General features: G+C 41.5%; 6 protein-coding genes and 3 non-coding genes across 26 annotated transcripts; all 9 read right to left on the reverse strand.

The window, feature by feature from the left end:
* Nucleotides 1-71300: 71300 nt before the first annotated feature.
* Nucleotides 71301-74421, reverse strand: LOC148676733 (heat shock protein beta-7-like). The gene is made up of 3 exons (XM_088612091.1): nt 74049-74421; nt 73202-73356; nt 71301-72262 (listed from the first exon to the last, which is right to left on the reverse strand). Exons 1-3 carry the CDS (start codon nt 74263-74265, stop codon nt 72077-72079), a joined length of 558 nt encoding a protein of 185 aa, XP_088468217.1. The 5' UTR covers nt 74266-74421; the 3' UTR covers nt 71301-72076.
* Nucleotides 74422-78163: 3742 nt separating this feature from the next.
* fam131ab (family with sequence similarity 131 member Ab) lies at nt 78164-112243 on the reverse strand. Of its 6 annotated transcripts, none has more exons than XM_088612107.1 (6): nt 111489-111607; nt 104133-104272; nt 96686-96779; nt 92407-92589; nt 89816-89953; nt 78164-86331 (listed from the first exon to the last, which is right to left on the reverse strand). In XM_088612107.1, exons 1-6 carry the CDS (start codon nt 111517-111519, stop codon nt 85814-85816), a joined length of 1104 nt encoding a protein of 367 aa, XP_088468233.1. In that variant the 5' UTR covers nt 111520-111607; the 3' UTR covers nt 78164-85813. The 6 variants fall into 6 exon arrangements, with proteins under 6 accessions (XP_088468233.1, XP_088468251.1, XP_088468255.1 ...); XM_088612125.1 differs by lacking the exons at nt 104133-104272; nt 111489-111607 and adding exons at nt 99012-99209; nt 99951-100148; XM_088612129.1 differs by lacking the exon at nt 104133-104272 and having other exon boundaries at nt 111603-112243.
* A 7806-nt stretch (nt 112244-120049) lies between these two features.
* On the reverse strand, nt 120050-142602 carry LOC148676735 (alkaline phosphatase-like). Its single transcript, XM_088612160.1, has 11 exons — nt 142442-142602; nt 141560-141676; nt 140865-140980; nt 136316-136490; nt 134609-134781; nt 132131-132271; nt 131415-131484; nt 129923-130057; nt 128143-128334; nt 123092-123208; nt 120050-120712 (listed from the first exon to the last, which is right to left on the reverse strand). Exons 1-11 carry the CDS (start codon nt 142515-142517, stop codon nt 120417-120419), a joined length of 1608 nt encoding a protein of 535 aa, XP_088468286.1. The 5' UTR covers nt 142518-142602; the 3' UTR covers nt 120050-120416.
* Nucleotides 142603-147254: 4652 nt separating this feature from the next.
* Nucleotides 147255-160052, reverse strand: LOC148676736 (alkaline phosphatase-like). The gene is made up of 11 exons (XM_088612174.1): nt 159930-160052; nt 158060-158176; nt 156798-156913; nt 155629-155803; nt 154129-154304; nt 153359-153499; nt 153183-153252; nt 152038-152172; nt 150905-151096; nt 149718-149837; nt 147255-147889 (listed from the first exon to the last, which is right to left on the reverse strand). Exons 1-11 carry the CDS (start codon nt 160006-160008, stop codon nt 147570-147572), a joined length of 1641 nt encoding a protein of 546 aa, XP_088468300.1. The 5' UTR covers nt 160009-160052; the 3' UTR covers nt 147255-147569.
* Nucleotides 160053-163736: 3684 nt separating this feature from the next.
* eif4g1a (eukaryotic translation initiation factor 4 gamma, 1a) lies at nt 163737-219517 on the reverse strand. Of its 13 annotated transcripts, XM_088612182.1 has the most exons (36): nt 219363-219517; nt 218939-219156; nt 203469-203550; nt 202474-202591; nt 201666-201752; nt 200610-200642; nt 198135-198155; nt 194123-194302; nt 192216-192315; nt 186237-186355; nt 181199-181300; nt 180938-181022; nt 179489-180286; nt 178091-178182; nt 177779-177974; nt 177279-177412; nt 176875-176994; nt 175828-176010; nt 175340-175537; nt 174588-174734; nt 172447-172680; nt 171981-172085; nt 171131-171293; nt 170510-170604; nt 169881-169983; nt 169475-169592; nt 169086-169384; nt 168705-168826; nt 168282-168454; nt 167818-167943; nt 167373-167454; nt 167121-167219; nt 166765-166899; nt 166222-166303; nt 165689-165829; nt 163737-165136 (listed from the first exon to the last, which is right to left on the reverse strand). In XM_088612182.1, exons 4-36 carry the CDS (start codon nt 202546-202548, stop codon nt 164955-164957), a joined length of 4929 nt encoding a protein of 1642 aa, XP_088468308.1. In that variant the 5' UTR covers nt 202549-202591; nt 203469-203550; nt 218939-219156; nt 219363-219517; the 3' UTR covers nt 163737-164954. The 13 variants fall into 13 exon arrangements, with proteins under 13 accessions (XP_088468308.1, XP_088468345.1, XP_088468318.1 ...); XM_088612219.1 differs by lacking the exon at nt 218939-219156 and having other exon boundaries at nt 203472-203550; nt 219363-219492; XM_088612192.1 differs by lacking the exon at nt 218939-219156 and having other exon boundaries at nt 219363-219491.
* Nucleotides 170374-170450, reverse strand: LOC148676738 (small nucleolar RNA SNORD66). The gene has a single exon (XR_015931093.1). It is a non-coding gene; the product is annotated as a small nucleolar RNA SNORD66 (small nucleolar RNA).
* On the reverse strand, nt 175224-175277 carry LOC148676739 (small nucleolar RNA SNORD66). The gene has a single exon (XR_015931094.1). It is a non-coding gene; the product is annotated as a small nucleolar RNA SNORD66 (small nucleolar RNA).
* LOC148676740 (small nucleolar RNA SNORD66) lies at nt 177613-177689 on the reverse strand. Its single transcript, XR_015931086.1, has one exon. It is a non-coding gene; the product is annotated as a small nucleolar RNA SNORD66 (small nucleolar RNA).
* Nucleotides 219518-223204: 3687 nt separating the features above from the next.
* psmd2 (proteasome 26S subunit ubiquitin receptor, non-ATPase 2) lies at nt 223205-243118 on the reverse strand. Its single transcript, XM_088612301.1, has 21 exons — nt 242959-243118; nt 242068-242124; nt 241332-241496; nt 240185-240306; nt 238974-239198; nt 238099-238257; nt 236892-237036; nt 236421-236481; nt 234577-234723; nt 233528-233634; nt 233162-233289; nt 231880-231967; nt 230904-231066; nt 230565-230666; nt 229540-229685; nt 228569-228652; nt 228191-228359; nt 226446-226540; nt 226144-226270; nt 224182-224300; nt 223205-223684 (listed from the first exon to the last, which is right to left on the reverse strand). The coding sequence occupies exons 1-21, from the start codon at nt 243061-243063 to the stop codon at nt 223502-223504; spliced, it is 2697 nt and encodes an 898-aa protein (XP_088468427.1). The 5' UTR covers nt 243064-243118; the 3' UTR covers nt 223205-223501.
* Between the last annotated feature and the right edge of the window lie 675 nt (nt 243119-243793).

The raw sequence follows: 243793 nt of genomic DNA on the forward strand, positions 1-243793 counted from the left end.
CCTCCAAATGACTCAGAAACATTGCAAGTCACAGTTTTAAGCATTTTAAAATGCTCTGCAGTGAATCTTTTTTCAAATTTCCAGTTTGTCTTTCTTTTGGAATCTGCTGCTGAAATGGCTTATAAAATACTCACGTTTGTGCCATTTACAGGTGCCATTTTGACAATTACCACTGAAGTTGAGCTAAATTTGCCATTTCATTCTTGGTTCCAATGCCAAAAACTAGAGATTAGAGCATACAGAATGAAAGTTTCAAACTTTTGATTTTTGACCATTTTTGACAGGCGCGCGGCTTATCAAAAACGGCAAAATTGGGCCAAAATTCGTTTTCAAGGAAACAACAAGACAACACTTTTCCTGCATTTCACATACATCCTAAAGCACAGCAAATGCATCAGAACATGTCTAGCTCTTGAGGAAAGCCTAACCCTAACCCTAGCTTGGGCACTTCCAGACTACCGTACGTTGCGTAAACTTGCCCAAAAAGTTCCATGCTCAGGAAATTCCCCCAGTGCCTCCAAATGACTCAGAAACATTGCAAGTCACAGTTTTAAGCATTTTAAAATGCTCTGCAGTGAATCTTTTTTCAAATTTCCAGTTTGTCTTTCTTTTGGAATCTGCTGCTGAAATGGCTTATAAAATACTCACGTTTGTGCCATTTACAGGTGCCATTTTGACAATTACCACTGAAGTTGAGCTAAATTTGCCATTTCATTCTTGGTTCCAATGCCAAAAACTAGAGATTAGAGCATACAGAATGAAAGTTTCAAACTTTTGATTTTTGACCATTTTTGACAGGCGCGCGGCTTATCAAAAACGGCAAAATTGGGCCAAAATTCGTTTTCAAGGAAACAACAAGACAACACTTTTCCTGCATTTCACATACATCCTAAAGCACAGCAAATGCATCAGAACATGTCTAGCTCTTGAGGAAAGCCTAACCCTAACCCTAGCTTGGGCACTTCCAGACTACCGTACGTTGCGTAAACTTGCCCAAAAAGTTCCATGCTCAGGAAATTCCCCCAGTGCCTCCAAATGACTCAGAAACATTGCAAGTCACAGTTTTAAGCATTTTAAAATGCTCTGCAGTGAATCTTTTTTCAAATTTCCAGTTTGTCTTTCTTTTGGAATCTGCTGCTGAAATGGCTTATAAAATACTCACGTTTGTGCCATTTACAGGTGCCATTTTGACAATTACCACTGAAGTTGAGCTAAATTTGCCATTTCATTCTTGGTTCCAATGCCAAAAACTAGAGATTAGAGCATACAGAATGAAAGTTTCAAACTTTTGATTTTTGACCATTTTTGACAGGCGCGCGGCTTATCAAAAACGGCAAAATTGGGCCAAAATTCGTTTTCAAGGAAACAACAAGACAACACTTTTCCTGCATTTCACATACATCCTAAAGCACAGCAAATGCATCAGAACATGTCTAGCTCTTGAGGAAAGCCTAACCCTAACCCTAGCTTGGGCACTTCCAGACTACCGTACGTTGCGTAAACTTGCCCAAAAAGTTCCATGCTCAGGAAATTCCCCCAGTGCCTCCAAATGACTCAGAAACATTGCAAGTCACAGTTTTAAGCATTTTAAAATGCTCCGCAGTGAATCTTTTTTCAAATTTCCAGTTTGTCTTTCTTTTGGAATCTGCTGCTGAAATGGCTTATAAAATACTCACGTTTGTGCCATTTACAGGTGCCATTTTGACAATTACCACTGAAGTTGAGCTAAATTTGCCATTTCATTCTTGGTTCCAATGCCAAAAACTAGAGATTAGAGCATACAGAATGAAAGTTTCAAACTTTTGATTTTTGACCATTTTTGACAGGCGCGCGGCTTATCAAAAACGGCAAAATTGGGCCAAAATTCGTTTTCAAGAAAACAACAAGACAACACTTTTCCTGCATTTCACATACATCCTAAAGCACAGCAAATGCATCAGAACATGTCTAGCTCTTGAGGAAAGCCTAACCCTAACCCTAGCTTGGGCACTTCCAGACTACCGTACGTTGCGTAAACTTGCCCAAAAAGTTCCATGCTCAGGAAATTCCCCCAGTGCCTCCAAATGACTCAGAAACATTGCAAGTCACAGTTTTAAGCATTTTAAAATGCTCTGCAGTGAATCTTTTTTCAAATTTCCAGTTTGTCTTTCTTTTGGAATCTGCTGCTGAAATGGCTTATAAAATACTCACGTTTGTGCCATTTACAGGTGCCATTTTGACAATTACCACTGAAGTTGAGCTAAATTTGCCATTTCATTCTTGGTTCCAATGCCAAAAACTAGAGATTAGAGCATACAGAATGAAAGTTTCAAACTTTTGATTTTTGACCATTTTTGACAGGTGCGCTATCAAAAACGGCAAAATTGGGCCAAAATTCGTTTTCAAGGAAACAACAAGACAACACTTTTCCTGCATTTCACATACATCCTAAAGCACAGCAAATGCATCAGAACATGTCTAGCTCTTGAGGAAAGCCTAACCCTAACCCTAGCTTGGGCACTTCCAGACTACCGTACGTTGCGTAAACTTGCCCAAAAAGTTCCATGCTCAGGAAATTCCCCCAGTGCCTCCAAATGACTCAGAAACATTGCAAGTCACAGTTTTAAGCATTTTAAAATGCTCTGCAGTGAATCTTTTTTCAAATTTCCAGTTTGTCTTTCTTTTGGAATCTGCTGCTGAAATGGCTTATAAAATACTCACGTTTGTGCCATTTACAGGTGCCATTTTGACAATTACCACTGAAGTTGAGCTAAATTTGCCATTTCATTCTTGGTTCCAATGCCAAAAACTAGAGATTAGAGCATACAGAATGAAAGTTTCAAACTTTTGATTTTTGACCATTTTTGACAGGAGCGCGGCTTATCAAAAACGGCAAAATTGGGCCAAAATTCGTTTTCAAGGAAACAACAAGACAACACTTTTTCTGCATTTCACATACATCCTAAAGCACAGCAAATGCATCAGAACATGTCTAGCTCTTGAGGAAAGCCTAACCCTAACCCTAGCTTGGGCACTTCCAGACTACCGTACGTTGCGTAAACTTGCCCAAAAAGTTCCATGCTCAGGAAATTCCCCCAGTGCCTCCAAATGACTCAGAAACATTGCAAGTCACAGTTTTAAGCATTTTAAAATGCTCTGCAGTGAATCTTTTTTCAAATTTCCAGTTTGTCTTTCTTTTGGAATCTGCTGCTGAAATGGCTTATAAAATACTCACGTTTGTGCCATTTACAGGTGCCATTTTGACAATTACCACTGAAGTTGAGCTAAATTTGCCATTTCATTCTTGGTTCCAATGCCAAAAACTAGAGATTAGAGCATACAGAATGAAAGTTTCAAACTTTTGATTTTTGACCATTTTTGACAGGTGCGCTATCAAAAACGGCAAAATTGGGCCAAAATTCGTTTTCAAGGAAACAACAAGACAACACTTTTCCTGCATTTCACATACATCCTAAAGCACAGCAAATGCATCAGAACATGTCTAGCTCTTGAGGAAAGCCTAACCCTAACCCTAGCTTGGGCACTTCCAGACTACCGTACGTTGCGTAAACTTGCCCAAAAAGTTCCATGCTCAGGAAATTCCCCCAGTGCCTCCAAATGACTCAGAAACATTGCAAGTCACAGTTTTAAGCATTTTAAAATGCTCTGCAGTGAATCTTTTTTCAAATTTCCAGTTTGTCTTTCTTTTGGAATCTGCTGCTGAAATGGCTTATAAAATACTCACGTTTGTGCCATTTACAGGTGCCATTTTGACAATTACCACTGAAGTTGAGCTAAATTTGCCATTTCATTCTTGGTTCCAATGCCAAAAACTAGAGATTAGAGCATACAGAATGAAAGTTTCAAACTTTTGATTTTTGACCATTTTTGACAGGTGCGCTATCAAAAACGGCAAAATTGGGCCAAAATTCGTTTTCAAGGAAACAACAAGACAACACTTTTCCTGCATTTCACATACATCCTAAAGCACAGCAAATGCATCAGAACATGTCTAGCTCTTGAGGAAAGCCTAACCCTAACCCTAGCTTGGGCACTTCCAGACTACCGTACGTTGCGTAAACTTGCCCAAAAAGTTCCATGCTCAGGAAATTCCCCCAGTGCCTCCAAATGACTCAGAAACATTGCAAGTCACAGTTTTAAGCATTTTAAAATGCTCTGCAGTGAATCTTTTTTCAAATTTCCAGTTTGTCTTTCTTTTGGAATCTGCTGCTGAAATGGCTTATAAAATACTCACGTTTGTGCCATTTACAGGTGCCATTTTGACAATTACCACTGAAGTTGAGCTAAATTTGCCATTTCATTCTTGGTTCCAATGCCAAAAACTAGAGATTAGAGCATACAGAATGAAAGTTTCAAACTTTTGATTTTTGACCATTTTTGACAGGTGCGCTATCAAAAACGGCAAAATTGGGCCAAAATTCGTTTTCAAGGAAACAACAAGACAACACTTTTCCTGCATTTCACATACATCCTAAAGCACAGCAAATGCATCAGAACATGTCTAGCTCTTGAGGAAAGCCTAACCCTAACCCTAGCTTGGGCACTTCCAGACTACCGTACGTTGCGTAAACTTGCCCAAAAAGTTCCATGCTCAGGAAATTCCCCCAGTGCCTCCAAATGACTCAGAAACATTGCAAGTCACAGTTTTAAGCATTTTAAAATGCTCTGCAGTGAATCTTTTTTCAAATTTCCAGTTTGTCTTTCTTTTGGAATCTGCTGCTGAAATGGCTTATAAAATACTCACGTTTGTGCCATTTACAGGTGCCATTTTGACAATTACCACTGAAGTTGAGCTAAATTTGCCATTTCATTCTTGGTTCCAATGCCAAAAACTAGAGATTAGAGCATACAGAATGAAAGTTTCAAACTTTTGATTTTTGACCATTTTTGACAGGCGCGCGGCTTATCAAAAACGGCAAAATTGGGCCAAAATTCGTTTTCAAGGAAACAACAAGACAACACTTTTCCTGCATTTCACATACATCCTAAAGCACAGAAAATGGATCAGAACATGTCTAGCTCTTGAGCAAAGCCTAACCCTAACCCTAGCTTGGGCACTTCCAGACTACCGTACGTTGCGTAAACTTGCCCAAAAAGTTCCATGCTCAGGAAATTCCCCCAGTGCCTCCAAATGACTCAGAAACATTGCAAGTCACAGTTTTAAGCATTTTAAAATGCTCTGCAGTGAATCTTTTTTCAAATTTCCAGTTTGTCTTTCTTTTGGAATCTGCTGCTGAAATGGCTTATAAAATACTCACGTTTGTGCCATTTACAGGTGCCATTTTGACAATTACCACTGAAGTTGAGCTAAATTTGCCATTTCATTCTTGGTTCCAATGCCAAAAACTAGAGATTAGAGCATACAGAATGAAAGTTTCAAACTTTTGATTTTTGACCATTTTTGACAGGCGCGCGGCTTATCAAAAACGGCAAAATTGGGCCAAAATTCGTTTTCAAGGAAACAACAAGACAACACTTTTCCTGCATTTCACATACATCCTAAAGCACAGCAAATGCATCAGAACATGTCTAGCTCTTGAGGAAAGCCTAACCCTAACCCTAGCTTGGGCACTTCCAGACTACCGTACGTTGCGTAAACTTGCCCAAAAAGTTCCATGCTCAGGAAATTCCCCCAGTGCCTCCAAATGACTCAGAAACATTGCAAGTCACAGTTTTAAGCATTTTAAAATGCTCTGCAGTGAATCTTTTTTCAAATTTCCAGTTTGTCTTTCTTTTGGAATCTGCTGCTGAAATGGCTTATAAAATACTCACGTTTGTGCCATTTACAGGTGCCATTTTGACAATTACCACTGAAGTTGAGCTAAATTTGCCATTTCATTCTTGGTTCCAATGCCAAAAACTAGAGATTAGAGCATACAGAATGAAAGTTTCAAACTTTTGATTTTTGACCATTTTTGACAGGCGCGCGGCTTATCAAAAACGGCAAAATTGGGCCAAAATTCGTTTTCAAGGAAACAACAAGACAACACTTTTCCTGCATTTCACATACATCCTAAAGCACAGCAAATGCATCAGAACATGTCTAGCTCTTGAGGAAAGCCTAACCCTAACCCTAGCTTGGGCACTTCCAGACTACCGTACGTTGCGTAAACTTGCCCAAAAAGTTCCATGCTCAGGAAATTCCCCCAGTGCCTCCAAATGACTCAGAAACATTGCAAGTCACAGTTTTAAGCATTTTAAAATGCTCTGCAGTGAATCTTTTTTCAAATTTCCAGTTTGTCTTTCTTTTGGAATCTGCTGCTGAAATGGCTTATAAAATACTCACGTTTGTGCCATTTACAGGTGCCATTTTGACAATTACCACTGAAGTTGAGCTAAATTTGCCATTTCATTCTTGGTTCCAATGCCAAAAACTAGAGATTAGAGCATACAGAATGAAAGTTTCAAACTTTTGATTTTTGACCATTTTTGACAGGCGCGCGGCTTATCAAAAACGGCAAAATTGGGCCAAAATTCGTTTTCAAGGAAACAACAAGACAACACTTTTCCTGCATTTCACATACATCCTAAAGCACAGCAAATGCATCAGAACATGTCTAGCTCTTGAGGAAAGCCTAACCCTAACCCTAGCTTGGGCACTTCCAGACTACCGTACGTTGCGTAAACTTGCCCAAAAAGTTCCATGCTCAGGAAATTCCCCCAGTGCCTCCAAATGACTCAGAAACATTGCAAGTCACAGTTTTAAGCATTTTAAAATGCTCTGCAGTGAATCTTTTTTCAAATTTCCAGTTTGTCTTTCTTTTGGAATCTGCTGCTGAAATGGCTTATAAAATACTCACGTTTGTGCCATTTACAGGTGCCATTTTGACAATTACCACTGAAGTTGAGCTAAATTTGCCATTTCACTCTTGGTTCCAATGCCAAAAACTAGAGATTAGAGCATACAGAATGAAAGTTTCAAACTTTTGATTTTTGACCATTTTTGACAGGCGCGCGGCGCGGCTTATCAAAAACGGCAAAATTGGGCCAAAATTCGTTTTCAAGGAAACAACAAGACAACACTTTTCCTGCATTTCACATACATCCTAAAGCACAGCAAATGCATCAGAACATGTCTAGCTCTTGAGGAAAGCCTAACCCTAACCCTAGCTTGGGCACTTCCAGACTACCGTACGTTGCGTAAACTTGCCCAAAAAGTTCCATGCTCAGGAAATTCCCCCAGTGCCTCCAAATGACTCAGAAACATTGCAAGTCACAGTTTTAAGCATTTTAAAATGCTCTGCAGTGAATCTTTTTTCAAATTTCCAGTTTGTCTTTCTTTTGGAATCTGCTGCTGAAATGGCTTATAAAATACTCACGTTTGTGCCATTTACAGGTGCCATTTTGACAATTACCACTGAAGTTGAGCTAAATTTGCCATTTCATTCTTGGTTCCAATGCCAAAAACTAGAGATTAGAGCATACAGAATGAAAGTTTCAAACTTTTGATTTTTGACCATTTTTGACAGGCGCGCGGCTTATCAAAAACGGCAAAATTGGGCCAAAATTCGTTTTCAAGAAAACAACAAGACAACACTTTTCCTGCATTTCACATACATCCTAAAGCACAGCAAATGCATCAGAACATGTCTAGCTCTTGAGGAAAGCCTAACCCTAACCCTAGCTTGGGCACTTCCAGACTACCGTACGTTGCGTAAACTTGCCCAAAAAGTTCCATGCTCAGGAAATTCCCCCAGTGCCTCCAAATGACTCAGAAACATTGCAAGTCACAGTTTTAAGCATTTTAAAATGCTCTGCAGTGAATCTTTTTTCAAATTTCCAGTTTGTCTTTCTTTTGGAATCTGCTGCTGAAATGGCTTATAAAATACTCACGTTTGTGCCATTTACAGGTGCCATTTTGACAATTACCACTGAAGTTGAGCTAAATTTGCCATTTCATTCTTGGTTCCAATGCCAAAAACTAGAGATTAGAGCATACAGAATGAAAGTTTCAAACTTTTGATTTTTGACCATTTTTGACAGGTGCGCTATCAAAAACGGCAAAATTGGGCCAAAATTCGTTTTCAAGGAAACAACAAGACAACACTTTTCCTGCATTTCACATACATCCTAAAGCACAGCAAATGCATCAGAACATGTCTAGCTCTTGAGGAAAGCCTAACCCTAACCCTAGCTTGGGCACTTCCAGACTACCGTACGTTGCGTAAACTTGCCCAAAAAGTTCCATGCTCAGGAAATTCCCCCAGTGCCTCCAAATGACTCAGAAACATTGCAAGTCACAGTTTTAAGCATTTTAAAATGCTCTGCAGTGAATCTTTTTTCAAATTTCCAGTTTGTCTTTCTTTTGGAATCTGCTGCTGAAATGGCTTATAAAATACTCACGTTTGTGCCATTTACAGGTGCCATTTTGACAATTACCACTGAAGTTGAGCTAAATTTGCCATTTCATTCTTGGTTCCAATGCCAAAAACTAGAGATTAGAGCATACAGAATGAAAGTTTCAAACTTTTGATTTTTGACCATTTTTGACAGGAGCGCGGCTTATCAAAAACGGCAAAATTGGGCCAAAATTCGTTTTCAAGGAAACAACAAGACAACACTTTTTCTGCATTTCACATACATCCTAAAGCACAGCAAATGCATCAGAACATGTCTAGCTCTTGAGGAAAGCCTAACCCTAACCCTAGCTTGGGCACTTCCAGACTACCGTACGTTGCGTAAACTTGCCCAAAAAGTTCCATGCTCAGGAAATTCCCCCAGTGCCTCCAAATGACTCAGAAACATTGCAAGTCACAGTTTTAAGCATTTTAAAATGCTCTGCAGTGAATCTTTTTTCAAATTTCCAGTTTGTCTTTCTTTTGGAATCTGCTGCTGAAATGGCTTATAAAATACTCACGTTTGTGCCATTTACAGGTGCCATTTTGACAATTACCACTGAAGTTGAGCTAAATTTGCCATTTCATTCTTGGTTCCAATGCCAAAAACTAGAGATTAGAGCATACAGAATGAAAGTTTCAAACTTTTGATTTTTGACCATTTTTGACAGGTGCGCTATCAAAAACGGCAAAATTGGGCCAAAATTCGTTTTCAAGGAAACAACAAGACAACACTTTTCCTGCATTTCACATACATCCTAAAGCACAGCAAATGCATCAGAACATGTCTAGCTCTTGAGGAAAGCCTAACCCTAACCCTAGCTTGGGCACTTCCAGACTACCGTACGTTGCGTAAACTTGCCCAAAAAGTTCCATGCTCAGGAAATTCCCCCAGTGCCTCCAAATGACTCAGAAACATTGCAAGTCACAGTTTTAAGCATTTTAAAATGCTCTGCAGTGAATCTTTTTTCAAATTTCCAGTTTGTCTTTCTTTTGGAATCTGCTGCTGAAATGGCTTATAAAATACTCACGTTTGTGCCATTTACAGGTGCCATTTTGACAATTACCACTGAAGTTGAGCTAAATTTGCCATTTCATTCTTGGTTCCAATGCCAAAAACTAGAGATTAGAGCATACAGAATGAAAGTTTCAAACTTTTGATTTTTGACCATTTTTGACAGGTGCGCTATCAAAAACGGCAAAATTGGGCCAAAATTCGTTTTCAAGGAAACAACAAGACAACACTTTTCCTGCATTTCACATACATCCTAAAGCACAGCAAATGCATCAGAACATGTCTAGCTCTTGAGGAAAGCCTAACCCTAACCCTAGCTTGGGCACTTCCAGACTACCGTACGTTGCGTAAACTTGCCCAAAAAGTTCCATGCTCAGGAAATTCCCCCAGTGCCTCCAAATGACTCAGAAACATTGCAAGTCACAGTTTTAAGCATTTTAAAATGCTCTGCAGTGAATCTTTTTTCAAATTTCCAGTTTGTCTTTCTTTTGGAATCTGCTGCTGAAATGGCTTATAAAATACTCACGTTTGTGCCATTTACAGGTGCCATTTTGACAATTACCACTGAAGTTGAGCTAAATTTGCCATTTCATTCTTGGTTCCAATGCCAAAAACTAGAGATTAGAGCATACAGAATGAAAGTTTCAAACTTTTGATTTTTGACCATTTTTGACAGGTGCGCTATCAAAAACGGCAAAATTGGGCCAAAATTCGTTTTCAAGGAAACAACAAGACAACACTTTTCCTGCATTTCACATACATCCTAAAGCACAGCAAATGCATCAGAACATGTCTAGCTCTTGAGGAAAGCCTAACCCTAACCCTAGCTTGGGCACTTCCAGACTACCGTACGTTGCGTAAACTTGCCCAAAAAGTTCCATGCTCAGGAAATTCCCCCAGTGCCTCCAAATGACTCAGAAACATTGCAAGTCACAGTTTTAAGCATTTTAAAATGCTCTGCAGTGAATCTTTTTTCAAATTTCCAGTTTGTCTTTCTTTTGGAATCTGCTGCTGAAATGGCTTATAAAATACTCACGTTTGTGCCATTTACAGGTGCCATTTTGACAATTACCACTGAAGTTGAGCTAAATTTGCCATTTCATTCTTGGTTCCAATGCCAAAAACTAGAGATTAGAGCATACAGAATGAAAGTTTCAAACTTTTGATTTTTGACCATTTTTGACAGGCGCGCGGCTTATCAAAAACGGCAAAATTGGGCCAAAATTCGTTTTCAAGGAAACAACAAGACAACACTTTTCCTGCATTTCACATACATCCTAAAGCACAGAAAATGGATCAGAACATGTCTAGCTCTTGAGCAAAGCCTAACCCTAACCCTAGCTTGGGCACTTCCAGACTACCGTACGTTGCGTAAACTTGCCCAAAAAGTTCCATGCTCAGGAAATTCCCCCAGTGCCTCCAAATGACTCAGAAACATTGCAAGTCACAGTTTTAAGCATTTTAAAATGCTCTGCAGTGAATCTTTTTTCAAATTTCCAGTTTGTCTTTCTTTTGGAATCTGCTGCTGAAATGGCTTATAAAATACTCACGTTTGTGCCATTTACAGGTGCCATTTTGACAATTACCACTGAAGTTGAGCTAAATTTGCCATTTCATTCTTGGTTCCAATGCCAAAAACTAGAGATTAGAGCATACAGAATGAAAGTTTCAAACTTTTGATTTTTGACCATTTTTGACAGGAGCGCGGCTTATCAAAAACGGCAAAATTGGGCCAAAATTCGTTTTCAAGGAAACAACAAGACAACACTTTTTCTGCATTTCACATACATCCTAAAGCACAGCAAATGCATCAGAACATGTCTAGCTCTTGAGGAAAGCCTAACCCTAACCCTAGCTTGGTCACTTCCAGACTACCGTACGTTGCGTAAACTTGCCCAAAAAGTTCCATGCTCAGGAAATTCCCCCAGTGCCTCCAAATGACTCAGAAACATTGCAAGTCACAGTTTTAAGCATTTTAAAATGCTCTGCAGTGAATCTTTTTTCAAATTTCCAGTTTGTCTTTCTTTTGGAATCTGCTGCTGAAATGGCTTATAAAATACTCACGTTTGTGCCATTTACAGGTGCCATTTTGACAATTACCACTGAAGTTGAGCTAAATTTGCCATTTCATTCTTGGTTCCAATGCCAAAAACTAGAGATTAGAGCATACAGAATGAAAGTTTCAAACTTTTGATTTTTGACCATTTTTGACAGGTGCGCTATCAAAAACGGCAAAATTGGGCCAAAATTCGTTTTCAAGGAAACAACAAGACAACACTTTTCCTGCATTTCACATACATCCTAAAGCACAGCAAATGCATCAGAACATGTCTAGCTCTTGAGGAAAGCCTAACCCTAACCCTAGCTTGGGCACTTCCAGACTACCGTACGTTGCGTAAACTTGCCCAAAAAGTTCCATGCTCAGGAAATTCCCCCAGTGCCTCCAAATGACTCAGAAACATTGCAAGTCACAGTTTTAAGCATTTTAAAATGCTCTGCAGTGAATCTTTTTTCAAATTTCCAGTTTGTCTTTCTTTTGGAATCTGCTGCTGAAATGGCTTATAAAATACTCACGTTTGTGCCATTTACAGGTGCCATTTTGACAATTACCACTGAAGTTGAGCTAAATTTGCCATTTCATTCTTGGTTCCAATGCCAAAAACTAGAGATTAGAGCATACAGAATGAAAGTTTCAAACTTTTGAATTTTGACCATTTTTGACAGGAGCGCGGCTTATCAAAAACGGCAAAATTGGGCCAAAATTCGTTTTCAAGGAAACAACAAGACAACACTTTTTCTGCATTTCACATACATCCTAAAGCACAGCAAATGCATCAGAACATGTCTAGCTCTTGAGGAAAGCCTAACCCTAACCCTAGCTTGGGCACTTCCAGACTACCGTACGTTGCGTAAACTTGCCCAAAAAGTTCCATGCTCAGGAAATTCCCCCAGTGCCTCCAAATGACTCAGAAACATTGCAAGTCACAGTTTTAAGCATTTTAAAATGCTCTGCAGTGAATCTTTTTTCAAATTTCCAGTTTGTCTTTCTTTTGGAATCTGCTGCTGAAATGGCTTATAAAATACTCACGTTTGTGCCATTTACAGGTGCCATTTTGACAATTACCACTGAAGTTGAGCTAAATTTGCCATTTCATTCTTGGTTCCAATGCCAAAAACTAGAGATTAGAGCATACAGAATGAAAGTTTCAAACTTTTGATTTTTGACCATTTTTGACAGGCGCGCGGCTTATCAAAAACGGCAAAATTGGGCCAAAATTCGTTTTCAAGGAAACAACAAGACAACACTTTTCCTGCATTTCACATACATCCTAAAGCACAGCAAATGCATCAGAACATGTCTAGCTCTTGAGGAAAGCCTAACCCTAACCCTAGCTTGGGCACTTCCAGACTACCGTACGTTGCGTAAACTTGCCCAAAAAGTTCCATGCTCAGGAAATTCCCCCAGTGCCTCCAAATGACTCAGAAACATTGCAAGTCACAGTTTTAAGCATTTTAAAATGCTCTGCAGTGAATCTTTTTTCAAATTTCCAGTTTGTCTTTCTTTTGGAATCTGCTGCTGAAATGGCTTATAAAATACTCACGTTTGTGCCATTTACAGGTGCCATTTTGACAATTACCACTGAAGTTGAGCTAAATTTGCCATTTCATTCTTGGTTCCAATGCCAAAAACTAGAGATTAGAGCATACAGAATGAAAGTTTCAAACTTTTGATTTTTGACCATTTTTGACAGGCGCGCGGCTTATCAAAAACGGCAAAATTGGGCCAAAATTCGTTTTCAAGGAAACAACAAGACAACACTTTTCCTGCATTTCACATACATCCTAAAGCACAGCAAATGCATCAGAACATGTCTAGCTCTTGAGGAAAGCCTAACCCTAACCTTAGCTTGGGCACTTCCAGACTACCGTACGTTGCGTAAACTTGCCCAAAAAGTTCCATGCTCAGGAAATTCCCCCAGTGCCTCCAAATGACTCAGAAACATTGCAAGTCACAGTTTTAAGCATTTTAAAATGCTCTGCAGTGAATCTTTTTTCAAATTTCCAGTTTGTTTTTCTTTTGGAATCTGCTGCTGAAATGGCTTATAAAATACTCACGTTTGTGCCATTTACAGGTGCCATTTTGACAATTACCACTGAAGTTGAGCTAAATTTGCCATTTCATTCTTGGTTCCAATGCCAAAAACTAGAGATTAGAGCATACAGAATGAAAGTTTCAAACTTTTGATTTTTGTCCATTTTTGACAGGTGCGCTATCAAAAACGGCAAAATTGGGCCAAAATTCGTTTTCAAGGAAACAACAAGACAACACTTTTCCTGCATTTCACATACATCCTAAAGCACAGCAAATGCATCAGAACATGTCTAGCTCTTGAGGAAAGCCTAACCCTAACCCTAGCTTGGGCACTTCCAGACTACCGTACGTTGCGTAAACTTGCCCAAAAAGTTCCATGCTCAGGAAATTCCCCCAGTGCCTCCAAATGACTCAGAAACATTGCAAGTCACAGTTTTAAGCATTTTAAAATGCTCTGCAGTGAATCTTTTTTCAAATTTCCAGTTTGTCTTTCTTTTGGAATCTGCTGCTGAAATGGCTTATAAAATACTCACGTTTGTGCCATTTACAGGTGCCATTTTGACAATTACCACTGAAGTTGAGCTAAATTTGCCATTTCATTCTTGGTTCCAATGCCAAAAACTAGAGATTAGAGCATACAGAATGAAAGTTTCAAACTTTTGATTTTTGACCATTTTTGACAGGCGCGCGGCTTATCAAAAACGGCAAAATTGGGCCAAAATTCGTTTTCAAGGAAACAACAAGACAACACTTTTCCTGCATTTCACATACATCCTAAAGCACAGCAAATGCATCAGAACATGTCTAGCTCTTGAGGAAAGCCTAACCCTAACCTTAGCTTGGGCACTTCCAGACTACCGTACGTTGCGTAAACTTGCCCAAAAAGTTCCATGCTCAGGAAATTCCCCCAGTGCCTCCAAATGACTCAGAAACATTGCAAGTCACAGTTTTAAGCATTTTAAAATGCTCTGCAGTGAATCTTTTTTCAAATTTCCAGTTTGTTTTTCTTTTGGAATCTGCTGCTGAAATGGCTTATAAAATACTCACGTTTGTGCCATTTACAGGTGCCATTTTGACAATTACCACTGAAGTTGAGCTAAATTTGCCATTTCATTCTTGGTTCCAATGCCAAAAACTAGAGATTAGAGCATACAGAATGAAAGTTTCAAACTTTTGATTTTTGACCATTTTTGACAGGTGCGCTATCAAAAACGGCAAAATTGGGCCAAAATTCGTTTTCAAGGAAACAACAAGACAACACTTTTCCTGCATTTCACATACATCCTAAAGCACAGCAAATGCATCAGAACATGTCTAGCTCTTGAGGAAAGCCTAACCCTAACCCTAGCTTGGGCACTTCCAGACTACCGTACGTTGCGTAAACTTGCCCAAAAAGTTCCATGCTCAGGAAATTCCCCCAGTGCCTCCAAATGACTCAGAAACATTGCAAGTCACAGTTTTAAGCATTTTAAAATGCTCTGCAGTGAATCTTTTTTCAAATTTCCAGTTTGTCTTTCTTTTGGAATCTGCTGCTGAAATGGCTTATAAAATACTCACGTTTGTGCCATTTACAGGTGCCATTTTGACAATTACCACTGAAGTTGAGCTAAATTTGCCATTTCATTCTTGGTTCCAATGCCAAAAACTAGAGATTAGAGCATACAGAATGAAAGTTTCAAACTTTTGATTTTTGACCATTTTTGACAGGCGCGCGGCTTATCAAAAACAGCAAAATTGGGCCAAAATTCGTTTTCAAGGAAACAACAAGACAACACTTTTCCTGCATTTCACATACATCCTAAAGCACAGCAAATGCATCAGAACATGTCTAGCTCTTGAGGAAAGCCTAACCCTAACCCTAGCTTGGGCACTTCCAGACTACCTTACGTTGCGTAAACTTGCCCAAAAAGTTCCATGCTCAGGAAATTCCCCCAGTGCCTCCAAATGACTCAGAAACATTGCAAGTCACAGTTTTAAGCATTTTAAAATGCTCTGCAGTGAATCTTTTTTCAAATTTCCAGTTTGTCTTTCTTTTGGAATCTGCTGCTGAAATGGCTTATAAAATACTCACGTTTGTGTCATTTACACGTGCCATTTTGACAATTACCACTGAAGGTAAGCTAAATTTGCCATTTCATTCTTGGTTCCAATGCCAAAAACTAGAGATTAGAGCATACAGAATGAAAGTTTCAAACTTTTGATTTTTGACCATTTTTGACAGGCGCGCGGCTTATCAAAAACGGCAAAATTGGGCCAAAATTCGTTTTCAAGGAAACAACAAGACAACACTTTTCCTGCATTTCACATACATCCTAAAGCACAGCAAATGCATCAGAACATGTCTAGCTCTTGAGGAAAGCCTAACCCTAACCCTAGCTTGGGCACTTCCAGACTACCGTACGTTGCGTAAACTTGCCCAAAAAGTTCCATGCTCAGGAAATTCCCCCAGTGCCTCCAAATGACTCAGAAACATTGCAAGTCACAGTTTTAAGCATTTTAAAATGCTCTGCAGTGAATCTTTTTTCAAATTTCCAGTTTGTCTTTCTTTTGGAATCTGCTGCTGAAATGGCTTATAAAATACTCACGTTTGTGCCATTTACAGGTGCCATTTTGACAATTACCACTGAAGTTGAGCTAAATTTGCCATTTCATTCTTGGTTCCAATGCCAAAAACTAGAGATTAGAGCATACAGAATGAAAGTTTCAAACTTTTGATTTTTGACCATTTTTGACAGGCGCGCGGCTTATCAAAAACGGCAAAATTGGGCCAAAATTCGTTTTCAAGGAAACAACAAGACAACACTTTTCCTGCATTTCACATACATCCTAAAGCACAGCAAATGCATCAGAACATGTCTAGCTCTTGAGGAAAGCCTAACCCTAACCCTAGCTTGGGCACTTCCAGACTACCTTACGTTGCGTAAACTTGCCCAAAAAGTTCCATGCTCAGGAAATTCCCCCAGTGCCTCCAAATGACTCAGAAACATTGCAAGTCACAGTTTTAAGCATTTTAAAATGCTCTGCAGTGAATCTTTTTTCAAATTTCCAGTTTGTCTTTCTTTTGGAATCTGCTGCTGAAATGGCTTATAAAATACTCACGTTTGTGTCATTTACACGTGCCATTTTGACAATTACCACTGAAGGTAAGCTAAATTTGCCATTTCATTCTTGGTTCCAATGCCAAAAACTAGAGATTAGAGCATACAGAATGAAAGTTTCAAACTTTTGATTTTTGACCATTTTTGACAGGCGCGCGGCTTATCAAAAACGGCAAAATTGGGCCAAAATTCGTTTTCAAGGAAACAACAAGACAACACTTTTCCTGCATTTCACATACATCCTAAAGCACAGCAAATGCATCAGAACATGTCTAGCTCTTGAGGAAAGCCTAACCCTAACCCTAGCTTGGGCACTTCCAGACTACCGTACGTTGCGTAAACTTGCCCAAAAAGTTCCATGCTCAGGAAATTCCCCCAGTGCCTCCAAATGACTCAGAAACATTGCAAGTCACAGTTTTAAGCATTTTAAAATGCTCTGCAGTGAATCTTTTTTCAAATTTCCAGTTTGTTTTTCTTTTGGAATCTGCTGCTGAAATGGCTTATAAAATACTCACGTTTGTGCCATTTACAGGTGCCATTTTGACAATTACCACTGAAGTTGAGCTAAATTTGCCATTTCATTCTTGGTTCCAATGCCAAAAACTAGAGATTAGAGCATACAGAATGAAAGTTTCAAACTTTTGATTTTTGACCATTTTTGACAGGTGCGCTATCAAAAACGGCAAAATTGGGCCAAAATTCGTTTTCAAGGAAACAACAAGACAACACTTTTCCTGCATTTCACATACATCCTAAAGCACAGCAAATGCATCAGAACATGTCTAGCTCTTGAGGAAAGCCTAACCCTAACCCTAGCTTGGGCACTTCCAGACTACCGTACGTTGCGTAAACTTGCCCAAAAAGTTCCATGCTCAGGAAATTCCCCCAGTGCCTCCAAATGACTCAGAAACATTGCAAGTCACAGTTTTAAGCATTTTAAAATGCTCTGCAGTGAATCTTTTTTCAAATTTCCAGTTTGTCTTTCTTTTGGAATCTGCTGCTGAAATGGCTTATAAAATACTCACGTTTGTGCCATTTACAGGTGCCATTTTGACAATTACCACTGAAGTTGAGCTAAATTTGCCATTTCATTCTTGGTTCCAATGCCAAAAACTAGAGATTAGAGCATACAGAATGAAAGTTTCAAACTTTTGATTTTTGACCATTTTTGACAGGTGCGCTATCAAAAACGGCAAAATTGGGCCAAAATTCGTTTTCAAGGAAACAACAAGACAACACTTTTCCTGCATTTCACATACATCCTAAAGCACAGCAAATGCATCAGAACATGTCTAGCTCTTGAGGAAAGCCTAACCCTAACCCTAGCTTGGGCACTTCCAGACTACCGTACGTTGCGTAAACTTGCCCAAAAAGTTCCATGCTCAGGAAATTCCCCCAGTGCCTCCAAATGACTCAGAAACATTGCAAGTCACAGTTTTAAGCATTTTAAAATGCTCTGCAGTGAATCTTTTTTCAAATTTCCAGTTTGTCTTTCTTTTGGAATCTGCTGCTGAAATGGCTTATAAAATACTCACGTTTGTGCCATTTACAGGTGCCATTTTGACAATTACCACTGAAGTTGAGCTAAATTTGCCATTTCATTCTTGGTTCCAATGCCAAAAACTAGAGATTAGAGCATACAGAATGAAAGTTTCAAACTTTTGATTTTTGACCATTTTTGACAGGCGCGCGGCTTATCAAAAACAGCAAAATTGGGCCAAAATTCGTTTTCAAGGAAACAACAAGACAACACTTTTCCTGCATTTCACATACATCCTAAAGCACAGCAAATGCATCAGAACATGTCTAGCTCTTGAGGAAAGCCTAACCCTAACCCTAGCTTGGGCACTTCCAGACTACCGTACGTTGTGTAAACTTGCCCAAAAAGTTCCATGCTCAGGAAATTCCCCCAGTGCCTCCAAATGACTCAGAAACATTGCAAGTCACAGTTTTAAGCATTTTAAAATGCTCTGCAGTGAATCTTTTTTCAAATTTCCAGTTTGTCTTTCTTTTGGAATCTGCTGCTGAAATGGCTTATAAAATACTCACGTTTGTGCCATTTACAGGTTCCATTTTGACAATTACCACTGAAGTTGAGCTAAATTTGCCATTTCATTCTTGGTTCCAATGCCAAAAACTAGAGATTAGAGCATACAGAATGAAAGTTTCAAACTTTTGATTTTTGACCATTTTTGACAGGCGCGCTTATCAAAAACGGCAAAATTGGGCCAAAATTCGTTTTCAAGGAAACAACAAGACAACACTTTTCCTGCATTTCACATACATCCTAAAGCACAGCAAATGCATCAGAACATGTCTAGCTCTTGAGGAAAGCCTAACCCTAACCCTAGCTTGGGCACTTCCAGACTACCTTACGTTGCGTAAACTTGCCCAAAAAGTTCCATGCTCAGGAAATTCCCCCAGTGCCTCCAAATGACTCAGAAACATTGCAAGTCACAGTTTTAAGCATTTTAAAATGCTCTGCAGTGAATCTTTTTTCAAATTTCCAGTTTGTCTTTCTTTTGGAATCTGCTGCTGAAATGGCTTATAAAATACTCACGTTTGTGTCATTTACACGTGCCATTTTGACAATTACCACTGAAGGTAAGCTAAATTTGCCATTTCATTCTTGGTTCCAATGCCAAAAACTAGAGATTAGAGCATACAGAATGAAAGTTTCAAACTTTTGATTTTTGACCATTTTTGACAGGCGCGCGGCTTATCAAAAACGGCAAAATTGGGCCAAAATTCGTTTTCAAGGAAACAACAAGACAACACTTTTCCTGCATTTCACATACATCCTAAAGCACAGCAAATGCATCAGAACATGTCTAGCTCTTGAGGAAAGCCTAACCCTAACCCTAGCTTGGGCACTTCCAGACTACCGTACGTTGCGTAAACTTGCCCAAAAAGTTCCATGCTCAGGAAATTCCCCCAGTGCCTCCAAATGACTCAGAAACATTGCAAGTCACAGTTTTAAGCATTTTAAAATGCTCTGCAGTGAATCTTTTTTCAAATTTCCAGTTTGTCTTTCTTTTGGAATCTGCTGCTGAAATGGCTTATAAAATATTCACGTTTGTGCCATTTACAGGTGCCATTTTGACAATTACCACTGAAGTTGAGCTAAATTTGCCATTTCATTCTTGGTTCCAATGCCAAAAACTAGAGATTAGAGCATACAGAATGAAAGTTTCAAACTTTTGATTTTTGACCATTTTTGACAGGCGCGCGCGGCTTATCAAAAACGGCAAAATTGGGCCAAAATTCGTTTTCAAGGAAACAACAAGACAACACTTTTCCTGCATTTCACATACATCCTAAAGCACAGCAAATGCATCAGAACATGTCTAGCTCTTGAGGAAAGCCTAACCCTAACCCTAGCTTGGGCACTTCCAGACTACCGTACGTTGCGTAAACTTGCCCAAAAAGTTCCATGCTCAGGAAATTCCCCCAGTGCCTCCAAATGACTCAGAAACATTGCAAGTCACAGTTTTAAGCATTTTAAAATGCTCTGCAGTGAATCTTTTTTCAAATTTCCAGTTTGTCTTTCTTTTGGAATCTGCTGCTGAAATGGCTTATAAAATATTCACGTTTGTGCCATTTACAGGTGCCATTTTGACAATTACCACTGAAGTTGAGCTAAATTTGCCATTTCATTCTTGGTTCCAATGCCAAAAACTAGAGATTAGAGCATACAGAATGAAAGTTTCAAACTTTTGATTTTTGACCATTTTTGACAGCCGCGCGGCTTATCAAAAACGGCAAAATTGGGCCAAAATTCGTTTTCAAGGAAACAACAAGACAACACTTTTCCTGCATTTCACATACATCCTAAAGCACAGAAAATGGATCAGAACATGTCTAGCTCTTGAGGAAAGCCTAACCCTAACCCTAGCTTGGGCACTTCCAGACTACCGTACGTTGCGTAAACTTGCCCAAAAAGTTCCATGCTCAGGAAATTCCCCCAGTGCCTCCAAATGACTCAGAAACATTGCAAGTCACAGTTTTAAGCATTTTAAAATGGTCTGCAGTGAATCTTTTTTCAAATTTCCAGTTTGTCTTTCTTTTGGAATCTGCTGCTGAAATGCCTTATAAAATACTCACGTTTGTGCCATTTACAGGTGCCATTTTGACAATTACCACTGAAGTTGAGCTAAATTTGCCATTTCATTCTTGGTTCCAATGCCAAAAACTAGAGATTAGAGCATACAGAATGAAAGTTTCAAACTTTTGATTTTTGACCATTTTTGACAGGTGCGCTATCAAAAACGGCAAAATTGGGCCAAAATTCGTTTTCAAGGAAACAACAAGACAACACTTTTCCTGCATTTCACATACATCCTAAAGCACAGCAAATGCATCAGAACATGTCTAGCTCTTGAGGAAAGCCTAACCCTAACCCTAGCTTGGGCACTTCCAGACTACCGTACGTTGCGTAAACTTGCCCAAAAAGTTCCATGCTCAGGAAATTCCCCCAGTGCCTCCAAATGACTCAGAAACATTGCAAGTCACAGTTTTAAGCATTTTAAAATGCTCTGCAGTGAATCTTTTTTCAAATTTCCAGTTTGTCTTTCTTTTGGAATCTGCTGCTGAAATGGCTTATAAAATACTCACGTTTGTGCCATTTACAGGTGCCATTTTGACAATTACCACTGAAGTTGAGCTAAATTTGCCATTTCATTCTAGGTTCCAATGCCAAAAACTAGAGATTAGAGCATACAGAATGAAAGTTTCAAACTTTTGATTTTTGACCATTTTTGACAGGCGCGCGGCTTATCAAAAACGGCAAAATTGGGCCAAAATTCGTTTTCAAGAAAACAACAAGACAACACTTTTCCTGCATTTCACATACATCCTAAAGCACAGCAAATGCATCAGAACATGTCTAGCTCTTGAGGAAAGCCTAACCCTAACCCTAGCTTGGGCACTTCCAGACTACCGTACGTTGCGTAAACTTGCCCAAAAAATTCCATGCTCAGGAAATTCCCCCAGTGCCTCCAAATGACTCAGAAACATTGCAAGTCACAGTTTTAAGCATTTTAAAATGCTCTGCAGTGAATCTTTTTTCAAATTTCCAGTTTGTTTTTCTTTTGGAATCTGCTGCTGAAATGGCTTATAAAATACTCACGTTTGTGCCATTTACAGGTGCCATTTTGACAATTACCACTGAAGTTGAGTTAAATTTGCCATTCATTCTTGGTTCCAATGCCAAAAACTAGAGATTAGAGCATACAGAATGAAAGTTTCAAACTTTTGATTTTTGACCATTTTTGACAGGCTTATCAAAAACGGCAAAATTGGGCCAAAATTCATTTCAAGGAAACAACAAGACAACACTTTTCCTGCATTTAACATACATCCTAAAGCACAGCAAATGGATCAGAACATGTCTAGCTCTTGAGGAAAGCCTAACCCTAACCCTAGCTTGGGCACTTCCAGACTACCGTACGTTGCGTAAACTTGCCCAAAAAGTTCCATGCTCAGGAAATTCCCCCAGTGCCTCCAAATGACTCAGAAACATTGCAAGTCACAGTTTTAAGCATTTTAAAATGCTCTGCAGTGAATCTTTTTTCAAATTTCCAGTTTGTCTTTCTTTTGGAATCTGCTGCTGAAATGGCTTATAAAATACTCACGTTTGTGCCATTTACAGGTGCCATTTTGACAATTACCACTGAAGTTGAGCTAAATTTGCCATTTCATTCTAGGTTCCAATGCCAAAAACTAGAGATTAGAGCATACAGAATGAAAGTTTCAAACTTTTGATTTTTGACCATTTTTGACAGGCGCGCGGCTTATCAAAAACGGCAAAATTGGGCCAAAATTCGTTTTCAAGAAAACAACAAGACAACACTTTTCCTGCATTTCACATACATCCTAAAGCACAGCAAATGCATCAGAACATGTCTAGCTCTTGAGGAAAGCCTAACCCTAACCCTAGCTTGGGCACTTCCAGACTACCGTACGTTGCGTAAACTTGCCCAAAAAGTTCCATGCTCAGGAAATTCCCCCAGTGCCTCCAAATGACTCAGAAACATTGCAAGTCACAGTTTTAAGCATTTTAAAATGCTCTGCAGTGAATCTTTTTTCAAATTTCCAGTTTGTCTTTCTTTTGGAATCTGCTGCTGAAATGGCTTATAAAATACTCACGTTTGTGCCATTTACAGGTTCCATTTTGACAATTACCACTGAAGTTGAGCTAAATTTGCCATTTCATTCTTGGTTCCAATGCCAAAAACTAGAGATTAGAGCATACAGAATGAAAGTTTCAAACTTTTGATTTTTGACCATTTTTGACAGGCGCGCTTATCAAAAACGGCAAAATTGGGCCAAAATTCGTTTTCAAGGAAACAACAAGACAACACTTTTCCTGCATTTCACATACATCCTAAAGCACAGCAAATGCATCAGAACATGTCTAGCTCTTGAGGAAAGCCTAACCCTAACCCTAGCTTGGGCACTTCCAGACTACCTTACGTTGCGTAAACTTGCCCAAAAAGTTCCATGCTCAGGAAATTCCCCCAGTGCCTCCAAATGACTCAGAAACATTGCAAGTCACAGTTTTAAGCATTTTAAAATGCTCTGCAGTGAATCTTTTTTCAAATTTCCAGTTTGTCTTTCTTTTGGAATCTGCTGCTGAAATGGCTTATAAAATACTCACGTTTGTGTCATTTACACGTGCCATTTTGACAATTACCACTGAAGGTAAGCTAAATTTGCCATTTCATTCTTGGTTCCAATGCCAAAAACTAGAGATTAGAGCATACAGAATGAAAGTTTCAAACTTTTGATTTTTGACCATTTTTGACAGGCGCGCGGCTTATCAAAAACGGCAAAATTGGGCCAAAATTCGTTTTCAAGGAAACAACAAGACAACACTTTTCCTGCATTTCACATACATCCTAAAGCACAGCAAATGCATCAGAACATGTCTAGCTCTTGAGGAAAGCCTAACCCTAACCCTAGCTTGGGCACTTCCAGACTACCGTACGTTGCGTAAACTTGCCCAAAAAGTTCCATGCTCAGGAAATTCCCCCAGTGCCTCCAAATGACTCAGAAACATTGCAAGTCACAGTTTTAAGCATTTTAAAATGCTCTGCAGTGAATCTTTTTTCAAATTTCCAGTTTGTCTTTCTTTTGGAATCTGCTGCTGAAATGGCTTATAAAATATTCACGTTTGTGCCATTTACAGGTGCCATTTTGACAATTACCACTGAAGTTGAGCTAAATTTGCCATTTCATTCTTGGTTCCAATGCCAAAAACTAGAGATTAGAGCATACAGAATGAAAGTTTCAAACTTTTGATTTTTGACCATTTTTGACAGCCGCGCGGCTTATCAAAAACGGCAAAATTGGGCCAAAATTCGTTTTCAAGGAAACAACAAGACAACACTTTTCCTGCATTTCACATACATCCTAAAGCACAGAAAATGGATCAGAACATGTCTAGCTCTTGAGGAAAGCCTAACCCTAACCCTAGCTTGGGCACTTCCAGACTACCGTACGTTGCGTAAACTTGCCCAAAAAGTTCCATGCTCAGGAAATTCCCCCAGTGCCTCCAAATGACTCAGAAACATTGCAAGTCACAGTTTTAAGCATTTTAAAATGGTCTGCAGTGAATCTTTTTTCAAATTTCCAGTTTGTCTTTCTTTTGGAATCTGCTGCTGAAATGCCTTATAAAATACTCACGTTTGTGCCATTTACAGGTGCCATTTTGACAATTACCACTGAAGTTGAGCTAAATTTGCCATTTCATTCTTGGTTCCAATGCCAAAAACTAGAGATTAGAGCATACAGAATGACAGTTTCAAACTTTTGATTTTTGACCATTTTTGACAGGCGCGCGCGGCTTATCAAAAACGGCAAAATTGGGCCAAAATTCGTTTTCAAGGAAACAACAAGACAACACTTTTCCTGCATTTCACATACATCCTAAAGCACAGCAAATGCATCAGAACATGTCTAGCTCTTGAGGAAAGCCTAACCCTAACCCTAGCTTGGGCACTTCCAGACTACCGTACGTTGCGTAAACTTGCCCAAAAAGTTCCATGCTCAGGAAATTCCCCCAGTGCCTCCAAATGACTCAGAAACATTGCAAGTCACAGTTTTAAGCATTTTAAAATGCTCTGCAGTGAATCTTTTTTCAAATTTCCAGTTTGTCTTTCTTTTGGAATCTGCTGCTGAAATGGCTTATAAAATATTCACGTTTGTGCCATTTACAGGTGCCATTTTGACAATTACCACTGAAGTTGAGCTAAATTTGCCATTTCATTCTTGGTTCCAATGCCAAAAACTAGAGATTAGAGCATACAGAATGAAAGTTTCAAACTTTTGATTTTTGACCATTTTTGACAGCCGCGCGGCTTATCAAAAACGGCAAAATTGGGCCAAAATTCGTTTTCAAGGAAACAACAAGACAACACTTTTCCTGCATTTCACATACATCCTAAAGCACAGAAAATGGATCAGAACATGTCTAGCTCTTGAGGAAAGCCTAACCCTAACCCTAGCTTGGGCACTTCCAGACTACCGTACGTTGCGTAAACTTGCCCAAAAAGTTCCATGCTCAGGAAATTCCCCCAGTGCCTCCAAATGACTCAGAAACATTGCAAGTCACAGTTTTAAGCATTTTAAAATGGTCTGCAGTGAATCTTTTTTCAAATTTCCAGTTTGTCTTTCTTTTGGAATCTGCTGCTGAAATGCCTTATAAAATACTCACGTTTGTGCCATTTACAGGTGCCATTTTGACAATTACCACTGAAGTTGAGCTAAATTTGCCATTTCATTCTTGGTTCCAATGCCAAAAACTAGAGATTAGAGCATACAGAATGAAAGTTTCAAACTTTTGATTTTTGACCATTTTTGACAGGTGCGCTATCAAAAACGGCAAAATTGGGCCAAAATTCGTTTTCAAGGAAACAACAAGACAACACTTTTCCTGCATTTCACATACATCCTAAAGCACAGCAAATGCATCAGAACATGTCTAGCTCTTGAGGAAAGCCTAACCCTAACCCTAGCTTGGGCACTTCCAGACTACCGTACGTTGCGTAAACTTGCCCAAAAAGTTCCATGCTCAGGAAATTCCCCCAGTGCCTCCAAATGACTCAGAAACATTGCAAGTCACAGTTTTAAGCATTTTAAAATGCTCTGCAGTGAATCTTTTTTCAAATTTCCAGTTTGTCTTTCTTTTGGAATCTGCTGCTGAAATGGCTTATAAAATACTCACGTTTGTGCCATTTACAGGTGCCATTTTGACAATTACCACTGAAGTTGAGCTAAATTTGCCATTTCATTCTAGGTTCCAATGCCAAAAACTAGAGATTAGAGCATACAGAATGAAAGTTTCAAACTTTTGATTTTTGACCATTTTTGACAGGCGCGCGGCTTATCAAAAACGGCAAAATTGGGCCAAAATTCGTTTTCAAGAAAACAACAAGACAACACTTTTCCTGCATTTCACATACATCCTAAAGCACAGCAAATGCATCAGAACATGTCTAGCTCTTGAGGAAAGCCTAACCCTAACCCTAGCTTGGGCACTTCCAGACTACCGTACGTTGCGTAAACTTGCCCAAAAAATTCCATGCTCAGGAAATTCCCCCAGTGCCTCCAAATGACTCAGAAACATTGCAAGTCACAGTTTTAAGCATTTTAAAATGCTCTGCAGTGAATCTTTTTTCAAATTTCCAGTTTGTTTTTCTTTTGGAATCTGCTGCTGAAATGGCTTATAAAATACTCACGTTTGTGCCATTTACAGGTGCCATTTTGACAATTACCACTGAAGTTGAGTTAAATTTGCCATTCATTCTTGGTTCCAATGCCAAAAACTAGAGATTAGAGCATACAGAATGAAAGTTTCAAACTTTTGATTTTTGACCATTTTTGACAGGCTTATCAAAAACGGCAAAATTGGGCCAAAATTCATTTCAAGGAAACAACAAGACAACACTTTTCCTGCATTTAACATACATCCTAAAGCACAGCAAATGGATCAGAACATGTCTAGCTCTTGAGGAAAGCCTAACCCTAACCCTAGCTTGGGCACTTCCAGACTACCGTACGTTGCGTAAACTTGCCCAAAAAGTTCCATGCTCAGGAAATTCCCCCAGTGCCTCCAAATGACTCAGAAACATTGCAAGTCACAGTTTTAAGCATTTTAAAATGCTCTGCAGTGAATCTTTTTTCAAATTTCCAGTTTGTCTTTCTTTTGGAATCTGCTGCTGAAATGGCTTATAAAATACTCACGTTTGTGCCATTTACAGGTGCCATTTTGACAATTACCACTGAAGTTGAGCTAAATTTGCCATTTCATTCTTGGTTCCAATGCCAAAAACTAGAGATTAGAGCATACAGAATGAAAGTTTCAAACTTTTGATTTTTGACCATTTTTGACAGGCGCGCGGCTAATCAAAAACGGCAAAATTGGGCCAAAATTCGTTTTCAAGGAAACAACAAGACAACACTTTTCCTGCATTTCACATACATCCTAAAGCACAGCAAATGCATCAGAACATGTCTAGCTCTTGAGGAAAGCCTAACCCTAACCCTAGCTTGGGCACTTCCAGACTACCGTACGTTGCGTAAACTTGCCCAAAAAGTTCCATGCTCAGGAAATTCCCCCAGTGCCTCCAAATGACTCAGAAACATTGCAAGTCACAGTTTTAAGCATTTTAAAATGCTCTGCAGTGAATCTTTTTTCAAATTTCCAGTTTGTCTTTCTTTTGGGATCTGCTGCTGAAATGGCTTATAAAATACTCACGTTTGTGCCATTTACAGGTGCCATTTTGACAATTACCACTGAAGTTGAGCTAAATTTGCCATTTCATTCTTGGTTCCAATGCCAAAAACTAGAGATTAGAGCATACAGAATGAAAGTTTCAAACTTTTGATTTTTGTCCATTTTTGACAGGCGCGCGGCTAATCAAAAACGGCAAAATTGGGCCAAAATTTGTTTTCAAGGAAACAACAAGACAACACTTTTCCTGCATTTCACATACATCCTAAAGCACAGCAAATGCATCAGAACATGTCTAGCTCTTGAGGAAAGCCTAACCCTAACCCTAGCTTGGGCACTTCCAGACTACCGTACGTTGCGTAAACTTGCCCAAAAAGTTCCATGCTCAGGAAATTCCCCCAGTGCCTCCAAATGACTCAGAAACATTGCAAGTCACAGTTTTAAGCATTTTAAAATGCTCTGCAGTGAATCTTTTTTCAAATTTCCAGTTTGTCTTTCTTTTGGAATCTGCTGCTGAAATGGCTTATAAAATACTCACGTTTGTGCCATTTACAGGTGCCATTTTGACAATTACCACTGAAGTTGAGCTAAATTTGCCATTTCATTCTTGGTTCCAATGCCAAAAACTAGAGATTAGAGCATACAGAATGAAAGTTTCAAACTTTTGATTTTTGACCATTTTTGACAGGCGCGCGGCTTATCAAAAACGGCAAAATTGGGCCAAAATTCGTTTTCAAGGAAACAACAAGACAACACTTTTCCTGCATTTCACATACATCCTAAAGCACAGCAAATGCATCAGAACATGTCTAGCTCTTGAGGAAAGCCTAACCCTAACCCTAGCTTGGGCACTTCCAGACTACCGTACGTTGCGTAAACTTGCCCAAAAAGTTCCATGCTCAGGAAATTCCCCCAGTGCCTCCAAATGACTCAGAAACATTGCAAGTCACAGTTTTAAGCATTTTAAAATGCTCTGCAGTGAATCTTTTTTCAAATTTCCAGTTTGTCTTTCTTTTGGGATCTGCTGCTGAAATGGCTTATAAAATACTCACGTTTGTGCCATTTACAGGTGCCATTTTGACAATTACCACTGAAGTTGAGCTAAATTTGCCATTTCATTCTTGGTTCCAATGCCAAAAACTAGAGATTAGAGCATACAGAATGAAAGTTTCAAACTTTTGATTTTTGTCCATTTTTGACAGGCGCGCGGCTAATCAAAAACGGCAAAATTGGGCCAAAATTTGTTTTCAAGGAAACAACAAGACAACACTTTTCCTGCATTTCACATACATCCTAAAGCACAGCAAATGCATCAGAACATGTCTAGCTCTTGAGGAAAGCCTAACCCTAACCCTAGCTTGGGCACTTCCAGACTACCGTACGTTGCGTAAACTTGCCCAAAAAGTTCCATGCTCAGGAAATTCCCCCAGTGCCTCCAAATGACTCAGAAACATTGCAAGTCACAGTTTTAAGCATTTTAAAATGCTCTGCAGTGAATCTTTTTTCAAATTTCCAGTTTGTCTTTCTTTTGGAATCTGCTGCTGAAATGGCTTATAAAATACTCACATTTGTGCCATTTACAGGTGCCATTTTGACAATTACCACTGAAGTTGAGCTAAATTTGCCATTTCATTCTTGGTTCCAATGCCAAAAACTAGAGATTAGAGCATACAGAATGAAAGTTTCAAACTTTTGATTTTTGACCATTTTTGACAGGCGCGCGGCTTATCAAAAACGGCAAAATTGGGCCAAAATTCGTTTTCAAGGAAACAACAAGACAACACTTTTCCTGCATTTCACATACATCCTAAAGCACAGAAAATGGATCAGAACATGTCTAGCTCTTGAGGAAAGCCTAACCCTAACCCTAGCTTGGGCACTTCCAGACTACCGTACGTTGCGTAAACTTGCCCAAAAAGTTCCATGCTCAGGAAATTCCCCCAGTGCCTCCAAATGACTCAGAAACATTGCAAGTCACAGTTTTAAGCATTTTAAAATGCTCTGCAGTGAATCTTTTTTCAAATTTCCAGTTTGTCTTTCTTTTGGAATCTGCTGCTGAAATGGCTTATAAAATACTCACGTTTGTGCCATTTACAGGTGCCATTTTGACAATTACCACTGAAGTTGAGCTAAATTTGCCATTTCATTCTTGGTTCCAATGCCAAAAACTAGAGATTAGAGCATACAGAATGAAAGTTTCAAACTTTTGATTTTTGTCCATTTTTGACAGGCGCGCGGCTAATCAAAAACGGCAAAATTGGGCCAAAATTCGTTTTCAAGGAAACAACAAGACAACACTTTTCCTGCATTTCACATACATCCTAAAGCACAGCAAATGCATCAGAACATGTCTAGCTCTTGAGGAAAGCCTAACCCTAACCCTAGCTTGGGCACTTCCAGACTACCGTACGTTGCGTAAACTTGCCCAAAAAGTTCCATGCTCAGGAAATTCCCCCAGTGCCTCCAAATGACTCAGAAACATTGCAAGTCACAGTTTTAAGCATTTTAAAATGCTCTGCAGTGAATCTTTTTCAAATTTCCAGTTTGTCTTTCTTTTGGAATCTGCTGCTGAAATGGCTTATAAAATACTCACGTTTGTGCCATTTACAGGTGCCATTTTGACAATTACCACTGAAGTTGAGCTAAATTTGCCATTTCATTCTTGGTTCCAATGCCAAAAACTAGAGATTAGAGCATACAGAATGAAAGTTTCAAACTTTTGATTTTTGACCATTTTTGACAGGCGCGCGGCTTATCAAAAACGGCAAAATTGGGCCAAAATTCGTTTTCAAGGAAACAACAAGACAACACTTTTCCTGCATTTCACATACATCCTAAAGCACAGCAAATGCATCAGAACATGTCTAGCTCTTGAGGAAAGCCTAACCCTAACCCTAGCTTGGGCACTTCCAGACTACCGTACGTTGCGTAAACTTGCCCAAAAAGTTCCATGCTCAGGAAATTCCCCCAGTGCCTCCAAATGACTCAGAAACATTGCAAGTCACAGTTTTAAGCATTTTAAAATGCTCTGCAGTGAATCTTTTTTCAAATTTCCAGTTTGTCTTTCTTTTGGAATCTGCTGCTGAAATGGCTTATAAAATACTCACGTTTGTGCCATTTACAGGTGCCATTTTGACAATTACCACTGAAGTTGAGCTAAATTTGCCATTTCATTCTTGGTTCCAATGCCAAAAACTAGAGATTAGAGCATACAGAATGAAAGTTTCAAACTTTTGATTTTTGACCATTTTTGACAGGCGCGCGGCTTATCAAAAACGGCAAAATTGGGCCAAAATTCGTTTTCAAGGAAACAACAAGACAACACTTTTCCTGCATTTCACATACATCCTAAAGCACAGAAAATGGATCAGAACATGTCTAGCTCTTGAGGAAAGCCTAACCCTAACCCTAGCTTGTGCACTTCCAGACTACCGTACGTTGCGTAAACTTGCCCAAAAAGTTCCATGCTCAGGAAATTCCCCCAGTGCCTCCAAATGACTCAGAAACATTGCAAGTCACAGTTTTAAGCATTTTAAAATGCTCTGCAGTGAATCTTTTTTCAAATTTCCAGTTTGTCTTTCTTTTGGAATCTGCTGCTGAAATGGCTTATAAAATACTCACGTTTGTGCCATTTACAGGTGCCATTTTGACAATTACCACTGAAGTTGAGCTAAATTTGCCATTTCATTCTTGGTTCCAATGCCAAAAACTAGAGATTAGAGCATACAGAATGAAAGTTTCAAACTTTTGATTTTTGACCATTTTTGACAGGCGCGCGGCTTATCAAAAACGGCAAAATTGGGCCAAAATTCGTTTTCAAGGAAACAACAAGACAACACTTTTCCTGCATTTCACATACATCCTAAAGCACAGCAAATGCATCAGAACATGTCTAGCTCTTGAGGAAAGCCTAACCCTAACCCTAGCTTGGGCACTTCCAGACTACCGTACGTTGCGTAAACTTGCCCAAAAAGTTCCATGCTCAGGAAATTCCCCCAGTGCCTCCAAATGACTCAGAAACATTGCAAGTCACAGTTTTAAGCATTTTAAAATGCTCTGCAGTGAATCTTTTTTCAAATTTCCAGTTTGTCTTTCTTTTGGAATCTGCTGCTGAAATGGCTTATAAAATACTCACGTTTGTGCCATTTACAGGTGCCATTTTGACAATTACCACTGAAGTTGAGCTAAATTTGCCATTTCATTCTTGGTTCCAATGCCAAAAACTAGAGATTAGAGCATACAGAATGAAAGTTTCAAACTTTTGATTTCTGACCATTTTTGACAGGCGCGCGGCTTATCAAAAACGGCAAAATTGGGCCAAAATTTGGTTTCAAGGAAACAACAAGACAACACTTTTCCTGCATTTCACATACATCCTAAAGCACAGCAAATGCATCAGAACATGTCTAGCTCTTGAGGAAAGCCTAACCCTAACCCTAGCTTGGGCACTTCCAGACTACCGTACGTTGCGTAAACTTGCCCAAAAAGTTCCATGCTCAGGAAATTCCCCCAGTGCCTCCAAATGACTCAGAAACATTGCAAGTCACAGTTTTAAGCATTTTAAAATGCTCTGCAGTGAATCTTTTTTCAAATTTCCAGTTTGTCTTTCTTTTGGAATCTGCTGCTGAAATGGCTTATAAAATACTCACATTTGTGCCATTTACAGGTGCCATTTTGACAATTACCACTGAAGTTGAGCTAAATTTGCCATTTCATTCTTGGTTCCAATGCCAAAAACTAGAGATTAGAGCATACAGAATGAAAGTTTCAAACTTTTGATTTTTGACCATTTTTGACAGGCGCGCGGCTTATCAAAAACGGCAAAATTGGGCCAAAATTCGTTTTCAAGGAAACAACAAGACAACACTTTTCCTGCATTTCACATACATCCTAAAGCACAGAAAATGGATCAGAACATGTCTAGCTCTTGAGCAAAGCCTAACCCTAACCCTAGCTTGGGCACTTCCAGACTACCGTACGTTGCGTAAACTTGCCCAAAAAGTTCCATGCTCAGGAAATTCCCCCAGTGCCTCCAAATGACTCAGAAACATTGCAAGTCACAGTTTTAAGCATTTTAAAATGCTCTGCAGTGAATCTTTTTTCAAATTTCCAGTTTGTTTTTCTTTTGGAATCTGCTGCTGAAATGGCTTATAAAATACTCACGTTTGTGCCATTTACAGGTGCCATTTTGACAATTACCACTGAAGTTGAGCTAAATTTGCCATTTCATTCTTGGTTCCAATGCCAAAAACTAGAGATTAGAGCATACAGAATGAAAGTTTCAAACTTTTGATTTTTGTCCATTTTTGACAGGCGCGCGCGCGGCTTATCAAAAACGGCAAAATTGGGCCAAAATTCGTTTTCAAGGAAACAACAAGACAACACTTTTCCTGCATTTCACATACATCCTAAAGCACAGCAAATGCATCAGAACATGTCTAGCTCTTGAGGAAAGCCTAACCCTAACCCTAGCTTGGGCACTTCCAGACTACCGTACGTTGCGTAAACTTGCCCAAAAAGTTCCATGCTCAGGAAATTCCCCCAGTGCCTCCAAATGACTCAGAAACATTGCAAGTCACAGTTTTAAGCATTTTAAAATGCTCTGCAGTGAATCTTTTTTCAAATTTCCAGTTTGTTTTTCTTTTGGAATCTGCTGCTGAAATGGCTTATAAAATACTCACGTTTGTGCCATTTACAGGTGCCATTTTGACAATTACCACTGAAGTTGAGCTAAATTTGCCATTTCATTCTTGGTTCCAATGCCAAAAACTAGAGATTAGAGCATACAGAATGAAAGTTTCAAACTTTTGATTTTTGTCCATTTTTGACAGGCGCGCGGCTAATCAAAAACGGCAAAATTGGGCCAAAATTCGTTTTCAAGGAAACAACAAGACAACACTTTTCCTGCATTTCACATACATCCTAAAGCACAGCAAATGCATCAGAACATGTCTAGCTCTTGAGGAAAGCCTAACCCTAACCCTAGCTTGGGCACTTCCAGACTACCGTACGTTGCGTAAACTTGCCCAAAAAGTTCCATGCTCAGGAAATTCCCCCAGTGCCTCCAAATGACTCAGAAACATTGCAAGTCACAGTTTTAAGCATTTTAAAATGCTCTGCAGTGAATCTTTTTTCAAATTTCCAGTTTGTCTTTCTTTTGGAATCTGCTGCTGAAATGGCTTATAAAATACTCACGTTTGTGCCATTTACAGGTGCCATTTTGACAATTACCACTGAAGTTGAGCTAAATTTGCCATTTCATTCTTGGTTCCAATGCCAAAAACTAGAGATTAGAGCATACAGAATGAAAGTTTCAAACTTTTGATTTTTGACCATTTTTGACAGGCGCGCGGCTTATCAAAAACGGCAAAATTGGGCCAAAATTCGTTTTCAAGGAAACAACAAGACAACACTTTTCCTGCATTTCACATACATCCTAAAGCACAGCAAATGCATCAGAACATGTCTAGCTCTTGAGGAAAGCCTAACCCTAACCCTAGCTTGGGCACTTCCAGACTACCGTACGTTGCGTAAACTTGCCCAAAAAGTTCCATGCTCAGGAAATTCCCCCAGTGCCTCCAAATGACTCAGAAACATTGCAAGTCACAGTTTTAAGCATTTTAAAATGCTCTGCAGTGAATCTTTTTTCAAATTTCCAGTTTGTCTTTCTTTTGGAATCTGCTGCTGAAATGGCTTATAAAATACTCACGTTTGTGCCATTTACAGGTGCCATTTTGACAATTACCACTGAAGTTGAGCTAAATTTGCCATTTCATTCTTGGTTCCAATGCCAAAAACTAGAGATTAGAGCATACAGAATGAAAGTTTCAAACTTTTGATTTTTGACCATTTTTGACAGGCGCGCGGCTTATCAAAAACGGCAAAATTGGGCCAAAATTCGTTTTCAAGGAAACAACAAGACAACACTTTTCCTGCATTTCACATACATCCTAAAGCACAGCAAATGCATCAGAACATGTCTAGCTCTTGAGGAAAGCCTAACCCTAACCCTAGCTTGGGCACTTCCAGACTACCGTACGTTGCGTAAACTTGCCCAAAAAGTTCCATGCTCAGGAAATTCCCCCAGTGCCTCCAAATGACTCAGAAACATTGAAAGTCACAGTTTTAAGCATTTTAAAATGCTCTGCAGTGAATCTTTTTTCAAATTTCCAGTTTGTCTTTCTTTTGGAATCTGCTGCTGAAATGGCTTATAAAATACTCACGTTTGTGCCATTTACAGGTGCCATTTTGACAATTACCACTGAAGTTGAGCTAAATTTGCCATTTCATTCTTGGTTCCAATGCCAAAAACTAGAGATTAGAGCATACAGAATGAAAGTTTCAAACTTTTGATTTTTGACCATTTTTGACAGGCGCGCGGCTTATCAAAAACTGCAAAATTGGGCCAAAATTCGTTTTCAAGGAAACAACAAGACAACACTTTTCCTGCATTTCACATACATCCTAAAGCACAGCAAATGCATCAGAACATGTCTAGCTCTTGAGGAAAGCCTAACCCTAACCCTAGCTTGGGCACTTCCAGACTACCGTACGTTGCGTAAACTTGCCCAAAAAGTTCCATGCTCAGGAAATTCCCCCAGTGCCTCCAAATGACTCAGAAACATTGCAAGTCACAGTTTTAAGCATTTTAAAATGCTCTGCAGTGAATCTTTTTTCAAATTTCCAGTTTGTCTTTCTTTTGGAATCTGCTGCTGAAATGGCTTATAAAATACTCACGTTTGTGCCATTTACAGGTGCCATTTTGACAATTACCACTGAAGTTGAGCTAAATTTGCCATTTCATTCTTGGTTCCAATGCCAAAAACTAGAGATTAGAGCATACAGAATGAAAGTTTCAAACTTTTGATTTTTGACCATTTTTGACAGGCGCGCGGCTTATCAAAAACGGCAAAATTGGGCCAAAATTCGTTTTCAAGGAAACAACAAGACAACACTTTTCCTGCATTTCACATACATCCTAAAGCACAGCAAATGCATCAGAACATGTCTAGCTCTTGAGGAAAGCCTAACCCTAACCCTAGCTTGGGCACTTCCAGACTACCGTACGTTGCGTAAACTTGCCCAAAAAGTTCCATGCTCAGGAAATTCCCCCAGTGCCTCCAAATGACTCAGAAACATTGCAAGTCACAGTTTTAAGCATTTTAAAATGCTCTGCAGTGAATCTTTTTTCAAATTTCCAGTTTGTTTTTCTTTTGGAATCTGCTGCTGAAATGGCTTATAAAATACTCACGTTTGTGCCATTTACAGGTGCCATTTTGACAATTACCACTGAAGTTGAGCTAAATTTGCCATTTCATTCTTGGTTCCAATGCCAAAAACTAGAGATTAGAGCATACAGAATGAAAGTTTCAAACTTTTGATTTTTGACCATTTTTGACAGGCGCGCGCGCGGCTTATCAAAAACGGCAAAATTGGGCCAAAATTCGTTTTCAAGGAAACAACAAGACAACACTTTTCCTGCATTTCACATACATCCTAAAGCACAGCAAATGCATCAGAACATGTCTAGCTCTTGAGGAAAGCCTAACCCTAACCCTAGCTTGGGCACTTCCAGAATACCGTACGTTGCGTAAACTTGCCCAAAAAGTTCCATGCTCAGGAAATTCCCCCAGTGCCTCCAAATGACTCAGAAACATTGCAAGTCACAGTTTTAAGCATTTTAAAATGCTCTGCAGTGAATCTTTTTTCAAATTTCCAGTTTGTCTTTCTTTTGGAATCTGCTGCTGAAATGGCTTATAAAATACTCACGTTTGTGCCATTTACAGGTGCCATTTTGACAATTACCACTGAAGTTGAGCTAAATTTGCCATTTCATTCTTGGTTCCAATGCCAAAAACTAGAGATTAGAGCATACAGAATGAAAGTTTCAAACTTTTGATTTTTGACCATTTTTGACAGGCGCGCGGCTTATCAAAAACTGCAAAATTGGGCCAAAATTCGTTTTCAAGGAAACAACAAGACAACACTTTTCCTGCATTTCACATACATCCTAAAGCACAGCAAATGCATCAGAACATGTCTAGCTCTTGAGGAAAGCCTAACCCTAACCCTAGCTTGGGCACTTCCAGACTACCGTACGTTGCGTAAACTTGCCCAAAAAGTTCCATGCTCAGGAAATTCCCCCAGTGCCTCCAAATGACTCAGAAACATTGCAAGTCACAGTTTTAAGCATTTTAAAATGCTCTGCAGTGAATCTTTTTTCAAATTTCCAGTTTGTCTTTCTTTTGGAATCTGCTGCTGAAATGGCTTATAAAATACTCACGTTTGTGCCATTTACAGGTGCCATTTTGACAATTACCACTGAAGTTGAGCTAAATTTGCCATTTCATTCTTGGTTCCAATGCCAAAAACTAGAGATTAGAGCATACAGAATGAAAGTTTCAAACTTTTGATTTTTGACCATTTTTGACAGGCGCGCGGCTTATCAAAAACGGCAAAATTGGGCCAAAATTCGTTTTCAAGGAAACAACAAGACAACACTTTTCCTGCATTTCACATACATCCTAAAGCACAGCAAATGCATCAGAACATGTCTAGCTCTTGAGGAAAGCCTAACCCTAACCCTAGCTTGGGCACTTCCAGACTACCGTACGTTGCGTAAACTTGCCCAAAAAGTTCCATGCTCAGGAAATTCCCCCAGTGCCTCCAAATGACTCAGAAACATTGAAAGTCACAGTTTTAAGCATTTTAAAATGCTCTGCAGTGAATCTTTTTTCAAATTTCCAGTTTGTCTTTCTTTTGGAATCTGCTGCTGAAATGGCTTATAAAATACTCACGTTTGTGCCATTTACAGGTGCCATTTTGACAATTACCACTGAAGTTGAGCTAAATTTGCCATTTCATTCTTGGTTCCAATGCCAAAAACTAGAGATTAGAGCATACAGAATGAAAGTTTCAAACTTTTGATTTTTGACCATTTTTGACAGGCGCGCGGCTTATCAAAAACTGCAAAATTGGGCCAAAATTCGTTTTCAAGGAAACAACAAGACAACACTTTTCCTGCATTTCACATACATCCTAAAGCACAGCAAATGCATCAGAACATGTCTAGCTCTTGAGGAAAGCCTAACCCTAACCCTAGCTTGGGCACTTCCAGACTACCGTACGTTGCGTAAACTTGCCCAAAAAGTTCCATGCTCAGGAAATTCCCCCAGTGCCTCCAAATGACTCAGAAACATTGCAAGTCACAGTTTTAAGCATTTTAAAATGCTCTGCAGTGAATCTTTTTTCAAATTTCCAGTTTGTCTTTCTTTTGGAATCTGCTGCTGAAATGGCTTATAAAATACTCACGTTTGTGCCATTTACAGGTGCCATTTTGACAATTACCACTGAAGTTGAGCTAAATTTGCCATTTCATTCTTGGTTCCAATGCCAAAAACTAGAGATTAGAGCATACAGAATGAAAGTTTCAAACTTTTGATTTTTGACCATTTTTGACAGGCGCGCGGCTTATCAAAAACGGCAAAATTGGGCCAAAATTCGTTTTCAAGGAAACAACAAGACAACACTTTTCCTGCATTTCACATACATCCTAAAGCACAGCAAATGCATCAGAACATGTCTAGCTCTTGAGGAAAGCCTAACCCTAACCCTAGCTTGGGCACTTCCAGACTACCGTACGTTGCGTAAACTTGCCCAAAAAGTTCCATGCTCAGGAAATTCCCCCAGTGCCTCCAAATGACTCAGAAACATTGCAAGTCACAGTTTTAAGCATTTTAAAATGCTCTGCAGTGAATCTTTTTTCAAATTTCCAGTTTGTTTTTCTTTTGGAATCTGCTGCTGAAATGGCTTATAAAATACTCACGTTTGTGCCATTTACAGGTGCCATTTTGACAATTACCACTGAAGTTGAGCTAAATTTGCCATTTCATTCTTGGTTCCAATGCCAAAAACTAGAGATTAGAGCATACAGAATGAAAGTTTCAAACTTTTGATTTTTGACCATTTTTGACAGGCGCGCGCGCGGCTTATCAAAAACGGCAAAATTGGGCCAAAATTCGTTTTCAAGGAAACAACAAGACAACACTTTTCCTGCATTTCACATACATCCTAAAGCACAGCAAATGCATCAGAACATGTCTAGCTCTTGAGGAAAGCCTAACCCTAACCCTAGCTTGGGCACTTCCAGAATACCGTACGTTGCGTAAACTTGCCCAAAAAGTTCCATGCTCAGGAAATTCCCCCAGTGCCTCCAAATGACTCAGAAACATTGCAAGTCACAGTTTTAAGCATTTTAAAATGCTCTGCAGTGAATCTTTTTTCAAATTTCCAGTTTGTCTTTCTTTTGGAATCTGCTGCTGAAATGGCTTATAAAATACTCACGTTTGTGCCATTTACAGGTGCCATTTTGACAATTACCACTGAAGTTGAGCTAAATTTGCCATTTCATTCTTGGTTCCAATGCCAAAAACTAGAGATTAGAGCATACAGAATGAAAGTTTCAAACTTTTGATTTTTGACCATTTTTGACAGGCGCGCGGCTTATCAAAAACTGCAAAATTGGGCCAAAATTCGTTTTCAAGGAAACAACAAGACAACACTTTTCCTGCATTTCACATACATCCTAAAGCACAGCAAATGCATCAGAACATGTCTAGCTCTTGAGGAAAGCCTAACCCTAACCCTAGCTTGGGCACTTCCAGACTACCGTACGTTGCGTAAACTTGCCCAAAAAGTTCCATGCTCAGGAAATTCCCCCAGTGCCTCCAAATGACTCAGAAACATTGCAAGTCACAGTTTTAAGCATTTTAAAATGCTCTGCAGTGAATCTTTTTTCAAATTTCCAGTTTGTCTTTCTTTTGGAATCTGCTGCTGAAATGGCTTATAAAATACTCACGTTTGTGCCATTTACAGGTGCCATTTTGACAATTACCACTGAAGTTGAGCTAAATTTGCCATTTCATTCTTGGTTCCAATGCCAAAAACTAGAGATTAGAGCATACAGAATGAAAGTTTCAAACTTTTGATTTTTGACCATTTTTGACAGGCGCGCGGCTTATCAAAAACGGCAAAATTGGGCCAAAATTCGTTTTCAAGGAAACAACAAGACAACACTTTTCCTGCATTTCACATACATCCTAAAGCACAGCAAATGCATCAGAACATGTCTAGCTCTTGAGGAAAGCCTAACCCTAACCCTAGCTTGGGCACTTCCAGACTACCGTACGTTGCGTAAACTTGCCCAAAAAGTTCCATGCTCAGGAAATTCCCCCAGTGCCTCCAAATGACTCAGAAACATTGCAAGTCACAGTTTTAAGCATTTTAAAATGCTCTGCAGTGAATCTTTTTTCAAATTTCCAGTTTGTCTTTCTTTTGGGATCTGCTGCTGAAATGGCTTATAAAATACTCACGTTTGTGCCATTTACAGGTGCCATTTTGACAATTACCACTGAAGTTGAGCTAAATTTGCCATTTCATTCTTGGTTCCAATGCCAAAAACTAGAGATTAGAGCATACAGAATGAAAGTTTCAAACCTTTGATTTTTGACCATTTTTGACAGGCGCGCGGCTTATCAAAAACGGCAAAATTGGGCCAAAATTCGTTTTCAAGGAAACAACAAGACAACACTTTTCCTGCATTTCACATACATCCTAAAGCACAGCAAATGCATCAGAACATGTCTAGCTCTTGAGGAAAGCCTAACCCTAACCCTAGCTTGGGCACTTCCAGACTACCGTACGTTGCGTAAACTTGCCCAAAAAGTTCCATGCTCAGGAAATTCCCCCAGTGCCTCCAAATGACTCAAACATTGCAAGTCACAGTTTTAAGCATTTTAAAATGCTCTGCAGTGAATCTTTTTTCAAATTTCCAGTTTGTCTTTCTTTTGGAATCTGCTGCTGAAATGGCTTATAAAATACTTACGTTTGTGCCATTTACAGGTGCCATTTTGACAATTACCACTGAAGTTGAGCTAAATTTGCCATTTCATTCTTGGTTCTAATGCCAAAAACTAGAGATTAGAGCATACAGAATGAAAGATTCAAACTTTTGATTTTTGACCATTTTTGACAGGCGCGCGGCTTATCAAAAACGGCAAAATTGGGCCAAAATTCGTTTTCAAGGAAACAACAAGACAACACTTTTCCTGCATTTCACATACATCCTAAAGCACAGCAAATGCATCAGAACATGTCTAGCTCTTGAGGAAAGCCTAACCCTAACCCTAGCTTGGGCACTTCCAGACTACCGTACGTTGCGTAAACTTGCCCAAAAAGTTCCATGCTCAGGAAATTCCCCCAGTGCCTCCAAAGACTCAGAAACATTGCAAGTCACAGTTTTAAGCATTTTAAAATGCTCTGCAGTGAATCTTTTTTCAAATTTCCAGTTTGTCTTTCTTTTGGAATCTGCTGCTGAAATGGCTTATAAAATACTCACGTTTGTGCCATTTACAGGTGCCATTTTGACAATTACCACTGAAGTTGAGCTAAATTTGCCATTTCATTCTTGGTTCCAATGCCAAAAACTAGAGATTAGAGCATACAGAATGAAAGTTTCAAACCTTTGATTTTTGACCATTTTTGACAGGCGCGCGGCTTATCAAAAACGGCAAAATTGGGCCAAAATTCGTTTTCAAGGAAACAACAAGACAACACTTTTCCTGCATTTCACATACATCCTAAAGCACAGCAAATGCATCAGAACATGTCTAGCTCTTGAGGAAAGCCTAACCCTAACCCTAGCTTGGGCACTTCCAGACTACCGTACGTTGCGTAAACTTGCCCAAAAAGTTCCATGCTCAGGAAATTCCCCCAGTGCCTCCAAATGACTCAGAAACATTGCAAGTCACAGTTTTAAGCATTTTAAAATGCTCTGCAGTGAATCTTTTTTCAAATTTCCAGTTTGTCTTTCTTTTGGAATCTGCTGCTGAAATGGCTTATAAAATACTCACGTTTGTGCCATTTACAGGTGCCATTTTGACAATTACCACTGAAGTTGAGCTAAATTTGCCATTTCATTCTTGGTTCCAATGCCAAAAACTAGAGATTAGAGCATACAGAATGAAAGTTTCAAACTTTTGATTTTTGTCCATTTTTGACAGGCGCGCGGCTTATCAAAAACGGCAAAATTGGGCCAAAATTCGTTTTCAAGGAAACAACAAGACAACACTTTTCCTGCATTTCACATACATCCTAAAGCACAGCAAATGCATCAGAACATGTCTAGCTCTTGAGGAAAGCCTAACCCTAACCCTAGCTTGGGCACTTCCAGACTACCGTACGTTGCGTAAACTTGCCCAAAAAGTTCCATGCTCAGGAAATTCCCCCAGTGCCTCCAAATGACTCAAACATTGCAAGTCACAGTTTTAAGCATTTTAAAATGCTCTGCAGTGAATCTTTTTTCAAATTTCCAGTTTGTCTTTCTTTTGGAATCTGCTGCTGAAATGGCTTATAAAATACTTACGTTTGTGCCATTTACAGGTGCCATTTTGACAATTACCACTGAAGTTGAGCTAAATTTGCCATTTCATTCTTGGTTCTAATGCCAAAAACTAGAGATTAGAGCATACAGAATGAAAGATTCAAACTTTTGATTTTTGACCATTTTTGACAGGCGCGCGGCTTATCAAAAACGGCAAAATTGGGCCAAAATTCGTTTTCAAGGAAACAACAAGACAACACTTTTCCTGCATTTCACATACATCCTAAAGCACAGCAAATGCATCAGAACATGTCTAGCTCTTGAGGAAAGCCTAACCCTAACCCTAGCTTGGGCACTTCCAGACTACCGTACGTTGCGTAAACTTGCCCAAAAAGTTCCATGCTCAGGAAATTCCCCCAGTGCCTCCAAATGACTCAGAAACATTGCAAGTCACAGTTTTAAGCATTTTAAAATGCTCTGCAGTGAATCTTTTTTCAAATTTCCAGTTTGTCTTTCTTTTGGAATCTGCTGCTGAAATGGCTTATAAAATACTCACGTTTGTGCCATTTACAGGTGCCATTTTGACAATTACCACTGAAGTTGAGCTAAATTTGCCATTTCATTCTTGGTTCCAATGCCAAAAACTAGAGATTAGAGCATACAGAATGAAAGTTTCAAACCTTTGATTTTTGACCATTTTTGACAGGCGCGCGGCTTATCAAAAACGGCAAAATTGGGCCAAAATTCGTTTTCAAGGAAACAACAAGACAACACTTTTCCTGCATTTCACATACATCCTAAAGCACAGCAAATGCATCAGAACATGTCTAGCTCTTGAGGAAAGCCTAACCCTAACCCTAGCTTGGGCACTTCCAGACTACCGTACGTTGCGTAAACTTGCCCAAAAAGTTCCATGCTCAGGAAATTCCCCCAGTGCCTCCAAATGACTCAGAAACATTGCAAGTCACAGTTTTAAGCATTTTAAAATGCTCTGCAGTGAATCTTTTTTCAAATTTCCAGTTTGTCTTTCTTTTGGAATCTGCTGCTGAAATGGCTTATAAAATACTCACGTTTGTGCCATTTACAGGTGCCATTTTGACAATTACCACTGAAGTTGAGCTAAATTTGCCATTTCATTCTTGGTTCCAATGCCAAAAACTAGAGATTAGAGCATACAGAATGAAAGTTTCAAACTTTTGATTTTTGTCCATTTTTGACAGGCGCGCGGCTTATCAAAAACGGCAAAATTGGGCCAAAATTCGTTTTCAAGGAAACAACAAGACAACACTTTTCCTGCATTTCACATACATCCTAAAGCACAGCAAATGCATCAGAACATGTCTAGCTCTTGAGGAAAGCCTAACCCTAACCCTAGCTTGGGCACTTCCAGACTACCGTACGTTGCGTAAACTTGCCCAAAAAGTTCCATGCTCAGGAAATTCCCCCAGTGCCTCCAAATGACTCAGAAACATTGCAAGTCACAGTTTTAAGCATTTTAAAATGCTCTGCAGTGAATCTTTTTTCAAATTTCCAGTTTGTCTTTCTTTTGGGATCTGCTGCTGAAATGGCTTATAAAATACTCACGTTTGTGCCATTTACAGGTGCCATTTTGACAATTACCACTGAAGTTGAGCTAAATTTGCCATTTCATTCTTGGTTCCAATGCCAAAAACTAGAGATTAGAGCATACAGAATGAAAGTTTCAAACTTTTGATTTTTGTCCATTTTTGACAGGCGCGCGGCTAATCAAAAACGGCAAAATTGGGCCAAAATTCGTTTTCAAGGAAACAACAAGACAACACTTTTCCTGCATTTCACATACATCCTAAAGCACAGCAAATGCATCAGAACATGTCTAGCTCTTGAGGAAAGCCTAACCCTAACCCTAGCTTGGGCACTTCCAGACTACCGTACGTTGCGTAAACTTGCCCAAAAAGTTCCATGCTCAGGAAATTCCCCCAGTGCCTCCAAATGACTCAGAAACATTGCAAGTCACAGTTTTAAGCATGTTAAAATGCTCTGCAGTGAATATTTTTTCAAATTTCCAGTTTGTCTTTCTTTTGGAATCTGCTGCTGAAATGGCTTATAAAATACTCACGTTTGTGCCATTTACAGGTGCCATTTTGACAATTACCACAGAAGTTGAGCTAAATTTGCCATTTCATTCTTGGTTCCAATGCCAAAAACTAGAGATTAGAGCATACAGAATGAAAGTTTCAAACTTTTGATTTTTGACCATTTTTGACAGGCGCGCGGCTTATCAAAAACGGCAAAATTGGGCCAAAATTAGTTTTCAAGGAAACAACAAGATAACACTTTTCCTGCATTTCACATACAGTGCCTTGCGAAAGTATTCGGCCCCCCTGAACTTTTCAACCTTTTGCCACATTTCAGGCTTCAAACATAAAGATATAAATTTTTTATTTTATGTGAAGAATCACCAACAAGTGGGACACAATTGTGAAGTGGAACGAAATCTATTGGATTTTTGAAACTTTTTTAACTAATAAAAAAATGAAAAGTGGGGCGTGCAAAATTATTCGGCCCCTTTACTTTCAGTGCAGCAAACTCACTCCAGAAGTTCAGCGAGGATCTCTGAATGATCCAATGTTGTCCTAAATGACTGATGGTGATAAATAGAATCCACCTGTGTGTAATCAAGTCTCTGTATAAATGCACCTGCTCTGTGATAGTCTCAAGGTTCTGTTGAAAGCGCAGAGAGCATCATGAAGACCAAGGAACACACCAGGCAGGTCCGTAATACTGTTGTGGAGAAGTTTAAAGCCGGATTTGGATACAAAAAGATTTCCCAAGCTTCAAACATCCCAAGGAGCACTGTGCAAGCGATCATCTTGAAATGGAAGGAGTATCAGACCACTGCAAATCTACCAAGACCTGGCCATCCCTCTAAACTTTCAGCTCAGACAACGAGAAGACTGATCAGAGATGCAGCCAAGAGGCCCATGATCACTCTGGATGAACTGCAGAGAACTACAGCTGAGGTGGGAGAGTCTGTCCATAGGACAACAATCAGTCTTACACTGCACAAATCTGGCCTTTATGGAAGAGTGGCAAGAAGAAAGCCATTTCTCAAAGATATCCATAAAAAGTCTCGTCTAAAGTTTGCCACAAGCCACCTGGGAGACACCCCAAACATGTGGAAGAAGGTGCTCTGGTCAGATGAAACCAAAATCGAACTTTTTGGCCACAATGCAAAACGATATGTTTGGCGTAAAAGCAACACAGCTCATCACCCTCAACACACCATCCCCACTGTCAAACATGGTGGTGGCAGCATCATGGTTTGGGCCTGCTTTTCTTCAGCAGGGACAGGGAAGATGGTTAAAATTGAGGGGAAGATGGATGCAGCCAAATACAGGACCATTCTGGATGAAAACCTGTTGGAGTCTGCAAAAGACCTGAAACTGGGACGGAGATTTATCTTCCAACAAGACAATGATCCCAAACATACAGCAAAATCTACAAAGGAATGGTTCACAAATAAACGTATCCAGGTGTTTGAATGGCCAAGTCAAAGTCCAGACCTGAATCCAATCGAGAATCTGTGGAAAGAGCTGAAAACTGCTGTTCACAAACGCTCTCCATCCAACCTCACTGAGCTCGAGCTGTTTTGCAAGGAAGAATGGGCAAGAATTTCAGTCTCTCGATGTGCAAAACTGATAGAGACATACCCCAAGCGACTTGCAGCTGTAATCGCAGCAAAAGGTGGCTCTACAAAGTATTAACGCAAGGGGGCCGAATAATTTTGCACGCCCCACTTTTCATTTTTTTATTAGTTAAAAAAGTTTCAAAAATCCAATAGATTTCGTTCCACTTCACAATTGTGTCCCACTTGTTGGTGATTCTTCACATAAAATAAAAAATTTATATCTTTATGTTTGAAGCCTGAAATGTGGCAAAAGGTTGAAAAGTTCAAGGGGGCCGAATACTTTCGCAAGGCACTGTACATCCTAAAGCACAGCAAATGCATCAGAACATGTCTAGCTCTTGAGGAAAGCCTAACCCTAACCCTAGCTTGGGCACTTCCAGACTCCCGTACGTTGCGTAAACTTGCCCAAAAAGTTCCATGCTCAGGAAATTCCCCCAGTGCCTCCAAATGACTCAGAAACATTGCAAGTCACAGTTTTAAGCATGTTAAAATGCTCTGCAGTGAATCTTTTTTCAAATTTCCAGTTTGTCTTTCTTTTGGAATCTGCTGCTGAAATGGCTTATAAAATACTCACGTTTGTGCCATTTACAGGTGCCATTTTGACAATTACCACTGAAGTTGAGCTAAATTTGCCATTTCATTCTTGGTTCCAATACCAAAAACTAGAGATTAGAGCATACAGAATGAAAGTTTCAAACCTTTGATTTTTGACCATTTTTGACCATTATCAAAAACTAGAGATTAGAGCATACAGAATGAAAGTTTCAAACCTTTGATTTTTGACCATTTTTGACCATTATCAAAAACGGCAAAATTGGGCCAAAATTCGTTTTCAAGGAAACAACAAGACAACACTTTTCCTGCATTTCACATACATCCTAAAGCACAGCAAATGCATCAGAACATGTCTAGCTCTTGAGGAAAGCCTAACCCTAACCCTAGCTTGGGCACTTCCAGACTACCGTACGTTGCGTAAACTTGCCCAAAAAGTTCCATGCTCAGGAAATTCCCCCAGTGCCTCCAAATGACTCAGAAACATTGCAAGTCACAGTTTTAAGCATTTTAAAATGCTCTGCAGTGAATCTTTTTTCAAATTTCCAGTTTGTCTTTCTTTTGGGATCTGCTGCTGAAATGGCTTATAAAATACTCACGTTTGTGCCATTTACAGGTGCCATTTTGACAATTACCACTGAAGTTGAGCTAAATTTGCCATTTCATTCTTGGTTCCAATGCCAAAAACTAGAGATTAGAGCATACAGAATGAAAGTTTCAAACCTTTGATTTTTGACCATTTTTGACAGGCGCGCGGCTTATCAAAAACGGCAAAATTGGGCCAAAATTCGTTTTCAAGGAAACAACAAGACAACACTTTTCCTGCATTTCACATACATCCTAAAGCACAGCAAATGCATCAGAACATGTCTAGCTCTTGAGGAAAGCCTAACCCTAACCCTAGCTTGGGCACTTCCAGACTACCGTACGTTGCGTAAACTTGCCCAAAAAGTTCCATGCTCAGGAAATTCCCCCAGTGCCTCCAAATGACTCAAACATTGCAAGTCACAGTTTTAAGCATTTTAAAATGCTCTGCAGTGAATCTTTTTTCAAATTTCCAGTTTGTCTTTCTTTTGGAATCTGCTGCTGAAATGGCTTATAAAATACTCACGTTTGTGCCATTTACAGGTGCCATTTTGACAATTACCACTGAAGTTGAGCTAAATTTGCCATTTCATTCTTGGTTCTAATGCCAAAAACTAGAGATTAGAGCATACAGAATGAAAGATTCAAACTTTTGATTTTTGACCATTTTTGACAGGCGCGCGGCTTATCAAAAACGGCAAAATTGGGCCAAAATTCGTTTTCAAGGAAACAACAAGACAACACTTTTCCTGCATTTCACATACATCCTAAAGCACAGCAAATGCATCAGAACATGTCTAGCTCTTGAGGAAAGCCTAACCCTAACCCTAGCTTGGGCACTTCCAGACTACCGTACGTTGCGTAAACTTGCCCAAAAAGTTCCATGCTCAGGAAATTCCCCCAGTGCCTCCAAATGACTCAGAAACATTGCAAGTCACAGTTTTAAGCATGTTAAAATGCTCTGCAGTGAATCTTTTTTCAAATTTCCAGTTTGTCTTTCTTTTGGAATCTGCTGCTGAAATGGCTTATAAAATATTCACATTTGTGCCATTTACAGGTGCCATTTTGACAATTACCACTGAAGTTGAGCTAAATTTGCCATTTCATTCTTGGTTCCAATGCCAAAAACTAGAGATTAGAGCATACAGAATGAAAGTTTCAAACCTTTGATTTTTGACCATTTTTGACAGGCGCGCGGCTTATCAAAAACGGCAAAATTGGGCCAAAATTCGTTTTCAAGGAAACAACAAGACAACACTTTTCCTGCATTTCACATACATCCTAAAGCACAGCAAATGCATCAGAACATGTCTAGCTCTTGAGGAAAGCCTAACCCTAACCCTAGCTTGGGCACTTCCAGACTACCGTACGTTGCGTAAACTTGCCCAAAAAGTTCCATGCTCAGGAAATTCCCCCAGTGCCTCCAAATGACTCAGAAACATTGCAAGTCACAGTTTTAAGCATGTTAAAATGCTCTGCAGTGAATCTTTTTTCAAATTTCCAGTTTGTCTTTCTTTTGGAATCTGCTGCTGAAATGGCTTATAAAATACTCACGTTTGTGCCATTTACAGGTGCCATTTTGACAATTACCACTGAAGTTGAGCTAAATTTGCCATTTCATTCTTGGTTCCAATGCCAAAAACTAGAGATTAGAGCATACAGAATGAAAGTTTCAAACTTTTGATTTTTGACCATTTTTGACAGGCGCGGCTTATCAAAAACGGCAAAATTGGGCCAAAATTCGTTTTCAAGGAAACAACAAGACAACACTTTTCCTGCATTTCACATACATCCTAAAGCACAGCAAATGCATCAGAACATGTCTAGCTCTTGAGGAAAGCCTAACCCTAACCCTAGCTTGGGCACTTCCAGACTACCGTACGTTGCGTAAACTTGCCCAAAAAGTTCCATGCTCAGGAAATTCCCCCAGTGCCTCCAAATGACTCAGAAACATTGCAAGTCACAGTTTTAAGCATGTTAAAATGCTCTGCAGTGAATCTTTTTTCAAATTTCCAGTTTGTCTTTCTTTTGGAATCTGCTGCTGAAATGGCTTATAAAATATTCACATTTGTGCCATTTACAGGTGCCATTTTGACAATTACCACTGAAGTTGAGCTAAATTTGCCATTTCATTCTTGGTTCTAATGCCAAAAACTAGAGATTAGAGCATACAGAATGAAAGTTTCAAACTTTTGATTTTTGACCATTTTTGACAGGCGCGGCTTATCAAAAACGGCAAAATTGGGCCAAAATTCGTTTTCAAGGAAACAACAAGACAACACTTTTCCTGCATTTCACATACATCCTAAAGCACAGCAAATGCATCAGAACATGTCTAGCTCTTGAGGAAAGCCTAACCCTAACCCTAGCTTGGGCACTTCCAGACTACCGTACGTTGCGTAAACTTGCCCAAAAAGTTCCATGCTCAGGAAATTCCCCCAGTGCCTCCAAATGACTCAGAAACATTGCAAGTCACAGTTTTAAGCATGTTAAAATGCTCTGCAGTGAATCTTTTTTCAAATTTCCAGTTTGTCTTTCTTTTGGAATCTGCTGCTGAAATGGCTTATAAAATACTCACGTTTGTGCCATTTACAGGTGCCATTTTGACAATTACCACTGAAGTTGAGCTAAATTTGCCATTTCATTCTTGGTTCCAATGCCAAAAACTAGAGATTAGAGCATACAGAATGAAAGTTTCAAACCTTTGATTTTTGACCATTTTTGACAGGCGCGCGGCTTATCAAAAACGGCAAAATTGGGCCAAAATTCGTTTTCAAGGAAACAACAAGACAACACTTTTCCTGCATTTCACATACATCCTAAAGCACAGCAAATGCATCAGAACATGTCTAGCTCTTGAGGAAAGCCTAACCCTAACCCTAGCTTGGGCACTTCCAGACTACCGTACGTTGCGTAAACTTGCCCAAAAAGTTCCATGCTCAGGAAATTCCCCCAGTGCCTCCAAATGACTCAGAAACATTGCAAGTCACAGTTTTAAGCATGTTAAAATGCTCTGCAGTGAATCTTTTTTCAAATTTCCAGTTTGTCTTTCTTTTGGAATCTGCTGCTGAAATGGCTTATAAAATATTCACATTTGTGCCATTTACAGGTGCCATTTTGACAATTACCACTGAAGTTGAGCTAAATTTGCCATTTCATTCTTGGTTCTAATGCCAAAAACTAGAGATTAGAGCATACAGAATGAAAGTTTCAAACTTTTGATTTTTGACCATTTTTGACAGGCGCGGCTTATCAAAAACGGCAAAATTGGGCCAAAATTCGTTTTCAAGGAAACAACAAGACAACACTTTTCCTGCATTTCACATACATCCTAAAGCACAGCAAATGCATCAGAACATGTCTAGCTCTTGAGGAAAGCCTAACCCTAACCCTAGCTTGGGCACTTCCAGACTACCGTACGTTGCGTAAACTTGCCCAAAAAGTTCCATGCTCAGGAAATTCCCCCAGTGCCTCCAAATGACTCAGAAACATTGCAAGTCACAGTTTTAAGCATGTTAAAATGCTGTAGCGGCGAGGCTTAATAATAAGGCAGAATTAAGTGTTTCTGAGCTTCCCAAATGAGGCCTCATTTCTCTGTTCATCTCTGTGGTGCAGCCACAGAGAAACCATTCATGCAAGGTGATTTAAGGTCCAAGGACAGCTCCCAAAGGGGGATGCACTTAGCTAAGCCTGGCTATCATGATCAATGGTCATCCATTGGTGCCTATCTGTCTAGGGAGTGCGAGTTGGACATCTGGATTGCATTCCTAAGTGTCAGGACTAAGTGACTCATATCTCACCTTGATCAACCAATCAGGGACTGGTAGGGCCGAGTAACCCACGTGGGACTCTGATGCCCATGGAACTTTCAGCCAATCAATGAGCTGAAGTTCCTCCAGGTAAAAACAGGCAACACAGAGAGCCTGAGAGATTAAGATTCAGACAAGATTCAGAAGGAGAATCCCAAGGGCAGGACATTCTCGCAGCGCGCCTCCTGACCATCCTGAGACTCAGCCCGGACAACCACGGAACGGCCAGTGTGTCCGAGTGCCAGAACTTTCCTTTGTTCTAAGAGTCTAGAGTGGAGGTTGCCAGAGAGTAACCAGCAGCAGGCCTCGTGAACAGGTCAGAACTGTGGACAGCTGAATCGCTATTCAGAACTAGCTCTTCATTAGGAACGAACCGGTCCTCTTCCTGACTTGCTGGGACCCACAGTCATCTTTTCTCCTGTGCACAAACTTTGCTAGTTAAAGCCAACAGTGAGCATCAGCAGCGCACCGTCGCAAGCCGCACAGCACAGCCTGGCACCAAGCCAGAGAGCGCGGATTGGACAGCAACAGCCTGCAACTGTTTCTTTGTGCCCGCAGGAGATCTGAATCCCCAAAGATTGGATGAGTATTCAACTTCAATGCATTACAGCTCGAGAATTCAATTGTTATCCCAACCAGTTGATATCAATTTAATTCCTAAGAGTTATGTACTTGTTTGAGTATCTAATGTAGAAGTTGTAACCAAGTTCACTTTACGAAACGGTCTTAATGAATGATATACTGAACGTATGTCCTCTTGATATGTGTAACACTTTGTAACTGATTGAATATATATCTTTTGTATTCTGATAACCCTCTCGATAAGATCTGTTAGGTTTATAGGCATATTCTATGTATTAATAAATGTATCCTCGTGTATTAGTACCTGTGTGTGTGCGTTGTTTGAGTTATGTCGCATGGTTGGACTCTAAAGCCATCAAAAGAATCAACTTTGTGATTTACTGCTACAATTAATAATTGTCTCAGTAAATGCCCAAACCCTACAGAACTGGTGCCTTCAGAGAGCCAGTTTTCTTACATATTTGGCGTCCCTGAAAGGCTATGAATCACTACAATGCTCTGCAGTGAATCTTTTTTCAAATTTCCAGTTTGTCTTTCTTTTGGAATCTGCTGCTGAATTGGCTTATAAAATACTCACGTTTGTGCCATTTACAGGTGCCATTTTGACAATTACCACTGAATTTGAGCTAAATTTGCCATTTCATTCTTGGTTCCAATGCCAAAAACTAGAGATTAGAGCATACAGAATGAAAGTTTCAAACCTTTGATTTTTGACCATTTTTGACAGGCGCGCGGCTTATCAAAAACGGCAAAATTGGGCCAAAATTCGTTTTCAAGGAAACAACAAGACAACACTTTTCCTGCATTTCACATACATCCTAAAGCACAGCAAATGCATCAGAACATGTCTAGCTCTTGAGGAAAGCCTAACCCTAACCCTAGCTTGGGCACTTCCAGACTACCGTACGTTGCGTAAACTTGCCCAAAAAGTTCCATGCTCAGGAAATTCCCCCAGTGCCTCCAAATGACTCAGAAACATTGCAAGTCACAGTTTTAAGCATTTTAAAATGCTCTGCAGTGAATCTTTTTTCAAATTTCCAGTTTGTTTTTCTTTTGGAATCTGCTGCTGAAATGGCTTATAAAATACTCACGTTTGTGCCATTTACAGGTGCCATTTTGACAATTACCACTGAATTTGAGCTAAATTTGCCATTTCATTCTTGGTTCCAATGCCAAAAACTAGAGATTAGAGCATACAGAATGAAAGTTTCAAACCTTTGATTTTTGACCATTTTTGACAGGCGCGCGGCTTATCAAAAACGGCAAAATTGGGCCAAAATTCGTTTTCAAGGAAACAACAAGACAACACTTTTCCTGCATTTCACATACATCCTAAAGCACAGCAAATGCATCAGAACATGTCTAGCTCTTGAGGAAAGCCTAACCCTAACCCTAGCTTGGGCACTTCCAGACTACCGTACGTTGCGTAAACTTGCCCAAAAAGTTCCATGCTCAGGAAATTCCCCCAGTGCCTCCAAATGACTCAGAAACATTGCAAGTCACAGTTTTAAGCATTTTAAAATGCTCTGCAGTGAATCTTTTTTCAAATTTCCAGTTTGTTTTTCTTTTGGAATCTGCTGCTGAAATGGCTTATAAAATACTCACGTTTGTGCCATTTACAGGTGCCATTTTGACAATTACCACTGAAGTTGAGCTAAATTTGCCATTTCATTCTTGGTTCCAATGCCAAAAACTAGAGATTAGAGCATACAGAATGAAAGTTTCAAACTTTTGATTTTTGACCATTTTTGACTGGTGCGCTATCAAAAACGGCAAAATTGGGCCAAAATTTGTTTTCAAGGAAACAACAAGACAACACTTTTCCTGCATTTCACATACATCCTAAAGCACAGCAAATGCATCAGAACATGTCTAGCTCTTGAGGAAAGCCTAACCCTAACCCTAGCTTGGGCACTTCCAGACTACCGTACGTTGCGTAAACTTGCCCAAAAAGTTCCATGCTCAGGAAATTCCCCCAGTGCCTCCAAATGACTCAGAAACATTGCAAGTCACAGTTTTAAGCATGTTAAAATGCTCTGCAGTGAATCTTTTTTCAAATTTCCAGTTTGTCTTTCTTTTGGAATCTGCTGCTGAAATGGCTTATAAAATATTCACATTTGTGCCATTTACAGGTGCCATTTTGACAATTACCACTGAAGTTGAGCTAAATTTGCCATTTCATTCTTGGTTCTAATGCCAAAAACTAGAGATTAGAGCATACAGAATGAAAGTTTCAAACTTTTGATTTTTGACCATTTTTGACAGGCGCGGCTTATCAAAAACGGCAAAATTGGGCCAAAATTCGTTTTCAAGGAAACAACAAGACAACACTTTTCCTGCATTTCACATACATCCTAAAGCACAGCAAATGCATCAGAACATGTCTAGCTCTTGAGGAAAGCCTAACCCTAACCCTAGCTTGGGCACTTCCAGACTACCGTACGTTGCGTAAACTTGCCCAAAAAGTTCCATGCTCAGGAAATTCCCCCAGTGCCTCCAAATGACTCAGAAACATTGCAAGTCACAGTTTTAAGCATGTTAAAATGCTCTGCAGTGAATCTTTTTTCAAATTTCCAGTTTGTCTTTCTTTTGGAATCTGCTGCTGAAATGGCTTATAAAATACTCACGTTTGTGCCATTTACAGGTGCCATTTTGACAATTACCACTGAAGTTGAGCTAAATTTGCCATTTCATTCTTGGTTCCAATGCCAAAAACTAGAGATTAGAGCATACAGAATGAAAGTTTCAAACTTTTGATTTTTGACCATTTTTGACAGGCGCGCGGCTTATCAAAAACGGCAAAATTGGGCCAAAATTCGTTTTCAAGGAAACAACAAGACAACACTTTTCCTGCATTTCACATACATCCTAAAGCACAGCAAATGCATCAGAACATGTCTAGCTCTTGAGGAAAGCCTAACCCTAACCCTAGCTTGGGCACTTGCAGACTACCGTACGTTGCGTAAACTTGCCCAAAAAGTTCCATGCTCAGGAAAATCCCCCAGTGCCTCCAAATGACTCAGAAACATTGCAAGTCACAGTTTTAAGCATTTTAAAATGATCTGCAATGAATCTTTTTTCAAATTTCCAGTTTCTCTTTCTTTTGGAATCTGCTGCTGAAATGGCTTATAAAATACTCACGTTTTGTGCCATTTACAGGTGCCATTTTGACAATTACCACTGAAGTTGAGCTAAGTTTGCCATTTCATTCTTAGTTCCAATGCAAAAAATTAGAGATTAGAGCGTATAAAATGAAAGTTTGAAACATTTGATTTTTGACCATTTTTGACAGGCGTGCTGCTTATCAAAAACGGCAAAATTGGGCCAAATTTCATTTTCAAGGAAACAACAAGACAACACTTTTCCTGGATTTCACATACATCCTAAAGCACACCAAATTCATCAGAACATGTCTAGCTCTTGAGGAAAGCCTAACCCTAACCCTAGCTTGGGATCTTCCAGACTATCGTACGTTGCGTAAACTTGCCGAAAAAGTTCCATGCTCAGGAAATCCACCCAGTGCCTCCAAATGACTCAGTAACATTACAAGTCACAGTTTTAACCATTTTAAACTGATCTGCAGTGAATCTTTTTTCAAAATTCCAGTTTGTCTTTCTTTTGGAATCTGATGCTGATATGGCTTATGAAATACTCACGTTTTGTGCCATTTACAGGTGCCATTTTGACAATTACAACTGAAGTTGAGCTAAATTTGCCATTTCATTCTTGGTTCCAATGCCAAAAACTTGAGATTAGAGCATACAGAATGAAAGTTTCAAACTTTTGATTTTTGACCATTTTTGAATGGCGCGCGGCTTATCAAAAACAGCAAAATTGGCCAAATTTCGTTTTCAAGGAAACAACAAGACAACACTTTTCCTGCATTTCGCATACATCCTAAAGCACAGCAAATGCATCAGAACATGTCTAGCTCTTGAGGAATGCCTAACCCTAACCCTAGCTTGGGCACTTCCAGACTACCGTACGTTGCGTAAACTTGCCCAAAAAGTTCCATGCTCAGGAAATTCCCCCAGTGCCTCCAAATGACTCAGAAACATTGCAAGTCACAGTTTTAAGCATGTTAAAATGCTCTGCAGTGAATCTTTTTTCAAATTTCCAGTTTGTCTTTCTTTTGGAATCTGCTGCTGAAATGGCTTATAAAATATTCACATTTGTGCCATTTACAGGTGCCATTTTGACAATTACCACTGAAGTTGAGCTAAATTTGCCATTTCATTCTTGGTTCTAATGCCAAAAACTAGAGATTAGAGCATACAGAATGAAAGTTTCAAACTTTTGATTTTTGACCATTTTTGACAGGCGCGGCTTATCAAAAACGGCAAAATTGGGCCAAAATTCGTTTTCAAGGAAACAACAAGACAACACTTTTCCTGCATTTCACATACATCCTAAAGCACAGCAAATGCATCAGAACATGTCTAGCTCTTGAGGAAAGCCTAACCCTAACCCTAGCTTGGGCACTTCCAGACTACCGTACGTTGCGTAAACTTGCCCAAAAAGTTCCATGCTCAGGAAATTCCCCCAGTGCCTCCAAATGACTCAGAAACATTGCAAGTCACAGTTTTAAGCATGTTAAAATGCTCTGCAGTGAATCTTTTTTCAAATTTCCAGTTTGTCTTTCTTTTGGAATCTGCTGCTGAAATGGCTTATAAAATACTCACGTTTGTGCCATTTACAGGTGCCATTTTGACAATTACCACTGAAGTTGAGCTAAATTTGCCATTTCATTCTTGGTTCCAATGCCAAAAACTAGAGATTAGAGCATACAGAATGAAAGTTTCAAACTTTTGATTTTTGACCATTTTTGACAGGCGCGCGGCTTATCAAAAACGGCAAAATTGGGCCAAAATTCGTTTTCAAGGAAACAACAAGACAACACTTTTCCTGCATTTCACATACATCCTAAAGCACAGCAAATGCATCAGAACATGTCTAGCTCTTGAGGAAAGCCTAACCCTAACCCTAGCTTGGGCACTTGCAGACTACCGTACGTTGCGTAAACTTGCCCAAAAAGTTCCATGCTCAGGAAAATCCCCCAGTGCCTCCAAATGACTCAGAAACATTGCAAGTCACAGTTTTAAGCATTTTAAAATGATCTGCAATGAATCTTTTTTCAAATTTCCAGTTTCTCTTTCTTTTGGAATCTGCTGCTGAAATGGCTTATAAAATACTCACGTTTTGTGCCATTTACAGGTGCCATTTTGACAATTACCACTGAAGTTGAGCTAAGTTTGCCATTTCATTCTTAGTTCCAATGCAAAAAATTAGAGATTAGAGCGTATAAAATGAAAGTTTGAAACATTTGATTTTTGACCATTTTTGACAGGCGTGCTGCTTATCAAAAACGGCAAAATTGGGCCAAATTTCATTTTCAAGGAAACAACAAGACAACACTTTTCCTGGATTTCACATACATCCTAAAGCACACCAAATTCATCAGAACATGTCTAGCTCTTGAGGAAAGCCTAACCCTAACCCTAGCTTGGGATCTTCCAGACTATCGTACGTTGCTTAAACTTGCCGAAAAAGTTCCATGCTCAGGAAATCCACCCAGTGCCTCCAAATGACTCAGTAACATTACAAGTCACAGTTTTAACCATTTTAAACTGATCTGCAGTGAATCTTTTTTCAAAATTCCAGTTTGTCTTTCTTTTGGAATCTGATGCTGATATGGCTTATGAAATACTCACGTTTTGTGCCATTTACAGGTGCCATTTTGACAATTACAACTGAAGTTGAGCTAAATTTGCCATTTCATTCTTGGTTCCAATGCCAAAAACTTGAGATTAGAGCATACAGAATGAAAGTTTCAAACTTTTGATTTTTGACCATTTTTGACAGGCGCGCGGCTTATCAAAAACGGCAAAATTGGGCCAAAATTCGTTTTCAAGGAAACAACAAGACAACACTTTTCCTGCATTTCACATACATCCTAAAGCACAGCAAATGCATCAGAACATGTCTAGCTCTTGAGGAAAGCCTAACCCTAACCCTAGCTTGGGCACTTGCAGACTACCGTACGTTGCGTAAACTTGCCCAAAAAGTTCCATGCTCAGGAAAATCCCCCAGTGCCTCCAAATGACTCAGAAACATTGCAAGTCACAGTTTTAAGCATTTTAAAATGATCTGCAATGAATCTTTTTTCAAATTTCCAGTTTCTCTTTCTTTTGGAATCTGCTGCTGAAATGGCTTATAAAATACTCACGTTTTGTGCCATTTACAGGTGCCATTTTGACAATTACCACTGAAGTTGAGCTAAGTTTGCCATTTCATTCTTAGTTCCAATGCAAAAAATTAGAGATTAGAGCGTATAAAATGAAAGTTTGAAACATTTGATTTTTGACCATTTTTGACAGGCGTGCTGCTTATCAAAAACGGCAAAATTGGGCCAAATTTCATTTTCAAGGAAACAACAAGACAACACTTTTCCTGGATTTCACATACATCCTAAAGCACACCAAATTCATCAGAACATGTCTAGCTCTTGAGGAAAGCCTAACCCTAACCCTAGCTTGGGATCTTCCAGACTATCGTACGTTGCGTAAACTTGCCGAAAAAGTTCCATGCTCAGGAAATCCACCCAGTGCCTCCAAATGACTCAGTAACATTACAAGTCACAGTTTTAACCATTTTAAACTGATCTGCAGTGAATCTTTTTTCAAAATTCCAGTTTGTCTTTCTTTTGGAATCTGATGCTGATATGGCTTATGAAATACTCACGTTTTGTGCCATTTACAGGTGCCATTTTGACAATTACAACTGAAGTTGAGCTAAATTTGCCATTTCATTCTTGGTTCCAATGCCAAAAACTTGAGATTAGAGCATACAGAATGAAAGTTTCAAACTTTTGATTTTTGACCATTTTTGAATGGCGCGCGGCTTATCAAAAACAGCAAAATTGGCCAAATTTCGTTTTCAAGGAAACAACAAGACAACACTTTTCCTGCATTTCGCATACATCCTAAAGCACAGCAAATGCATCAGAACATGTCTAGCTCTTGAGGAATGCCTAACCCTAACCCTAGCTTGGGCACTTCCAGACTACCGTACGTTGCGTAAACTTGCCCAAAAAGTTCCATGCTCAGGAAATTCCCCCAGTGCCCCCAAATGACTCAGAAACATTGCAAGTCACAGTTTTAAGCATTTTAAAATGATCTGCAGTGAATCTTTTTTCAAATTTCCAGTTTGTCTTTCTTTTGGAATCTGCTGCTGATATGGCTTATAAAATACTCACGTTTTGTGCCATTTACAGGTGCCATTTTGACAATTACCACTGAAGTTGAGCTAAATTTGCCATTTCATTCTTGGTTCCAATGCCAAAAACTAGAGATTAGAGCATACAGAATGAAAGTTTCAAACTTTTGATTTTTGACCATTTTTGACAGGCGCGCGGCTAATCAAAAACGGCAAAATTGGGCCAAATTTCGTTTTCAAGGAAACAACAAGACAACACTTTTCCTGCATTTCACATACATCCTAAAGCACAGCAAATGCATCAGAACATGTCTAGCTCTTGAGGAAAGCCTAACCCTAACCCTAGCTTAGGCACTTCCAGACTACCGTACGTTGCGTAAACTTGCCCAAAAAGTTCCATGCTCAGGAAATTCCCCCAGTGCCTCCAAATGACTCAGAAACATTGCAAGTCACAGTTTTAAGCACTTTAAAATGATATGCAGTGAATCTTTTTTCAAATTTCCAGTTTGTCTTTCTTTTGGAATCTGCTGCTGAAATGGCTTGTAAAATACTCACGTTTAGTCCAATTTACCGGTGGCATTTTGACAATTACCACTGAAGTTGAGCTAAATTTGCCATTTCATTCTTAGTTCCAATGCCAAAAACTAGAGATTAGAGCATACAGAATGAAAGTTTCAAACTTTGGATTTTTGACCATTTTTGACAGGCGCACTTATCAAAAACGGCAAAATTGGGCCAAATTTCATTTTCAAGGAAACAACAAGACAACACTTTTCCTGCATTTCACATACATCCTAAAGCACACCAAATGCATCAGAACATGTCTAGCTCTTGAGGAAAGCCTAACCCTAACCCTAGCTTGGGATCTTCCAGACTATCGTACGTTGCGTAAACTTGCCCAAAAAGTTCCATGCTCAGGAAATTCCCCCAGTGCCTCCAAATGACTCAGAAACATTGCAAGTCACAGTTTTAAGCATTTTAAAATAATCTGCAGTGAATCTTTTTTCAAATTTCCAGTTTGTCTTTCTTTTGGAATCTGATGCTGAAATGGCTTATAAAATACTCACGTTTTGTGCCATTTACAGGTGCCATTTTGACAATTACAACTGAAGTTGAGCTAAATTTGCCATTTCATTCTTGGTTCCAATGCCAAAAACTAGAGATTAGAGCATACAGAATGAAAGTTTCAAACTTTTGATTTATGACCATTTTTGACAGGCGCGCGGCTAATCAAAAACGGCAAAATTGGGCCAAATTTCGTTTTCAAGGAAACAACAAGACAACACTTTTCCTGCATTTCACATACATCCTAAAGCACACCAAATGCATCAGAACATGTCTAGCTCTTGAGGAAAGCCTAACCCTAACCCTAGCTCGGGCAGTTCCAGACTACCGTACGTTGCGTAACTTGCCCAAAAAGTTCCATTCTCAGGAAATTCCCCCAGTGCCTCCAAATGACTCAGAAACATTGCAAGTCACAGTTTTAAGCATTTTAAAATAATCTGCAATGAATCTTTTTTCAAATTTCCAGTTTGTCTTTCTTTTGGAATCTGATGCTGAAATGGCTTATAAAATACTCACGTTTTGTGCCATTTACAGGTGCCATTTTGACAATTACAACTGAAGTTGAGCTAAATTTGCCATTTCATTCTTGGTTCCAATGCCAAAAACTAGAGATTAGAGCATACAGAATGAAAGTTTCAAACTTTTGATTTTTGACCATTTTTGACAGGCGCACTTATCAAAAACTGCAAAATTGGGCCAAATTTCGTTTTCAAGAAAACAACAAGACAACACTTTTCCTGCATTTCGCATACATCCTAAAGCACAGCAAATGCATCAGAACATGTCTAGCTCTTGAGGAAAGCCTAACCCTAACCCTAGCTTGGGCACTTCCAGACTACCGTACGTTGCGTAAACTTGCCCAAAAAGTTCCATGCTCAGGAAATCCACCCAGTGCCTCCAAATGACTCAGTAACATTACAAGTCACAGTTTTAACCATTTTAAACTGATCTGCAGTGAATCTTTTTTCAAAATTCCAGTTTGTCTTTCTTTTGGAATCTGCTGCTGAAATGGTTTATAAAATACTCACGTTTTGTGCCATTTACAGGTGCCATTTTGACAATTACCACTGAAGTTGAGCTAAATTTGCCATTTCATTCTTAGTTCCAATGCAAAAAATTAGAGATTAGAGCGTATAAAATGAAAGTTTGAAACCTTTGATTTTTGACCATTTTTGACAGGCGTGCTGCTTATCAAAAACGGCAAAATTGGGCCAAATTTCATTTTCAAGGAAACAACAAGACAACACTTTTCCTGCATTTCACATACATCCTAAAGCACAGCAAATGCATCAGAACATGTCTAGCTCTTGAGGAAAGCCTAACCCTAACCCTAGCTTGGGCACTTCCAGAGTATCGTACGTTGCGTAAACTTGCAGAAAAAGTTCCATGCTCAGGAAATCCACCTTGTGCCTCCAAATGACTCAGTAACATTACAAGTCACAGTTTTAACCATTTTAAACTGATCTGCAGTGAATCTTTTTTCAAAATTCCAGTTTGTCTTTCTTTTGGAATCTGCTGCTGAAATGGTTTATAAAATACTCACGTTTTGTGCCATTTATAGGTGCCATTTTGACAATTACCACTGAAGTTGAGCTAAATTTGCCATTTCATTCTTGGTTCCAATGCCAAAAACTAGAGATTAGAGCATACAGAATGAAAGTTTCAAACTTTTGATTTTTGACCATTTTTGACAGGCGCGGCTAATCAAAAACGGCAAAATTGGGCCAAATTTCGTTTTCAAGGAAACAACAAGACAACACTTTTCCTGCATTTCACATACATCCTAAAGCACAGCAAATGCATCAGAACATGTCTAGCTCTTGAGGAAAGCCTAACCCTAACCCTAGCTCGGGCAGTTCCAGTCTATCGTACGTTGCGTAAACTTGCCCAAAAAGTTCCATGCTCAGGAAATTCCCCCAGTGCCTCCAAATGACTCAGAACCATTGCAAGTCACAGTTTTAAACATTTTAAAATGATATGCAGTGAATCTTTTTTCAAATTTCCAGTTTGTCTTTCTTTTGGAATCTGCTGCTGAAATGGCTTATAAAATACTCACGTTTTGTCCAATTTACCGGTGCCATTTTGACAATTACCACTGAAATTGAGCTAAATTTGCCATTTCATTCTTAGTTCCAATGCCAAAAACTAGAGATTAGAGCATACAGAATGAAAGTTTCAAACTTTGGATTTTTGACCATTTTTGACAGGTATGTATGTATGCATGTCTATATTTGTGTATGAAAATTGTGTGCTGGTGATGATCATCATTCACTGTTATGCTAAAGTCTTAGATATCTCAGAGGTTGTGACACATATGAGCATCACCAATTCACTTTAAGCCACCACCACCACACTTAAAGTGTTTTCTTCTTTTGTCATAACTTTGGCTGTTACTAATACTGATTGGATCTGTTGAGAAGAAAACAAGCTTGTCATGCAATAATCTTTAATTCACACTGCACTGATAAGCATCTTCAAAACCCTGCCAGTATGAAGTGCTCCAGCAGCCAGTCCACAACATTTACAAATCACATCTAATTGATTCGTTGTTCACCGTCAAGTGCTCCTCATCATTAACATTGTTTGTTCCTCTTTACTCATCCATAAGCTAAATTGCCACTTTTATACACAGAATGCAGACCTATCAAGATGAACTGTGATCTTAAAGCAAAACGGCTTCTTCAGGATACTGCCAGAGGTTTGTGTTTCATCATAAAGAAGAACTTTGGTATAGAAAGAACAGAATATCAGAGAATGTCCAAGACTTTTGCAACTCTGTTAGTAGGCCATATGACAAAATATAAAAATGCTGCGTACTACAGCCAAATTCTGTTCTATCAGAGTGAACCTGAAAATACTTACAGTAGTGTCATTATTTTCATGTCTGTGAGCAGCAGATATGCCCAATGTTCACTGAATCCCACAGTCTTTACTAATGTTAAATTCATAAGTCTGTACTTTGCCACTAAAAGAATGCCCTAATCCATCAAAGAGTCTCTGTCAGTCACTGTCCCTGACCCCCAGACCTCGGTACTGCTCAGGATTTGAAAAACTCAATTTTCCGGATGATTTACAGGAGTAAACAGGACAGGAATCCTGGGACAATGTACTGCCCCCTCTTCCCCTCCCCGTGACAGAATGTATTTGGTCTGTAAACTTATATTTAACAGCAAAGTCCTGCTTGCTGACCATAGAAGATAGAATGTGACAAGCATGGAATTTAATTTAGCATTTCCTACATCTTCATGTCAGTACAATTATTATTCAGACGATTATTTTGTAAATGAATTTTAAGAAGTATTTATTTATTTTTTTATTTTCTCTCTCAATGAGATACAGACACACACAGTCAGACAGTCTGTCACGGTTCTAGATCATGTTAAACTCTTTCCTCTGAAGTGACTTTGCACAAGGAAAGAAAATGGGGAAGAGGTCATTCTATCACCCAGCTGTAGGGGGCAGAATGGAGCCCTGATTTAACTCTTCTCCCTCCCATCCCTCTAGCTGCATATGTTGCTATTATTCCTTGCTTTTGTGAGATTCAGCTAAAAATTCAATCTTACATTCTGTAGCTAAATTTTGCCAGCAGTAGCTCTCTTTCTGGCCCAGCTGCAACAGCTGTCCTTGTCAAGGGCACCGTCCACTGGAGCTACCGGGTTCCAGGCTCATTTCAGGTAGGGCCTCTACCTGCTAACAGTTAGCCCTCCTGCTACTTCCCATCAAGCTACTTACTCCCCCAGGTCACCTCTCGCACTCCTCTGCTTACTTCTTCCGGCTGAGCTACTTCTGCGCAGTTAGTTCAACATCACCATTGTAATGGGTGGAAACAGAATAACATCCTGTTTGACCGCACATGTCAGCGAGGGGTACCGAATCCATGTGTTCAGCGACTTGTACGTGATACTCAATCGGAACCCATTCACTGAAACTGGCGCAAGCCTGCGTCACACGTTTCGTCACGTGTTATATGCAGGTATTCTAGCTAAAACGCAGTTCCCCGCAGTTCTTGCTCTTAGCTCAGCATCTTGGGGAATCCATCGGGAGGATCGGAGCAGCCTCATTCGTTATGCAGCTGCCAAAATTCTGTCAGCCAGAACATCTACGGCAGTATACTCCACATGTTTAGCCACTCTCGCACTTATTATGACATATTACACATTACAACCGAACTACTGAAATTGAATTATTCAGTAACAAAGCTATAATAGAAATACCTGAGAAAAGTTAGATCCTAATCTTGCACTTCCGCTCAACTGTGTATGTAAATTACGCACCTGGGATTTATTGTAGCATGTTGCATTCATACCCCTCCCAACAGCCCATCACCACCTCTGCAGTAACTCCCTGGCTCAATTCTCACAATACAGGAGGGAGGGTCTGGGCAGCCTCGTTCCTCCGTGAGGCTGCCATTATTCTCTCAGCCAGGCGAGCTCTGCCAAACACACACACTGCATGTTTAGTCGCTTTGGCATTTATTAGGAGATAACCAAACTACAGAATGGAATATAATCACAAGCTATTTACTAAAAGCTTTAAAAGGTAATTTACGGGATTGCAATGCTTAACACGGATTATTATTGTTAACAAGATGACACCCACATCACTAGTGGCCTTTGATATCATGTGGCCCTGCACTACATTGTGTTTCTTCTCCTTTAAGTTTCTAAAAGAGCTCCGTATCAGGACAGGTTTCAGGAGGGGTTTAAATGAAGAATTTAAATAGGATTCTCCAGTTTTCGACCTTTATATCCCAGTTTATTGATATGAGCATCAGATCATGTCTTTCCAAATGGAAACGGGGATAAACTCAAAAACAAAAAGAACCTTATTCACCCTCTGAAGTATTTCACTGTGTAAATTTGCTCTCCTCTGCAAATGACTGACTAGGATGTCTCTTGTAAACAGACATTGCCTGTGAGCCCCAGTGGATGCCTCTGTATCTGAAATCTCAGTTTGTGATTGCTGAAAGATGGTTATTGAAAATGTGACTCATGTTACATTACTGCCTGTCACTGGAGTAAATATTCCTCCAGGCCATTGAGGCTGGAAAGATGTGAGGCGAGCTGCTATCTCTGAAAGGTTAGGAGATCAGATCTGCAACAACACCTTTCACAGAGATTCTCCCTGTCAACAGCTGTGATGTGACCTCACTCTGTTAACTACAAAGCACACAAGAGAGCCCTGAATGACATTCCCAGAAGGTTCCTAGTTTCAGCCCTGACTCTGCCACAGAATCGGTGTCATCCTGTTACTTACTGAAACTCTTTCTTTTCTGTCCTTTAGAGCCCAAGTGCTGCTATAAGAAATTATATCACCTACTGTGGATGAAAGTATCTTCTTGTGAATGACTAATTTTGACATGCCCTTATTCAAAGTGATTAATGTAACCATTATGGAGCTTATCGTCTTCAGCGAGATGTGCTTTCTTGACTATGCGGAGCTACTGTAAGTCAATTGTGTGAAGTAACAATATAGTACAGTATATGGGTGGTCAACACTGGTCCTGCACAGCCAGAATCCAGCAGATCTAATGTTGTCCTTAATTAAATCATCTGTTTTTAAGAAGATCATCCACAATTGAGTTTTGAATCATGGAGCAAATGAATTGGGTCAAGCCAGGCTTGGTGGTGGCACAGTGGCATGGAAACAAGTGTTCTCTTTGGTCCTGGGTTTCATTTCGGATTGTGATCAAACAGTAATCCTCCAGGGCCTGAAGTAGTATATCAGGTAAAATTTCAGGGTACAATTTCAAAGAACAATAAAGTTTTAGATAAATAAATAATAAATTAAAAATGCAGTTTGCAGTACTAGTAATGCCTGTAGATAAAGCACCCTGCAAAGATGCTGTAAATATCCTGGGTTGTCAAAAGATATAAAACACATTTTAAAATGAACAGAGCACAGCAAATCAGGGCTGGTTGAGCTATTGTGTAACACAGGGGAATCCAACCAAATCAGTGACACAATCTAAAAAAGTTAAAGATACCATGCAATGCAATAGAGATTTAAAACTGCTCTTATTTACTGCTTTATTGCCAACTATTTCAGTGTTTTCTTCTCTGTTGTTATGCATCTATACATGACAGATTTTTTAAGTGATGAGTGCATTTGGGTTTATCCAATGGTGGATAAATGAAGCTTGTATTGATGAATATATACAATTACAGGTTAATCAGCAAATAGTATGGAGCCCTGGTTCATAGGACTCTATGAAGTGTTTTGCCATGCCTGTCTGAGTGTGTTGCTGTTTAAATAGGTGTAGGTCTTCTTTGCATGGTAGATTGGTATTATGACCAAATTAAATTACATGGAGCGTTATTTTTGTCAGAATGACTCATATGTCTTTGAATTGATTTTGCAGTTGTAGCTCAGTTGCTATCAGTCAGCATCCCTCTGTGTCTGAATGTCCCAGCACTCAGGACGGGGATGTGTTGACAAAGGGCTAATGAGGAAAAAAAATCTGTATTACTGGAGTAATAACTTAAAGAATTGGATCACAACACTTGTCAGTGTGTTTTGGATAATCAGTTAAATTGCACATCCTTCCTCTTCACTTAAGCATAGGAGAGTTTAGCCCTGGGATTTCCTAAGTCACCACAAAATAAGTCTCCTTTTCAGGTTTTACTGATGTATTGCTTACACAAAAAGTGTTCAATATCAATTCGGGCAGCAGCAGAATGTCTCATCACCTTCCAGTGCAATGACTGGTCTCTACCAGCTGAATGAGTGTGTGCCAATCCCATCCTGGAGATCATTGTCTAAAAGTGTTCCACCATTTATACAACAGTGTTTCAATCTATAATTGTAATAGTCATTAGTTTAGGTCCCAATAATTTCTTTGCTGGTCATAATACTTATGTGAATGAAGGCTTCCAGCTTTTTTACATTTTTTCTTTGCTGAGCTGCAGTCTGCAGATATTATGCTTGCTTTGACAAAGGTAGTCCATCCATCCATTTTCTAACTGCTTTATTCAATATAAGGAAGTGAGACTTTTTTTATTGTCTAATTACCTGGCACAGTGGCAGAAAGTGGCCTGCTTGAGCTGCTTGAGGACCAGGTGATTATCTTGTTCTGCGCCATGTTTTCAGCACAAAACATTCCAAGCCAGTTCTGGCATTGCAGAGCATTTAACATTCAACAGACAGACAAAAGAAGCAGCTTGATACACAAGCCATTCTCATGCCTTGAGATGAGGCTTACAGTATATGCATCCAAACAGAATACCAAATTAGCACTTCTGAAGATAGACTGCATATATGGAAACAGCTTATGAGCTCATTCCCATTTGCTCCGGTGTAAATTTGCAGTCTCCTCTGACATTTGAATACAGTATGCTCTTTGATACAGCCAACTGCATGGGCTGTACAGTACGCATTAGTCCCTTGGCTCTTTCTTGTATCTCCTGTTCTATGGCGTTGATGTGAAATAGATTTTGTTAATCTTTCAAACTGAACCATCCAATTATAACTTCTAAAAAGGCATTTTCATAACTCTGTTCTAAACTCTTTGAATCTCTTGCAAGAGAAATTCCATTTCAATGCAGTTTTTCTAAAAGATGTTTAAAAGATTTAAAAGATGTCCATATTAATCATCTATGATCACTTCAAGTCATTTGCCGTATTTTTTTTTCAGGCTCTACTGTGATGTGACTGTGCAATTTATAAGCTGACGAAAGACATAAATATTCCAAATCAATGCAGCAGTTATACATGAATCCTCTTTAAAGATTATCTCATGACAGCACAAAAAATATATTTTCCTTACTGGTGGCAACTTAGAAGAAAGGTTACGCAGCCATTGTCAAAAGAAATGAAGGTGTTGAAGTTTTCCTGTAAAAACAGAAATACTGGTCTATATATCACTTTCAGTTTGCTTCGATCCGTTGCTGGAGAAAGCAAAAAATGTCTGAATTCCATCTCATGAAAGCATCCTGATGGCATCTTGTCATCTTGCAGGAGGGCACTTTGGCATTTGTGGTCTAGTTTGGGATGATGTTCAACATTTACAGTATGCTCATGATTTTTTTCTTCTCATGTGTTCTATTGACAATTCAAACTATTGATATTCAAACTTTTGAAATGCACGCATTGACAGGCACATTGTTATGATACATCATGCTTCAAAGTCACTCTATAGCGTGAATGGCTGTTCTGGTAATCACACCAGTGCTGGCGCTACAGGGGGCATTGTGGAACAAATGGCAATACTCCAATTCAGGGGCGTAGGTACAGGTGAGCCTGACCCACCCAGTCAAAGAGAGATTGATTGTCATAGTGTTTCTAACCAATAAGAAAATGAAAAAAAAATGGGGAGGTCAATGTGATATAATTAGCTAAATCGCTGTAATCTCTTGACATTGGAGTCAAATTACAAAATCCTGCCAGTTGTGGTGCAACATCGAGTAAGCTACTCGTGTACGAGCTTGCCAAAGTTAATCAGTTTAGCATGGAAAACAAATGTCATTTTAAAAAAAGCACGCCTGGAAAGTTATCGTATTCAATGCCAAGCCTCGCCGTATTCGCTTTGTGATGCACAGGAAACATCGCACGCCAACTCAAAATACATCAAAGGTAGGGCTAAGTTGAATATTAGACTAAATTAGGCCTCCTTACATTATGTTATTATTTCCGTGCCAGCCGTGGCATCTGTTTGGCCTCTGTTAAGTTTTCTAACTTAATTGTGCTTGCAATAATTTCGTTGGGATGGTTAGCATCGGCATCCCTTTGTTCATTAGTCTGTAGTTAGCTGTTTTTCAATAGAAGGTTTTCACTGTAGTTTTTTTTCTTCATGTTGCTATTTGCTTTCGTTCTGTGTGCTGTGTGCTTTATACCGCATATGGGTGCGTTCGTTAATTCACCCGGAATGCAGTGCACTGGTTCGTCTTTGATTGGATTCGATTTATGCATGTAAATGCATAATGTAAGAGGAACAGGCCTCAGAAATGGACTGTTCAGAGACTGCTGTCAGAACACCACAAAAAACATTTAAGCAATGCCTGCAGTAGCCTCTTAATTGTGACTACACAAACATATGATGTGCTGCTATGCCCATTTGAGAGTGCAGGCTTCCCAATTGGGCCAAATGCTTGTGTACCTGCGTATGCAGGGCCAAGGTGGCTTTTCGCAATAAGAATAAATTACTCTTTAATTTTTATTTTAACTTGTCTTAAGTTCTGTTTTTGTACAACGGTTTGAACAAGATTGAAATTTAAATGTCATGTCATGTAGGACAGAGTTGAGTTTGTTGGTTGGGAGTGATGTGTGTGTTGTTGGGGAGGTGGGGCTGAAAATCTATAGCCCTGGGGCCTGTGATAGTCTTAATGCGACCCTGGTCATGAGTCCAGTGGTTTACCCACTATTGGCCCTTACCAATCATGGCCTCCTAATAATCCTCATCTATAAACTGGCTTCATTACTCTGCTCTCCTCCCTATTGATAGCTGGTGTGTGGTGAGCGTTCTGGCGCACTATGGCTGCCGTCGCATCATCCAGGTGGATGCTGCACATTGGTGGTGGTGGAGGGGAGTCCCCATTACCTGTAAAGCGCTTTGAGTGGAGTGTCCAGAAAAGCGCTATATAAGTGTAAGCAATTATTATTATTATTATTATTATTATTATTATTATTATTATTATTATTATTATGCTCGTGAAGAGGATAGAGACAGACACAAACAGTCACAGATACAAAGGAAAGAAACTGGAAACATTGAGGGTGGCTGATGAGACAGCACAGAGACGCATTGGTAATATGAACTATCTGCTTGGGGTTTGTATCCTCACCCCATGTTTGAATGGCTGTCCAGGTGGTGCTCCCCTTTTCTCTCACTGTCCAAAGACATGCTGGTAGCTTAACTGGATTCTGGGAAAATTGACCCTGGTGTGTGTGTGTGTTTGTCTCTGCCTTGCACCTGTTGCTTGCCAGCATAGATACTGTACCCTGTACTATATAAAAAGGTTGAGTAAATTGATGGATGGATGGATGCATGGACACTGACCTACATTAGACAATAGTTTATTTAATGTTTGTTATCTCACTCAGCAGTGATCTACTGCCATGTCATTGTTGTGAAAAAGCCATTTAACAATAGATCTGTTTATTAAAAATAAAATGTCTAATGCTTACTATTTGTGAACAACAGGGAAGAACTTAAAATGAACATGGTGCCTTTAATGTATCTCCAAATATGTAGACAAAGCAGATCTGTAGCGTGGCATTTGGGCATACTAAACAGATTATGCAAACAGATCAATGAAGGCAATGCAGTGCTGAACAAACGAGTCAGTGGTATCACACTGTACCTGGGAGAGGGAGTCTGTACTGACAGTGATGCATTCCATATTCAGGGGACCTTAGGATAACACAGACTCTGAGCTCTTTATTTGAAATTTAATGGGAGCAACAAACACAGCATTTGTTGGAAAATAATAATGAACAAATCTCTCCTATGAGATGTTCCAATGAAACTGATCAGAATACTGATGCTTTTCTCCCATGTAATGTTGTTGTACAGTACAGAACAAACTATCCCTCAAGGTGCAATAGATTCTGAGTTGTTTTGCTTCGGATTCCCTTTAACCACTGAAGTCGTTAAAGTCAGTCAGGATTTCCCTAGGAGAAGTTGTTTTCTTCTCAGAAAAAATGCTAAAAATCTTATCCTATAGGGTTCCTATTAAGAGTCTCAGCTTTCTTAATTTAGTGTTTACATTAACACCTTGCCCTACTAAATGTTCACTCTGGTAAACAAATCCTTCTTATTCAATTACATTACTACTTGCCATTAAATTCGATTTTCTTTCCTTGACAGTAACGGTGGCCTAGTAATGATGACAATATCTCTCCGGTGAAACATTCTCCTGTCACTTCTTGATCTGTCTAGAAGCTGTTGTGACTTGCGGGATTGGCTAAATGTTTGTAGTTCCCAGCAAATTCCTTAAGTCAGTTAACATGGCTTAAAGGCCAAATGATCAAAATCATGGTAATTAACTCTGGATATTCTTCTTCTGTTAAATCATTGAGGTAGCCCATTTAGAATATAAATACACAACAGTGAATGGGCATTATATAATTATAATTCATTATAATTAATTTTGAAGTTAAAGGGAATGGTGAATTTTATTTAAAAAAAATAAAATAAAAGTTTTACATATGCTGTCTCTATAACTTTTTACCTTCTTATCACATTAATTAGAATTCAACCAAACTATTGCATTATTTTGTTTCTCAAACACATTTATCATGCAATAAACACTGAGATTTAAAATGGGTTCAGTAGTTCAGTAGCTGAGAAATGTAAATTGCAGCTGGGATACAGATGGGGGGCTTTTCAGTACAACTGCAACTAAGGGCAACAATGCAAATGGGTATTCGAAACATGGTCAATATTACAGCTTAGAGTCAGAGGAGAACGGTGTTTGCGACTCTGAACCCATAGCTGTCGATTTGCCTAGACACCTTTGACAATGTTATTCTGCATTCTTCTGTCACCCCCACTGTACACTGTAAAGGCAACTGCAATGGTTATTAAGCAGCAGCAGTTTCCCTTTAGGAATCTTATCCAGACAGTAACTTTGTACTCTCATTTCCCACATAACAACAGAAACTGAGACAAATTCTGGGCTGTAACCCACTAATCGTTATAAGACCCAACACAACTTTGTCTCAGAGAGCTAGAAGTTGGGATGAAACAGGGCCTCGATAATTGTGAAGGTGTTAAGAAAGGGCAGACAGAGCAGGGTATTTATTAGGGTATTTTTAGAACCTCGAGTGGTAGCTGGGATCATATACTGTGACTTATTCAGGTTCTTTTTTGTCAAAAATGAGCTTGTGTCTGATGGAAACCCAGGTGCATCTTATCTGAAGCTAAATGTCCAAAGACCTCAGCATTTATAGTCATTCAGAAAAGTATTTAACTTGCCCTCAATGAAAGTACCCTACACTCAAGGGGTGGGTTTTGGATTCTGGGCCAAATTACCCAGCAGTTTTGCTAAAGCTGATACCCTGGATTTTTTCAGTAATCATCTGGATGAAATCTTTAGATCAATTAGTTACTAGTTAGAAAGCATGGCCTCCTCCAAGGTTGTAAACCTTGTGCATATATTCAATATTAAATGCATCAAGAAGAAATCTTACTAACATGCATAGGCTCATGATCATTGTCTGAGCCAGAAACAGTTTATTGTAGTTTGACACACGACAGTTATAAAGAGATGAAAAGAACAAATGTAATGTCTTTATATTTGGTCATGATAAAAGTACTGGCAACTTTTCATAAAAATTTAGTAAAAAATAACTAATTAAAATCTATTATTTGATTGATAACCATCGCACTATGATTAAATTGCATTTCAAATCACATGGCACATACTTAAATGAGCATGGAGAGGTGTGACCACAAGCTCACATGAACCTTCTCACAAGGAAAGGCTTTTGCTTGGAGAATTGTTATTGACTGGCAACTAATTGATAAGCTTTAACTACTTGAATTTACAATGTCTTCTTTCATATCTGTTTGTGTTCACATACTTTATAAGAACTGCCTAGTGACAGTAGGAATGCTCCCTCAGGAAGTGGGAAAGTGCATGTCTTCTTGAAAGTAAGAGGTCCCGTGCAGGTTACAGCCTGTACATTGCAGGAGGTGTGTGTATGGGGAAGGGGGCAAGCAGAATATAAGGCAAAAATACCTCTTAGACCTTGGAGTCAGAGTGGAAAGAGTACAAAGTGTAAGTGCTCGTTGAGAATGTGCAGTTTTATCCTTAGGAATATCTATAAAATATTTCATAATCATAGCCTTGTCTAGCTGAGCACAGTGAACACATAGGAAATTATCAAGAAAATTCCAAGAAAGTCAGGAGCGCTTCAGGAGCAGTCATGATAGAACTGCAAAATGCTGTGGGGAAAAAATGGCCTGGAAAAGTATCATTGGGAAGAAGGCAGAGTGGGAGCTAGAAACACATCTCAGAGCGGAAACAGGCTGGGGGAACCTCGGAGACCGGTGGCTGTTTCCTTTTCACACTGACCACCAGCATGCCCGCCTCGGTCAGGGCACAACTGACCGACAGGGGATCCATATCTTCAGGAAACTGGCACTTGTGGGTGAAGGTGTTGCTAATGGTCCCGTCATCAGCCAGCTGGGGAGACAGAGAGAGATGGGCAGGGCAGAGAGGGAGATTATATCCCTGTACAGTTCTGGAAATTATTGTGGAACAAAGGAAAAGTGGGTATATAACTAAAGTACCTAATACAGCTACCTGCAGTTTTCCGCCAACATGTTCTAATATTGGTAATTGACAATCACTCAAGTGCAACACCATGTCAAAACCTGTATAGATACAGTATAGGCTGCTGAGGGGCCAAATCAAGATGATCAAAAGTATCTGGGTAACTACGAGCCCCCAAAATTAGTTGGTGCTAATGTGTATCTTATAGCTCTTGAAGAAATAGCTTAAAAGGAGCCCCAAATGTTTAAAACTTTCACAGGCTTTGAGATGGTCCAGAACTTCCTGAATGATTTTTTTGCAGCCAATGACATTGTAGCATGTCAGCACAATACTGTATTAGGTAACATCAAATTTCTACACAGTGATTATCACTCTATAATGCATCGTTTGCAATACATACCCTTTCACTTATTTAAAGATTCCTTTATTAAATATTTTCTTTATTTCTGGGACTATTTCCCATGCAATGTGTCACAGGCACAGATTATGCTCAGATGACAAAATATGTTTTTGCTGGAATTTGCTGTGTGTTGGTGTTGTGTGACACAGTACATACAGTAAAATCATACTAAATGACAAGAAATAAAATATCAACCAGCAACTCAAAAACCTCAACATTTTTGTCACAAAACTACATTTTGCTCCTAAAAAGATATTGAACTTAATAATCAGTGATTAACCTTGTTAAAGAAAGAGAGTCCCCAAACAGGCATTTTTTTATAGTTAAAATACATACATATAATTTTATGAAATAATGATGACAAAAAGAGATCACTTAGTCATAAAATTCAGGAGAATAATCCCCCCACCCCACCCCTACACACACACTGACAATCAGCCTGGCAGTACCTTCTCTGCATGGACGACGACGTTTTGGTTGTAAGTCATCACCACCACGTCCTGGGGCTCGAACTGACTGACGTCGGCTGACATTTGGTAGGTCTCCCCAACGGAGCGGAGCGTGCCCATGCTGGCGGGACGCCCAGTCCCAGGGCTGGCCGGACCTGCGGGCAACAAAGAGAGCACTCAGCGCCCCTCCGCATTCTGTAAAAGCCTTGGGGCACCACAGCAGCCTGGGCCTGGGGACCAGCGGTGGCTGCATTATTTCAAAATGTTTTCAAAGACAGAAACAATCATTTTCAGTGACCCTTTCTCTTCTAGAAACAAAGTGCCTGCATATGTTACACATGCCTCTTTCCTGCCACTTAAAGAGTGGGCCTCTTAATATAGCGGTGAATTGCAATGTCAAAATGCTTGCACTCCTACTGCAAAAATATTAGCCTTCTGCAGGAGCTTTTGAAGCAGAGATCCTACAGTAACTGTCAGATTCTGATGTGCGAGCTCCCATACAGTATGTGCTTGGTTTTGTGTTGCGCTTGTTAGCCTCTTAAGTCCTCTCATTTCCACACAGCAGAGCTCCATAGTTACAGGGGACGATACAAAAACAGATCATTCAGTCTGCCATGAGCTCCAAGCTTTTGTTGCTCAGAACAATTTCCCCCTTGCTTAGCTTGAATTTCTGAAGCAGAAACGACCATTTACTGTGTAAGGTGAATGCAACATTCCCATGTTTTCTATTGCTAATCCAGAAAGACCCCTGCCTTTTGAAACCCACAACAGCATAAGTGAGTAATGCACAAGTGGAATGTAAGAATTACAGCTATTGGTCACTCAGGTCCTCGGCTCCTCCACTGACCTGGGTATCCGAATGATTCTCGGGGATGCCGTGTGAACTGCGGATGGCGGAGCAGAGTTTCCGCTCCCTCCTCCCCAAACAGGCTGTGGGAGCCTGGGTCCATGTAGGGCTTGAAGATGGGGTCCCCCTGGGTGCTGTTCCCTGCTGGCCGGAAGGTGCTGCTATACCGCGCCGAGCGAAACGAGGAGTTGGAGGAAGGATTGCTGTGGGAAGACATCCTGTGGCAGGGGGAGAAATCCCAACCAGAGTCAAAGCCGAAGGGTGGAGAGAGTGGATGGCTTAGCACTCTACGCCTGCCTGTGCAGGGGCTCCAGCTAGATCCTTTTCCAAATTAAGAAATCCTCTCCACGCTGTCCAACCATAAGCAGACCCAGATAACGAAACATTTTTTGTCATGTGAGTTTGAAGAGCAGCGCAGATCCACAGGGCACCATGGAAAGCGTGATAAACTGGAATTCTCTGATACGCTCGATGAGGTCAGCTGAGAGAGATAGGAAGAGCCAGGCAATGGATTCTTCCCTGCTTGGCACAAAAATAGCAGTATGTGATACTATCACGTGGGATTAGCGATAGACTTTTCTTTAATGACATGTGAAAAAGCAGAGAATCTGCAGCTTTTTAGGTTACTGTAAGCAATAGTTGTTTCTACTGTATCAGCAGTTGATTAAAGATGAGGCAGATGTTTTTAAAGCTTTGTTTTCCTTTGGCTCCAGTAAAAGTCTGGTGACAGGCCAGGCATACACAAGAACATCAATGATTTTTTTCCAAGCTTCTCAGCATCCACAATAAGCTTCTTGATATCACAAAAAGAAAAAGAAAGCATCTTTAAAAACCAAAAGGAGTAAAGGTAAAAAATCAATAGGCAGTGTGTACCCAGTCGTGGCATATCAGTGATGTGTCGCACAAGGCTCTAATGATCTCTGGCTGCTGACTGGCAGGCCCTGGTTTCTCTCATTGATCTGCCTTTCCTCTCTGGTTTGGGCATGATACAGAGATCTGTTGCCGATCTCACTTCGGTGTGACCCACAGTCAGCAGTCAATACTGGTCTGTTTGGGGGTGGTGGAATGGAAATTAGATTCCAGGGCACTGGATAAGAATTCAGCTCCTTCAGTCTTGTGCTCATTCACTTTCGTTAAGTCCTCTTCTTGTGAGCCCTGTTGAAGTGGGTGTCCTGTGATAGTAACACAAGCTGTTTCGCCTTGGCTTTACCTCTCATTGCTGGGTCTCTTGTTCTTTTTTTTCCACTTTCATTTCAACCTTTCTAAAATGAGAGGAAAAACCCGTAACTTTATCTACAAAAAGAAACTGAAGTTTTTTGTGTTATTCACAAGTTTTAAATGCAACAGCTGCCTTTTCTTTTTCACACTGCAGGTTTCTAAAAAAAGGTTTACTACCATATATGAAGAGCAGAGCTTTGCTTTCTAGCACAGTGACTGTTTTCTCTTAAAAGACACAATGGCTCTGAAAGATGTTCCCTATTATGTACTACATTTGCTGTATATGCCTGTTTCATTGATTAAATCCACTATCGCTATACTGAGCTGATGAACCTTAAGAAGGGCATAGCAGCTGGATGTGGCTGCTAACTTTAGATTAATTCACATGAGAAGTGCAGTTTACAGTAAATCTCTTCAAATGGTTCTGCTTTCTAGCTTTTCTAAATGGCAAAAGCAAATTCATTTTCCATTTTATCCATTTGGCAGAAACCATTATCCAAGGTGAAAGCATGGAACACAATAATAACTACAACATATTTTAAATATGAGAACGATTTAGATGCAAGTGTTGGGGAGGGGGAGCTCATGGTCTTAATATGATTGTTAGCAAGCTGTACTGTAAGTAAGGAGTTGGAAGGTGGAGGGTAATATTTATGTAATCTTGCCGTTTCACAATTGCCCATACATGTATTTCTGTTGTTGTTAATGAGTTTTTAGTGTGATTTTTGTTCCAGTTTGCCATTTTCTTTCTGATGCTTTTGTAGAATTTAATTGTGATGGTTTGACATTATAACTGTATGGATATACAGTTTTGTAATGTTTTTTTGTAGGAAAATATCCTGTTTGAATTGCATTGATTAATGTGCAATGGAAAAAAAAACAATTACATGTTCCACTCATTGTTAATAACCCCTTCACTAGAAATAAAAGTTATCTGAAGGAAAATTTCAGAGCCTGTTGCCAGGCATATGTAACTGTATGTTACAGTACATATGTTGCGTATGTTAAGTGTATTGAGAATGTTTATTTAGGGCTTAGGACCTCAATTGGTCAGTAAGGTGTGACCAAGGGGCAACTCCTGAGGTGGAGATGGGGTGGAGGAGGGATGTACTGTAAAAGACGTGTGCAAGGAAGAGAAGAGGCTGACGTACAGTATTTATAGTGTTCTAACATAATTTAGGAAAACTGAGGCTAATTGAACGTGGCTGTTATGTCTCTCTTGAACCTTTTTTGTAAACACCATTTACTCCAAGACAGCAGACACTGGGCACAGGAGCAGATCCACTCTGTATGGGATGGCAGTCCAGTGCATGTACAGTACATACTCTTACCCTAGAAAAGCATTCGTTTTGCCTGTGGCAGGAAGCTCATGCACACGGTGAAAAATCCCCATGGCCTAGCAAAAACACACAATTTTTACGCAAAGAAAAACACCCCAGGCCAGAATCGAACCCAGGACCCAAGAGCTGTGAATGCACCCAGCGCTAAAGACCACAAAACAATGCCACCCATTGCATGTGCTGCTTTCTTGAAAAAAAAAATTCTGTTCTTGAAAAAAAACAATTTATCTCTTACTATAAATATTAATAGGTTCTCAGAGGAAAAAAATAAAGGTGTAACCATGTTGCTTTGTATTTTTGCCCATTTTACTGTGCGTCAAACAATCTGTACAGATTAAAAGCAGAGCGTCTTGCATTGTACCTGTACCTTAGATAAAAATAGAGATAAGAAAGGGTTGACAGCTGTTCGATTTGGAAAAGCTTTGTCCCACAGTGACGCTAAACTGTCCAGCCAATTATTCGCTTTGAACTGATGCCCTGCTGTGTGTTCAGTGGGCTGATTGTAGTGCTACTTTCTCCATTGAAAGGGAAGGCTGCTCAATGCCTGTGATGGTCCCGTCAATAGAGACTGTGGACACGGAGCTCATCTGCCTTTGTTTTCCCTGAGCTCTATTGTGTGCTGACAGGCCCTATGGCTGTGGATGAGTTTGTCGTTAGAGGCAGTAAATCGTCAGGCCGGCCAGCACTCTAAAAATAGATCAGCTCTCTGCTACAGGACCCCTGCCGGGATAATCAGCCACTGATGAGGTCACTGGGAAGGCATGGGAAAGGGGTCAGTAAAGGTCAATTATGAGAGAGGAAAATATGTTATCTCTGCATAGTGAGGGTGTTAAGGGATAAGAACAGAGGGGCTAAATCCAGAGCCCCCTTCAGCCCTGCAAGGAAACACAATTCAGTGTTTGTCACTACAGTAAGTTTTCCTTTCCATTTCAAATGTATTGCTCCTCAATTATTAAACATGCAGAATTATGTAAGTCGCTTTCTGCCTTTTACCCAGCGTTAAAAATTAAGAGCCTGGATGCAGAAAGCACTGCTGCCTGACTAAATGCCTTTTAAGCATCACAAGTTTCTAAACCTGTCCTCTTCAGTGACTGGCATAATTAATTACACAAGCTGCTTCCAGAGACCTCAGAAAGCTTATCTGTCTGCGGATGTTTCTTTCTTTCTTTAATCAGTGGGGGCCAGGGCTCCAGGAGCTGTGATCTCTGGCTGTGGAGTTCATTTCCTGTTAAAAAGCCGAAAGCTGTCAAGCAGAATCCAAGAACTGTTATCTGAAGAGAAATTTCAGAGCCTGTTGGCAGGGATATGTAACTGGCAGCTCACTTCATGCTGCAGTTTAGATGGAAAGGCAGCCCAGGTGTGTTTTCTGTCATGTTAAAAAAAAATCTAATTATATTACTCTGGGCTGTCTGCTGGACCAGTAGTTTTTTTTTCTGAATCCGATCAGAATTTTCTTATGATCAGATCAGTTTGACTTTTTATTCTTCAGGTACTATTCACAACCAAGCACTCACCCCTGTAGAAGGAGAACAAAAAGGGAAACACATCACAGAGAAGTTGCAAATAACATGAACGTCTTTTATTCATAACAGTAAACCATGGCAGATGCTGCAACAGAGGAAACTTCATAGAAATAAAGTACAAGGAATAAAAAGAAAGGGGGAACGAGAGAGGAACGTTAACTGTAGAAAACAGTGAGCATGTAAGAAAAGCAGTTCACAGTGGCCTCCTCAGCAAAAGTCAGGATCTCAAATCTGCAAAGATTCATAAAAAAGACTGTTTTCCACTTGAAAAATATTCAAAATATGATAGTAATCAATATTACTGAATCTTTCTAACCACCAGTTTGGAATGCATTTTGATGCAAAACATCTTGGGCATCAACTGACAGCGTCCGGTAAGGTGTTTTGAATCACAAACTTGAGGACTTCTTTACCTTCATGCTGTCGATGAAAGAATCTTTCATCTGGTATCAGCCTTTCTAGGATCTTGGATTTAGTCCGCTGCACAGGTTTTTATGCGAGTTGTAGCATTCTTCAGCATTGTTCTCCTGTGCAGCTGCATGTCATATGAGAATAGAAACCATTTCCACGTGAATATAATGAGAGTCCCAGCACAGCTGTTGCTTGTGAGGCAGACGTAAGGCAGTGCAAGGACCATGAGCTGCTCATGCATGCACAGCCTGAAACCTAGCTGAGGACTAAAATGACAGATAAATGGTTTGAGATCCATCTTCATTGTATCACTGACGAATAGCAGTGGTAAAGCACAAAAATGTTTCCATGATGTTTATCAGTCTGGTTCATCTTTGTGTCTTATCATTGCCTGAAGATGGAGTTTCTTCACAGTTTACCCACCTTCTTCTAGTAACAGACGCAGTGGGTTGAGGGAGGAAAGCATACTGTTCTTGGGGGGGGAAAAACACCTGTGACAGATCTGCCACCATTACACTCATCATTTAGAAGATGTCAAACAAAAAACAGACAGGAACAGATTTCCCAAAGAAGCCATGAGACCAGCATTACAGTCCCCCAGATCAATGTAAAGAAAGCCTAAACCAAGCAGAGACGGTTGGGGAAAAACATCACATACAAAACATCTTCAGAAGATAAAAATGTTTTTATGTTGATGCGGTTTCAACGCAAGAAAATGTTAAGCCTTACAGTCATTAAAAATAACAAAGATCGTGTTCATAACAAGGAAAGTAAACTGGATTCTCTCAGTCAGCGAAAGTCAAACCCACAAGAAGTTATATCAGATATAAACCGCAAAATGAATGAAATGATATCAGAGGAAGTGTGTAGTTTTAGCCCTAATTCAGCCCTAGTGGAAGTCAGTGGTGAACTTTCCTTGGTAAGAGATCTGCCCGACTTTGGGAGATAAACCTCAGAGAGTTCACATGGGGTTTGAGGTTTCTAGGATTTTTAATGAGTTAATTCAAATGAATCAAAATGGGAAGAGAAAGAACCAAATTACATGTGCAGAATCCTGCCTGAGCCACTGTCAAGTTCATCTCTCCATGGTGAGCACAACCACAAATTTTGCCTTTCATTTTTTAAAAACCTTTTGAAGTTTTTTGCAGGTAGTTTTGATGATACGCAAGTTTGCAACAAAAGTTCAGGAGGGATGACAGCAGCCAAATTCAAGTTCTCTCATTGACCCTAACTCGTAATCCTTTCCTAAATATATTTAAAAATCTATAGAAACTAGACATGAACATTCTCTCCTCACATTTCTTCATCTTTTGCATCCCTCTTTGGCCCCATCTCAACCTCTGCTGCACCCCCTGAGTCACTCCTCACTCTGCATGGGGGAGGTGGTTGATTCTCAGCTAAGGAGGTTAAGACAACGACTAAACACTCAACACTTTTCGAATACATTTAGTTCTTGGGTTTTGTCCCTCCTCATGCATTTTTCATGAGGGCCATTATAAGAGGGGTGACCTGCACAACTTTTGAAGCATTTAAGGTATTCACAGTCACAGTATGACTTAATTTAGATCATGGCTGTTTTGGCTGAATTATCCAACACTGGCTGAAAGTCATAATCCATTTTTACTCATGTTCATGTACTGTAATGTGGTTAATGGTACAGCTACAGTATATCTGAGAAATGCCCTGTGGCCCTTGCAGTCAAATATTTGTCACCCCTGCTTCAAAGAAACCTTGCCCTACTCCCCAGTAGGGAGACATCCTAGAAAGTCCTTATCGTCTCTTCATTCCTTTTGTGAAATCTCTTGTGAAGACTTGCTGAGCAGTGCTTTACTGAACTGCAACCACTACATTTCAGAGGCAAGAAGTATTAATTAAAGAACGCAACCACAGGAAAGGTTAACAGGGGTTAAACGTGACTTGACTGTCTTTTTTGTAATATGCCTATGCATTTACAGTAAATTAAAATCTTCAGCCCTTTTGGATTACATGTCTAGGGGTTTGCTAGCACATGTATAATGAAGAATACACTGTGTAGGGAATATTGGCAGCACCAGAAAAAAAAGCACATGCAGAGCTGTTCAGAATACAAAGAATTTAGCTGGAATCTGTTAGGATTTGGGGGGGGGGCTAAAGCAAATAGCGGGGGTGACATAAGGTGAATCCAGGTGAGTTCAAGCAAATGAATTATTGCATTCGTCCAGAAACTGAACACCATGTTACCAAACCTTAATTACAGAGCCCTGACATAAAAAATGAGAAACCGTCAACAGCACTGGGACTGCTCAGATTTCCCAGAATACTTCCACACCCATAGTATCAATTTCAGACTCCTGCATGATAGCAGGCACTGCGTGGTGCACAATGCAAAGCTATCAGAAGAGGATGTGCAGGCTTCCCTGCAGTTGTGTTCTGTGCCAAAACTGCTCATTTGTACATTAAAATTTGTACAAGGGCATTCTGAGACTAATGGTAAAATGCTATCTACTGTCATATCAGAGCCCACATAGTCAGACTTGCTATCGTAGTTTGATCTTCCTACCCATTTTGGAGACATTTTGAGATAAAAAGGTGGGGGGGTGAGGTGGTAACACCATGTTGAAAATAGATTCTTCCCCTTAGAAAAGTCACTTCTTTTTATAGCAACTCACACACACACACAATGGGCTGCGCCTACTAAGGAACTAAGGCACTCCATCATAAAGATACGAACAGAATGTCATTTCATGGCATGAGTGCTTAGTGAGAGTGGAGTTGCAGTGCTTGACAAGCCAATTGAAAGACACTGCTGTCTGCCATGAACAGTTAATATGCTGAAGTGCAAGTGACTACATAATCTGAGAGTCTGGGGCCACTGTGGAATGCTTCAGACAGCGAGAAGTAAATTAATCTTTGCGTTTTACCATCTCTGCAGGCAGGGCAGGAAAATCTCTGCTCACAGAGAATGGGGAAAAAAAGCAAAAACTAATAATAAGAAATAAAGAGCCTAGGATGGCTGATCTGAACAGACTCAGATAATGAGGATGGAAGCATGCAGGATTGCCTCTCTGACCTTTGCAGCAGGGGTCACATATTCACCTCAACTGACTAGAGTGTTAGAATTATTTACTCCACCAAGAGCTCATAATGCATTTCCAGTTAAAAAACACTAAGCAGATCTTTTCTGTGTGATTGAGGAAAATGTAATTTAGAAGATGTGACACTGCATTTGTTTGGAGAATAGAAATCGTGATCATACATAATAAATTGTATATAGCACATACAATATATGTTATATAGAGAGAGGATGGAGTTGGGAGCTGTATCACTGTGCAGGCTGTGAAGGAACAAGCATAGGTTATTCCTCACTTTAAAATATAATGAAACACAGTGTTGCCACTGTGGTGCCTATTTCCTCTGTTTCTTTACTCTATAACTGCAGATGGATGTATTGGCAGTCAAGATCATTCCCTAATTTACTAACCGTAATGAGCGTTCTTTGCTAAAGTGTTCGATTGAGTTTTTTGCCATTGGCACTTCTTATAAATTTATTAGCTCACCAAGAGGTACAATTAAGACAATATGCAAAGCTACAGCTTTCTTCAGAATGTAATATACAATTATACATACACATTTCTAGAAAATAACAAGCTGTAGTTGTTACAAAACATTATAGCACATTTAAGTATACTAGCAAATCGATAAAGGCTTTTTCTGCTAAAAATAATTGTTAGTGTGTTTCTGTGTAGAACTCTCTGTCTATACTCAGACATACACCACAAATGGAAATCTTGGCCTTTGTTAAAGAAAGCTCAATATTTTAAAATATCACAAATGAGCAGGTTTGAAGCTCAGGCACCTAAGGTGTCTTAAGTTTCACATTCAAGTCCTCTTTTCTTGGACAACATTCAATTACTATGGCAGTTACACTGAGAAAGACTTCATTCTAATTGTCTAATGCATAATTTACTGTTCCTTGATGATTATTATAATTGCAATTAAATTGCTTGTCACCACAGGTAATTCTAAATGGTCTTTCTTTACAAATAAACAGGCTAGCTTTGCCCTGTCATGTGACAGGGTGCAAGTGGCAGTTTTAATGACAGGCCATACATGAATTAATCCATAGGGTTCAGACCTGCAGCAAACGTTTACTCAGCTCACAGATAAGAAGAGTAAGTTAGAGATACCATAACAGCTGTTGTGAATCTTTGGAAATTGTTCAAAACTCACAAACAAATGTCAGCCCAAACTCAGATCATTGCAGGAAAATCAATCTCTTTGGTTCAAACAGAGTGACACTGGACCCCTTGGCAACCCAGGCATTATGATCAAGATGGAGAGAGAAGAATTCTTTACAATGGACTCAGCAAAATAAATCAGAGATTGGAAAGTTAAAGAAGCTTTAGTGATCAGTAATAGGAAAGGAGATGAAGGCACAACATTCTACTTGTACCTGAGTTATTGACCCTCACTTTAACTTTCTCATCTGACCTCTCTGAAGTCTAGAAAAATATCATTTTTATCTGTTACAAAAAATAGAAGAAGCAAAGACTGTCTCGCCTCTCTACCCCATATTCATTTTGTCCAGTATGAGAATCAAAGAACATGATTCTTTGATAGTAATGCCCATTCAATTGTGGAATGTGTCATGTTCATGCTGTAGGTCTTGTGATGTGCCCTGACGTTAGGGTTCGAATTCTACATACTAACATTAACAAGTCTTGCATATCAGAGTTACAGCGTTATGAGCCACATGCTCATCAAGACAGCCATGCTTACAGCTCACTGCAGCTCAGTTTTGCACCTGTCAATCTGTCAGGCTGGTATGAGAAGGAGACCCCTGCCCTCTTCTCTGATGGACAACCAAAGACCAGAGAATCCACATTTACTTTCCCAATCCTGATAACCAACTTTATCAAAAGCCCCCCTTGCAGTTTTTTGGGTGTGGTACAGCCCTTACAGGCACCCTGAGGTCTCTCTCCCCTCTGTCACAGAAAGTAGTACTACACAAGTATGGGCAGAGCACTCTTTGTCATTATAGGTTACTACAAAATTATGTTATGTTAAATTATGTTATGCAATATTTCGGTATGATGTTTTTTAAAGGGAATATAAATCTGCCTCAGACTTTTTCAATCATTGCCTGTCCACCTTGATTGAAATTTACCGTAACCTTCAACCATAGTGCTCCATTTCTTTTCACAGCAGTCTGATCTACCCAGAAACATGCTTTTGATAGTGAAAATCAGACTGTTTCCAAGTTTAAAAGTCCTCCTTCCTTCGGTTTCCAGGTACAGGGACTGCTGTCGGAGTTTTAGTGTTATTTCAGAGGTTTGAAGGGCCTCAGACCTTGAGTAGGTTAAGGGCAACAGAGACAGATCTTTCTCTTGGCATTAAGCTTGCTGAGTATCAGAGTTATTGTGGGACAGAACTCTCAGTATCGGTCATTGTTTGCTTTGGAGTTCCTTGACCGATCACAGTCCAAGGTTCTTCAGGTCATTCCTCACACACACAGGAACAATCGTGGCCCCTTTGATCTTGCTCATGGGTTTAGTGGAATGCAGTATCTGTGCTTGCTTGATACAGAGAGCTTGGAAACTGTTCCCAGTTGCCATTTATATGTACAGCTGTGAAACCTGTGGCTCAGATTGTGTCCAGCTTGGCTGTAATCAAGTTGCAATGTTTCGTAAAAAGCAACACAAACTATTACAAATTAACAAGACGTATCCAATGTGAACCCACTGACAGGAGCTCTTAGTTGCACTCCCTGAGTTAAGACAGTTTCTGCAACAAAATCCTCTTGCTTCCTTTTTATATAGTCTCTGAAACAAAACTGTTTTAAATTTTTACTTTTTGTAAAGACTGTTCAGTCTAAAAACGGCGGTGTTTGCAGTCGTTTATACCCACAATCTGGTTTCTATTGTTCAAAAAGTTACTTCTGTTCAGCCAAGGTTGACAAACAGTGCAGTTAGAGAGGAGGAACCCGGAGACAGAGCCAAGAGAGGAGAGAGACATGTCTTGGTTGAAGTACTTTGACATACTGACTGCAAAGAAGTTAGGAAGGAGAACGACTTTTTATACAATAAAATAAATCAATTCATTCAATAGGGACTTGACAGTGACAAGAACAAACAATATCACAGTATCCTCTTAACTGTTTTATGTTTTTTTTAAGTTTGCTTTTCCTGTAGACCATATCGCACAGGAATAACAACAAAAGGAGATATCTACGGCAACATTAGCTTCGTGCAAACCACTAGGACAGCAACGCCGCACAAGAGAAAGCATGACAGAGCTTACAAAAATATAGAAAATCTGAGACGTAATGCACTTTTGCTTTTACTGCATCACTGAAAACTAGTGTTTATGCTTTCTTGGTTTTTCAGCCAAACCTTTCCCTGGTGTTCTCGAAGCAAAACTTCTTTTAAGACCATTGCAAGCGTTTCCTTTTCAGTTTTTTTGTCCCGGTGAGAACTTGAAAAATCAAAAAAAAAGAACAGCTTTCAACCCCTCAGGCTATAATGATCATAATCATCAGTATCACCATTAGTCTTCATAATAACAAGAACAACAACATGTTGAATGATATAAAACTAAGTACAATAAAAGCATAACCTTTTCTTCATTTGTTTTTGAGAAATATTTTAAAAAGACATCATTTTGTCAGTTTAAGAACATTCCAGCATTTGCTTATAATCTTTAGTCAAAGGTTAATGTTTTGGCATACCCAGCAAAAAAAGCCATGCCGATCTGATGCTATAGATTTTTTTAGGCAAGGAGAGGTTGGGTTGCAGTGTCATGACGTTCAGACAATAGATGCTCTTGAAAAAGGTAAGGAATGGGAGGAGGTTGGATCAAAAAGAGGACAAGAACAGCTGGAGCTACAAACCGTGCTTTAGAACAAATCAGCCCACAAGTTCAGTTCAGCACTTAACACGTCATGCAGAAGATTTTTTTCTTTTTTTTTAATCTGTGAAGTGCTCAAACCTTTGCATCAAACCCCCAGGCAATTAGTTTGTGCTAAAGGCATTGCAAAGTGAATCGGAACCCAAAGAAGAGAGATTGTTTGGACGCGTCAAGACAAATAAAAATGTATAGATATATCGAACCAGGCAAACGATAGATGGGGAAGGGGAGGGAGGAAATGGGGAACAGGCAGGTTGACGGAGGAATGGGTAAGGTGAGGAAGGTGCACAAGCAGGGAGGGAAAGGGCATTTCATTAAAGCATGCCAAAAACGTTTTCCGAAAGGTGAGGGAAAGGAGAGGAAACCAAATGAAAAATGAAGAGGGCAGTCACTGGTTCCCCTCCTCCCCCTCCTCCTGCTCCTCCTCCTCCTCTTCATCCAGGGATACCACTCCTGAGGAGGCCACATCTGACACCTTCCTCCGACCAGGATAGTCGCACTCGTCCTTGCACACTGAGTCATAGTCCTTGCAGGCTAGGTCTTCCTCATCCTCTGGAGAGAAGCAGGACTCGGTGTAGGAGACAGAGTAGGAGGAGTCCTCGCAGACCAGGTGTCCCAGGCTCCGGAAGGCACTTTCTCTGCCCCGCTGCAACCGGGAGAGCAGCTCCTCGCCGCCCTGCAGTGCCCCCAAGATCTTGGCAGCCAGGTCCACAGGAGAGGAGCCCAGGTCCTTCAGGAGGGGGTGATCCTCCAGGCTACACAGGCTGGAGCAGAGGGTGTCGGGTGAGACAGTGGGTGAGGTGTCGCTGTTCTCCTGCTCACTGGAGCCCTGCCGTGAGCTCCGCTGCTGGCACACGTGGCTGTGCAGGAAGTCCCGAAGGTAGCTGGGGTAGGAGGAGACGGTGTCTGGAAGAGATCAGGCAAAGCCATTGATGAAACAGGTAGTACAAAACAGAACCAGGTCCCTGCAGAATTCAAGGCTAACAACAATCCAAGGCAAAGTAACGGCAACAACAAAAGTAGAAAACTGCTGCGTCCCAATCCAACAAACATGCATCAAACATTCTGGGAATGTCCCCTAACCCAGTCGCTTCTAATGGCCTATTTAGTCCCAGAAATCCTTGACCAAATACATACAAATGTTGCTGTTGCATCAGCAAAAACCTTTATTTAGAACATTTTCATAAAGATTCTTCATTTATCACTGTTTTGGTGACACTACATCGCAGTCTGCAGCCTATCCTGCAATTCAGCTTCTGTCAGTCAGCATGGCCTGAGGCCAAAAGCATCACAAGCTTTCACTAGATCAACTAATTTAACCACGGCTTAAAGGGAAAAAAATCAAAAAGTCACTCAAAATGAACATATGGAAGGAGCAGGACAGTTACTTCATAATTCCAAGGAGTGTAAGAAGGGTTAATTGTTTCCAGGACAGTATTCAACTCCTTATACTATACATCAGAAAGCATTAAGCACCATATACATGGAATATTTTAGATGCCTTAAAGATCAAAGGAGTCAATAGGTCCCGCATTAATTTGTCACCTTTTAGAAGAATGCAGCATTGCCAAAAGAGTCAGTAATTTAATGAGAACAGAGAAAAAATACAAAAGATGTTCAACAAGGGCAGTAAACAATTCATTGCTAGCACTTTGAAGAGTGTGTTCAAAACTCTCCGGAATGGGATGAAGGGATATGTGGACACAGAACCTATGACATCTGCATGTATTTACCACTATGGTTCTCCTCAGTCCAGGAGAACTGGATTGGCAATGGTCAGGAAGAGGGAATGGAGATGATGGCCAACAAGCATGTTGTTTCCATGAAAAGCCAAATAAATGGTTGTAAGCTCAGAGAGTTGAATGATTCAGAAATCACTATATTTTATCAGAAATAGAATTATGACATAGTTACAATAGAAATTTAAGAAGACGTTTACGTTCTAAACTCCCACAATTCCATTTGCCTGAGCATATAAATCTCAGACCTGAGTCATAGTACATAGTACACTTCTTTTGTAGCCCTCCCACCACACCTAAACCCCTGCAGCATATCCCTGGTTCAGTACCCCAGTATCGAGATGGGTTTACTAGAAAGAATGATGAGGCTGCCAATTCCCTCAGGCAGGTGAGCTAAGCCAAGCACACTCTTCATATCCATCTCACTCTCTTGCATTTATTAAGATCTAACCAGACCACTGAATTATATGTGTTGTGCATTCAGTAAAGCCCCAGTTAATGCAGTACTAGGGAATTACTATAAACAGAATTGTCTTTATCCTGTATTAATTTAGGGAGCATAATTAAGACTTCATGCTCTGTAGGTGAAAAGAGTGATGAGGAAAGGGAGTAAACTGCCCTGAGACATCCTGATTTAAAGTCTGATTCTAACTGGTGTCTAAATGAAAACTGATACATCAACTGCACTTCAGAAACATTCAGTTGCAATGAACAGAGAAAAGAAAATTGGTCGATATTAATGCTGCAGCTTCATATCCCACAGTGCTAAAAAAAAATAGGCGAATGTTGTGAAAATCCTTTCGACTTTGTCAGCACAAACTCTACGGGACTGATGAGCTCTCCTCCTGTGCTCATCTGGTTAAGGGTAATTGAATTAAATTTCCAGAATAAAAGATGGGAACATCAAATTGAGCCACTCCAGGAAATCGTTTGCAGAAGCTAGGAAAGTAGGGCAGTGGGACATGGGAACCCAGCGAAATCCCAGCGATGATTTCCTAACACTACAAATTCTCTGAGCATCAGCGCTCCCTTGAGAGCTCCCATCCCCAGCACTGACAGGTCTCTCCAAGAGCGATGCGGAGAGAGACCGAGAATAAGGCCACCAGGATAAACATCCAAAGATTAAAATCCAGGAATTAGGCAAAATTGAGAGAGACCTGGAGAGAGAGGGTTAGTGAACAAAAACTGCTCTTGTTCCAAGTCCAAAGGCTATTGCAATCTGCAGTGGGTATATACTGCATGCCAGTGACTGTAGGCTCTGTCTTTCAAAGGACAGGGAGGATGAGAGGCCGGGGGTGTTTTCCACCTACAAAATCACTTCTGTGAGGAGGTGTAAGCAAAAAGGGCTCGGGGTAGGGTCAGTATTGAGTGGACTGGAGCTGGGCACGTCTAATATGCATCATCCTTCACACTGAACAAAAAAGAAAGGAGGTCAATAGGGTCACTGCTGCTGGATAAGTCATTGGTATTGTTGAACAAACAGAGACCAACAGAACACAAGTAGCTTTGTAGTCCAGCGCTCTGCTCCTCTAGTCAGCCAGAGCCACTTGCTCTTTTATTAGTTAAATAGTTTAGTTATAGCTTGTATAGTTTCCTGTAAGCCAGCCTTTGGCAACACATTTCAGATCCAGATGCTTTCTTTCAGAATTGCTTAAATTTTTTAAAACTTTTCTAGCGATAACCAGGAAAGTCTCTCCCTTGTTCTGGTTTCACTCAAAGGTTTGTGATACTCAGGAAAAAAAGGCATCAATCTGAAACGGTGTCTCATTCTCCTATTAAAACCTTGTGCAATAAAAACTGTATTATTCAGTTATGAATATTTTTCTTACAAGAAAGTGTATATTGCACTCATTTTCGAGGAAATGTGTCAGTCGAGAAAACAATAAGATGAAGAATATTCCAAATATGTCAGCCCTGTTAAAACCCTTTCCTAGGTCTAAAGCTATCAATAATATAAAAAGCAGCATAAAGCCTGCTAGGCTGTAGCACTTGAGGACTAGTTTTGAGAAACTCTCCAAGCCAACCACAGGAATAAAGGGGCTCTTAGCCTATTCTACTCAAGATATAAGCTTTTTGGTGATAAAACTGCATCCTTGTTAAGGACGTTTCAACCACATCAAGATAGTGAGACAGTGTTGATCTGACCCCAGAGACCCCTAGTGGCAGGACCTCCTTTGAACTTTGAACAGGAGACTGTGTGAGTCACTCATAGCTGTCCTGTCTCCTGAATAAATGAATCGATCAGTAGGTTGCTTCCTCTCAACTGAGTGACATGTGAGTAGGACTCATCAAATTGAAGAAGGCAGTTTCTACACCAGGCAGTGTTGAACAGACTACTGTACTACTTTTCTTTTGGTGCTAAAGAGATTCCCCTCCAAGAATTTAACAATGTGTAATGATATTTAGTCCTGTTATGCTTCATATAGCCAAAAGTGATCCTGACAAATTCACTGATTGGCAAAATAAAACCTTCACAAAAGTGACAGTCAGAAAATTTGTTTAATATTACTAGAATTGCTGGCAGGGTTCTTGCATTGTATTGTTAAGACCACATTTCTCTACCATGAGCACAGGAAATCCATGTGATTCTCCTCTGGCAATCCACCACTCAGCAAGCAAGGATATAGGACTAGCACTGCACCGTGACGTACCTGAATTTTGAAGTGTTTGAGAAGGTTCACTGGCAGGGCCAAAGTCTTCATCGTAGGAGTCGTCATTGGAGTCCTCACCATCTATAGATGACCAGGCGCGCAGTTTTGCTTCAGCAATAGCAAACTGCTCTGCCACACCTGAGACGCGAAGAAGCACAGAGCTGTCAGATGGCACAGGGACAGCCTCATTCCCTGCTAGCAGCCTGGGGCAGGCAGAGGCTCTGAGAAAGAACTAGAAGGAACATTGTAGGGGAAGATCTTGCCCTTCCCATGGCTTGTTCCCATGATGCCAGCATCAACATGTCATAGCTCAGTTTTCAATTGCTTAGGCAAACGCTTGGTAACTCATAAAAATGCACACTGCAGGCAAACTAAAAAATATAGATGTCTTGAATATTGAGGTTCCAAATGGAAAACAAAAAGATCTCTTTAAGCAAAACTGTATTTCAAATAAAGCATCCACTAAATAACTGAGATCTCAGCTACAATAAAAGCAAAGAATTGTCAAATGGCAGACCTCCAGCCATGAGAAGCACTCTCTCTTAATTCAAGATGTTATTTTTATGATATGGGTATAGTAATGCATTTAGGACTGATAACAGAAAGCATGCCTTAAGAGAAGAGATTGCGGGAGCCTGAAATAACCTGTGTGTTCATGTTGTTGGAACAGAATTCTGGGAATCCTTCAAAAAATGGTGGGATCAGATCTTCCAACATTCCTTCTGTACAAAGTATGCATTTAGATATGAATCATGAGACGTGAACCTATTTCCATTTATGGGTTAACTTCTGGAGGCAGTGTTTTCTTCATGTTTAAAGTCAAAGGCCAATATTCATGTGTGCTCCTTCCTTGTGTTTTGGGCCAATCAGTGGCAGTATTGGCACTACTACAAGTATTCAAAATCATTTACACAGATTGCAGATATGATTTGGAAATGATAGCTGCATAGTTTTGGCATTAACTGAATATATCTAATGACAAAATACTGCCAAACATTCCAGCGTCATTCCAGAATTATGGTCATCACACATGACTTGGAGTCTATGCGTCTTTGATCCTATGTAAGCTTTACGGCCTCAGTGTCTTCTCCAGTGTTGACTCTTATCCCGTTTTGTGAGCTTTTAAACAGAGAAACAAAGAGTATATTAAACTACAAAAAGTAACCACAGAATAAAGGTGTGTCAATAAATGGCTTAAACAGACCATTATCATTAATTTGATGATTTAGAACAGAATTACTTTGTAATAAATAGTTAAGTGCCAGGGTCAAGAACCAAAAATTACTTTGCTGTTTCATGGTCATGTGGTAAAGATGCCTTAGTGCTCCACAGGCAGTGTGTGCAAATCCCATAAACTTTACATGTCCCAGGTGTGCTGCATTGTAAAGTAAATGTGTTCTTCTGCCTTGTCAGGACAGAAACTGCAGGTGTGATGAATGGAAGGAAAGTAGTACAGCCATGTACTGGTAAAGCTGCTATGCCTGTTGGCTTGGGGGACCTGCGTTGCATTTGCTTTCCATGTACAGGGTGAGCTGAGACCAGAGCAGAGGTGAAAAAGGAGACATTGTAACAGCACAGAACTATTAGAAGGTAATACCTCTGGATACACAACAAGAAGACTTTCATGTGTTTTATTTTACTGTTCGTCTGCAGCAAAAGGCCTGATGTGGACTCTGTTTTAGAGGTTGCCATTAATTCAAACAAAAGCTTAAAGCATGTCAGCTTATTTCACCACTCATGTGTTCATTAGCACTACAATCAGCATTCATTGTGAATCCCAACTCTGAAACTAAGCAATCACAGAGCACAGCTAAAAAAGAACAATTATCCTACACATAGAGTTTCACCGTTAGAAATATGGCACGTTAATTTTTTCAGTACATGGCTTTTAGGGAAAATTATCTTCAATTTTATGAATTTATTTGAATGTTATTATTTGTTATTTTTATGTTATTAAATTTAATATCATAGTTACTAAATGTCAACTCGTTGTCAGTTTAAAATCCTCTGACCAAATGAGTGTGAATGTTAGAGAACAGAAGGCTCATCTTCCTACATAAGGACTTCCCAGTCTTCCCTGTGACCCCAGTGTCTTCTACCTTTCATTCCAAACTGAGTTTTTAATTTCTTAATTGAGACCCTAACTGAATTATTAACGTTTCTCCATTAGACAGTTGAAATTGTTTGTGTGTTCTTGAAAGGTTGGTGCCTGCTATATACCTAGATTATTTTCCAAAGAAATGTGAAACCCGTTCCATATTTTTTTAAGAGCTCAAGGGCACTTAGTTATTATCTAATTCATTAGTCAATTAATTGCCTGAGGGTTCACTGGGGATAAAAATAAAGAAGATGCAGGGGTAGCATATCCAAGGATCAGGAATTGGAAGTCCTGCTTGTCTACCACAACTCTAAAAATAATATATGACAACAATTGTAATGGGAAATAAAAGAGGTGTAAGTCTCTCAGACCGGCCCACAGAGGTACAAGCAGTGTAGCAGGCCCTCTAGCCCAGTTCCTGAGTGGGAGTGGAGTAACAGAGGGGATTATGGTTAGCGGCTAGGTTTGGAGACGAGAGGATCAAGTACAGTACCTGCGGCGAATCGTGCCTCCTGCTCTCCCTCTGTGAGGTCAGAGTAGGAGTTGAAGTCGGACTCCAATGCGGCTGGGGAGTCAGTGGGCTTGCACCAGCCCTTCCACTCAATCAGGTGGGCGACCCTGCCCTGTGCCATCGCCGTAGGCTTCGTCACATGGTCCTTCACCACCTGGGAGATCCCTGCATGCAGAGGAGCCAAAGCCATACTTCAGGAAAAAATGGGCAAGCTCAATTTAAATTTTAAAATGCGACACTTCTTTTAATTTTATTTTGCTCACCCATTGGTTCCTGTAGTTTGCATCACACTTTACTACAGTATCATGTGCTTTTACCATCACGTCATGTTTTACTACAACTTTGCTGTGGCTTTGTATGTATGATCCACTGAATAACGTCAGGGAGGCAGTGCAGTGTCAGCCCTAGTCAGCTTCAAACAGGGCTGAATGCTAGAGTTTTGCCTTATTACCTGCGTTCCCTTCAGGGAAACCACTTTAGATCAACAGCAGACAACTGCAGCGCCCAAGGTGTGTTGCAGAGTCTTCGGGGGTTTGCTCTATCAGCACTTTTAATTACATGAAGGGCTAATCACCTATTTTATCCTTTCTCCAAGTCTGTTTGTTAATTTAAAAAGACCAATAAAACCTGTGGAAATGTCACCACAAGGACCAGGCTACATTAGTCTTAGGTGTATCAAAAATCACAAATCAATCCAGCACTACTGCATTACCTTCTCCTTTTTACTGATCTTTTTAAGGATAGTTTAACAATTATGTGTACTCGTGCTGGACAGTTTCTCATTGTAATGTGACAAATATATCCATTTAAAAAACAAATAACTGCTGCAAATCACACCTTAGTACTGACTTATTAGCCTGGCATGGCATCTAAATGATATTCTAAGGTAAAGTTAAAATAAAAGTTCTCCTAGCCCCTTTTGAGTGAGAACCCAAGACCTTGAGTAACAGATTCCAAAACTGTCATATAGTTTATATATCAGTACAGAAAAGTATTGCTTTTCTGCAAACATTCATGGTAGTTTCGATATCCAAGAACAAAAGATTCCCTTCATTGCAAATTTTGCACATATGCAATGAGAAACTGTGATTCCCTTGAGCAAAGAGCATTGAGCTTGAAGATTAGTAGTTATTGATGTGAAACAGCTGCAGGGGGGGAGGGTTACTGTTAGTCTGGGTCACGCAGCAGCAATGTCCCGTATTAGCCAGGGTCCACAAGAGAAAGCTGTCCTAAGACACGAGGTATCTGAACATTGTTATTTTGTACTGTATTAAAGAAATTAAGTATTAAAACAGTTCTTATCCGTCCATTTTCTAAATACTTTTTTCTATGTAGGGTCACTGCGGAGTCAAAGCCTGATCCAGCAAACAAGAAGTGCAAGGCAGGGTATACTCTAGGTGACAGTCCATGGCAGGGCAAACACAACCACAAACACAGAAGACATGCGCACACTCACACCAGGGCCAATTTTCCCATAAGCCAATTAACCTACAAGTATGTCTTTGGACTCTGGGAGGACACCACAGCACCCAGAGGAAACCCACATGAACATGGGGAGAACATACAAACTCCACACAGATAGGTTTGGAATAGCCCCAGCTATTAAACTGCACCATCATGCCATCCTAATATAATTCATATAAAATCAGTAAATTTTCATTTGATGTAAAGTATTTATTTTGCACTGGAAATACAAATGACACTTTGCACATGCCTGATATGATTAATTAAATAATTTTTAAGTCTTTGCAGGCAAGGCAATCTACATTTGCTTTAAATTAAACCTAAATCTGTATTTTCTGCAAATCTGTATTCCACCACTTCTTACTCTCACTGTCACATTAGATTCTAGGTACTGAAAAGACAAAACAGGTGCCAGTTGAGATATGACAAAAACATCAATCAACAAATTAGTATGATACATTTCCTGTTAAAAATCAATTAGAAAAACAGGTACATGTCAAAATAGTTCATCAAGATCAATATTTATGTTTATTTTACACCTTCTGCGGTAACCATAATTTCCAGACCTGACTTCACTGGGGACTGGGGGAAAGTGGGTTATCTTATCCACTCATATCATGTCATTCGAAGGGTCTCTCTGATTACATAAGACATGCCATCTCACCATATACATTGCCACACCCACTCAGATATGCTCTAGAATTCCTGAGAACAAAGACTCCAAAATGTGTTTTCTTGTACAAATATGTATATACATAAATAAACATTTAGCATTCATCATAGTTGCATACATGATTAATAAGTAATTGTTTGTAGAGATTTTTTCTAAGGAGCAACCTGGCTATAACACTACTAGCAGCCCAAGATGGTGTTTGACTGTTGTGTGTGATTTCCACACATCTGATCTAGTGTGTGAAAACAAATCAGGATATTTGATACAGGTGGAGAGCGGACAACTGTCCATGTTATGAGGAGTTTTGTCAGAAAAGTCACAGAGCCTGAAGTGTTTGATCACTTCCAACATATTTTGCAAAAGATAATAATAATCTCAGTATCCCTTGTCACGACACCGGGGCATTGAACTTGAAATCCTAGTCCAGAGGGAAGAGAGCCATCTTCTGGTCCACTGACATCACTTACAGCAGCAACCTGGTTTTCCATAAAGGTCTCCCAACACAGTACTGACCCTGTCCGGTCTTTCTCAGATTCTGAGAGTCAGGGAAATCAGTCTTGATGTAAGAGCGGTTTTGCTCATACTGTACATCATAGAGCTCGAGGAATGAATTAACTGCAGTGTCGGTAGGCAAAACAGCAAAGATTTCAGACCAGACAAAGGGCATCACTGGCACAGTCAGGAGAGCCTGTCAGAGGCAGTGAATCAGAATCAGGAGCAATATTCAATAATTTATTCAGGGAACTTACTAACCAGACAGTGAGTCCACAGGTCACGCCTCTCACATTTATTTCAGAGCTCTCAGGCTGGCTGGCAGGTTGGTTTGAGTTTTGCATAACATTGAAGACTAAATGTGTTGTGTTTGAAATGGATTCACGTCCTTCTGTATTGCTGATACAAACGTCCCTGTGATCTACCTTCACAATTTCTAATCAAATAACTTCTGCAGATGGAATACAGCCCACTGTTAACTGACTGCACTCAAGCAGCTGCTAGTCCCTTTGCCACATCAGAAAGACTTACCGTGCGTGTATTTTAATTTAATTTTAATTCAGCTTTTGGAATCGTTCTTTACAAAACAAATTGGCCCCTTTGCTATATTCTTCTCTTTTTTTGAATGAAATTTATTTTCATGGTTAAGTACAACCATGTGCTCATTGTTCAGAAAGAAAACATAAACACTTTGAGTGCTGGGTTTTTTTTAATGTATGACAAGCATTAAGAGAGAGCTTTACAGCACATGTGTAGCATTTTCATATTTCCTTATTTGAAAAGATATTGCTGTAGCCAATAAAACCAAGATATTAAAACCAGATTATTGTGCAAGCATGCAAAATTGATGGGTAAATTAAGATATAAGCATTCCCCTCTTTAATTGTTTCATGTATTTATTCTACCGCAGTCCAGGTAGAAGCTCTACTGCACATATTTGGTCATTTGCCAGACCTTAAATTAAATTTCCTCTTATTTTTCACCTTAACATTAAGAGGGATGCATAGACCAGCTGGGCACACTGAAGTCAGTACCCTAATTATAAGGGGGAAATATCCATAATAAACGCTTAAACTATTTATGGAACTGTTCATTGACTAAATGTTTTAAAAACCTAGAATGGTGTAAAGTGAACATAAAATGTACAGTCTCTAACACTGTAGTAAGTAAAATAAGTAAAGAGATGCTGGGTACTACAAAAAATGTAATATTTAACCAATGGATGGATCAAAAGCCTGCCACATTGACACAGAAGGTGATGTGCGTGTAGCTGAATACAATTTGAAAATACGTTCTAGTATGGTGACTGTATGCCAATAGCCACCCTGCAAGGAATACTTTGGTGTTACCCAAGCCACTGGCTAGTTACAACCCCAAGACTAACACAACTGGTCCATGTCACTGGTGTCTTTATTGTTTATAGTGAGCTGACAGTTACTTAATATGCAAGGTACATGTTAAACATTTAAAGCTCAAAATCATCTACCTTTTAGGTACTGAAAAGTATTTTAAATTCACAACAAACAGGTGAGAGCTCTGTTAGAATGAAAGTAAAAGAAAAACAGGAGTCACAGAGACTATAGTTGAGATGTATCTTCTCAAACACATGTTTAAAGAAGGGAAGGAATTTACCATGTAGTGATGACCGGGCCAGTGCTGCAATTTCCTGAATTGTAAGAGCTCTTCTTGATTTTGGTAGCATTTCGACAGTGTCTTCAACATTTACCTGCAAAAGACATTGAGGCATATTTAGAATTGGGTCTTTGTGAAACTGTGTGCTCCACACACCATGCACCATTCTAATACAATCAAAGAGGAGAAGGGGAATCAATAGACATAGATTAGATGGACAGATTTAGTTCAATACTACTTACATAGACAGAATTATAAGCAAAAGAAGACATTTCATATTACAGAATAGCAAATTCTGTATTTTATTGAATCCCTTGAGTGAATATTTTCCATTAGATGTAATCAAACATAAAAAGTATGTTTTCCGCACCTTTCTTTTCCTTTAGATGTCCCAATTATTTTTCTTGTTATACGCGCCTCAGTTTGGGATCTATAATTCTAAATGTCACTGCTGCATTCTTTGGACACACAGTACACTACATTGGATAAGCAGCAAGGTTGAGGTTTTGGAAGGAGGACTGAAGCAGCGTACACTCATTATGTTACAGGCTAATGGGTGATAGGCAAGCTACAATGGATCAATGTTGTTCATGAAACTGAGAAAACACTGACCAATTTCAAATGAGCTGTACCCCTGAGCAATGCTCAGTCAAAATGTTTATCTTCTGCTGACAAATCCTGGCTGTAGTGGTGAAACAACATTGACCAAATTCATGTTGGTAGTCTCTTTACTATACAGCCCTTCCTGCACTCAGAGTAGAGCTCTTTACCATTTAAGACACTCAGGGGCACCTACCATTAAAACCTCAAGAAAAACTGCAGGAGAATGCAGCTCCAAAGAATCAAAAACTTTAATCCTAGGAAATGTGCAGATGAAAGGTCATGTTTATCTCTAATGATGTTTTAAAGTAGAAATGGGATAAAATTGAGTAGGTATTTCTATCAGATCTCCATACAGTCACTCCAAATCTTTCCAGAAACCAGGAACGTACAAACCCAGGGTTTTCAGAGAGTGTTGTCGCGGCAGACTTTGTTTAATTGGATTTAAGCAAAGCCAAAGCACAAAAAGTAAACAGAATTAAATACTAATTGTGATGAACATCACCATCACATTTACTGTATGTCTGTATATGAGGCTGTGACGAACCAGACAGAAAGAGTTAATAAATCACAAAAACTTTAGAATGAGCCAAGAGCACTCAGTTCATGGTGGTCATCAGGAATATTTGAAATGCATGTTTATACTGTACACTTATAAGATTAAGGTCCTATCTCCAGAACAACATCAGTGATGATAACTGTTGGCATTGTCATTGCTATTTTATTGTTTTATGCACATAACTGCAGAACTGTATTGACAGAAAGTTCGGAAAGTCTTGCCATGAGTGGACTGTATCAATGCACCAGCAGGGAACAAGAAATTCATTGAGTGATGCCATTAATTTGATTTTTTTAAAAGCTTCCGCGCCTATCTTAACAGTAATGGATGCATATATGTATATATTTGCATCGCAGCAGGAAGACTGTACGCCTTTGTAGAAGGGAACACAGTGCGTGAGCTGCATTAAAATAAACAAGGAAAAGACGCGCTAGAAAGAAAAAGGAAACAACAAGACATGTCAGTAAGGGGACGAGCTTCTGAGCTGTCGTTCTCTTCAGCAGTGAAAATAACACATCGCAGATCACACCAGAGTTGCATCTTTCAAGAGACCCGAGACACGAGACACTTGGCGGGTTGTCAGATCTAACGGGGCAACAACAGAAGGGGAAACTGTGGAAAGTGAGCGTATTAGCGCAGCTGACGTCACGCCTTCACGCATTTTCATACCAGCTGCATCCCAGAAATCAGACTGGAATACGATTCTTTCACCAGGGAACCCCACACGTGTGGCTCAGAAGCGGACAAGCTGCTAAACACTTTAATTGTTGTTTCCCTCTTAACATCTTAAACGAAAACGTGGTTAATGAAAAGTTTATAATTCCCAATTAAGCAAATGGTCATTATTATTATTATTATTATTATTATTATTATTATTATTATTATTATTATTATTCCCTTAAACTATAGTTTTGGAGAAACATTTTTTTTTATTTGAATTTATTAACCTTGCTGTAAGAGACGTTTAAAGGAGAACACTATGTTCACTCTTTTTACAGCTATGGGCACAAAAAAAATCAGGACACGTCCCCCCCACACGTCTGCTAAAATCACATCATGCTTCAATACAATCCGAGAACCTGATTTTCGACCAAATAAAGTCAAAGTTTTGCTTTAAGACTTGAGACGATGCTTTGTAGCCTCAAGGGTGGAGCATATCTGGCGCACCTTGGAAAGCCGAACTGTGGATTACCAGCGTGTGCATTCTGGTAGGACGATCTCCGTTTTGTTCCGGAAAATTAACACAGATCTGCACGTAGTTGTGCCGAGTGCAGGCGCGTACTTCGGACAGACAGGCTGCCAGGCAACACTAGCCCCGCTGATGTGACTTAAGTGGACCTCTTCCGCTGCCGCAGGTGCTCAAGGCTGCCGGAAAGAGCAGATGACAGAAGCAGAGAAACATGTTTTATGACGTCTTCAAAGCGCTCCGTGTAAAGACGGAGTCTGACCAGCGGGAGATAAAACACGCCGTACGGTCTAATGAACAGAGCAAAAAGGGCTCAAGCTGCCATTATTCGGTTCATATGACAGGGTCGCCTGTGGCTCGGTGTTTAGTGTAGACTACTCACATGATTGAGATGGCAGTGATTTAACGATAAAAACAATTTACATCGAACTGGGATCCATCGATCACAGAGAGGAATATATTTATGGGACCTGAAGAACAACAGAGACCACGTGGTACCCGAAGGTACCGTTTAAGGACAGTGAATCACAGCATAACATGTAATTGTTATGAAATAGTGTGGAATAATTCTCCGACCACTGTTTATTTCATGAAGTGGACCCCCTCCACCCTGCCTGCAGGCTCACACGGCCCGTTGCGAGGTATAAGGAGGTGAAGAGCCGCCTGTGCACAGCGAGAGCACACCGCACAACACAAACAACACCAGCTGCAACAGACAGGCAGGCAGGGCAAGATGCGCCTCACGGTTCAGCACTTGGACAGCTCTGGGGGCTCCGATTACTCTTCTTCAGACAACTCGTACTGTTGACACGTTTTTTCTAAGCAGCATGCAAGCATTGTCAAGCACAAACATTCACCACAAACCAGTCTAACTCGGTATATACAGCACATTAGGTAATGATGTAGTAATTTTGAGATACCCCAGAGACTTCTTCCGCAACCACACCACTGATTCGATCCGAAAACAGCAGCCTTTCCATAGACGAAACGCCGTAAGCACAGTCCCTCCTAGCGAACATGCCACGTAGCCGTATCGCCTGCTTTGCTGTCTCCCTCTCTCCCGGCTTCGCCGTGGAGCGGATGTCTGTGACTCCCAACTTTATGCGAAAGGTGTATTTCTATAGCAACCCGTCACCATGGAATGATTTCTCCCAGGATACGCGGAGTGATTTGCAGATGACGTAACATGCGGCACATTGGGTGGTTACTGCTGCCTGCTGCAACTCCCTTCGCATCTCCTCGGTAGTCTCTTTTTCCCCGAGCCGCTTGGACGTGAAGACCTGTGTGCTGTAACTAGGAGGTCTGCACGGTTCAGATACCGAACTACTGGTAATTTGTGTATCGTGCCTGTTCAACATGTGAAGGGCGGTTTGCAGCAAGTACTGTACCAGTGCTTCGCTTGTACTGCAGACGCCAGTCAGCCCCTCTAAGTCTTAGCTCCTAATCGTACAGGCTATGTTAAACTAAGTGGTAAGCAAGCATATGGCTAGTTCGATTTAAGCGGCTCCGGACTGCCGGACTGATGCACTTTTGTAGAAGATCCTCATTAGATTTAACGTGCGAACCGCCTGGTTGCCGTATGGTCCCCTCCAAGGCGATCTTATTTTCCCAGAAGGCTTTGTCGTACAACAAATGGACACCCCCACACACCTACAGTATTGTCCTTTCATCATATTATCTCACTTTGACCGCTTTGATTTATCTTGCTTTTTTATTGACAGAATGGATTTCATTCTTCCCTTAGCGCAAATTGTCTCTCTTCTTCTTTGATTCAAAATAAACTCCAGCCTAATTTCCCTGAAGGAAATACGAAAAAACGAAGACGATTTTTTTTGTTCTCTGGAAAAGCTACACGGTGTAATGCAACATTAGAAGACATTAGTTTAAATAAAATAACAGGAAGCAATAAGGGTTCAGAGGGGAGAAGAGAAATAGGAGGGGATGACGAACCTTTTCAATATGTGGTAACTCTTCAAGGAAAACAATGTTATCTGCAGGCTAACTTCTCCCAAAGTCAAGAGAGCAAAGCAATGCAATAACCAACAGCACAAACCATCTTCTCTTCAAGTCTATTTAAAATGTAAATCAAAAATGTTGTTCAACGTGTTATGCCGAGTTTGACCCTTCTTCACTAGCATGCCAGACTGCGGGATGGGCGAGTAACGGTTTTCATCCTCTGTTACAAGCGTTTCAGAATACAGGAATCTGAAACATGTTGTTTTTTAAGGTGCAAACTTATATTATTTGCTTAAATAATGTTTCCAATATTTCCATTTTTGTTGTTGTTATTACTATTAGTGGTGGAAATAGCACCTGTTGTAGTAGCAGCAGTAGCTGCAGCAGTAGTTCTTATTCATTTCAGTGCGTCTCTGTAAATATAAATTTGGCTTTAAAATCTATTCCGATGTTGTGGTTAGCTTCCCGGTCGAACCTGAAGTGCTACAGATATATTGCTTGCGAATTGTCTGTGCAGAAGCCGATACAGGCTGAGACTTGGTGACGAAAAAGCACCGTGATGAGGGCTGACAGTCTTTCAGCGCTAGTTTTCAGCGCCGGGCAGGGTTTTGAGCAGATATCCGCTTAAGAATATAAACGGCTTTATCAGGCACACGAAGTTGAGAAGCAGGTTTCACTGATGAGGCATAACGTGTTGCTGTGGTAGATGCTCCCATAATTGCTGTTAGCAACATTCGCGTGGCGGGTGATTTTTTTAATGCGCCTGTGCGATAAAAAGAAAATGCCATAAAATATGATTTCATCACGAGAAGCATCTGTTGTGAGCTCGGCAAGCCTGGCTGCATATCCACTTCGTTTTTCTTTTCTTTCTTTGTACTAATTTGTTCTAGCAAAATATACTGCAAATTGGATTCAACAGAAAATGGATTGGATTTCATAAAGGCTGTGAATGGAATGAGATAATCCATTAGGACAAGGGTGAACAACTGTATCTCCCATTCCACTGCAGTTCCAATCTTCTTAGTTATTGGCCGTCTACATAAGCGAAGTCTAGTGACTAAAAGCAGTACAGCAGAGGTTTTTGGTCAGGTTAAAGTCATATAGTGATCTGCCAATGTTCCTTACCTAGACATCAGAAGATGGCCACTTCTCTACAGCAAAAATCCTATTTGCAAACCACCACAATCTGGAGGATTACAATAGATCCATCCTTCTACAAGGAATCTCATACAGTAGGGTTTATTCTTCTTTAGAGGAGAGGGAGTGAGGTTGCAGATCTCATGTGTGCCTCCAGCTGTGGCTCTTCACAGTGCGATGTCTGGATTAACCCTCACAGTTATAGTCGGACACTATATCCTCTCACCTTTCACGTGCCACCTCTTTCTCTCCTTTATCCTTTCTTGGAAAATGAAAACAAATAGACACTGGTCTAGTTACAAATCCAGGACATTTCAGTTGGCACTACCGAATTAGCATATCAAAAATATTTCCACCTTGTCTTATGTTAATGTGATGCTTCTAAATTAGAATAAAATAGAGTGTTAGGTTAATGTGGTGTCAGGAGTTTCATGAATATGGTCTTCAGAGTTGGAGCTCGGGGATAGTGAGGGATTGATTAAATCTGACTAATGCATTCCGGAAATGGACTGGGGCTGATAAATCATTATAATGTCCATTTAAGAGACTTCGAACATTGAAATTAACTTCCAGTTCAGCCAAATTCAAAAACCATATGCTGCATGTGCTCTCATCAACCAAGTGAAAACCAAAGCTCACCAACTACAATTCCCAAATCTTTATATTAATGGTAGGAAATACTGTCCTCTGGGAAAACTTGTCCTCCTAGACCAGTTTTCATTGAATATCATGTATATCACAATGACATTAAAATATGCCAACCTAGTCCTGTCATTACTGCAGAAAGCTAATTTTAATAAATTATGTCGAGGTAGTATTTAAATACACAAGCATATTTAAAGTAAAAAGAAAAATACTGTACTATCAGTTAGCTATTTCTACTGTATGTTCTATTGATAAAATATATGTTGTGAGGTGACTAAGTTAAAAGGGTGTACTCTTATGAGTATTTCCCTAAACATAATGAGGTGGTAATTAGTTTCTAATGATAGTGTGGAACCCTCTGATCATAGTCATGTAATTACATCACTCTTATCTGGGACAAAACAAAATTGAGGTGTACCCCCAAAAAGGGAATGCCTGGGTCTCAGCAGCAGAACTATGTAGCTGTTTTGAATTGGACACAAGAACAATTAAATGCAAAAACATTAAGAAGCTCTATTTAAAACTTGAATATTTATCAGTTGGAGAAGAGGTATGATTTAAAGAATCGTGAACTGTTGACTGCTGAAGAAAACTGGAATTAGGAACCCATGCGGAATAACTCTTCAATAGCAATACTCTGTGGCTAAATTGGTCATTAGTAAAACATGAAAAACAAAAACATGGACTTATTCCTAACTTCTCTCTGTTTCGCTGCATACAGCCCTGCAAACTGTTTAGTTTTCTGTCTTTTAGTGTCACGTCTCTGAAGCAGGTACAGTATACAAAAGATATGCCAAGAGCAGCATTTAGTTATTTTCCTGCATGTTTACCTTTTCACAAGACAAAATTCCCTTTCTGGTACTAGAACACACTGAAGCAAGGGCCCGGAAAACTGCCGTTCAGCAGCCCAGATTGTGTTTCATTTCTGGGATTAAAAAAAGTGTTAACAGATAACAAACGGTAGGTTGTGGGCTCATAAAAATCACAGCTGTTGGAAGTAAAGTGAGGAAGCCTCTTCCTTTGTCTGTGCAGGACAGAAAAGATTTTATCACACTCATACTTACTCTCCACCACCATCACTATGATTTTAGTTATTAGATGTCTCTTAATCATTTATTTGATATAGTCATTTTACTTGTAAGACTCTGAGATCTAGTTGGCTAACTGTTGTATCTGCAAGCCCTGTCCTTTGAACCCAGTGTGTCCTTTCCCTGCTCAGCAACTGCACACACCTTTTTTGCAAAAACCACAGTCAACACAAACAGAACACTTTCTCTGAGCAGGTCTGAGCAGCAATACACAGTCTCACTGGTCTCTTAGAAATTGTACAACAGGGAGAATCGACTCAAAAGTAAAATCAGCACCTCAGCATGGTCCTGGCTGCCTAGTGATGTCTGGTGCAAAAGTCTCTGCATGACACAGGTCCGAGTGTTCCCCAAGAGAGAGAGGTCAGAGAAAGAGCTCGCTGGGCTCCAGTCCACACGCAAAGTACTGTCAACTGACACTGTAGGGGAAAGACAATGCAGTTCAGCTGCCACATGTAAACTCCATCTCCCTCCACACCCCCTCCAATACATAGTATATGTAACTGCTAATATATTATACATGTATGTACGTCATTTAAATCAGCCCTTCCATAGAAGCCACACAATCTGTAATTCCCTGTTTCATGCAGGAAAAATTACTTTGATTTCCCATCCACCAAAATGAGTGAGGAGGAGAATTCCAGGTTTGTCTGAAAGAATTACAGTAAGAGGTGCTACGACAATGCTTCAGAAACGGTTTCCTCGGTCTGGGCTTTGGGACTATAGTAAACCCTTGGTTAATGGACTGACAGGAGGAAGGCTGGAGGTCTGTTATTGAAGGATGTCTAATAAGTCACGAATTATAGTTTTTCTTTCCCAATGTAAACCCTTATATGAGAAAAATATTTCTGGATCTATTGGTTTATTTTTTAACAATTGTTTTTTTATTAACAAGTGATTTTTTAACACATCCAATGAAAATTGTTCCTGTGCCTTTTTATAATAAAATTACAAGGTGTTTATTTCATATTTCGTACATGTATTGTTTAAAATTCAGAAAACAATATGAAATGCAAACAACACCGGCCAATGGACCCAGCCTTATGGGGCACCATTGATATTCATCTGTTTAAAATTCATTTAGTATTTATTTTTACCTTGTTTTATTATTTGTGCATTTTAAATAACTTTTTTTATATGGTTAGTATTTTAGTGTATGTTTTTCAAAAAACTTGTTGTTGTTTTTTAAAAATCACTAAAGCATAGGAAACACAAACAACACAGTAAGCAATTCTATCCTGACACTAATTTCATTGGACAGCATTGATTCATGCTTTGTAGACCTATTTAAAGGTATGTTGTACAAAAGACATTATTTATTGTTTTAGTTTTTATACTTTACTGAACTTTCTTACAGATTTGTCTCATTTTAGTGTACAATATTGCAATTCAATTATTTTTTGTAAATGTATAGAGTATTGTGTCATGTTATGTACACGCTTTTACTCAAATAATTTCAAACCAGGTATTTCACTTAACAAGTACTTTAACAATATTGTACATTAAATGTATTTTACATCTAATTTATACTTTTATTTCTTCTGTTTTGCCCTAGTTTAAAAAAAATAAACCAAGCCTGTTCTCTGAACTAGTTACTGCTTGTATAATTTAGTATAATTTCTGATTCCCTTCCCTTTAAAATTTCCTTTAGCAGATTTTGTCTTTTAAATTTGATGTCCGTTAAAGCAAAGTCTGTTAAACCGAGGGTTTACTGTACAGTGTCTCCTAGCTTTTATTCCAAGCGAGCTCTCAGTTATTACCATTAACTAAATATACTGTGAATTGCTTAATTAGATACTATTAACATGAACTGTATGGATACTGGAAGTCACTTGGGATAAAGGCATCTGCTAAGCAAACAAGTAAATAAATAATGATCTTTTTAGCCACATAACAACTGGTACAGTTAAACAGTAAATGCAAAACAATTGAAATGTTTTCATGAGCAAATCATAGGTTCAAATTAAAACCTTTTGAGATCATTTTAGGCATCACCAGTAAAAATGGTACATATTTTTATGTTGCACAGGAAATTCCTGTACGCAAAAGCCTTGGGAGTGTGGGTTATTATTGATTAGATGAGGTTTTCCAAGATGACGTAAAAGGGGTGTGCAAACTGAAAAACTTTGCAAAGCACACTCCTGTGGAAGGGGTCAGTGAAGAGGCTGACTCCGCGTGGGCAGAGCCAGAGGAAAGGTCAGTAGGACGGCGTGCTCTCTTGTGCTCAGTCATGCTTTGCCATGCAGGTGACTTGCAGTGGTGTGTGCCACAGGCTAGTCTAAGAATTACACCTTTACTGTTTGAATCTATTGTACTCAGACACCATGCCGCGCAGAGACATTACTGCTGCCGAACAGCCCCATGCTTTCCAAGATAGACCTAGAGATTAGTGGATTCACTCAGCAAATAATCTAACATTCTCATTTTGTTGCAACGTGCAAATGTTTGATAGTTTGTCTGTCTACCATCACAAACAACCTATGTCTGGATATAACAAATATCCATGTCTGTAAGTCAGAGACAAATAGTCCTCAGTTAATTTATCTACCTCCTCTCACTTACCTTTCTATTTAACTACAATCAATTAAAAAACAAAAATAAGGAATAGATTACACTATTTCAAAAGGAGCTCCTGTTTGTTTTTTTGAACACTTTCCTCCAACTGCCTGTCAAGTGTATTTTAAAACTGTAACAGCCTCTAAAATTCCAAGATGCTTTTTTACCACACCACATACTGGTTCAGAAATGCTAGGGCACAATCCAATAAAATAATAGAATTATCCAGCTGTTTCATGCCGGTGGCCTGATCAGGCACTCTGTGCTGTGACAGATGTTCCTAATAAAGATATGGCACAGTATATGATCTGTCTGGTTAGACATTCGGCTCTCCTTCTAATATGCAATCAATATGCACAGTAAAGCAATTATCCACCCCCAATGCTCGATTTGATAGGGTTTCTGTTGCTGAGAAAGAGGAACTATTGTATTTTCTAGTCCCACTAAAGGCATTTTTGGTATGATAACAAAACCAAATGCACACAGTAAACAGTTTGTAAACTTTGTGTTGCAATGAGTCATTCTTTTACCCCCATTACTTTGCGAGTAGACAATAATCTCCCTTGCTATATCACCCTGCAACTCACAACTGGCAACCCACTGAAGCTACACAGGTGTGAGCCTGGCCAGTAACTGGTCTGGAGACCCAATGTAAAAGCTAAAGCTGCTACTATAAGTGGTGTTAGTAGGGCCAGTAGGGGGTGCTTGCCCCCGCAGCCTGTGTGGGCCCTAATGCCCCAATATAGTGATGGGGACACTATTCCATTAAAAATGGACCCATCCTTCAGATGAGATGTAAAACCATGATCACAAATCTCTGTGGTCATTAAAATCCCAGGGCGTTACTTGAAAAGAGTAGTGGTGGCAAATTTCTCATTGGCTTTTACATATCATGGGCTCCCAATAGTCCCCTTCTATAAAGTTGCTTCATTTCTCTGATCCCCTCCCCGCTGAAAGCTGATGTACAGTGGGCATACTGGCGCACTATGGCTGCCGTCCCATCATTCAGGTGGCACTACACATTGATGGTGGTGGAGTCGAGTTCCCGTCATGTGTAAAGTGCTTTGAGTGGAGTGTCCAGAAAAAAGCTGTACAAGTGTAAGAATTACCATTGTTGCTGTATTTCAAGATTGTACAATTGATTTTGCTAAGTAATTGTGAGCAATTTACAATGAATTATGGACTAATTGGGAGAAAAAAGCTGTAGTTGTTATTGCAATGGACGAAAAGTATGTAAACAGCACATAGAGTGATGCAGAGCACCCTGTAAAAGTCTGTTTTAGCACACAGCTTTATTTGTCGCTAAACGCTCAGCTGGAGGTTTTGCTGTTTTGCCCGCGCGACGCCGGCAGGATTCGGAGTCATCCCGGCTCGCACGCTGAGACCCAGCGCATCGCTCCCACGTCCCCTTGCCTCCAATTCATGTCGCTATGGCAACACATCGATCTGCTGCTACGACTGTGTGGCTCAAAATTAGCAAGTCAGTAACACAAATATTAGCCCTTAACTACTGCCGAGCGCTACCAATAAATATGCACACATCCTTTTCTCTCTGAATTCCATTTAGTAAATGCGTTTTAGAGCACATAGTTGTATTATTAGTTGTATTATTATATAACCCTATATAAAATAAGCTTTTTAAAATAATCTGCTGGTGTTATTAAAACAAATCCCCTATGAAATTAATTACCCGTGTCCATTGCCTGTATCCTGTATTTTTATTTGCATACATACAGTAGGTCTATGTGTTTGAATATATGATTATTTATATATTATATGTGTATATCTGTAATGTGTTTGAATACTATTTGGCGCAGACCGTTTCACAGTGCTGAAAAGCAAAACCGTCTTGTGCTTTGCGGCAACATATAAAAGTATAATATATTATACTCAATATATAAAATACCATGTATCGCGTATATTATGTACAATATATCTTGACTCAGATGTTTGAGAAAAAAGAGATTCATTGTTCGTTTTCAATACATTTTTTTCTGTGTCCTGTTATATCAACAGGCGTGTAGTGTCAGAGACTTTCAGCAAAATACATTGTTTTCCTGTGGCGTGCTAAGTAAATAAGATAACATCACAAATATAATCCATTAGCTCCGCTCCTTTGTAGAATTTCAGCTTCCTGCTCGCTGTTCAGACACATCTGCCGGGAGGCTGGGGCAGGTGCCATTGTGCGGGATCACACCGCAGCGGCGAAAGGAGCGAGCAGCCGACGGGGAAGACAGGGACAAGGTAAACCAGGCATGACGTCACGTAAAGGCAAGGAACGAGAAAGCGTTGCTAAACCGTTTAGTCAAGAAGGTTTGACATAATCCGAGCTGGTTCTTTTGTCAACCCTGCACGGTTTAATCCCCCCCTGTTACCGGAGGCTTGGGTTCAACGCTAACGAGTTTGGCGGACTCGCTCTGTGGCCGTAGCGCCCGGTGTGTCTGAGACTGCGGGGCGGCCGGGCATTAGATTCCAGTAATTGGAGCGAGGTGTTCCCCTCTGTACTGGTCCAGATCGCTACAGTGACATACGGAAGCCTAGTGTTTCACGCTTGTAATTAGCCCGTTTTCCTTTGAATCTATTGTACAGTATATGATACCTAGCCATATTTTACGAACAGCATTTCTCTCATTTGCAGGGGTTCCTGATCGTGCTCCTGCTGTTGCCATAGAAATGGCAAAAGTCCTCTCTGAAAACTCCAATTTAACATCAGGTTAAAAAAAAAATAGAAAAACTGGGTCACTCTGAACTGCCCCACACCTTTTAATGATAACTAGAAGACGGTAACAGGATTTGAAACAGTGTTAAATCCGTGTAGCGCTTCAACAGCATCAGCCTCATTTGAAACAAGAAAGGAAAGTCACTGTGCCACTGATAAGACCAGCACAGCTCACCAGTAGCTGCTCTTTTATGAAAGTGCGAAACTTGCCGAGCGCGCCAACATGGCATTTTCTCAATAACGGAGTATCGGGAGTCTGTAACGAAATAGTCATTGCACATTTAATCCAAGTAGTTTAACTACTTTGTTACTGTTGTTAACAACAACACGGATTATTTTTAGATGTATATACTGTATTCAACATAACATATTGTTTTGAAAAGAACCCTAAAAGTTCACCTGTAACATTATGGACATATCTTGCTATTCTGTAACATACACTTGCAGCTGTAGTCTCCGGGCTCCTACGCAATTCAAAAGTGAGTACACGAGTTAGACATGGAGACCACGCAGTATTTCTGCACTTTACACTTTAATCGGTATTTTCGTTAGATTTCGGCACACATTTAATCTTCAGCCACTAAACTAAACAATAAAAATCAGTGTACAACGCATTGTGTATAATTCTTAATTACTATGGAAGTCTTAGGAATTGATTGGACGCCGTTTAGCATATTTTTACGTAACAAAGCTTTGTTCAACAGAAGCTGTTACAAATACAAGCTGTCATGATATGAACATTCCACTAAAAAATGATACTGCCCAGTCATAACTGTACTATTGTCCTGAAAATCAAGTCTGATTGTATTTTGTATTTCATCGTGTGTTATTAATCAATGTTTCATGTCAGTACTGAGGCGCCTGGCCACTAAAGACCGCCGTACACTCCAGAAGCTAAACTAATTGTACAATCTACTGTGTTATGATATTTAACACCATTGTCTCTTCTAAAGACTAGGAGAAAAAGGACTGTGTGGCGGGTGGTGGAGTGGGGGAAGGCTTTAATGGTCTCGGGAGCTCACATGCTCGTGCAATGCAAAACCCAGACACATGCACACGAATATTTGGACATTTTCTATTAACGTGGACATGCACAAGCTGATTGTTCACCCACAGGTGTTTAGGCATTGACACTTTCTCGGTGATCTGGCCACAAGCTTTGCTTGATTGGAAATGACAGACAGTCGAGAAGCATGCTTTCTGCAGAGAACCAGGTCCATTGTTGGTAATTCTAAGTCTTCATGTAAGGGTCTTAAAACGACGCAGTTTCAGGTCAAATAGAGCATGCTGGCTTTCTGATCTCCTGCAATTCGACCGAAAGCACTATATACAACCCTGATACGTCATTCGTATTGAAATGAGTATATAAAGGTTAATGATTAAAGCAATAAAGGGAAGACATATATGTGTGTTGACTTTGCAATATGTATTGATGGCGGGTTTTATGTCTTGTTTAAATACTGTACGAAACCTGTGCGATACGTTGTGTTTCTCTTTTTTCGTTTACATGCTCCTGCTGCCAAATAAATTACCCGTGATGGAGAAAAGACATATGTTGTCCTGATAGAATTCGGAACGGTGATATCATCTCACGATGAATGGAATGATAACTGACTCGAACGTAAAATAAGTCAAATCGACTTGGGCAGGCAATCATAGAACCTTGTATCTTGGCAACCGAAAACCACAGCTGCATAATAATGGACTGTGATTCACCCAGAACAAGCGATTCTATATCTGTCTTTGCCCTCTTTCCATTCATCAACCAATGGCATTTAAGATGCACAGTAAAAATATCAGTGTTGGGATAATCGCACTAAAACATAATAACGTTGATAAGACCCATACTTGCATTGAGCTATAGCCATGCTTGGCTTTCTTCTAATTTGGGATGGAGCAATTTAAAACATCATATTTGGAAAGCGCTGGACATACATACGGCAGACGGTATTACTATGGCTCATGTCTTTGCCTTGATTAACTGTTGAAAATACGTTTCACAAGCGCGGTTGTCCGCTATCGGCAGAAGAGTCGAAACCGTCTCGTTTTGCTTAACCCCCCCCCCAAACCTGTAGATGCTCCCGATAACCGACTCTAGCTGTTAGGATTAACAAAGCCGAACCTTCTAACCTCACGTCTGCCACAGCCGGTTCTCACACATGCTGCGTCTGGGTTTGTCTGAATTCCGCCCCAGGAGAGAGATTGTGAACAAACAGCCGCAGAGATGACATCCCTAAGCATAACACGTCGAGCTCCAAAAAGACACCTCTCCGATATAAATGTACAACTCTCTGAGACGAGTATTGTATACAGAGGACAAAATTATTTGCTAAGTTAAAAAAGAACAAATTCATTCTTACCAATAGGTGTTTTCGAGCCAATACAGCCCATTATTGGATGGGATTTTATTTTTTACTTTTTTCTACTTGGAAACATTAACCCTTTTTCCAGACTGGTAACAATTCCCAGCGTACCTCATGGACACGTAGTCTCTCTCTGTGTGTCTCTTTCTCTCCCCACAAGATCTTGCTGTGAGTTGTGAAGAGGAGGCGGCGTGTTCGCACGCTAGGAACCAGCTGAAGACGGGCTAAAAACTGTCCAGTCAGTCTCTCAGCTTTGTTGTTTATCTGAGGCGTAAGATTTTTATTTCACCTTTTGGGGGGAGTTTTTAACTGCCCTTTTCCTTCGCTTGTTTCTTCCTCAACCTCTTGTGTGTCTTGCCGGAGTGTTAAAAAGCCGCTGCTCAGTCTTTGTAGCTACGTCACCCTGGGAAAGGTCGACGCGGTGGTTTCAGCACCACGGCCGATAGACAGCGCTGGCAAAGACGGGTTCAGCAGCAGCATTGGCGGCGGCGCGCTGTGATCCCTGAGCTCGCTCCCTTGAAGGACTCCGGTGAACTCCACACACCAGCCTGGGGTCTCGCCTCTGACCGCCCCGCGTTCTGCGTGTGCGCTACAACAGCCGCTCTTGGAGAAGGAGACGGCACAGCGTTCGTCAGTCTAAAGCCATGGGAAACGGGTTTATAAATCACTATGAGGATTTTTCCTGAGAAAGGACTCGCTTCTGATTGGTCTGAGTCATTGCCTTGCTCTGCCCTTCATTGAAACAGAAGTAGAGGGGGAGAGAGGGAGAGAGACAGAGAAGCAAAAGAGGCAGGGAAAGAAAAATAACTGGTAAAGGAGGGGGAAAATGGTATGAAGTTATTTTCTCCTTGATTTTGTCCCTTCGTGTGTCGAATGTTTTGGTGTTTATGACGGGGTGGATTAACATTGTGGATTACTAATGAATACATTACGAAGTCACACTTTAAATATTTTTTTTAAATCCCACAACTAATATCTAAAACTGCTGTTAAGAACAATAAATCACAGTCTTAAGAACAACTGGACTGGCTTCATATGTAGTTTTGTGCTCTTAGATGAAACTCCAGTATTTGATATCGCAAGTGCGAGTTTTATTTAATGGTTTGCGTGGTAATATGTACTGTAGGGCTGCATACTACGCGATAGAATTTCAACCGCTTTCTTGCAATAAATTAGAAAGTGTTGACATTTTTAAGTAGTGCTTACATTTAAAAACTTGAAATTCGGGAACTCCTGTAAATAGTTACCCTGTATCCTGTATTCGTTTTAAAAATAGACGGTTGCTGATGTTGCTTAATGGTTTCCCCTTTTCGGCTTGGAGTGGGTGGGCCGTTTCCATATGCCGTGTTTCCACCTGTGGAGGTGGAGTACTGTATGCAACAGAGGGAGTGCAAGAGACAGTCTGATACAGATCGCAGGCTTGATTTGAAAACAGAAATCTTTGGGAGGCTTGTCACAATATGTTAAAAGTCAAGTGTTTCCTTTGAGAATAGAAAGATTGAGAATAATAGCATTTTTTATCGCTGGGGCTTTGTTCCTGTCATCCCGTTGACTGAGAAAAGCACTATGCGCTGCATTGTATCACCTTGTATAGAAGAAAGGTCTAATTTAATTACACGTTGTCAAAGCTGACACATCTTGTACCCATCTCCCTCCGTGATGATAACCCCGTAAAAAGAGCTCTTTAAACCAATCTATTTCACTTCATAAAACCACAGCCAAATACTTTACGTACTTTGCCATCTTCTTTTGTACCACATACTGTAGAAACACCATTATTAACATTTAGTGCCTCATTTAAATATTCCTGTTAGCTTGACGTCCAACTAGATAGAAGCAAAAAAAAATCTTAACTGGAACAATGATCATGAATCATGAACAATTAATCACCAAGAAGCTGCGTTTTTAAATGCAAGATACTGTACAGAGAAGAATTGCTGGAAATAATGACGGTTTTATGCCTCAGTCCAAAACGTTTCCGAATGAGGATAAGTGTTTCACTCAGATGGCCATACAGTGAGACTGTGGTTGAGCCTGGAGACTCCTGAGGATGTTTGGAAGTTAAAAAAAAAGACAAACACAGTTAAAAAATACAGGAGACAGTGGCTGCTATAGTAGCTCCTACAGGTACAATATGCATTCTTCACATAGATAGGCTAAGGCTGGAATTGAACCCAAGACCCCAGAGTAATGAAAGAGCAATATTATCTACACCACCTATATGGGTTTCCAGCACAACTGTAGCTGCATCACCTAGTTATAGGGACTATCTACCGTACTGCACTATGAGCTACAGAGCAGGCAAGGAGTGAGCTTCAATTCTAACGCTCCTGTATCCTCTGAATGTAATAGTCTTGGAGGATTTCAGTGTCATGTGGTTTATGTTCCAGTCAAGTTCTTAATCGAAGGCAATTATCTGTTCAAGACCTACTTTAAGTTTGCAATCAGTTGGTAAAAAAATAGATTGGGGTTTGGACTTGGTATTCATCCTGAGATTAGAGAGTGCATAAAGGTGTATATGCTAGTGTTGTTGAAAATGGCATGTTTCATATCAGGATGATATCGGTACATTTAAAGCCAAGAGTTAAATGTGGAAACAACCTCAAAGTCTAAAAAAGTAGGAAGATTAATTACATCTTAAGACCCCAATTGAAGTAAAATCACGTTAAAACATTTTAATATCTGAAATATATGTATGGTTATTGTCCAGATAAAAACTAAGCAGATGTGCAGTTTTTAGGTGTTAAGTGTCAAAAGGGAGTCCTCAAGGTTGGGCTTAGGTTACTTTTTGAGATTTTTTTACTCCCCTCCCCCCAACCTTTTTAAACATTTTAATTTTGAACTTTGCACAAATCCCAAATCCAATTTACAATTAACTTCCTATTGAAAGGTAGACTATTGTAATACTTACAAGAGTATGTTTCTGGAGATACATTTCATACATCTTAAAACTTTTTTCTGCATCTCAGCATGGATAAATCATACTCTGCATTAAAAATCCCTCATATTTGGAGTATGATCTTATATGCATTGGAAGAACAATCCAAACTCCATTTAAGGTTGTACAGAGCAAACAAGCATGCTTACAGACAAATCAACTCTAACCTCAACCTTCATTATAGCTCTTCAGATCTTTTCTCAATCCTCAATCTTGCATTAAACTCATAACTAAAATCCCCGATGTCTGTAAGAATACAATGAATATCCACAGATATTGTGTTGTTGTGTCATTGTTTTCAAGGCAGAATATTCGTTTGGAAACTGAATTTTATCTGGTCTGGATAAAACACGGTGATTCCTTCTCATAACAACGAGAAAACCCGTGGGAATGTCATAGCCAATGGAAACTGATTAGTGTGCTTGCCGTTAGAACACGGTTTAGATATGTAAATTGTTATGTGGGCTCTTCAAAAATACAGCAATAATCAGGTAAACGAGGCGATGTTGTTTACCAAAACACTCTTCGTCGATTAAGGGGGAGCTATAACAGCTGTTCTTGATAAGAGATACAGCAATGGGACATCCTCCTTGCGCTTTTGGTTTCAAGACCCTGGAGAGCGCAAGACGCTCAATGATCAATGATCCGCATGGATCTCCTTTCTAGCGTCCCTGGCGAACTCTAGAGATGCTCCAGGTGTTCATTCATAAGGACGGTCATGTTACTCCCCATAAGCTATACATGTACGTGTTGGACCGAGACCAACAGGGCAGAAAACAAAAGAGAGATCTTTTTCTTCCTTTCAGTCACACACACAATGCCCCAACCGATAGAAGACATTGTGTGTGTGTGACTGAAATGAGGCTTTGTGGCAGTTTTAGGTGTGCTATAACACTGCCGACAGGTAATGTATGTAGGCAGGATTTAATTAAACTCGACACTGCGATTTTCTGTGTCGATTTTTCTCGACCACCAGCGACCGCAGCCGAGGCAAACGACTGCTAGTACACAGTACAAAACAGCCGACACCGTCAGAGCTCGGCAAAATTGTCACGTTACCAGGTCAGAGAAAGCGGTGGCAAAAAGGACAAGACTTGACCACGACTCGCTTATCAGAAACCTACACTAAGAACCAAGCATTAATCCCGCGTTGTGTGCCGAAACCCAGACGGATTTATCACCCTCTACTGTTTAATTCAGAAACAATTGTTTTGAGAACACTGGAAGTCGTCTCTAGCAAAGGAAAATAATAAAATAACATATGACTTTTTAAGAGCTGTAATAAAATTTATGATCAATTCCTTAACATATGGCTTTTGTGTGTTTGACCTACAATCAAACGTTAGAAACAAGCAGGACCGCAGGAATTGCACAATACGTCCCATTTTTTGTTCAGTTTCCGCCATTTTCTGCTTTCATTCTCTTTCAGTCTGTCACTTTTCTTATTTGTCTCTCTTTTTTTGCAAACCATATTTAGTGTTCCTGCGGAGGTCTCTTTATTTCTAAATAAATACGTAGCGTATGAGCGCTTGTGCCCAGTATGTCTATATGGCTGTGTTGCAGCGTCATCTGCTGGCTCTGTCTGTTACTTGATGTCTTTTGTCGGACCGCAGATCTAGAGCTGTAGACGTTGTTCAGATTAGCCGGGATGTGAAGAGAACATAATTAACCCTTTAAAGTGACTTCGCTTTGAGCTCAAAATAGAGACATTTTCTCCGCAGAAAATATTCCCTGCACTTTGGATTTCCTGCAAGCATTATGTCACCTTCTATCACCGTCACTTTCGTCTAAATCACCTGCAGGAGCACTTTCGTGCAGAAGTCTTCTTTCATTTCATGGTTTTTCTCTTAGTCTTTACATCTCTCCGGTTTCAGTTCCTCACGTTTAGCTGCGTTGTGTTGAAGGTCGCCGTCCGGTTGAAAAAGTGAAATTCTACACAAGCTGCTTTTCTGGAAGCAATACAAGACTTTGCAGGCTTGTTGTATCGTCTGTTCTCGGTGTCTTCCACGTGTCAGTACTGATTTTTCTAACCGCTTTATCCAGTTCTGTGTCACGAGGGAGCGGGAGTCTATGCCGACAAGCAACAGGCACAAGACAAGCCCCTGAACGGGACGCCAGTCCATCGCACGGCGCAATAGACTCACATACAGACACACACTCATTCACACCAGGGCTAGTATGTCTTTGAACTGTGGGTGGGAACCGCAGCGCCCGGCGAAAACCCATGTGATCACGGGGAGAACATAGAGTCTCCGCGCAGATGGGTCAAAATTGAACCCAGGGGCCCAGCGTGAACAATAGCGTAAAAAGAGGGACTTACTGCTCTCCCAGGAAGGGGATTGTCAAGTGACCCACTATAACTGTCCTCGACAGGCAGAAGCGCTCTCTGTATTTGGGAGAAGAGTAAGCTTTGCCCATATGACATACTGCCTGAATTTCTCTGCGGCAAGAAGAAAGGGCACGAGAGCAAAATCTCAAGATGTCAAATGCCTGAGGTAGTGCTCTCTCTTTCTACAGGAGTATTTGGCTCATTTGGGGTTGGTGGCTGGACAAATTCGCTGGGATTAAGGTTGAGAGGTTCCGCAGGCAAACCCATCTTGTCGACACCCTCTTCTTCCAAACAGTACTTAGTCCAGTGAAGCAAGGACCTGCGGTATATGCAAAGGGCTCACTGATGAGGCCACTGATGCTGCCGTCCTTGTGGACGTGATACACGATAACCAGACACTTTCAATTTGCAAGATCTCACTCCAAACTGTAAACTTTCCAGGTGAGAGCTGACGTAGAATAAAGCGTATAAAGGCAAGTTATGTGGCCAGTTTCCATCCAAGTTTAAATGTTGTCGTTCAGACTCCACAGAGTCATTTTGTCTATTTACATTAAACAGAATTTACCCGTGGGGCCAAGACAAATTCGTCTAAATTCGTATGCAGTACTGTCCAAAGGGGCTCACTAAAAGGACACATAGGAAAGAAAGTCTAACTGTCGAGCTGCTGTAATTAATTAGGGAGAGAAAGCAAACCCATCTAGCCTTGTTGGAGTGTCGAGTACTCTGGATTTCTCCGAGCAACACCTGGGTGAGATTCCTCGGATAATTTACGGTATCTACTAGCAACCGATCAAACCGGATTACCCTCGTGCTTTCATTCCCTTTCAAGAAATACAGTGCGCCTGATGAGACCTCGGCTCATTTTTTATAACTAAGAATTCTGTTATTCTTGTCAACGCATACAGGCTATCACATCTGACATTTTAATTTTGATTATTTTTAATTAAGAATAGGTGATCATAGCACGTAATGGCAGTTGCGGAAACGAAGAAGTGAACACAGACTTGCAGATCATTCCCACAGTAACAACATTCCAATCTAAACTGAACATGTCAGGTGTGTTAAGGGGCATTGCGATATTCGTCGTGCTGGAAGTAATCGCCTAAGTAGTGTTTTGAAACATCTATGCGCATAGATACAAAATAATTATCGTAAAGCGCTTCACTATTATGCTCAGAGTAAGCTACAGTTCTTAATATTGCTTTATGATTATTCAATACATATTTGTTTGTCTGAATTAAAAACACAACGGAAAAAAAAACAAAACACGAAACATAAGTCACCTCCCAAAGGACAGGAGCAATGAGTGAAATTAACATAATTCTTTACAAAGTAGAGAAAAACGGTCTGATCTTTTAAATGTTTTGCATTATTTATCAGCTGCTCACACAGGCTATCACACGCGCACCGCCTACAATTCTCAATTAGCGACGCGGATTCTGTGAATAAGAGATCAAACGGTGCGAAACGCACAAAGCCGAGTCAAGGGCGCTGTTCAACATTTCCAGTTAAAATCAATTAGCAGTTGCTGGGTCCTGAGGCAGTGTGCCGTTGTTTGCGCACTAAATACATAGGCTGTGAGCCAGCCTTAGGGTTGGTAAATATTAAGAGAATATTTATTAACTTTGCTCCGCTGACAGGTGCAAAGTATTCGTGTTTCTTCTCTTTTTATATTATTCATGAACTGTTTTAATTGGGTTCGAGATTTCGAGAGCTAAAATTCGTTTATTCAAGGGAGTCGTGATCAAACCCTTCTCAAGTATGTCTTATTCTGTTTTCTTTTTCTTACATCAATCTGAGTAATCTCATTAGCACACGCATTTTTATATAATGAGGAGCAACATTAATTAGCCCATACCGAGGAAGTGTGCGCTTCTTTTGCGCCAAGATAGAGACTGGTCTTTGTCAGTAAAGTGAAAATGAAGACGGGATGCACTTGGTCGTTTCTGCTAGTGGGTCTTGTGTCATGTGTTCCATTCTGGACTCCTGTGTGAGGATTGTTCGTTCTGTATGTGTTACCTCCGGGTTTTCTGGTTTTCTCTCGCATTCCCAAGACATGTCGGTGAGGTAATACAGTTGGCGTCTGTTAAATCGTCGATGTCAATTTAATCTATGATGGAGAGGTGGTCTGTGTCGTGAGGTTCTTACAACGAATAATTAGCTTTACGATGGCGGAAGGTGGGATGCAGACATTATTAAAAAGTAAATAAGAGGGAAAACTACATAAATCGGAACTAGTTTTGTACAGTAGATCACTATTTTTAGGAACAACATAAGACATCCAACCTTTTGTTGCAATTTCATAAGACGACAAAACCAGAAAAAGTCCTTTGTCATTAGCAGCTTTCAGGATGAGCTGTTAATACTGAGCTTCATTTTGATTTTGATTTCATCAACACTTGAATATCAGAAATCAGCAGTGTCTGAGTTATAAAGATTTCAAAATACATATGAATTAAACTCATATGCAATCATTCACAGAAATAAGTTACAATGGTAATACAAAATCTAATTTAAAACATGGGAGCTATGAGGTTCATCACAGTAAGAAAGCTAATTTTAAAACTTTATAAAGTCAGACAACAGCAGACTTATAAAATATATTTTCTTTAACCACAGTGCATTTCTTATGCCATCGTTTTCCTAATTCCAAAATAAACTGCAGATAATTTTCCAAAGGTAGTTTTATCACTTCCTCCCTAACTCAACAATATCTGGCACGACCTGCCTCTTTGACGTCAGAGATGCTGTACCAGAGCAATCGATCTGTCCACTCACTGTTTGTTTGTTATGCACTTCTGTCCGTTTGGTGATCAGGGTGTCCAGTGAATCTTGTCTCAGTCAGAAGATGAACCTGGCAACAGGAATTAGCTAGACAATGGACCATGAGCTGTCACACTCACTATGGACTGCTGTACATCCTAGAGATCATGATGAAGATATACAGGCAGGTCAACTTGTACAAGACCAAAGTGGAATTTAACCAGGACACTGTGACTAATATTACTCCTGTTGCATGCGTTGTCATGGGATCCTTAAGTACCAAGTAGTCAGGTCCTTTCAGGGGGGCTCAACCAGAGGACAGCACCCAGTACAACATTGATATGTATACGTCCAAGAAGAGCAACACCTAGTGGTCACCCAACAGGACTTCAAGCAGCAGCCTGGTTTTCCTTGCAAATCAGCACAATTGCAATTACATACTCCAGCTCTTTGTTTTTTATTTTTAATATTTTCTTATTAATAGTACTAAAATATCTGTCATGAGAAACGGAAGTAAAATTCAAGTAGAACTGTTTTCCGCACCTTTAATACAGAAATCACAATGAAGGCTCATCATCAGTTATAGATACATTAACACTCACTGACCTTTACTACTTGGAATGCTCTGTTGAATTGAATAGAATCTCTCAGTGGTAGACAATGTGTGGTTGCCTTGAGGAGCATGAGACAGACTTCTACTATCTCTCCCTGGCCAGAACAATGCCCAGTTCTCACTTCCTTCAAAATGAGAAGGGACTGGGGCTGCAAATATTTCAAAACTATTTGGAATGAGTGCACAGACAGAATGTCTAGCATTAACATTTTACAACCTTTGTCGAAACACAACAGGACTAAGATTTTAGCTCTGTGGGTCTAACGACTGAGGAAGCCCTGGTCAGTGCAGAAGGGTCGTGGCCAGGATCCCCACAGTCAGCTGGGCGATGAGATGCGAGGGCAGTCGAGGAGCGGTGTTCATCACGTCTTGCTCAGTGGTAGAGGAGGGGGAAAGACAATGACCCAGGTTCTCTCCAAGGCAGGCCGCGTACGCCAGAGCATGAGGGATATAGTTCTGCTCCTGGACACCATGGAAGAGATGGGCCATGGGGCCGCGGGCGAACACGGCCACATCTTCCCCCCCATGCGTCTCTGTGTCCATGGGCACAGCTGACTGCTGCACGTAAGCGTTGGAGGCTGCAAGACGGAGGAAACACAGCGTCCGTTAGCCAACACTCTGGGTTCAGTCTGCTGTCATTTGTAAAAGATGGAATCACAGGAAACTCCCATGTTGAGACCATGACAGCTAGTCCACTGGTGCCTGGCATTTTCTTTACTGACTACAAAACAACAGCATCAAGGCCATGAAAGGACCTGAATAAGCAAGATTTTATAGGCCGCTTTCAAAATTGAAGGCTTAGCAAACCCTGTAGAAGCACAGAATGAAATTCAAAGATTTAAATAAAATTCAAAACTGAGCAACCATCTGTCAGACAATGCTGAATATCATGATCGGGTAGCTAAAACAAACTATAAATGCAAAATCAGAATTATTAAATTTGAAGAGGCTCCTTCTGACTATGGTGTTTAATTCCATCTTTTTTGCAATGTGGAGTAGCAATAAAATGTTAGTATACTTAAAAGTGTAGAATTTGAATCAAGACAATGTCAGTACTGTACAAAGCACTAGTAAGATTTAATACTGTGTATGTTTTGGTCACCTTCTACAAAAAAAGATATTGCTACTCTGGAATCACTTCTGGGCTGAAAAGATTGTCCTGCAGTGACAGGCTAAACTAACTACTAAACCTTTTCGGTATCGAACAGGAAAGATTATAAGGGCATTCAAAATTTCTTAAAGGCATTGACAAAGTATACCCAGTGGATTTATTCGGAATGAACAGTGAAACACACACCTCAGGATACAAGAGGAAACTACATGGAAGTACTTTTAAAAGTGAGACCAGGAGGCACTTCTTCATGCGCAGGGTTGTGGTAATATGAAACAAGCTTCTCAGCTATGTTGTTGAAACTGATATCCGATTTGTTTCTCAAGAAACAGCTAGATGAGGTCCTTGGATCAATTAGCTACTAAATACCGATACATGGTACAGTAGGCACATGGTACAGTAGGCACAACTGTCGCTTCTCGTTTGTGACCTTCTTACGTTCTTATACATGAATGCTACGTGGCTAGCTCTAGCTGAGGTACAATGTCAATTGACTAAGCCATTCATAAAATACTCAGGTGATGCATTCTCAACAGCAGATGTCAAGCAACTTTGAAATATGAGCAGATATAAATGCAGGAGGAGATTAATGGTTCCAGAATTTGTAGTTTCAATTTTTGAAAACTGTTCTACTGTCACATTGCTTTGCAAGAACAAAGCAACATTTATTTATCTTGCTCTCCGTGTATGTGTTGAAATCGTTCCCATTTACTATACAGTACAGTAGGTCCAGCTTACAGTATATCTTTAATAAAGACACTAGCATGTCTTTAACACTAGCAAATAAAATTGTAGTGATGAGTCAAAGGTTACATTTACTCCCAGCATGGTTTGCCTGGAAATGGAGAGATTGTTTGTTTAATGTGTACAAGCAGAATATTGTGCAAACTAAAGCCTCTGTTTATCTTTGAAGTTCGGCGATACAGTCCAATAAAAACCTTTAACTGAACTGATTCCCTGTAAATGCGCATGTGTGTCAGTGTGCAATCTTCTCTCCCACGAAGATACTTTATTTTGCTTGCTTGTAGCTGCAAAATCATACTTTAACATGCAACACTCTGACACAGGAACATGAGAAGAAACAGTACCAGAGTGTAAATGGAAACTGGGGGATTGTTTGTCTAGAATGGTGACATTAGAGAAAAAAAAAACCTTTCAACAGATTAAAGAAAGCTAATGAAAATATTTTATCGTTATTTTGTACTGTCTTGTTTATTAACAAAATGAGTATGCAGCGGTGGGCATGGTGGCACAATGGTTCACATAGCGCCTCACAGCATTGGGTCTGAGGTACTATCTGCATGGAGTTTGTATGTTCTACCTGTATTTGTCTGTGTTTCCTGAGAGTGCTCCAGTTTACTCGCACAGTCGAAAATATACTGGTAGGTCAACTGGCTTCTGGGAAAATTGGTCCTGGTGTGAGTGTGTCTGTGTTTGCCCTGCAATAGACTGGTGTTCCATCCAGGGTGTATCTTGCCTTGTGCCCATTGTTTGCCAGGATAGGCTCTGGCACTCCCATGACCCTGAATTGAAAGAAGCGGTTAGAAAATGGATGGATGAGCATGCAGGTAAGACTCCTATTGCAGAACAGTTTGAACAAAATTCAGGTTTTCCCAGTTGCAAGCTGCTGGTGTTGATTAAAGCAATGTCGTGACAGTAAATTTAACCCCAATAGCTCCACATATATCTGATGAACAAAATAAATAATATTGAAATATCCAGCCCAAGTAGAGGGCTTATGTAAGAGTCAGCAGCCTATGAAATCTGAAACAGACCAACCTGTTATGCAGTGGGAATCTGATGAGTTTTCTAACAGATATAAAATTGAGTTAGAATATCCTCTTACTTGTGTCTACTCCTCTGATATCTGGCCGCTTGTTGTTCACAATTTTATGTCCTGGGCCATTCCCATACATCAGTGTTGTAAAGGGTAAGGAATCCTTCCCAAATAGTGGGGATTTTCCTATTGGGAACAAATACAGAGTTATCCAAACAATAAAGAAAGTCTATAAACATACAGTATATATTCTTACACTCGCATAAACACACATCAGACATCTTCAGATAACATACTAGTAGGCTTTCTCTTCATCAAAGATCATATCTAGCAGATAAACCACAGGTCCACTTTTTAACACTGCTGGTATTAAAGAAAGTTCAACTACAACATCTTCCAAGCACTGTTTTATAAAAAACAAACCGTCTCAGGCTCCTTTCTTGTGCCAGTAAGTGAACTGGTACCTCAGGACTCTTGGGTTCGATTCTGTCCTGGGCTACCTTCTTTCCCCCAGCCCCCCAAAGACATGCTATCAAAGCTAATTGGTGACTCTGATTTGTTGTTAATAAGCTGTAGTCCTGCTTTGCACCCTATACTTCTGGGAAAAAGAAAAAAGTGGCTTTCTGATAAAGGGTGGATGAAGCATGGTGATCCACCCCAATTTTCCAGTACACTTCACCCCTCTCCCAGCTCATCTTGTCTGAGACTCTCAATGGGATCATGAAGGAGGCCACGTGCTCCAATGATAACACATCAGAACCTACTGTACCATCCCTCAGATGACACAGGGAATCTCCTCAGTTCTGCTGAATCAAAAAAAGCAGTAATGGCTACTTAGTGATTTTGTGTCCTCAGCATACAGTAAATTCAGTTATTCCAGGTAACTGTTAGATGAAAAGAAGGGACTGACTTCTTGTATTAATGGCAATTTATCTAACCATTAATTGTTACCCTATAGTTCTACATTAATCTCTTTGTTCCTGTTTGTCCTATCTACAGTATACAGTATATCATTATTCGTACTGTTGACATATTGTCTGAAGTAATATATGTTTTGATAGTTTTCCCTTCTAAGGGGATTAACTGAGGCTATTCTGAAGAGCAAGATGGAAATGTTCATAAGTGACATCTGTACACAAGCACATTTACACAAGAAAAAGGAAACCTGAACTCATAGTGCAGCAAGCAATTGGAGATGGACGGTTTACTTTCTAGTTCCTGTAAGTCACTATATAAAAAGTGCCTAATGATTGATATGTAGTATCACATCTTTACACATCTCTGGGACATAAGGTGTCTCTTCTCCATTTCTAGAACTGTACAGTATATTAGTGCTTACAAGTGAGAATACAATGACAATATTGATTAACTATTTATTTCCATCACAACTACAGTGAAAAAAAAACAACAGACAGTGCTAAGAAGACTTTGGAGTGAAACATTTTGTAATCCAAAAAGATTATTTTAGAAGCAAGCACGAGAAAAGAGTGTTAAAATAAAATACAGTAGGTTATTGGACATAAATCACTCTCAGGCAAAATGTGTTTTTTTGAGAATAATTAATAATTCAGGATAACATGATTAAGTGATCCCTGTTTAGATCTGAATTAATCATGAGGCTCATTAATGAGGTAAATAGTCACTGCAGATAAATATAGAACAGGGTGGTTTTCCTCTAATTGTTCTGGTGGTAATTGCAGAGAGATAAATGTCAGGGCTGTTTGAAAGCTTAAAAATAAACCTCCACAGAAGTAGATGGTTGAGCTCTAATTAGCTCTTCAATGTCGCAGCTCAAAGAGAATATTTGAAAGCGATCGCAAACTCATAAAAAAACACAGGCTATAGAGTCAGCCCATTTTAAAATGAACTGTTTTTGTCTATGAGATAATACAGCTGTGACTCAATACCATGTGCAAACTGCAGCAGACAAACAGATATCTGATATCACATGGTCCTTGTGTGTCATACAGGGCCTGACCTGGCAGCCACAGAGAAGGCTGATAATTCTATCATGTGCTGACTTACCAATACTTGTTTTTATTATGGGAAGGGTCATTAATTAAGCCATAAAGAGGTCAAGGCTAAGTAATTAAGTAAACCCCTAGCTCTCCATGAACAAGAGTGAGGACTGCTGACTCAAAGAGTCCTATAAACCCTGTTGGACTGGCCCTGAAGCATCTAAGTTTAATAACTCTCCCTCTTCCTTCTTAGGTGTAATATTAAAATACATTTTTAAAGCTTAGCAACTAACATGCATAGACTGAGACTATCACATGTGTCATTTAAAGACCTGCTGAGATTACATGTCTGATTTAATGTCCTATCTTTGAAGCACTAATGACATACTGTTGTTTTCAGACACTTTTTAAGGTTTGAGCAACAACTAGCCATTAGGGTTTTATACAAGGAAGGATGCACTGCAAAAAGAATTACATGAGTTCAGAGCTGCTTTGTTATAGGAAGTTTCTATTCATTATCCCACAGCATTTAAGCATGGCAGACAACCCCATTCCTGGTTGACCGTTGGACACAGCAGCCTCTGTTGTAAAGTGATAGTTTCTATTCAGCCAACCAGTTTTGGCATTTTTCAGAGCCTGGTCCTTGAGGACTGGTATGGTTAAAGGTTTTCATTCCAGCTCAGCTCTTAATGACCCAAAACATCTTGAGATTAAATGACTAAGTGATTAAATCGATCTATATAAGTGTAAGCAATCATTATTATTATTATTATTATTATTATTATTATTATTATTATTATTATTATTATTATTAAATCATTCCTGACATTTTGGTTTGTCAAATCTTTCTGTAGGATGAGTTCTAAAAAACCTCAGCCCATAGCCACTAGAGATTCATGCCATGAAGAGCTGTTGCAGTCCTTTGATTCTGACATACAGTAAAAGTTCAGAATCCACTTAATTACTAGTGATGATAAGACATAACACACAGCACTGAGATGAAGAGTCAGTGTGCTGGAAGCATCCAGCATTTTAAAATTCTACACCATGGCCATTCCTGGCAAGGTTATGGACCGCATGATCTGGGGTACAAAGAGTAGTGCTCCTAATTCATTACATGTCACCCAAAGTATGACAAATGGCAAAGTAGTCATTTGTCATCATTCTGGTCACTTTCTAGTGGTAGTGTGATAATGACAGGGAAAGTTAAACAGTTTTCCGCTACTGTGCAACCAAACGGTTCACAAACCAGTTTGAGTCAGAAGGCTTATCATTAGTAAGGATATGAATAGCTGAACTGTCCTCTCTTTTGTCCAGACATAGCCCTGGGTAGTTAAAGAAGAAGTCGGAAGCTTTCTGTTATTAGGAGTGCATTGAAGAAATGTATGCTTACACTGAGCAACAATGTCAAAAAACTGATATAATGTTTCTGTATATTTTACTTAACCTTTTAAATAACATCTCATCTATCTTATGATATGCTGTGTAACCAAATGAGATACAGTAGCTGGGCTGAATGGCCTCCTCACATTTGGGACCTTTTGTATGTTCTTATGTTACTTGTTTGATTTATCATAAATCATTAACCAGGTGGATGTGTACCCATGGAGCCCTTACTGAGCTCAGCATAAGTGATCTGAATCTAGCTTCTGGGGATGCATGTTAGTGATTAGGTAACTAAGGCAAATTCCGGTGAAACAGCAGGTTTTCCATTGCCTGTCTGGTGGGATTGTGAAATCCACTCGAATGCAGCAGGGATTTAAAGCACGAGTTACCCCAGACCACACAGATAGCTTATGCAGACAGACATTACACAATGTTCAGGATGTGCATTATTCTTAAAATGAATGGGCTTTACACCTGGAGATTTTTTATTCTGCTGTGCATGCCCAAATTGGTCAGACCCCCTGGCTCCAACTGTGAAGATAAAGGGCAAAGTAATTCGATCTAAGTGATTAAGAATGGGGATGGGTCTTTCCATAGAGCTGCAAATTAGGTGCTGGGAGATTTTCATTCACCTGATTACTTGTGTGGCCTTGAGGCATGTTCAGCCTGTATCTCTGCTGCACACAGAAAAGAAATATACAATGAAATGCCAAGAGACATGCAGCAGAGAAAAGCCAAATTCAGGAATGTCTTGTGAAGTCGAGCAGGAAGACTTTTCAAAAACCTTTTCTGTACTACATACAGTAGCTCCCCCAGAGAATTGGACCTCATCCTGTTCTCATCTCCTGTCATTTGTTTGATACTTGCACAGTTGGGCAGTATGTGATGCACAATCATCTGCTGGAAATGCAGTTCTTGTCTTGCTTTACTATGTTTGTTGCCACAAGATCACCCTTGAAAGTGAAGGTTTTTCTCCTATTTGATGTTGAAAATGCACAATGATTTTTTTTTTATGTTTTCAGGCAGGAGAGGATTGAGAATAACAATGATTGTACTTTCATTAGAAACAAAGCTGAGAAATATGGTATGCAATGTTTCCTAATTCCAGTTCCAGGGTCCTAAATCAGATGCACAGCATGTACTGTAAATCTCTGACATGCCCCTATTTGTCTTAAAACATAATGTTTGTTTTTCATTTAAGTTCAGAATATCCTTGCAGCTCTTAGGACCTGGGTTCAATTCTGGCCTGAATTGCACTCCAAGTGGAGTCTGCACAGTCCTCCCACATTCCCAAAAACATGCTGTGTAGATTAGATTGGTCTCTATAAATTGCCTTGTGTGGAAGTGTATGTGTGAGCCCTGTTCCAGACTGGTATCTCATCTACTGTGTATCCTGCCTTGCACCCACTGTCTACTGAATTAGGATCCCGTTCACCATTACCCTCTACTGGATTAAGTGGTTATTGGAAACTGATGAACGGATGATGGTCTTCATTGTGAGTGAATGTTTTACTGTATGTCCGGAGCAAATAAAAAATGGATTTCAAAACCTTAATTAGTTGGCTTAATTAGGTAGGCTGATAGGTTTGATCCTATTTAAAAGGAAGGAGCTTCACTATCCTGCTAAGAAAGATGCACAGTGAGTTAGTGAAAAAGCATGGGGTTTGGTGCTTGCATCGGAGCACCAGATAACAAACCCATTTACCTTGACCACTGGACTGCCTAGCTCACTTAGCTAAAGAACTCCCCGTGTATGACCAGAGTGAATTGACCTACCAAGGATTGGGTTCCCTCTGAAGGGATATCCATTGAAGCTGAAGGCATGGGAGTGGTCCGCAGTGGCAAGGGTCAGGGTGTCATTCTCATTGGTTATCTCCAGTGCCCGTGCCACTGCTCTGTCCAGTGCGACAGCCTCATGCAGTGCCATGGACGCCCTGCTGGCATGGTGCCCCTGGTCAATACGCCCACCTGAGGAGGGACACAGGAAAAGTGCACATGTTTGTTGAGTGAAGAAGACACCTCCCACCAATCACAACACTTGTGTCACCCTATGACACTCCTACGCCAGGGCAGGTTTCTCATTGACAATTTAGGTTTCTGATTCTGGGAGGTCCCCTGTTTCTTAAAGAATTAAAAATTCCGTTTTATGTTGTGTCCAAAATAATTGCACGTTACGAAATGTCATCATGTATTACCACTGCAAAAAAATAAACACATACAGTAAAAAGAATAGTAACAGTTAAAAATAATTAGAAGCTGTAGTGGATATCAGAAATCTGGGCTCTTTTAGGTCACAAGGCCTGGGATTAGAGAAGTTTTGACATGTGGCTATTCTAGCAAAAATGACTAAAAACCGTACAGCAAGTGTGATGTCCTACTTGAAAGCAATCTCACTTTCCAATCACAATTCGCAAGAGGTGCTCAGCGGTCAAAACAGGCATACCTATGACCAAGCACAACACAGAAAAAATGCAGATTGGAAAATATTGGAAGACCGTTTCCATCTATCATCCAGTTCATCCAATAAGCAATTGCAGTGAACAATATACTGTATACAGCAGCTAATGTTAAGGCCAAACGAGGGACACAATCAAAATAACTCCACAATGAAACTATGTGGCCAAAGAAAAACTTACTTCAGCTTAACCATCACTGAAGTACAGGGTTTAGCATTGCTGCCTTGCAGTGCGGGGACCCTGGGTTTAATTCCCAACCTGGGGTGCTATCTGCATGGAGTTTTTATGTCTCCCTGTGTTTATATGGGTTTCCTCCGGGCGCTCTGGTGTGAGTGTGTGCCTGTCTGTGATTGTGTCTGTTTGTTTGCCCTGCAATGTACTTGCATCCCACCCAGGCTGTTGCTTGCCGATAGGCTAGGTTCTGGCTCCCCTGCCACCCTGAAAAAACAGTTAGAAAATGGATGAACTGTCATATAGCAGCACTTCAAAATGATTGAACTGTACTGCTTTGGTACTGTTTCCAACATTGGTGTATGCAAGTATGCAAAAATTTAAACTAGCAAAACACCACTGCATGCTTTGTATTTATAAGCTGATCATATGTGTAAGAATGTGTCTAAATGGAGAATGAAAGTATAACAGCTAACAGAGCTGCTCATTATGATCTCTCCAATAGTGGGATGGTGTTTAGTAGGAGGTGGTTAGAATGAAACCATGCTGGTTAACATTTAAAATTCAAGAACTGCATCAGGTGTTAAATTTGATTTATTGATGCCTTGTGGTGAAATTGGAAAAAAGTGATGCACCCAGTGACTGAAGAAAGCAAACTTCACATCTCCAGGACAATCACGTTCTCAGACTTGTTGGTCATATCATCCATCAAACGCCTTTTAATTAGTGAAATTGCTTTCATTGGATTGCACAGTTGGGATAACCTGACAGCTAACAAACAGAAAAGCTTGTATTTTCTACCAAGCTACCATGTATAAAACGTCTGTTTTTAATTTCTGCATAAAAGCATGATGTGAATGATTTAAAGATAGTCCCCTGCATTTTCAATGGGACGAGCATGGCCAGTGGGGATCCACACGGACTATCACCTTCCACCAGCAGGAAGAAGCCCCTGGGGTTTTTCTGCAGGATCTGGATAGCCTTCTCAGTGGTCTCGATGACCGATGGGTCCTTAACAGGGTCTCTCTCCAGCTCAAACCTCAGGTCCCCAGGTTCAAAAAGAGCTGCAGGAATGAAGAGTGTAGACAAACATAAGTGACACAGAACTACAGGCAATGCACTGAGAACTTGTGTTGGTGTGCGCAGGCTTCTAAGGAACAAGTTAAGGTCAAGTGCACACTGAAAAAGTGAAACATGAAGAAACATGTTTCATCTGTTGAGTCTTCTTCGGGCCTTCCTCTTCAGCTCAATATCCAAAATGTTCTTTTTTTTAACTTTTCAGTATGGAATTGACCTTCACTTGTTCCTTTGTAGTATATGTGTGCCTTGCCTTACACATACATCTCTACCACCAATAGAATTGGAATAAATGACAAAAAAACCCAAAAAGACAGCAGTTCACCGTTGATCTTATAGGGTGCAGGCCTGCCAGTCTCATCACTGAATGCTGCAGTCCTTTCCTCCCACAGCACAATTACCAGACAGTGAATTCTGGTCTTCCAGTTCTTCCTCAAAATGTACGTAAGTCAAATAACAGACCTTTGTATTCATGCTGTAGCAGCATTTTCTCTCAGTAGAGCCTTGATCAGTTGAGAATTTGTTCAGTCATGTATTTAAGGAGTTATCTGTCTATGCTCAATCTGTGAGGTGCATCCACCCCTTTTGCATGCAACTGGCTTTCACACAGAAGATAGTCCAAGGTAGTTGCTGAACTGATTTGTTTCACTTTTCACTTCGAAAACATGTTATAATTCCTAACCTGCCTCGTCTGGGTTCCACTCTGGTATGTCTCAAGGTGTACATTGTGTACAAAGTCAAGTTTAGCAAGCCATAAAATTTCCTTAAAGTTAAAATTGGACAAACATATAATGTGGTAAAGAGTGCAGTTCAATGCTGAAAAACATAGGTCTGGTCCAGACTGGCAGGAATTGGCTGTGGAAGGTACAGATTGGCATGACATACTGTACCAGTAGTCTACCACACATGCCCTTTATGGAGTGCAAGCCCTGTGGTACCAACCATTACAGGTATTAGGAAGCTTGTACCAATACATTTGGCAATATATCAATTTGCTCACAAACACTGGCACCATATGTTTAAAATGAATGCACTGGAACATCTACTATTTTCTGGAAGAAGACAAGTTCAATAGTCTTACAAGAGAAATTGCTGTCAACTAAATGCAGTTTAATAAGCAATATTTGTGTATTTAATGAACTGTGTTATCACTAAATCTTATTCAGCTTTCTATGCTCTATACAGTATGTCTATCCAGAGCAAATTTACTTAAAATTAAGTATAAAAAATGGTTACTCTTCCATACGACTGAGAAATTCTCAGATCTATTAGACGTGTTTGAGTAGGAATTAACAAAGACAGAGGGCTTCATTGCAAAGACTCAGTACGGGGGTCCTGACTTACCCATCAGGTAGTCTGTGGTGTTAGAGTCAATAGCATCAAAGTCTTTCTTGTTCCAAACATAGTGAGCAACCTGTCCAAACAGACACCAGTTTAGAGGTCAGAGCATTGACCAAGATGTCATCTTGTTTCAGCTGATGTTTGGTTGGGAAGCTACTTGCAATCTGAGGACATGATAGAGCCAATGTGATCAAGTACTGCATGAGAGCCAGTTCTCAAAGCAGTGAACAACTTTAAGATTCATAACATGTAATACATCCATTCAACCATCCAACTATTTTCTAACCGCTTCTTCCAAAACTGGGTTGCAAGTGGCCTGGAGCCTATCCCTACAAGCAATGAGCACGAGGCAGGGTACATGTGGGACAGGACACTGGTCGATCACAGGGCACACCAGACATAAACACAGATACAATCACTCACGCCAGGGCCAATTTTCCCAGAAGCCATCCATTCCTACCAGTATGTCTTTGGACTATGGGAGGAAATGAGAACACCTGGAGAAAACACACACCAAAACAGGGAGAACATACAAACTGCACACAGATAGCACCCTAGGGATTGAACCCAGGGAACCCCCAGAGCTTTGAGGCAGCAATGCTAACCACTGCGCTCTTCAGCCGCTCACATATAACAGAATTAAAGGATAATTTGACAAAGGGGAAGTGAAATAACAGGAGCTGTGTTGACGGGAGATTCTCATACGTCCTGCCTCTTACTTTTCCAGCTTTGCTCTTCTGCCATTCAGCGATCAGGTCCCGCCCATCTGCACGTCTCCCCGCTGCTGCCAGGTCATAAGGATATTCGGGGTCCTTGGTGCCGCGGGGGGTCATGTACTTCCGGCCTCCTCCAATGATCACCTGCAGTGCAAGAACAACATAAGGAACAGCACTGACCACAGGAGGACGCCCAGCCCAGGCACTGCAAATATCCCTCCTGCCGCCGTACTGCTTTGAATCATTTACCCTTTAACAAGATGCAGCCTTTTGTAAACTATATACCAACAGTGCGGGAAAGCAAGTTTGGTGTTTTGAAACACTTGACCTCTCTCTCCTAGCAATAAGCCTGCGGGAAATGTTAGATCTGTCAGCCACTTTTTCACTCTTCATTAATTACCTCCTGAGTATAAAATGACTGAAAATGTCACAGAACGTGTGTGGAAGGAAATGCGTTCTTGGGAGTTACTGTATGTGCACAATTTAAAATGATCATTGGTTTGCCAGGTTTATTCAAAATGCTACAAGGCCATGGTTCAGAAATTAGAGTGGAAACACTCCCTGTGACTGGGGATGGCAGGAATTGTGTGAAATGGAACGAGCAGGGTTTTCAGTCAACCACCATTGATGGACTAATGTGTGCAACCAGCTGACAGGAGGAAAAACCTACATACAAAAGCTGACATTTAAATTAGACATCAAGATTTCAAAAATAGATAGCATCATGATTCAGTACTGTCTGGTAGCGCTAATGGAGTTACGCATCAACTTGTTTAACAACTCTTGGATCCTGGTGAAGTGTGATGTCCCAGATCTGTGTCACATGTGACAATAGCAGAGACAGAAACCACAAAAGCTTTTGTAGAGGTACCTTTAAGGAAATTTTTCCACAGTAATGGCAATGTGAGCCCTGGATATTCCAAAATGATGTTACAGATTCCCTGTATGGCAAGGACCACTGAAGATTTTCTGTCAACGACACACAGTGTCAATGAATCTGTACCCAATCATGCAGCTGTGGGATGAGTAGAGTAGATGTGCACTTCAATACTAACATCAGTAGTCTATTTCCAGATTGAATGAAAGAATATTCCCTATGGTTCAGTCAAAGCACCACCGCCAGTTCTCTGTATGCCATTTGCTATGTCATCTAAACTGCACATCACTGTTGAACATCCATCCATTTTCTAACTGCCTCTTGCAGTTCTGGGTCAAGGGGGAGCTGGAACCTATCCCGGCAAGCAATGGACACATGGCAGGGTACACCCCAGAAGGGGTTCCAGTCCATTGCAAGGAAGACACAGATATGAACACAGTTTTCCCAGAAGCCAATTAGCTTACTAGTCTTCCGACTGTGGGAGGAAATCAGAGCACACACAGGAATTCCACATGTACACTGGATGAACACACAAACTCCACACAGATAGCACCCCAGGTCTGAAATTGACCCCAGGTCCCCAGTGCTGCAAGGCCGCAATGCTAACCTCTGTGCCACTATGCCATACTACTTTTGAACATCCTTGCAAGAAATCTTTATATAATTTATGTTGAGGTCACAGCCAAAATGCAATCTAACTTTATTGAAAATTATTATTACTTTGAATTTAAGGTGAAGTTTCCGTATTTATTTAATTCATGCAATGGTTCATAAGAAAAAGATGACAAAAGGGTTTTTTGAATATTTTTGGCATCTGTCCCAGTTAGGTTGCCTGGTATTAAGTGAAAAGGATTTTTAAACATAAGCAACCTCTAAAGTAAAAAAAACAACTTACAATTGCTAATTAGAAGTAGTGATTTATTTAAAAATAGCTAATCTAATTAGGTTTTCTAAAATAAAAATCTAGACCGACCAGTAAACACTTATTATTTGAAATCCCATTCTCCCTTTAGTTTAAGTTCATGTTTATTATTTTCCCCAAAAGGGAGAAAGGCATTTATGCAATGATTGCACATTTTTTTCTCCCAATGAGAAATTGTTTATCCATAAAAAGAAATATAACAGGAATCACTTCAGGTCATCATCATACCAACAGGTGGTGGTGTAGAAGAAAACACTTAACATAGGTCTAAGAGGAAATGTTGAGACAGGCTTGTCATTTGGACCTGTAAACAGTCCATCACAAGACACATAGACACTCACACTCACACTCACACTCACACTCGGGGTAATTTTCCCAGAAGCCAATTAATCTATCAGAATGTCTTTGGACTGTGGGAGGAATCCAGAACACCGAGAGGAAATCCATGTGAACTCCACACAGGCAGCACCTCAGGTCCAGCACTGACTCCAGGGCCCCTGCAATGTGAGGCAGCAATGCTAACCACTGCACCACTGTGCCACCCTCTTAGGGTATCCTGTCTCTAAAAACAAGAAGCCTGGCAGCTAACTCTTTCTGGAATAAGACCTCAGGTCTGACCCTTTCCAAAGGAGACCACTCGATTCATATGTAGTCCTAGGGGATGATGTACATAAACACTCACATCAATGTCAATGTTGTTGATCAGCTGGTGGGCAATATCCCTGCAGCCCCCTTCCTTGGCACTGGCTGGCATGTCTGAGTCTGCGTACCACTTGCGGCTGGCACTATGCGCGTAGGCCGCAGCTGGGGTGGCATGTTGAACCCGCGTTGTTGTCACGATCCCTACCGACTTGCCTGCCGGGGGAGAAACAGAGGGTTTTGACAGAACAGACAGAAACATGACGTGGAGTTTTAAAACAGACGTTTGGGAGGAGTCCAGACCTCTACCTACTATACCTATGTATCAATATCACACTGCACGTCTTTGAAACCTCCTCCGTTTCACCCCATCTTTACCCTTTGGAGTAGTAAATCTTACCCCACCCTAATCTGTTTGACTGAACTGCTGAATTTTGCTTTTCTTAGAAAAAGCATTAGGGGTTAGAAGTAAAATACTAATATCGCAGGTATTCATTTTACTCCTGTACTCAAGCCACTCCACTGTTTATCAGTAAAATAAAGAACAGCTTTTAGGATTTTACTCCTAATCCATAAAGCTTCAAACAGCCTTGCTGCACTGTCTCTGTGGAATTTTCTGGAACACAAAAAAACCTGTTTGTGTCACATGCTTAGCAGATGCTACATAAATTCAAGAAACTAACTACTGGACTAAGATAGTTTAAGAACTAAGAACTCTGCAATGACTGAAATGTGATATAAACCATGGGTGCTGATGATATCTTGTTGTATGAAGATTCTTCATAATAATGGACGGTTGTAAAGATGATCTTATCCCTCTTTTTCTTGATGTGGCTGAATTTTGAGCCATGCTGTAAATGTACAGGACAGTATTGCTCCTGCTGGTCACTGTGTTGTCCCCTTCTGTCTTCCCATTGCAGAAAGACAAGATATCTAGAAACTGCACCATCTCTGGCCACCTTCCAGTGCAACCTTACGGCCCATCTGTTCAGACTGCTCCAATGATTGAGCCCTGTGATTTAATGCCCTTCTATTGCATCACTTTCATTTCACCTTTAAAATACAAAGCTCAAAGTCCACAATTCATAACACTAAAGCAGTCATTTCTTTATCTTGTTCTGTTATCCTTGATGTATTAGGTTCAATTGTTACAATATATTAATATGCTAAATCTCTGTAAATACAACCTCACCACGTATTTTAGAGCTTTTAAGTGTTCACACATTATTGATTGTTTTGTGGCCTTATATAATGGTGTGGGTTAGGAAAATGAATTAATACATTACTTATTTTCTGTATGTTATATTTCCATTAAGTAACAAGCTTAGGAGAAGAATGCAAAACACAGAAAAGGTCTACACAAAGACTCAGACTTTAGCAAAACTCAGGAACTCTGGTTGTATCTTCATTGAACTATTCATTTAGAATCTAAGCAGTTGGGAATGTTAAGGTACAACTTCATATGCACTGCAAAACGATTTACAGAAGTAGCTTTCTTAATAATAAGCCCTCATATGAAAACACATGGTGAGATTGTTCAGTTTTTCCACAAAACCGGAATAAGCATCTTCATCAAACAAGCATCTGCATCAGATCCTGCACAATGCTCAAGTCCAACATGCCTTAAGTCTGTGTGCCTTAGCTGCTCATTCTATTGTGACAGGACCTCTAGAGTCCTGCAGATCTTCTCTGAAAGCTGGAGCAGGATGAGATTGTGGGATGGCAGGGATGGTGGCTTGGTTCTCAGTACCTGCATCTTTGGCCCATCTGAGGATGGAGGTGACCTCATTTCCCTTCTGTGAACGACACACCCCATTGCGGCCAGCACCGCTCAGTCCCACAGTGTTCAGGTTAGACTTCACCCCGCACAGGTAGGCTGTGGCCGTGCTGGCGCTGTCTGGGATCTGGAAGTCCACGCTGTAGGTCTACGAGAACATTAGAGGACTTCATTTATGTTAGCTGTTGCAGCCAGAGCCAAAATCGTCAATTAAGAAATTCATAGTGAGGAGACGCTTTGAGAGGTATGTCTGTGCACATTAGCAAACTGCTCCTTAATTCAGCATCTTCTTTTAATTAGAATAGATAATGTGGCTGTTAGCACAATTTTCCACTGCTTTGACTAAATATGCAAGTAGGGAGCTGTTTTAATAAATTAGGAATCTAAACAAATGATGGATAAATGTATAAAAATAGCATGGGTTTATATTGCTTCAATTGAAGATTAAATTAGAATAAAAGTAAGGGCAGGACAGTGGTTAGCTTTGCCATCAGTGTTTACCCCATGTTTCTGATTCCTCTGTGTACTCTGGTGTGTTCCCACAATCCAAAGACATACTGGTGGGTTAATTGGCTTCTGGGAAAACTGTCCCTGGTGTGAATGTGTGTTTCTATTTTTGTGTGTCAGTCCTGCAACAGACGGGTGTCCTGCCCAGGGTGTACCCTGCCTTGCTTCCATTGCTTGCCAAGAGCGGCCCCGGCTCCCCTGTGACCCTGTATTGGATGAAGTGGTTAAAAAAAGGATGGATGGATAAAATCCTCCTTAATAATTACATTGCTGTGCACTTATGTCTTTACGTAGGTACATACCACTGTTTACGTAAGTGTTTCACCCTGTTAATTTGGGCTGTACAGAAGATTAGGTGACCAGTGGTTATGGTCAAGGGTTCATAATCAGTCCATTCCCAGTTTAGGCATTAGTATTGGCACTAACTCCCTATGTCACACTTTAAAACTTGTGGCATTTTTTTATGTTCTGTCTTTCAGATGAGATGTACAGTATACCTGAGAGACCTATTTTGCTGTCTCTGCAGATGCTGTTAATTCCATAGATTATCCCCTAGGCTATGTATGTCCTACAAGTCCAACAAAAAAACTTGAACTGAATATGTTTTGTTATCATGCAGATCATTTTATCTGTGTAAAGGCTGACCTTCAAGAAAACAACACAGATGAAGTGTTTGCGATGAACATTTGTTAGTGGCACCACAAGTGCGTTCATTTATTCAACCCCTGACATTTTGTGATGGCTCCTTGCCATTCCTGAGTAAGAAAAAAAAACGCCCTGTTGTCACTGCAACATCTTCCCACAGTCTCCATTAGCTGTCTTTCATCTCCTGCGTGGAGGGCACTCTGGGGAGACTGGAGAGTGAGTGGAGGATAAAGACCCTTTTAGATATGCTCAGAACATCAGCGATGCTGCTGAACAAGGGATATTATGAAGTACTCTGCTAGCCTTATGTTTGATCTGCTGTTCTATTTACAGACTCCACTAACCCTTCACGATCGCTCTCTAACTCCACCTTGAAATAAAGTGCCTGATTGTACAGCAAAAGAAACAGCTCAGCTTAAGGACCATCACTGCCTCTGCTATAAATCCATGAATGGAGTGCAACATCAATACGTGATTCTCTGCTGTAAATAACACAGAATGTTTTGTTGTGAAATCAGATATCTGACGAGGAACACTTTTCAGAGTTTTAGTGTCTTTAAAGAGCACACAGTCAATATTAATATTCACATTTCCATAAATCATTTCAACCGCTGTGGGCTCCCAAGTTGCTCAGCCAGTAGAGGTGTTTGCCAAAATGCAGTGTAACACTATGATTCAGACACCACAGTTTCAGGCTTGCGCCAAGTCACTAGCAGACTGTGACTACAATTCCCCAAGAGAAGGCACAAATCGGGGGTGAACTACAAAAGATAATTGGAGATGCCAAATTGGATAAGTTTATAACAATCAATACTTTTCTACTCTAAAACAAACTTTAAATTTTTTTTAAACCTGGTCTTAAAAGACACCATGACTCTGAAAGGTGTACCCATATACAGTGTATGCCTGATTCGTAGTCATGATTATCTGTGCTGCACTGATGATCTCTAATATGGGCAAAGGAGCCCTGAGTGACAGTTAACTCTGACATAATACAAATTCAAAGTCTGTTTAGATTCTTATTAACCTTCAGACACCCATGGTATATTGATATCCACAGACTAGAGGGTGTGGTATCTGAATTCCACCATACACATGAAGGTGAGGCTGTTGTAAAAGTGAAGAAATACAGGTTAAAGCTGATGTGGGAGTGTGGATCTTTGGTGGTCATGTGATTAGTTTGCTTTTACTGTCCCTGTGGCTCTGTTCTGCTCTTGTGGTTTATTACTCTTGATTAGCTCCCAGAATTCACATGGTGTTCTCCCAGTAACAATTACATCAGTCAGCAGAAATCAAGAAGAATCAATGCCAGGCAGGGAAAACAACTTCTCACACATTCTCATAATTTTCTTGTCTGTCTCTGGACTTGTGTGACTTCATACAATACACAGATATCGACTCCTCTGCAGTAATATGTCACAGAACTCTGGATTGTTTGTTTTTTTCTTGTGTCTCATAAACGCATATTATAAAACATTTTTTTTTATTTATAAAATATTTTTTTCCCAATATGCACATGTGCAATGAAAATGCAGTGCTTTATATTTAAAACCAGAAGACCAGCAGACACCTACTCAATTTGCTGTAAAAAATAACTAATAAGACCTAATTGCATCTTTGTGCTATTGGCAATGTTTTTTTTTTCAATTGTTTTTTCCTAGGATGGACTTTGCTCAAGAAATACCAACCCCACCACTGACAGGACCATTATCAGAACTATTTGTTAACAGCAGCGGCACCAGCACAATATGAGGAATCAAGGATAAATGAACAGAATGATCGCAGAATGCAGCCTGTATGAAAATCATTTGTATGTCCTTGCTGAATGACAAAACTGCCATCTTTTGAGGACTCAGGCAGCTCTTGAAGTGGCAACAAAAAGACTGTTGTAGTGGATAATGTGTGGATGACTGTGGCTTTGCCCTTGATTGACCTGGTGGAAGACAAGCTGTTGACTTTTCCAAACTAATCATTGGGGTGGTGGATGTTCAACCGCTTGGTATCACATTTAACCCAAGAACATCCATTATGACAACCTGAGGTCACACCATACAGAGACTGTTGTCTTTCTTTCCACTGGAAAAGTCATGTCTTCAATGACTCTGAACTTTCCTTACATATAACTGTTACGTCAATGCCAGTTTTGCTCCACAGGAATGTTAGTTTATTTGCACAAGACATACAAGGAGCAAACAGGAATTGGGATTCATAAGACTTGTCCTCTGGTTCCGTTCAGCAAAACAGCTGGATAAAATATTAGATTCACTTAGCTACTGAACTAGCCAGTGAGCAAGACAGGCCAAATGGCCTCCTGTCCTTTGTAGATGTTCTTATGTTTTGCATTCTCCTTTCCTTACAAAAGTGCCCAGAAATGCATGTGTGTCACAAGAAACTAAAGGCAGTAAAACATGATGATATAAATGATGGTAAAGCAGAGTATACCTGGGCAAAACATGATATAAAGTCTGGTTAAACTAAGCAAAATATAGGCTACAGCCATGGGAAATTTACAAGAATGTAATTTATTTTAGTAAAATTTCATCAGGGCTGGCCCAAGCTGATGTCTGTATTATAAATATATTATATGCAGAGGGTCATTAAAATTTTAACAAAAAATAGTTGCATTTTTAATGCCTCTCAGTACATTTCTATAGACTGTATACAGTCTGGGCAGAATCACTCTTTAAAAGCAAAGTGTTGTAAGTAAAGGATTACATTCCAAAAATCAATAAACAGTAGAACTAGTATCAAACAAAAGTCTGAAAGTTAAATAAAGTATGCCTGTGTTGTACACAATGTTTCAATGATCAAAAACATGTGTTACAGGATATTGCAGAAAAAAGCCCTTCTTCACCTGTGTAGAAACAAATGTTGGCAGTGCATTCAGATTACTGTAGTACTACAGATGAATTAGCATTATGTAAAAGAAAGATGATTGTCAAACAATCATACAATATCTACTAAGTTTAATAAACAGGAAACTATCATTGTTGGAGACCTCAACTGTGCATAAGACCCGCGTTTCCAAAACCAGGCTCTGTGGTTATGCAAATGCCATAAATTTATAAGACCATAAATATAGAAGTAATAAAGATAAACATAATAGCTTCCCTGAAGCTTTTGTCAGAGATATTCATATATCAATATCATGAATTAACCCTGCAGAGGCTGGCTGTGGCAGATGAGTTTTCGATAATGTTAAAAACAGTTGTTTTTGATCGGCAATCCTGTCAATGTATCCTGTAGACAGTGTTAGTACACATTGCCTTATATGCACTCTTTATAGGAATGCTTATTAGGAAGTTGTCTTGGATATTAAGTTTGTCTAGACAGGTATGCAATGTGGGCTGAGTGCTTAGGAGCTCATCACCTTGGCCAGACCCACATATGGGAAAGTGTCCATGGTCATCACTGTCTCTTCCCCACTCCTGTTCTCCAGCTGTCCCTTCAGAATCCGGGCTGCTGTTAGGGTGGTGATGCCCATTCCTGTTGGCACAGCAGAGGGGCACAGTGAGCAACAAGACCTAAAGCATGGTGTGAAGGGCATTTCTTAAAATATTGTTTTTCTGTAGGATTCCAACTCCTGAAAATGTTTAAAATTGAATAAATTATAGGATTACTAAAATAACACACTTAGAAACTCAGTAAATCAGCTGAGAGTGATGCCAAAGATAATCCATTAAGATAGGAAACTGACCACTGCACAGCGGTGTTAATTTGACACAAGATTAGTTTTAGATTGGATTGAAATGTTTTATTGTTGTTTTTTTAAATCCTCCTGGGCAGTCTGACTAAAGCAATTGCAATATGCAACATAATTTGTTTTGCAACGTCTACAGTATTTCCTTATTTCTGACACTCTCAATTAGTAACACAATAATATCAGAACAGGACAACTTTCACAATTTCTTTGATCCATGCTGTGTTTACTGCACTGTCAGAATGTAATCCAATTTTCCAAAATTACATTGCAGATTTTCCTGTGAGTGCTCCTGAAGAGGAGGAGATTTGGAATGTTGTTTTCCTCAGGAAGCATGTGGAAGTCTCTCTGTGAAGGCCACTCACCATCTCCAAGGAAGAGAAGGATGTTTTTGGCCACATTGGTGTTGTGATGAAGGCTGAGGGCAGCTTGGAGTGACTCCTGAGCCTGACGTCTCCAGAAGGCAGGATCTTCCTCATCAGCTGTGCACCATGATTGCCCAAGATATGAAGAAACACACAACTGGACTGAGCAATACGTATCTCTCTCACTAACTGACCAAAACACATGCTAGATCACTCCGAGTATACCTTGGAAATTTACCATAATATTATAACCCTATCATAGTTGTCTTAGAATCAAATAGGAGTTTGAAGATTGGCAGGCAGCAGTGCAGTGTGGAGATGTAGCTGTGGTTCTGGAGACATAACTAGAAGGTTGTGGGATCAACTCTTGGGCAGAAAACTGCTGCTGTACCCTAAAACAAGGCACTTCATTCAAATTGATCCAGTAACACACCCAAATGTGGAAGTGGCTAACAATGTAAGTTGCTTTGGATAAATCAGCTAAATGAATATTAAGACCAATTGTCAAACAGTATGTCTCAATGAGCTTGTGTTCTATTTTCAAACAATTTACATGATGAATTGTCTTAAACAGTAGTGTCCTTAGTTTATCAGCATTGATGGTTTAAAGACATTCTATGCTGGGCTGATGCTCTCCAGGGGACAGGCACTTCACTACCACACAGTGGAAAATACCCACACTCTTTGGAAGAGCAACAAACAAACAAATTACAAGTTCTGTATTGTAAAATGTTTGCTTTCGTTTTCCCAGATAATCAAATCCTTTACAGAAGTGTTCTTTAAACACCATATTGAAGATGATTAAATATGAACAGCCTTCATCAGCCTAGAAAAGAAGGTTGCTGTGCTGTGCAGGTGCGAGGCGGGTGCTGAATTGCCTACCTGGAGCAGCAGCCCCTGTTGCAGACAGGCCACTCAGCAGACACAGGCACAGGGCACAGAAGCTGTAGGACTCCATGCTCTCAGTGAGGACAGTCCTACTGGCTTCCTGGTTGGAGAGTACATATATACCTCTTTGACATTATCACCTAGGCTATTTATCAGGGCACAATCATGGAGCCATAAACACAGTGTACAGTACAGCAGATAGCAACAGGCAGGAGGAGGCAAAGCTCTGTCAGAACACTTTCACCTGGACTTTCCACTGCACTAACTCTTTATCGGACTGTTCCGTAACACACTTTTCAAACCAAGAACAATAGCAGGAACTATTCCACACTGACGCAATACTTGGGGCAAATTAATACAGAGCCAGGCACAGAGGCACTGCAGTATGACGATGGACAGCCAAGCAACAAAACACACACAAATTCTCTTGTCGGCTTGGTCTTTACATCCTGCTGGACTTGACACAGATGCTCAGGCAGAAGGCTGGGATTCAGCAGAAGCACATAAGTGTTGTGGGAGTAACTGGACAGTTGCACTATTTTTCACAGAAGATGTTTCTTGTTAATATTAGATTACATGTTACATAAGCATAATCTTCTCAGTCAGCCTATGCAGACAGTTAAGATAAGGGATGCAAATTTCCTTTCTAAATTATTAACTGTGCTGCTTTTTGCTAATACAGCACGACTCCTTGATATAAACCAAAACTAATTAATGCAATCATTGATCAATAATGAATAACTTGAACGAGGAACAGAAATCAGAAGGCTGAAGTTGAAAACATGAATCGTGTAGCTGAAATGCTGAGCCTGTGTTGAAACAAAAACTAAAAGCTAGAGCAGCTGGTTTCTGTGTGCATTAGAGACAGTGACTACAAAAAGATAATTCTGAATAATTATTAAAAATCACCAAGATACACAAAATGCTCAAGTGCAAATCAATTGGAGACACTTACCTCCAAACTCAAACTCTAAACCCAATTAAATTGAGGCTGCTTTTTCCAGCCACTGAAAACCAGACATGCACCTATATTCTCCTTACTCTCCATCAGCTAATTAACAACCCCAGGTGACCACAAATCAATGATCAAACATACAATCTTGAGGAGGTGTCAAAATGTAGTCAGAGATAAAATAAGTCTTTTTGCCATGTCTGAGGTCTGCAGTTAAATAGCAATGAGCCTTCTGCAGATGATGATGTCACCCCCTAGGAACCCACTTAAAGCTGAATTTTTCTGAGGCAGGAGGTCAGGCCTTTTGGTGTAGGGGAATTTTCTGCTTTCAGGGAAACAATGCTACAGTATGTGGCTCTGAAATCAGGGTGCCTTTGAGCAGCTGTGATCAAATTCCAGTGAGGGCCAAGAGCTGCACACTGATGTCACATTGGCACTGTTGTAACAGAAGAAATAAGGTTCTTGATCCCGAGATGAAGTAAAACAGATGAGTTTATTGCATGCAAGGAACAATAAAGCCGAAGTCTTGTTTCCCGCAAGAAACAACAAAACCGAAGTATTGTTCCCCTTACTGTTACAAACTTTTGGGTTATATAGTGTTTTCTTCTCCGTTTCTGACGTCACTCGGTCTGATGGTAAAGAGGGGGGTTGATGGTATTTGGCCAGTTTACGATGTTCTGGACAAATGGTCAGTTTAACATTACACCCAGGGGGGTTCCTAGCTTGCATCTGCAATCCTTATCAGTTAACCCCCTTTCCTGCCATAAACCCCAGCTTGTGACTTAGAAGTCTAAACCCCCTACAGAAAGGATTAAATTCAAACCCCCGTCTTCACATCTTTCTTCAGCACCATGCCGTGGACAACAGGAAGTGAAACCAATCAGTCGCTGAGGAGGAGATTAGAAGAGGAGAGTGGCACTGAGCCTGTTACAGAAGCTGGTGTCACTCCCTTGGAACCTGGATGGCAACCTGGATCTCACACGTTGGCAGGCCTTGCTGTCTAGTCAGAGGAAACGTTCTGAGGGCTGGAGAGCTGCGAAAAAGTCCTCAGTGCAGGTACCACACTTGTCATTCATGGAGTTCAGTAACAGAGTGTCATCCCACACTGCCGCTTCTGGCCCTTCTCCCAGCCATGCAGATCGTGACTTGATTCCTCCCAGGAAAAGCACCAGCAGCTGTGGTCGGTGTGAAAGGGCTGCATGTGATGATGCTACAGTACATACAGGCTGTAAATAGAGATATCAAAGAACGCCAAACAGAACTCTGCTAGTCACATCCCAGCCTTGTTAAACCAACATTGGATGAATGGCTTAATATTATCATCATAATTAATATTTTTAATTAGTCTGCCCAGGAGATCAGAGGGCTGAGTTTGCACAGCCTGTTCAATTCAACCCGAATGAAAAAAGAAATGAAAGCAAACGCAGCTGTCAGGTGTCTGATGGCAACGGTTAATCTTTATTCATTGGCGTTAATTACCAAGCAGCTTCTCGGCACGTTCTGGCGCAGTGACACAAGGGTAAGGGCGCTGAATGAAGCAAATCATAAGCGCAAGGGGAAAACTGCAGAAGCACATTTAACATTGCGATGTGTCTCCACATGGTCTTTCAGATCTTGAAATGTGCAACCCTACCTGGAAGATGCGACAGCAGTCATAATGCGCCTGTCTGCTCACCATGCACCAGCCATCAGCTGGGAGGAGAACAGAGTGAAAAAGCTAATTCATCGATGGGGATTATTATGATAGGCAAATCATAATATGGTAATTTAATGGGAAATAATGGGAAATTTGGCCAAGACACCAGGGCAACACCCCCACTCTTTTTGAGGAACACCCTGGGATTTTTAATGATTATGGAGCAACAGGACCTTGGTTTTATATCTCAAAGGACAGCACCATTTTGTACAGTATAGTGTCCCTGTCACTATACTGGGGCATTTGGACTGATACAGATGGCATGGTCCCATTAACACCTCTTCCAGCAAGAACCTTGGATTTCCCAGGAGGTCTCCCGTCCAGATAGTGGTCAGGTTCACACCTGCGTAGCTTCAGTGAGTTGCCAGTTGCGAGTTGCAGGATTATATAGCAAGGGACATTGTCTACTTGCAATCTTTTTATCCATTTGAAGCACTGTGTGCCCTATTAAACACACCCTATACACAATACAATAATAAAGACTGATTGAATGAAGTTACTGAACCTCGTGCTTTGTCATTTAGGAGGGCTATGAAACTGGGGCCGTGTTGCATGCGACTTTGCAGCAGCAACTATTCCTGTCCCTGGTCCCCATTCATTTCTCTTTAGAAAAGTATCTGCTCAACAAAATGCAGATGAAAATGGTCAACATCCTAGTTGGGATAAATAGTATGTTGGACTGATCACCCATTAACTTATCACAGACCTGAAAGGAGTAATATGTTCGACTACAATTGTCTGGAAAAGCCTCTGATTGAGGCCTCAACCACCAGCCAGACAAGAAAGGGTTAATTCATATCTGTGTAGTTTGAAACTTGAAGAGGACAAGGGTTTCGTAAGCAGATCGCCAAGGAAGCAACAGGAAAGAAATGTCTTGTTTCTCAAGATTATTATTAAGATCTTCTAGTTCCCTAACTTATTATTACAGGTAACTAGTGCCTACCACTGCACATTTTTTTTTAAATACACAAACCTTAAATATTTCATAAGGTTTTATTATTTTTCTATTTTGTTTAAGCAACAGAAAAGAAAGCCTGAAAAGGCCTTTTAATAGCTTTTAAGAAAACAAGTGAAAATAATGTAATACAATGAGATCTGGACATACACCTGATCACTTTATGATCTCTTTGTCTTGTGGGTTTCATTCCAGCAGAGACTGAACCTTTAACAGAATAATTTGCTTTATCAGACGTTGGTAGGTGGATATGTCAGGTTATCTGAGGAACTTTAGTTATGTGCGATCAGAAACTTTCTAGACCTACAAACTAAATGTAACAGGGCTGGAAATTCCCTGTTAACACATCATGATTTATCACCTGTTTTATTTATAGATTTGAGTATGACGGGTTTTAATTATTAATACTTAAGATTAAAATTGCTTCTCCACTCTGTCATCAATAAACAACAGCTGACATTTAATTAGCTGGATTATTGATAAACACGCCCCTATAAAACAATTGATGGGGGTTACCCATTTGAGGTTTCCTTAACTGCAACCAGGAAGCTTCATTGCCCACAGGGGAAGGGTGTTATTATTTGGAACTTCTGCATCTGCTTCTCCAGTCCTTGCCTTCCAGACTGTGTTTGTGCAGTTTAATTTAATGTTCATTTCATTCGGCATCAGAAAGCTGCTTATTACCGGTAAGGGGGCAGTACCCCAGAGACCGTCTGGGAAGAAGGCAGGAGCACAAGCTGGACCCAACACTGGTCCATACACCGTCCAGGCCAGAATTACATCCAGGACCCAAAAGCAATGAGGCAGCAGCATCACACCACCACACTCCCATGTCTTTTCACATCTACTGTAACGTTCTCATTTGTAACGATTTGTAATTCTGCTTTTGGCATTTACTGGGTTCGGTAATTGTGAGCACAAAGTGTTCTTACGAAACCTTGTATTTTTCTGCTGTTGAAATATTCTTACATAAAGAAAATCTTAAATCCTGTGTTTCCTTTTTGGGTCCTTATTAATAAACACCTGATTTTTTGCTTATTAATGAGGACCCAAAACCTGTTCAACCTAATTTTTTAAATGTAGTGGTCGAGTTCTCCTTGTTCCTTGTCTAAGATCTGCTTTGTGAATACATGACTAGCTGTGATATGTAGACTTTATGCAATGCGTAAAGCATTGAATTGGTATGCTCAGGGGACAATATATATTGAATAAGTGAATAAAAGTTTAATGTTATTAAAGTTATTGAAGGCACAGATGGAATAAAAACCATGAGACACCAGAGTCCATGGAATTGGCTTTGGGAAGCCAGGAAAGTGATTTACAGCAAATCCTAGACCTGGGGAAACACGATTAAGCTGTGTTTCTACGTCATACCCCCACAAAAAATCAGCAATTGTGTAAGAATGTGAAACAAGCATATGGCTTTTGATCAATTTCACTAAGAAAGGCTGTTCCAGGTTCAGACTGCTCCCCCTGGCCTAGAATGGGGTTATCCCAAGGCTCAGGGAGCAGAGGGAATTCACAGCAGCAGCAGGAAGACAAGAATTAAGTGGACCCAGGCGAGTGATGGGACTAGTCGGGGACAGGCGCTGACAGAGGGCCAAGAGGGCATGTTGGGTAAGGATGGCACAGCCGGCACTTTCGGGAGGTCCGCTATGCAACGGGAGGCATAGCGCCCCAGGCAAGCAGCATACGCCATGGCATGGGCGATGAAGGTGTCCTCATTGGTGCCCCGGAAGAGGTGCGCCCAGGGCCCGCGGGCAAACACTGGCACGTCCTCGCCGCTGTGGGTCTCCTCTATCAGCGGTACAGCACTCTGCTGCTGGTAATGATGGTCACCTGACAACAGTGGATTTGCCAGAGGAAAAAAGAGGCTCAGCAATATTCTGGAACTAATGAAGAAGAAAAACCTTTAGGCCTCTGTCATCAGCAGTAAAACACCCTATTTTCCCCAATGACTTTAATAATATACTGTGCTTTCACAATGTTTTTTCTATATTAGAGGACATATTGCATATATTCCCATTACACCACTGAATACATTTTGTTAAGCTGTCATTGTACTACTTTACATTAATGTACAGTGACATTTCCATTGCAAATCTTCATAAAGGAATGCACAACTCAGAATTTGTTTTTTTTTTCCATCATACAAGATTTGAAGTTGCTGTTTAACGTTTGTACTTTATGTAAGCCTTTATGTTCTCTTAATGTTTTTATAATGTTCTTTTAAATAATTATTTCAGCAGGATACTTGAGCTAGCTCTGTTAACTACTGTAATTTCCAGAGCCAGAGATAGCTGATTTTCTAAGTGCATTTCGAAATGTCCTTGGAATGGCAATTATATCCCATTAATCCAAGAGGAAGGCAGGCCAGTAGCTGGCATTTTCAATGCGCAAAACCACTTCTTAAACCTAAAAGGAACACAAAAATGTACCACTGGCGTGGGGGTTGGACCTAGTCTGCCAGGACACTTGACTCTTCGCCAACTGCCATAACTTCCCAGGAGCCACCAGGCTTGCTTTGTGATGTCAGCGAGACATATGGTGTTCCTCCAATCAGAATTTTCTCTTCTGTTCAGCCCTGTTGAGGGCACAGTTTGCACAGGGGAGCATATTTGCCTTTTCTCATTCTCCCTATGTAGTAATGGTGTCACTGCTGTGAGCAGAGGCGCAAAAGAAACATCTCGCATTTCATGGTGTCCATATTGGGGCTGACATAATAGAATGATGTGTGTTTAATCAAGTCCGACTCTTCGTGACCTCCTGGACTTTAGCATGCCAGGCCTGTCTCTCAACAACTGCTTCTCTGAGCTCTTGCAAATTCATATTCATTACTTCAGTAATACTATCTAGCCATCTTAACCTCTGCCGCCCCCTTCTTATTTTCCCTTCAGTCTTTCCCAACATCAGAGTCTTCTCCAGTGAATCCGGTCTTCACATTATATGGCCAAAGTTTTAGTTTTACTATCAATAGAATGATGACCACATTGCAAAAGCCTGTCACTAGTAAATTGTAAATATTATATTTTGCCATAGGTATACCATAGTTTTATTGTGGCTTCCTGGGTTTTCATTGTGTTTTAAAGCATTTACATAGTGAACATTATTGTGGAAGGAAGACATGCTCAAACCACAGGAAAACCTTGTAAAACCAATATGCAAACATGTCCTGGTACATTTATCAGGGTAAACCGTCATGTGGGCTGTTTCACAATTCAGCTCAGCTTTTGCAAATTTGAGACAGGAGGACAGCAAGCAAAACTCTTTGATTTGAACACAAATGTACTTCTGAAAGAATCATGACATGTGTAGATTGCAGGTCTTGAAGAAATGGCTGTGCTGTAATTACAGCCCTTTCTGCAGTGCCGCAGTACTGTGTGTCAACCCAGCTGAGCTTGAAGCTGGGCGGATGGAGGCAATGTCAGTGTCATTTGAAGAAAAGCTGAGCAGCAGCCATCAGCTGTGTGGCTTCCAGAGTGATGCTCTAATAGTTTTTGTCCTCATCCTGACAACCTGTCACAACAGGAAACGTTCTCAGGTTCTCCTGCTACAGACCCATGTTTGCACTGTGAGGTTTTGTCATGCCAAAATGCTGAATTGGAGAAGGGATCTGTCCCATTAACTCCTTTGGGTTGGTTCTGTTGTTTAAAGAAATGACACTTACTGGTATTGTACATCTGTGGGTTTCGTCGACTGCCATTGACCAGACTGAACCCCGGACCATTCCCGTAGCTCAGAGCTGTGTAGGGCATCCCATCAACATCACTCACCTGGTACCCAAACCCTAGAGGAAGGAGAGGGAGAGAGAGGGGGAGATTCCAGTAAGGGAGAGTTAGACAAGGTGAGAAAGAGTAACAGGAAGAAGGAATGGAAAAAGGCAGTGGCAGAGGAAGAGAGAGACAGAGATGGAAGAAAATGAGGAAGAAAGAGGGAAGACAAGGAGAAAGGGAATGAGACAGTAAAGGGAAAAAGTGGTTACAGAAAGAAGAGAGTGAGAAAGAAGCAGAGGAGGAAAGGGGAGTGTGGGGGGAGGTGTTAGGGAAAAGGAATGAGATTCCACTGACACTGTCCATGTCAAGGTTTGTCAACAGCCTGACTTGACGTGTTCACAATGAAAAGAATTTCATGTTTAATATTTTTATATTTACTGTTCTCCTTTCCCAAACTTTCATTAAAACAATGAAAAGAATTTCATGTTTAATATTTTTATATTTACTGTTCTCCTTTCCCAAACTTTCATTAAAGCCATTCATTGAAAAATACTGCAGCCACGAATGTAGGTCAGGTCAAACAAATAGAGACAGTGACGAAGTTCTGTAACACTGGTAAGGGAAATACAAGTTTCACCCCATTTCTCTCCAGTGCAAGTCTGTTCAAACAAGCTCTTATTTAGCTAAGAGATATACAGATACAAGGCCAATTCAACAGTTAAGAGACCATTAAATAATCAAAGTCCTAGACTGGGACAGTCAAGGGTGCTGACCCACTTCCTATAAAATACTGCAGACATGGAGACCTGAGATTTAAAGTTTAGCTATTCGTTGCAACATGTTTAATGGGACTCATTTTTGGATTCTGCAAATTCATAATTTGCAGTTCAAAGCATAACTGAAGTTTTTACTTAAATTCCTATTTATTGTTAGTTACTCTTTAAAAGTTTATTTTTTCTTTAATCTTGCATTAAAAGCAACATAAAATTATTCTAATTACTAAAAACGTCAGTATTAACTGAAGTAACTATTTGCCAAGTAAAACAATTAAAGTTTGGGTTCTTTATTATGTCAATTAAGGGTTTAGTTAATTGGGAGCTCTGGACCAAAGCTAGTCTGCCAGTGGTTGCAATCACTGTACCAAAAATGGGGTTCCCTCGGTCCGTGTACCCCCCCAGGCTGAGCGTGTGGGAGTGGTCAGCAGACACCACCGTCAGCGTGTCGCTCTCACTGGTCAGCAGAGCCGCCCGCTCCACAGCCTCATCAAGCAGCATCGTCTCGTACAAAGCCAGCTTGGCCTTCCCTTGGTGATGACCTGGGTCAATCTGCCCACCTGGAGGGATGGCAGGGGGAGAGAAGGAAGAGGGACTGAAGAGAGACTATGCTCAAGCATAACATACTGCACTTAACAGCTCTGCAATCAAACTACACCTGCACAAAGCACGGTGTGATCAGGACTTTCCTCTTGATCAGTACAGACACAAGGGACTCCAGACCTCGGGGTCCAGTTACTGAGATTTCAGAGAACAAGCCTGCCTACAGATCTCACAGAAAATAATGGTTGGAGGACTAATATTAAAATTAGGAATACATCAATCCTCAAGAATACATCAACCTGCTGGAGGCAGGAATATTATTTATCTCTATCATCAACAAATCTGCTTTACTTAGACTGTGAAAAAGACAGAGCCTTGGTGACTTTCTCCATTTAGTTAACTCAATTGTTGCACACTGAGCCATGAAGTGCCTTCAGTGTAGATGAGGTTGCTTGAGTGAACTGTATACCCAACTTCACCATGGGGAAACTGCACTTCACTAGTCAATGAATTGAGCTGACCACTATTTCATAAAAGTGCATTGGGTGCCTTTGCAATAAAAAAATACCTTTATAAATGTGATTAATATTAATTATTATAATTATTACAGACGGACAGAAAAGGGGGACCCATTCTGCAATTAAATTAAACAGGATTAAGAAGAAAGCCATTCTTTAGTAAACTGTTTACCATTTTAACCTGTGGGTCCGTAACTACTGCAAAACCAGTTTTAATTAGTAATGACTCTCATTTGAGTGTGCAACATTTCAACCGCTAATACACAAGAAAATCACTGTAGAAATTATCTCCCAGTCCATCATCTAGGCAGCTCCTAGGAAATCCAGAGTAATCAAGCAAATGGATACTTGTCACTCCGCAATGCTGACAGCTTTTCAAGCCACCCTGATAGCTCAGGCCCTAGTGGGCACTCCATGAGGGTCCCAGGGGTGACGCCCACCTTCAACAAGCAAGAAGAAGCCTTTGGGGTTTTTGCGAAGGATTTTCAGCGCCACATCTGTCATGTCTGGGAGGGATGGGTCAGTGGTATTATTGCGTTCCAGTTCAAAGGACATGTCCCCTGGCTCAAACAGAGCTGCAGACGCAGAAACAGGACAATACAGCACAGACTGCAACTGCCATCACAGTACAGCCTCACTAACACTCTACCCTAGAAGAAGACCGAGGACTATTGGCATGTCTTTACACCAAGGCAGGGTGTATCTGGAGCAAGCTGTTCAACAATGTTGCAGAAACTCATTAGATCTGATCCTTCGAGAGACTGCTGCATAGATCCTCATATCGATAAATTACTAGAAGCTAAATGATATTCTCTCATTTGTGCATTTCTTTACAGTAAATTACTCAATACCCTTCTGTGTTTAATTTCTGATAGTAAATGGATTCAGAAACAGACATTTTATTACATTTATCACAATATATTATTACCCAAACAAGCAGAAAATACCTCCTGAGCTATATTAAATAACGTTGGAGCATGCTTTTAAAAGCCAAGCGAGAACTGTATTCAGTTGTTCAGGTTTCTTGAGCACATTGACTGTACAATATCTCCCTCTTGTGGTCAGTTGATGGAAATGCAATTATCTGAAATAGAGGCTGGTCTTGACACCTGTGCATGTAAACCTCCTACCAATTTGAATCTACAGGCTCAACCTAGGGGACTGAAGTGATCTTTGAAGGAAATAAGAAATCACTCTCTTTTTTCCTTCTCACAGCTTCTGTTTTCTGGCAGGGTGGGTAAGGGAGTGAGGTCTCACCCCCTGTTTTGGAGAAAGGACCTACACAATCTGGCCAATGGTGAATGTTTTCTAAATTGCGTCATCTAAATTCAAACTGAAGGGGCTTGTGCCTCCTTCAATTCTTCCAGTAGAAACACTCTTGTCTACAAGTCATAACCTGAATAGTTCAGAGTTGTACTGCAAAACTGTGAGCATCCCAGTACAGAAGCATGAAATAGGCCGTACTCCAGGAAACCAGCTCTAGAGTCTGGACACTCCAGTCTTTCACATCTGAATTCTGAAGTACAGACTATGAGAATTACTTTCATACAATTTCTTTTAAATTCCTTTCAAATAAAGCCCCCACCTAGCAAATAATCTGTCTTGTCTGGGTCCACTCTGTCTAGGTCAGCCTTGTTCCACACATAGGTGGCATTCTGGAAGACAGAGACATGAACGTGAGCAGCATGTACGCACACAAAGGAGCAAGCACAAAAATGCTCAGACATGTACACACACAGAAACACCTACTCTCTCTCTCACCTTGCCCGGTTTTAGATCCTTCCATTTTTGGATCAGATTCACACCATCTAACCGGAGGCCTTGGGACCTGGAATCACTGGGATATTCAGGGTCAGGGGTTGCAGCGGGGGTCATGTACTTGCGCCCGCCCCCCATGATGACCTGGACAAGAAGCACCCTTGATTACAATGTGACAGCTTTTACTCTGTGTGGGACAGAGAGGCCCACTTGTCTCATTACTGACTTTTTCCAGATTTCTCGCTTGGACTTATTTAACTCATTAAACCTAATTTAACTTGCCTATGACATACAGTAAGTTGCTGGTCATTTCACGAGAGCTAGAATTTGTGCTTCGGGTGGAAGTCTGGGCTATCTTCATGTGAGTCTACAAATCAGCTTGCTCTTTTTCTGTCTCCCAAACTCCTTCCCCATCCCTGCAGCCCTCCCTTCACTCTTACTCCTTCTCCTCTGTCTCTCTCCCTTCTCACACTCTCCATTCCTGCCCTTTACTCTGCTCTACCCTATATCAGCAATGATGTGTATTAACACGGGAGCAAAGTCTGGGACGCCATCCTCTCTGTGGCCCTTCCTCCTTCAGCTGTCTCTCCCTCTTCTTCTTCCTCTCTCCCTATGCTCTCTTCTTCCCACTTCCTCCCCCCAAACCCTAGTTCCATGTCAGGGATGCTGTGTGTAAGTGAGTGCCCCTATTTCTTTCAATGTCTTCCTCTGTTTTCCCTCTTTTCTCTTCCCAACTCAATCCCTCCTTCCCTCCCCCTTCTGTTTAATATTACCTCTATGTCTGGAATGTTGTGCACAAGTTGGTGGGCGATGTCCTTGCAGCCCTGCTGCCTCTGTTCCGCTGGCATGTTGGCATCGCTGTACCAGTAGCGGTTGGGGGTGTGTGCGTAGGCAGGGGCCAGAGTGGCGTGCTGCACCCGCACGGTGGTCACGAAACCTACAGACTTGCCTGCAGATTGAACAAGGAGGAAGACAGAGAGACAGTGGGAGAGAAGGGATGAGAGTGAAGGGTAAGTCGGTTAAGAACAAATTCTCATTAACAGTGACACGTGTTAAACTGGTCGCCCAAGAGGTTCACATGACTATTGAAACCTGTCAAGAGCAAACATCAGGTGGCAGTGTGGAGGTATGGAGGTGTGGAGGTGTGGAGGACTGGTTAGGGCTCTTGACTGATCCTTCATGGGTGTAAATACCAGGATGGCACTGTTCTTGTACCCTCAAGAAAGATACTTTTCTCAAATTGTTCAGCCCCATATATATGGGCATCAATGTCAAACGCTCAGAATATACGTGTCAGACAGATAAATGAACAAACTGCTAACTCTCATGGCAGCAAATGATGCCAATGTTCCTGCATGAAAACACCTGGCAGACCCGTCTGAGGTGTACAGACAGAACTAGGAGATCCACCAACTGACAAACTTGAATTCAGGAGGGACAAAACCATCAAAAACGGATGCTTTTTGAATGACTATTGGGTGTTGAGGTGTAACGAGTCATGCCTGAATCCACTTGGTGAAGGGGTAGCTTCCTGGCCATAGGACTAGGAAGCACAAAGGAGTTAAAGAAGTGGTAGCTGTGAGGTGGAGATGGATGGGGTGGAGGAGGGATGCCCGAGACAAATCCAAAAGGAGGTAAATCAGGTGTAAAGTGCCTTTCACAAAAGTCCATCACAGGAGCCTTTATTGAATAATACAGAAGTAGAGAATAAGTAGAGAAACAGGAACTATAGACCATGTGGACAAGGAGGAGAGGAAACCAAAGACTCCCATTAGGAGTTTTCCATTCTTCCAGATGGGTGGTGAAACTGGAAATCATAACACCTTGCTATTTATTTGCTTTTTCTAAATACTTTTTGCCCGCTCTTCTCATTTGTTGATCGTGTCTTTTTTTTTTAACTGATTTATTTCTTGCTACCGTTTTTTGGTCTGTTCACTTTAGGATGTTTTATCATGAAAAGCTCCATATACTTTTATGTAAATTGTATTTACGTTATATTTAACAATTGCAATATTATTGTAATTATTAATTTCCAGTTGTGTGACCAGGTACTAGTTTCATTGTTGATCCTCAACAGACTATTTCAGGATCAGCACAGACGAGCAGGTGAGAGAAACAAGTTGACAGTGTTCATTGAACCCTGAAGAATCAACAATCAAGAATGTTTTAAGGTGCTGTACACAATAACCCATGGAATAACCTAATTTCACATTTTTTCAGCGCAGCACTGCTTTTTTGTCTGTAAACACAGCAGGGCCTCCTGTTCTGTGTACCTGCGTCCTTGGCCCAGCGCAGGATGGAGGTAACGTGCTGCCCATCGGAGGCGTTACAGCGGTCGTAGGTGGCGCCAGCGCTCAGTCCTGCCGTGAACTTGTTGGTCTTGACTCCACACAGGAAGGCCGTGGCAGCGCAGGTGCTGTCAGCGATCTGGGCATCTGTACAGTACGTCTGCACTCAGGTAAAAACACACCCATTTACCATATTTATTAATTGAAAGGAAAATTGGCAACCTTCATTACTATATAGACACATCCTGCAAATCATGAACATTTTTTGTACTTAGTTTGATAAATCTTAACCGCTGTCTTAGTCTCAGGTTACAGGAGCAGGAATGTTTGACATCACCATGACTGTAGCATTTTTAACCATCTAAGTAAGGAGAAGTCTGGGTTTTCAATACTGCCATGGTGAGGGTTCTGTTTCACGCTGGGATTTTGTGGCAGACCTCACACAAGGTTTGTTCTATTTCTCTATTTTAAATCTATACCTTTTTCATTCAGCAACATAGCTTGAGAGTGAGCTGGCCTGATGAAGAGAAACACTTCTCTTGTGAACTCAGAAATCAAAAACCAAGGCTGCAAAACATGCTAGATTTATGATTAAAAAGAAGCCAAAGCGAGTCTCTCCTTTTGCTGTGGCATAGTTGAATACTTCTGAGTTAGTGTGTGAGCTTGACTAGGCAGCTCATAACAATGGGGGGGGATCATAGATTTGAGGCTCTGCTGCAACATAAATGCACCACAGAAACTGACACTGCTTATAATTCATTAGAAGTGAGTCATTACAACTATCTGTTCAAACATATGGTCTGTGAACCTTTTTTGCTCCACATTGAAGCTGACTGAGATCCTTAAAGGGTAAGCTGTACTACTGCATACTAACTAGCTCTTTCCTTCTCCAACTCCTTTGAGCCAATCCCCACACCACAGCAATGGACAGGCACAACCAACATGGAAAAACCAAAAAACCACACAACTACTCCAAGCCCATCTCGAGACTAACTCTCCTCTCCTAAAGCATTATATCCTTCCAAAGGTCAGGAGAATATTCCCCCTGTCACTGACAGGCAGTCCACCGCCCACCTGAATGGGAAAGAGGATAATGAAGAAAGGGGACAAAAGAGTATTTCTCCCAGCTGGCTCAGCGGTGGTGAGGATCTCACCTTGGAAAGGGCTGTGTAGGGGAAAGTGTCCATGGCCAGTGTGAACTCCTCACCGGTGCCGCCCCTCAGCTGGCCTTTCAAGATCCGGGTGGCAGTGATGGTGTTTAGGCCCATCCCTGCAACAGCCATCCCCACACTGTGAAAGCTACTATGTGACTGTTAATGCCACGTCTTTCAGTCTGATTCCTGCTACAATCTAACAGCAACAGGTAAGTCAGAAGAATTCTTTGCACACATGAAGCCCTGCTTCCAAATGGATTCATCCTGGGACTTTATACTTATTACACTTACTATTATTTCAATAATACTTCAGAGCATCAGCTCTGATATTCTTCTGTCTGAATGCAAGGTGACAAGCCTGCCAGGAGTATCCGTTTGCCTGCGGAGACACCTGATACAACATTTGTCTTACTGGACTCCTGAGAGTCTCAACCAGTCAAAGGACCTGCACTGAGTCAGATAGAGCCCTGTGGTCCATATGTCACCAGTTCATGCCAATGGGGACTATAACTAGTTCAGGAGTGGGGTTGGAACTAGTCAAACAGGGCTGTGGCCCCTGCAGGCTGTGTATTGATGTCAGAAAAAGATTTGTCAGCAACTCCTCCAATCAGTACTAGCTTTTATCTAAGGTGCCGTGGAACTAGAAAAGTGAAATGACAAATGGCTCCTTAGCCGGGCATATCAACATGTTTCTTTCTCTTGCATGTGGCGTAGGAGTTGCTGTCACAACTGCATACTTTAAATTGTAGCAAAATGCATTCTCAATCCTCGAGACTCATCAGGCTGGAGTATATTAAGCAGAAGGAGGGTATGGGACTCCCCCTGGGATGGGGGTTTACTCCATCACAGGGTTATCCATGAGCAATGTTGATACCCGTTGGTAGAGTTGTGTGGACAGATGTCAGTTGTGCATCTATGCAGAGATTGTGGTAAAATACTTTGCTCAGAAGGTACAACAGCAGTGTCCATAACTGGGCTTGAACACAATATTTCAGTCATGAGTCTAATCCACTAACCATTGCTAGATATTGCACCCTAATCTAAACTGGCTGAATGCAGAAATGAAAATAGTGATTCTAAATGAAAAGTAAATTCTGTATTTCTGTGCACAATCAAGCACGTGAAGTAGTTTGATTTGGATCAACATTATTGGGAACTGAAAGTAAAAAAAGTATAAAAGTCATCTTCTCCTGGACAGCTTCCTTCCACCCCCTAGGGGACACCAGCCCTGGCCTGTGCTGTTCCCGAGAGGCTGCCCTCACCGTCTCCGATGAAGAGCAGCAGGTTTCTGGCTGTGCTGGTGGAGTCTCGCTGGGACAGCCTGCTCTGGAGGCGCCGCTGAGCCAGATCAAACCAAAACTGGGGCTGCCGCTCCTCATCTGATCCCCACAAGACAGAGACACATACAGATGCTGAGGATACTGAGCGCACAACCACCCCCACATCTACAAGAGCCCTGACAGTCACAAACCGACAAGGAGTGCTTAGAGAAAGACAGAAACACAGACTTTCAGAATTGCACAGTCAGGACAGTAGAGTCACAGAACGTGCCGACGCATTGTAAAATTCATTCTAAAGAAATTGCATGAATAAATCCAGACAGAAACAAATTAGGCATGAAAAGACTTCATATTTAACCCAAATTAATTGCATTTACATAGTGCTTTTCAACCAACTGGTGTCCATCCACAGTGAAGCCCTGCTCTGTGCCCTGTGCTTCGAGGTTAGGCTCTGGGCTGCCACAACTCTTACCACAAACAACTGGCTTTCTGGTAATGGATGCATGATTATCATCTAATTTGATCAAAATAATAGAAATTTCCACTAGTGTGTATAGAGTTAAAACATTGGAGCAAATGTTTGTATCTGCAGCTAAAGACTTTGAATCAAAATGTTCCAAACAGCCTTCTTTTTGTTTGTAACCTTCCTTGTCTTCTTCTGGAAGCTCTGGGAGTGCCCTGTGCTCATCCTTCCCTGTCAGGACCTGCACTGCACACAGCAGGCAGACAGTCTCATGGCCCTCAGGGATGCTGGATCTTCTGCTGCTCCATTTCAGCTTCAACCCTCAATTAACGGATCTCATTACTGGCCTGGCTGGACATGTTTAATCATTTTTCAAGGTCTTTGAAAGTTGCCCATTTCTAAGAGTCAGACTACAAGGTAGAGTAGCCGTAAAACTTTCAGGCTTGGATCGAAGAGATGAGTTCACGCAGTGCATGAAATAATTAGGACCTCTACTATACTCCAACCAGAGGAGGCTGCCCAGAAGAGACATGGAGTATCTCCTCAATTGTAATAGAAGAAATGGAGTGTATTGTGTTTGACACACAAAATGTCATACGTCTGCCATCAGGGATGTGTGTGTCATGGCTTTTTGTTTCAGTTCTTCCAATAGTGTTTAGCCCAAACTCTTAACTAAGTTATCTTTCTTCATGTTAAAGAAAGATGATAGACCACATGCTGTGTGGATTTTTTATTTAGCTGACTTGCAATAAGAGTCAGGAGACACAGTGGTCCCCCGGGTGAGGGGAAGACAGATTCCTGCTGGACTCCCCCAGCTCAGGTTGGTCAGACTTAGCTCCTGGTGACCAGCAGAACTTTTCACCCTCCAGCACACCCCGATTCCCCACTCAGTTAGCTGGTCTGCTTATTTAAACAATTGGAAAAAACATTCCCATTAAAGTCTGTATTGGAAAAAAAAAACTATGGAGCTTCTGTACCCAGAATTAACAATACCTTCTAGGCCATCTGGTTTAAGATGGTAAAAATGAATGGCTGTCTAGTCCAATTGTCACTAATGCAGTTCAATAAAAGCTGAAACCCTCTGAAGCACTGTTATAAATTCTGGGTGCAGTGCCCTGGCCAGTGAATGGCAATGAGAGTTCGGCTCTCAGCTGTGCTCTGACAGCACTGTCACACCTGCTTTCCATTGCATCAAGGCAGATCCAAGTGGGAAGCTTGATCCTAGAAATAGCCCAGACCGGGAGAAAGCAGCTTTATCAAGACACATCTGAATAGACAGCCCTGACCTGGAAACAAGTGTCATACCAAATCAGATCGGGGTGGACATCCTGATCTTGCAAACGGTAGTCTCCCAGTAACACAGACCAGTCCCGACAACCGCAGTCTTACCTGGGAAGAACACTGTAGCCGCAAAGGAAAGAAAGATGCAGCAGCAGAGGCAAAGGACGAGCGTCGAGACCGGCCGCATGACTCCCGACGGGCACCTGGACTGCACTGGCACCCCCCAGGGGCTCCCTCTTATGGCCTCCTGAGAAAGCTGTAGCGTGACAGCCCGAATGAAGCAATCGGCATAGTTGGGATGCAGAGCACAATGAGGCCACTGCTATCAAATAGCGTGTCCGAGTAATTCCATTAGCCCGCTTACAAAAACAAGTGGCACAGGGAAGTATCCCCTGTCATGCCATTGATGCTTGAGAGTAGACTGCACATTCCCCATGGGCTAGAGTTTCAAGACCATGCCTAGCTGTTTGTTAGTCACCCACACAATTATTAACTACCCCCAGCAATGACCAGGAACCTGTGGCAAGAATCCCACTTTCACACTCCCTTTCCTCTAACCCCAACAACACCTTTCTTTAAGAAATTTTCCTCTTACTCCTTTTTGTGATATTTGAAGACTTTGTGACAGATAAATGGTCACTCTGTATGTGTTCTTAAGCACTGCACTATTACAGCACACGTCCCAAAGAAGAAATGAGATGTGCACTTTCATTTGCCAAGTTTTTTTGTAAAAATGCATTTGGTTGCTATACACATGGGTGAATCACAAACGGATGATGGGTCTAAATATTATTTGGGAAACTTGCTTAGCAGTGGAGACGGTTTCTCCATTCTACCTGAATTCTAAAATCATGTTCAAGTTAAATAAAGCGCATGTTCTTCACACTGTTTCTTTCCTGTTGTGCTGGACGTGTATCTGGTTAAAATGCCAAAATGCTTGCGAACTCAGCCCTGGTCCTGCTATGACAGTTACAGTCGCAGTCACAGCCCTCTTACAGGAAGGCTGTAGAGCTGAGACTTCCAGCCTTCATTCTGGCAGAACTCCATGTCTGCTGGTTTTTCAATCACTTTAGTGAGCAATTAAATATACAGTGCAGTTGTTGGGTACATGACTTTTGCACTTGTTCAAGCTTCTAGCAAACCGGCCTCGTCACCGCAGATAGATCACTAACCTTGACTGTCTAGTTCTAATTTTAAACAAGAAAATAATTAGAAAAAAAAATTGTTAGACCAGGAACTGCCTTTAATGAGAAGAATCCTCAATATGCCAGGGACAGAGTCCTGCTACATACGACAATGAACCCTTATCTGAAATTTTTTTTTTCCCTTTTTGAACAGCTTTCCTGAACTCAGAATCACTTGGTTCTTTGCTATCCACCACCAGAAAAATCAGATCTGACCAATTTTTATTTATTGTAAGCTGATGGACCATCAGTTAAAGCATTAAAAAACATGCCTCATTTTCAAACAAGCTCAACAGGTGGAATAATCTCAGTCAGACATTTGTAATCTTATGTTTTACTGAAAACAACAGGCCTGGTTTATCATACAGTGCTATGGTTTTTGAGCAACTGTGGCTCTGGGACCTATAACATATTGGGCACCTGAGGACTAGCAGTAAGGTCTTGGAGAGATGATCCATTTCTCTGGTCTCAGGTTCACTCGTCCAAGTGCAGGTCACTCTATAAAAAGCAACGATCTCCCACTTAAGTAGGCAAGAGCTCAATTGCAGGTCAGTATTACAGGCTGCCTGTTTCCAAAGATTAGAAACATGTGGATATTGATTAATTAAACAAGCCAACTGTTCAATTAAGAGAACTCTGGGTCCTTGAAGGCACAAGAATATTTAGATTTTGATTTCAGTAACAAATCAGCTGCATTATTGGTTACTATTCTTCCATCCGTAGACTTATTGAACGGGCCCTGGAGGACCAGGCCTGGTAACCCTGCTATCAGGCATGGCAAAGCTCCATCTGTCAGATGAACAATCCAAACTCCTTCAGTAGGGTCCCAAATTAATGCAGACAGGGGGAGGAGAGAGCAATGCATCCCATCATTATCAATCCATTGATTTTCTAACTGCTTTATCCAATACAGGTCATTGGGGAGCAGAAGTCTATGTCAGCAAGCAATCAGCACAAGATTCCAGATACCAGTTTATTGCAGGATACACATAGAAACAAAACGCAATCACATCAGGGATAATTTTTCAGGAAGGCAATTAACCCATCAGTACGTCTGTGGACTATAGGAAGAAACCGGATCCTGAAAAGGAAACCAAAGTGAACATGAGGAGAACATGCAAACCCCAACCAGATAGCATCCCAGGTCCATAACCGAACCAAGGAGCTCACCACTGCACTACCATGCTACCCCATCCATAACTATGTAGATACGACTAGCCTGGGGTCATTAATCCTGATGAATTTAACACAGCATAAAGAACATTGATCTTCATGCTCAGACAAGTGTATGCTAAACCGGTTAGAGACCAAACATTACCAAAAGCCTAATGCTAGCCCTTACCGTATCAATGTTTTGCTCCAACAGTGAACAGATTTGCAAAAGGTCTCCAATCAGCAACTTTGGCCATATTGACTATTTTCTTAGTCAAACAGTAACCCTATTCTTGCAATTTCATGAGCCTCTTGGCTTGCACTGGAAACCCTGAAAACACATCGTAAGTTTAAACAAATACCACGTCCGCAACATGAGCAGAAAAATGACTCCCAACTCCAAGTTAATCACTGGTGCCAACCGACGTGTTTAAAAGTAATTGCCTGCTCATTTAGACTTACCCCTGTGCTCTGTTTTTGCTTTCAGACTAGCCTTAAAAAAATTGCTCCGATGACTTCACCAAACAACTTTTGTGCAGGCTCATCACAACTTAAGACTTCACTTTTATTTTTGTGTAAAACAATTAAACTGTCCGTTTAAGTTGAACAAAGGTGGAAATGACAATTAAGCATTGCTTAGTTCCAACAAGGCATTTCTCCTTCTGTGCAGTGCCATTTGGTTACATTACAGGCAACGTGAGGGCAATTCTGAAAGTCACAAATGAGTAGTGAGGACAAACGCCAATTACAAACCCATTCAATGTCTTGAGATAAAGCCAAATGTAACACTCCTGAAACAGGAAACAAATCATTACAATTAGGAAAGCTGGGAAAAAAAAACTGGGGACACTCAGGACCAGGGATAGGAAGCACTTGAAAAGAAAAAAGTTGATTAAGGAAAGGGGTTCAATATAGTAACATAGGTTAGCTGGGATAGAAACCATCAGATGCTGGAGCCCCAGCTATCGAGGAAGAGGATTCTCTGGCCTAGAAAACACAAGGACAGGGGTGCTGCTGGCTCTAGACGTCCTCCACAGTAACTCCATCAGGACAGCAGCTGAAACAGCACCCACAAGCCATCTGCTTCTACTGGAGCAACCAAAGGTTTTTGAATCAATTGTTTAAAAAAAACTTTACACTACATCAAAGTCACTCAAGTAACACTGGCATAGGAACAGAATGAGACATCAAGCCCCCCTAAGGACCATCTTCAGGGCATTCACTGTTTGGATACAGTTCCCAAAACAGCTCAACCAGCTAGAAAGGTTTTAAGTGGACTTTTTAAAAGTCGAATCTCAGTACCTGTCAGGATCAGGCTATTAACACTCGGTAGGCAACACCATATGAACCACATGAAAATCACACCTTGCCCTCACACCAATGGCTTGTCACTGAGGGTCAATTTTTGAGTTCAAATGGAGTAGTTCTTAGTATTTTGTTAAGCAAGTGAACGAGTTTAAAAACAATTAACAGCACTGAAATAAAGGTGCATACAAGCACTTAGCATCTTCCAGTGCATCACAATTAGTCTGCTGACCAACCTTCAGAAGATAAGGAAATGAGGGCTTCCACACTGTACTGCAACTTGATAGTCTTTTATTTGCAATGTTCTTTATCTTTTCCAGTTTCTGATGTGAAAAGAGGCATTAATCTTTTTAATTAAATACTTAATAAAGCAAAAAAGTATTTACAAATTTCAATTAAACTGTAATCAATGAATTCAGGTGGATAATTACAAGCACCTTCCGGTAACTCAGGGAGGGAAAAAAAAATTATAAATACAGGAAAATCTGCCACGTTGTCTTTTTTTAAAGGAGGGAAAAAAGCACAGGAAGGAAATAAAACATTTCATGGCATTACATTTTCTTTTATTTCTGGAAAACAAGAAAAATAAAACATGAGGAAAAAAAATTAATATATTTACAGAACGGTCATGAAATATTTCCACTTTACACCAGCAGAAATGTCTCAAGCTTCTGTACTGTTTATTTTTAAGATTTACTTCTATATATCTTCAAGTTTTTTTAACAATGATTCTCTGTATCTTTAAAATCCACTACAGGCTTGTTCAAGGCTGTTAAGCCCCCTGCCCCCCTCCCCCCTGCCCATTTGTTAAGTGTAGGCGAAAAAAAAAACAAAAGGGGCAGCTGTGAGAAAGGATAGTGGGCGGAGCCTCCTGGCAAATCACATGTCCAGTCCTGTCTCGACCACGCCCACAATTACGCTGTCACATGGAATCCAAGTTCCTGCTTCTCCAGGCGCATTCCCATCTCCTTCCTGGAAAGTTCCAGCAACATTGACTGTCCCCTTCCCCTTTTTTTGCATTTTTAATTTTCCTTTATATTAAAAAAACGCACTCCAATCATCCTACACCTAAAAAAAATATAATAACCACCTACATAAGTATTAGAGCGCCACATATACTGAAAAGAGCAGCCTTAGTTGATTCGATTTCTGTTCAGGATTTTATCGGACATCATGAAATGTCGAGATGCTTTAAAACAAAAGATAAAACTCTTGATACACTGAAGGAATTGCAGCCCCACAGTCTGTTTTGTCATCCTCTTTAAATTGTTTTCATTTTATTTTGTTTGTTAAAGACATTCGCCAGAAAAAAAAACTAAAAAAATTAAACGATCGTATGCCGATCTATTGGATCTCTCCAGCTGTCCAATTTGTGCCGGAGAAGGATTGTTTCTTCACCAAACTGTTAATGTAAGCCACTTTTGAAAAAGTCCTCTGCCTCTCCCTCTTGCCCTGCTCCGGCCCTCCTACTCTGCAGAGGGCGCCAGGGAGCCTAGCTGTTGTCAGACTCGTCCTCAGCCTCACGGAGCCATGTGAAGAAGGCAGTGACGGACTTGAGAGCAACACCCTTGCCCAGCTGCTCCGCTGGGTCTTTACTCGATTCCCACTTGTAGAAGGCCTCCTCCTTTATTACATCTTCATCATACAATGTGTCAAAGAACATCCGCAGCAGATCTGAAAGGGGGAAAGACCCGATATCAGAAACTGGGTTTAAAAAAAGTGACACCCCCACTTTCCACAGAGAAAACTTCTACCTCTTTACAAGCAAAAGAAAAAAAAACACCATGAGGATGCAAAATGGAGTAAAACCCAGAACTGTTCAACCTATAAAGCAAATTTGCCCTTCAATTTGCGGACATTCAGCACGTCATCTATTGCTTAAAAGAAATGAGAAACGTGTTACTTGCAGCCTAATATGTGCCATAAGGACAACACTATCCAATCTGCAGCAAACTCCTGTGATCACATCCTGGCCCAGTTTGGAAGAACATTAGGATGAAACTGTTGACATAAAGGGGCAATACTGTCCTCTAGTCCACAGTTATCTTGCCATGTTACTTCGTATCCAACAGGTGTTGGGGGCAGAGAATTTGAATATCTCCATAAAGGTAGTAGGTCTTTTCTGCTTCTAGGTGCCACAGTTTTTGCATTAGAGATGGGAGGGCTTGGGAGAAACAGACTGAAGACAGACACAGAACAACCTTCCCCAAACCCCCCAACACTCACTCGCTGGCTGCTCCAGCTTCACCATCAAGGCCTGCAGCGCATAGAGAGCCTGCAGCTCCTTCTGCTCATCTGCGAGGTACTTCTGCAGCAGCTTGGCTCTCTGCGTGATCTGCTCAGTATCCACTTTGTACGGGTTCTCATCTGTGAAGGGAGTAGAGGAGCCATTAAAACTGCGCTCTTCAAATGCGACCTCCATTAACTCGGTAAAATCTAGCTCTCAGCGCATGTACAGGCAGCAGTTCCAACGTACTGCTTCAATAGAAGTAACAACAAAACTGAGTTACAGTCTGATAAAGCCTGACTCGCAAAGCCCAAAAACCTCTGTGAAAATTAATAAGGTTTGGGGAAGCAGGCCACATCTTTAACTGCTTTTACTGTGAAACAGGAGTGCAGGACTAATGTTAACTTAGTCACCCACTCACTAACCACTCAGGCCACAGATGTCAAGTCACACTGCTCTTGAGACATAAAGAAGGAGTATTATTCATGCTTAAGGCCTGGAAAACTTTTCAAACATCTAAGTAGATACTCACAGATGATGGCAGACTGACACACTGATGTCATCACTGCTCTGATGAACATGTTGGAAGAAACCTGCTGCTCATCCAGATTAGCCTGTACAAAGAAAAAAAAGGCTGATTTCGCAATAGGAGAAAAAGGCTCTCTGATGCAATACCCTAGTCTGGATTATACTGATAACTATAGAATTGAACAACAGATAAGATCCTCCATGGCTTGATCTCAGCTCAGACTGATGAGGTGAACTCCTGCCTATTATGGGAGAAGGTGTCTGTACATCTGAGCTGGTGTTAACTAGCTACCAAATTACTGACACTGAAGTATGAATGAGTCCCGTTTGGGGAAAAATAAGTTTTATACTCTACTCATTTTTCAATGTGTACTTAACGTTCTCCATTTTACGATGACATGTGCTGTGTTAGCCTGGGTCAGGGATTCACCAGGAGTACTGGGAAGCTGCACTGTACACCAGTAGCCCCAATATGGAGGCAACAAGAAATCTTGTGTGTGTGCGGGACAGCTTTATGGCAGGTTTTTTCAACAGCAGCTTCACACACCTCAACCCAGTCATAAATTCTTTGGTTGTCTGCCTTCTCCTTAATCAGCCTCTCCAGCTGTCGGCACAACTCCTCTGAAGTCAGCTCCTTTTTGCTCATCTTCTCAGAGTCGTCTCCCAAAGTGAATTCCACTTTCTGGAAAGAGAAGGATGTAGACCTCTAAGTAAGAAGCAGGATATTTCCAATGAATAGCAACTATATGTGTGCATCTTTGAGACATTCACACACTCGTTGAATTTTATTGCATTGACACAAACCGGGAAGAAAGATATACTCTGACAGCAGGATGAGTGATATAAAAACCAGGCGTATATTCAGGTACATACTCTATTGGAAAGAAAGGGTCTCCCTCTCACCTTTTCTGTTACAAACTTATTGACGTCCTCATCCTCTGGCAGAAAGTCCTTCCAGCTTAGCCCTGCTTCTCTCCAGAGAGCTCCGGCTTTTTTATGGCTCTGAGTGGGGAGACGAGACAGCCACATTAGTAAAAGAACCCACCAGATAATTTGGCAGGGTTGGGTGTCGGTGTCCATCCCTGTTGTGAATATGAACTCTGATCTTCAGTCACATGCAGAGGCACACCAAAATCAACATACTACTTCACTCACCATTTCTTTGCACAGCAAGGACAAGATCTCAACTAACAAGAGTCCAGCCTTCCCAAGGGGAACAAGAGGCTTTGATACTTCTCTGTAAGAAACAAAGACAAGGTCAGGCTTCTGGTTAAGAGAAGCAGCAGTTAAGGAAAAGGGCTTATTTTTAAGCCCTGGCTCTGCTACAGTCTCTCTGTAACCTCCCTCATTAAGATAGTGAACCTTAATAGTGATAGGATGAAACCAAGGTCCTATTATCAATGACAACTGCACTGGCATGCTCTGATGGAAATTCCTGGTTATCAACTTGGAATGTCTACTACTCGAGTAGCAGAGATTCATGTTCCAAGATGCTGGGACTTCATCTTTTCATGTTAACATACATTTTTTTAAAAAACCCTATTATAACAGCACAGCTCATTTTGGATCTGCGTGCAGGACCAAGTGTTCCAAGACTCACTTGAAAAGCAGGTCCATGGGAATGCCCCCCTCATGCAGCATGGGGGTGATGATCTCAGCCAGGTATAACCAGATGTGTGGGATATCAATAGCCATGTCCTCTGCCACTTCCAGGATCTCCTGCAGTCTAAAGACAAAACTTGCAAGTTCACAACTGCCCCACAACAAAAGGAATAACCCACAACTGTCCCACAGAACTAGCCTACAGATTCTAGAGCTCTTTCGTACAGGCCTATGCATGCATTCGTACATCTGTATTTATGGAAATAGGTTCAAATCAAACTTAAATTAATAGAAACCACTTGTCCCAATATCTGTTAGTGGCTATCTGAGCAGGGATGTGCTTAAATTGTCCCCAGCTGCTTACCCAAGCAAACGTCCACTGTGGAAGGCTCACTGGGAGTGGGTTTGGAAAAGCAGAAAGGCAGGAGGAAAAGAGATAGCATGGTATGAAACGGGCCTTACCCCTTGAAGTAGTGCTCAATGGGCAGAGTCTCAGCCTTGACCAACTGGTACAGCAGCAGACCCATGTGCTCCCGTGCAATGGTGCTGCGCTCCAGCGTCGACTCAATGCCATTCCGCACAAAAATGAAGAGCAAGGATACCGAGTTCATTTCCTGGACACACTGCACAGCTTCCTGTGAAGGAGGAAGAGAGGTGTTCAAAATAAGGAACTCTCACCCTCTACATGCCCACAGTCTGAGACAAAAATCACCTTCTTACAAAGCTTTAAAGCTTACTGATATTTAGTAAGCCCTTGATCACGTGGCAAAGTAAAGGTTGTCCAATCCATCCTATAGAACAATAAACTTTTTCATTCCTAAACAGTGGGGCTCATGCTGCACGTTTTTGGGTTTACAACTTCCAGTGATGCCACCCCTGCCCCACCTTCATGTCGTTGATGTGCAGATATTCCTCGATGATGGCCTTCGATTTCTTTTCCAGCTCATCCTCGCTAAGTGCGGGCTTGGCAGGCGCAGGCGCGGGGGCAGATGCGGGCTCCCTTTTCACTGCAACCAGGAAGAAATCTACTTGTTGACAAGCCATTGACTCTTAGCTGCTGCCAATACCAGAAGCAAAAGCAATTTGTCCTCACATTCCTATACTGAACAAACCTGGTCACCATGTCTATAAATATGTGCATTTCTTATAAACGGGTACTTCTGAATACAAACAGCAGCAAAAGCATCCTCTTCATTTTCTTAAATACTTGCTAGTGCCCAGAGGAGCAGAAAAGGGTTAGGTTACGGTTACCCCCCCGTCTCTCACCGCTCTCCTTGCTCCTGGCTCTCTCCCGGCTGCCTCGGTCCCTGTCGTCTGTCATGCTGGCGACTCTGCGCAAGGGGTCAGCAGGGCCGCGGTGCTCCCTCTCCCGGCTGCGGTCCTCTGTCTCTTTGCTGTAACTCCTCTTGGTGATGGGGGGTCTGTTCCTGTCACCCCTCTCGGACGCCTTCTCCCTGTCGCTCTCTCGTCGGTCGAACCGATCCCGATCCCGCTCCCCGCGTTCGAAGCGGTCCGAGCGGTCGAACCTGTCGCTGCGCTCCCCGCGGTCTCTACTGGAGCTGCTCCTGAGCAAGAGGGAGGGAGAGAGGTCAGTGAAGATGTTGAGGGAGGAACGGAATAATACAGTCTTATCTTGGACAAGAAGGTGGTCTCACCTCTGAGGAACTCTTCTCGATTCGTTGTCTCCAGACACCGTGCCCGAAGGCATCGAAGACTGCTGTAAAGCTGAAAATCGGTTCAGTGTACTGGTAGCAGGACGTCCTGTGTCGGAAGCTGTGTAGGCAGGAATTGCAGTCAACAAGAGAACCATCAGAATTATGAAACACTTGTGACTTTTCCCAAATCCCTTTCTGAATTTCGATAATCTGAATTCTTGTAAAATGTTTCTAAAATTACTTTCAGACATAGCTAGAACAAGAGCACCTTTTATAATTTCTTTACACGTATAACATTTAAGTATAAAGCTAATTCTACACTAACTTAAGAAACAATGCAATTAACATTATATGAATCTAACGATCTAATACTGATGGAGCAGCACTGCTCTAGGGGTCTACTTACATTGCTCAGCAGGCTTGGACCCAGAGCCTCCACTGCTGCCTTTGCCCCAGCTCAGTCTGCCCCCTGGAGCCAGCAGCTGGTTATTGAAGTCCAATGCTCCAGGCTACATAATATTTGGGAAGTACAGAAGGGTAAGAACAGGTGATGCGAACAAGCCTCAGTCACCCACATCTACTCTGGAGGATTAATCAACACATATCACTGCGTTTGCCGGCTTTCCACAAAATACAACACTGCTACACTATTGTATGTTCCTGAAATCAAATTAATCAAAGGCTACAGATTTTATATCATACCGGTGGCCTGATCCTTTGGTTTGACAGCTTCTGGAAAGCGGCAATAAGGCCAGGCCATTCTCGGGGACTCTTGTAAATGCTCTCTATAGTTGGGAACTCTACAAAACTGGAGTGGGACCCAGGTCAAAACAGTCAAATGTGCGCCTGTGCTCTTTTCAAAGTGGGATTCGTTCAGCTGAGCGGAAGCTGACAAACTGCCCCTCAGTACCTCATCTCCATCACAAGAGTTCAGTGGCCCAGACACTGTGGCACTAACAAGAGATCATCACTGGAGCAGCCCCAGATTCAAGCACCGCACATGCTAGAGTGGTAGAGCGTGCACCGGTGGCTCACCTTGGTAATCTTGCTGAGCCGGCTGGTGTCGATGGGCCTGTTCTTGGAGATGGGGACAGTGTTCCAGCCCTCATCCTGCGGCTGGGTGCTGCGTCCTGCAGGAGGAAGGGGGAAGGAAGAGATGGACAAGCTCAGAAATCAAATCGCACTTGAATTCCTGCTGACAATACACAAAGTTTTACGAAATCTTAACGAAAAAAACACTCAATTGAAGCTTTGCTGAATAAACTTAAAAGGTAAAGCTTTAGGCTGACGTGAACTTAAGTAAAGGTGTCAGCTTCTATTTCTGACATTTTAGTTACTACTGAAATCATCACAGTCTAAGGACTGGCAAATCAAAGCTTTGTACTACAAGCAAGACTGCCTACCCACTGTGTTAAACCACCTTTTCATTTACTTTCCTGGACCAAAAACCAATGTAAGAAAACACCTGTAGGAGGTAGTAACAAACCTGAGGGTGAACCATCTGTTACAGTTTCTGTTCAGGTAACAACAGAAAAAACCCCAGAGTTTCATACACTGTATGAAGCTCACATTGCAGAAAGGGGGCAGTCAGCCCTTACTGGAAAGTATGGATACATGACTGTGCTCCTGTGGAGGTAAGGGGTCCCCATCACCCACCTGAGGGATGTGGCCCCCCAGGGCCCCCGCGGCGGCTGTCCTTCTTGGACATGAGCTGCTGCTGGACTTTGATCTGTTCACGGTGCTCCTCCAACTCCGCCTCCTTGTGGATCTGGTCGATCGTCTTGGGCCCCTGGTCTCCTCTCCTGGGCACCCAGTTATTCTGGGCAGAAAAACACATAAGGGTAAGAGAGCGGAATATATAACATTGACAAGCGATGCAAGACAAAAGAGAATGAGAAGGTAATATGCAGGGAAACTTCCCATTTCTTGAGGCACCTTTGCACAAGATCAAGAGAGCAATGAGGGAGGGAGGATTGTTCTGAATCACAGGTGACCAAGGATGGCAGTCTTCCTCAGGCGCAACCTGATAGAAGCAGCAAAGCCCAGGAATCCATCTGCCTCTACAGCCTTTCATTCCCAACCAGTGATTCATAAGACAGAAAAGGCAACTGAAACTGCTGCCTTCCTCCCTTCACTTTGTAGCAAACAAAATCAACAGTGCAAGCCCTACAGCCTCTTCCTGATTAGATAAAAAATAAGACGTTAACAAGCCAATAAATGCTTTAACAGCAGAAGCAGAAGATAACGGTATTTTAATAAAACATGATGATGCAAAGGCACCACAATGGTAGTCTTCCTGAGTAAGGTGGTAATGGAAAATGAGAAAAGTTACTGCCAGTTAATCGACAAAAACGTGGACTAAAACTGAATTAACTTCAAATAATGTAGTAAAAACATTTTTATGCCACACTGACCATGATCGCCTTTCTTTGCTGGAGCGGTGGCTTTTTGACTGATGGGAGGGGGGGAGAAAACGAGCACAAAGAAGGGAGTGAGGAGCAGTTACCCTTCTCAAGTCCAGGACATCCTGTAGCATGAACCGGATTCGGGAAGATGTCTTCCTCTCCTTGATGATCTTCTCCATCTGGTTGAAGTACTGATCCATGCGGGGCTGAGAAGAGAAGTGAGAGTCAACGAGGTTCATGGTCAGCAGCATCCCTGTCTTTTTAGAAGTGAGTGAGATTGCCTGGATGAACATAGCAATGTGTTCCAAGTACTGATTTGAAATGTCTTAAAGCATATCACTGAAGGCATACAGGCACCCAACAATTCACAGGGGTGGCTGCTTTGCAGAAATCCAGGAGAACCCTGGCTGACTACCAGAGCAGTACTTTGTGACCCGTGGGAACCCTGCTTGCAGTCAGCCTCCCGATATTAACAAGCCTACAATCGATCGGCCCTTTCTCAAAAGGAATACTGTGAGCTTCTGACTGTTACAGATAGCATCCCGGAGGTTTAATCACTGCTAATACCTTGGCCTTCTCAAAATCGAGGTCCTTGCCAATGGTAGAGAGAAGGCGGCACAGGCACTCCAGCGACTCCTCGTCGTGGTTCTTCAGTAGCTTGACGATGCAGTCGTGCATGATGGGCTCCGTCAGCATCTTCAGCTTGAACAGCTCCCCGATGAACTTGATGTTGCCCAGTGACCGCCGCCGAGCCTTGTCCTTGGCATCATCCAGCTCCTCCCGCAGATGCTGCCTCTCCTCCTGCACACACAAAACATTAAGGACATTCTCAGGGGCCGAGCCTTTCAACACACCTAGAACTACAATTTCCTCTGGGCTGGGGTGGTGTGTGGAGCAACAATCAATATAGACACTGAGCACAATTTCTCCTTCAATCTTTCAAGAAGCCTTGTTATCACATTGGTCAATTGATAACATCAAATCAGAACAGTTTACCACTGGAAATAATCAATTTCTCTAGATGAACTGCTGCTGGCTGGTCTAAAAGCCTGAAGTGGCTTTAGCTTTACCACCTGGATTTGTCAGACTAGAAGCAGTTTTACTGTATCAAGTGTATCCTTAATTTAAGTCTTTCCAAATACAGTATGAACACTTTGAAACTCTTCTGACATGGGTGACTGACCAAGTTACACTGGTTCTCAAACTGAACATGTCTGCAACACAGACCTGACAAGTGTTTTGTCCCCAGTCCCACAGAAGGGCACCAGTCTCTTACAGACCTTACAGACTAGCCCAGAAAGGCACAGTTATATTAGTTGAATTCAAGACTTTTTTCTTCTGTTTTGTTTTTAGCCTCAGCAAAAGGGGGAAAGGGTGAGAAACACTGCTCCAGAAATGAGAACTTCACATGGCTTCCCTCTGCCAGGCTTTTCATCACGCCTGAAAGCCTCTAAGTAGGAATAAGTGTTGAGAACTGCACCCTGCCGGCCAGCCAAACAGACATACAGCCAGTCCTTACAGAGCACAGTTGTACCTCAGCAAGACAATGGCCAATTAGACAAAGCAACTAATCGTGTCTGGAGAAAACCATTTCATTACACACTTCCACAACACACCTGTTCACAGGTGTGCAATTACAATAGGTCAGCAAGCACCAACATGCCTGAGTAAAAAGCAGATTAAAACCCATCATAAAAGCAAGCATATCAATTAACCTCAGAAGAGAAAGAGCGATTCCTTCTCAATTAATAACATCTGCGAAATGTCAGCGTTTTTGTCGACAAACCATTGAATGGCATTTCTGCCAGTCTCCCTACAGCCTCATATTTTCTGTGGTTATAATGTACCTTCACTCTTCTAATTTTAGTTCTCTTTTGCAAAGTATCTTTAGTGTCAGATTGAATAATTAAGGATATGAAAAAAGGGTACAGAATACTTTTCCCTATTTTTTCTGAACAGTAGAAATTAAGGGAACAGTAAAAGACTGCATTTCCCAGGAAACTTCAATACAAGTACAAGCAGTACACAAAAGTATTGGCTCATTAATGCACCACACCATCTCAAAAACTAGCAGACGAACCTGTGTGGGCGTACAGGTAAGTACACACTTTTCTGCATTTTTTCCCCCCAAACTATAACCTCTACAGGATCTCTTAGCTCTGAGCCCCTGACCTAGCACCATTATCCATGAGCTCTGCAGGCTGCTGGGTAATCAGTGTTCCTGCAGATGGACTGGTGTAAGAACATTTGATCCATTTGGAGGTGGCGGGGAGTGGTTAATGCAACTGATTTCCTCATGTGCTCTTTTTTGTAGAATTCCTTCGGTCACCTCTACTTCCTCTGCAGTTTGATTAAGGGAGGAACATCCCATGAGATGTGTGGTGATGGAGCTCTGTATTCAGAACAAGCTCTCCAAGTCAGCAGACTGTACAGCTTGGCAAATCAACCTTTCCTGTGATCTTTCAAACTCCTTTCCACTACTTAAGATAACAGGAAAGTTTTTACACTGATCTTGAACAATTTGCCAGTTCAAAGCACTACAAGGAGGCATGTGCTAGGTGAGCCTGGTATGAGACAATGAGACAAACGGCCACTAAATTATGCCATTTATCGTCACAGGACAAGCTTTTTTCACCATCCTGTTTGTAAACTATCTGTGCATCAAATAAGGCAACCAATTGAAACACTGCCCTCCCGAGATTACTTACCACTGAAGCTGCATCCAGCTCCTTCTGCTTCTTCTCGAACACTTCATCATCGTCTTTGTCCTTTTCAAACTCTTTCTGGCAGCGGTTCAGCAGCAGCTTGCGGAAATTCACAGTCGCCTGCGGCTTGTCAGCTGTGGGGACTTTCAGCTGGAGGGAGAGGTGAAAGAATGAAACTAGATGAAAAGGATGAACTTGAAGTACTGCCTCTCCCTCCCCCCTTCCCCCATCAAGCACCCGTACATCAGAAAGCCACTTACACCTGGTAAGGTCATGGTGACCTGGAGTGTAGAAGGCAATTCTACACCCTCAACGGGGATGCCAATTAACCTAATCGGCATGTCTTTGTGGACTGAGAGGACACCAGAGCAATGCGAGCCGTTACAGCAATATCTCTTGTCAGCCTCCTCAAGCCTCTAACCCCCAACCCAGGCAAAAAGGTACAAATGAACAGTCAACTCAGCTTGGGAGATGAATGCAGCCTCTGGCATTAAGACCGAGACTAAATAAAAAAAGACCTACTGACTAAATGCAACATTATTGGGAAGACTAGAAGTCAAGAACAAAATGAACCAAAAGGTTTTAAAGCACAACTGAAACCTTGCAAGCCTGTACTGTAATTAACACCGATTTGCGTGGCTCCGGACCAGTGGCCCAGACACTATGGAACGAAACAACGGATCATCAGTGGAGCAGCACCAGGAGCTAACACCCCATACAAGCATCCCCCCCACACTACTTTTCCCTTCACTCACCGCAATAAGGCAGCGGCACATGTTGGCATATGCAACAGAGAAGTTGGGCTCAGAGATGGCCTTCTCGAAGATCAGGTCGATTACACCCTTGAGGCGCTCCTCTGTGTCAATAGTCAGCTCTGTCACCTGCTTCATCAGCTGTTGGAACATCTGGGGAGTCAGCTTATTCAGGATACTGCGCACCCTGCGGAACAGCTCCTAAGAGGGAGAAGTGGCGAAGACAGAGGACAAAGGGTTAGAGGGGGGGCAAGGAGCAAAACAACCTATTTTGAGCTAACTGCAATTTGAAATAAAATGTGGAAATAAGGTAAAGAATTTGTATTTAACAATGTGTAAGTGGTTCTGACTCAAAGCAAGTGGAAGCTAGACCACCTTCTCCATCACTACAAGTTTGTGACCTAGACACAGAAGCACTAACAGGAACGGCCAAATCGCCAAGGTTTGGTGAACCCATCTACGCAGTGGCTTTTTCCAGGGTCTTCAAGTACCTGCGTCTTGGCAGTCTCAGGTTCATCCTCTTCCTTTTCCTTGCTTATCTTCTTCATAGCTGGTTTCCAGGCCTTCTCTGCCTTGTTGAGCTGTACGTCATCGGTGAGGGACACACTGGCGATGATCTTTCGTGGCTCTTTCCTTTGGCCCTGCTGAGAGCGGCGTGGCCCCATTCCAGAGGGCTGGTGAACAGGGCAAGGAGAGGGGACCAGTCAGAAAAGTCACAGAGCAACTTTCATTCCATCTTGACCGGATAGTGGTCACCAGGACCAAAGGAAAATGTGCCAACTGCATATGCATTTTTCCATTGAAAGACTTCAGATGTGTTAACATTCAGGATTATACCAGTGATATTGTGGGGCCTATAGAATCTCAGCCTAGTAGGTTTTAACTTTTTTTACAGATGTTTCAGAATGTATTCATTGAAGAAGGTTTAAGTACCTTCAGCCTTCAAGGGCAAACGGTTTGCTTAATTCATCAATAGTTTACAGTAAATCCCAATTTTTAGATGTATAGATACCTACTGGACTGGTGGTTTCCAGCACCAGGGTCGGAGGCCCCTGTATTATTCAGTGCTAGTGTGCGGAATCAGTCAGGTGCCACGCATCACAAATAAAGCAGAAGTGCAGATAATGATGATATGCTAATTCGGTGCTAGCATAGAGAAATTAACCTAAAATTAGATCAAAGTCAAATTAAACTTGGCATTTCCATCATCAAGTTTAATATCTAGGCTTGTGTGCTCATATGAAACATTTTAAAAGTGGGTTGCATCTGTGTTGTATACAGTGCAGTAAAGACCATGAACATAATGCAGGACCAGCTACTGGTTATGGGGAAGTGGTAACAGTACACACTACGGCCCCCACATGTTTTTAAGCATTATAAACACTGTGCCCCCGTAACAATCATTAGCTATGGAAGTCTGGTAGTCTTGAATAGTGTTGCACAGTAACACCATGAAGCTTCTTCAAATCCGAACAGCTGGGTCGGCACGTGCTGGGAGAGAGGATGCCCCTAGAAGAGGGATGCTCCCTGCAACTCACCGGGCCACGTCCCCCCATGGGTTGCCTGCCCAAGTTGGCAAAGGAGGGGGTGAAGTCAGGACCACAGTTCATGCCTGTCAACCGGCTGGGGTCCAGGGGGCGGAGAGGGGTCTTGTTGGCCTGGATGGAGAGAGTAGGAGAGAGGGCTGGGTTAAAATAATGCTGTTCTGTTCTCTTGCTGAAATAAAGGTTTATTACAGAAGCAACATGGTAGAAGGTAAGCAATAGCCTGAACTGTACATTTCAATCATAGCTGTGTTATTGGGAGGCCATTTTCCTCACATACAAATTTCAGAACTGATATAGTACACTGTAAATGGCTTCATGTACATACGAACAGAAACTTTATATTTGGGACCCAAGATACTAACTATCCTGTGATGCAGGTCCAGGCAGTACCTTACCTTGTCCAGCACAACATCGCTGATGTGCGGCAGGCCCTCAGGCTTCTGCATGCTAGCGCAAATAAACTGGAAGCCCAGCAAGAACTCTCGGTCATATTTCTTCTTCTCCTCAGGATTAATGGGCTTCCATTGCTCTGTAAGAGGAAAAGAGTTAACGTGAGAAAGGCAACAGTCGTCTGTGTCTCAAGTTACTGTGCACATTGTATGCAGTTTTTTAGTACAGTGATAAAGGCCCTGCAAAATTTAGTTCTATCCAACAGCCAGCAGAGGTTACATAGCTAAGCTCTTTTGAACAATAGCCAGCAGAAACTGACAGCGTGTTGTAGTTCAGCAGCTCCTCAGTACCTCATCTCCATCAGTAGAAGTCAGTGGCCCAGACACTATGGCACTAACAAGAGATCATCACTGGAGCAGACAACTAACAAATTCAGTTGAATCGATGCAGAAAGAAAACTGTGCCTGGTAGGCTGGCCTGAGGGAGAGATGGAATGGGCACTTACCTTCTTTGTACTGGTACTTCTGGTCTCCAGGTTTGAGAGGCTCAGGTTCAATGTTTTCCGTGTCCAGCTTATCTTCCTTCTCTTCCCAGGTCTCCTCAGTCTCTTCAGCATGGGAGGGGCGAGATGCCTCATTCTCAGGAGGGGCAACAGCCTGCTGTGCCTGTTCTGGCTCAGGGCGATTCTCCTTCACCTGGTCCTGAGAAACAGTGGAAGAGTGAAGATCACCAATATAACTCAGAAATGACTGCATACATTTAGAAAAAAACAGAATAAAGGGGGCTGACATAGCACCTTAGACACCACAACACTCACCTCCTTAAACGCATCCAGGAGATCTCCCACTGCCTCTTTTTTATTCAGATCCTTCAGTTTCCTCTTCTTCTTTGGCACCAAAACAGCAGCAGCTGAAAGACATCAGACACATGCTATACACTGAGGGTAGTAAACCAGGAGTGAGAGGAAAAGGAAGGATCAAGGAAAGTGGAAAAGGAGAAATGGGAAAGGATGTAGAAAAGAATAGGGAGGAGGCTCAAAAGAGGACTGGTTTCCTATCCTCACTGTGACAAAAGTTGCAATCAATATCAGTGAAGCTCACAAGTGAGACTGGAATAGTATCGGCCCAAGGGTGCAACCTATACACAAAGTCATCAGCTTGTGGATTTGATGGAAGATTAGTCTTGGTACTCCTTGTAACTAGAAATTAAAGATAAACTGAAAGCTGCCAACAGCCTACAAATATAACGCAGTACAAAATCCAAAGCAGTGCAACAGTTCAGCCTGCTGGAACTCTACAAGAATGCACAGAGGCAATTCATTAGTGTAGTGTACCAAGTCTCCCCAGTCCCAATCAGACACTGTGCCACTAACAAGACACCACTGCTGGGTCAGCACCAGACCAACACAGGAGTGAACAGAGCATCACTTTCCTCTCAAGAGCCAACAGCCTATCTACATTTTAGTTCAGTGATCACTCCTCTAGGGTCTTTTATAAGACTATCAACTCTCTGGGAGCATTGAAGTGAAGAACAATCAATGAACTCGCCACTGAAACTAGAGTCACCTGTTCAAAGTATTTTAATAACCTGAAGAATAAATTGGCACACTGCTGACTGAGCAGATATTTGATCTTGCAGAAATCAAAACTAAATCAGGACAAAAACTATGGTCGAAAGCAATCCTCACCATTTATAAAGCATTTTGAAAGGAGAGCCAATAAAACATACCACTGAATGAACTATACATGAACAAACCACCACCAGCCCACATTTGCATTTTTGGAGGTCCACTCATGTTCTGCTGCAGGTTAAATATTTAAACTGTTATAATTGTTAAACGTTAGCATCTTAATCTCTACACAGGTGTAGTCCAAATTAAGAAATGCATGAAATAGAGAACATGGTTTATACATGTCAACACCCGAATCAAGCTGCTGTGCAACAAAGAGTCCTGTTTGCTGGTCTTTGTCATGAAAATCTACAGCAGAATTGCACACTGAAACCTCCATGGTGACTTACACTGCCTCCACACACACTTACTGCTCAAGTACTTGTGAAGCCAGAGCGTTGCCATTACTGGCTGACAGTAACACGATAGCATGGCATCACGACAGTCAGCGACATGCACAACAAACAATCTAAGAAAGCTTACAAACACGTGGAAGCCATCTCAGCTAGATATTAGCTCTCAACCTACTGCCGGAGCCACCCTCACCTTGCACAGAAGTCTCCCCAGGTGCGACGCTGGGCTGGGGCGGAGGGGTGTCTCCCCTCTCCTCAGCTTGTGTTGGTGGTAGCTGGGGCACAGGTGTTGCTGCGACAACAGGAGCTTCCAGCGGTTGAGCCACCTCTGGCTCCGCGATGGGGCTAATGTCACACTCAGGGGCTTCCTCAGGCGCCTCCTCAGGATACTGTGCGCTAGGAGCAGCGAGCCCATTGGCGAGCGGTTTCAGCTCCTCAGGCTGAGCAATGGGCGAGTCCACAGGGGGCTCACAGGCCGGGGCAGCAGGGGCCTTCTGGGATACAGCAGGGAGCTCCTCGGGGACAGTGGGCTCTGCTGTGCTCAGTCCATTGGTTGTAGAAATCTGCTCCATGGCTGCGTCTTCCAGAAGGGGGGCAGTTTCAATGGGTTGGGTGGCCACTGTCGCTTTCTGCTCTGGTTTGTGCACCACCTCCACCTCCACCTCCATTTCCTCCTCCTGTACTTTCTTCTCCGTCTCCATGGTGACAGGGTACTCTTCATGCAGAACATTATCAGGGGCTGCAGTGTTTGTTACAGGGGGAGAGTCCACACGGTCACTGGTGGGGAGGGCAGTTGGGGCAGTAGTGTCAGCCAGGGTCTCCCCCAGAGGCTCGGGAGCGGTGTCTATGGGGGCTGCTTTAGTGTCCGTATCTGACTTAGTCTCAGCAACAGGGGGCACCGTAGGGGCCAACGTTGCTTCAGTCTTGCCCAGCTCTCTGGGCTTGGAGGCTATCGTTGTAGCAGCAGGAGTAGCAGGTTTTTGTCTGTCATCTGAAATGACAATCAAGAAAAGGTCATTTTCTGTGTTAATCTTTGCTTCTTTGGAGGTGACATATCAATATTTTCTTTTGGAATTGCTGGCTCCTGACAATGGCTTTTCCGCTTTAGTACATGGCAGAAAGCCTACAGCTTCAGAATTAGTACCTTTTGGTACACATCCACACCCAACTTTTGGGGAAAAAAATCTATTTGTGAGTGTGGCTTGTTTTGAACTCCTTATAGTATAAGCAAATGCAGAAACATCAGTAACTAATATGTAACCAAGTTAAGAACACTGTCTGGAAAAAGAATCCCCAGCACAAGCACATTACTACTAATAGACTTTGCCAATGAAACTGTTTGTTTTGTATGAATGCATTCCTACAGTAAAACAGCTTATGTAAAACTATTTTGCACTATTTTAACCACCCAGTGATTTAATATATTAAAATACAGAAAATACAAGTAGAGGTCAAATTGCCTTGTGGTCTTTGTCTTCAAATGAGCAGCAATCATTTCATATTTAAACCACAGTTCAGTAGGCCGACAGCTACACAACGATTCCAGAAGATAGCTGATCCCCAATCAGACAGCTCTGCACTGTTCACTAACCCCCAACAGCACAGCCAAGGGCTCCCCAACACCTGCCCTCACCCCTCTCACCTGGTCGGATCACCACGGAAACAGGCGCAATGTTTTCTCCATTAGCTTGGGCTGCATTTCCACCCTCAGATCCCGAGACTACTGACTGAGGAAGACAAAAAAAAAGTATATTTTACTTGTATTCAACAGTTATGTGCCTGAACTAATTTTTATCTCCATGTGCAACAGATGTTTTTAATGCTGCCTGTGTAGCCTTACAAAATCACACGACATCAAGAATGCAAGAATATGAAATTTTAGTTCTAAAAAGCTGCCCCTTACCTGGGGAGGAGTGGGTGTGGAAGTCGTCCTGCCTCCTGACATGATCTCCTCCGTGATGTCTCGGCCTCCCTGGTTGGGGTCTCTTATTCTAATCTGTGTGCACAACAAAGGGAACAGCAGAGATGAACATGCATCACACACTTGTCTTGGATGCACAGTGGAGCGGCAGGAGGCGGCCTGTGGCATCAATGTGGAGACAGCCGCTCCACGTATCTGCACATGTCTACCTAGCCACCTAGCCATTTCCAGTGACAAGACTTTGAAGGCAAGTCCACAAACTTCAACAACCATGCGACACTTCACGGGTGCTGAAGCCAAGGCAACGCTGTGGACCTTAACATCAGTAATTTAGTCCTTGCTCAGCTCAAACAGGGTCACAGCAGGCCATATGAAAATCTTCATTGCAATACAGGGGTTTCCCCCGTCCTTCTATACCATACTTTCCACAGTTTGTGGAAATACACTGGTATTGTATCATTATTAAAGTGCTTTACTGCTCTTTAGTTATAATACAGTAAACTAGTTAAAACTAATTACTGTGATAAGCAAATCAAAGAGTTTAAAATGTGAAAAGAACCACGCATTGTCTTTCACCCATGACAGATGAGCATATTCAGATTTCAGTCCTAACAGGTCTGCACCACAGAGCAAGCTCTTTCAACTAGCAGTCCAGTAATCTACTTTCCTTTGAAACTTTCTTCACAGATATGCCCCACTTCCTGAAAACAATACATACAAATAAACATCTATAGAAAAGGATGATCCTTTTTACAGGGACAAAAGTTTCCACAAACCAAAATTACTCCAGAATTAATGTTAAAATTATAGCATAGGAGATTGCCGAGTCAAAATTAAACTTCCTCGGTAATGAAAGAGAAGGAAAAGCATTGTATGCAGTCTGAACCGGATGTACCACCAGCACGTACACTTGTTTCCGTGTGATATTGTATTCAACACTGGCATAAACTGATTTATGGAGTGTAGCTTGAATGGAAATCATAGTTGCAAAACACCTGCACAAAAGTGCAATTTAAAAAAAACAGGTACTGCTTTCTTTGCGTTGAGTGAAGTTTCTGGCTGTCAGGAAGCTTTTTTCTCCAATCTGTGACTTCAATCGGAAACATGACTGCTGTAATTTAAAAAGTCTTCAAAAAGGTCCTCTGCTCCTCAGTAATAATGTACACATTATTATTAAACAGGAATGATCAAGTCCTCAAGTGAGGAATTCCATGCTGACACTTTTATATTATCCAGCGATACAAAACACTAATGCTCGGCAATGTTAAAGTGCCATTGTCTCATGATGTAAAACACTTACTAACCTATTAAGTGATTTTAGGATGTGTGGAGAGAAAATGACTTTGGTGAGTACTACAGAGCTTCTTGCCTGAAGCTTGGAAAAGCCTCTTATTAAAAAATCTGACAGAGGAAAGGAGAATGCATATAGAAAAATATTGTCTCTTACTGTACTAGATGTCCGGTCCTCACAACTGCTGAAAACATACAATACACTAGGCTAGCTATGTTTCACAATGTGAGCTGATAGCGTTATTGCACTCAGTTAACTAACTTGCAGAGCAAAACAGGTGTTTTCAATTATGTTAAAAGTTTTTTAAATTGCCTTAACAAGGACGCTCTTAATTCACTGGTTGCTACATAACCTTTATGGCTATATGACATCAAAAAATTATCTTTCCTGATAATTTTGTTCCAACCTTGTGTTTGGGAGATGGAAGAGGGAACAACTGAACCTTGTTTGCAATTTGTGTACAGATGTCTGTACAAGACCTCTGCAAGAGCTCCAAAGCCTGCACTCATCTTCGCTGCGCTAGAAAAATGCACGCACTACACTACAGCAGGAGAAAAGATGCAGAGAAAAATCCATCAGCTGAAAAAAGTCAGTTCTTCTGTGATGAAGCAGATGTCTTATTCACAACAGGTCCATACTACCACCAATACAAAATCTTAGGCAGAAAAAAGTGGTGTTTGTATATTAAAACGGCAGCTTTTGCAGGCCTTGCAGTGCATCTTGGGATTGGCTGAGCGGTGGTTAGGCCCCTTCCTGTGCCAGTGAATGCAGTTTCGCAACCCCTGCCTGCACGCCGCCCCCCCCAGACAGACTAGCTCTGGAATGCCAAATCTCTGGCTACTTCACCCACGCACCGTTTTCAAGCTAAGCAAGGCTAATACGCGCTCCCTCTCGGGGAGGCAAGCATGTTAAAAAAATGTGTTTTTTTCTGTCCATGCAAAGACAGGCAAGACGGAATCCTACCAGGCTGAGCGCTGCAGCAGGCTTCCGGTATCAAAGCAGCGGAGAGAGTAAGTGACGGAGAGAGTGCGACAGAGAAAAAGATTAAGAGCCACGTGGATTGAGACTGGCTGTGCTGACATGGCCTTCACTTTTCTGGAAGGCAGCCAAGACTAAGCGGGAAAACAAAAAAAATTACAAAAACCATCTGCGATCTTCTTTTATGACCATCTACTTGGTGTAACACAGCTCAGCTCCACCAAAACGGAGGCCCAGCCCTCTCCTGGGACACATCCTGCTTCGATCGTAACATTTCCACAATCCACAGCAGAGCTGGGGTGCTCTGTCGCTTTCCTCTTCTCTCACCGTAGGAAATAAAGCAGGCCTTCTTCTCTGCGAAAACGATGACTCACTCTTCACACTGCTGCGCAGCGTCCACAGCCTGACTTGCATTTTCCATTCCTCCTCTGAAAAAATCGTCCAGGGATTACGTCCAAACGCAGAAAGAAAGCCTTCAGTCCTGTATTCTATATTAGTGTAGACAGTCGCTGCTACAGCATGACGGCACAAACAAGACAAAAGCGATCTTTTGGCATCCAAAGTCCACTCGCGGTGCCCCTGCACGGCTGAAAAACCATTGCTAAATTTGGAAATGGACCCAGAAGTGTTGCGATTGCAAACTAAGAGGGAGCTCTTTCACAAAATTACTTCTGCAAAAAAAAAGTCCAAAAAGAAGCCAAAGAATCTGTAGGAGGAACAAGCCTAACCTGAGCAGAAGTGTAAATTAAAAAGACAACTTGACTTACAATTACTGCACTACCTTAAAGGAAATAGTGAAAACAATCGCATTCAAGAGAAGAAAACAGGTATTCATTCATTTAAAGTCTATCTAAAGTGCTGCATTTAGACCAAGTAAATAAATGCAGGGTCACACTGTGCAACGGGTATTCAGTTTTGAGCTTGTGTGTTCGCAGCACAATGACCCTTAGTTTGTGTAAACAAGTCACAACTGCACAGAAAAATACATTATCCCATCTGAAATTTCATATCGAAGTGTAACAGGAGGTAGACTTCCTTTCCAATTTTTAATGTGGCAGAAGACTCAGCTGTAAAAAATGTAGGCAGATGTTTTAAATCCAAAGCATACGTATCTTGTGGGGAATTTGGTTCTTGTTTAAATAACTCCTACTCCTCGTTAGTCCAGCACCCAGATCCGTGCTCCGAAAAGCATTCCCACATCACGTCAATTGCAGTACCGAGACAATCCTTTCATGGTTTCATCTGCATATCCAGGTAAGGAACACAAAGTCGACCACTGCTGTTCAATAAGTGAACAAGATTTGAGCTTAAGAACCTGAGTTACAAAAAACAGAAGCTAGCCAGAAAGGCTAGTAATGTGATTTACTACTTCATTTTCTAGTCCTAGGGTTTGGTTTGTAGAGTAAGGAAGATAGCTGCAGCTCATATGATTTTGTGACAGATTGGAGCATGCTATAGCATTGGCAGCTCTGATGGCAATGTTAAAAAAGGTATGCTTGCAATTCCATTTGCTTACAGCTAATATTCCTGACAAACAGTATAATTAATCTATATAAGAAAGGTTTTTGCATTTCAACTTCCACCTTACCAACATGACACAGCAATGACCTGTGCACCATTAAGACACACTTAATGTTAAGGGGGTAACAATGGTACCAAGAACACTTAGAAATTTAACTAGTTATATTTTTATTTTTCTCACAGTGATTATATCTTTATAAGCACCTTAAAATCCTATACACAGAAACTGCACAGCATTCATTGAGTGTAATCTGGTGCACCACACTCAAAAGGAAGAGGAGCAGAAATGAAGACAAAAGTGTCAAATAGAAGACATTTGATATAAAAGGGTTCTGATCTATTTCCATCAAAGGCTTGCAATCAGGAGTCCATTTACAGCAGAGTGGCACTTTCTACAACTTTGTAAGAGCACCACGCAGCTGGAAGAAAAATGAATTCTAGCTTACACACACATAAATTAACTGTTCACACATACCTGTCCTGTAGTAGTACGAGAAAGCTAACAGCACAGGCCTGGGTTATTAGCTACTTCACTATGGCTCCTCACAACCTTTCCACAGTCAGGTACTGTCTTTGCTCCAGTTAATCTAAACAAATACTGAAAACTATTTAGAAAACACAATATTAATTTAGCTGAGGCTCCAGCTGGAAGTAATAACAGAAGACATTGGCATATTGAGGAAAGCTCAAATTAAGTTAAACCAGTTTTTCAACCCTCTGCACCTATCACATTTGTATTCTGAATCCCCCAGTTAAGATGCATCCATCCTCAGATAGCCACCTAGTCCTGGGTGAGGTCATGGCAACTCACAACAATTTAGATTATAACCATAATAAGCAAAACCTATTAACCTTGCAAGCATCTTTCGAAAGCATCGAAATTCACTCCACACAGAATGGCGCCCAAGCCAGAATCAAACCCAAGAGCCTTAAGCCAGCTGGGCAAAACTGTCACATCATTATGCAACCATGTTAACCACCCCTCTGTGATTCAGGATTAGCACAGGACACAGAAGGACCAGAAACACTCTCAGGAACCAAGAGACGCCTCATCTAGCCCTAACAGACATGACAAGGCTTTGAATGGACTGGAATGAACCCAAACCTCCTGCTCCTGATAGCCGACTCACCCCCACCAGCAACAGGTCAGCACTACATTTACACACGATGGCCACAGGCAGTACCTTGTCCAAAAGAGCGATAGAGGAGCCAGATTTTTGACTGCAGTACCTGCTTGCGTTCCCGTTTCGGGGGGGCCTGCTGGCCAGGGCCAGGATTCATCATGACGGTTGAGGCCTGCACAGTGGGGGGATACTGTGACACACCCTGGGCTGGGTAATAAGCTCCAGCTGCAAAGGGAAAAAAAAAACACTTATTTAGCAATTGATACACTTTGCCTTCACAGGTACTACAGAAATAAGAGGAACAAATACTGTAGTGCTGTACAGTAGTTCTAGTGTGCACGTCCCTGTCCCGTGTTGTCTGGTGGAATCCTACTGAGGTTCAGAAACGTGCACTTGGTGAATGATCGAGCCAGTGCAGCAGGAGAAGAAATTGTCTTCAGTTGCGCACAGACATTTCAGTTCTGTCCTTCAAACTATCTCCTCTGCACAGGTCCTTTATCCGAAATCCAAAGAACTTTAAAAGACCAGAAGGCAAAGTCATCTTATTTAAGCATGAGATTTTGACCAGGGCAACATTTCAGAACACATACCTTTTTACTCGAACCCACACAGGCACAGCCACATTAATAATCTACAAGTCTCGCTCAGGTACCTTCACATCCTAATCAACAAATTCAAACTCTTAGGTGAGATGAGGCACGTGTTTGATATTGACCCATCCCAATCCATACACCCACCCCCGAATAAGGAAGAACATCCCCATGATCATTGCAATGACACCTGGCTCCAGCTCACACTATTGCAAAGCTTCAAACACTTCAAACACAAACTCTGCTACAAATCAACCCAAAACTGTTTCTTCACAAAACAAAGATCATAATGATTCAATGATGATCAATGATCAATGTCAATGATTTGCAAGACATGGTGTGATTGTACCCATGAAACTGGCAATTTGCTCATTAAGAAGCTAATATCCTTAAAACACCAACTGTTTAAATCGAACAAGACTTCTGTACTTCTCTTGACCACAGGCTTTCTCTTAATTCATAAGGATCTTGGCTCAATTACTTAAGGAATTTTAATGGAGGGTGAAAGTCACTTTTTATAGGACAAAGTATTTTAAAAGCAACAAGGGGGATATTGTGCCTACAGAAATGCCATATTCTATTCTATAATTCTTAATAATTATATTCTACATTCCTGCGGAGACCTTTGGATTCAATACCCCCCCACCTCTGGATGAGGTACAAACAAGGAAACATGTGGGAGACAAATAAAAAGACGCTGCTCTTCAGCTAGATAGTCTTCCACTTCCAAAGCCAAGCACTGCGACAATTTGAAAACGCCATCGCTACAGCCAGGCAGAGCCAGACGCAGCAGCAATCAGCAGTCTCACTTTGTAAAGGAAGGGGGGGGAGGTTGGACACAAATGAATAAAACAGGAAAAAAATGCAAGTGGCCCTGCGTGACCTCTCACACTCTTACCTTCCCTTGGTGTGAAGCAGGTGGATCAATCCATTTCCTGCCGATTCACCTTTCTCCTCTCCCCTTTCTCTCCCTCTCTCACTCTGCAATGGCTGCTGTGAAACGCATTTCAGCTCTGACTCACATTACTGTGCCTGCATTGTTGACTTGGAAGAGCACAGACTAAATATAGTCATAAACCACTCCATGTGAACCAACGGAGAGGGAGGGAGAGGGATGGAAAGAGAAGGAAGACCAGAGAAAAAGAAAATGGGGACAGAAGAGGGTAGAGGGGATAAAAACAGGGGGAGGAAGAGGAGCGAAATGACTCCCTGCCGTCAGGCTGACAGATAACCTTTGACCAGAAGCTCTAAATCCCTTCAGCAGTCGCTGGTTGCCGGCCCTGACAGAAATATTACCACCTTCTACACAGTCTGGTCTGCTCAGATCCTGGATGCCAAGCAAGGTTGGGCCTGGAAAATACTGGGGTGAGAGACTACTAAGGAAGGCCAGTTGCTGCTGGTGGGTGGTGATCTTTCCTCTGGATCAGAATTACCATTCCCCAGTATGACAAGCAAGTGGACTGTGGCTCAATCACAGAATGTGACCACAGAATGAAACGATTCAATATATCAAAACCGTGCAGCCCTCATCACAACCCATGCTGTAAGTGACTAGAAGGTCTGGGACTCAGTCATCTGGTTCCTGGGGGCTTTAAACCTCAACAAAAGGGAATTCAGGAAAAAAAACCCAAACCCAAAACTAACCAAGGGAAATGCAGCACCTTAAAACCTCCCATCCTAAGCACTGTAGCAAAGCAGATTTATCAAAATAATTCACAAGCTGTCAGGTCAGGCCCAGATGAATTTTAGCTTCCTTTTTAAAGCAGGACCCACAATACTCCATGCTTGGGTTATTTTTAAACTATGAGCAGCAAAGGCCTTCGCAACAGAGCCTGTAGCTCATCAAGACCACATTCCAACAAATTAAGCTTCTTAGAAAACAAGCATCGTCTGTCATTCCCCTCAGCCTTCTGAGCTAGACCTGCAGACTTCAGGTCTGTATGAATACTCCAACTGCAGAAACGCTGACTTAATGACTCAGATGATTTATCTCCGCATCTTTGCATTTCTCTCCCCACACAAAACAAACCCCCCAGTTGCTGTGCCATGCCACAGACAGTGATTTGTGTGCTAAAATAGAAACAAAGGCCAGGCTGGGGGCAGGGAACGGCCCCTGCTGACAGCCAAGGAGTCTCACCTGCGAAATTCCACACTCGAGTAATACATCTGGCTACGGCAAGGCTGATCTTCCCACAGCTCACGTAACAAACCGGTCACTCCAATGGGGAAACTACCCACCTTGCACCAGGATCGGTAAATTACAAATCAGAGTAGGCCAGGCCTGCCCTATGCAAATCATCAACACTACCCCGCTAACCCAGGAATTCCCAGATCCAGGGAGGAAATAACTTACTAGGCCAACTGCATCCATAATTAACTCAGTCATTAAGAGCTTGCTGTCACTCCAGAAACCAGAGTCATGATAACTTTCCTAAGCCCAGGAAAGCACATTCCATCTAAATAAAGGACGTGAAGCCTACAGGCTTTTTCATTCAATGAACTGCCAGATTCGACCACAGGTTGCTTGTTATTTAATTATTAATTAGATGGATCGATGGAAAAATAAGAGCTGGTCTCACTCACTATGCTGATCGATTCAACTGGAAAGCCTATATCCTCTATAGCCCTTAGTCAAGATGCTTACAGCATAACCTACATGTAGAAATAGAGCCACAACATACATGGGGGGTCTGGTGAAATCCCCTGGCAGCACAAAAAAGCCTCTACTGCCACCTACTGATCGCATGCTGTTTCTTTTCACCGGTACACCACAGGATCCAACATGGCATTAGAGTCGTGAGCATATCAGCTTGTCTTTTGATTAAAATTAAGAGTAACTATCCAAGTTCTCACAGGGCATACCACGATACCTTTGAGATCCTGATAAACAAATAGAGAAAAAGACTCACAAAATGGCCAACTCCATTCTTACTTCTTCACTCAGAGGCAAAAAACAGGAGTTAAAAATGCATTTAGGCACACAAAAGCAAAAGTCTTCAGATATCAAATAACTGGATGATTATGAGTCTAAGTCTGACTGATCCTTCACCCTACTCGGGGATCCGTACCAACATCTTCCCAACAGACTTCAACCCTGCTCTGCTCTGTCGAGACAGCAGCTCCTACACACAGCAATGCGGCACGAGCAGAGGCTCTCCATCAGGGAAAGGGCTGCTGCTGCTGCTTTCTCCCCAGATCTGTCCCACCGCCACTGCTCTCTCTCGCGTGCGGAGAAAATGAGCCAGGCTCTGGCCGTGCAGCGGAGCACAGACAGAGAGGGAGGGCGAACTCCTCCAGCTCCAGCCCCAGACAGCTCGGGACTTGGGAATCCAGACCACACCCATCACACTGGCGAAAACTCCCTTCTCCACATTCCATTCTGGGCACAGACTCCGGGATTGCCAACCAGCCAGTGCTTTAATATCCCGGATATCATAAACCCTCTGCAGCTCTACACAGCATTTACAATACTAATCTTTTCTGGGAACTAACCAAACTAAATTTTAAATTGAATTGCAGTGTCTTTTCCTCACCTTAATTACCATTTTAGTTACAATTAAGGTGGGACCTACGGATATTAACAGAGCCCAGCCACGCCTGAAGGGAAAGCGGGCCCGAGTGCCAAGCGCCTGGCAGCCACGGACACAGGAGTAAGACTTGGCCAAAACGCTAGAAGGGGACTCGCCCTTGGCTCACTCACCACTCCCGCCGTCGTGTACCGGAGAAGTACGACTCCCGGCTCCAAGCCGAGCTGGACAATAAACCCCACCCCCCAAACGGCATTCCGTCAAAAGATGAAAGCAGGACACTGGGGCAACTCGTAGTGTGGCTCCAGATCAAAAATAATCTAATAAGCCTGAGCTCTTAAGAGTCTTTGATACTGCAGTTCCAGAAACATTTGAAAACTGATTTATATTTCAATCGGAAATAATTTCTAACATTGAGCCACGGGAACATCCTTGTGACTACTGCTGCTGACCACACTCTTAGTTGGGGCCCTGCCAACAGGAACAGTTACACAGCCCTCCCTGTCCTTGTGATTCAAACCAACGAGACCGCGTCACTTTTCCACTACTACACGCCGGCTCTGGAAAAGAGCTCCCTTCAGCCCAGTGATGCACAACGACTGGGGCGAAATCACATCACACAGGCAAAGGAGTCTGCAAGACACTCAGAGACTTCACCCTCCTTTGTATCTACCTACCACAAACCATAAAAAATGTTTTTAAAAGAAAGCATGGGGAAGGTTTAAGTCTGTGTGGGAATGAGGATTGAAAAAACATGTAAAATAAACAGGCCTACTGAGCTTCTCCCTATGCATGACACAGGCTCTACCTGTAATGGCTTTATCTACTCTACCAAACGCCTGCGGCACCACTGAACACTCAGCCAGGACAGTGCACAAGCCATTTCAGGACTGACGCTTGCAGGCTCATGCACAAAGGTTAAGTAGAAATGTTATTCTAATTCCAATTGTCTGTAACATGTTACTTGTAACCAGTAGTCTCAAAAGATCTGAACTCAACACCGATATAAATGTCTTGGTAATTTTGCATGAGCCCTTTATGAAATTCCAGACAGCTAGGGTAGTATTCTGCATTACTAACCAATAAAAACATTTGTATCTTCACTGTAATGTATTGTATTTGTATATGAATTGTGTATGTTATTCATGATTTTTTCTATCCTTTATGTATCTATTATTTTGAGTGCACCACAAGAAAAATTCCTAACCACCCAAAAGGTTGGTTTGGCATTAAAGTTGACTGACCAGCAGCCTACAAGTGGTAAAAGCAAGGTGCAGCTGGAGTCTTATCTTACCTAGCTGTCACCACACCACACAATGTAATTTTGAAACCTGATGCATCAACACTAACAAGCTAAAAACCCAAGCCTAGTTGGTTAAATGTATATTTGAACTATACAGGATTACAGAAGTTTGACCTGTCTGTGTTTCTCATCAGCCGCTAAGAGCATGTGCACATGTCAAATGACAGCAATGATGGCAACAAATATCTACATAATTAAATAGAAATAAAAACAGAAAACAAAACTGTGGGCAGGGAACTGAAGGGAGGTTTATTGAAGTGACTGAGCTTTAGCTTACAGGATGAAGCAGTGCTGACCAGGTGCTCCTTTCAGTTCCCAAGTCAGTCTAGTTCTAGCTTCAGACCTGTTCTTTGTAAAGATTTGTCATGCATGAGCACCTAAAGCACATTTAATTTGACTGATGACAGGTCCCATTAACAGGATGAGCTTGGCATGTGCTGATGCCCTTACCACCTGGAGGGTAAGTCTTACATGAAGGAGTGGAGTTTCTGGGATATTGCAAATTTACAAGATTTCACCCTTTTAGCAATTTTTTTTTTTTTACAAATCTGCCACGAGTAGGAATGCCAGGTCAATAAAATCCATCCCTTTGCATCATTGCACTGCATTCCGTGCCCAGCAGTTCTGATCTGATCTATGTGTGAGGCCCAGACAGAGCCTCTTACCATAAGTACCATATTCTGCAGGGCTGGATCCTGGGTAGAAGCCTGGTGTCCCGGGGGCCACTGGATAAGGCTGCGTTGCGGTCACGTACTGCGGCCGGTACTGTTGAGAAGATGAGAAAGATTAAAACTGGGTTCTCAATCAGAAAATACAGTAAATGAGTGTAATGAGTTTGTGTGCAAAAACCCCTCTCAGCAGCCAGTACCATTTTCAATGTTTTGGTTAATACCCCAAGAAAAAAGCAACACCAATCAGAACTGGTTCCTGATCCTTCTACTTTCCAACTTACTAGAAATACAAGCATCCTCCATACGAGAGAGTCACAAGACATAAAGAGGAGGCCATTAAGCTAATCATATTGATTTGACTGATTTTTACTGTAGTCCCACAGCCAGTAGAGCTTAGACTAGAAGCAAGCGTTCCAAGAACAAAAACCCATTGAAACCCTTGCCCTGGAAAGAGGCAATTTAGTTTATCCAATTAAACCTAGCCTGTCTGCCTTCGGGAAACTGGTGGTCACCAGAACACTCAAGTGAATGCAGCAGAACATGCAAAGTCCACACAGAAACTGAACACCCACACTCTTCTGTGACCTCCAAATATCTGAAAAAGCAGTAGAGCAGCCACTGAATACATGAAGTCTTTCTGTTACAAAGTCAAAACACTTAGCCAACACCAGACAACTAAGCAAAACTGCAATCTAGGAAATGAACAGGCCTTGGACTGCCAGGATCCAGGTGACAGGGTGCAGTGGGTCCGGTCCGGCACGAGCTCTGCTCCACAGAGAGAATAGGCAACTGTCGTCTGAGCCGGCACACTCCCCCCGGCTGAACTGAACCACAGTACAATGAAGAAAGCCCTGGACAGGCCAGCAGTGGAGCATGGCCTATTGTGTCAGTACAACGCCACTGAACTGGAACTCGACTCAGCAAAAAAGAAACTATCCTATAACTCTATACAATAAGGGGCCAGACTGTACGTGCTTCTATATGTGCACATTTAGTAAAAACCTCCAGTTGGCTGACCCCTGGAGCAGTCGGACAACCATGTACACGCGCCGTAAACTGCAGTTACTGGTCAGCTAACAACCTGGAAACCTAATAGCAGCCTCCAGGCTGACACTTGTTCTACATGGGGAGGTAAGTCTCCCCCTGGGGTTAGAGACCTCCACTTTGTGGAACCTAATCAAATTTAACCCGCTAATTTTGAATTCCTTATTTTTGTTTTTCTGGACTTAAAGCATAGAGATTCAAAAAATTCCAGGAGTTTCATATGTGAATTTCTTTACAAATACAAAACTCACAAAATTCTATAAATATACATTATATATATAAATCTGAATTGCACATATTACTGCCTCATAAATTCCTATAAAAAGACAATGCAGTTGATGTAATGAGCAAATGAAACCAAAAATGCTATATCACCCTGCAGGCAGGTAAGTTTCTTACTGGTGAACAAAATTTAAAAATGCACTTCAGTAATTAAAACTCAAATAATGATGCAAAACAGCATAAGTATAAAAACTACAAAAGTTTCACTTCGTACTCTTTGGAAACAGCTGTAGACTCATTTTTCTTCTAAAATTAGGTTTTACCCTAACAATACTTGCAAATAAAAAGAATAGTCTTAATTCATTTTTTTCCCCGCCCAGTTACCAATATCTCAACATTGCCATTGCACGGTTTAAGATACCATCTAAACCGTCTGAACTGCTGCTCGAGTTTCGATATGCTCTGAGGCTGTCTGGTTGGTGGCAGGACAGGTGAACAGCTGATCAGTGTTGCTTTTTAATTCTGGGGCTACCATGAAGTTGGTGGGGTAGGGAAGCTTGCCTCACACACCCCCACCCCTTGCCGGTACAGTAGCTGCTGCTGTGACACAGCGGAAAGGCAGAGCGGGTGTTCACCTGTCCCGACTGGATGAAGTAGGCAGCGCCCTGCTGGTTGGGGAAGGGGATTTGCTGTGGTGGGAGCATCATCATCTGGGAGCCAGTCGGATAGACGTGGGGGCCCACGGCCCGAGGCGCGCTGCTGGGCGGCACACGGGTGGCGCTGTTGGGCATGGCCGGCCGGTTAGCGTAGTACGGCTGCAGGAGACAAGGACGGGGAGAGGAGGAGTTAGGCAGCAAATATGTCAAGCGTACCAGACCAAACATATCATGGATAAATAAACGCCTTGGTTAAAAGAGAAACCCAGACCAGAAATTTGTTACCTCTATAAAACAGCTGAAGCTCAAGTCATCCAGCAGAGTAGAGAAGGGGACACTGGAGAAGACTGTCCACTCCTTTCCTACAGCTTTATCATATTTAGAGAAGCACTGCCCCATCATCTCTAAATCTTCTCCACTTCACACTGTTCGGGCAGAAGTCTAAAGGGGCGTTTTTCTAAGTATTTGTGGCAGATTATGTTTTGCCTGTAAGAAATTATGGACAAGCTCTAGAAGCTTGTGTTAGGAGCAACATCCTTATCTTACGACTCCATCCAAGTACATAATTAAAGCACAGAAAACAGATCAGCCTTGGACACAGGCTTAAGACTAAGAGCCAGGTAGAGAGGACTTATTTAGCCTGCTTACTGACCAAAGCACAAAGAAATAAATGAGAAAAATATTCAACAAAGGCACAAGTGTACCAACAATTCCTCTGAGATACCTTTACTGGAGATGTCTTGTTCATCAGTAACCTGTTGGTAAGCAAGCTTGGAACAGAGAGAGGGAGCCATAGAGCTCAGCTGAGACAAGCTATCGGTACTTAACCTTTACCCCATGAAGGCTTCATCAGTCTCATTTTGGTTACCAACAACTAGAGAAACATGAAAGGGGGCTGCTAAATTGACTCAGTAAAGAGACTGGTCCGTTTCATGCTGCACCATGGTTAATCAGAGCTGTGCGCCCCTTGCACGTGTCACAGGGTTGAGACAGACCAGCACAGGACCTTTCTACCTGATCCAGTGCTGGTGTGGTGAACAGTCAGCCCCTGATTTACAAACTAAACATGCTAGGTGTGCCAAGATCCAGCAACAGGAGATGGCTATTGCTGATGTTTTATAACACTTGACAAGGGGAGAAATTGCATTAAGTCCGATAGCCACGTCTGCAAATGTTTAAGCTCCCCCCCTCCCCCTCCTCTTGGAGTAAAGAGGAATTCCTTACTCCATCAAGTTCCAGTTTATGTACAAATGCTAATAGTACCAAGGTTAAACTTAAAAGCAATTTATGTATTCATAATAAATGGCGTGCTGCTCCTGGTTTGAGCAAACTCCTGTATTAGTGACTGGTGAAATGCTCTTCCAGTCTCCACTATAAAACCATTTTTCATTGGTGTCTGAATATCCACAGCTGCCACCTGCATGGCACCCCAAACCGCTCCAAAGGGCACCCCTGGCAGCGTGACCCAGGTTTACTCCAAGAAGACGCCAGTGTTTTTTTCTTCCTTAACTTCAGCACTAATGCTGAACATCAGACAGCTACAGTTCAGGAAAAACCAACACCTCATATACCTGAGAACTTTTAAAGTTCTGAGGCCAATCTATAATGCAATATCAGAACCCCACAAGCTTCCTTTACAAATTTTCAGTGAGTCAGGCTACCATCTACTACCACAAAAAACATAAGTTCCTTAAAGAGTTCCACAAGCTTTACCAGGCCATTCAGCATATCACTCACTGTAGGTACATGTTCCAGGATCCTGTCTCTAAAGTTAAAAATCACTAGGACATGTGTACCACTTCTAAACATGAATGAGTATTCCAATTAATTTGACAAACCGTTAAGCCAACATAAGTACAGCCAATGAATCACACTGGAAGCTGCTTTACATCTTTATAACAGCTGTTCATAATTCCTTGTAAGGATCCCAACTATTGATTAAGCACAAGCATATAAAGCTATCATACTCAACAGAAACAAGGAATAATTCAAGTCATATCCCTTCATTAATAGATATCAGTTGAATGTCTCTTTAAAAGCTAGCCACTAATGTGCTGTAGTTGCAGGCAACAGGTATCTGAAATGCTTTCTGGCATTTCTCAGCCAATAAGGCCTGCAACTGGATATTGACATGGGTCTCCCATTTCGCTATAGGATAACCCTCTCCCCCTTCTCTTTACTTAAGGCTAGCAGGTAATAGGGAGTAACGTCATTAGACAGGAAAGTAACATGAACTAGACATCAAGCAGATGGTGCAGAAATAAACCCAAGTAGAAAGCTTTCTGGAGAGGAGCAGTGGTGCCAGCTGAACACACTGTGGATAGGGGGGCTGGGCTCTCTTGACACCCTGACAGGGCACTAACCACCTGCATAGTGAGGAAGGAGCCAGCTCACCTCCCAGTCACTCAGCAAAAAAGTAGTGAATTCTCTGTTCCAGGGACTCCCACCTTCTACATGCTGGAAAAAAACCTTCAAGTTCTTTGTATATGAGGTAATGGCATTCTGATTTCAATCTGACCAGCTATGCCTTAGGTGCCACTAGGAACAGCTCACACCACAGGCCCCCCTGCAAAGATCTGAGAAGGCATTTTCTAGGAGTGAGCCAAAATGACACCTTAACTAAGGTTATGACTCCCAACTTGTGAGCTGCACCTTTTGATCTGCAGCATGAGGGGAAATGCTTCACCTGACTAACATGTATTTCTGCAGATGCAACCTGCTATGTATATTGGTTTTATTTACAGGTCCTAGCCAAATGCAAAACTTGACAGATCGATTACTAGTAACAACTAACAGATGCACCAAATGGCCACTTCTCATTTGTAACCTATTTTAACACTTTTAGGACATTTCACTTCACTTGATGGTATCACTGAAAAATGGACCTGGAAAATGCATTGATTTAATGAAGATGATTCATTAGATTCATTAGATTTCATTTCATTAGATTCTCTAACTTGATTCCTGGCAGTCTTCTTGAGCAGGGCTGTCCAATCCTAGATCTGGAGAGGCAGTCTCTCTCAGCTGGTTACTAGCTTAAATGGACTAATTAAACTTTTTAGCTCTTCAGGTGCTACTGCTTTAAAGAAGGCTAGAACACCCACAGGCATACTGGCCCTTCAGGACCACAATAAGACAGTCCAGTTCTAGGTCAATAAGCGAGCGATATTTGGACTGAATTAAGGGTCAGCCCATGAATGTCAGTGGAATGCAGGACTAATGAGCAAGCAACATTGTGCCACTGGAGGCCCAAAACCAAAATCACATGCCATGAAATTCAGATGCAAACTGTGTAAAATTGTTTGAACTCTAGAATGTTTGATTCTATATTTGAGGATCAGAATCCAATGGTTTGAACTAGTACTGAAGATGCAGCTGACAATTACTATTTGAGTAGTAAACTGTGAAGTTATTAATGATGGAATGAAATTATCACAAAAATGTGCAACAATTTAGGTAGCATTTTGTGCAGTCACAGGAAGTCAAATATATCCAGTGGATCATAATGAAAAAATGCATCCGAAAGCAAAAAGCATAGAGAAGGAAGGTGAAAATGATGAAGCAGACACAGACTGTGTAGTTGCTGCTCATTACTTAAGGTCCTGGTAGGCCTATGAAATGTTATTTCACTGTACAGTTTTGATGCAAGTTTGTTAGTCTCAATTCTCTATTTCTATTAAGAACACTGTATTCATGTGTCAGACACTATGTGAGCTGGAAGCCAGTGACTCACAACCTATTTTCAACATTTTTGGCATGCTATTGCTCATTAGACCTTAATGATTTCCAAATACTGGTAAAATCCAAGAGTAAAAAAGAATGGGGAAATAAATTCACAAGGTGGACCAAAGAAAAGCCCTTTCCTTATAGGCATCGGGGATTGCTGGGGCTCACAGAAGGAAGCAATAGCACTGTGACCCCTGAGGCATGTCAACCTCACCCTCCTGCCCTGATGGGTGTGTGGGGGAGGGGAGTGAGAAAGGCCCTTTACCTGCAGGGATCTGAATCCTCCCTTCGGCAGCACAAACACACACAAGAGGAAGCAACAGAAGAAAGAGAAAGCAGGAAAAGAAAAGACATTACCCATCAGCTGTGAGAGCACACAGAAAGCAATGTCCAGAGTACCCCCACCCTCCCTTAATAGCCCATTTTTTCAACAAGCAGCATGCAGGACAGACAGTTCCAGCCCCTTGCCACCTCCAACACCACCACACCCCTCTACCACTAAGGACCCTGGGTGTCCTGGCACATGCCTCACAGAAAACCCATGGTTGAGACACCCCCCACTCCCCTCTTCATACTGCCACCTTGCTCATCTTCAAGGTCAAATGGCTACCCAATGAGAAAAGATCACTTGTAAAAATGTTTATAAATGTCATTATAACTCCTGCCACCTGTTAAGTCATGAAGGAAATTTACAGTGCAGCCTGCTTCTAAAGATATCTGTGACCATATAACTCCCATAAGCGGAATAATAAAATGAAGGAAGCAACAATTAAGATAGCTTTTCTTTTGACAATTGGCTCATTTGCTTTAACTCAATTCTTTTGACTTTGAACATATAATCAAAATTGCAAATTAGTTATTTCTCAATTGCATATCAGGGGCTTTTGAGGCGATTACTGTACCTGCCAGATGCAAAACTGCAAAACTTTTGCATTTTGCAAATGCAAAAAAGGCAGCATGGTGGACCAAAAGACACCTCACATTAAAAAATAATTTGTCCAGACATTTTCCAATGATTTAGTTTTTTTCTTATCAGTCCATGAGCAGACGGAGAGCAGGAATTCTTTGGATGTCTTTCAACCCTTTTTTATTAGATTAAAAGGTAAGAGTGCTGTCAGGAAGGGTAGCTGGTAACTCTTATAAACAGACTGCACTGCAAAAACTATAAACTAGGAACAGGATTTCAGATTCTCTCACTTGCAGTTACTCCTGCGCAAACTAGCATGCTCAGTGAACGACTGCTCCAACAATACTGCCAAAACTGACCTCCAACACTAGTTGAGGCTGGAGGGCAATACCTACACATGCAGTAGACCCATCTATCAGAAGCTTGCTTGACATACTTCTCTAGACGGTAGCATATTCTTAATTGTAAATCTTTCAATAGTGGGGCCAAAGTGACAGCATAATTCCACTCTTGAAATGCAATGAACACTAATACTAGTATTTTTTCACTCAAGTAGCCATTTCACCTCCAAAACAAGAAGGGTCCCATGAGCTTGGGTGTTTTAAAGGTAATGGTTCCACACACTTCCCACAGTCCACCTTGGCTAGCTTTCTTTGGCAAACTTTAAATACAAGACTAAGACACACGCCACAAGAGCACATTATGGAGTGCAGCTTTCCAACATAGCAAACAGCTATTAACAATAAGGATGACGGCCCAAGTACTGCAACCATCTCCATTGTGGATGTAGATTATGTCCTGACACCAATTTTCAGTTCGCTGAACAATCCGATTCCTATATATTGACAAGTCTGATGCAATAAAACTAGAGGGAAAGGCCATTCTGAAGCAATTTGGTCTTTTTTTACTTACTAGTTGTGGTATTTTCGTGGAACTGGAGAAAAACTGAAAAATTCCACATGTGAGCAAAAGCTTTAAACGTCTTCTGGAAGTATGTTTTAAATGGAAACAATGGTTTCTTAAGCAGCTACCCCCTGAGGTAAACCTGCATTGAAAAAAAAATGCCTAAAATACACCTAAATCAAATCCTATAATGCTAGAGGGAAATCTTTTCAAATAATATGCTTCATTCTGTACATCAGTGTCAGTGTAAGTGTTAGGGGGTTAGAAATGAAAAAAATGCATGACAGGGCTGGCAGAGGTAGTGAGGGAGTTAAATGGGAGTAAACTACTCAGCTCCCAGTTTTCATCAGGAGTGCCTTCCCACAAGCAGAGAGCAGCGCCTCTTGCTGCCGTTATTAGGCCAGCCTGCAACATGCCCTCATTACAGCCTACAGCTGCTATTAATACCGCCTGATGAAGGCTGGCACAGAGCGCAAGGCTCCATTCATCTCATGCCTCTCACAGCGCGTTTTCACCACAGAGAGAGACAAAGCTATAGGGGATAATCAGAATGTCCTGAATTGGTCCGATTTTCTTTCACCAAAGTTAAGCGCAATGCTAACACAAACCTTTTTCCGCCAAAGCACTGTACTGTCAAGCCTTATTTCCTCTGCCTCGGGGAAAGATCTTGAGAAAAGTCTTTGAGGAAAGATCTCTTAGTCTAGTTTTGAAAGGATTTGAAGGCTAAAAGCACGACAAATGAGTCAACCCCAGCTCCAGGATGAAATTTTCTGAAGACCCACACACCTCAGCTTCAGGGCTGACTGCTCTACTTGGATTTTGCATCCTACCTCCACCCCACCCCCTGTCAAGTGCAGACACTGAGGGCCATTCTCCTCTGGGCCCCCTTGCCAACACACACACACACACACAGAGGATTAGCGTTAGTACCTGCTGATGTAAAGCACGAGGACCTGCAGCAAACTAGAGAGAGAGCAAGAGAGACAGTCAAAGAACACAGGAGAGAGCCAGGTAAAGAGTTAAAACAGACATTTTAAAAACATGCGCAAACTGACACACAGAGAGACCTGGAAGCACCAGGCCAGAGTGTTGCCCCTTGCACTCACGCATGCACACAGAAGGGAAAAGCAGAGGCTCAGCAGTAGGGAGGTTCAGAAGATGGCCGCATCACTATTTAGAAACGGCGTCACGAGGCCCGATCAAAAGGGTCGTTTGAAGGAATTCAAAAGCTTTTCCAAAAAAACCTACGATAATGCTGAGAGGAAGGGGACAATTACCATTAATGCCAGGGGAGTCATGTGAGAGGAAGCCACAAGAGGCACTTCACAACCCTCCCCCCAAGGCCATGCAAGAGGCCTGCAAACGGCACCATCGAGTTTAATGAAGGGGCGAACCCAAAAGTATCTAATGAAGTACAATCTTTACACATGGAAAGCAAAACAATTCTACCATCTGCAGAATACCCCCCCACACACACCATCTTCCAGAAGTGACAAGAATGATGACATATGGTATGCAAGATCAAGAAAACCAAGATGTAGAGTTTTGTATCACTGCTGAACGTGCACGAGACAGAAACAGTCTCTCTTCATCCATGATGTGGAGGGGGAAGTAGGAATGCCAGAGGATGCTAATTAAGCATAGGACTAGACGGGGAGAGAACGACTGTGGCCTTTAGAGTGGAATGCACATGTCCTAGGACCAGGTACAGGATCCATAGAAGACAGTCACATATGATCAAAGATCACAAAACTGATTTTGGTTATATAGCACAAATGTAACCGAATACTTCCGTGATCATTTAGCAGACTGACTGCAGAATTAAAATATTTACTTATAAAAATTACATTTAAAAAAAAGTTAAATATTGAGAATTCTATAAAAACTTTAAAAACACAAGTTCTTTTATCTGAACTTAGCAGTCACTGCCCTTCCTGCAAGGGGCACTACAGGGAGACTGCTGCCAGATGAGTAAGGTGGGCATACCTGGCGAGGCTGTGGAGGGGTGTTCATCTGTGTCGGGGGGGTAGCAAACACGACAGGAGCGGAAGGCTGTCCCGAAGGAAAAGGTTGCTGGAGGAGAGTAAGAGAGGACAAGAGTTTCTAAAAATTGGGCTTCATTAAAAAAAACAGAACCTGTTGAACAGCCTGTTCAGTCCCACAGACCATCACTATTAGAAAACCAGGATAAGATGGATATGTTAATATTTCACAGACTTGTAAAGTGCTGCTCCTACTCATGCTGCTTACCTAATTTTGCACAAGGGTCAGACTAAGCCAAACCTAATAGTGCTGGTTCATATCAGAGGCAACCAATGAGTGTGGGCATAAATCTCTTCCTAAAGATCACTGAGATCCGTACACCTGCTATCACCTGCTGTATTGAGAACAAACCTTTCAAAGAGTGTAAACACCCTAAAAATGGAAAACAGACAATGGAGCTGCGAATCAGTCTTCACCTTTTAAAGCATGGCTTTGAAATGTGGGAAGAAATGCAATGGGGAAAAGGCCTCTGAACGTGGGCAAATGATACCACCCCAGACATCAGTCAGAATCAAACAGGACACAGGGGCTGTGAAGCAGCATCACAAATCACCTTACAGTCTGAGATTCTGTAAGGACCAACAAACATCCAGTGCTAGTTCCTAACATATTAGCCAATGAATCCTAACTCCAAGATTGTATATACAAATACTTAAAATAAGGTAACAAGCATTAAATATTCAGTGCCTGCTGCTGGCTCATGCACCAACGCTGATGTATTAGGTCTGCCCTGGATGAAGTGTACAGTTACCTGAGAAAGGCCAGGAGAGGGGGCGGGATGGGGGACTGTGGGGGGTCCTGCTATAGGCTGTGGTGCTTTATTCATTTCATGTGGTGCTGCATAGGGAGCCTCAGACCTGCGTGGAAACCTACAGGGAAAGAGAAAAAGGAAAAATAGTCCCCTTTAAAAATGTTTTAGAAAGCTCACTTGTGTAGCACATTCAGAACAGATGTAGAACTCTAAAGAGTAATAACCATAGATAATCATGATGCAATAATTCATTCTCTTAAATAAATTAAAAACCGCACTTAACTATGAGGTTTCACCATTTTCAGTCAATAAAATCTAACCCTGCTTTATAATGTTCCAGTATTACCATATCAGTATGCATTTACTATATTGGCAGAAGAATGTGAAGTGGTGTGGATCTGCACCTGTGGCTGGAAGGTTGCCAGTTCATATCCCTACTTTTTTGGGCACCTGAGCAAGGCCCTTAACCCCAACTGCACCAGGGGTGCCATATAAATGGCTGACCCTGCGCTCTGACCCCAAGCTTCTCTCCCTGTATATCACATGGAGAGCAAGTTGGGGTATGTAAAAAAGACAAATTCCTAATACAAGACATTGTATATGGCCAATAAAGTGATCTTATCTTATGTCTGACAAAATCCATGAATACTGAATCAGGAATTCCTTAATGTCAGAAAACAGAGATTTCACACTCTTACTGTAAAATGTATTACATACTCTCATAAAAGCAGCAGATTTAAGGCTAATTAAAAATGTTTTCAGATGAATGCAGATTTGTTCTTCCAAGTGTCCTGTGTCACTATTAGTTCATCAGCAAAAGAAAATACTGTACAAATACAAACAGGAACTCTAGAGCTCATTACTGTGGTTTACCAACCTAACAAGAACCACCCTCAAAGAATCTGGTCTTGTGAGAGCAAATCAGAACACAGTCATCCTTTGCAATCTTGGGAGAAAAAAATAATGGAAGGAAACAGGTTCAGAAATTCACTTACAACCTGGAACGTAGAAGCTCCCACAGCTGGGGATTGCGGGCAGAGGAGGTGGGCCAACGCTGGGATCTCTCTTCTGGTCACCCTGGAAGACAGCAGTGCAGCAGTGTTAGAGCAGCAGACTTCCTCCATCAGCACCAGCAGCTTCATGTCCACAACAGGTTTGCTGGCAATGAGCTAAAAAGCAATTCAACATCTTCCAGAGTAATTCTTTTAACTTCTACATAAGGCCACACAAGTACCTTGCCATAGGTCATGGTGAATAGTGTGCATTGTGGCATTGTCTAAAAACAAGCTCATTAGCCACAAACTACAACTGTAAAACTGTACTGACAAATGCATGCCCATTTGGATACACTGTCAAATAATTAGGGTTGTGCACAGGTATGAGCAAAGGTACATCTTTCAACCCACAATCATCCAGTCTCACAAGGCATGTAAGAGACAGCAGCTGTTTAATTCGTGCAAAGTGGGGGAAAGGCTGCAGGGTGAAACAGCTGTTCCACAAACCCACTGCTCTTCCTAGTAACTCTCCAGCTAATCTCAACTCACTGAAGCTAAGCAGGTGTGAGCCTGGTCAGTACCTGGATGCGAGACCTCCTGGGGAAAACTAAGGTTGCTGCTGGAAGAGGTTAGAGGGGCCAGCAGAGGGCACTCACCCTGAAGTCTAGGGGTGTTAGACTTCATGAGAATATACTCCCTGCTGGCCCCACTAACACCACTTCCAGCAGCACCCTTAGTTTTTCCCAGGAGGTCTCCCATCCAGGTACTGACCAGGCTCACACCTGCTAAGCTTCAGTGGGTTGCCAGTTGTGAGTTGCAGAGTGATATAGATGCTATACAAGTGCAGTGCGTTGCTCAAGGGTACAAAAGCTACACCCAGTGCCGAACTGGGACCAACAACTTTCCAGTCGCAAATCCAGAGCCCCAACTACAGCTCCACACCACTGTGTACAGACAGAATACAGAGTCAATGATTACAAAAAACAATATACTCCCTCAGGCTACACAGGGATGACACCTGCAGGCTGAACTCGTGTACCTCTATGTAGTTCCCCTGCTGTTGGCCATAAATTACATGGAAACACTTCAACCCATCCCTGAAACACACTGCAGCTCCACCCAACAAATACACATGCAGGATGAGTCTGCCGCTGGGAAAATCTGCTTGGAAAATCCACTGAACGGAGGTGAATGAGCTTAACGGCCTCCAGCCCCATCCCCAAGGCACAAGCATTTACCCTCCCCCACAACAAACAAAGGCAACTTTTAAGACTCTACTGTACGCTAAGGCTTTTCAGCAACTGCTATTTAGGGGCTTTCATTCAGAAAAAAAAGGTTTAGCATCTGAGGGAAACCACTGCCCAGAAAAGCATGCCAATGAGCACGAGCACACCACCCCAGGGCCCACACACAACTGCCAGCATAGTGCAACCCCCACTCCCACTGCAGCCACAAGAGAAAGGAGAGGGGGTATAAACACAGCCTAAGAAGGGCGATGGTTTCTTTCATTGAAACTGAAGCAGCTGCAGTAATACATCAATACAATGTTGGCGTAATGACCCTTTAAGAAGTACACAGCAGAAATAAGTTGCTAAGGCATTGCTTTTACAAAGCTGCGTGGTTTAAGAATTTCTGTACTGTGAAACTATTTCACTGAAAAGTCTTTACGGAAATTGCCGTATCAGGTTCTCCTTTATACAAAAATCAATTTAACTTTCCCAGCAGAGGACACTACATACAGCTTATACAGCAGAATGCCTGCTCAATAGATGGTCAAATGCTTAATTGGGCTCTTCACAACATCCATTTAATGGTGTGAAATTCTGACTTGACCTAATCCAACTAAAACCAAGCTGAATATAAGTGTACACAGGAACAGCTGAACAATGTAACAAACTGAAATTCAGCCTCTTGCTGCCCTTCAGATAGACTTCACTGGAGAAAACTCTGAAGATCTGACCACCTCAGGACAGCAGGTCAACAGAGACAACAAGTCTCTCGACTGTATCGCTGCACCTGCATGCTCTTTCCATTGTTAAAGACTAAAAGGCTTCAATTTCATGTTAATGGGAATTAGCACTGTGCCTCTGACCCCCCCATCACACTGTACTGAAGCCTAACAGCACCCTTTGAGAAGAAAATAATCCAAAGTCCGCCCAGCAACCAGTGGTTCAGAAGATATAACCCGCCCTTCACATATACAGCGTCTCGTCTGTGACAGATACAACTAGGTATGTAAAGGCTGTCCTGCTTCCTTTTAAAGGCAGCTTGTAGAAATCAAGAGCTCTTGGAGAGAAAACTGGAATCTAAACCTTTGGGAATAGAACTCAGTCACCTCTACAGATCTGTCTGAAGGAAAACTAGTTGCATACAGACAAAAAAGTATAAATCTCTATCACACACCACCCCAAATTCCCCAGCTGTTCTGTGGCTAACAGAGCTGCTAAAACACTGTCACAGGCTAGATTAGAACTGAGAGAGGAGGGTCTGGGTGGAGTCACGAGTGTGGACACAGATAATGCCAACATCTACCTCCCTTTCTTCTGTTTTTTTCCTATGAGCTAGATCTTGCTCTTGAATTGCCACACACCTGTCTTCCTCAAGTACTCTACATCTGTCCAGTACTCCAGTCCACCACTGGCCAACACTGTCCTTCACATGAATAGCTCCCTAACTATTGTGTGATCAAATGCCCAGGACCTAACTGAAATCCAATCACATCTTGGAAAAGATTAATTATGTTGCTTCCTGCAGGGAGCGGTCTCTAAAACGAGCTATGCTGTCAAGGGCGAAGTATTAGGACTAATAAACCAGGAGAAGTCCCCTGCAAAACCTAAATAATTTAAATTGTGATTTTTTTTAGAAATGGTATTTGTTGCTTCATGCCTCTGTGTCACCCTTTGACAGCACAAATTTGAAACTGAAGCTGTTTGCATGAGACCGTTTAGATGAGGCTGGCAGGACAGAAAGACATTTCTGAAGTCTGTCATCATGCTGCTTTGAAGCTCAAAACAGCAAAAAAAAAAGTAAACACTCCTCCTTACAAAACATTTTAAAAGAACAACTTGAAACACTAGAATCCTACTTAAGTTGAAAACCACAACAGTTCCCAAATGTTTTCCTTGTGAGGAAACAGTACAGCAATAAAAAGCATCCTGCAAGTCTTTCCAGACACCAATTTAAAACTTGCTATAATGAGATAAAGTTTTTCCTGCTGACTTTGTAACATTACCAGGGTTTCCATTTTCAAAAACCAGGGTGAAAAAGCACGAGATGTTTCAGGATTAAGCACTAGCGCATCTTAAGATTTCATTTTTGGGTATCGCTGCAGGACATCATGGAATACCTTTTTCGGCGTTGACAGGGGCAGCTAGAACATCATCTCACTCCCTCAGGTGAGCTCCTTTTCCTCCAGCTGGAGCCTCATCCCGACAGTGTTTAATCACACATCCACTGAGCAGGACACAAGCCACTTTTGTTCCAAAAGAGGACATTGCAGCTCTAGCGCTCATTTGAAAACTATCCCTCGCTATGCTAGGCAAGGGCAGCCAACAGAATGTAAAATCCAACTCCAAGTCCCAACTACCCATGGGAAGACGCAACAAAACCTGCCTACAGCATTTAGACTACTGTAGTCTCTCATGGGGGTCATGCCCCCAGTCCCTACAAAGCAACTCACAGAGAGGCTGCAATATCAGGAGGGCACCCTCCCACAATCTTCTCTAATGCACCATAGAGAACAGACATGCTCGGCAGACACGATCCACCCGACATGCCAAGCATGATTGCTCTCTGCGGTGCGGGGATTTGATTCTCCACGCGATAATTTAGGGGAACATCACATCATGACAAGCGGCATCTGTACAACTGCAAAGCTGAATCCACACTAGGCTACTGCTGCCGACCGGAAGTGTCCGTCAAAGCCACTCAAGGGGCAAGACTGCTAAAGAAACCTGATATTCATACTGTTACGATTAAGTTTTCTTACTTTTATTTTGTCTGTAGACTTACTCTGAGAAAGAATTAACAAAATATGAATCAGAAAACTAGCTACCAATTCTGTCAAGGAAAGTGATTACAGAAAACACTGCAGGGAATAACTATCTGTATAATCACACTCTGAAGGAAAGCAGTGTCGCCCCCTCCCCCCCCCCCATCAGAGCTGTCCTACACTCAGGCTACACAGCTGCCAGTTCACCCTGGGCAGAAGGCCAGGAGAACCAACTCCCAATCATCCAGGGGTGCAGGAAACCTCTGCACCCACAATGGCCTGAAATCCATGATCAGAAGTGTCCATTTCCTAAGAGGCATTCTAACAGGATTCCCAGGAATTCCGAGGTAAGCCACAAAATGTTTCATGCTTTCATGAGAAAAGGCTTCTGAAATAAGTACACCCAATTTTTGCCCATCCCTAGACCAGCAAAGATTCTTAGATGTTGGTAGCATATCTCGACAGGTCTACACTCATACTTACTTTCAAAACTCCCCATCCAGTCTGGCCCTAGCAGACCTACTTTTAATGGGCTTTAAAGCCTTCACACATTTTAACATGATCAAGAACATGAGAATTTCGTGAAGTGCAAGAAAAGTAGAACTGTTATTGATGCCTGCTGAAAAATAAGCAAGCACCAACAGATCAAGAACTAGGAACTTTTAGGCACTTAAATTACCAACAGCTTCCAGAGGGTTATTCAGAAAATAAGGATGAGCATATTCACTCTACATGCACAGCATACAGACTTGACATATTTCAGCCTCTCCTAACTCAAACCCTAAATTATAGCATGCCTGAGCAAGACGATACACAGACAGGAAACAGGAGTGACCTTTAGAGTACATTTCTTTATCTTAACTGGACAATCCCCATGACTTGATCAGAGTCAGTTCAGATGCTCTAAGCAGAGATGGTGTCTGCAACACCAAAACCTCTGGTGAAACCCAACAACTCCACCAAACACCCTCTATCAATTAATCTTCAGGTTGAAAAATGAGAGGCAGACATTTGGTCCATTATGCTCATCCACATGTCAGTAGTGTATTGATTCCAGAACCCTGTAGAGTCTTCTTGAATGACCTTAGTGATTCAGCACACTTAACATGACTGGGCAGTTTGTCCCATCTCTCATGGGATTAACACTGACTACAAAAGCCAGGTTTCATATGGCCACAGAACAAGGAGGACCTCAGCTGCACTAACTGGGACTGCAAACAATCAGAGGTCACAGAATGACCCAGCACTGTATTACCCTAGCAGATGGCTTCCTTTAAAATGACTCCTCCTATCCTTTTCATTCTCTATAGGTCTAAATTTCCTACAGAATAAAAGAAGCTGACCTAATCAAAGATAGATTTCTACTTGTATCTCGCTGACTGAGCCTTTCAATAATTCAATAAACACTACATACTTCAGGCTTTTGGACAGGGAACTGGACAAAGGAGGTAAGTCTGATAATTGTAATCAAGCTCTGATTATCACACAGCTCAGGCGGGGAGGGGTGGGGGATTAAGGAGTCTAATCTATATTGATCTGTTTATGAAAGAGCAGCATCCTCCCCAGCAACTAGATCAGGGGACTCCTCACCTAAAGCTACAACAAGCACAAAACAACCCAAAGTCCACATGATAGCCATGAGTCAGCCGCATATGATTCAGTGAGGTGCTGCTGTGAAGGACAGAGCTGAGCACTAAGGTCCGAGAGGAACAGTCTCCAGTAGAGGCTGGAGTAAACAGTGCTGCAGTCTCCCAGTCACATGCCACAGTGTCACTGCAACACATCTTTGGGACATATCCCAAACGGGGACAAGCAAGTGCATTATGTGCAGCTCTTATTAATAAAATTATTCTCATCAGAACTTCAAAGCACTGGCTTATTAGAGTGGACGATTTATTAGACTGAGTCATGATAAGTCTTCCAAGGTAAAAAGACAACATGTAGAAAGCATTAACTCCTGCATACAGAAGGAAAGGGGAAGAGTGAAACGTATCTAGGTTAATGCATAAACACCTTATGTAAATATACAGCCAGCTGTGGCAGCACCATAGGCACACAGCAGATATGTATGCACCCCCTTCACTGCAACAACATTTTCTGCAGAAGATTATCTCTACAACTGAGTCACAGGTCACCACACACTTACCTAGGGAGAGGAGCAGTACAAACAGGTAGAACTGCAAAGCTTGGCTCCAAACTGGGAACTGCTCCATTTCCAGTGGAATCTCCTTTAAGATCCTACTGTTGCAAACTAAGCTGCTGACAATCACAAATGGCTGCACACCCAGATATGTCACTGTTAATGCTACTTTTTAAAAGGCAGCATCTGTACAGCAGTATACCACATCAATTCTCTGCTTAAAAGCTATTTCAGACTCCCTTTCCTCTGTTAAGCACTCAGAACTGAAGGTTACAAACGAGACAAAGCCAGCCAGCACATCCTGCTCCTTAACTCACTGCACTGACCCCTTATCGACCTGTTGAAAGTGAGGTTCTGCTGGACTGTAAATGCCTAGGGAAAACTGGGGGAGGAAGAGATGGAGAAACCAGGCAGCCTGCGCCTTTTAAAGGCGTTGCAGTTGTATGTCGCGAGGCTGGGAGGCAGAAGCCCAGAGAGAAAGTTTGTGCTGAGTGGGCACAGCAGGGGCTGGGGGAGGGACCACATCTGCCTGCTCACCACACTGCCCATTCACAGGGACTGCTAACGGACAGAGGGGGAGGGAAGAGAGGAGTAGTTCCAAACAGCTGCCTCATCTGCACATTTTGTCCAGGCTGCTCCTAATGTTGATGCTGAACCAAATGTACACCACTAGCTGCCTTCCCCCAACAATATCTACAGACAACCTACACACACACAAATTGACATGTACCCTGCCACACAATGAGAACAAACTCCCCACAAATACCTGCACACCACTAAACACAAGATAGCAACTATCAGAACCGGAACAGGCCACCTTGCAGAAAGAATTTCAGGCCTTGGAACGACCAAGTGCCCTGCACAGGAACAGACTGCAGCTTGCAGAGCTCAGCATGTTGACAGCACACAGCAGGCACTGCAACCCACAGCCTCTCAGACAACACCGATTCCCTGTCAGTAAAGAAAAACTGCTCCCTGACAGCAAACCGTCCTCTACAACATCACAGCAGGGCTGAGACAGCATGCCAAATACACAGCACTGGCAGAACGGCTCCCCTACATGTATATTTTAAAGTGTGAACTAACAGGAAAAAAGAACAATCGGAGATCTGCTAGGCTCTACTTAGGGATACACAACTTGCAACTATGACTAGCATGCAAAGCACATCACTACTGAAAACACAAGCCACAAACAGTGTCACAATCACCTGAACGCATGACAGCTTGTCAAAACAATGCAAAAAAATACACCCAGTCCTTAGTCTGCAATCTGTGTCCTCAGCCCCTTTTCATTTCAGCAGAGCTCCACAGAAAACATCCTTCATACCAAGCCACTCTGCTGTGCTGACACACCCCACCCTCTACTGCACTGCCTACAAGAGCCGTAATTTTTCATTATTTTCTGATGGCTTCCGTTGCTTCCGAGAGCCACTTCTGTCTGCGAGACACAGGCACAAATGAGCAAAGACAGCCACATACACCCCCACCCCCCAACACACGCACACACCAACATACACAAGCCTCGCTTTCTTTTTAAAGAAACACAGTCGAGCCCTTACCCTAACGATCACTTCCAAACCCCTTTCAGTGCAGGCCTGGCAGGCTTCTGCAGACCGACAGAGGCATGGTGAGGGTGCCGGACAGGGGCACGCCCTGCCCTGGAAGAACCCGAGGAGATTCCCATGCCCTTTCTGGCTGGGGGCATTGCCCAAACATGGCCAGGCCCTACGGTAGTACAGTACAGTGATCAGGAGTGGGGGGCCTTGCAGGAGCGCACAGACAGGCAGGCAGGCAGGCAGCCCTCCCCTCTCGCTCAGGATGCTGGGGGAGAGCAGGACAGCACACGTGGAAGCTGCCGATATCTGATCGCAGGCTCAGTGCTGCACTGCAGACTCACAGAGAGAGAGAGAGGGAGAGAGAGGGATGGGGGGAAAGGAGGCGGAAAGAAAGAAGGGAGCGGGGGGAGGGAGCTAGACATGCGAGAACAGAATCCACACCCACCAGCTCCAGGGGAGGAAGACATTTGAGCAGACCACATTCACACATTACACATGCTCAACACGCACGTACATACAGATGCCAATACGCTGTGCATCGCCCTGCGACACAGGACTCCAACCACACCACTCCAGTGCTTCATGTGCAGGGAGTGGGCAGAAATATTTCCAAAATATTTCAGGAAAATGCTGCTAAGGGATTGAGCAGTCCATGTCATCAACATGTGGTGGGAAAACTTCAGATCCATGAAAGCATGCAGCCAAAGGATTTCTGTTCCTCACACAGACGCGGCACTCCAAACACAAGGAAATCACAGTAACGGTTGAAATTTGTGAAATATCCAAAGAAAGTATTTTAAAACCCCCGACTTAATCCACCTGTGTGCCCGAAATTAAGAGAAACAGTTGGCATGGCTAGGTTCGGTAATCAGTCAGGGAGGTCCTGCATCCTTGTGTATCCAATTAGGTCAACAAACATGCCAATTTGATCAAATTACAGTTTTATCACAAGAAGCTGTTAAAAGTGTGCTCAACAAACAGAACCAGAAAATGAATTCTTCCCCGTTCTCTCTCTCAGCAGGTGGATCAGTTTAATCACCCGCCAACCGGAGAGAGTGCTCCTTAAATCAATACAGGGCCTCACAGCTGCTCCTCTCACCCGCTCCAGGTTATTCCAACCCCCCTGCCAGAACACCCACTGGGGATAAGCAAGCCACACCATGCAGCTCTCTCTACGCTGCTGAGCTGGCGCCCCTGCTGGCTGGGAGTGCATGTGCTCGAAGTGTTGCAGTGACAGTCTGGGGGACAGCACAGCCTGCGTCGCACAGGACACAAGAGGACAACCCCTCTTTTGTGTTTCTCCTGTGGGCTGCAGTGCAAGCAGAATGGCAAATCATTTTTTCTACTAACACTGAGGCAGCAAACACTCCCGCAAAAACTGAAGACCTTAATTCAAATGAAAGGCACTTTCTGGTTTAAATACATATAAATAAAATTAACACCTGGGTCAGGGACTGAAAACTGGTGGCTGGCTTATTTTAATCAATCAGGACACTGTGCAGTTTCTAATGAAATATCACACCATCAAGAAACCCGGAAAACCACAAACGCTTTCTGGGCTTCAATTGCTCAATGAATGTGGCAATGCAGGAGGATGGTTTGGTCAAGGCATTCTTTGGAAGTTTTAGCCCTGAAAGTTAATGACACGGCTTTTTGCAGGTATTGCGTGACTGTACTGTTCCCACCCCTCTCTGATGGCATTCCACCCTCTTCGCCCGCACTACACCGCAGTCCTGTCCCAAGCTGCATATCTTCAAACTAGAAATTACAAAGGAAGTTTGATATGGTTGATTTGAATCTTGCTTTTAGTGTGAAACAAATTTGACAATTTCAGCTTCTCCCATACAGAGATAGCTAAATATTTCTTGCTTTTAGAAAACACTCCATTTCCAGTGGGCAATATGAGAATGACAAGACATCTCCCTGACTGTTCACAGTCTTGCCAAGATGGCTCTGGCACCTGAGTTTCTATACCTCTATTTCAAGCTCAGTTCTTTAAGGAGGATGACAACAAGCTCAATGGGAGTGGAAGTGCAACTGCGTCAGTCAGTTGTGTGCAACTGAACACTGCCACTGAAGAGCTCAGATCCCCCGAAAAACAAGGTATCTTAAGAAATACGAAAGAAAAATCCCCTGCATCTGAAAGATCTGTCAGTGGGTTCTGAAAGCAAATCTCTCATCTTCAAAAGCCTAAGCCAGCTGGCCTGTGGCTTGGGTATCACCAATATATATATATAATATGTTATATGGACAAGAATAAGCAGGGGGTGCTCACCCTGTGATCAGTTCGGGTCCTAATGACCCGGTATAGTGATGGGGACACTATACCGTAAAAAAGTACCGTCCATCGGATGAGATGTAAAACCGAGGTCCAGACTCTGTGGTCATTTAAAATCCCAGTGTATTTCTCAAAAAGAGTAGGGGTGTAGTCCCAGCATCATGGCCAAATTTCCCATTAGCCTTTACCAATCATGGCCTCCTAATAATCCCCATTATAAACTGGCTTCATTACTCCGCTCTCCTCCCCACCGATAGCTGATGCGTGGTGAGCATTCTGGCGCACTATGGCTGCCGTGGCATCATCCAGGTGGATGCTGCACATTGGTAGTGGTGGAGGGGATCCCCATTACCTGTAAAGCTCTTTGAGTGGAGTGTCCAGAAAAGCACTATATAAGTGCAAGCAATTATTATTATTAACCAGTATTAGAACAAGAAACAAGCACCTTGTTTCAAACATTACAATACACTTTTATGCTTCTATTTTTCATTATTTTATATGGCACCTGCCAGTACTATTTTTTTTCCTCAACACATGCTAGTCGCCTTGGATAAGGACAAAGTGGAAAGCTAAGCAACCTTCCCCCACAGACCTCATCCCCCATCCCCTCAAAGCCAGCCTGGAGTGGTTTCCATGGTCATCCCCTCACACAATGAAGTTCCTGCCAGGAATCTGGAGTTGTAAGCCTCTTACATGTGATGCTATCAGAATCTGCCATCTGCTACACCTGTCTGTCAGTGACGATAAGCACATGGATACCAGGGGCGTTGGGCTGGCTGCTGCATTCAAGACAGGTGTACATGCAGCCGTCATATGGAACATACAGGTCACATTCACCGTTAGATACTCATTTACTTGTGTTCCAGTTCTTCTCTGTAACATGTATGAACTCTAAAACAAATACAGCAATGGAGTGAAAGCCATTCTACCCATCTTTCAGATTTTACTTTAAAATCAATTTTAAAGTAAATATTTTACTTTAGATGCCCCACCCCCTAACTATGTAAAGCAAACAGAACATTCCCTATGTTTTTTTTGTTCTGCATGGGAACAGTATTAAAACACATGCATTAAAAATTATTGAAATTCCTCAATATTACACTCATTTAAAAATGACTGGCAAAGTTTCATCTAATAAACCAGACTGACTTGTTTGATTTTATATTCCTTAGCTAAAGCTTACAAATGTGACAGAAGTCTAGCATTTGCAGCCCCACCCCACAGGGAACACAATGTACTGTCTCTGCCTGCTTCATGCCTTGAAATGGGCAGACACCAGCAGCTCCCCGCATTTCTAAATCATTATCAACGGACACGTCTCAGCTTTGAGGCTGAGGCCATTCCCACAAATGACAAAACAAAGAATGCTCATTATTTAACTTGGGAGTGGGGGGCCAGTGTTTTTGCAGGTTCTCATGGTCTGTTCAAAGCCATGGAACCAAAGAAGAGAAGAGGCTGTTATGCTGGTCCCATTAAACCCAAACTCACCTGCTGAGTCATGAAGAGTCGAGCTGGAATGAGAGCATGCAGACATACTGGCCCTAGTGGATCACGACCACTCAGTCCTGATTGAACTCAAGCTTTAAAACAGGGGACTCACACACTGATCCCGCAGTGCCTCGTCTTCTGGGTCTTGCCCTACACCGCGTGGCCAATCAATTAACCTGATTATTTTCTAAATCCCATTTATGGCATTGCCTTAATATACGGAACAATTGATTACACACAACATTTGCATCATTAGAGGCAGTTATCTGTAAATTACCTGAGAACATGGTTGTTGCCATTGTGAAGCTTGTTAACCTAATCATTTCTGCGTGAACATGGGGAAAACGAGACCCAGAAGACACCATGGCCATGCAAGAACTAAGTCTGGAAACTTTTTAAAGCCTGTGGATAAGTCTTTAATTATGTAACACTTCTAGTAATGGTTAAGACCAGATTTCAAATTCTTATACATGCATCAAAAGTGTTTATTACTATTAAGTGTGGTCAGAAAGGGTAAACGCTCACGAATGAAATGGCAATCTAAACTAATTCAATAGGGCTTTGAGCTACATTTTAAAATAACAGAAGACAGGGAGAAAGGAGAGGCATGATCACGACCCTGAGTGCAGCTTGGAGGTAAACTCTGTACTCAATCATCTTTAATATCTCCACGAACACCACCAAACTCAATAAACAATCCCGACTATCGCTTTTTATCACACAATCGATAGACTGATGCACTCTCATCCAGACTACTATGTCTGGAAACGTGAGCTTGACGAAGATGTTTTGCTCGCTAAGACAACAGGGACAGACTAGTGCTCTGGGTTTGAGTGGCATCCATTTTGAACCCAGCCCTAATGCACATTCCTCCAGATCTCTGCATGCACGTCTTGTCGGTCAAATGACTTCGGGTAGAACATTTTTTTTTCCTGCAGCAACACCTGTGTGTACTCCTCGGGTTACACGGCGAAGTCTCCTCAACGTGTACTTTGCGTTTAAGTACTACTTCAGAACATGCACAAATCATGCCCTACCTACGAGAAACTGCAACATACAGCTACAGGGGGTTTATCTCCGAAATAAAGTCTAACGATTAAATGCACATTTTTTTACAACGTATGCATATTGCACCTCGATGCATTATCGACTTACTCTGCATTAAAAAATGGTCAAAGCGTTCGGCAGCACAATGCTTCGCAAATAACTCTTCTCGGGCGCCTTGGCAGGCCGGTAGAAAAAAAAAGCGAGTCGCAGCAGTCAAAGTGGTGTTATTTTTGACGGGAACCTAGGTGTTAAACGTTAACGTAGGCCCCGCTGGGTTCAAATGGGTGCGACATTACAGCGTGCCGTTAATTCTGTGCAGCGCCATGCTGCTTCTCCTGCTCCCTTCTGCCTCAGCTCCCGGTGCACCACGTGGTTCCTGCTCAGAGCGCGCAGAGCTGCCGGCTTCTGCCCAGGTCTCCAAACGCGCGCACGCACACCCCGTGTCATTCAGAGCCGCTCAGGCTTCACACATTAAATAAACCGACCGTATAACCACATCAAATGACGCCTCCTGGCTCCCACCCTAGTCGGGTGGGACACCGTACATGTCGAAGTGGCCCGTTTCCCATTTATATCACTATCACATGCCGAACTAAGTTGAAATACGCGAGTTTTTCACGACCTTACTATGTAGGCCTTGAACGCTGCTCTCTCTCTCACCAGGACGGCAGTGTTACAACGTGTCGTTTTCACTCGCCAAAAATACACCCCGGGAAATGTCTATATCTGCTACCCAAACTGTGTAAGGATCCACAGCCTTGATAAACTTCTCTTCATACGCCAAATGCGATTTCGTTTCGCTTAATTCGGTGAATTTACGGTAATGAAACAACTAACCTACCTCTTGGATTGCAAAACGATTGCAAAATAACAGAGGCCTAAACGGTTTTGTCCAACAACAGGGTCAGTAAAGGTGAGTCCGTTAAGCAATCGTGTCCAGATCCTAAAATGAGAAGTCTAAAAGTTCCGGATTGGTCCCCGCAGTGCCCGGCCTCCCTCTCGGCACACTCAACGTGTCATCCCCCCCATCTCTGCCAGCCATGATGGAAAACTCGACTTTCAGAAAAAAGGGCCCGCTTCAGAAAATAACTCCCCCGTCTCACTCTCGAAACCAACTCCACAAAAACAAACAAGGCTCGAACTCGGGGGATAAGGGTGGTTGTGAGCCGTATCGATATCGTAATGCCATTTAGAAAGACGTATACAGGTCTCTCCATACGCGGTACGTGTCACTATTTCACAGAGAAGGGGAAAGCAATGCGCCACAACTTTAATGACAACTCAGTCGTGTCCGTCTTTTCGCCCCCTAATGCTACTAAAATTAATAATAAGGATAAACACACATACCCGAGCAGATGTATCGTCCTAACACGTTCCCGTTTTTCTCAAACCGAGTGTCATTCAAAACGACTGTAAACATTGCAGCGTACGCACGATAACGCAGACCCCCGGCCGTGCACCCTGTAACGCCAACCGAACGAAAAAACCGGTTCAACCAAGCCCTAAAGTACATTAAACAATGAAAAAGTTCCCACCATCAGAAATGTCAATGCACATTGCGATCAAGGCCACCCTTTGGAAAAAATCGTCTACGAAATAAAAAAACACGTTTTTACCTAGTATAACATGGAAACCGGCAAAACTTAATTTCGACTTCTGAAAAACGTCCAGACACATTTTAAAAAATCGCCAGAAGCGAGGAGACTGGAGGAACTGTGAAGGCCTCGAACTTCCAACCAGATGTACCTATTTATGAGTTTGAAGTCCAATTTAGCGTCCTGAACATTAACTGTAAACAGTAAACACAACAAACCCAATTAAACTCGCTTATCCTCCCACAGCATTTTATTTTTAGAAGAGGACAAAAAATGTCTCGACCTCAAGTGACAAGCAATGCCTTTTAAGTCGAGAAAGGCAGTTTCCCCACTGGCCGATGGAGAGAACGCAGCATTTTTAAAACTTATACCCACCCTTTAAAAAAAACACCGATCCCTTAAAAAATTTCGAAAACACTGACTCATCTACCCGTTTAAAGTACGTGTCCAAGCAGTAGGAGGAAGCCGGTTCTCTAAAGTCACGCTGTCTCTCTCAGCCGAGCATATGGTAGGTCGGTCCTCCCAATCAGCGCTCAACAGGGGCAAATCGACTTTTCACTCCCGGCGCAAAACTTAACAATAAGGTCCGACTCCAAACTACTCAAAGATTATATCTCAATCCCTCTGCTTCAGTGGTTTGCCTCCCCTTCCCACCATATTTTACAAGAAGCAGCCGAGCTTCACCGAACTATGAAGGGCCTGGGCTCCCATCGAGGGGGCCTAGCGTAGCAACCCCATCTGCGTGAATGCACGCAGTCCAAAAGACAGTGATCTTGTTTAAAAACACGCAGCGATTTGAATCTAACAAATAATCACCAAGAAGAGATTCCGTGACACAGGCCGGCGAGGCATCATTATAAACCCCAAGCATTACGGAGTATAAATCCCGACATTTCCATTTATTTTCATTATAAATAATTAAAAAGCTTGGGGCCTACCCCGAGTCGGGCTCCAGTATTGTGGCACTGCAACCCAATGATATTCTTGCTTCACAAGCGAAAAAGTAATACGGGCTCTCCCAGCTACATTTTAACTACACTGTCTCCGGGATACTGGGAAAAAATGCGTCTACATAACGGCCAATCCGGTTGTGAAAACGTTTCTGCAGAAGTCAATTTTAAAGAGATCGGGTTTGCCAACTCCCGACAAACAGCTTACGCGAAAACACGGTCCAGAAATGCCAGTTCTGTCCAAAATGCACACAGAAGGCAACTCGATTCACCCACCCGTCAGCAGCAAAACAGGTCCGAAATACATAAAAGAACCGAGCCCCCCAAACAGAGACTTAACGGTTTTACTGCCGGAATGAAACCACTATTTAAACAGCTATTCCCAGGGAAAAAAAAGAAGAAAATAAAACCCAGAGACTGCTTACCTAAAGTGAATAAAGGACATGCAGAGAGGGGACAGAACAAGGGCTCACAGAGAAAAGATCTTTTCTGTCTCCGTACTTCGTCCGTTTCTATTCACTTTTTCCCCCAAACCTATAAATCGCTTCTTCGGCTCCAGTTCCAAGGGAAAGAGGGTGTCCTAACCTTTTTTTGGGGGGAAAGGGGGGCTGCTGATCTAGGCGAGAAGTGTGTTTTAAATCCCCTGGAAGCATACGAGAAAAACAAAAAAAGGAGAAATCAAATAAATCAATACTGCTTTAAATATATCTTATTGGGTGAGCATGTGTCCCGAATGAGAGCTTCTGTGCCGGAGCTCCATGTTTAAAGCGCAGATGCACACGGATTGACGGCAATGTGTCCACACGATACAGATTTAGCAAAGAGTGAAGTGAAGAGCCATATCATTACCTTTCTCTCCTTGAGTCCGCAAAGCCGGACGGAGCCTCACGGAAACCGTGAGAGACTTCCGGGTTAATTACAATGGGAATCCTCACACTCTTGTCATGTGACTAGGGCGGCAGGAATTCTTCACCCTCGTCATGTGACCTGAGACTGCCAATCGTTCCAATAAGAAAAATGCTTTTTAGAGAATAAACAAAGTTGTTTTTTGTCACTTGCTCAAGAACGATACGTGGCATTACCTGACCATGTGCAAGCAAGCCTGCGAGATTTGGGCAGGTTCATTGTTGAATGTGACCTCACAGAAAAGGTCATAATAGCATCTAGACTTGCTGGGTCTTTTTTGCAAGGGTGGGTGGGGCTGTGTAGCAACTGTTGCAAACACATAGATTTTCCTAATGCAACAGAGTGGGCAGCCTTCAGTGTCTGAGGGGTCAATGTAACTATTGATACTGAAACTTATTTTAAATCACGGACTGTGTCTGAATGTTTTCAGTGGAACCTCATTTTGTCTCTCCACAGAAAGGTACTTAAATCAGGGAGGTTAACTGAGGTTTAACGTGTAGTGACCAGAAGAAATAGCTGCTTCTGGCTTGTTCACTATTAGTCATGATATCCCCTTTTCCTTTTCCTATATTTTTGAGAGTCATAACCCTCAGGAACTCATCTATACTGCATATAATATAGAAGAGTAGCTGGTGGGCAGAGCTGCAGCTAGAATTGATTATACAACTAATGAATGCACCAGTAGAATGAATTCTGAAGTTTACAGAAACATTGAATCTGATTTTAAAGAAGAAAATACTGCCATACTTACTCGCCAGTGCTATACCATGAGCAGTTCAACAATGATCCAAAGCATCCAGCCAACGCAACCAAGGTCTTGGTTGAAGATCCAGGTTGAAATCCAGTTGTGCACGCATTTTGCAAGTCAGAACACTGACTCTGAGTTACTACAGCAAAGTATCTAAAATATTTCAACAAACGAGTTTGGTGAGATCAGAGGTTTGCGGACACCATGCAGTTATTGCCTCAGAAGAGTATACAATCCAATACTGAATTTTACACCCTACACTTCACACCAAGTGAATGTGTCTCAGTTCTTATGGTTACTTGAAACCATTGGTTGATCACGTGTCACACCTGACACCACAGAAGAGCAAAACCTGAGTGCAGGCTTTCTATATCCACTATATTTCTAAATAAAAGCAACACAAAAATGTGCTTTTCCTCACCAGGAATTGCTTTTCCTTGAAATGTGATAAGCACATTCACAATTTGTAACGCAGTGGAATGACCACCTTCAGTTGACAGTGTGGTGACAGTGGAGCACAACAATGCACTGCCTTTTTAAAAAGCATCAAATTTATGCTTTTCACACTGATGATTAAAGTGTTTGGGCCAGCAGAAATAGCTGGAGGTGACTTATCTACTGCTAGTCACAGCATCCCCTTCTCTCCATCTGTTATCTCGGGTGGGTAGCTGCGTCAGCATGCGTAGGCTGCAAAGGAACAAGTGATAGGTTTATTCCATGCTGGAAAAAAGAAGAAAGAAACCACGTTTCAGCCGTGGAGCCTTCTTCTGACAGCAGAAGAAGGCTCCACGGCCGAAACGTTGTTTTCTTTCATCTGTTATCTTGTCTGTGCTGACCAATGTAGCCAATTTTTACCAGTGCGATTTTAGTTAAACTGAAGAAAAACTAACCTCAAAATTTATTAAATGAAAGTATGTTACTGACTAAAGAGCAACTGTTCTTTGGGTTCAGAAGATTCATTTTCATCTCCTATATTTTCCGAATGCTAAATTACCATAACAGCATATAATGAGTGTGTCGTAGTAGCGTGGTGGTTAGCACTGCTGCCTTGCAGCTCCTGGTTCCAGGGTTTGCTCCTGGCTTGGGGTGATTCCGTGTGAAGTCTGCATTTCTCCTAGTTGCCCTGTTGGATTACTCCAGGTGATCCTGTTTACTCTCGCAGCCCAGAGACGTGCTGCCTATGTTAACTGGCATCTCTAAGCAGTCCTAGTGTTTGTGAGTACGATGGACTGGTGATCCTAAGATAAAAATGCACTAACCCTAATAATGCTAAGCTACGGAAAAAAGCACCAATATGATTTTGGGTTCACAAAGCAAACAGAAGACATGGTTACACACAAACTTAGTTTTTAGTTACAGGCCTCCCTATGACTTCAGGTGCTGTTGAAGGAGCACTATTCCAACTATTTGCAATGAGCAAAATGATAGAGCTTTAAATGTTTAGGTTTCTTTAGTGTCAGTGTAGAGTAATTTGTTAAAAGCTGGGGGTTGTAGAGAGGATTTCGTAAACTGGCAGGCCAGAAAATGTTCTTTACCAACAGCAGCTTCTGTGCAGGCCAACAGGTTTGTCTCCTCAGTCACAGAACAGAGACATAGGCTCAGTCACTGGCACACAATGGTTCAAATCATGCATAAAGGCTAAGAGTCTTCTACCCCCTCACTGCTTTCCACTCAGGGGTACCAGAGTCATGATTCTGACATGTCAGTCAGACAGGAGAAACAACAACAGGACTGGGACACATACATCAATTGATTACAAGTTATAAATGAGAGGAAGCCTTTCAACTCATTTAGGAAACCCCAGCTAGGAAATGGTAACACAAACATCAGCTGATTGGCAGGTTAAGAACAAGCTATCATTTACTAACTACCCATGAATACAACAGGGCGCTTCACTAAAGCAACCTGAGAGAAGTACCTTTCTCAATACCCAGCTGTGTCCCACCTGGGTGTTGAATCCACATCCTTTTATAGTTTGAAGTCCTCACCATTACTCCACCCAGTGTGATAAACAGCATGAATCTCGAAGGTGTTAGAAGAGAGTGGACAGGGCAGGATTAAGTCAGCACACACGAAACCAGTGCCACCACCCTTTTCAGTGATACAGTGAGAGGGTTGCTAGGGGAGTGGAATAGAGCAAGAAAATCCAGAATTATGTGAGGAAAGTGAGTCACTGACCTAATTACAATTTAGTTATAATGTAGCTACTGAGGAGTGTGGGTTACCTATAAAATTGTCAAGGCTCTGGCACTCCAGGATCAGGAGTACTGCTCTAATGTACACAGGAGAGGATGCAGAGGAACTGAGACCTTCAGCACGGCAGTACAGCAGTTCTACCAGCAGCTATTGTATGTGAGAGCATTACATTCTTCCACATTCCAGTCTGAGACTTCAAGGAATTTTCTCTTCTGGTAAATATATAAAAAAATAACATAAGTCTATCTAGCAGTCAAAATTAATGTTCTAATTTTAACTTTCACTCAAAGCTCCACTGAAAAACTTCTGTGACCAGCACAGAGGAAGCAGGAAAATATAATTAAAATGATCACCTGGTTAACTGGATGTTCACAAGGCAGAAAAGCAGTATAGTAAATTAACACCATATGTACCAGAAAAATCCTCAGAACACTAATCGCAGCATATATCAATATAAGTACACCTACAGGTTTTCAATGCAGAATGACAGCAGAAACAAATTAGTATTCAAATTAAGTTTAGACTTGGGAAACTTTACTAAACTGAATGGACACTGAAAGTTTTTAACCCTCTGCTTGAAAGCAATTAGAGAACAAGAAATTTTATTAGAATATTTAATACATGGATTTACTGACAGTTTGTCCCATGCTAAAAAATACATAGCACTTTATTGCAACTCCAAAACATCGCCTGTGCACTGCAAACCTTGTTTATGACAGTCCACAATGCATTCATAAAATTCTGTAGGGTTTTTTAAATAATTATTTTTTCTGTTGACATTACAGCCCCTCAATTATGGTCTCCAATTACACACCGAAACAAATTTTCACAGTCCAGAGAGTGGACCAGAAATAAATTTATTACATAACCTTTAACAGTACTGTAACAAAACCAACAAAACAAAAAAAATAATTCTGGTTATAACAGACTGGCATTTCATGCGCTTATTACAAAAGGAAAAAAAAACATGATAAACATCTGCCAAAACGTATTATCTGTGGGTGCTGGTTTTCCTCTCGCAGCATTGTGGTCTCCTTCTTCAGGAGATGGCTCTCCTAGCCCAGGGGGCAGAAAACAACAGAATGAGAGTGAGACAAGTCCAGGGGCAGTGAGAGCCCCCATAGGGGGTGAGGGAGTTCTAGGCATCATAGTTGGGGTTCTTGCGCAGGATGACGAAGCCTTCCAGGATGGGCGTAACGGGCAAGTACTCCTCGGTGGCCAGCTCGGCTCTCTCCCCATGGGCCAGCAGCACCGGTGTGGTGTGGGTCTGGAAGCCTGTGATGGCCTTGGGCTTCCCTGCTTGTCCCACCACATCCACCGCCTGGAGACACACAAAACACATGAAACTAACACCCCAACACCAGCCTGTCTGCTCTTGCAGGATGGCAGCTAGTCTAATCATTCAGTTATCTGGACTGCAAGCTTCTCAGGACTACATTAGGTGTGAAGCACTATTCCATTCCATCTCTATTAAGACACTTGAAGCCATGTCTTTTTCTATCCATACCAGCTTAACTACTGAATATTAGCAGTGTTGTCACTAAAGGGGAGCTATTACCTGTATAATTGTTACACAGTGGTAATTTCTGCATCATGAATGAATGCATTAATAAAGAATGTGGCACAAGTTGGGGCTGCAGCTTTGATTATAACAGTTAAACACAATAATATTCTGCAATTTCCCTCACGGGATCAATAAAGTATCTATCTAATAATTTCAACTGGATTTAATGGACAAACAGAGGTTGTTTATTAAGTGGTTACTGAGACTTCTGTCCTTGACTAGGTTACATACTGCAGGTCCCTTTCCAGACTCACCTGTCCAACACGCACAGAAACCGCCAACGGGCGCAGCTCCTCATCAAACGTCACCAGCATGCGGGGCTGCATGGCTGCCACTAACCCGTACAACACATAGTGGGATTTTCCCAGGATAACTGGAACGGGACAGAGAGGACCATGAGAGTGGCACTGCAGACAAGGCTCAGCAACAAAAAATTACTACCGACAGCAGAAAGGTGAAAAAGATACAAGAGCATCAAGATAGACAGCTTAAAGAGTATTTGGTTTCATTTCTACTTTAGCCTTCATATAATAAAATATTTTAAATAATCTTTAATACACGTGGCACTGTGGCGCAGTAGTTAGCATTGCTGCCCTGCAGCACAGGGGCCTTGGGATAAATTATTGACCTGAAATTCATTTGGAGTATATGAAGTTTGTATATTCTTCCTGCGTTTGTATGATTTTCCTCCAGGTGGTCCGATTTCCTCCCACAGTCCAAAGGCATACTGGTAAATTAATAGGTCCTGGTGTGAGTGTCTGTGTTTTATGTATGTCTGCCCTGTGTTTGACTGGTGTCCAGTTCAGAGTGTACCCTGCCTCGCACCAGCTGTCTGCATAGATAGGCTCTGGCTCCCCCACAACCCTGAATTAGATAAAGCAGTCTAAAAATGAATGGATATGTATTTATTTTGTACTGCTTTTTATCCTCCAAGTGGTAAAACATCTTATGTACCAGAATTATGTTTAAAACTGCAATTTAGAGGGTTACTGAGCTGTAAATTGCAGTTTTTAAGTAGCTGGAATTAAGTTTATTATGAACAAACAGAGGTCAGTTCCATGCTGAAAAGGAAATAGGAAGAAGTAAATGTTTCAGCTGTTGAGTCTCCTTAGGTGTGTGGGGGAAGGAGGGAATGTAAGAATCTGAGACATGAGTAAGGGGACAAAGGAAAGAATATGTGAGCACGGACCGGGAAAAGCGACAAAGTAGGTCCAAAGAAATGGAAATTAGTCAATCGTTGAGAGCTGGGGAAGGTGTGAACCAAGTTTAAAGAGAATCTTTGCTCCTGATGTTTTTAAAGAAACAATCCTTTCTTTTGCAAAATTACTTTTAAACAGGGCTCACAACTTCCCCCAGCTCTCATGGATCGACTGACTTATTTTTAAATCTCACCATTCATTTACAGATTTCCACCCACTACACTCCACTGGAGTATGTCTCACAGATTTTCATATCTTTAGTCCCCTTTTGTTGCCTCCCCCTCTCCATTCTCACACACCTTTTGTCCTCCTCACTCATTATTCTCATGCTCTCCTTATACACCTGAAGACGCTTCACAGCTGAAACATTCTGTCGTCCTTTTTTGCTTTTCAGCACAGAACTAGCACCTACTTGTTCCTGTGCAATTTGTATTCTAAAGCAGCCCCTGATTCTCGCCTCTTCAGTTTTTTCCACATTTGATGAGAACTGGATTTAAACTGTTATTACTGATGTGCTGGAAATATAGGGTTTCCACTCTTTTCACAAAGTTACTACAGGACATTTCCAGGATCTTTTAGAAACTTTTTAGCCATGACATACACACCATGATGATATATATAGTTTAACATTTAAAGATAAATGATTTCAATGCTTCATTTTGCTTGAATAGGATAAATTATCATGTTTTAGTGCATACACACACTTCTCAGGGACAGATGCTCACAATGACTGCCTGGAAAATGCTACCAAGTCACAGCAGTTAGCCAATATCCTGATTAATACTACAGTGAACTAGAATTATGAATTTAATCCAACAATGCTGAGGTAAGAATACCTCTATTATATAAAATTGGATGCAAAATCCACTTATCCATAATTCTAGGACTGTGGACTTCACCAAAAAAATAAAGCCAGAAACAAGGACAAGGAAGGAAAAAAAAGAGTAGGGATAACAGATGGGGAGAGGGAAAAACTAAGCAAGATGAAAAAAGAGCTAATGCAGACTTAGCACTTACTGTTCTTGACATCCAGGAAGGAGATGAGGACGGTGAGCAGTCCTGCCACGGCCACCTGGCTCATGAGTTGCCGGTCACTGTGATAGGGGCACAGGGTCAAGGTGCCCTTACCCAGGTGTGTCAGACCCTGAGAACACAACATGACACCTCCTCACACTCAGAACTCGGAGCAGCCAAGGCCCTCAGCCTGAGAGGCTCACACAAATACACAGATACATATTTATACAAACATACAGGCAGGTTCAGAAGGGGATACAGACACATGCTGCAGGGATCAGTACCAACTACAATAGCTCCCTCACCTGTGCCAGCCTAACCATGAAGAGATTGTTGGGGTCTTTGGCATGATACTGTGCCAACTGCCGCAGCATGGCAGCCAGACGGGCATTGTTGGTTCCTGGCAGTGTGGACAGCAGACAAAACAAGACAAGAAATGGAAATTTTGTATAAGTTCATATCATGAAAGAGAGAACTGGAGATATAGTCGATACGTCCTTAATTAACAGAAGATCAAAACTCATTTAAAGGAATGCGGTTTCTTTTTAACACGTTTTGTAGAATATAGTTAATGCTTCTGAAGAATCCCTTGGCCCTTACAAATGTGGTTTAGCTATTTAAATGTTCCAGATATTTCAATTTCTACTTTTCACCCCAGCCTTCTTTCATTCTACCCTGCTTTACCGTTCCAGCACACTCAGCTATGATAATACCAGAGATTTACTAAGAGTTAGGTCTCATAGCTCTTACAAGCCTGGCCAACCAAAATAATGACTTCATGCAGATGTAATGAAACAGTGAAAGCAGAGAGACTGCAGGAATAAGGAAGATTTATTAATGTAAAATATCAGGAAAAGCCATTATCAAATTGAGAAATTCAAAATCATTTCCAAAAGAATTTGTCCAGACACTGTCATAGCATATCACCCTGCAATTCACAACTGGCAACCCACTGAAGCTAAGCAGGTGTGAGCCTGGTCGGTACCTGGATGGGAGACCTCCTGGGAAAAACTAAGGTTGCTGCTGGAAGAGGTGTTAGTGGGGCCAGCAGGGGTCGCTCACCCTGCGGCTCATGTGGGTCCTAATGCCCCAGTGTAGTGACGGGGACACTATACTGTAAACAGGCGCCGTCCTTTGGATGAGACGTAAAACCGAGGTCCTGACTCTCTGTGGTCATTAAAAATCCCAGGGTGCTTCTCGAAAAGAGTAGGGGTGTAACCCCGGCGTCCTGGCCAAATTTCCCATCGGCCTTTACCAATCATGGCCTCCTAACAATCCCCCTCTATGAATTGGCTTCATTACTCTGCTCTCCTCCCCACTGATAGCTGATGTGTGGTGAACGTTCTGGCGCACTATGGCTGCCGTCGCATCATCCAGGTGTATGCTACACATTGGTGGTGGTGGAGGGGATCCCCATTACCTGTAAAGTGCTTTGAGTGGAGTGTCCAGAAAAGCGCTATATAAGTGTAAGCAATTATTATTATTATTATAGCAAGCCCACAACAATAAGCTGCATGTCTAATAGTAGGCATTAGAATATGACATTTGCACCTCCATTTCAGATAATGTGGTTTCATTAAGAAACCCCAGGTTCTTACATTGTTTCAGAAAACATGTTGTGGTTTGTGACTGAAACCACTGCATGTGGCATTTGTAAGGGGTGCCCTCTAGTGACAAGCCAACAATACTTCTTTTTCTGTGCACCAATGGATTGCAGAAATACTAAGAATAACTTATCCGAGAGATAAAAAAAACAGATTGCTGGACATATCACAGGCATTGGCTTGCAACAAAACTTGAAACTTGTCATGGTGAAAGCATTTCCTTTTCTGATACTTCTCCTAAAAAATGATTTATTACAGACTAAATATCAAACCTAAAGGTTTACTAAAGGTAAAACTATGAAAATGTTACTTCGATATCTAGACTACCACTACTTAGTCTTCAACATGTCACTCACGGAAGACCCTCACAGCTGTTTTGTGAACACCAGCGGTGCTTGGAAGTACTCAGTAGTATGAATGGCAGCAATGCCCCCCTCCAGACTCACCGCTGCCCACCATGCCCATGGCGAAGATGGAGTTGTAGGACACCTCGGGGTCAGCATCGTGGGAGAACTTGCTGAGTGTGTCCAGGATGTTGAGCCGTGGATTCGACACGGAGATCAGTGCCAGAGCCAGGGGCACTGCCCGCCGCAGGGTGGGCTCCCCATACCGCAGCTGATGGCACACAGAGTTGGGCAGAATATAGCATAAAACCACTTTCTTCATCTTATATGGAAAACAAATTTAATGCCTGCACACATTTTAACATTTTAAGCAAATATAAATCACCACCCTGAAGTCAACAGGGCACGCTAAATGAGCACTTTTTTACTCTGATTTTTCAACTGTATTCTTTCTTCTTGCAGGTAAGTGTCGGTACTAACCAGGTGTCCGAATGTCCGAAGGGCCATCTCTGCCCCAATCTCCTCCCCCATTGCTATCAGTGCGATTCCCAGTACTGCAACACCCTGTTGGGGACAACAGAGAGCACTATTCAGACAATCATCAACCATCTATATTTCTTATAGCATTGTCCTGTCTGTCACCAAAGATGAAGCACCGTTGCTACATAGTATACACAAACAAGGTTTAATTCTTTTAATGCTCGTTTGATTAAATATTTCCTAGGGTTTTCCATGTGTTATCCTGGTATAAAACAAATTAAAGTGTGAATGGGGAAACATTTGTATGTGAGGAAAACTCCCTTACTATACATGTGGAATAGTGTGCATTCAGTAATTTTCAGTAACTCATGAAATGTTGGTAGCTGGGTCAACAACATCCTTAACAAAGCACTGTTTAAAATTCTAAAGGTTAGGTAAAAAAAACAACGAAAACAAAAAATAATAAAAAATACAGATATCATAACACCTATTGGGTGTTGTAGGAAACAAAATGTAACTACCAGTTAAAAACAGCAGAGAGACCAAATTCTGCAGACTAGAAACAAAACAATATCAATGAAAGTAGTAATGAATAGGAATCTTAAAGTTTGGTCACTAAATCTTTAAGGGACTATTTCCCCCCTTTTCATTTCTGAAAAAGCAAAGAATGCGATTATCAGTTTTAGATGAGGCACAGGTCGAATTTTTAACAGTGCTGAACATTTAAAAAGTCAATAAGAAGCATACAAAAAATGAGAACACCAATAATTCATAACTGCAGCAACAATGATGGAGACAAGGGTGATGCCAGAGTTCTTTGGTTTGATTTCGATTCAACTTGGCAAAATAGCTAGTGGGTAACAAGCCGCACTGAGACGGCTCACTTCAGGTGTTACACTGAAAAGGGGTATGTGTTAGGCTGAGAAGGCCAGAGCTGGTGCTGACTGGACAGCAAGGCTTGTGTGCCGGACCTGGTGAGAGCCCATGTCAGGAGAGCTCTCCTTCTTCTCCTTTTCCTTTTTGTCTTTCTTATCCTTATCTTCCTCTTTGTCCTTGTTGTCATAGTGCTCACTGCAGATGTGGAGCAGCTGCTGCACCTTCAGCACATTGCCTGAGCCTGGAGAGGAAGAGGGAAAGGAGGAACAAGGAGAGTCAGAAAGAAAATAACTACAATCAGCTACTAGCTACTAATCGAAAGGGCAAGACAGGCTGAATAATCTCCTCTCCTTCTTAAACTTTCTGTTCTTATGAGAGGAGAGTGTAGAGGCGTGGACAGAAAGGGGAGTGAAATGCTGGAATTCATGTAAACTCTTAAAAATACGGAAATCTTGTTATAAAGCTCACTGTTTAATTCAGTGACTGTAAAGTGAACAATTTCTCTCTGGCCCATCAGTAAGGACTGAAGTCTGTCACTGTGCATAATGCAGTTTGAGACGAATGCAGCAAGGAAATCACTGCAACCTGAGCGCTGGTCACAGGAATTTAATGAGTAAACAGCAACCAGCACAGGGATGCCTGAAACTGCCTATAACTCATTAATAATAAGCTCACATATATGAGGTATGCTACAATAGGAGCAGTGTGGACCAGTGGTTTGGCATCTGCACTCACAACAGGAAGGGTACAACCAGAGTAAGGGAGTATGGTATTTTACTGCTGAGTAAGGTATTTCACTTGGAATGATTCAGAATAATCCCCAGCTGTAAAAATTCAGCAAAATGAATAATCTATTGATTCATTTCATGTTTTACAAACTGCAGGCTTTTGCTTATAACCTCGAATGATGGAGAGTTCAAAATTACTGTACTGCAGTGCCTGTGAAACTGCAATATATACAGGCTCTTAATTTAAGATATCTTAATCTGTGTACACAAGTGTGCAGATAGTGTATTTTCTTACACAAAATAGTGTAAGAAAAAAGTGTAAGTGGAGCTCACCCAGTAGGTTAAGTCTAAGCTGTGAAGTGTGTTCTTTCTTACACATGTGGGGCACTGACCTGCATAGGCACAGATTTCTACCAGTGTGTTGGCGAAGCTGCGGAATGGCTCTGGGACAACCTGCAGGGCAGCAAGCGTGGTCTCAATGGCCTCCCCTTTACCTGTGAGACAAATGGAGAGATACAACTCTTAATAACACGATCAACAACAGCCTCCTCGCTAAGGAACCACCAGCACTGTGGCTGCTGGCACATAGTCATCATAGAAGTAGGGGGAGAGGATGAGAGAGGAGACAGAAACAATTAGTTATAAAGGATATTGATGAGGGACTGCGGACAGACAAAAAGGAAGACAGACAGCCAGACCACCAGAGAACTCTAGCCCTCCTCTCCCCTCACCCAGGTGGTTGAGACCCAACCCCAGGGGCAACCAGCGGGCGTAGGTGTCCTTTAGCTCCTGCTCTGACTTCTCCATGATGGTCTGCACAATTGTGGGGGTGACATCATTGTTACAGGAGCCCACAGCAATCATCCCACAGGCCAGCGCCGTCACACCCACTACCTGGAGAGAGGAAGAAGAGGGGGAGTGTGAGACACAAAGACAGCCATAGGCATGAGACAGAAACTTCAGGGGCAAGGGAGAAGTAGCACAAAATTGAAAGAGACACAGTAAGAGGATGTACAGTGATCAAAACAGATCTTAAAAAGATGAGACGGAGAGCAAAATAATTGAAACACCACTGAGACTAAAAGTGCATTACTGAAGACTGGCAACAGAAGTCCAGTGTGAATTTAGCTTTGCAGCTGTCCAGCTGATGCTTGTCTTCAGATATGTGACTTGGGAATAGGCCTTGTGTTTCTTAAGGCACTGACAAAGTTAACCCAATGGATTTCTTCAGAATTCACAGTATAACAAACCAGAGGACACAAAAGGAAATAATGTGGAAGTGTATTTAAAACCAGGAAAAAAGGCTGCTTTACCCCAAGGCTTGTGGCAGTAGGGATCAAGCTACCCATTGCTGAAGCCCATACCCTGGCTTCTCTGAAGAAACAGCTCGATGAGATCCTTGGATTAATTAGCTACTGACAGATGGGCTAGATGTCCTCCTCTTGTTTTCAATCTTTTTTATAATGCACAGCACTTCCAGTTTTTACATGCTGCAGGCTCACAAACATAAGCCACAACCTTAATTTAGTACCTTATATTGGTTTTCAGCAAACTGGCAGAAGTTTAGACAGAAAACGTTTAAAAAACAAATGCATATGCATTATATTTGCTTTTCCATTCCATCACATCGATTTGTATAATAAACCTTGACTGTGTAGTTGTACAGTGGGATCCTGTAATGACGCCCCTGGCAGCATGGCTTCTTACCTCCATGCTGGATTTGGAATCACCCATAACAGGCAGCAACAAAGACAGCACATCCTCACGGTTCGAACCGGCGTATGCCAACCCCAGCCTGTTGAGACAGCAGACACACACGTCGCTCAGCATCGCGCACCAGCCTATGCTGCAGCTTCCAACCTCCGGCTCAGAAGCACCCAGTGATTGTGTAACTATTTTTCAAGCGAAATAAAAACAAACAGCCAGCAATGCTCACATGAAAAGCACACTACGAGAAGCAACTTAAAAAATGTTAAAGTGTTAAAAATCTTCAAAAGCATGAATTGTTAAATACAATGGAAGAAAGGTAACCACACAAACCTTACTGTTACATGTGGAAAATCAATTAAATTCTAAAGCACTCTGACTTCTTCACCTATGCATAATTTATGAATGGCATATAACACGAACAGCTAAAAATATACAATACAAACTTAATTCACTGTGCAACTGGGTAATTATATATTCAGGATCAGTAACTCTGGATAAAGTAATCTGATGGACTGTTTTAAATCTGATTAAAATTGTTTACAAATACTTTCATAATCTTTAAGAATACACGCTCATATATATATACACACACTTCAAGAGGCCAGCAACAGAAATGTATAATTGAACTGATCAAGATAAACTTCACAGTTAACATCTGCAACATCACAGACAAAATCTTAAGCATATCACCAGCTAATCACAGGTTGGAAACATGCTCAGTGTTATTCAGTAGATTTTAACCACAAAAAGAAAATCCTTCTTAGGATGTGACTTATACTGCATTAAAACAATATAGCCTAGTGGTTTTCTGCCCTGGATCTGAAGGGCCACCAGTGCCTTCTTGGAGCACTATATAATGTCACGAACGGAGGTCAACTATAAGGGGTCAACTATACATCATAAATTTCTCAACAGAACAATTGAGCTTTGGCCACTGGAGGATATAATATGTTGAAATTAAGTAGTTTAGAAACCCTTCAAAATAAAAACAGAAAGACCTTGTGCCATTATTGGCTTTTCTGGACTGAACTACTACAGGTTTGACCAATTTAGTAACTCACATGTTCCAAGTCTTAGTTCTCCAGCATCATGGCAGGCCATCCCTACCCTAGAGTAAACCTACATCTTAAACAGAGGGGGAATGCACTGAAACTACATACAGCACAGCCAAAACAAAATCCAGACAATGCCAGATACCCCTGCACCAGGTCTGAGCTCAAGGGCCACAGCAGTCTGTGTAGATAAGAGTGTGTGAATGTCTCCAGCAGGCAGCTCTCACCCAAAGATGGCTCCTATCCTCATGATGTTGCTGTTGTGGAGCACGTAATCAGACAGCAATGCAAGGGCAGGGTCGCATTCATTCCTGACCCCTGAGTTCACAATTCCACAGGCCAGCAGGGCACCTGACTGCAAGGGGAGAGGGGAAGAGAGAAGCAAAAAACCTGATGAGAAGGGGAAGTAAGATTTCAGCACAATCGGAGAGATTATATTAAAGTATACTATTATAATATCCTACACACTATTAACAAATGGTTTTAATTTACATTCAGTCATTTTAAGCTTGTAAAACCTGAGACATATTGCACTTTTTCTGTGGATGCCTTTTGATTTACTGGAGCCAAGAAGACTGCCTGATTTCCCTAACCTTGATGTAGTCTTCAGAGGAGTACAGGTATTTGTCTATCTGTGTCAGCCCTCCATCTACGTCCCAGAGCAGGATCATCCCCAAGGAGGCAGCAGCGCTCAGCATACCTGCACAGAGAGAGAAGAACACTAAGTAACAGCACAGAATAACACACATGTAGTGGCTGCTCATTTCCCACAGCACTCCAAGCTAAATGCACACAGCATCACACATTAACAGTTCCACACATCACTCACAGAAACCTATTATGCCTGATCACGATGAATAAAGCACACAAGAACAAAACTTCCTATACCCATTCATTTGATTGCTAGAAGCAATTGCCTGAAAGAAGCTAGGGTATTAATTTTGACAGTGTGGCTGGTCAGCTAACCCTTTGTGTAAAAAGGTGCACCCCATCCTAAAATATAAATCCACATTCCTGTAGCCCCATTTGTGTCCCCAGAATTCTGGAAATGTCTAGTGGGCTGACTTTGTCAAAGTCTTTCAGGTTTCTGAATACTCGGATCAGGTGCCCTTACAGTCTCAGTTGAAGACTAAAAATATCAGCTATATTAGCCTGTCCGAGCAGGGGATTCCTTCAATCCCAGACCATGTATCTGGTCTCTGTTCCGATTTCAGATCAGCTGTAGATTTTTTGTACATGAAGAGATCTTCCGAGTATATTGCAAAAACACACATTTGCTGACATTATCATTGGCTATTTCCAACACTATTCCCAGCCATCTGCCTCAGTGTTTATATATAGATTTTGTCCATAGTTTCTCTGACCTTCCCTGTTTAATACTTTTTCAAGCACAAAACTGAATTAACAATGTTCCAGGTTTACCAGCAAGCACGGATTCTCTCTTAAAGATTGTTAGATGCAAGCCGAGTCAGAAGTGGAACTCAAGAAGAAACCTGATCGATTTAATAGAGTTTGAGAACTGACAACCGCAATGGCATGATGGACCAAAGGCAGACTGCACTGATCTTAAGCAAGAAGAGAGCAGAAAATGCCACACTTGATATGGGCAGGGCCCTTCCGTTCTCCTGCCCCAGCCTCTCACCATGGTCCTTGTTTTTGTACAGCCACTTGTTGCCATCGTCCGTCAGCAGCTTGTCCTGCCCAAAAGCCGCATTCACAAAACCGTTGACGAAGGAGGAAGCCAGGTTCATCCGTGCAGAGTCCACCTGGGAGCCACTGCCTCCAAACCCTATGACAAAGGGATAGTAAGGAAAACGGATGTCATGCCAGCAAGAACGAAAGAGGAAGAAAAAGAAGTGAGAGAGGAAAAGGCAAAGACCCATGGAGAACAGGGTTGTAGTCACAATGACAGGGACTGCCTGAATTATGGCAGATATATATTGAAATCATGCCTATCAGGAGATATAGATGAACAGCTTTATAATAGTGGCAATAGGATTACAGTGTAGAACCCACTAATGATACTGTAATACAAGTCAGTCTTGTTGTCCAAGTGGGTTGTAAGTATGTTTTACACAAAAAACATGTTAACAGTTTTAACTAACAGTAACAGAGTGGCTTAAACTGAACCTCATACACTGTTTTTTTTGGTACTGAAAGGAGACACAAGACAAAAGTGATGTATACTTCAACTTAAAACATGACTCTTATTTTTAACAACTGTCGTAGAATAACTGCATCTTAGAAATGCCCCGAGCTATACAACAAAGGACAGAAACTGCTTCTGGTGTGCTTTTCCTTTACTGAAATAGTCTCCTTTAATCCAACCACAGTTTTATTAACTGCTGACTGGACCAACAAACTGAAAGTGTGTTAAAAACACTCACTTTCCCCACTCAAAAGTGGGGAAAAAAACCCACAAAAGAAACCCTTACCTCTAGTGGTAAGGAGGTGAAATAACACAATATCTAAGATAATTAGGAGAAACTGAAATTCTTCAAGGAATAAAATATTTGACTAAAATATAATTGAAATTTCTCCAATTGCTATTCTGGTGCCATCTTAATATCTCGGACACTATACTTCCCGATTTCCAACTACAGCAACATGATGCCCATTGCTGAATCACACATTCAACATCAAACCCACAGAGTTTCATATGTGGTGGAAGCCAGTATACATAACACATTTTTATATTAATGCATGAAAATAAAAGATAATCCAATGGTTAGTCCTGTGTTAGGCTAAAGGAAACTACCCCTTCCTCCATATTTCATTTTCAGAAAAAGACTGTTCAAATGAATTGCTAAATGCTTACGTCCACTGTAACACCTCACTGTGCATAATGCCATTTTCACTTTAACAACCAAAACAAATCATGTTAATTTAACTGCAGTATCAAGTGTATTACACAGACATAAAATGTATTTTAAAGGTAAGATTTTTTAGCACCTTTGCTCCCCAGCCTTTAACACAACATTCAGACTCACAACAATGCTGTAAAAGCTTCACACTTGCATCAGTAATGTACTAGTAACTCAGCTCTTCAGGTGCTTTGAAGTGGCCTAAAAAGTCTAGAGACAATAGAATTGTCCATCCGAATGTGACATATTGTAAATAAGGAGAATAGCGTAATGAAATGTAATATTACTGGTTTGTCCTACAGAATTTAGTCTACCAGAATTATCTTCCAAACTGTTTTCCCCATGCCTGTGTTTGAAATGTCACACCTAAAAAACAGTGGTGGAGCACTACCCATGGCATCACACACACTTCGCAACCTGTGTGAAAGGAGCAGTCTCGGCGAAAGAATACTAGAGCAAAATAAACCAAATCCCACTGTTTTAATGTTTATTAATACAAAATGGAGGTGGAGTTATATCAATTTTGTGTTTTGTGTTCGAAAGCTCATTAACAATAACGTGATAAAACTAGCAGAAGTACAGAAAAAATGTTGTATCTCACAAATACATCAGTCATACTTACTGTTATTTTCTAAGTGTGTTTTGTAGATGTCATCTGGAACTTTGGGCTCCATAATATCCAACTTTAAAACACGAACAAAGAGAGAATGGAGTTAAACATGTCTTTAAAAATACAATTTAGAAGATTTTTTCCTGCAGTACTGTTTTATAGATTAAAAGCAAGAAGTCTAGATGCAAACAAATAGAGATAAAGACGCAAACAGATGAAAAGAAATATTAGAGTTGGTAATTTGAGCAGTGACAGAAAAATAAAACCTATCCACATTGACATCGCAAATACAAATATTTTAAATACATTTCTAAAGCACCTCTCTCCAGGTCTTAGGGTTTTGGCACATACAGTATATGCCAGGATACCTCCCCCATTCATTCCCTGTGCTCGTCAAATCTTAATTTTTAAGGTACTTTTCCTTTATTGATAGTTTTTCTTTATGGTATAACATCTGTCTCCCTCTTGTCTTGTTCAACTCACCTCTCTGGCCAGGGCCAAAAAATTGCTATTGAGCTGCACATTGGACATGATCTCAGTCAGATCCTCATAGTCTTCAACATCCTCATTCAGCTCCAAAAAGACACCATGTCTTCCAAGCATAAAAGCCATCTGCTTCTGGATGACACTGGAATAGCACACACCAGGGTCAGAGGGATCTCAGCGCACTCACACTCACTCAACTCGAGAATCTTCACTGACTGCCCACACATCAATTTGAATCAAACAGAAGACTGCTGCCCCTGTCCTGAGCTCTCTCCAAAGGTCTGTCCCTTCCTGCTTCTAGTTTCTCATCTCTGCCTAAGCTCTCCTGTCATCTGTGCTGGCCACCAGGATGTACCTCAGACCCGGATTAACCAAAAAAGTGGTTTAAAGTTAGGAAGTAAACTAGAAGTATTTTTCTTTCAAGTAAATGATTTTAATAAAAAAGTAGTTCAGCCTGTACTCTAGACACCACTTCACCAATATAGGGTGCTCTTTATATAGGGAGGGGCCTTCTAAACTACTGTATCAAGATCTAATTACAACACCTGCTTCTTATTATTCCCTTAACTGAGCTAATGAAACAAGGAGTTTTCACTTTTTTTTCAAATCCTCTGTAACTTATTTCTTTATTTTGTTTCAAGAGACATGATTGGTTAATATAAACTCTATTGGATATATACAAAAAGACTGGTTTGGATTCAAGAAGGCCATCATGATTAAACTATGTAACTTCCATATTTGTCTTTGGGCATTCACAATCTTTTTCTCTGTACTTTAGAATGAATTTTTCATGAGATCGATGACATTATTATAGCATGATCCATATGTGATGAGTGAGGACAGCAATCCTTACAGAGATGTGAAGAAAGTGATACCATCAATGTTTTGCTTTTGCTCAATTTTTTCATGTAATCTTTGGATTTAACTACTTTAAACACACAAGTTGCACATTATACTATACAAGGTGGAATACAGGAAGCAAAGGGAAATATAAAGCAATTTTTAATATTACGGCTCCATAAAAAAGTGGCAATTTTATTCAGTTCCAGAAACTTCAAGATCTGCACTTCAGCAAACCCACTGCCAACTTAAAAATACACTAGGCGCAGATGTAGTACAAGAGCGTTAGACAATAGTCCAGCTCTCCTGACCAGGAAGGCAGGAAGGGAGGAACCGGGAGTGGGAAGAGCAGGGCCAGACTTACATGTCTTTGCAGGAGGTGAAGATGTTCTCCACCAGCTCGATGTTGTTCAGCATTAGTGCGAGGCGCAGTGCCTCGGGGTAACGGTTGAACCGCCGAAAGATGCTCAGGGCACACTTCAGCAAGGCAGAGTTCTCCGGCTCGGGGACATAGCTCACACAGCTGAGATAGGGGGAGAGACCAACTCTGTCACTTAGTCACCTGTTACCTCCATGAACCAATTAAGTTTAACTGTTACTAAGGCAGAGTGTGCAATTCCCACCATATGGCTACAATTAGCTTTCAGTACAGTCTGGTACCTAGTGAGACAGATAAACCTTGTAATACTGAAGCATTAGAATCAGTATGTTTGGCAAGAAGGGAACAGGACATTACGCTTATGAACATAAGTACGGTTACAAACAATTGGCCTATTTGATCCGACAGGCAGATACCAAATGATTCAACAAGCTCAGCCATCTGTTTCTTGAATGAAACCCTTCAAATAAATTAGTTCTTACTAATATACTGACTTAAATTTACTAATACTTAAATTTACTGAAGTACTGAAGAATGGATATTTAAATGGAACTCCAGTGCAAAATACTAGTCAAATTATCCACCATGTTGCATTCAATTAGATATCTTCCATATTATAAGAGTTATTTGTGGTGCATTAATGGACACTATACTGGACATGCATCATTTCCTATCTTTTCCTTGGGACAAAGAGATAATGGAAGCACGTCTAGTGATGAGCTGGTTTGATTTACCTGGTTAAGGTGTGACAATGTAGACAGTGAGGCAGTCAGTGGAAACACCCTCTCTCTGCTGCAGGGAATCTGATAACTGCCTAGGTTTGTGCATTCCTGACTCAATGGGGTGGAGGGATTGCTTACCTGGTGAGGTAGAGGCAGACCTTGGCGTAGGCGTTCTCATCAATGTAAAGCTCTAGCATGTCCAGCCGCTCAATCTCCATGAGCAGGTCGCAGGCCTCGTGCTCAGCGTTGTGGCCCATGTTGTAAGGCACGATCTCCTTCACCAGCTTCAATAATGTCTCCTGTTGCACCTTGTCGCTCTCCTCCACTTCCTGCCATTCCTTCGCCACTTCCCCCGCCAGATGCCTGAAAGAAAACCACAGGCACATACGAACACTGTAAATGCCCATCAGAGCTTGCCATCTCCCTGATCACAATCATTCTGGCACAGATCTTGCTCAAAACTGGAATCAAGACTTTGCAGGCATGCAACAGTCACTTAGTCCATCTATGAAAGAAAAGTTTAAAAGCCAAGCTACTCTTTCTAACATGTTAGGTCTACTGAATAAACATGTTGTTAATTTATTCAACAGCAATTTTTTGGAGGTTGATTCCTGATTCTAGGAAATGTGTTCATTCTATACTGAAATATAACTTCAAAAATATTTTAAGAGTAAAGGAGAATTGTCTTCACACCTATTAAAAATACTCAATACTGAAGACTGATCCCCATGAGGCAGGCTATGGAGGAGCAGCCCAAGGTTAATAAAAACAAAATCCCACACAAAAACACAACAGGACTGACCCCCCACATAGTGGTGCACACCAACAAATGAGTTAATGTCAATCTTAATGGGAATTATGTGGAAATGTATTGTAAAGCAAAAAAGGAGAATTCTTGACAGAAAGGATGATGGGTGTATGAAACATACACAGGCTACCTGATAGTTATCAAAGGTAATATCCTGGCATTTTCAAGAAACAGCTTGTCGAGATCCTTGGATCAATTAGTAAGAAAGGCCAAATGCCAAACGGCCTCCTCTGCTTAGTTATTGTTCTTATGTAATGTCATAGGCCTTGTTACAACCTTATGATGCTAATATCCTGTTCTGTACTGCACATCATATATGATACATTTCATATATGTTATCTGTTTGATTCATAAAGTTTGACTGATTTAAAATAATTTCAAAAAAGGTTCTGCAGCAATGCTGAAAAGCACACTGGCTTCCTACACATTTATATCCATGTTATCCTCACACTGAATCATCATATCCAACACCATTACATTCACCATAAAGTAGAGGCACAGAAAATGGCCAGCGTCCTGCACTCCCCTTCCCAGAACAGACCTGACGTATTCATGACCCCAGGATGCCAGCTCTTCCTGGGAACCCAGCAGCCGGTACTTCAGACACTCGCGGTCTCCACTCATGGTCATGGCTAAGACTGACACCACATCAGCACAGAAGCGCTGTGAAAGGGACAAAAAGAAGGACAGAGAGAGAAACATTAACACTCAGCAGCAGCGACACGATGAATGAGATGATGCCATTAGCTTCAATAACTGCTTCACATACTTAACAACATCAAATCTGAGTCCAAAATAACAGGAAGAAAGGAAAGATATCAGTTGCTTTTGGCAGCATCACTTACTACCAGGCCTGTGAAGTACAGTGACTAACAGCAAAACCCTGGCAAAACCAGGTGCCAAACTTGGGACCTCCAGGTAATAATCCTTTTAACCTAACTGCAAGGCTTTTTGAGATCAGTAACACCTAGACTAACACAAGCCAATGACAGTCCCACTATGCCCCAAATATTCAGATTTTTCTCCGACATTCACAGCAGCTTCACAACCCACAGACTTAACCTCACTCCCTCACAACTATATCACCCTGCAACCCACAACTGGCAACCCATGAAGCTAAGCAGGTGTGAGCCTGGTCAGTACCTGGATGGGAGACCTCCTGGGAAAGCTGAGGTTGCTGCAGGAAGAGATGTTAGCAGGACCAGTAGGGAGCACTCACCCCACAGACTGGATGTGTCCTACTGCCCCAGTATAGTGATGTGATAGGAACACTATACTGTAAAAAAGGCACCATCCTTCGGATGAGTTTTAAAACCAAGGTCCTGATTCTTTCTATTTATTTAAAATCTCAGAGTAGGTGTGTGACCATGGCAACCTGGCCAAATTTCCCCCTGGCGCTTACCAATCATGGCCTCCTAATAATCTTCATCTGTGAACTGGCTTCATTACTCTATTCTCCTCCCCGCTGATAGCTGATGCGTGATGAACATACTAACACACTTTGGCTGCCATCTCAAACGTCAGGTGGATGCTGCACATTGGTAGAGGTGAGTCTCCATTACCCATAAAGCACTGAGTAGAGTGTTCAGAAAAGGGTTATATATGTTTAAGGAATTATTATGTTCTTTTTCACGTTTTGCCAGCCAACTATTTTACACAGCAAGCTCCCTGCTGCAGCCAGGGCTCACCTTGTTGTCTCCTGCTGGCATCGTTTCATAGATTTCCTTCAGCTTGCCGTAGTGCGGCCGCAGGAACTTGAGTGGCTTGGGCACAGACGTCATGGAGGTCGTGGAGGATCGGATCTGGCGCCGGAGCTCCTCGAGCGCTGGGCGGTAAAGGGAGGTGTCCTCCTCCTGGGAGAGAACAAGGAAGTGGGGAAACAGTGAGTTGGAAGACACAGACACACACATCAGATTATCCTTTACGCTAAACAAAACGACAGTGACATTGGAGGGCAGGCGATAAAACATTCTGACAATCAAAACGGTTGTGGGGGGACTGTAAATTGCAACTACAGCACGCATAACATTTTCAATTTAAAACACTCAAAGCTATAGGTTAACATTAAAAGGAAAATGGAAACAAGCTGGGAGGAGATGGAAGCTAAGATGTTGTTTGTCTCACCTGTAAAAAAACTCACAATCTTGTACTAATTTGACAATCATGCAGTGAAGACACATTTTTATCAACTATTATACACTGACGCCATACAAATAATTATATATACATTTATCCAATTACATTTTAATATAATGCAAAGAAACTGCACAACAATTCGAACAGTTTTTTTATCGGGGGACGGGGGACAGGGACACATGAACATATTACAACAGGAAAATGAAACTTGATTTAACAAAATCAATGCATGTCTTGATACAACGTTCTTATCTAAACTCTCGGATTAAGTCTCACATTTGTACTCACACTGAGTCTCTCCACCAGCATCTCCAACTCCTCCTGCAGCTGCTTGTCCTCCTCTGACTGCAAAATACAACAAATCTCAGGGATTACAGGCACATTTTACACCAGCTAAAAGCAAGCATAAACACACACACTTGCACGGAATCCTTACAGAAATGATCGGATATGTAAAACCGCCAGGCTCAATCTAATAACCACTGAGATTACATTGCTTGGCAGACCGATGCCCACTTAAAGAACAACAGATGAGATGCCGAGCCAATAGCAATCCAATTCATTTCACGTTTTAACTGTTGTAGACTGTTCTACACGAAGTCATGAATTGCGTGTAGGATATTTAAATTTAAATCACTATTATAATTATTATAATAAGTTGCATTCGAGACCCCGCAGCCGCTAAAACTTTTGAACTCCATGCAGTATTGTGCCTCGGAGAATATTGTCACCTCACCGCACTGTTTCACTAATTAATGCAGGTGAATTTACCATATGAACAAGGACAAAATGAAATGATCCCACAGCGTGTGAAGAATACCAGACGCAACTTCTGGCCGCCACCTGCTGCACTGAAATGAATTAGAACATCATAGCTGTGTTTTGACTATGGCTGTTTTTAGTAACCAAACTTATTTAATCGTTTGACCTCATTTGATCACCGAGACGTTTTTTCAAATGGTATCTTAAATGTTCGTCATCAGGAAGGCATGAGTTTCAGTATGCACTCTGGCAGAGAAACTGGGTGCTGTGTTATTTTATCGAATGACAAAGCTCTCTCGGCCTACTCCACCATATCAGGCTGACGGACAGTGACTCAGGTATAATCCGCTCACTTCCCTGCCACTCTAACCGAATAATCAAAGACCGAAAAAAATCTCCCGGACACCCCCAGCTCACCAATTCCTGCTCCTCTTTCTTCTCCTTGTCCTTCCCGGCCGACTGCTGCCCCTTCTCCTCTATCTTTTCCGGCTGAGTTTTCTCTTTGTTTTTGCTTTCCTCCATTGCTGCAACCTCTCTGTCTAGTCCTCTGGCGCTCCGATACTGTGGCTGCCAAGCAGCGAGCGGGGCAGGATGGGAAACGCGGTGAACGGCAAGCGAAGAAGGACATACCTCATTCTTTGGCTCGTCGGACGCTTCGAGGGGAAAAAACGAAAAGATGTAAGGAAAGTATAAGTGACACTTTGTCCAGCAGATGCAGCTGTTGTTCCGTTATTTTACATTAAATATACAAGCATCCTATGCTCCTTATCCTTTCCTATACTGTGCTGTTACTAAGATTTATGTTGGAATTTTTAGAATGATTAAATTCAGGTTCATTAGCATTACTTCGTTTGTATAGGTTAAACTTAATCGTGTATTGTTTTCATATTTCAAGATAAAATGAGCAGCAATGATTTTGTTCCATATTCAATTATCCCATATTTACACAAATTTAACTTTAAACATATGTTATTAGTTATTAGTTTTCATCCCAATGAGCTTTATATACAGACAGGGACTAAATTCATCCACGACCGAACAACAGTACAAGGGTGACTTGTGGAAGATATCAAGTGCCAGCAGTCCCACTACACAACAGATCAGTAAGAGAGAAAAGCAATTGCTTACCAGGCAAATCAAAGGGGTTCTCTTGCAAGATCATGTAACCCCATTGTGGAATTTAGTCAGGACACCAGAGTTACTAGTATAAACCATGCTCTTAAAAACTGCCATTGAACCTTTAATGACCAAG

The sequence above is a fragment of the Lepisosteus platostomus genome, chromosome 2 (assembly GCF_059453375.1).
Source record: "Lepisosteus platostomus isolate fLepPlt1 chromosome 2, fLepPlt1.hap1, whole genome shotgun sequence".
Classification (NCBI taxonomy): domain Eukaryota; kingdom Metazoa; phylum Chordata; class Actinopteri; order Semionotiformes; family Lepisosteidae; genus Lepisosteus; species Lepisosteus platostomus.

Excerpts from the sequence above, each read along its gene's own strand:
- LOC148676733 (XM_088612091.1), bottom strand. The coding sequence starts at position 74,265 with ATGTCTTCCCACAGCAATCCTTCCTCCAACTCCTCGTTTCGCTCGGCG. Across the intron at positions 73,357-74,048 it reads AGAATCATTCGGATACCCAG|GTCCGGCCAGCCCTGGGACT; the intron begins GTCAGTGGAGGA and ends TGTTGCCCGCAG. Across the intron at positions 72,263-73,201 it reads TCGTCGTCCATGCAGAGAAG|CTGGCTGATGACGGGACCAT; the intron begins GTACTGCCAGGC and ends CTGTCTCCCCAG.
- fam131ab (XM_088612107.1), bottom strand. The coding sequence starts at position 111,519 with ATGGGCTGTATTGGCTCGAAAACACCTATTG. Across the intron at positions 92,590-96,685 it reads GGCCCGGTCATCACTACATG|GGATCTCCCAGGTGGTGAAG; the intron begins GTAAATTCCTTC and ends CTCTGCATGCAG. Across the intron at positions 86,332-89,815 it reads TCAAACACTTCAAAATTCAG|ACACCGTCTCCTCCTACCCC; the intron begins GTACGTCACGGT and ends GATCTCTTCCAG.
- LOC148676735 (XM_088612160.1), bottom strand. The coding sequence starts at position 142,517 with ATGGAGTCCTACAGCTTCTGTGCCCTGTGCCTGTGTCTGCTGAGTGGC. Across the intron at positions 132,272-134,608 it reads TCAACAACATTGACATTGAT|GTGATCATTGGAGGAGGCCG; the intron begins GTGAGTGTTTAT and ends CTTGCACTGCAG. Across the intron at positions 128,335-129,922 it reads CTTCTTCCTGCTGGTGGAAG|GTGGGCGTATTGACCAGGGG; the intron begins GTGATAGTCCGT and ends GTCCCTCCTCAG.
- LOC148676736 (XM_088612174.1), bottom strand. The coding sequence starts at position 160,008 with ATGCGGCCGGTCTCGACGCTCGTCCTTTGCCTCTGCTGCTGCATCTTT. Across the intron at positions 151,097-152,037 it reads CTTCTTCTTGCTTGTTGAAG|GTGGGCAGATTGACCCAGGT; the intron begins GTGGGCGTCACC and ends CCATCCCTCCAG. Across the intron at positions 147,890-149,717 it reads CCCACAGATGTACAATACCA|GTGACCATCATTACCAGCAG; the intron begins GTAAGTGTCATT and ends CACTGTTGTCAG.
- eif4g1a (XM_088612182.1), bottom strand. The coding sequence starts at position 202,548 with ATGAATAAAGCACCACAGCCTATAGCAGGACCCCCCACAGTCCCCCAT. Across the intron at positions 171,294-171,980 it reads ATGTCCTGGACTTGAGAAGG|AATAACTGGGTGCCCAGGAG; the intron begins GTAACTGCTCCT and ends TTTTCTGCCCAG. Across the intron at positions 170,605-171,130 it reads TGGGGGGCCACATCCCTCAG|GACGCAGCACCCAGCCGCAG; the intron begins GTGGGTGATGGG and ends TTCCTCCTGCAG.
- psmd2 (XM_088612301.1), bottom strand. The coding sequence starts at position 243,063 with ATGGAGGAAAGCAAAAACAAAGAGAAAACTCAGCCGGAAAAGATAGAG. Across the intron at positions 239,199-240,184 it reads TGGGGTCATGAATACGTCAG|GCATCTGGCGGGGGAAGTGG; the intron begins GTCTGTTCTGGG and ends GTTTTCTTTCAG. Across the intron at positions 230,667-230,903 it reads GTTGGGTCTCAACCACCTGG|GTAAAGGGGAGGCCATTGAG; the intron begins GTGAGGGGAGAG and ends TTTGTCTCACAG.